The 288358-nt window shown below is 45.4% G+C and overlaps 3 protein-coding genes, 1 long non-coding RNA gene and 1 pseudogene across 6 annotated transcripts; 3 read left to right on the plus strand and 2 right to left on the minus strand.

Moving 5' to 3' along the window:
• The first annotated feature begins 78484 nt into the window (after positions 1-78484).
• On the plus strand, positions 78485-97458 carry PROK2 (prokineticin 2). Its single transcript, XM_075550732.1, has 3 exons — positions 78485-78574; positions 81781-81906; positions 97354-97458. The coding sequence occupies exons 1-3, from the start codon at positions 78485-78487 to the stop codon at positions 97456-97458; spliced, it is 321 nt and encodes a 106-aa protein (XP_075406847.1).
• Positions 97459-109643: 12185 nt separating this feature from the next.
• GPR27 (G protein-coupled receptor 27) lies at positions 109644-112447 on the minus strand. Its single transcript, XM_075549888.1, has one exon. It carries the CDS (start codon positions 112135-112137, stop codon positions 110989-110991), a length of 1149 nt encoding a protein of 382 aa, XP_075406003.1. The 5' UTR covers positions 112138-112447; the 3' UTR covers positions 109644-110988.
• A 104-nt stretch (positions 112448-112551) lies between these two features.
• EIF4E3 (eukaryotic translation initiation factor 4E family member 3) lies at positions 112552-217519 on the plus strand. Of its 3 annotated transcripts, XM_075549892.1 has the most exons (8): positions 112552-112706; positions 146907-147054; positions 181752-181824; positions 196722-196816; positions 198480-198540; positions 201155-201221; positions 209965-210120; positions 215059-217519. In XM_075549892.1, the coding sequence occupies exons 4-8, from the start codon at positions 196791-196793 to the stop codon at positions 215103-215105; spliced, it is 357 nt and encodes a 118-aa protein (XP_075406007.1). In that variant the 5' UTR covers positions 112552-112706; positions 146907-147054; positions 181752-181824; positions 196722-196790; the 3' UTR covers positions 215106-217519. The 3 variants fall into 3 exon arrangements, with proteins under 3 accessions (XP_075406007.1, XP_075406006.1, XP_075406005.1); XM_075549891.1 differs by lacking the exons at positions 112552-112706; positions 146907-147054 and adding an exon at positions 151445-151522; XM_075549890.1 differs by lacking the exons at positions 112552-112706; positions 146907-147054 and adding an exon at positions 151704-152082.
• On the minus strand, positions 143561-151871 carry LOC142448248 (uncharacterized). Its single transcript, XR_012784514.1, has 4 exons — positions 151133-151871; positions 145762-146137; positions 144297-144435; positions 143561-143695 (listed from the first exon to the last, which is right to left on the minus strand). It is a non-coding gene; the product is annotated as an uncharacterized LOC142448248 (long non-coding RNA).
• Positions 201979-202976, plus strand: LOC142448518 (cleavage and polyadenylation specificity factor subunit 5 pseudogene; annotated as a pseudogene).
• Positions 217520-288358: the final 70839 nt, after the last annotated feature.

Genomic DNA, 288358 nt, shown 5'->3' on the forward strand with positions numbered 1-288358 from the left:
AGGCTGCCTGTCCTATAGAGACTTCCAACATCGAAACCCTATGTAGGGTCACTATGAATATAAATTGACCGCACAGCTGTGGGTTGGGTTCGGGTTTGGGTGGGAGAGGAGTCCTGGTGGCACAATGGTGAAGTGCCTGGCTGCTAACAAAAAAGTCAGCAGTTCTACCAGTTCCACAGGAGACATTCCCTTCAGGGTACAGCCAAGAGAGCCTTCTGGCACGTTGGGGTCACCGTGAGCTAAGATTGATTCAAAAGCCTCCAGGGAAACCCTTTTGCAGCCATTCCCATTGCAAGTGGTAGTGCCAGGAATTAAAGAAGACAATTCAAGTAAAGTACTTGGCATGTAGTTGGCACTCAGTGAATTTTAGTAATATCATCATGCGGTGTCAGCGATCCTTCAGAGATCCCCAGGTCAGTATCCGAGATCAATAGGGAATCCAAAGATCAGTTTGACCAGCTGTGTCCTGCTAACTTTATTGCTGAATTCATTCCTCATGCCAGGCAGCTTTTTCTACCTGGAATCTAAGGGCGAGTGCCTTTGTTATTGCTGCCACAGCACAAATACCCTCCACGGGCAGATTTAAGCACCAGGAACTTACTTGCTCACCACCCTGGAGGTTAACAGTCAAATCCATGTCTAGACTCAGTTGTCTTGGTGATCTCCACACAGCATCTGTCTCCCCCAAGACGTGTTTGCAACTGCAGCTAATCTGCTGTTCATATAGCTCAGAAGTGGTTAGGTTTAACTAGATTAATAGATCCTTAGGGTTGTGAGAAGGGAGGTTGGGGGGAAATGGGGAGCTAATAGCAAAGGATATGGGAATGAATAAAAGGATCCAAAGTTGCTTCTGAAGATTGCACAACTCGTTTTAATATATTAAAGCCATTGAGTTAGAGCATGCACCAAGTATGTGTCCATAAAATGGTTAAATAATTAAATTGATTTCCTCACAGCTCTGGAGGCTAAAGATTTGAAATTAATAAATTTTAAAAGCATCCCTACACTGATATGACCTCATTAACATAACAAAGAAAACAAATTTCCAAATAGGATTACATACGCAGGTACCAGGTTTAGGATTCCCTACATGTATTTTGGGGGCAGATACAGTTCAATCCACAACAGAGAATGGCCTAATGACTCATCTTGAAGCCAGGGCATGGTTCTAAGGACCCCCGCCTTTAGGATCTATCTGGCTTCGTCTAACAGAAAACCTATAGCCCAGGAACTTAAAGAAAAAGTCTTCCCTTGTCTCCTCACCTTACTAAAGATGGTAATTACCGCTGACTGGGAGCACCCACAGAGGCACTCAGCATGGGTTACAGCTCATTTAAAACTGAATAAGAGCTCAAATTGGAACATTAATGGTGTAATTTTGGTTTGGTGTTCCTTCAAACATGTAACCACTCTTCCCTTTTTAAATTCCAGGCTGGTCGCTTTATTCCCTCAGGTCTTCATTTAGAAATGAGTGGCTCATTAATTATCTTCTTGACTACAAAATAGGAAAAGAAGCACCATTGTGTTTTCACATTGGAGGGGTCAACTAACAGGGGTCTCAGTGCTGAATGCCATGATCACCCTGGTTTTCTTTCGTTCTTGATTTCTTCTCTTTCAGGAATAGCCCAGTCTTGTGATGCTTAAGGTTGCGTATCCTCTTGACTGGGCCAGGAGTCTTTGGTTTGGCATATGGCAGTTATGTAATGATGTAATCAACCCTATTATGTGGTCTAATGTGTAAGGGAATGTAGGAGCCCTGATAGGACAGTAGGAGCTCCAGTGGGGTCATGGTTATGTGCAGGGTTAGTAACCACAGGTCAGCAGTTTAAAACCACCAGCTGTTACTCCCTTGAAGAGTTTCAGTCAAGGAAACCCACAGGGCCAGTTCTACCCTGTCCTATAAGGGCACTATGAGTCTCAATCTACTCAGTGGCAGTGAGTTTGATATAAATATATACCAAATATAAAATATATATTACCTATATCAATATATAGTGATATATTTTATCTATATATATCAAATATATATATTTTATCTATTATTTGGCAATTAAAGTGGGATGCAGCATCTTTCATTCAGAGCCCTGATTTGGTGTAAAGGGAGAATATTCAGGGAAGTAGCCTACTTTGAATATATATTTGACATCTTGGCAAAACTCTCCGGTTTTCTGTTTACTCTGTATCTTGCATACAGTTCTCATCATGTGGGACTTGAGCCAGCAGCCTGGTGTCTGACCTGCAGATCTTGGGTTTGTCAGTCCCTACAATTAGGTGAGTCAAGTCAGGAGACACTTCCAGCCTTATACCTAACCCGTGGACTCAGAAATTGCCACCCTCTACAACCACGTAAGCCATTTCCCTGAGGCAACGGTCTCTATATGTACACATATACGCTGCACTAGAGTGTGCTTCTCTGGAGAACACAACTTAAGACGCCTCCCAAAGAAGCCCTATTAATTCCCCAAGTGGCATTTATCTCATTTATTAGTTCTCATAAAAATTGGTACAGTGAGAGAGTTTCATGTAATTTCTGCAGAAACGCCATCTATATCCTTGGCTGTAACAGCATGCCAAGGTAATTAGACATCAGAGCGCCTTCAAGCAACATTGTTTATTAAAAGTATTGTTCCCATTTCCCCCACACGCATATTCATCACAATCGGGAATAGTTTCCTAAATAAAAGGACATGAAATCTGCTCTTCCTAAATGATCAGAAGAAAACTGCTTGTAAATATTCTCTGGATAAGCAAAGTTTGTTACTCAGTGTGCAAATTACACAGCCTTTGGAGTTTTCTCTTCCTACTTAGTTTTCAGACTTTTAAAAGATGATTCATAGGGTTATTTTTAAAAAGATGGTTAATTAACACGATGGTCTCTATGAAGGCAGCAAAATAGAGAGAAAGCCCAACCTCTGCTCTTTCTTATGATGAACACTAGTTTCTCTGACTTCCAACACCTTCTTTTAAATGAGGAAATGACGCATTCTCTATGCTGGGGGTATGATTGTTTACCATTTATTTCCTTTGGCCCTCAAATGCATGTTCTTCCCTTTGTATAATCGCTATGGGTTTTTAAAGGGTTTGTCATTTTCCCTAAAATGCTTCTGCTCCCTTTTGTATAATCACTAAGAGTTTTTTAAAGGTCTTTTTTTTAAAGGACTTGGCACACTTTTTTCTCCACACGTTAACAAAAGCTGCATCTTGGACTTTCTTTTTCCATTTTCCCCCTTTCTTTAGAGCCAGTTAAACATTAACAGTAAAGGGAGGTTAATTTATTTATAGGGTAGACACCTTTGAATGGATTATCCCCAGGTCCCACACAATTATGAAACAGAAGTACTTAAATGAATTCAATACAATAAAAGGTTGAACCAATCAAAAGGACTATCCAAGCAATGGGGCTGGATCAACTATTTAAGCTGGGCACAAGCACACCCATTTCTCAATGAATTTTGAATATGGGATTGGGCAGGATCAAACTGTTAGTCCAGGGGAGCATTCCCACAGAGTCATGGGGAATTGTGAAATGGGGCCATACACTTGAGAATATTTAGGCATTTAGAGCAAAACCAAAATATCCAAATCCCGACCATCAATTTGATTCAACACATTGTGACCGTGTGTGTTCGAACGTTGAACGTAGCCCCGTGAGGTCCTCTTGGCTGTAATCCTGGTGGACCATTTGTCAGGCACACATGGAAAAGCTAGGCAGTGGACTTGGAAGACCATAGAAGGATGGGTGCATTCGAATTGCGATGTTGGTGAACAATATTAAAAATGCCATGGGCATTCAAAAGCGCCACTGACCTATCTTGTGAGAAGTACAGTCAGCATGGTCTTTAGAAATGAGAGTGGCTAGACTTCTCACATCTATTGGACATATTATTAGAAGGGTCCAGTCCCTAGAAAAGGACATCAATTTTGGTAAAGTGGGGAGGTGGGACACAGTGGCTACCACAATGGGCCCCGAGCATAACAGTTGTGAGGATGGTGCAGGGTGGCCAGTTTTGCTTTGTTGAACATAGAGTCATTGTAAGTCCAAACCAGCTGAACAGCACCCAACAGCGAAGTCAGTCTTTACAGAAGCAGATGTCCCGGTCTTTCTTCCACTGGAGGTTGTTTCTGAGGTTGGAAATCTTTTACCCCGTGGATGACAGAACAAAACGCTGCCTCGTGCTGCTACAGCCTCACAGTTGTGATGTTGGAGCCTGTTGTTGCAGTCACTGTGTCAATCCAACTTGTCAAGGGCCATCTCTTTTTCTGCTGCCCCTTCGCTTTATCAAGCAAGATGGCCAGTATGTGGCACCAAATACTGCCATTCTTGCTTCTAAGGAGCATTCTGGCTGTATTTCCTTGCAGGCAAATTGGTTGGTTCTTTTGGAAATTCATAGTATTTCCAATACTCTTCACAGCACCACCATTGATGTCCATCTAGTCTTCAACAGCACATATTTTGTATGCATCAATTCTTCTTTGGTCTTCTTTATTCACTGTCCAACTTCCACATGCATATGAGACAGTTTTGAAAATACCATGGCTTGGGTCAGGCACTTGTTAGTCCTCAAAGTAACATCCTTACTTTTCAATGCTTTAAAGAGGTCTTGTGCAGCAGATTTGCCCAATTTGATGCATCCTTTGATTTCTTGACTGCTACTTCTATGAGCATTGATTGTGGATTCAAGCAAGATGTAATCCTTAACAACTTTAATATTTCTTCCATTTGTCATGATGTTACCTATTGGTACAGTTGTGAGTATCTGGGTTTTCTTTATATTAAGTAAAGGTAATCCATATTGACCTTTAGTTAGCAGTTTAAAATGAGCAACCTACTATACTACCAAACCCAAACCAACCTCACTGCTATATAGTCAATACTGACTCAAAGCCATCCCCTGGGTGTTTCTGACACTGTAACTGTTTACAGGAGAAGAAAGCCCAGCCTTTCTCCCATGGAGATGCTGATGATTTTGAACTGCTGACCATTTGTTTCACAGCCCAAGAGGTAACTGCTCTACCACCAGGGCTCCTAAAATATCCAAACACAAAGTCCTCTAAGGGAAGAACAATGAACTCTGAATAAATAAAAATCTGATCTCTGACCTGGAAGCAGTCAATGAATGAGGACAATGGAAATGGTGAGTATGGAAGATGCACTCCTGTCCCAACTTTCTTCCCTCAGGTTCCACTCTCTCCTCTCTTCACTGGTCTAATCTTCACCTTGCGGCCATCTCCAAATGTTGGGCAGAATTTGTGTGCATATAGGTCCTATTGCATCACCCTCAGAGAATTAGGAAAAGGTAACTGAAAGGACTGCAGGGACAAAGTCTTCTCCAGGATTTGAAGACACGAATGGCCATGCCACCCACCGGCGTTAAGCCCATCTCCCTGCTGGTCTCCATTCATTCACCTGTGAGATGAAAATATCCGTTCCTACTCCACAGCGTTGTGTGTGTAAAGCACTTCCCAGATCCAGCACTCAGACGATGACCTCCGATCAAGCCATGTTGCCCACACGGACAGCAGAAAGCCTGTCAACAGTTCTCCTCAAAATACTGGGCAAAGGGAAGTTTGAACTTACACAGATACAACAAATTCTCCTTTGACTTACTTCTGAAGAGGGCAGGAATATGACAATCAATGGAGTGAGGGGCGGGGAGGGGGGGGAAATAAATTAAGACTTAACTAACTTGGCTATATTGTACTGAGGACACTGATAATTCACTGATAGAATCCCCTCCTTCCCTGTGGGGGACTGCTCTTTCCCCAGTCAGGGCACCCCTTTCACAGTTGTCACCCATCTGTCACTGGGGGGTTGTGTGTTGCCATGATGCTGAGCAAGTTGCAGTCAAGTTTCCAAATTAAGTCTGAGCAATCTCTTTCTGACAAATTACCCACGTAAACCGTAAGCGTCACAGTGGTCACACCCCGTCGTGTATGGGGTCTCATGAGTCAGAAGATGACACAGCAGCAAATGGGTAACAAGGGTGTCATAGTCACTGAAGTGTGGTGACATTTCAAAAGCAATAAATAGACTGGTATGAATTTCTCTCACTTCACAAGCCACCAAGTGGGCCAAAGATTTGGTTGTTTTAGCATAAAGACCTCAATCCAAAGCTTATTCCAAGTCTGCATTCACGATGAAGGAAATGTCTCAGAATTTTGTTTGGATGGCCAGAATTGGCCTTTGCTTAAGCTGCCAGAAGGAGAATGCCACCATCATCATTCTAATGTCCCAAACAGCTGAACTGTCTCCAACATCAGATCTACAAAAACCAAACATGCAAAATAAAAAGGCAAAAGAGGCCCAAAGCCAGGCCCTGTCTAGGGGTTGAGTTGCTCCATTAAATCCACTTTAACAATTTAAATGTGAATTTCAGGTAAACAGCAAATAATTGTTTTAGTATAAATATAGTTCCTGAATACTAATGGGACATACTTACGCTAATGGGACATACTTAGGCTTAAAAAATTTCTTTGTGGTTATTTGATAAGGTCTTTTGAAATTTCACATTTAAATTGTTAACCATACCTCAGAAACTGGACCTGGCTTGGAGAATGCCCCTGTGTCCTCGGAAAATGTCCTGCATGTCTCTGAGGTGCTGAAAGGAAAGAGGTGGTGGGGCTTCTTAGAACAGTCACTGTGTCAAGGCCAGGGGCAAGCAAAGGCTGGCACGTCAGCATATGATCCTGCTCTCCCTCTACCAGATAGCACACAAATAGGATTGTTTCCTCAAACAGGGGTTTACCCTGATGCACATCACAGACCTGGCTGAATGCAGCCAGCTATCTACATGGTAATGCTTCCCACATAGCTAGGTTTAATAATCAGTGTTAATGCATAACCCATTCTTCAGTGGGGCCAAACTGTAATCATCTGGAAGGATAATATTCCTACTAGCTCTGGAACTTGAGTTTAGTTTATTTCACAGACCTTTGCAATGAAACAAAACTGGTGTTTGGATTGGATGACCATTTCTGTTCTTCCAGCTTTCCATACTCTGTCTCTATGAATCTCATTTGAATTCTATACTGTATTTTTGTTGCTTTGCTTACAGGAGAGGAGGCAGTTCAAGCACCAGGAACTTTGGGTCATCTTTCAGGTAAGTCCTGTCTCAGTCCTCCTTATCAAAATAGCAGTTGTTAGTTCAGTCATGATTTGTAGATGATACATTTTGATTTGGTTTCCATGTAATTTGCACGTTTGGTTGTAAATTGAGGTTGTGATGTTGTAAAAAGTACAATTTCAAAGATGAGTTATTGAATGTTGTATGGTAAAATGTTTTGAGTGAATTATCAGTTTATTATAATCTCCAAATAACAATTTAGGGTCATAAACATGATTATGCAGAGGAAAGAATTTCAAGAACTCCTCTGAATGATTCATACACTCTGACAGCTAACCAAGACACCACTAGAACATAGCACAGATAATAAAATTACAAATATTCTTGGTTAGTAAACAGGAACAACTTAATTTTTTTATGAACTTTCAGAATGGCAAAACGATGCCGCTTTATTGTTAAAGACATTATAAATACAAGTTTTTCCATAACATCCTGCGTGGGTAATCAGATGGCTATGTGAACTCACTTGAGAGCTACCTCAAACTCTAGTTAATATTTTAAATAAAAATGATTAAATATTTACATAATATATGTATTAAGTAGGTATGCTGTGGTGTAACAATATCTCAGTGGCACTTTAGATATATTCACTACTATTATCCCCCAATCCTTTAAGGTAAGTATATTCTTGTTCCTTTTTATGTGTTAGGAAACTGAGGCTCAGAGACGTTGTGTACATTTCCCAAGGGCATGTGCTCATGAGGGCATAGATTTGAACTCAAGTCTGGCTTGCACACAAGTCCAGGCACTTTTCCTGTGTTGAATTATTTTAAATAAGATTCCTTGATCATATGAAATTTACATGACTGTAATCATTAAAAAACTCATTTCAAAAAGGATCAGAGGCAATATAACAAATATAAAAATGAGGCACTTAAAATTGAAAGCCATTTCAGAAGAGTTGATATTGAAATAAGGGCTGAATTCCACGTTAGTAGGCAGGCTAACTGGCTCAGAAGAACAGTCAATTGAATACCATCATTCTGAGAAACTCCTCCTAATTATTCTCAGAAAGTTAGTGACTACATTTATTTGAAGAGATAAGTTTTTCCTTTCAGGAAATCAATGGGGGAATATGTAGCCTGAGTTCCTTATTAAGAAACTTTAGGCAAACAAGTAAATATTGAATTACTTACTCTTAGGTCTTATGGAAATGCAATTGTTTACATGGAAGGGAATTGCATTCCTGGGTGCAATTTAAAGACAGATATGTTGCATGTATAGAAGTTTGACACTAATAGCTATTGGTTACATAAGTGATCCTTTGCAACATAATCTATTATATATTTTGCTACTGTTGAGACTACACACAGCAGAACAAGAATCCCTATATATTCAATGCAATATTAAGCCATCTTTACATGCTAAGGAAGTAGCATTATATTTGCAGTCTTTTGAGAGTATTTCAACAAAAAGCTAACATTGTCATGGCCCCAAAAATGAGATTGGTGATGTAACGCAAACATCGCCACCCATCTCCTTTAAAATCTCACTGCCACCGAGTCAATTCTGACTCCTAGCAACCCGATGGGATAGAGTAGAACCCTAGAGAGTAGAGGAGAACTCCGCCAGTGAGTTTCCAGGATTTCTCTTTGGGAGCAACTGGTAAGTTCCGATGACAGTGGATTTTGCGGTTACCAGCCCAATATGCAACTCACTACCGTACCTTGGCTCCTTGTCCTTCAAAAGGCAAAGTAGTCAGTATTTTAGGCTTTGCAAGCCCGTGTAGTCTCTGCTACCAGTACTCAGCCCTGCTATTGCACCATGAAAGTAGCTAGAGACATGGCTCTGTTTCAATGACACTTAATTTACACAAACTGGCAGTGACCATGCTCTAGTATAATAGAGGACAGAATTTTAGTCCTCTATTTTTCTGTCTCCAACACTAGAGGTCCAAATGAACCTTGTATCATGAGAACTCCATGTGTGAATTTTAGGGCATGGGCACAGATGTTTGAGAAGTATGTCATTCGTCTGTGACCAGAGTCCCTGGGGGCTTCAAAGGGATACTTGTTGAGCTGGTAACAAGACGGCTGGTGGTTTGAGTCCACCTAGAGGCACCTCTGAAGAAAGGCCTGGTGATCTGTTTCTGAAAATCCACCATTGAAAACCATGTGGAGTACAATACACAACAGAGCTACAGGTCACTGTGGTGTCAGAGACAGCTGGCACTCCCCTTATTTGCTTGTTGTTGTTGCTGTTGATTTTACTGCTGTCAACCAACAGCAAGAAGCAGGGTGTAGGCTGTGAAATGTGGAGCTGTAGGGCACAGCGAGGAGCCCTGGGTGGCACAAAGAGTACGGTACTCAATTACTGCTGAAAAGCTGGCAGTTCAAAGCCACCCAGAGGCACATTGGAAGCCAGGCCTGGTGATCTGTTTCGGAAAAGTTGAAACCTTAAAATCCTATGGGATGGTTGTACTCTGCGCCCATGGGATCTCCAAGGGTCAGAATCACCATGATGGCAGCAAACACCAGCAGCACACAGCTGACCAGGCAGTGCCCTCCTGTTCCCCAGGCCCTGGGAGCTAAAGTGGGTGGACATCCCGCTAATGCTTTGCTGCATCCACCCCGAGGAAGGGAGCTCTCTAATTTTTCTACCCAGAAGAGGCGCCTTTTTCTAATTTGTTCACAGGGAGGGGTGTCTTTTTCTAATTAATTTAAGTGCCTGGCATGTGCTATCAGAGGCCCTCTGAAGACCTAAGAACTTCACTCACGCCCTTCCCATTTCTGTGGGCTGTGGGTGAGAAAGCACGCTTTACATGGCCCTTGAATAAGAATTCACTTGAAACCATGGTGTTTGGCGCCGTAGTCCAGAAAGAAGATTCTCAAGGCCTGAAAGATATTACGGGTAGCTGTTAACAATTGACGGCTGCAACCACAGCATCATAAGACGTGTCTTACCCACTCTAATTTTGGTTTTAATAAAATGTCACAGACATTTTAAAACCCTAGCTTTCTGGAATATGGAGGGAAAGTATATTTAGATAATGCGTGATTACTCTCCAGGAAATCAAATGCTGGCTTCATCTGATAAATGGTGTGCAGGGTCTTCCATTGCCCACACTTGTTTCCCCACAGGATTTACCATTAAACTGGGATCAATTGTGTAATAATTGTGCTTAAGATTTGCTCCTTCTTCACATGACATCAGTGGAACTTGTGTTGCAATTTGGTCAGAAGATTGCGGGCAGAGACTCGTTCTGTTTACTTACAGGGGTTGGCTTTATTAATTTCATTATTTAAAAACCCTCGGAAAACTTTAAACAACAGCGAGGCATACAAGAACAAGGCTGACGTCCCTAGAGGTATCTAGCCTTCATGCAATGCTGGAAAAATAAATACAAATATAACTTTCTGTATCTTTTTTCTTGCCTATTGGATCTTTGTTTTGTTTCTGAGTCTTTCTCCTGAGTGAGTGTAAAGGACTTTTGAGTGTCTGGTGAAGTCAGGCTTGGATGTTCCATCTAAGTGAGTGATCAGTAACCAGCACTGTTTGAACATGCCCTCATGATGGAGTATGATGCAGAAATACATCTATGTGGATGTCCCATTGACCACACAGAATATTAAAAAGTTATTCATCTCAAGGGTAAGGATTTAGTACAGTTTATCATTTTTAATGGGTCAGCAGGGATAGTCTTAAGTGAAACTGGCATTGGTTTTGTTTTCCTGTTTGTTTTTGCTTTTGTTTTTACTATAAGTGCATGACAGTGGTGAACACAACAGTTTTTATTCTTTTATTCTTTGGTGCAAAGGCAGTGGATGCAGATGTAGCCACCATTGTCTTGGCATCATCGGTGCAAACATCAACAGACCGAAAAGTGGGGAAAGGCAAATGATGCTTTAGAATCCTTAGGAAATCCTTGACCTTAAAGACCTCTATAGTGTCTCAGGGACCTCCTTGTCCCCAGGGTTTACAGAACACACAATGTGAGCCTCTGTAATATCCTCTATGTTCTGTGGAAAGAAGGAGCCTGTCTATCTTGTTGTTGGGTCCTTAGTATGAAGCACAGCAACAAAACAAACTAAAAGCTGCCTCAGTCAAGGCAATTCCAATTCAGGACAACCTCATGAATTCTACAGAATTGTCTTGACTGTAGTCTTTATAAAAGGAAATTGCCAGCCTTTCTTTCATAGCATCACAAGATGGGTTTGCTTAACTGGGCCATAATATCTAGTAGTTTGGCAATTAAGTAATGATGTGGTCTAGCAGTTATGTAATGATGTACTCATTATACATTTTGTGACCTAATGCAATCATCCTCCAGTTTTGTATAATGTCAATATTCGTATAACCACCTGGTCTTTGGAATCTACCCATATAGAGACATGAGAAGTGTGTGGACATTGAGACAGTGTCAAAATTAATTCTTCATAACTTTTTAACCCTCTACTATAGAAGGCTTAGCAGGAGCCCTGGTGGCATTGGGCTGTGATCCTCAAGGTCAGCAGTTTGAAACCACCAGCAGCTCCACAGGAGAAGAGCTTTCTACTTTCATTACAGTTGCAGTCTCAGAAACTCACAGGGACAGTTCTACCCTGTCCTGTAGGATCACTCACTATGAGTCAGCAATGATGTATAAAAGGCTTACTTATGAATATAAGATTATCAGGTCACATATTAGCATAATATACTACATGCTAGCAGACTATTAAACCATATACTAAATATATGTCATTTTAAAGTTGTCCATAGTGTATAATTCCTTTGTGATAAATTAGTGGTTCTCAGCCTTCCTAATGCTGCGAAAATTTAATACAGTTCCTCATGTTGTGGTGGCACCCAAACTATAAAATTATTGTCATTGCTACTTCATAACTATAATTTGCTACTGTTATGAATCAGGTGGCCCCTATGAAAGGGTCCTTCGACCCCCAAAGGGGTCCTTACCCATAGGTTGAGAGCCGCTGTTGGTAGCTATCTCGTATGTTTTGCAAATAACTTATAACATTTTCTACAGTTTCGTTCATCTTTATATCATTACTTATAGAACTCTAAAAACAAGATGATTTTTGTTACTGGCACCATGTAATTATGTAACAACTCATTGGACAAGAAAGAGTTCATTTCAAAGAGTGATATTTGGTGGTATTAACAACCTTGAGTATTGAAGCCGAAAGACTGAAACTAATTTATGGGGTAACATTGAATCTTTAACAGTTAAAAAGCAAGAGGGAAATAATAAATCAACTGAATCGTTGTAAGAAAATTGAATATTGCGTATAAAGATTAACAGAAATTGAGAAATGTATATGCCTGTTGCTGAGAATGAGAACAAGGGAAATGAATAGTTCTGCATCATTCTTAAAATACTATTACCTGTTGTGCAAAAAGGTACTTTCCCATTTGTATTTTTCCTTAATGCAATACATTTGTTTGTATCCTTGTTGGGTGAAATTATTTGAAATATGTCTTTAATTCCAGTTGAAAATAATAACGTTTCAAGTGTTCAAAAGAGACTTTTAAAAATCACTGGTGCTTAAAGATGTCCTATTAGAATCCAATGAATTCACTTTTGCTCTCAAATGAAGATGAATATGTATTAAAGAGATTGATGACTGCTACTACCAAAAGGCAACAGGCTGGGAATGTGTGAAAAAAAATGAAATAATGATTAAATAGACATTTTGAGGGTATTTGCATTCACCGTGGTTCTCATGCAAGTTATTAGAGTCAATGTAGAGGAATAAAGCATGACAATCTTGGTGAAACAAAGGTCTTTGTATGATGAAGTTGGCTGCCTGCACCACATTGATTTGGAGCAATTTTAATGCCGCGAAAGAACAAAGATGGCCACATCATTTCATCACCACAGATCCTGGAAGTTGATAGGACTATTCATTTTAAAATGAAGAAGCAGGTTCAATGTGGCTAAGTAATTGGTCCAACATTATACAGATTGTGTCAGCACTGGTATCAACACCATAATTGTCTAGATCCACAACCAGTGTCCTTGCATCTGTTTACTTAGTGGGCTCTCTGTTGGTCAAAAATACAATTCCTCTCAAGAACTTTCTCTGCTGTCCCTTTGTTGTATACATTTCTTCTCTTCTCTGTCCAGTATTTTACTGGTTAGAAATTACTCCCCATTCCATGTAGCTCTGGCAGGACTGTCAGCCACTGTGCCAACTACTCTGCATCACCTACTCCCCAATTCACAGACTCCTGTACTCCCCCCTGCAGGGTTTTCCAATAGCTAGCTTGGACCACTCACACTTGTGATTGCTTCAGTTGTCATTCTTGCCAAGTATTTAAATTTCAAAACTTGGATAAAAAAGAATTTACTCTCCCATTTCCTCTGTGTATTTCAAATGAAAAACTGAGCCAGTTGACTTCTCAGTGTTAGACACCATCTTCCCACCACCACCGCTAGCCTCCCCACCAGAGACACTGAAGGAGCAGTCTGCAGCAGAAGAATCAGACCAAGCACAATAAAACAGCACCTGATGCAGCCATGGCCAAACTGAATTCACAGTGACCCTGTAGGACAGAGTAGAACTGCCTATATAGCTTCCAAAGAGGTCCTAGTGGTACTGACGACTGCAAGATCAGTGGTACAAGTCCACCAGCTGCTCCAAAGGAGAAGGGTGAACTCTCTGCTTCTATAAGATTTACAGGCTCAAAAACCTGAGGGATTGTTGTGAGTCAGCATCAACTCAATGGAAGTCATTATGGAAATGGCTGATGAGTTAGAACTGCTAACCTTTTAGTCGCTGAGCACTTAGCCAATGGACCACCAGGGATCTTCCACCTCAATGGTCACTAGGATATCTAAGCTAAACCCACAGTAATATAATTTGGCACCCATCAAGGTGGGTAAAATTTATAGCTGTGGCAATAGCAAATGTTGGTGAAGACATGGAGAAACATTCTGATAGGCCCTTTGTGTTGAGGGTAACTTGGTGAACTATGTTAAAGAACAATTGGCCTTTCTGCCCCAAGATGCCACTGATATAGGGTCATGATGAGGTTCCCTGTGAGTAGTTGGCAGATCTGTGAAGAAGAGAACCTATTTGGAGGGATTTAGACCTACAGATGGCTTCCCACAGATGGCTGAGCTGGGCTCACCACGACCCATGTCCCTCTGGGCTTCCCCACTCTGAAGTCACGAAGTGTCGTACCCCCATTGCCTCCCAGCACCGGTGAGACACAGTTGGGGGTTCTTGGGTCTCCCTAGCCCTAGAAACCTCCCTGCAGTGTGCTTCTCAGCGGCCCACCCCTGACTCTCATGTGTGTCAAGGTGTCCTGTGATTTCCATGTCACAGACAAGTGTGCCTAGATCCCTTGAAAAGCTCCCTCTGCCTTCCCTCGGGATTTCTGGAGGCCAGGCATAGCCAGCTACTGCTTCCTGGGCATTCTCCAGTTGCTCTCTCTTCCTTCGCTGCAATTACTGAGGTCAAGTACCACCTGTAGCTGCTTTCTGAACTTGGTGGGCCACTCCCTCCTTCTTCCCCTGCAGTCACCTGAGCCCAAGTGCCACTGGCAGGTGCCCCCTGGGCTTTCTGCATCTGCTCCCCTCTCTGCCTCCTAGAGCTGCTGGAGCCCGGGTGTGCTGGTGACCACTTCCCAGGTTCTTCAAACCCTCTGGCAACTCCCTGAATCCACCAGCAAATTGCCAAACCACCACCACTATCACCACCACCACCACCCTACACACATAGCTTCTAGCCATTTCCTGTGCCCGTTGGCTGCTTTTCAGGATCTGCGCAGCCACTGGCTTCATCCTGTGCCAACAAACCACTCTTTGGGGACTCACAAGCCTGCCAGCCATTTTCTGCATCCACAGGCCACTTCCTGGAGCTCCCACATCAAGAGGCTACTGTTTGTGACCATCAGCTACTTTCCAGACTCCCCTACACATGCAGGCCATTTTCTGTGCCTGCCAGGCCCTTCTTGAGCTCCTTGTGCCCACTGGTTTCTTCATGTCATTTCTGGCCGAGTCCGGGGCCCCATATGCCTTATGGACTCTTCCCACACCTACACAACACTTACTGGGCACCCTGGTGTCTGCTGGCTGCTTCCTAGATTCCTCATGTCTGCTGGCTTCATCCTACACCTGCTAGTCACATACCACCACCACCACCACCACCACCACCACCACATCGTCCTACTGCCTGCTGTGTGTGACAACCACCTTCTGTGCTCCCCACATCTGCCTGTCACTTTCCATGCCTTCTGGTAGCTTCCTGAACCCCCCTATGCCTGCTGGCATAGACTCCCAGGTAAATGGTGCCAAGCTCCAGCAAAGTGACATCCAGACAACAACCCACTTCAGGAGCCACTACAAGAAAGCAAGAGAAACAGAACAGAATTTTGGAGGAGGACCTAAACATAGAAGAAACAGACTTTGAACCACCACAGAAAGAAATCTTCAGTATGCTGCTTAAAGTCATTCAGGATATGAGGGAATCAATTCAGGAAAAGGTTGAAATAATAGAGAGGAAGATAGAGTCCACATACTGAAGGGAAATACAAAAGTGAAAGGATGATGCATCAGAAACAAAGAAGATGATAAAAGACATCACCAACAGGCTGGAAGAAGCAGAGAACTGTATCAGTGACCTTGAAGATAACCAAGCAGAACTCAACAAATGTGAAAAAAAAATCAAACAAGATAATTAAGAGTCCCCAGATGAAGATGAAGAAAACCTGAGAACAATGAGCAATACTATAAAGAGAAACAATATCTGAATAATTGGGATACCAGAGCAAGATGTAATAAATAAATCACAGCCTAAATCACAAGGAAATTCTTAGAAGAAAACTTCCCCAATGTAATAAAAGAGGATCCAACAATCATCCAGGAAGTAGAGAGGACACCAATTAGACTGAATCCCATGAAGAACACACCAAGGCATACAGTAGTCAAATTATCCAATTTTGAGGAAAAGGAAAAAATCATAAGGGCAGCTAGAGAAAAAAAACACCTATAAGGGTCATCAGATAAGAATATTTTCAGATTTATCAGCAGAAACCATGAATAAGAGGAAAGAATGGAGTAACGTCTCCAGAGATTTGAGGGAGAACAATTGTAGCTCAAGAATCATCTACCTCGCTAAACTCTCCATTAAAATAATAGGGGAAGTTAGCGTTTTCTTGGATAAGGAGCTCTTTAGAGAATACGTAAAAAGAAAACCTGCACTACAAAGGTCACTTTCCAACTCACTTTGGACAGAAGACCAACATCCACAAAACACAGGCATGAGATCACCACATAGTGCAACACTATTCAGTAGCCATGACACTCACTGTAAGCAATGGCCAAGTATTCTTTGAATCAACAGAGGAAAGAAGGCAAGTATGTGTCCTCCACACATACACAACACACAGCTAAGGAGGGAGGAAGGAAAATACTTAACACAAAAGGTATGAGATGGCAGCAAAGAACCCACAGATGGGTATAATTACTCTGAGAGTCAATGGTCTGAAATCAGTCATTAAGAAGAAGATAGGCAGACTGTATTAGGAAACAAAACCCATCAATCTTCTGTCTACAAGAGATGCATCTCAATTTCTCAGGAAAACACAGGTTGAGGGTCACATGCTGGTGATAAGTATATCAAGCACATGGCCACCTAAAGAAAGCAGGGACTGAAATTCTAATCTCTGATAATATAGATCTTAAGGCACAGGACATAACAAGAGATAAGCATGAGCGTTAAATAATGTTTAAGGGTGCAATAGACCAAGAACCTGTGAGCATAATAAACATATACATGCCCAATGAGAGAGAGAGACCCGCAAAATTCATCAACCATATCCTCCAAAAGATGAAAAAAGAAATCACAGGATCAACAATCATGGTAGGAGACTTTAATACACCGCTCTCCAAGAAAGACAAATCAGTGAAGGAAAAGGCTAAGCAAAGCGGCTACAGAACTAAATGCTACAATCAGGCAACTTGACCTAATAGATATATTCAGGGGTCCCAACCCAATGCAAAAAAAATACATGTTATTTTCAAGTGCACGTGGCACATACTTGAAAATAAACCACATGCTGGGGCAGAAGTCAAGCTTGAGTAAATTTGAACATACAGATGTCACACAGACTTCCTTCTTTGACTACCACACCATTAATCTGGAAATAAACAAAAGAAAGAAAAAGAAAACAAGGGCAACACATGGAAGGTAAACAACATACTTCTGAAAAAGGACTAGGTTGTGACACAAATTAGAGATAAAATTAGGAAGTTTCTAGCAACAAATGAGAATGCATCATACTCAGACCTATAATATACAGCAAAGACAGTAATCAGAGGATGCTTGATAGTGATAAATGCACATATGAAGAAGGAGAGACTTTTAGTTTGATACCCTATACAAAACCATCAGCAGTTGAAACAGAGTCAACAGAATAATTCATCTAATGGCAAAAGAAAAGCAATTATAAAAATTAGAGCAGAGATAAATGAATGGGGGGGGGAAACGATGGAAAAAATCAACTCAGTTTAAAAATGGTTCTTTGAAAGGATCAACAGAATAGACAAACCACTAGAAAACGTAACAAAAGATAGCAAGGAGCAAACATCAATATTCAGGATGAGGAATGAAACAGGTGAGATTACAATGGACCCTGATGAAATTGGAAGACTAATTATACATTACAAAAGACTGTACTCTGGTGAATTCAACAACTTGGAGGTCATGGACAAATACCTAGAAAAGCAAACCCTCCACAAGTTATCTCACATGGACATCAAGAACCTGAGTAAACCCATAGCAAGAGAAGAGATTAAAAAGGTTTTATTAAGGAGCTCCCAACTAAAAAACACCCTGGCCCAGACGGCTTCACAGGAGAATTCTACCAAATATTTGAAGAAGAGCTGATACTAATCCTAAACAAACTCTTCCAGAAGATAAAAAGGCGATGGTAAACTGCCAAATATATTCTATGAAGCTAATATAACACTGATACCAAGTTGGGCAAGGATCTCACAGAACTAGAGAATTACAGGCCATTATCTCTTATGAGCATAGATGCAAAAATCCTCAACAAAATTCTGGCCAAAATTATAGCTAATAATATAAGGCAACATATCAAAGGACATCAAAGGTATATGCTCAGGGAAAAAAGAAGTGAACTTATCACTATTTGAAGATGACATGATTTTATATATTGAGAACCCTGAAGACTATACAGTAAGATTGCTGGAAACGACAGAGGAATATGGTAGAATGGCAGGACATAAGATCAGCAATCAGTAGTCAGTTGGATTGCGCTATACCATGGGTGGGATTACAGAAAAAGAGATCAAGAAGATAGTACCCTTCACAGTAGCCAAACATAAATTGAAATATCTAGGGATAAACCTAACCCCCCTAAAAAATGATCTGTATGAGGAAAATTATAGAACATTATTACAAGGAACCAAAAGTGATTTTCACAAGTGGAAGAATATCCCATGTTTGTGGATCGGAAGCCTCAATATTGTAAAGTTATCAATATCCTGCCCAAGGTACTATATAACTTCAATGCAATCCTGATACATATTCTATCATCATTTTCCAAAGAAATGGAAAAAATGGCTACCAACTTCATTTGGAAAGGGAAGAAGCCCAGGATTGGCAAAGAAATCCTCAAATAGAACAAATTGGGCAGACATGTATTACCTGACTTCAAAACTTATTATACAGCCATGGTTGTCAAAACAGCATGGTACATATTTAGTACAATGGATAAGAACAGAAAATCAGAAACAAAAACAGTATCATATAGACAACTGAACTTTGACAAATGACCCCCCAAAATCATCAAATGGAAACCAGATGCCCTTTTCAACAACTGGTGCTGGAACAACTGGATTTGGGTCTGCACAAGAATGAAACAAGATGCTTACATCACTCCGCGCACAAGAACAAATTCAAGGTGGATCACAGATCTCGAGGTAAACTCCAAAATGATTAGGATCATCAATGAGAGGATTGGGACAAAGCTAAGAACACTTAACGCAGGAAATACATGGGCTATTAGAAACTAGGAAGGATACGCACCCAGAGGAGGATAAAATATATCAGTGGGACATTCTAAAGATAAAGCACTAGTGTACAGCAAAAAAACTTCATCAAGAGAGTAACAAGAGGGCCCACAAACTGGGAAAAATTATTTAGTAATGACATATCAGACAAATCGCTTATTACTAAAATCTAAAGAAACTTTCAAGCTAACAAGAAAAAAAAGCAAAACAAATAGCTCACTCACTGATGAGGTGGACAAAAGACTTGAACAGATGATTCACAAAGGAGTAACCTGAATGGCCAGTAAATATGAGAAAATGCTCCCAATTGTGGTAGTTACATAATCTGGTGTCAATTTGGGACTTGAGAGAATGAAGAGTGAAGGGGTGGTGTCTAGACTATCGATCAGATCATAGACAATGAGGCCCCTGTGTGGACATGACTTTCTCCTGAGAATTCTGGGTAATCTGTTTTTTCCTCCTTGAAGGCGGGAGAGACTCTCTGGTCCCTCCCTGGGAGACATTGCAGCTGACAAGACACATGGAACTACACTAGTGCCCTCAGCTGGAGGAGCCACATGGACCTACCCTGATGCAACCAGACCTCTGAAGCTGGAGAAACTATGTAGAGACTCCTGCCAGCACTGAGATGCTTACAAAGCCACTGGATCCAAAGACTTTCTATCTACTGGCTTGTGATTGTCCTGCATTCTGCATCATTGCATGTGTTTCATGGATCTGAAGGGAACTTTATAGATTGGTATCAGACATATGGGCTAGTACCGACTTGTGAACTTGGACTGGATTGGGTTGATATGTTTTCCTAATGTACAATTACCCTTTATATAAAACTCTCTCTTATACACATATGAGTTTTCATGGATTTGTTTCTCTAGTCTACCCGGACTAACACACCAATCATTAGCCAGCTGGAAAATTCTCTTGTATATAAAGCACTTTCTTATATACGTATATGTGTCTATGCATTAGTTTCTCTAGTCTACCCAGACTAACACAACTATGAAACACCTCATCTCGTGGAAAGAGTTGGAGAATGTTACGCTAAGTGAAGTTACCCAAGTATGAAAGGACAAGTAGGACATACATTCACTGAGGTAAGTTCAAACAGCAGAACGGACAAAATGGAAAATGCACATAACACACAATTCCCGGGCTAAGGACCAGATATTGTGGCAAGAGCCAGACCAAACCCTAAGATTCATACATCAACAACAACAGATGCAGATAGCATCTGTGATGAAAGGCATCGTCTTCACACCCACACCCACCCCTCTGTCTCCCTGACCCATGCCAATATACCTTTAAAGCCCACAGAGGGGCGGGGGAAGAAAAACAAAGGCATTGGGGCATCAGGGAACCAACCAACCTAAGGGAGGGTATTGTTTGTTTCTTCACGGGAAAAGGAGAACAGGAGTGGACCTCCTTCTGGTGTGCCAATCCAGAAGGGCAATGTGCCCAAGCGGAGCAGCTCGTTCCCAGAAAAGACTGAGGGGCCAGCCTCAGCCTGAGATGTGAAGGCCGTTCCCTAGATGACAGTGTTGTAGAGGACAGCCCTGAGGTAAGAGTGACCTTGTCTGACCCACCCTCATGAGGGCAGACTAGGAGGGTAGTGCAACTGACCAGTGATGGGAGCGAAGTCACGAAGTCCCTGAGGAACCCCGAGTGTGGACTGCTGACTTGGGGGGGGGCAGTGCCTGACACCCCACCAGAACTGGTTGGGGTTGCTGTTTATAAGGGGACCACACTGAAAGTTTAATCCGTAAATGGGGTGGGGGAGCACAAGATACTCCATCTCAGACTGCGGGATAGCAACATGGATCTAAGGGAAACTTGTCTTTTTTACACGAATGAGGCTCTTTCTCATGATGCCTGTTTGTCTGGTGGTTATCTGGATGTTGGTGTGTGTGTTGCAGGAGTGTGTGTGTCTATTTTGTTTATTCTTTTATTCTATTATTTCGTTATTGTTTTGTTTTTGGGGGTTAATCTATACAAGAAAAGCAGGATGGAGACAGCAGCCGAAGCAATGGATTTTGGGGTGCATGAGAGTGGAGGGAGAGGAGGTAAGCAGGGATCTAACAATGACAAGCATAGGGAAATAGCAAGAGTTCTAAAATGGACCTCTGAGAGGTGAGCATAAAAGGGGGGTAGGAGGGAAGAAACCAATATATATATATAATTATACATATATGAATATGTGGATATTTGTTTATGTATATATATATATATATGTGTGTGTGTGTGTGTGTGTGTGTGTGTGTGTGTGTGTGTAAATGCAACACGGCAGCAAATAAACTTTGGGCCACTACTTAAATCTTACCTTTGTACAAGAATAGTTTGGTCTAATAATGTGGCACTGTATGATACCCACTCCCTGACATGATCATTGAAGACAAAATGGATGCATAAACAAATGTGGTAAAGAAAGCTGCTGGTGCCCGGCTATCAAAAGCTATAGCATCTGAGGTTTAAAGGCTTGGAGTTAAACAAGTGACCATCTAGCAGGGAAGTAACAAAACCCACATGGAAGAAGCACACCAGGCTGTGTGATCATGAGGTGAAAGGAAGAGGTATCACAAGTTCAAAAAACATGCATCCAAATTGATATGAAGAATACTGGATATATTAGAGACCCCAAGTCCACCAGCAAGATAATTGCACAGTCCCTCTTAGTTGGGCCTCATGGATCAGAGGATAAATCAGGGTGCAGTGTGGCACTGATGCACATAACTATCCTCTAGTTCTTTAAGATTTCCTCCCCTCACTATTGTGGTCCATATGTGATATACCTCAGTGGGCATGTTAGACTTGTGTATGTTCATTTGTTCATTTAAGATCACTCAGTACATGGAAGTCAAGATAGATGACCCCTCAGAGACAATGACAGGAGTAACAGTTCCTGGAAGGTATGGGAAGTGAGATGGTGGAGGACAAAGTGAGAAGGGAGTTATATCATTGATAATTATATTGCGCCCCCCCCCAATGGGATTGAACAACAGAACTGTATGGGAAGGGGAGGGATTTATTGAAATGAGTAATATATATCAATAAAAAACATTATTTTTTTTAAAAGAAAGAACAACTGGACAATTATGCTTCTAAAAATTCTATTGAGCATGTGTTCGAGGAAATGTGTACAGAGATCCCCATGGAAGCCATATTGACAAAGTGGGAAACCACCTAGACCTCCACTGTCAGAAGAACAATAAATGGCTGTGGCTCACTCTTAGCAAGGAATATGTAAGACAGTTAAAGTAAAGGAAATCGATCACGTATCAACATAGATCCACCTTAGAAACATGATGATGAATGTCATATCAAATTGCAGCAGGGTATGGCAGCATAGTGGGTTACATATTGGGTTGCTAACCACAAGGTCAATAGTTCAAATCTGCCAGCTGCTTTGTGGAGTAAAGAAAAGGCTTTCTGCTCCAATCAAGTTTACAGCCTTGTAAATCAAAAGGGGCATTTCTATTCTGCCCTAGATATAGGGTCATAATAAGTCAGAATCAACTTGATATCAGTGAGGTTTCTTTCTAGATGTTAAAAACAATACCACCCACAAGGCTCTATTATTCCCTCTAATTTTTTTAATCATTAAAAACATTTTTAATCATTTTCTTGGTGGTCATAGAGCTCTTCTCACAATCCATACATCCATCCATTGTGTCAAGCATACTTGTACATCTGCTGCCATCATCACCCTCAAAATATTTTCTTTCTACTTGAGCCCTTGTTATCAGCTCCTCATTTTTCCCTCCCTCTCTCACCCTACCTCCCTCATTAACCCTTGATAATTTATAAATTGTTGTCTTTTCATGTCTTACACTGACCACTGTCTCCCTTCACCCACTCTTCTGTTGTCTGTCCTGCTGGGAGGGGGTTATATGTAGATCATTGTGATCAGTTCCCCCTTTCTCCCCTCACCTTCCCCTACCCTCCTGGTATCACTACTCACATTATTGGTCCTTAGAAGCTTATCTGTCCTGGATTCCCTGTGTTTCCAGCTCTTATCTGTACCTGTGTACATGCTCTGGTATAGCCAGATTTGTAAGGTAGAAATCGGGTCATGATGGTGGTGGTGGGGGGGGGGGCATTAAAGAACTAGAGGAAAGTTGTATGTTTCATCAGTGCTGTTCTGCACCCTGACTAGCTCCTCTCTTCCTTGTGACCCTTCTGTAAGGGGATGTCCAGTTGTCTACAGATGGACTTTGGGTCTCCCCCTCATTCACATCGATAAGATTTTTTGTTTTGGGTCTTTGATATATGATACCTGATCCAATATACACCTCATGATCACACAGGCTGGTGTACTTCTGACATGTGGGCTTTGTTGTTTCTCAGCTAGATGGTTGCTTGTCTATATTCAAGCATTTAAAACCCCAGATGCTACATATTTTTTTTTATAGCTGGGCACCATCAGCTATCTTCACCACATTTGCTTATGCACCCATTTTGTTAAGTTCAAATGTCCCATAAGTAAATAAAACAATATAATGCTTAGTATTATGCAGATACTTTGCAAAACATGAAAATAGAGGGGAAGAATACTCACTCCAAGGCCTTGTTACAGCTGAGGAAACAGAGAGGAGTATGGAAGAAGCTCCCACTCCATCTTCAATTTGCATTTCTTCAGGATAAAAGTAATTTGAAAAAATAGATTAAACCATTAAGAGTTGCTATGTATAAATATCTAAAGAACCATGGACTGCTAAAAGGACAAACCTATCTGTCTTGGAAGAAATATGGCCAGAGTGCTCCTTAAAGGCAAGGATGGCGGGACTTCATCTTACATACTTTGGATATATTGTCAGGAGAAGCTCAGTCCCTGGAAAAGGGCATCATGCTTGGTAAAGTGGAGGGGTAGCAGAAAAGCGGAAGACCCGTAACAAGATAGTTTGACACCATGCCTGCAACAATGGGCTCAGGCATAGGAACAATGACAAGGATGACACAGGACCACACGAGGTTCCATTCAGCTATGCATAGGGTCAGTCATGATGGGTTAGAACTGGCTAACAACAACAAAATGTATAAATAGTAGGCATTGTTCTGGATTTTAAAATACATTAAGGGAGAATGGGCCACCATGAAAGTTTGGTGGTTCCTAAAATTTAAAAATAAAATTAGTATTCAAACAAACTCCTATCAATTTTATGTCACCTCATAGTGACCCTACAGGATGGGTAGAAATGTCCCTGTGAGTTTCTGACACTAACTTTTTTTTTAACATTTTATTAGGGACTCATACAACTCTTATCACAATCCATACATACATCAATTGTATAAAGCACCTCTGTACATTCTTTGCCCTCATCATTTTCAAAGCATTTGCTCTCCACTTAAGCCCTTTGCATCAAGTCCTCTTTTTTCCCCTCCCTCCCCGCTCCCCCCTCCCTCATGAGCCCTTGATAATTTATAAATTATTATTTTGCCATATCTTGCCCTGTCTGACGTCTCCCTTCACCCCCTTTTCTGTTGTCCGTCCCCCAGGGAGGAGGTCACATGTAGATCCTTGTAATCGGTTCCCTCTTTCCAACCCACTCACCCTCTACCCTCCCAGTATCACCCCTCACACTCCTGGTCCTGAAGATATCATCCACCCTGAATTCCCTGTGCCTCCAGCTCCTATCTCCTATCTGCTCTATCCAGACTTACAAGGTAGTATTCGGATAATGGTAGTTGGGGTGGGGTGGCGGGGGAGACAGCATTTAGGAACTGGAGGAAAGCTGTATTCTTCATCGGTGCTACATTGCACCCTGACTGACTCATCTCCTCTCCTAAACCCCTCTGCAAAGGGATCTCCAGTGGCCGACAAATGGGCTTTGGGTCTCCACTCTGCACTTCCCCCTTCATTCACTATGGTAAGATTTTTTTTTCTGATGATGCCTTAAACCTGATCCCTTCGACACCTCGTGACTACACAGGCTGGTGTGCTTCTTCCATGTGGGCTTTGTTGCTTCTGAGCTAGATGGCTGCTTGTTTATCTTCAAGCCTTTAAGACCCCAGACGCTATCTCTTTTGATAGCTGGGCACCATCAGTTTTCTACATCACATTTGCTTGTTCATCCGCTTTGGCTTCAGTGGTTGTGTCAGGAGGGTGAGCATCATAGAATGCCAATTTAATAGAAGAAACTATTCATGCATTGAGGGAGTGCTTGAGTAGAGGCCCAAGGTCCTTCTGCCACCTTAATATTAAACCTATAAATATAGGCACATAGATATATTTCCCCAACCTCATATATATATTTGCATATGTACATGTCTTTGTCTAGACCTCTATAAATGCACTTTACCTACTAGCTCTTTCCTCTATTTCCCTTGACTTTCCTCCTGCCCCACTATCATGCTCCGTCCCCACCTGGGTTACAGCTATACCTCTTCGTTACATTACCTTACCCTTGATCATTCCCTATCAGGCCTGCCACTCCCACCTCACCACCAATTTGGATCCCATGTTGTTCCCTTGTCCCTGGGTTTGCTAACACCACTTTCTTAGCCCCTACCTCCCCCTATCCCAAGTCCCCCCGGAACTGACAGTCCCATTGTTTTTACTCCAGATATTCCATCCAGTTTATCTTATTTAGACAGAACTGTGGAGATAATAACATGCACAGAAACAAGACAGAGGAAAACAAAACAACAGTATACAACAAATCACTGACAAAAAACAAAACAAAAAAACACATAAGGAAAGAAAACTTGTAGTTAGTTCAAGGATCATTTGTTGGCCCTTAGGAGTGTTTTCCAGTCCAGTCTGTTGGGGCACCACACCCTGCCCCAAAAAGTCCACTTTTAGAATTCCCTGTGGACCATGCCGCTCCTTTCCCTTGCTGTTCCCCTGCACTCCCCCAGTGCTTTGCCTTGGTGTGGTGGGATCAGGTCAGGTGCAATTCCTACACTGCTGACACTAACTCTTACTGGAGTAGAAAGCCCTGTCTTTCTCCCATGGAGTGGCTGTGGATTATATCTGCAGAGCTTGCCATTAGCATCTCAATTCATAGCCACTATGCCTGAATTAGCACAAGGCCCAGAAATTCTACTCCGACGCAAACGCTTAAATAATTGAAATCAAGCATTCATATATGACATAACTAAACATCATCTGGCCTGGGTCACCATGGTGATGGGTGCAAAAATGGCATTGGAGAGAGGAGGAAAATCAAGATTATCAGCATCCAAAGGTTAATTCCTATGAGTCAGAAGTGAGACATGCTTCCACTCTCCAATCTTTTCTAAACCAATTTTGACACCAATCATCCCTTCTACAAGGCTCTCTGCTTCTCGACTGGGATCAAGAATGTGTTGCAATGGCCACACAGAACTTACAGGCAACACTTATGACAGGAGTTTAGTAGGAAAATAAAATGTTAAAATACAGAATCAGGAACTCTCAGGATACAGTTCTTCAACGAGGACAGCCTTTTTCAGGTACGCCATTAGTACACCTCTCCCTGGCCCTCGGCCTCTCAGCCCCATAGCTCCTTGGCCTCGGTTCTGCTTGGATAAGTGTTCCAAAGCTCCTTTAGCTGCCAGTTAGGTGCCCAGAGGCACCTCGCTCCTCCAGCAAGCCTCCAGTCCCAAGATACTCAGCTCTTTTTGCTCCATGGACTAGGAAGCTCCCCACTCTGTCTCATGCTGGTCTGTTGATTCTGCTGCCTCTGCTGCAGCTGTTTCTATGGTGCTGCTTCTCCGTGTCACCGTCCTCTATCTCCTGGATCAAGAAGGTTCAGCACACGGATCTCAGTCAAAAGGACACACCCCACTCCTGGCTCTTCTTTCTTGATGGTAGTGAGAGCTCCCTTTTTGCCTCTTGGTTTGTCCATTCTAGCCCTAGTTAGATGCTAAAACTGACCAATCTCCCTGTTAGTATTCCATACACCTTATTTGAATGGTCTCACCCTCATAAGGTTCATATGCACCCTATTTACCATATTAGCAAGCTATGAAAATCCCTCAGTGGACCACAAGTACTTCACATTTGCATCATCCTATCCAGTCATTTGGTGGGAGTTACAAATAGCTAAAGGAACCATTTAAATAATTCACTGCTCTGAAGTTGGTCTATTTCAGTTCTGCGTGGCGGTTGTGTCATTCTCTCACATTGAGGGATTCCTTGTTTTTGCTGCCTTTCTCCTTTATCAAGCATAATATCCTTTTCTAGGAACTGGTCTTTCCTGATGACACACTCATAAGTGAGTTTTGCCATCCTCACTTGTAAGGGGCATTCTAACTGTACTTCCACAGAGACGGATTTGTTCGTTCTCTTACACTCTGTGGCATATTCAATATTCCTTGTCAACATCATCATGTAAATGATCTATTGTTTCAGCTTCTTTTCTCACTGCCTGGCTTTCATATGTATATGGGGTATACTATGGCTTGGGCTTAGTATCAAAATCACCTCCCCCGCCCCAGAACTTTTTAAGAGGTTTTCACAGCAGACTTGTCCAATAATAACCATTGCTTCCAAAGACATTGCCAATTAATTTAAGAACATAAAATCTTTCATAATGTCACCATTCTCTCCATCGTTATGCTGCTTATTAGTCCAGCTGTGAGGCTTTTACTTTGTCTGAGCTCAGGTGTAATCCGTACTGAAGGCTGTGGTCTGGAAATGTTTCTATGTTGTGCGTGTCTGTGTCAGTGAAGACTTTGAAGTGTTCCCGGGTTAGGGGTGGCAATTCATCATTTATAGGCATTGATTACTGGGTCACTGGGAGTCAAGTGACAGTCAGGTAAGGACCTTTAATAGTCTAAGAGAGCAAGCAATAGAACCGAGAGCTACTGTATGGTTTCAAGTCAGGAAAGAGGAGGTTCAGGATTGTATCCTCTCACCACCCTTATTTAACCTGTAGTCTGAGCAAGTAATCATAGAAGTTGGACAAAATAAAGACAAATGTGACATCTGGAATAGATGATGACTCATTCACACACTGCAATATGCACATAATACAACCTGTTTGCTGGAAGGGAAGAAGACTTGAAGCACTCACTGATAAAGATCAAAGACCAGAGCCTTTGATATGCATTACACCTCAACATAAAGAAAACACAACTCAACAGCAATAACAAAATCCTCACAACTGGACCAGTAAGTCACATAAACAGAGACAAGATTTAACGGTCATGTTGCATGGATGGAAGCAGCAGGAAATCAAATGCATATTGCATTGGGGAAATCTGCTGTAAAAGACCTCTTTAAAGCTATAAAAAGCAAAAATGTCACTTTGAGGACTAAGTTGTACCCATTCCAGTCCATATTTTCAATCATCTCACATGCATGGAAAAGTTGAGAAACAAATAAGAAGGCTGAAGAATTGATGCCTTTGAATTGGGAGATTGGTGAAGAATATTGAAAGTGTCCTGGCAGAAGAAAGACTAAATCTGCCTTGGAAGAAGTATAGCCAGATTTCTCCTAAGAACCAAGGATTCATCTCACATACTCTGAGCATGTTATCTCCAGGACCCGTCGCTAGAAGAGAACACCGTGTTTGGTAAAGTAGGGTTGGTGAGAAAGAGGTAGACCGTCAACATGATTCACAGATAGTGTCTGCAACAATACGCTCAAGCATCGCAATGAGTGTGAGGACAGCACAGGGCCAGGCAGTGCTCTGTTCTGTTGTAAATAGGATCACTATAAATCAGAACCGACCTGAGACACCTAACAACAACAATCTTTATAGTCAAAAACATATGGACATTTACAAACAACTGATCCATACATTGAGCAATAACAATATCTCCTGTAAAACTGTCAACCTGCAACTGGTGAGTACTAGAGCAAGCCATAACGAATGTTTTCTGACAATGTGCATATGTCGCATGCAGCAAGACAGAGCACTGGCTGTCGGGGTGGAATAGAGCACATTTGTCTTGTAGAGATCTTAAAATGTAAGTCAGATCATGTCACCTTCTATTCAAAACTCTCATACATCTTCTCCTTCCATTCACAACAAAACCCAAAGGCCCCACAATGGCATTCAAAGTACTAGACTCCCATCTCACCCACCATGCCTCCCTCTGATTTCAATTTCTTCTACACCGCCTTCCTCCCCCACCCCACCCTGCCACCTCTCTCTCCACTCAGTCACCCAGGCCTCACTGAGTGCCTCCAGCAAGGCAGGCACACTCCTGCCTGGACTCTTCTTTCCATGGCATCTGGATGGCTTACTTTCACACTTTCTTCCAGTCGTAAGTCCCTTGTCAATTCCGCTTCCCTGATTACATGCTGTAATAAAGTGCACCCACACGCCCCCAACCCAGCTTCCACCCAGCTCTCATCTATCATATTGCTTCATTGTTCTCATGGGGTAACTCACCATTTGGCATTCTGCCTGCTTCGTTCTTAGGTTAGGTGCCATCAGGTCAGTCTGATCCCCGATACAGTAGAATGAAACACTGCCTGGTCCCATGCCACCCTCGGAATCATTGCCATCGCTGCAGCTGCTACTTCTGTTGAGCTTGTTGACCATCTGGCTCTTTTTCAATGCTCCTCCACTTTACCAAACATAATGTCCTTCTCCAGGGACTGGTCTCTCCTGATAACACACTCAAAGACCATGGCATGAAGTCTCATGTTGTTGCTTCTAAGGAGCATTCTGGCTGAAATTCTTCCAAGACAGATTTGTTCATTCCTATGGCAGCCTATGTCATATTTAATATCTTTTTCCAAAAGTCAAAGACTTCAGTTCTTCATTGTACTTCTTTAGTGTCCAACTTTTGCACGCATATGAAACGGTTGAAAGTATCAAGGCTTAGGGAAGGCATACTCTATTCTTCAAAGCAACATCTTTGCTTTCTAACACTTAAATGAGACATTTGCAGCATATTTGCCCAGCAGAATACATCATTTGGTTCCTGACTGCTGCTACCATGGACGTTAATTAGGAATCCAAGTAGAATGAAATCTTCCATAATCATGATGCTGCTGATAGGTCCAATTATGAGAAATTTTGTTTTCTTTATACTGCGGATTAAAGTATACTGGTCTGCCTGTAGTCTTTGATCTTTATCAGAAAGTGCGTCAAGGATTTAGTAAGCAAAGTTGTATCATATGCTTATCACTGGTGGTTAGTGAGTTTGGAGTCTGTTGTGATTTCCCCGGTTTCATCGCTCATCCTGACTATTGATAACCTTTCTTTGGTTAGGATTGCCAGGGGTCTGTCGATTCTGTTGGTCCTTTCAAAGAACCTGATTTTTGCTGCATTGATGCTTTAGCATTGTCCTCTTGTCTTCCCACTCATTTAATTCTGCCTTGATTGTTATTACTTCTTTTCTTTTTCTATTGGAGGAGTTGTTCTGTTGACTGTTCTAGTTGCTGGAGGTTTTGTAATAGATTACCATTCATACATCTCTCTTCCTTTTTCGTATATCCTTTTATTGCTATCAAAATTCCTCTGATAACTGCTTTTGCTGTATTCCACAGGTTTTTGCATACTTGAGGTTCATTCTCATTAGTTTCTAGAAACTTCCTAATTTCTTCTCTAATCTGAGTCAGTACCCATTCATGTCGCAGAAGAATTGCTATTTATCCTCCAGTTGTTTGCCCTTGTTTCTCTGGTCACCCTTTTGTTGGTCTCCAGCTTTATGGAGTGGTAGTCCACACTGCTTCCTTTATAAATACCTGATTCTCATTCATTAAAGTGGGGAAGTTTACTTTCAGGAATTCCCTTCCTAATTTACCTGTTTACGTCTTTGTTGTGTATTGTTCTGGTAGATCAATTATTCTATCCTCTTCATAGCAAGATTGTTCTCAGGTTTTCTTCTGTCTCTTTGATTATTTAGTTTGACTGTCTTCCCATTTGTTGAAGTTTGCCTGATTGTCCTTGAGATTGATGTCTTGTCTAGTCTGTTGGTAAGGTCTGTTATCTTGTATTTTGCTTCTGTTACTTCATCCATTAGTTCTTGTGTTTTCATTTGGTGCATGGACTTCATCCCCTCTGTCTTGGACTTCTTCTCCTTCCTCGTTGCATTCTTATTCTGTGTAGCTTCCCTCATATCCTGGAGATTTCTTTTTGTAGCAGATCAAGGTCTGTTTCTTCTGTGAGTGTCGTTAGGTAGTTTGCTGTTGCATTTTTGGTGGGTTTTGCCCTTGTTTTCTGTTTTGAGGGTGTTGAGGTATGTTGCTGTCTGCATGTCAGTTTGGAAGAACTCGGCGCCATGTTTCCAGGAGACTGGGGGGCCCTGAGCTTGTTCCCTGTATGATTGGTAATATTGGTTTTGCAAACTACCTGTGGCCTATTGTGGTGGGTCAGACTCCTATGTAGGTGAAGTTCCACAGCAACTCAGTGACTAACAGTGGGAGGCCTTGAAGGGTGGGCTGAGGCCAGAGAGTTTAGGTATACCACTGGGCCGGGTTGGCACAGGTCTGCAGTATGGGCACAGGCCTAGTCAGGACTCTCTGGCTATAATTTGCAAACTTTTAAAGACTCAGTGGAGCTCAAACTGGTGAGCCAGTTTTTTGCTTGGAATGTGGCTTTCAACATCTGTTGCTTTTACCTGTTTTGTTGTGTTAACCCTATAACGCCTGTATTTTTAATTTCAGGAAAAAAGATTGAGGTGGGGGCCCTAATATCCAAGATCAGTTGTCTGTATCCTGATTATTTTATTTCTGGGTTTTCAGTTACTTTCCATTGGTGTGCGTATCTATCATTGTACCAATATCATGCGGTTTTGACAACTGTGACTGTATAGTATGTCCTAAAGTCAGGTAAAGCAAGCCCTCCTCAAGTTCCTGGCTACTCAATGCAAGAGGTTTATTGAGATTTTGCTGGATTGCATAAAGACTTGATTGGTCGACAATATGAGTAGTGATATCCTTTGAGAAAAAATGCCTAAAATATTCAACAGGACGTTTTATTACCCCAGAAGAATCTATGTGTCCTAACCATTCAGGCATAGATCTAGCTGTACCGTCTCCAGAAATATGCTGCAAAAAAGGAATTCTTCAATTTCTTGATGTAGATGGCTTTGAACTTGTAGTTATTGGAACTGATTCTTCAGCAACTGAAGTTTCTAACTCATCTTCCCTAGTAGTATCATTACTAACTATGAGGTCTTCTAATTCATCCAAATCAGAATGATTGGGCAAATATTCACTTCCTATCATGGGAAAAATAAATATTGTTATAACAATAGTTTTAATAGCAATATAATCAAATTTTTATATTGTAAAGTCAAAATTTTAAATATAATACACATTTTATTTACCAATTTCATCCATATTAGCATCTTGTCCCTTATCTGAGTCTGTACTGTGTCCATCTAGGACATAAATTTGCTGTTTTCCATAAAACAAATCACAATCCACGCTGTGGTAATTTTTGTCACCATCAATTCAAAAGATGAACAAAGTTGTTACGTTTTGAAAAAGTGCAAATATATGATAAATATAATGTTTTTAATGAGTATTACACCTTTGACATAAAAACTAGTTTTATGAACCAATACTAAATTATCGATACTAAAACTTCACTAAATTGACAATTATCTTAAAATGCACTGAACGCCAGCAACCACTTAACCTCAAAAGCACAATCAGTCAAAACATGTGCCACTAGTCAAGCATTTTACTGCTAAAATGTATGACTAGCGGTGTGCATTTGTACTAGTAAAGTGCGATGATTTCATCGACATCGTTGTCAGCTCCAAAAGCTTCATAATTTCAATTCCAGATATGTTTTACTTAAATGTTATGAAAACGTTGCACTCGGCATTATAGGGTTAAAATCCTAGGTTGTGCTCTGGGGATTAGAGTTCTGCCTGTCTTGCTATGTTAATGCATTGCTAATGGACCAGTTTTTGGTGGCTTACATTCAAAGTTACACAAAGGAATATAGCCTGGAAATGAAAACATTTTAAAATCTCTTTATTTCTTTTTATAATGGACTTGTGGGGTGCCCTGGTATATGGGCGGTGCCATGCTGTCCCCCAGAGAAGGGGGACCAGATTAGCTGAGTGTGTTTGGGGCCAACTGGATCTAAATTATCCCTCAGCTGTACTCGTGTGTCACTCCTGGCTCTCTCCTGAACAGCTCTGCATGCTGTGCTTGGGGGATCTGTGTTTTTCCATGGGAAAATATCCCAGGGGCCCTTCAGTTGTTGAAAACTAGTGTCTAATTATCTATAATTACCCATGCTGGCAGGCAAGAAGCTGGGTAAAGGGAATGCCTGATGTAGTCCACTCCATTCCTGGCTGGAGGGGAGATGCAATTCCCGAGAATGCAGGAGTGGGAATGATTGCAGAAAGGGTGAGGCTGGTGTGAGGTCTTGTGTCTAGTTCTCCAAGCCTGGGATTATGACCATCTTTAGACAGTCGCATGGGAAAATTACTACACACTGTGGGTTTCAGCTCTTGGGGGCAGGAAGGGGTGGCGGACACCATCCTGCTGGACCTGGGGAGGGATTAGCAGAGCTAACAGGCAGACATGGCGAATTTAGAGTATCTCAGCGAGTTCTTGAATTGCTCTGAAGGCAAAAATCACAGGGGAGGTTGGAACTGACCCTAGTATACTGATTCTATTTTTAGCATCCAGCCTCCCAATATTAGCTCCCTTACCTCTTAAATTTCTGAGCTAACAATAGGAGAACCAGGTGGGTGATTCTACCTGGATGCCATCTTGACTCCCTGTCTCTATTGTATCTTTTAAATCACCACTTAATGATTTAATGGCTCTCTGGAAGTCCCTCTTTGCTTTGGGCTCTTTCTTTCTTCTGAGTCTGGTCACTTGTCCTTTCCCATGTTTCTCCACTCCCTGCCTCCTTCCCATTTTAGCTGGAAAGAATTAGATTCCCAGGTCCACCTAATTCTTTCTTTCTTTTTTTTAATTTTCAGAAGTAATTTTAATTTTCATTGATGAAATACAAAGAATACCATAATTCAAACTGACTGTAAAAAGTAAAAGAAATTCCTGAAACCTGAAAATGATTACTTTTATGTACTAACTTTTTTTGGGGGGGATAAAAATGGTTTCTTTCTTTTTTTTTTTTTACATGTTTTAAAAAACTGGAAGTCAATGCATGTATCATGTCATCCCATGGTTCAATCACCTCAAGCAGTGTTTTTTAGAGTAAAGCCTCTGCAAGCAAATAGAACTTCATCTCACCACCACCAGCTGCCTCTTGAGGTTTAGCAGCAGTGTGTAGTGAGGCTTTTTAACTTACTATCTATTTTCTGTCCCATTACAGAACAAATTCCAAGAAAAAATAGTCAGAGGAAGTGAGAAGGAAGTAACATCCAGCCACACCATTAAGGACACAGTGGGCAATTGCCTATGGATCTCATGAACAAAGTGTCCCTAGAACAGGACTTTTCAAATTTCTTTGATGGCTACCTATGGTCATAAAAACTTCCAATGCTGAGATCCAACACATACCTACACACTACTCATATCGCTGAAACAGATGTATGAATTAATGACTATCATTATCTTGTGTGTGTGCTAATCTGACCTATTCTTTCTATCCTATTTCATTTTTCAAATGCCAGTTTTGATCTCTAAATGTATTTCCAAGTCCACAGCGTAAAAAACTCTGGTCTAGAGCCAACCAAGTGAGCCATCATCACACACACACTTTTTGAAACCTCTCAGGTGAATATGGAACAGATAGGCAATTCCCTGCTTCAGTAGCACAGGTGTGGTCTGAAGCAACAGTGTCAGTATGGATGCATTTCTTTTTAGGCCTTTTATTTTCTGGAGAGATGTGTTGCACTGGATATTATTAGATACTTTAATAGAACTATTAAAATGATTATGGCAACAGGGAAAATATTAAATCCTAAGTAGGCTTCCAAAAGTTCGTGGAGCAATTCCATTATCCACAAATTTTTCCCCCTATGTTTGAAATGAACTTGTAAGTTATTAAAGACTCCAAGTCAACTTCAGCTTTACTTCCCCTTCTTTTTCAGCCACTTGGACCAATATTTAGAGCTGAGGGAAAAGGAATATGAAGGGTATATCCACAAAATTTTTGAAGTCCCATGTATGTGAACTATTTTGTCACTGAATGGATAGATTCCAAAGTCCACATTCTTATTTATATATTGATTGCTGAATGGTTTTCATGCTTAGTTTATCTACTTAGTCTGTTCTCTCTCTTCCTCTTTTTCTACTCTCTTTCAAACAAACAGACACACACACACACACACACACACACACACACACACTTTGTCTAGCAAGAGCTCTAAGAAGCCAGGTCCTTCCCTGGAATAACACTTGATAGGGCAGTTTTTAAACTGAACACCAAGCATTGGCATGGTAACTGCCTGCTGACCGAGGACTTACTGTAGTTGCTGTTGAGTGCTCATTCATGGAGACCTCATGAGTTATACCTACAGGAGAAAAAAATTCATCAAGAGCAGGAAGCATGTGGGAAAAAGTGCACACTCGATATCAGATGATACAGACAAGAGCAGCTGGCTTTGAACATCTACAGCTTGGCTTCAGTTGACTTTTTATCTGGGGTCCTCCAGGTGCAGGAACCACCTTGTCATTTTCCAATGCTGCCTCAGGTCATCCTTAAGTCATCATGTGAAGGAGGGAAGACAGAGGCTGTGATCTTCAATATACCAGGATGGAAAATGAGGCTCAAAGTGTCAGCCAAGCTGCCTACAATTTTCCTGTCTCCCATTTTCAATTGCATAGAATGTGCACTGTGTTCAAGCACACTATAGTCATGTATCATATATATATATATATATATATATATATATATATATATATATATATATATATATAGAGAGAGAGAGAGAGAGAGAGAGAGAGAGAGAGAGAGAGAGAGAGAGTCATATCCATGGTCATATATCGCAGTTGTGACAGATAATTTCATTGTCAACTTAATGATGTATAAAAGTGTAGGGATGGAGTCCAACCTGGTAATTAGATCAATGCCTGATGCTATCTCCTCGGGGTGTGGCTTCTTCTCAGGGGGATCCTAGAACCCTCCCCCCCTCTCTCTTCCTTCGTCTTCCTCCTTGATGGCCACCCAGAGAGTTTGGAGCCCTGCTATATAAGCCTCCATAGAGCCTTGGATCCAGGCAACTCTGCATCCACTGACTTGTGATCTTGTCTGCCTATTTCATCATTGCATGTGGCTGCATGAGTTCGAAGAGGGACTTATGGCCTAGTATTGGACTTACGGACCTGAGTTGAACTGGACTGAGATGTTTTCTTGATATGTACTTACTTCTTGATATAAAGCTCTTTCATGTACATGTATGAGCACCACTGGATTTGTTTCTCTAGTCAACCCAGCCTAACACAATGATTCAATGGTTCTTAAAAATACTATGCAGCTATTTCTAACAGTGGCTTAGATTCAGATTTATTTCCCTGAAGGTATCATCAAAATCCATTATTCATCCTTTAGGTCCTTTGCGGGGGAGAAAGAAAGTTGGAGAGAAATAAATATGATATATTCCAAATTTCTTTTTATATAAAAAAGAAGACCCATTACATTTGCGTCAACTTATTTGTAGGTGCATTTAGGAGGTTGGTGAAAGATATAGACAGGAGTATGTAATTGTTGTGTATTGCCAGTGACTTGTGTGCAGAATGAACATTGCCTGCCCTGCACCATCACCACGTGCTGGTATGCTCCAGTCCACTGTTGCGGCCACTGTGGGTCTTGAGTACATTTCAACCTTTAGGGGTTACCTTTCAGCAGCGAAGGAGACAATGCTATGCTGTGATCTAGAGAGTTTTCATGATCAAATCTTTGGAAGTGAAGCAATAGGCCTTTCTTCCTATATCTGGTATTTTGGATTTTGGGGGTTTTTTTTGGGTTTTTTTTTTTGCTTAGAAAATCTGCTAAAACCTGTCTATTACCAAAGGTGATTCTGTTTGTATCTGAAACACCAGTGACGAGGCTTCCAGTTTCAAACAACCAGCACAGTCATCACAATACAACAAACTATAAGCAGGTGGTGATACTAGACTACACCAAGTGGTTAATATTGGCTACTGAAAGAGAGATGGGCTATTTAAAGTACAAGAGCAACTCACTGTCACTGAGTTGATTCCAATTCATAGGAAGCCTATAGGGAAGAGTAGAACTGCCCCTCTAGTTTTCTGAGACTGTAAATCTCTATGGGATTAGAAAATCCCATCTTTCTTCCAACAAACAACTGGTGATTTTGAACTGTTGATCTTGTGGTTATCAGCCCAGTGTCTAACTCATTATGCTGCAGGTACTCCTAGAGATGAACTATAGTGGTGATCAAGGAAGATGGAAAAGTGAATAATCAGATTTTTCTCTTTATAAAATCCCTTTGTCTCACAAGATAATATTCTTAGAAGTAAAAAGAGAACAAGCAAAGAGTTATTTAAAACCATGAGAGAGATATCGTTCTTCTGGCTCTATTCTAAGTGCAGTCACCTTGTCCGGGTCATGTAGGTTGAAAGAGGCAGCATAGGACTTGGGACAGGTTTGTGACCCCGAAGCTGTACCCTTTCTTCATGGTACAACTGCCTGTCCTGAATCAAGTGTGGGCAAACCCACATAAGAAAGGGGAGGGAAATGCCATGTAAGGAAACACAGCCCAAATCATTGTTGATGCTATACAGCATTTAATGAAAATCTCAGCATGCAAGTCAGGTATCACAATAGCTGTTGAAGAAATGTAACACTGGCAGTCTTTGGCGATAAAATAATAATCACTGTGTGTATCTCTGATGGAATGAGATTTAATCCATTTGAGCTCCTAATTGTCTGCCACACTACATTAGAGACGGATAGTTCTATTGTCTCCACTGCTCAGAAATATGAAATTCAAAGCAATATGCCCAATGTCTAGAAATAAGCTAGCTTAATGAACCAGCAAATTAGACCTCTCTATCTCTTTATTTAACATCCAGTTCCATGAATTTATCAGAGGTCATTATAAAGGGGCAAAATTTAAAGAAATGCTGCTAAATTCATTTACGATTAGAACTAATGACTTTGAAAAAGACTTTTTCAAATTTTAGAGGGAGTCATTATTTGTTACTGAATTTATATGGCTTTGGGTAATAAATGTTCAATCTTTCCTCACTTCGGTTATTTATGGTTTGGATTTGTAACAGCCACGTGCACGCACATACACCAAAAAAAATCTCAGATGAAGAAGGAAACTTTTCTTTTTCTTCTCCCAAACGGGGCAGCAGCATTCTGGAAAAACAATGGCAACCTTTTATCTAAACTTTCTGTCCAGTGGAGGAAGGCTATTTTGCCTGAGCCCCATCCCATGCCCCCAGCCCAACCCACACTCCCAGTCCATGAGGCAATCTATGGAGATATTTTTTAGGAGTTCTGACTGGTGAAAGCAATCAACCAGGCTTGTGGTTTGAACCCACCCACTTACCCAGAGGCATCTCTGAAGATCTAGAGGTCTACTTGCGAAAAGTGACAGCTTCGAAAACCCGCCTCTGTGCAGTTCTACTCTGGCACATGGGCGCCACGACATGGAATCAACTAGGCGCCAACCGTTCTGAAGACATTTGTAGACATCACAATTGGGCAAAGGAGGTGGGCGTTGACACTGTCATGTAGTTGTGAAGTCCAGTGATGCTGCTAAACATCCCACAAAGCCAAAGACAGGCACCTACAACAAAGAATGCCTTAGTGAGAAGGCCTGAGATTGAGGAACCTGGCCAGTGCCTTATTCAAAGAATGCTTGGATTAATTCAGTGTTTCATAAATGAGAGAACTTTCTGTCTTGTGGTCTAGCAGAGAGCAAGAGCAGCTTAAGGCATGGGTCTGGCTTGAATAATTTTTCTCCCTAATACTTATAGTAATAATGACTTTAGCATCTGCTGTAGAGAATTGAGGGCTAAACTGGATCTCTTAAATATGGATGGGAGAAATTCCTTTGTCCAAGTGTTTATGTTATCTCCAGGGAGATTAGTTCCCATTTGTAACCAGAAGCATATGATTAGTCAATTGGTTCCAAGATGTTAGCATATTGGTTCAAGGTGGGGGGGGGCGGTTGTTTGTTTGTATTTTTTAAATCTCTTTGAGATTCTGACTTAGGTGAAATGAGTCACTAACCAGAATTGAGAGTGGGGGCAAGAACAGAAAATGAAAAAGTTCTGATTCTGGATAAGTCAGCTTTGCTAAGAACATGAATTATGGTCTGCCTCCAGGTAGAAACTCCACACTTTTGATAAAAGCACATTTGGTTTCAATATTGAAGAATTCTCATTTAATTTTCTAGACTTAGTCCTTGTGCTAACATCTTTTCCGTGTATATACTGTGGAGCTCCAGAGTGATTTCATATAATTTAACTTTGTACTTTTAGTACCCCTGTGATAACAATGATCAACTTTTTATAGGCCTGTTTCTTCCCTCCCACCCCACCACCAATCTAATCATTAAGGAAGAACCCAGTGAAGTGAAAAAGAATAATAAAAGAAACTGAAATTCTGCTCATCTAAAAGAAAACAACTATGAAATATCATGCAATAAAAAACAGAAGCATCCCAGTTTACTGCTCTTACTGGGGCCTGGGGGGGTCTACAGGAAACCTAGTTAAATGTCTAATAGGCATTAGTATATTTTCCCATTTCTGTGAGTTGAGGGAATAGAGTTAAAATAGTCACAAGTTAAGGATTATGTAACACAGCATTGCCCAAAGTGTAGCAAATGCTTCAATAGTTAGCTACTTATTGTCAAGTATTTTCTTAAATGTTGCTGCCACATCAAATCCACAAATCTACCAATATGACTGCTCCTGGAAGTCATGAAGGAGATTGTGGAGTGAGAGCTGACTCGGGGTAAAGTGCAGTGCAAGTCAGAACTACTACAGGGTGCTCAGAGGAGGGAGAAATTGTGAACGGCACCCAGAAAAGTGGAAACCCATGCTATGGATTCAATTGTGCCCCCTCTTGTCAGGGAAACCAGCCCCTAACAAATAGTCATGGGTCCGGCAGGCACAATTGTACAGCTATCAGATATAAAGATTATAGCAAAGCCATAGAGAATAAGAGAGATAGGAAAGAAAGTGAAAAAGGAATCAGACTCATCTGATAGTGGCATGCCCACCTCAGCCCCTTCTGATGGTCCACGTGGAGACCCTGAGACCAGAGGGGAGCATGAGAGAGAGGGATTCATTTCTAACTGAGGTATATATGCACTTGGGGGTGAGCAAGCCCCATCATTACAAGTCACGACCTATGCCACAGGAAGGGGTCGTAGCACAGGCAAGACAGTGATGGGAGGGGAACAATCTAGGGCAGTGGTTCTCCACCTTCCTAATGCTTCTACCCTTTCATACAGTTCCTCATGCTGGGGTGACCCCCTAACCATAACATTACTTTCATTGATACTGCATAATTGTATTTTTGCTACTGTTATGAATCGGGCGACCCCTGTGAAAAGGGGTTGCGACCCACAGGTTGAGAACCGCTGATCTAAGGGTTCATACGCAATAGGAAGAGGGGTGATCAGGGGTACACATATGACAAGATGGGCAGATCCTAGATGCAAGATGGAGCTTAACCTTGATTGTCCTTGAGCTGAAGACTTGGTTTAATCTAAGCGTCAATGGAAAGGAATCCACTGCCCTTAACAGCAGGGAGTTAGACCCACCTGTGGTGGGATAAGCAATAGTGTCTGATGTCTCTGATGGCTGACTGCCTTCAGGGAGAATATCTCCACGCATATGACCTCCCACCATGTGCCGGCAAGCAGCCTCCTAGGTTTGGCATATATTTGGGGGAAACAAAGCTGGGGGAGCATTTTTTTAAATCCCACACCTTCTAAATAGGTGTCCCCTTGGCCGAGCCATCTTCCCAGTCAGTTGACAGTTGTGAAATGATGCAACTTGGCAGCATTGCAATGATGTGATCAGTCTCGTGATGGAAAATGACATGATTAGCAAAGCAGTTGTGGGGGAATACAACAACTTTACTTAGGTCGCAGCCCTGACTTGATACAAAAGGAATGTTCTTTGGGGTGTCTTACCAGAGATAAAAGGAGAGAGCAGGCCAAGAAAGACAGCTGGAGCCCAGGGCCTCTTAGACTCAGGGAAAGATGTATGCTAAGACAGGTGGAGATCTCCAGGGAACACCAGCCCCACAGATGTTGAAAGGAAACAAGGACCTAACCTAGTGCAAACAGAGAAGACAAAGCCTTCTCCTAGAGCTGTGGCCTTGAACTTGGACTTCCAGCCCCCAAACCTGTGAGAGACTTGTCTGTTTCTTAAAATTACCCACGCGGGGTTTTTTCTGTTATAGCAGCACTAGATAACTGAGGCACTGGGAACAGTGCTGCCAAGTTGTCAACATTCCCACTGTATACATCTGGGGTGAATAAAACTACCTGCACGGGGCATACTCAACTCAACCTAGGCATTTGCATCAATTTTTACAATTAATAGCAAAACAAAAACCAGATTCCATCTGCTTGATTCCAAGTGGCCTCTTGTGTATCAGGGCAAAGCTGGGTTCCATACAGGGTTTGCCGTGACTGATATTTCAGAAGTAGATCCCAGTCCTTTCTTTGGATGGTTAACATCTAGTGCACTCTGATGAGGTGCCCGGTCAGATTTATATAATGCTGACTACATGCAGGCTCACGCAAGCACGCCACCTGTGACTTTCAAACTCATTGAATCTGTGTCACAACCCCTTTTTCAGCTACACGGTGGAGCTGGGAGTTGAACAGTCGTGCAGGTGTCTGCAATCAGTACTCTTAACCACTGCACTGCTCCTTGTGTACTAAAAACAAGTGCCAGGTACTATGTCAGGGCTGTGACAGGCCATCTTATTTGATCTGTACACTTCCCTTCCTCTGAGCCTCTTTATCTCATGGACTACAGGATGGAGGTGGGAACAGCCAGATCACTGTTTCCAAAGAAATTGTGGATGGGTGAAAAAGTTCCATTACCTGAGACTCTAAGTCAATGGCCCACAGGAGGTGCCACACAGATCTGGTCTCTGTATCTTGTCACCATGTTTATTCAGTCTGTCTACTGAGAAAATACCTGAGAAGCGGGGCTCTCTGGAGGTCCGGGACTGGAGGAAGGCTCATGGACAGCCTGTGATATTCAGAAAACACAACCTTGCTTGCTGAAAGCGAAGAGGACTGAAGTACTTGTTGATGAAAGTCAGAGACTGCAGCTCCAGTACGGGTTATAAAAAGAGGAAGAACCTGTGTCAGTGAGATGGACTGACATGGTGTCAGTGACAATGAGCTCACACAGAATGGCCATGGTGAGAATGGTGCAGGCCGGGTGGTGGTTAACCACGTCTGTGAAAAGCAAAGGGGGGGAGGTCACAAAGAGGCACTGAGGGGCGTTGGGACTTCTATTGATGTCTTATCTCATCCTCTGACAGCTCATGTTTTGTGTATGCATTATAATGTACTTTTGAGACACTGAAAAAATGTGTGATGATATTTACAACTGAATGTATATATCCATATATATGTATATGGATTACCTGCTGACAAATTTTCATTTAAATTTTGATACTTAATGCTTAGTTTACCACAACTCCAGATTTTCTCCCTGCCTGGGTTGTTACCTGAGCAAAAGTCAATTTAGGGAATTACGTGATCTCTTTAAAACCTGTGTGTATGTATGACGTCATTCACTGTGCACATGGAAGGTCATTTACGTGGCACATTGCCACTAATTTCTGAGGAGTCGCTTAGACGTGAAAAGAATATGTCACTTTGAGGCTTCATCCACGGGATGCAAACAGCAAAAACAAAACAGCTCTTTGATCAAGAGAAAACTTTCCATTGCCTGAAGGCATCAAGAGGTTGGCTGAATGAATGAACTGTGGACAGCCACTCAATGGCAGTTATGACCACCGGCCCGGGAGTGCTGCACTGACGTGGTCCCGATCCTCAGGCAGCTCAGGCATTGACCTGGGCAGGCTGATTCCCTCTCTGTGCTCTGGTTTGCTCCTCTGTACGATGAGCATGAGAGTAGTACCCACTCAGATGTGTGGCAAAAGAGTCGATGTGCGAATGTGTGTACACGAAGCGCTTAGTACAGTACCTAGCATCCAAGAAGCCTGTATTCTCCTTACTACGGGATCAGGGTAGACCACCCAAATGGCGGAAGGTTTCACTACTAGCCAAAAGGTTGACAGTTCAACCCACACAGAGACCTCTAGAGAATCCACTTCCAAAATATCCCAGCCCTGAAAGCCCTGTGGAGCTCAATTGGCCTCTAATACGTGGAGCTGCTGTGAGACAGATTTGGATGCAATGGCAAGTGGTCTGCGGTTTTGGTTTTCTTTCATACTAGTTAGTACTTCATGCATAATCTATTCCTCATGAGGGCTTTACCACCCCTATTGTGTAATCGGAGACACTGAGTCAAGAGATTGATCCAAGGTCATCGAGGGAGTATACAGCCAAAAGATGACAGCCCAGGTTTGTCTGACTGTAAGACCTATGCTCCCAGTCTTGATAAAATAACAATTAAGAAAGCAAACCCAAACCAAACTCACTGCCATCGAGTCAATGTCCAACTCATAGCTACTCTACAAGACAGAGCAGAACTGCCCCTGTGCATTTCCAAGAGTTTTACTCTCTACACGAGTAGAAAGCCCCATCTTTCTCCCAAAGTGCTGGCTGGGGGTTCCAAACTGTTGACCTTGCAGTTAGGAGCCCAACACATAACCAGGGCTCCTATAATAAGGAAAGAGTTGCCATCAGGTTGATTCTGACTCTGGGGAGCTCATGTATGCAGCACAGAACTTGGCTCCAGACGTCGTCCTGGCTGTGCCCTTTTGGAAGCTGACACGTAGACTTTTCTTAGGAAGTGTCTCTGGGTGGCTTCAAACTGCCCTTTGATAGGCTACTGCCATCTTATCCTTTTATTCCATCAAGTCCCTCCCCAGCCCGGTTACTGTTGAATTGAGAATTAAAGGGTTAGAATGTGTGGTGCCAATGGATGAGTTCATGTTTGCGAGGCTTCTTAACATCCTCTTTCAAGCCGTTGAGAGGGTATTCAGATATTAAATGCCAGGCTGATGTTTCCTGCCCGTAATCGCACCCCTCCTCTGGAGTGACCTGTGGAAATGTTTCCTCCATGCGGTTCCCAACACATCAGACAGTAGACAATCTGAGGACAGAGAGCCTGAGACCCCCACGTCCGCTGACATAAAAGGCTATCGAGCAAGTTTTACCTCTTTTAGTGAAATTAGCCAAGATTTCAAGAAAACCAGCTGAAGGTTTTGAGGTTGGAGGGGAGAATCCCTTTGACTAAAGATATGTGAAAACTCGGTGTAAACGTGTTAAAGTCCGTCCCCACCCTCAGCCAATCCTGGGGCTTTGGGGCTTGGCTCAAGGGGAGTCCCTCTGGGACATGGGGGTACAGTGAATGGTGTGACCCTTTGCTGGGCATGCCTACACAGTAGGGTATGCTGGGCCCCGCTAGGGTTTCCCATATGGGCTCCAATAAATTTCTTCCCTTTTGCTTTAAAAAAAAAAAGGTAAAGTCTTTTTGAGTTACTCTGGAGGAAGGGGTGTTTGTGGGTAGACGTTCCAGAGCTCTCCATCTAGATGTCAGTGAGTACATCTTGGAATTTGTACATCAAATCAGGCATCTTGGAGCAAATAGCTATGCTGATTGAATGAAGCATATCCGAGCTTCACCGAGAGCATAAGATCCAGGCCTAGAATCCACAGGCAAGACCCAGTTAGTGCTCGTTCACAAACAACATTCTTTTACGTGCTGAGCTTCTCCTAAAACAAAAACAAAGTATACAGAGTTCTGTCTGTGAGGGAGTATTTTCAGAATCGGTTCCACTGGTTACATAATGAACCGCGCTTCAGCGCATGGGTTTGTCTCCTTGATTATTGGCAATAACAACACCTTCAACTGATAGGGTACGCTTTAACTTCGGACAACATGGTCAAATTCATTTATCTGCGGATCTACATGGCTCTGGTCTGCTGTCACTGTCAACTCAGAGGCCAAGACAACAAGCGAGCACACGATAAACAAGCAGGAACTAAGAGGTGCCATCCAACTCTCTGATTTTGTACTAAGCCAAATTTTGCTGAAGATATATAATCTAAAGAAAATGTTGGCATCTGAGATCATTTATTTAGTCTCCAGAGACACAAAATACCTAAACAAAAACCAGTTGTCTTCAAGCCAGTTCTGACCCGTAGCAACCCCTGTGTGCACCAGAGTAAACATGTGCTCCATCGGGTGTTCCGGGGCTAAGTTCTCACAAGTAGAGGGCCCGGCTTTCTGAGGCAGATTCCCAGACATTTCTGGGTGGCCTGGGACCTACAGCCTTTCCGTTAGCCCGGGAGGGCCCACTCGCATACCTCAGGAACTCCACAAAGTAGATCTGTAATAATAAATGAGTAGAAAATTCTTGATAATATTTTTTAAAACAAAACTAATTCACATCCACCTTCTAAATATAAAAATGAATATCCAAGCCAACCAGAAATGATTAGGAGACTTTATTTACAAGAATCTTTCTCTCTGAAATCTAGGTAATTGAGAGTTTATTCGGGGGCTTAAAAAAAGTACTAAGAGGGTCAGAAAGGGCCTGAAAGGGCCAGGAATTTGGACTCAGTTTTTAAAAGGCACGTGTTGTACCTGGCTGCAGAAACACCCTCTCTTTCTGAAGAATATCCATATGCACACCATAAGAGGCAATTAATAGTTATGTCGGTGAGTCCTTCAACTATAAAACTTGCTAAATGGTGTTTAAAACAGCAGGAGAGCATTTCTCTGTATATTTTGTAATACTGCTTTGAATTATATGAGATAAAATTATATAGCATATTTTAACATTATGTGACAAAAGAGGGCAACGGCTCTTAAAATAGATGAGGCCATGAACTTATATTTAGTTATTTTACCATCTGAGGAGACAAGTCTGCAAAACAAAATTAATAGAAGGGATATGCTTATGCAAATTTGAAAGGCAAATCAGAGAACGAGGGTATTTGATGCAGAATTTCTGTTCATGAGCTGGAGGTGAAGATCAACAGTGGCACTGCTGTGCGCATGAAGCATCTACTGGGCTGTTCTCATTCATGCCTGAAAGGAGAAATGAAGGCATTAACAAGCAAATGTCAATGGTGGGAACTGTGTAAACTGGCCTATGCAGAAAGGAAGAGGTTTTATGAAAGCACTATTGAGCAAAATCAATCTCTCTCTCCCTTAGCAGCTTCCCCTGGGCCAGCAACTATAGCTAGTAACAGTTGGGGGTGGGGGGAGGACAAGGCATTACCAACCATTTTAGGAAAGATTGAGTGTGACTGAGTATATAATTTAGCACTCGCTCTTCTCTCCGTTTGTCCAACTGTGGTGAATTGTCTCTGGGTAAGATGATGGATGATAAGCCACAGATATTTCCAATACTAGCAGGGTCACTAATGTGGACAGGTTTCAACAGAGCTTCCAGATTAAGACACAACAGGAAGGATGACTTGATAAACCATTTCTGCAAAATCAGGGCCATGGGAAATCTTCTGAAGAGCAAGAGAACTTTGTCATACAGTACCAGAAATGAGGGCGCCCCTCGTGTCAGAAACACTTGACACACAACTAGGGAAGAGCTTCCTCTTCCAAAGAGGTCCTCAGGGAGCAAAGTTTTGGGGACTGTCAATTGCTGATGTGGCATCACTCAAATGTGTAGAAACTGCTGCAACTACCCATGATGAAGGAAATTATGGTATAGACAAAATAAGACTCTAAGAAAATTGCAAGTCATCACAAATGGCATGCAATGCCTTAAGATACATGAGTGAGTTGAAATGGACTTGCATTAACCATTTAAATCAGACAATCATCTACTCATACTAGGAATGATAAATTGAAAAACAATGGCACCACCATTGTAAAAACAACATTTCAAGTACTATCCTGAAGTACATCCTGTCAGTGATAGAATAATATTCATGTATCTATAAGGAAGACAAGCTAATACTACTATCATTCAAATTAAAACACCCACCCGTAATGCTATTGATGAGGAAATTGAATATTTTTTCCCAACGTTAGCAGTCTAAAAGGGATCAAACATGCAATGTAAAGAATGCAAAGGAGCCCTGGTGGTATGGTGGTTGTGCGGCAATCCTCAGGGTTAGCAGTTCAAACCCACCAACTGCTCCGTAGGAAAAAAATATGGTTTTCTACTCCCGTAAATAGTTACAGATTTGGAAACTCATAGAAGCAGGCAGTTCTATCCTGTCCTATAGGGTCACTATGAGTTGGCATTGACCTGATGGCAGTGAGTGAGTGTGTGTGAGAGAGAATGTACGAGTTGGAAAGAAAGAAGCACCAGTCATTGACAAATATGGCCTTATTGCTAGATATGAAGCTGGGTGTCGCATGATAGAATTTTGTAAAACCAATGACTTATTTATTGCAAATACTTCCCCCGCCCTCAACACCATGACTGGTGATGATACACATGGACTTCAGCATATAAAATACTCAAGAATAATTGACCACATGCATGGAACTGGAAAGGCTAAGTATCATCAGTCAGAACGAGGTGAAAATCAGACTGTTCATAAACAAGTTCCAGTTGAGGCTGATGAAAATTATGACAAGTCCATGAAAACCAAAGGATGACCCTAAGAATATTCCATCATCTGAATTAGAGACATTGAACAGCAATGAAAGAAGACCAGATGAGCTGTGGAATAACAGTAAGGACATCACACAGGAAGCACCAAAAAGGTCATTAAAAAGATAGAAAAGGAAAAAAAGACATAGAGCATGTCAGAAGAGATTCCGAACTTGCTCTTGAACTTACGTAAGCCGAAGGAAGAAATGAGTAAGTAAAAGAGCTGAATGGAAGCCTTCCAAGGGTGGTTCAAGAAGACCAAGTTAAGGGTTATAAAAAAACTGCTTAAAGACATGGAGCTTTCTAACCAAAAAGGAAGAATGCACTCAGCACTTTTCAAACTGAAAGAACTAAAGAAAAATAAATAAATTTTGCAACATTGAAGTATTCTATGAGCAACATATTAAACAACATAGGAAGCATTAAAATATCTATTTTTCATTCAACAATTTATATACAGGTTACTTCATGCCAGTGATTCCATGAAGCAGAATATGTGGGGAGTTTTGAATGGAAAACTGATCTGTTCTGTAAACCTTCACCCAAGTGACAATAAAATTTGTGTTTTTTAATCAACAAGAAAGGTAATATTCAAGAGGAATTACTGAAACCCAAATGAAGGCTGAACATGGTAGTGGGACAAGAGGAAAGTGAAAGGAAATAGAGGAAAGAACTAGGTGACAAAGGACATTTAGAGAGGTCTAAATACAGCCCTGTACATATGTAAATATATTTATATATGATGAAGGGGAAATAAATCTATGTGCATATATTTATAGGTTTAGTATTAAGGTAGCAGATGGACATTGGGCCTCTACTCAAGTACTCCCTCAATGCAAGAACACTTTGTCCTATTAAACTGGCATTCCATGATGTTCACCTTCCTGACACAAAATGGGTACATAAGCAAATATGATGAAGAAAGCTGATGATACTGGGTTATCAAAAGATATAGTGTCTGGGGTCTTAAAGGCTTAAAGATAAACAAGCGGCCATCTAGGTGATAAGCAACAAAGCCTACATGGAAGAAGCACACCAGCCTGTGTGATCATGAGGTGTCGATGTGATCAAGTATCAGGCATCAAAGAACAAAAAATTATATCGTTGTGAAGGAGGGGGAGTGCAGAGTAGAGACCCAAAGCCCATCTGTAGGCAACTGGACATCCCCTTACAGAAGGGTCGCAGGGAGGAGACCAGCCAGTCAGGGTGCTATGTAGCACAAATGAAACATGCTTCTTTCATCTAGTTCTTTAATGCTTCCTTCCCCCAACCCTCCATTATGATCCCTATTTTATCTTACAAATCCAGTTAAACCAGAGGATGTACACTGGTACAGATAAGAACTGGAAACACAGGGAATCCAGGACAGATAAGCCCCGCAGGATCAATGATGAGAGTAGCGATACCAGGAGGGTCCCTGGGGGATGGACAACAGAAAAGTGGGTGAAGGGAGAAGTCGGACAGTGTAAGACAGGACATAATAAATATAAATATAAATTATAAATTTATAAAAAATATAAATTCATAAAATATAAATTTATAAAAATATAAATTTATAAAATATAAATTATAAATATAATTTATAAATATAAATTATATTAAATATATAATTTATATATAAATATAATATATAATAATATATATGATTTATATATTATATATAATTTATATATATGTAATATAAATTATATTAAATTATAAATATAAATTATAAATATAGATATATATAAATAATAAATATAAATTATCAAGGTTTGTGAGGGAGCAGTGGCGGGGAGGGAGGGGGGAAAATGAGAAGCTGATACCAAGGGCTCCAGTAAAAGGAAAATGTTTTGAGAAAGATGATGGCAACAAGTGTACAAATGTGCTTATGGGTTGTGATAGGAGTTGTACGAGCCTCCAATAAAATTATTTTTTTAAAGAAAAGAAAGGAAGTATTGTGCAATTAACTGTGCCCCCACAGGGTATTTTAGGTCAGCTTAACAGGAGACATAATATCTGAGAGGGGTCTGGGTCCAATAGGCAGCTTAGTTACAGAGCTGGCTGTAGATATATATAGATAATGCTTGATTTTATCAGAAAAGCTCAGACTCTCTAAAAATTTTCCCATGATACAGATATCAAAACCCTATAATATTTACACTTCATGCTATTAAACATTGTTTTATGTGATAGGTTGTATTACTTATTTTTAAATACTTGATGTTCCTGTTTTTGAGTGAATTATTGTTTACCACTCCACTAAAATTAGACTTTGCCATGCGACTGCTCTTGGACAATGAATGCTAGTAGAAATCATGGCTGCTGCTTCTGAGCAGAAGCGTAAAGAGCCATCATGTGATTTCTCCAATAATCCTTTTCCTCTGCCATGATATAAGCAATGTTCTAGATAAGGGCTCTTCCTTTAACCTAAGTCATTGAGGTAGTTAGTTTATTGTGCCAACCTGGCCGATAAACACATGTGGGGTTAATTGAAAGGCGAAGCGATAAATGGCTCCATGAGCCTCACCTTTCTAGTTCTCGAGTCTCTTGCTCTCTGATTGTCGGACAAGGGTGCAGCTGCCTTAGCCAGTTCCCTGCTTCAGCTGACAAGGCTTCACTTCCTGCAAGATATCCCTGAGGAGAAGCCACATGGGCCTACCCTGATGCAGCCCTGGGTGCTGGAGCAGCCGTGTGGAGACCCCTGCCAGCATTCAGATGTTTACATGTTCACTGACTCGGCTTTTTTCCTGCAGTCGGCATCATTGTGTGTGTTTTGTGAGATAGAGGAGGACTTTGTGGATTGGTGTCAGACATATAGACTAATGTTGGACTTGTGGGCTTGTGCAGCACTGGGTTAGGGTGTTTTCTTGATGTGCACGTACCCTTTATTTAAAACTCTCCCTTATACATGAATTTCTGTGGATTTTTTTCTCTAAAGTATCCAGACTAATGCAGTCACAAAGGGATGAGCCAGAACTGCATGTATTAATCTCTTCCTTTTGATAGGAGTTTTTAATCCACTAATATTTAATGTAGCTACCAATGTGATTTCATATCATTATATCTTTTTTTCTGATTCCCCTGTACTTTTTTCTTTCTGTTTTCCCTTTCCTATCTTCTGTGTATTTATTATAAAACTCTTGATTTTTGTTATATTCATACAAGGAGTGCTGATGGTTCTGTTTTATCAGACTGTTAACTTAAACAGACTCAAACTGGAACACCTTCTCACCTGCAGAGTACAGTAGCTCAATTCTTTTTTTTAAAATTTTATTGGGTTTTGTAACCTTCCACACATCAATTGCTTGGGGTTTTTTTTAAATCATTGTATTGGGGGCTCATACAACTCTTACAATCCATACATACATCCACTGTGTCAAGTACATTTGTACATATTTTGCCATCATCATTCTCAAAATATTTGCTTTCCACTTAAGCCCTTGATTTAAGCTCCTCTTTCCTGCCCCCCCCCTTCGAGTCCTTGATCAATTATATATTGTTAGAAGCTCAATTCTCAATTAATTTCTCTTCACTTAGCTATAAGTTGCTTTAAGTCTGCCCCGCGCCTGCATTATTCAGAAAGCCGGGCAGAGTTTCCACACAGAGTTAGAATCTTCTCTGCTCTTACTCTTTCCTCTCTGGGATTCCTCCTCACTTTCCAGCAGCTGCGATTTCACTGTACCTCTGGTTTGGGCCAGAAAAGCAGCCGGGTTTTTAATGGCATTTGAGCCACCCTTCGTGTGCTGGTCTGAGAACAAAGTCATACAACAGGGAAACTCATTCTCTGATAGTCCCTCTTCCAAGTTTCAACTTCCATCCAAACTCCGAATGGGTTTATCCCAGGTCTCTGCTGTTCAAAATCCTTAGTCATGTGCAGGAGGCACCGTCCGTTTGAGGCCTACTCGGACATCCCTAAGGTAGCGCTTCCCAAACCACATCATGAGATTGACAAGACAATTTGGGGTATTAAGGCCATTGAGATTTGGAGGTGTAGTACAGGAAGCTAGTTAGTAAAATACTTCACTTACAAGAAATAGGAGAACAAATTCAGGATCCAAAATCCAAACAGACACAAAAAAATCAGTATTCTACGACACCAGCCAAGAGTAAAGTGAAAAGGAAATCAAGAAACCAATTTCATTTATGAGAATAAAATACTTAGGAATAAATTGAATGAAGCAGGTAAAAGACCAGTATACTACAAATTATAAAACATTGCTGAATGAAATTTAAGAAGATCTAAATAAATAGAAAGGTATCCAAGATTCATGACCTGGGAGACATAAGTATTAGACTAGTAATGGTAAGGTGACAAAAGTGATCTACAGATTTATGGTAATCCCTGACAAAATCCCAACAATGTTTTTCACAGAAATAGTGAAATAATCTTAAAATCTGTATAAAATTAAAAGAAAGTTTAAATAGTAAAACTATATTGGAAAAAATTATCAAAGTTGGATGATTCATGGGTTCTTGTTTTAAGGTTTATTATAAAATGAGAGTAATTTTTAAAATAGCATACTGCACACAGATAGACATCTAGAGCCAATGGAATAGATTAGAGACACCAGAAATGAACCCTTACATATTATGGTCAATTTACTTTCTACAAGATACCAAGACTATTCAGTGGGGAAAGAACAGATTTTTTTGAAAATTAGTACTGGGAATAGTGATATGCAAACAGAGCTGGATCTTCATCTTGCCAAAGAATACAAAATCATCTCAAAATGGATCAGCACCTAACTATATGTAATAGCTGAAATCACTTTTAGAAGAAGAAAACCAAAAGCCAGACCCACTGCCACAGAATCAATTCCACCTCATAGTGACCCTACAGGGCAAGGTGCAACTGCCCCAGTGACTTTCTCAAACTGTAACTTTTCACTGAAGCAGAAAGCCCTGTCTTTCTTCCATGGAGCAGCTTGTGGGGGGAGGTCAGACGCTCCTCCCTGAGGACCTGTGAGTTGCCATACTGCAGTGGGTCCCACTCCCTGCTGTTAAAGACAATGGATGCCTGCAGTCATCTATTTGGTTCCTGTAGGTGGGGTTTGCACCCTACTGATAATGGTTCCTATGGAGATCTAGAGAATAGGTCAAAGTTAAGCCGCCATCCTGAACCTAGGATCTGCCCATCTTGTCACATGTATAACCCCAATCCCTCCCCTTCCTATTGTGTGTATGTCCCTAGACCACCCCCCTCTCATTACTGTATTACCTATAGGACAGCCCCTTCCAGTGACTATGTCCTCACATGTAATTAGGGGGCTTGCATGTCCCCAGAGAATATAAAAGGCCTGGGATAGCATTAAAGTCTCTCTCTCTCCCTCCACGTGGACCATCATGCAGGGATGAGGTGAGCATGCGACCATGAATCGTGACTGACTCTATTTATTTCAAACTATACTTCTATCTCTCATGCTCTCTTTAACTTTACTATGATTTTTACTTATTATTGCTGTACAATTGCGCCTACCGGACCCGTAATGATGTGTTAGGGGCTGGCTTCCCCTGACAGCAGCTTGGTGCTTTCAAACTGCTGGCCTTGCAATAAGCCACCCAACATGTAACCACTAACTTGGCCTGGAAGTTGATTCCTACTCACCACAAACCATAGGACAGAATAGAACTTCCTCACAGGGTTTCCAAGGCTAAAATCTACCGAAACAGACTGCTGCGTCTTTTCCCTGCAGCTGGCAGTTTCAGAGCACCCACGTTCCAGTCAGCCGCGCAGGACTCAACCACCGTGCTGCCCGGCTCCTCTATCCAGATAGCCACACTTAATATTCATTCTTCCTTTGCTCACGGTCTTCACACTCCATCACTTAGCCATCGATTTGCGCTCCGCAATTGGATACTGGATGCTTCCAGTATAAAGCGGAGACAGACAGTTAACAAGTGCACACAATTATAATACGATTTCAAGTTATACCATACAGTATGAAGAAATATCTAGCAGAGTGAAGAGATAAAAAACACTATATATATATATATATATATATTCTGAATCATCATCAATCACAGTAGCTGCTTTGGATTGTAAATAACCTTTGCTTTATCCACATTTTTTTTCAACCCACTTCAAATCCAACCCACTCTACTTGATATTATTCTCAGTGAGGAAATCAGCAACCGCATTACTTTCTAACCCCGCGGAATAGTTTTCACCCTTTCTCTTGTTAACTCCTTTGCAGCTTCCAGCGTCGTGACTCCCATTTTCACAAAAAAGCTCTTCTGCCCTGCTAACACACCCATCTAGTCATTTTCTCTCAACTTCCCCTGGACTCTCCCCTCTAACTGGCATTGAGGAGCCCTGGAGAGACCTGGTCCTGAGCATCATTTCTCCTCATTTTACACCATCTCCCTCACCCATGCCAACTTGCTTCATCACCCACAATGACTCACTAATTTGTATGCCAGGTGAGACACTGAACCCAGACTCCAAAATAATATCACCTAATAGTACTGATGCGATACCTGTGCTTGGATGGCACACTGGTTTCTGAAATAGAAAGCACCTCAAAATGGATTTCACCATATCTATTCCTTCCCCATGCCACCCCATCTCCTATTTGCTCCTGGTTCTTCATTTGCCAACTTAGAAAATTATGCCAACATCGAACTCCTCAACTGCCTGGGACACAAGGTGGGCAACCTCCTCTTTCTCCCTCACCTTCCACCGCAACTTAGTTACAAAATTGGATCCAACTGGCCTCCTTGGTATTGCTCAAATCTATACACCTGGCTTCATTCCCACTCCAATAAATGTGATCAGGCTTCACTGTGACATTCAAAGCCATATGTTTGACACTGCCGCCAGGATAAAAGCCGAACCCATTGCCATCAAGGCCATCCTGATTCACAGTGCGCCTAGAGGATAGAGAACTGCCCCCAAATCAAGGCTGGGAATCTCGGTAGAAGCAGACTGCTTCATCTTATCCCAGTTGGGCAATTGGTGGATTGGAACTATTGAATTTTGGGTTTTGCATTTTAGCCATTGAGCTACCAGGGTTCCTAGCAGCCAGGATAAACTCCCCAAACTCTAACCTGATGGGGCTGCCGGGGCTTGAAAGTCTTCGTAGTTACTCTCAGGAAAAACGCACATTAGACCCACGCTTTAGATGCTTTTTGTCAGTTCTCTGGACAACTCCTTTCTCAAGTTCACTTCTGCCACGTCAAAGTAAGTCTCAAGTATCAACTCACCCTCCCCCATTTTTAGATCACTCTTCCATTTAAGAGAAGACTTAACTTCCTGCTCTAGAAAACTGGTGGCTCCAGTCCACCCTGAAGAACAGAAGCAGAAACACCTGGCTATCTACTTTTGAAATGTCTGCCGTTGGCCATTCTGTGATGCACAGTGTGACTGGGACACACATGGGGCCACCATAGAAATCAACTTTTCTCAACCACAAGTGGGTTGGTTTTGATTTCCAACTTACCGAACAGAACGGAAGGCCACATGATGGGGCATGAGATCTGGATTTCTGATCCAGATGCTGCAACTTGGAAGTGAGGGGAAGTTAGCCCCCAGGGATGTTCCTGGGGGAACAGGAAGCAGGAGATAGAAAAGGGAAGAACAGATAAATATCCCCTTCTTCCAACTCACATGGATACAAGAGGAGGCACTTTCTTTCAACTTCCCCTGAGAAAGGATGCCTGGTGGCACAGTGGTTATGCATTGGGCTGCTAACCACAAGTTCAGCAGTTCAAAACCATAAGCTGCTCCATGGGAGAAAGATGGGTTTTTAACTCCCATAAAGAGTTACAGTCTTGGAAACCCACAGGGGCAGTTCTATCTTGTCCAATAGGGTTGCTTTGAGTTAGCATCTACTCAATGGTATTGAGTTTGGTTTAGGGATTTTCCCCATAGAAATTCCCTGTTCACAGATCTGCCTACAGAATCACCTCCTGTGTGTCTTTTTGGTTCATTGTAACATGGTGGCCATCATGATGGTACATTTCAGATTTCTAGAAATGCTCACTTTATTTGCCTAAATTTCATTGTAGCCACTGCCCAGAGTTCACTTTTCCCCAACTAAATGACAGCACTTTATTTCTGTCCTCAAGCTCTGCTTTGTTGAGGGCCTGGGCTTAGACAGAGGCCAAGCTTCTTAGCCACTGCTTACCCCTTGAATTTCATCTCTCATACCATCTCGCTGCATTATTTCCAACCAATCATGAACACACCACCTCTTTCCTCCTCCTGGGACTTGCCCTCTTCAAAAGGGAAATATTTCATCTTAGTGACATAAATGCCTGGGAACCATGCCCCACTCTCCCGGTGCCTCCGTACGGTCTAGATACCACAGTTAGCGCTCCCCGGGGCACACCATGCTCTTTCCTAAAACGATGACCATCACTCGGGCACCGTCATGGCTTGTTTGTGCGTCTGTCTTTTCCATCGGACAGGGAGCCTATTCACTATGGTATCTCTAGCATCTGGTACAGTGCCTGACACATAGGAACCAATAAAGATGTTATGACTTACTGAATAAATGAATACTTATTTTCAGAATGAGATTAAATTCCAGTAAAAAGGGGGGAACAACAACAAAACTATGCTAGCATTCAATTTTTCCTCAGAAAGATTTAGTATACTTTTTGAAAGCACTGAGACATATTCCATACTATTTTGTTTGATATATATATATATATTTTATCTCAGAGCGACCCTTCGTAAGAAAGAACTCTAATGACTCGGCTTGATGGCTAGGTATAGAGCTCTGGCTCCAGAGTCTACTTGTTGTTGGTAGGAGGTGTCGGATCTGCTCTGACTCCTCGAGACCCTGTTGTCCAGCAGAAGAGACACGCCCCCTCCTTCACCATGCACCTACATGGCCGTAGTTGAGCCCATGGTCATGACCACTGTGTCGCTCTATCTCACTGAAGGTGTTCCTTTTTCACTGAGGCTTTCCTTGACCGAGCATGGGCTCCTCCAAGGACTGGTCTATGAGGATCCGTGGGTGAAATCTCACCTTGCTTGCTTCTAGGGCGGATTCTGGCCATCATCCTTCCAAGACATAGTTGTGCATTCTCCTAACCGTCCACGGAACATTCAGTGTTCTTCCCTCGTTCCATGTCCTTTTCTGAATCTGGCCTTGAATTTCTGTCCATGGACTGCTGCAACCACTTTTTAATTCGATTCAGCAACATTTTACTTGTGTGGAATTAATGGTATTGGATAATTTCCACATTCCACTGGAGCATCTTTCTTTCCTTCCTTCCTTCTTTCTTCTTTAAAAGATCATTTTATTGGAGGCTCTTAGAGCTCTTATAACATTCCATACATCAATTGCATTAAGCGTATTTGTACGTAGGTTGCCATCCCCATTTTCTAAACATTTAACCTTCCATTTGAGCCCTTGGTGTCAGTTACTCTTCTCCTCCCTCCCACCCTCGTGACCCCTTGATCAATTGAGATTATTTTCATATCTTACACCGACCACTGCCTCCCTTCACCCACATTTCTGTAGCTCATCTCCCTCCCTCCACTCCTCCACCCACCTTCCCCCTACCCTTCTGGTATCTCTGTTTCCATGTCTGTTCCTGAGGGGTTTATAGGACCTGGATTCCATGTGTCGTGAGCTCTTATCTGGTCCAGTGTACATGTTCTAGTCTAGCCAGAACTGAAAGGCAGGCCTGGGGTCATAATAGTGGGGGGTGAGGAAGCCTCAAGGAACCAGAGGAATATAATGTGTTTCATAGGCACTATACTGTGCCCTACAAGATGTTTTTTTTTGGGGGGGGGTTGAGGGGGGATAGGATGGTTGTTTGTTTTTCCAAACATGCATTTCTCTTTCATTCTATTAGGGCCCCGTAGAAGTCTGAAAGTCTTATCCTACTAGATGCTACAAGTCTCAATTTTGGTAAGCAGACATAACACAGAGGCAGATGCAAAGCTGGGAATATTTTATTTAAATTACAGAAAATGACTGCAGTAGGTCTGGGAGTAATTTACTTACTTAAATTGGGAGCCTGGGGTCCCATGCAGATCTCTCAAGAAGGGTGCTGACTACCAGTGGGCTTCAGTGGCTTCTCCTCTGGCTCGCTCTCTGCGCTTCTCTGTCCAGAGGACCCAGTCTGGGAAGGCAGGAGTTTGACAGTAGAGAGTTTGGGATTTCCTGACTCCCCAGTGGCTGAAGTTCAGATAATATCCTACCTTGCCTTCATAGTTTTCTCATAGAACCAAATGGACATTCCCCTGTCATAACCCACTCTCGGCATGGAGTTGGACCATCTGAGTTCAAATCCCAGCGCTGCCACGGTCAAGCACGGTGACTTTGGGTAAGTCCCTCAATCTCTCACAGCCGGTTCCCTCAGACCTCACGAAGGCAGAAGATGGGTCTTCTTGACCTTGGCGATCCTCTCAGTGCGGTGACTACAACAGCGCCTGAGACACGGTAGCCGTTCAAAAAGTAATTGCTGTTGGGGTGAATAAGGGTTTGTAAAGTCGAAGCACATCATAACTGTAAAGGGCTTAACATAGTGTCGGGCACAAAGCAATCTCTCAATTAGCTGTAAATATAACTATACATATAAATATATACTTCATGTTCATTTATTTGTCCCATCTGGTAACATAGTTTCTAACCGCAGTGCCATGTGTTAGACGTCATTTTCTTGATTAATAGATGTGTCTACATATTTTCAAACAGCAATTAAAACATATGGTGAACACTTCTAATTTCCCAATCAGCTTTAACTCACCCAATTTTCTTTTTAACAGAACCTAGATGTTAGTCAACTTTTCCCCAATCCTTGACAGTCTACTGGGCCTTACGACAATGTGGCCTAGGCTTTAGGAGTGGATCCTGAGGGTTGGGCTGCTAACTTCAAGGTCAGAAGTTCAAAACCACCATTTGCTCCTCAGGAGAAAGATGAGGCTTTATATTCTTGTAGAACTATCCTCTTGGAAACCCACGAGGGCAATTCTACCCCATGCTATAGAATAGCTATGAATTGTAATTGACTGGCAGCGAGTTTGATTTGGAGTTCTCAGTTATCAACGACTGGTCCAATCAAATAAATTAAATGAATAAAAGAGACAGATTTGCATTTCAAACTTGAAGGTGTGGTTCCGCCCTGTCCCTCTACCATATTAACTGAGAATAACAACAAAAAAAGTCATTTCTATTGCCCTTGCCAGCCTTTTTGAAATTATGAGTTACTATAGAATTAAGCTTAAACTTTCATAAGAAAGATGGAGCAAGAGACGGAGAGAGTCAGGTAGTTAATGGCCTAGTTGAGTGAGATAAACCCCTCAGGAACAGAGGTGGGAGTAGGATACAACTAGGGTAGGGGGAAGGTGGGGAGAGGAGAGGAGGAAAGAAGGAGGAACCAATCACAACCATCAACATAAGAACACACACACACACACCAGGAGGACGAGCAACAGAAATTACGGGGAGAGGGAGACAGTGGTCAGTGTAAGATATAAAAATGATAGTAATTTATAATTTATCATGAAGGCATGAGTGGGCGAGGGAAAAAAGAGGAGCTGATATCAAGGGCTTAAATAGAAAGTAAATGTTTAGAAAATGGTGAATGGCAACCTATGTACAAATAAGCTGGATATAATTGAGTTATGGATTATTATAAGAGCCCCCAATAAAATGATCTTTAAAAAATAAGTACGTTAAAAGATGGCACTATAATGGGGGGACCTTGTGAGGAATAAGTTTTAGTTAGGAGACTGTCACTGGGGGAAGACACCATCTTGTATGTTATAATGTACTGAGCTCAGCTTTAAGTAAAGGTTTAGCATTCTATTTTGAAACAGTTATTTTTCACTGAGTGCCACTAAAGAATATCACATCTAACTGCTAAGTTAGGCATCCAGGTGGCATCGTGGTTATGCATTGGGCTCCTACCAGAAAGGTCGGCAGTTTGAAACCACCAGTTTCCTACCCCCACCAAGAGTTACAGTCTTGGAACCTGCAGGGCAGTTTTACTCTGTCTCTTAGGGTAGCTGGAGTTGGTAGTATGTTAGTTGATTGTTGGAAGTAAGTGCTAAGCTACTGCCTACTATGAATTTGACTGGATTCAAAGTGTCTTTTCAGTAGAAATGGGTTGTTTATCGTGATTGGCAGGTGCCAATTTAATAACAATCTCGTAGTTTGTTCCTCAGAGAGAATCCCTGGCTGGTGGAAAGATTAACACACTTGGCTGCCCACCAAAATGGTTGGAGGTTCAGCTTTTTGCCTCGGAAAAAAGGCCTGGCAACGTGCTTCCAAAAACATCCATCCCTGCAAGCCCCATGGAACAAAGTTCTACTCTGACACAGGTGAGTCCCCGGGAGTTGTAGTTGGTTTTATGACAACTGATTTTACTAAGCTTTGCTCTTCACAAGTAGACCCTGAGAGAAAGGCTCTTATGGAAAACCACGGCTCATTAATTAAGGCAGTGTTCCCAGGAGAAACTGGCAAGGGAGTTGGGGGAACAGGACAGGAAAGTGGCAGAAGTCAAGTAAGCTTGAGATTCAGGCAGGGAACTGTCGAGCATAAATTACATCTCAGAGTTTGGCTGGACTCAAGGGAGCTGAGACTTCAGGTCAATGGCTACAAGCTACTGCGAGGGAAAACCTAGACATTTTATTTTGATTATCTGTAAGTGCTACAATTCATGAATAAATTATATCCCATAACAAGAAGGCTGTCAAAAAATAACTTTCTATCGATCCTATAGCATAACTTTTTTACGAGAATCCTTGAAAACAAAATCAGCAATTACAACAAGTGAACCAGATTATGAATCCAGTCAGGAGGCGCACACTGTAAGCACACCGTAACACACCCCCCACCCCCCCAACCCTCCACGGCCGACTCCTGTCGGTTTCTTGTGTTGCAGACTAGAAAGGAGCGCCGTTGTTCTGTTGGCAGCTGAGCTCAGTCTGCTAGGTGATCCACAGACTGCATGGTACTCCGCGTAAGTCATTGCTCCCCAGCATCTCCATTTCCACATCGACAAAGGGGGAAAGGCTTAGGCAAGATAACGCAGAAGTCGTTTTTTGTTGTTGTTTGTTCTCCACCCCCTTAAAATTATAATTGTTCCGGATTCCAAAACTTACTGCAGGAATCTGCTGCACCTGAAAGAATGATTCGTTTGCAAAAAGGTGATGTGCCTGCAAACTGGCCAGAGCAGTGTCTGGAGCAGGAAACATGCTTTGCTTTCCCCTCCAAGGGCCCACTGAAGAACACTGTTATTTAAAGGTAGGAAGCTGTCCTTGGTCTAAGTATTCTGCCTTGGAGTTGGTTTTAAGTAGGATTTACATTGCTATCTTCTGTAGGCATTCAGGACCACTCTTTTGCAACCGACCGAGCCATAATCAAAGAGAATATGCCAAGGATAGGTCAGTAAATGCCGAGGTGAGTCCATTTGCATAGGGGGGTGGAAGAAGCCAGGGAGAGGCTTCTAATAAAAAAATAGAAAGAAATGTTAAAAAAAAAAAGTGGTTTCAGTGACACAGTGGTCTATAAATATCCCATCATTTTAGCCCCATAAAGCCTCATTGTTCGGTGGTTATCTTTATTATGAGTAATTATGGGTTGCTTTTTGTTTGTTTCTGGCTCTTTCTGCTGATCTTTGGGCTGTATGTCTGAAATAGTACCCATTAATTTCTTTTTTTTTATTTGCTTCATTCTGGGGCATAGCGAGTATGTAGTAATCAAATAAGAAGTTAGATGAGATAACCCCCTCCCTGGGGGACGGACCACAGAAAAGTGGGTGAAGGGAGACATCGGACAGTGTCAGATATGAAAAAAATAATCATTTATAAATTATCAAGGGTTCATGAGGAAGGGGCGGCGATGGAGGGAGTAAATTGATGAGCTGATACCAAGGGCTCCAGTAAAGCAAATGTCTAGAGAATGATGATGGCAACAAATGTACAAATGTGCTTGACACATGGATGGATGGATGGATGGATGGATGGATGGATGGATGGATGGATGGATGGATGGATTGTGATAAGAGATGTATGAGCTCCCAATAAAATGATTTTTTTTAAAAAGAAGTTAGATGTGTAGCTATCCAATTTGAACATGTCAGGTACAATTTTAGCCTCACAGAGATGGTTCATAAAGATGAAAAAGCCAAGATCAGAATCATTGGTAATGCTCTCACTGGGAGGCAGAAGAGTTGCTCGTGAGGGACCATCTACGCCCCTCAGAGGCTGAGGAGTCTCTCATGTGAACAGCTGCGAGTCTCTGGAGGGTACGAACACTCACCAAATTGAGCAGGAGCCGCACGCCTGGGGCACACGTCCCTGTCCTCTGCCTGCCCAGCGTCGGCCCGCTCTTATGTGGTTAACAGTCCCTTCATTTTCCTTAAAGGATCCACCCCTCATGGTTTGGTTTCAATCGTATCATCCCAAAATATGTGTTGGAATCATAGCCCCTGTGCCTGGGGATGTGATATAATCTAATGAAATATGATAATTTCCTGTAACACAACGTAACGAGATGCAATCACCAGCCCATCAGTTGAAGTGGATCATAAACTTAAACTCTCCTGAGTTATAAAAAAGAACAGATTAGACACAGAGACACAAAGCCACAGGAGGAAGACATTATCTGGTGGCAATGACAAGCCCAGAAACTCCAAGCATGGCTGCTTACTAGAAGCTGAAACAGGAGCCCTGTGGGACTTGGTGGCTACCTGAAAGCTTGGTAGTTCCAACCCACCAAGCAGAGGCTGGATGTACAAAGAATCACCGTCTCCTAAAGCCACACCCGGACTTCAAACTGAGAATATCACTTCTGTACTTCAAATCGACACACCGGTGGCATTGTTGTAACAGCAGCAGTAGGAACTGAGACACCCCTTTCCTGAAGTTTGACTAGTCTGGAGGGAGCTAGCACCCTGTGCATGCCCCTCACACAATCCCACGTCGTGGTGGTGGTGTCAGGTGCCATCGAATTTGTTCCAACTCACATGGACAAAACACAGCCAGGCCCAATGCTGCTCTCACAGCCGCTGCTCTCTCTGAGCCCGTCAGTGCAGCCACTATCCGTATCCGTATCACTGACAGTCTTCCCCTCTCTCTCTGACCCTCCACTTCATCAGGCATGATGTCCGTCTCCAGGAACTGGTCCTTCTTGATGAGAAGTCTGAAGCCGTGTCATTCTCATTTCTAAGGAGCATTTTTGCTGTGCGTTTTCCAAGACACATGTATTTATTTTCTGACATTCCATGGTGTATTCAATTGTCATCATTTGCATGCCTCATTTCCCTGGTCTTCCTTATTCAGTGTTCAGCTTTCATATGTATACGAAACTATTGAAAGTATCATGACTTAGCTCAGGCCCGCCTTCGTCTTCAAAGTGACACTGATAGGGAGTGAGTGGGCACAACAATCGCTGTTATTTTATGATGGAAATCCAGTGTAAGCAGGAGAACTATAGTCTCTGTTTAGATGTAACTCAGATAGATATGCTCCACAGCTGGGACTCTAAGCAAATCCCTCTTTCTTGTCTCATGGAGTATCCAGTGATCATACTCAGGCTTCCTCCCTCCCCTCACTAAGGGCCAGGGCTTGCATATCAGTCTGTCTCCTTGAGATTGCGGATCCCTAAGTAATGGAAGTCTGGAATACAAGATCTTTGTTTAAGCAAAGCTTTGTTTTCCTAGCTTGAACCTGTCGTTTCAAGATGTGTGCCTGTCTGAAAGGACTGTGTCACTCCGCCTGTAGATACATCCTGTGAGAACAAAGGGACAGGGAGACAGGCATTTGGAGGAAAGATCCCCATCCTCCTTTCCCATGCATGTGGAAATAAAACTTAGAATCATTCGAATCCACCTGCTTTCTGTAATCTGGCAACAACAGTGACTGGGCAATTCAGACCCTCGTGGTTCCCAACCTACTGCAATATCTTTGCCTTTCAATACCTTAAAGAGGTATATTGCAATAGATTTTTTTCACAATGAAATATACCATAGTATAACTTAACTGCTGTTTCCATGGGTACTAACTGTGGATACAAGTAATATGAAATCCTTGACAACATCAATCTTTTCTGTTTTACATGGTGCTGTTTATTGGCCCAGTTGTGACAATTTTTTGTTGAGGTTTACCTTACTGTGGTCCTCAAGTCATAATCCTGCTCAAGCAGCATAACCCATTCTAGTTGCCTGGGTGATTGGTTCTAACCCAAAATGTTCCCCTAAAACTCCATCTTGGGGTACAGGAGGAGACCTCCCCCCCCCCTCCCGGTAAATGAGAAACAAAGGAGGGCCATTCTGGAGTGGCCAAGGCCACTGTACGGAGAGATCTGAGGGGACAGGAGGCCAACCCCACACAATACTTGGCTAACATTCTATAGAGGAATGCATAATAGTCATCAAACACGTTTCCCAAAGTTCATTTCAGATCAGAGAGCTAACTAGCTAACTAAAGATAAGAGAGCTAACTAACTTTTTTGAGAAACAGTGAAAAATCAAGAGGTTTTGTGACGCGGAGAGACGGTCATGACAGATGTATGAGCAAGCAATAGTTTGAGCTAAATGACCTAGAAAGTTGGTCCAAGATGACAATGACAAGAACGGTCCCCGAGAAGACGTCAGACAGGGAAAGATATGACAAATAATAACTTATAAATGATCAAGGGCTCATGAGGGAGGGGGAAAATGAGGATCTGATGCCAGGAGCTTACGTGGAGAGCAAGTGTTTTGAGAATGATGAGGGCAATGAAGGTACAGATGTGCTTGACACAGTTGATGCATGCATGGATTGTGATAGGAGTTGTATGAGCCCCCAATAAAATGAAGGGGGAAAAAGAACGCTCCCTGAGAAAATGTTTGTGGATGTTGTTTACGTGTGTAGAAAGTTTGTGATGAAAAAGAGATGAACTTGTGACTCAGGTGTAGCTACCAGCCTCCTGTGTAAACCTCTCTCCTCTCTCCCAACGTTAGGGCACTTGGGTTTTCCCAGTGTTAGCCCAGCATTGGCTGTGGCACACCAACAACGGAGACTTGGAGAGAGCTGAAATACTGCCCTTGCCTGTGCAGAAGTGAAGGCCTTCTCTTCTGTTTCCACACTTGGTGGAGGTGAAGTAGCCTGACGTTACACTGGGGCACCAACTCACATTCCAGGAACAAAACCCTGACTGAAGCAGGGCTGAGCTGAGGCTACCATCGGGGTTCCCAGACCAGCCTGGATCGGCCTTCTGGTCCTTTCAGGCTGTCCGGACCCACATCTGTCCCCGCTGCCATCAAGTCCATTCCGACTCATGGTGACCAGAGTAGGTCTGAGACTGCACATCCTTACGGGGAGCACACAGCCTTGTGGTGAGCAGCCAGTGCCTGACTCTCTGAGCCACCACTCCCTGTTTGCTCAGCCAGTGTGAGTTGGGTTTTGTTCCTTGCAATTCCAGAGGGCTTTAGAAGGTTCTGTGGACTCTCCAGAAGAATCTGAAGTTGGAGATGTTTGTAGAGTGGACTGGAAGATCCAGGGATTTGAATGCAGCACACAAAACTAACAAAACAATAATGAAAGGAAGAAGACTATGGGGAAATATCAGGAAAGTGAAACGAACTGAGGGAGGGGACTGGCAATGCTGGAATGATTGTGGTGGTTTGGGAAACGTAGGTACTTATTTTATTCTGATTCTTATTTGCCCATATGTTTTCCATGCTAATGTATCTATGTTACAGTTTTGTTTGTCCCCAGGTTAAGAAACTTGCACAAAACCACAGAGCATCTAATGGAATAATATCAATACCTATATCACAGGCTGTTTAACACGGATTAAATGGGGCAAAACATGTAAGGCAGTGGTTCTCAACCTTCCTAATGCGGCAACCCTTTAATATAGTTTCTCAATAAAGCGACATGGAAGAGGCACACCAGCCTGTGTGATCATGAGTTGTTGAAGGGATCACCTATAGGCATCAAAGAACAAAAAGTTATATCATAGTGAATGAGGCGTGGTGCGGAGTGGGGACCTAAAGCGCATCTGTAAGCAACTGGACATCCCCTTACAGAAGGGTCTCAGGGAGGAGACGATCCAGTCAGGGTGCAGTGTAGCACAAATGAAACATACAACTTTCCTCTAGTTCCTAAATGCTTCCCCTCCCCCCACTTTCATGATCCAAATTCTGCTTTACAAATCCAGCTAGACTAGAGGATGTACACTGGTACAGATAGGAACTGGAAACACAGGGAATCCAATACTGATGAACCCCTCAGGACCCATGGTGAGAGTGGCGATACCAGGAGGGTAGAGGGAAGGTGGGGCAGAAAGGGGAAACCGATCACAAGGATCTACATATAACCCCCTCCCTGGGGGATGCACAACGGAAACATGGGTGAAGGGAGATGTTGGACAGTGTAAAACATGACAAAATAATAATAATTTATAAATTACCAAGGGTTCGTGAGGGAGGGGGCAGGAAGGGAGGGGGGAAATGAGGAGCTGATACCAAGGGCTCAAGTGGAAAGCAAATGTTTTGAGAATGGTGATGGCAACAAATGTGCAAATGTGGATGGATGGATGGATTGTGATAGTTGTACGAGCCCCAATAAAATGATTTTAACAAAAAAAAATACAGCTCCTCGTGTTGTGGTGACCCCCGCCCCCAACCATAAAATTATTTTTGTTGCTACTTCCTAACTGGAATTTTTCTACTGTTATGAATCAGGCCACCCCTGTGAAAGGGTCGGGGTCGCGACCCACAGGTTGAGAACGGCATCATGCTTGACACATGGCAAGGGTTCAACAGATAATAACTGTTATACTAATTATTATTTTTGAACGTTGAGAGGATTATGTATAAGAGAATGTATATGAAAACTTACCACCTTTGGGCATTTAGTGTTTATTTGGATGTTTGCTATTATTTGATTATAACTTGTAAGAAAGGTTATGCATGTATCCCAGGGTACTGCATATCCCCGGAAGCGAGTGAGTCATCCCTAGCAGTTGTTTGTACGCTGAGCTTGTTCTCCTGTCTCAGGCTTTCACAGTTTACAGGTAAAGAAACGAGAGTACCTTTTATGTTCTTTTCTAGCCTTGGGCTTCAGGAATCACCATGGCAGTATCTCTTTATGTAGCATCTCCCCCAGCTGGAATGTAAGTTTTCCCTGGGTAGGAGTGGCAGTTTTCCTTTACCACTGCTCTATCCTTAGATCTAGGAGCCCGAGTGTAGTGGTTACACATTGGACTACTAACTGCAAGGTCAGCAGTTTGAAACCACCAGCCGCTCTGACGGAGAAAGACAGGACATTCTACTCCCATTAAGAGTTATAGTCTCAGAAACCCACAGGGGCAGTTCTACATGCCCCATAGGTTGGCTATGGGTCAGCATCGACTCAATGGCAGTGATGGGAGGGGGAGTTCATGATTGGACTTAGTTTTCACAACCGTGGGGTTTCTGTCAGTGTTAGGGATGATTGTGAGCCCCACAGGCCAAGGCTGAGTTCTGGAGCCCTCCCCCGCCCAGTCAGGGCAAGAGCTCTGCGCACGCACTCCAGCAAACCCCTCCCCCGCCCGCATCTTCAGCTGTGATGATGGGCATCTATTAAATAGGCAAGCACACGGGAACGTGAAGGAAGAATGCTGTAATAAGATCATAAAAGCACAATTACTATGGATCATTGGCCAGGACTTGAAAATATTTTCATTATGGTGAATTGCATCTATCAGCCTGAAAACATTTGGGAAGCAAACAAATGAGAGTTTGTAATGTGCCGCTTTGGATCGTCATAGTGCAAGTTGATCCCATCCGAAGGACTTCAGCCACTCCTAGGCTCCCCCACCCCAGCCTGTGCCAGGCTGCTTGCTAATTCTTGGGCGTTTCTATTTGAGTGCTGCTGCAATAGAAATACTGCAAGCGAGTAGCTTTAACGAACAAAAATCTATTTTCTCACAGTTTGGAGGCTGAAAGTCCAAATAAGGCCTCTGCCGGGTGGCTTTCTTTCTTATCAGTAGCCCCAGGCATTACTGGGCTCCTGGGGAAAATCCCCACATGGCATCTCTCTCCCGCTGTGTGTGCACATCTCTGTGTCTATTGTGTTCTTTTGATACTCAGAAGTGATTAGGTTTAGAACACATTCTACTAAGGCAGGAGCTGATTAAATGAAAGTGAGGGGGACCTGAAGCACTTGCTGATGAAGATCAAGGATTGCTACTTTCAGGATGGATTACAACTCAATGTAAAGAAGACCAAATACTCACAACTGGACCCATAGGTAACATCATGATAATGAAGAAAAGATTCAAGTTGTCAAGGATTTTGTCTTGCTTGGATCCACAATCAATTCTGATGGAAGCAGCAATCAAGAGATCAAAAGGTGAGCTGCATTAGGTAAATATGCTGCACAAGGCCTCTTCAGAGTATTGAAAAGCAAGAATGCTATTTTGAGGACTGAGGTGCACTGACCCAAGCCATGGTAATTCCAATTGTCTCATATGCATGTGAAATTTGTACAATGAATCCTGATTCAATGGACAAGACTGAAGAAGAACCGATGCTTTTGAATTGTTGTGCTGGAGAAGAACATTGAAATTATCAGGGACTGCCAAACGAACCAACATAATATCTGTCTTGGAAGAAGTTGGTCCAGAGTGCAACCATAATGCCACCAGGGGGCTTCAAAAAGTTTGTGGAAAATCCCATTATCATTTCATTTTCCACATTTGGTAAACTCAAACTATGCTAGATGACCTACAAGCATATGATATCAATGTTTAGACACCACGATACTTTAAATCCACCCTAGGGCCATCTTTTATGGTAGAAAAACCCAACCCACTGCCATTGATTCAATCCCAACTCGCTGCCACAGAACAGAACCACTGCATAGAATTTCCAGGACTGTAAGGCTTTACCGGAGAAGACATCCTCAACTTTCTCCTGTAGAGTAGCTGGTGGGTTTGAACTGCTGACCTTAGAGTTAGCAGTTCAATGCTTAACCCACGATGCCACCAGGAGAAGAGGAAAAACCTGTGATTATATTGATTCCAAATGAAGCACAGGAATCTCCCTCAAGAAATTTCTTCCTTTTGAAAAATGTGTTTGTATCTGTTTTGTATATTCATACAGATACTTTGAGAAGGAGTATTTACAGTTAAAGAACTCTTGAACTAGGAGTCGAGAGACTTGTGGCCTAATCCTTTCTCTGAACCTAGTTCCTCTAACAGTCTTTTGAATTCTCAGAAGAATTGTATCTTCTCATTCCTTAGAGATAATTGGTAAGCTCTGCCAAGATTGGCTGTGTTTAAAATTGCCTCTAGTTTAGTTGATTTATTGACTTTTCCTTCTTTCTGAAGACTGAATGTGGTCAAGACGGTTGTTGTTGTTGTTGCTTTTGGGTGTCATTGAGTCAGTAGCAACCCATAGTGACCTTCGCACAACAGCACGAAGCTCTTCAGTCCTGCGCCATCCGCACCAGTGTTCCTATGTTTGAGCCCGTTGTTGCAGCCACCGTGACAACCTATCTCACCAAGACTTCCTCTTTCTTGCTCTCCTTCCACTTTACCAAGAATGATGTCTTTCTCCAGGGACTGGTCTCTCCTGACAACACATCCATGATAAGGAAATTATATTTGCCTAACATCTTATCTCTGACATATGAAAACAGTGCTCTGTACTCAGATATTTTAGAAACGATGCATTGTTCCAAATTAAGGTCAGTTTTTAGGTGTTTTGTTTTTATTTTTTGAGGATTGCTCAGGGCCTTTAACACTTTCATATAAATTGTAATGCCTTAAGAAGACGGTAAAATTATATTCCATATTTATAGAGGTCTAAATAAAGGCATGTACATATGTCAATATATTTATATATGAGGATGGGGAAATAGATCTATGTGCATATATTTATAGGTTTAGTATTAAGCTAGCAGATGGATATTGGGCCTCCACTCAAGTACTTCCTCAATGCAAGAACACTTTGTTCTATTAAATTGGCATTCCACGATGCACTCCTTCCCAACACGATCGCTGAAGACAAATGTGTACATAAGCAAATGTGGTGAAGAAAGCTGATGGTGCCCAGCTATCAAAAGATATAATATCTAGGGTCTTAAAGACTTAAAGGTAAACAAGCAGCCATCTAGCTCAGAAGCAACAAAGCCCACATGGAAGAAGCACACCAGCCTGTGTGACCACAAGGTATCGAAGAGTCGGGTATCAGGCACCAAAGAACAAAAAATCATATCATTGTGAAGGAGGGGGAGTGCAGTGTGGAGACCCAAAGCCCATCTGTAGGCAACTGGACACCCCCTTACACATGCTCACAGGGAGGAGACGAGCCAGTCAGGGTGCAGTGTAGCAACGATGAAACATACAACTTTCTTATAGTTCCTAAATGCCCCCCCCCAGTATCATGATCCCAATTTTACCTTACAAATCCAGCTAGACCAGAGGATGTACACTGCTGCAGATGGGCACCAGAAACACGGGGAATCCAGGACAGATGATCCCTTCAGGACCAGTGATGAGAGTGGCGATAAAGGGAAGGTGGAGGGAAGGTGGGGTAGAAAGGGGTAATTGATTATAAGGATCTACATATAACCTCTTCCCTGGGGTATGGACAATGGAAAGGTGAATGAAGGGAGGCATCAGACAGTGTAAGATATGACCAAAAATGAATAATTTGTAAATTATCAAGGGTGCATGAGGGAAGGGAAAGGTGGGAGGGAGGGGAAAACATGAGCTGATACCAAGGGCTCAAGTAGAAAGCAAATGTTTTGAGAATGATGAGGGCAACAGAGGTACAAATGTGCTTGACATACAATGGATGTGAGTGTGGATTGTGTTAAGAGTTGTACAAGCCCCCAATAAAATGATTTTTTTAAATTATTTTGCCGTGAACCTTGTCATTTGTTTTTTTTGGTTTTTTTTCTCTTTTCTTCTTTTACATTTTATTAGGGACTCATACAACTCTTACCACAATCCATACATATACATACATCAATTGTATAAAGTCATTTGTTTTTTAAGAAGAACTTTACACTGGCAGATGCTGAGTTGCCTCAACCTCCAGTGTTAGGTTCACTCTGACATCCTTCTGCTTAAAATGGCAAAGCAGAATGCCTTTGACAAGCTACTGCTCCTTAGGAGAGTAGACGTGTTCAGTGGCCATAAAAAGGGAGCTAAATAAAATTGGAGAGCAGAAATGTTGATTGCCTCTTTTCTTCCCAAGAAAATGAGAGATCTTCTAAACCCATACTTCATCAAATCTCTCTGAGGAAAAAAATCCCTAAAACAAAAAGCTAGACATGCCCAATTGTACCTGTTCTCCCATGTTTTAAGTTGGGGCATGTTAGCCTTGATCTTTGGGTCATAGTAAGAGTGGCGGTAGTGATTTCAGATGAGACTGAGAGAAATGCACACCAGCCTCAATGGTAATTTGCCTCTAGTTATTGGGGACCTGGACTTTTTATTATAATACATATTTGAGGAAAGTATATGCATATGAGGGGAAGCTGCTGGCATCATACCAACCTGGGCTGATACTCAGCTTTCACCACTCAAAAGTTATTTTGATTTTGTGTGACGTGGCTAATCTTTCTACTTTCCTCATCTGTAAAATGGGAATTTTAGTAGTAGCAACTCCATAGGGTAATGGGGAATTTTATAGAACAATTATTGAGCTTTCTGGCAAAACACAGAGAGAGCCAGACTTAACTTTTGGAAATAGAAACTCTGCTCATTGATCTATGCCTAGAAATCCTATACCCTTGGGTCTGAATAATTTTCCTAAGCTCTTTCCCTTGGTAGAACAAGAAATAAGATTCTAATTTATGGGGGGAATGCTAAATAAAATATATTAATATGGGATAAATGATGATTTTGGATCTAAAATAATAATGAAATAATGACCTAGCCCTAATTTTTAGCTGAAGAAAATTCTTTACCATATGGTAAGTGTACTGCTGTCTCTATCAATCTATCTCTTTCCTTCTTTGTTTTGCTCTTTTTAGAAAGTTAACAAATATGCTACAGATTTGCATAACAATCTCTTACCCATGCACTTGATATATACGCTTTAGCTGTCAGGCCCACCTTCAATGCTAAAAATAAATATTAAGTACATTCCACAGTACAATGGATAAAACCCAAATCTTTGATAAGCAAATCTTCATCCTGACTTCTTAAATAATTTCAAAAACAGCTCATACTAATTATTTGAAGAAAAATCATTCTTCTGAATTAATATTGCAACTATTTTTAAACAGGTAAACTTTATTATACATTATCACTTGAATAGGTCAAATAATGTTCAGTGTCTCTACAGACAATTGGCTTTCCAATTGAAGCAGGTTGATTTATTTTTAAAAATAGAGAGAAATCATCAGCATTGAAATAGTTTTAAATAGAGGTCTTATTTAGAATTATAAAGGCAATTCAATTTTCATACATCACATTTAAAGCATGGTTATTATTTTTAAATGATATTTCAGGTTTGTTGATGAGAAAAGCTGCCATGTGATATCATAGTGACAGAAGAGTAAAAACCAAGTAGAGTATCTCTTTTAGTTCTTTTTCAGTCCACCTGAATTAAGAAACATTTACACAAAGATAAGTGGGCCTTCATTATGAATTATTATATTCACATATTTTGCTAGAATAATTAGGAATCCTAAGAAGAAGATAAAGTCTCTGAACAAACAAGAATCACCTTTAAAACTAGATTTTGTGTAAAAGAGCACTAAAGTGATATTTTTGTATAGTTGAGAATATATTTCAGTCTTCCAGCTCAAAATGTCACCCAAGCATGAATTTATGCTCTTTGTGTTCAAAATCAACCAAGAAATATTTATTGGGCACTTACTATGTGACAGACAGTAGAAAGGACACCCCCCCAAAAAACCTAGGAAGCAAATGGAGCCACTAAAGTAGAAACCAGAAGGAGCCCTGGAGGGACAGTTAGCCATGCACGTGTGGGGCACCACAAGGTCCGCAGGTTGAACCCAACAGCCACTGTGTGGGAGAAAGACAGCAGGCTCAGAAACCAAAGAGGACGTTGTGTGCTGCCCTGTAGGGTCACTGCCAGACTAAGAAGGAATAAGTGGTAGGTAACAAATTTCACCCAATAAAAACAATACCCAGCTTCTCTTTATTGTCTAAAGCAGGAGTCAGCCAAGTTTCTCGATTGAAGTACAGATAGTCAATATTTTCAGATTTGTAGGCCATGCGGTTTTTCTCAAAAATATTCAACCCTGCCATTCTGTGTGAAAGCAGCCATAGCCAATACATAAGCCAATGAGCATGGCTGTGGGCCAATCAGATTGTAGTTACCAAATAGAGGCCATCGTTTGCCAAAGTGTGATCTAAATTTTTGCCATTGTGGCCAGGCGTAGCAGCCCTGGTGGCACAACAGTTAAACACTCAGCTGCTAACCAAAAAGTTGGCAGTTCAGACCCACCCAAGGGGCAAAAGACTGGGGTCTATTTCTGTCGAGAGGACACCCTTGGAAACCGTACGAGGCCAGTTCTACTCTGTCTCATGGAATCACTGCGAGTCAAAAGTTGATAGAGGGGTGAATAAGTAGACGGTAGGTAGGTAGGTAGGTAGGTAGGTAGGTAGGTAGGTAGGTAGGTAGGTAGGTAGGTAGGTAGGTAGGTAGACAGAGAGAGAAAGAGAGAGAGAGAGAGAGAGAGAGAGAGAGAGAGAGCAGCCACTGTGTCGCTTCAACCTATCAAGTGTTTTCCACTTTTTTGCTGTCCCTCTCCTTTACGGACCACGATATCCTTCTCTAGGGCTGCTTTCTCCTGACGACAACATGTTCAAAGTATGTGAGATGAAGTCTCACCATCCTCACTTCTAAGGAGCACTAAGCCTGTACTTCTTCAGAGATGGATTTGTTTACTCTTTTCACAATCCATGGGACTTTCAATATTCTTCAGCAGCCTCATAATTCAAATGCATCGATTCTTCTTCAGTCTTCCTTAGTCAATGTCCAACTTTCACATGCATATGAGGCTATTGAAAATATCCTGGCTTGGGGCAGGTACACTTTAGTCCTCCAAGTAACCTCCTTGCTTTTCAACATTTTAAAGAGGTCTGTGCAGCAGATTTACCCCCAGGCAATGTGTCATCTGCTCTCTTGACTGCTTGACTGCTGCTTCCATGAGCATTCATTGTGGATCCAAGAAAGATGAAATCCTTGCCAACTTCAATCTTTTCTGTGTTTATCATGATGTCACCTATAGGTCCAGTTGTGCATATTTTGGTTTTCTTTACGTTGAGTCGTTACTCATACCGAAGGCTGCAATCTGTGATCCTCACTAGCAAGCACTTCAAGTTCAAGGTTGTATCCTCTGCATATCAAAGATTGCTAATAAACTTTCCTCCAATCCTGATACCACATTCGTCTTGACGTAATCCAGCTTCTCTAATAGATGGCGTCTAATCAATTCTTGCTGACCTTATGTATATTGCAGGATCCTGTATCGTCCTTATGATTAGCAGCATGCTTAAGTCCATTGTTGCAGCCATCTCTCTGACTGAGGCTCTCTCTCACCCTCACTGGCTCTCTGCTACATCAAACTGATGCCCTGACCCTTCCTGAGGATGTATCCAAAGGAAGTTAGCCAGATAGTGTTCTGTTGCAAACCATAAGGTTTTCAATGGACAATTTTGGGGAACAGATTACCAGGCCGTTCTTCCTACTTTGTCTTAGTCGGGAAGCTCCACTGGGACCAGCTGACCGTGGGGTGTTGGTATGTGTGATACTGGTGGCACAGCTTCCAGGATCACTTGAGCAACACTCAAGGCACCGTCGTTCTGACAAACAAGCGATAGGAACACAAACAGGTGGTGGACACAATAACAAAAATAACCAATTCTTAGAGCACGCTAGAAAGTGTTAAGTATTTTAGGAAAAAGTGGAATGTAAAGAGGAGTGGATGTATGGGCAGTTGTGAATTTAATTTAGGTAACCAGGATATAAACCTCATTGAGAAGGTGCAATGTGAATAAACATGCACAGGAAACGAGTCAGTGATGTGGCTGTCTTTTTGGTGGAAAATGCAGTCGTGACAAAGAGAAAATCCAAAGTTTGCAACAGTGGAAGCATGCCTTCTATGTTCTGGAAAAAACGATCTGTCATGATCATAACTTTGGGATCCCAAAATATAGTTGCCATAACCTTCTGAGGTGCCTCTCTGCCATGCATTTAACTTGCCCAGCAGACCCCCTCAGAAGCCACGGTTCTGATTGGACCTTCTTCTGGGGACCATATTTGTAAATACAAGACTTGCCCCTAGTTATGGTTCATTCATGAAATCATCTTCATTCACTTCAATCTTGCTTAAAGATGGAAAGATCAGCTCTTTATGAAACTCTTGTGCTACTCTTGCTGAAGCCAAGATGTTTGCTTAAGATTAAAAATGTCAAATCCTTTAAGATCCCAGCTTCAGTAGTTAATGTGCCATCAGTGGTAATTTTGTGGACTTCAGTCATAGTTTATTCATTTGATGTAGTTGCCAGTCTTTCCTCTCTTAGCTTATCTTTGAGGTCTCCTCAGCCAGCCTTAAAATGGTTGGTCCATCTCTAAACTGTGATTTCATGTGGGGGCAGCAGTCTTGTAAACTTTTTGCAAACCTTCAGTGATTTGGGAAGATGGTCACTTGACAGTTGTTAAAATTTTTATATTAGCCCTAACCACAAAATTGATTTTCCCATGGCATAAAAAGTATCCTTTGTTTGAATGCAGCTTAACTAGATTACGACAAGTTTATCACAGAGAGAACTTGTCTGCAGCCATCCATTCATATTGAAATAAATTTTGTTTGGAATAAATCCATGCACATATGAACTGGGACCCTAGTAGCAATATGTTTAACTTACCCTTGCATATGTATATGTACATGCGGTGTGATATACCATAAATAGGAATGAAGCCCTCATGCATACCACAATATGAATGCACCTTCAAAGTCTTAAGCTAAGTGAAATAAGTCAATCACAAAATGACAAATAGTCTATATCAGTAATATGCACTGCGTGTAATATATAAGTACACACAGACCAACATTTAATACTGGTTACCAGACGCAAAAAGGAAGAGAAGTGGGGGGATGGCTGCTAAGGAAATATCGAGTTTTTGTTTGTGGCAATAGAAAATATGACAGAGGACACTGGTGATGGTTTCCCAGGGTGGCTGATGAAACTGGTCTCACTGAGGTGTGTTTATGGAATGTGAAGATATGTCGATTTATGAAGTGCCAAGTGTGGTGCTATCTATATTTTTCCAGTTTTTTTTTTTTAAGTTGAGGCAGAAGAGTTGATGACAGGTTGTAAACTAGGAGGGTGAAAACTAGGAGGCCAGCCAGGAAGAGGTGGTAACTTAGGCTGGAGAGGATGGTGGCTGAGAACAACAAGGGTAGCTGTGGCTCTAGCTATGTTATGAAGTCAAGTCTCCATGGTTTCCGATGGCTTGGACACGTGGGGTGGGAGAGAGGGCCAAGGATGATTCCAAAGCCATTTCCAGTGATAGGTCCACTGGGCGGAGTAATAGCCTGTGTCATTGGTAGGTAAATGATCTATCCCCTTCACTTTGGGCTGATGCATTTCATTGATTCTTACAAACTGTTTCTATACCATATGTAAGAGTCCTGGTGGGATAGTGAGTGACGTGCTCGGCTGCTATCCTCAAGGTCAGCAGTTTGAACCCACCAGCAGCTTCTCGGCACAAAGATGTGGCTTTCACTCCCATAAAGATTTATAGCCTCAGAAACCCCAAGAGGAAGTTCTACCCTGCCCTATAGGGTCACTATGAGTTAGCATATAATACTGTAATGATTTGGGTTTGAGTTATCATATTTCCTTTTCTTGGGACCTATCTCTATATTGTCCTCCATAGGACACATTCAAATCATTGGGCACCTGTTGCGTGTCTATCATTGTACTGTGGGTCCAGAGGGATGTGTAGGAAATTGACACAAGAACCTAATCAATAACTCCAGTTTTTGAATGCGGCTGCAGACAAAGGTTGGTCACGTCAGGAGTCTTGATCCCTCCTGAAAGAAAGCAGTAGAACAATTAAAGAAACACGAACTAAACCAATCCCAATTTTTAAGTGTTCTCAACCTTGTTTCAAAACAACCTTATGAGGATTGTTTTCCAAACAGCTGTGTATGAAGCCAACTACTTTTGAACTCTGATTTTTCCTATGGCCCAGACACAGCTTGTTTTCTGAGCTTGGGAGCAGGGCATACCCAGGCTGGCATTCGATAGTAACAAATATGAAATAGGTCATTAAAAAAGTTATAGGAATGTTCAAATCCATGTTGACTGGCTTTTACATTTACCTGGCAGAGCTCGCAGCGCTAGCGTTGGCATGGAGACTGGAAAACGACATTTCCAGGAGTGTCCCTTGCTACTGTTTCCACTTATTCCACTGTGTGTCCAATTTTAACATTTTTTAAGTTAAGATTCCCATTTTGTTTTCTGTTTTAAGACATTTCTCCAACATGAAAACACGTGTAAAGAGGTTTTTAAAATCAGCCAAAGATTTGAGTTTCCAAATATTCAGCTGTTTAGCATTCAGATAATTGCTTCCTTTTTTTTCCACTTTGAGTCTGAATGCTTTGGCATGGGGGCGCACACAGTCTGAAAGCAACTTCAACTCTCCTCGCTGCGTTTATTAAAGAAGCAGACTGATGCGTCTGCTTTGCAGTAGTCTGTGGCCCTTACAAGGCAGAGGAGGCTCTGGCAATTCAGGACCAAAGTTGGGCTTCTTTGGTGACAGGCAAGTTTGACATTGTCACGCCTAGGTCCTCTTGAAATTATCTTCATAGAAGCAAAGAAGGCTGAGATGTTGAAGCAAGGCTACGCGAGATTGCGGTCCGATTTGTCCTCTCCGGCTGCGCTAGAACCCAGCAGGCATTCACCTTCCATTTGTGTTTACTTGCATGAACCAATCGCAATAAGGCTGTATTGCATATTTAACAAATGGAAGGGTGTGTTTTCTGGACTAGAAACTAAACGGCGGCCACAGAACTCCCTACCTAGGGTGCGAGGGGCCTCTGGCTGCCACAGGAAACCAGGCGCTCTCATTTCCCCTTGGCATCCTCCTGCACTGCTCTGCCCAGCGTTGGCAAGGGGGGCGGGGAAGGGAGGGGATGCATGGGAGGCAAACCCAGAGGAGAGGGTCGGAACCACATGGGAGCAGAAAGAAATAGGCCTCGCACAGTTGGAAGGATAAACCCCTAAACGTCGTCGGGGATGTGGGATTAGGGGTGACTGCTTCCCCCGAGTTCCTTCTTCCTGCCGTCCGCGTTTTCAGTTGGTTTGTTGGATGTCTGGGTTTGCTTGCTCATTTGTTTGTTTGTTTCTAAACTCTTCCACTATGAGCACAGACCTGGTGGCTGCCTGGACTACCACCAGTACGTGGCATTCAGCGGGCGCTCCGCACCCTTGCTGCACAAACGGGCGATCGCAGGGGGTGCGTGGGGCTCAGGCTCCAACAACGCCCCAGCCCCAGTTTGCTCACAGCGCCTGGCACATAGTAGGCGCGCTCTCGGTCTCTGCAGAGCAAATGAGCCTCAAGTTTCCGCGGCCAGCGCATAGAGCTGTGGAAACCAGGGCAGCGCGCGGGTGCGTCTCCGACTACAAAAGCGGGGCGCGGGGCGCGGGGCGCCCAGCGGGCGGCGCTGCCTGAGTGGCGCCCGATGCTGGGGCTGGGCCGCGGGGAGCCGCGCCGGCACGTGGGCGTCTCGGAGGCCGGCCCGGCCGGGGTGGGCGCGCGGGGGGGCGGGGCGGGGTGCCCGCGCCGTGCCCCCCGCGCGAGCTGCCGGCGTGAGTCACGGCGGGGCTCGCCTTTATAACGGCCCCGCGCCTCGCCGCGCCGCCGCGCCCGCCCGCGTTCCGCGCCCCCAACGGCCCCCAACCGCCGCGCAGGTCGAGAGCGCCATGAGGAGCCCGCGCAGCGCCCCGCTGCCGCTGCTGCTGCTGCTGCTGCTGCTCACGCCCCCCGCCGGGGACGCCGCCGTCATCACCGGGGTAAGCCGCCCCGCGCACCTGTCCGCCCGCCGTGCGCCCGCGCCCGCGCCCGGGGCCGGGGCCGGGAGGGAGCCCCGGGCGGGACAGCCGCCCCCCTCGCCCCCCGACGCCCCTGGGAGCGCGCCGGCGGCCGCTCCCCACGCAGCAGATGGCCCGGGACAGGGAGCGCGCGCCCTGAAAGAGCAGAAAAGTGACAGAGGAGTCGTCCGCCCCCCCTCCACCTTTCCTGACACCTTCCCCGTTGATTTCCGCCCCAACTCCCAAGGCCTCTGGCTCCTGTGGGCTTGGCCGGACTTCGGTTCAGCTGAAAGAAGTTTTAAAATCATCTGGGGCACCTTTGTGGTGCAGCCGACCTGGGAACTTCCATTGGGAGGTCTCCGCGTGGAAGGGCCCCAAATCCTGTAAGGCGCACGCCCTCACTCCAAGTTCAAGGAGCCGGCTCCTGCGGCGCCCTCCGCAGAAACCCTTGGAAATAACTTGGTCCGGGCGTGTGTGAGCTTTGAAAACGCATCGTGGGCGCTTCCTTAGGGGGGACCGGGTTGGTGTGTGTGTTCCCCGTTTTTTGGAGGAACTTGTTTTCACAGGGCTTGGTCTCAAATTACTGATAAGAGGGGACCTCCGTTGCTGGGGTGTCAAGAAAGGAGGGGGCCGCGTGGGTATTGCTTAAACTTAGAGGAGGCATCTTTGGAAGTAGGGACCAGTTTAATTCTCTAAGTACTCTCATCAGCAGTTTCTTTGTGTGGATCTGAAGGATGAGTTTACAGTAGAAAAATGTTTAAGTCGAGTTTACATCAACAGTACAAAACAGCCACCATTTCCTGGTTGTTCGACTCTACTGCGCCTCTGTCTTTTTAAAGAATGGAATTAATTTAGACTTTCATTAAATGTCTTCCAGTATCGAAGAGTACTTATATGATTTAATTAAAGCTCTTCTGTTAGAAATGATGAAACATTCCTAGCGAAATAACCTTGAACTTGAAGAGACCTGAAGTAGTTTTGAGAAAATAAAACTGTTGTGTCTATGCGAGTTAATCGGTTTACAGCACATTGAAAGCCCTGTGCTTTAACAACAGTATTTGGTTTTACCCAATAGACATTTAATTCTATCCTTTGTGATCTTTATTAGAATAGTTTAGAAGCCAGTCAACCTCATTGAAAGAAAGTCTTTAAAGGGTCTTTCTAATTCATGAGAATTGAAACACGGTTGGGTCTTTTTTCCCCTCTTTCCCCTGATGGTTAATTTAAAATTTCTCCTAATCCTCTGAGCTCCACATTTCTTTGCAATATAAGTATCTTTTTGTTCCATTCACAGGATGAAGCAATGTGAATAGGTCTGCAATGGGTTAAGGATGAAGGGCATTAGGAAACAGCTGCCTTAATTAAAAATACATAAACCTACGCAGTTCTTTGTAAATATTTCCTTTTTGTTACACGATGACGTTTTATCACATCTTACATGGACTTGTTAGGTTGAGTGCAGGTTTATTGTGCATTTATGTGCTGGTTCTGTGCACAGCTGCTGCTTTACCTCGTTGTTACAATTGCAGGGTTTTACTTTTTCTCTCTCTCTTAAATCAACTTGGCAATAAAGAAGTCCAGTTATGTATCATGACAGGGACCAGTTGAATGTGAATGCAAACCTCAGTAACTGACCAAAATATATTGCCTATAGGATGCTAAACATTCCTGTGATTACAGTTGGAGAGATTTGGGCTAGGTTTTGCTGGTTTTACAAAAAGCTCATGGGGCTGTAGAATTCAGGGTCTTCAGAATCTGTTGAAATAAAATACTCGCTGAAAACTCTGCCTAAAATATTTACTCTCCTTTGTAGTAGACGTGCATAGTTTGAAATTTATAGACTTGTGAAAACCATATTGGAAAGGACTGTTGACTGAATGAGTCACAGATACATGGCTCTGGCATACAGATAAAATTGGAAAATGGAGACATTTCGGTGTTTTCTTTTATAAGACTGAGCACCCCAGGGTGGAATTGATAGCTAATAAAATCTAGCTACTTGTCTTAAGGAGACTGGTAAGTTCACATAGAGCAAGTAAGTAAACTCTGCAGCCAGAAAGTTGGTCACACTTTCTGAAAAATGATGATAAAAATACTTCCATATATTCACGTTTTGATAAGTTTTGTCTGTCATCAAAACAGAGACCTTTGAAAGCTGATTTCAGTTATCCCCAATAAAATATAAATATGCATCTGAATTTTAGATTTAAGTTTCTTCCATATATGGTAGACTGCTTTTAGCTTATTGCTGACAGAACAGATTACTGCATGCAGCTAAAGCAAAGCATCCTAATTTCCTTATTGATTCTAGAAAATAACAAGAGTCTTTAGAGCCATTTACACGCAAAGAAACATAGAGTTTAACAATTCTTCATGGGTGGCTCTGATATATAGTCACACCTCCTCTCTGGGAGGCAGTTATCTGATGTAATCACTGTTGGTAATCGCAGCTGTCACTTGTATTTCTTCATGTGATGGGTTTCAAAGAATAGTGTAGTAGATTTTTTTGACACAAAGATTTCCTTTTCATGAGCAAAGTAACAACAAACGCTGTGCTTTGTTCCCAACCTGTGGGATTCCTCTCTGTAAAGCAGAAATGGTGGGAATGAAGTCAGGGGTATGAACAGCATCCATTTCTTAAACCAAAATGCAAATGCTTTCAATAGAAAATGAGCACTTCTAAAGCGGACACTGGTGCCTTGACGGGCCTACAGCATTGCGTGCCAGAGTTGGAGACCTTTCCAGTCCCTGTGGAAAATGAGGCCTGATGTAGTCCGTGGTTAACAGTTATGCCATCCTGTGATTGGATTTAGGTTGTTTCTTAATGGATGAGTGTGGAATAAGGCAAAGGTGGACGCATCCTGCAAGTGCAAAGCCAAAATGCACTTTATAAAAGAGTAGGGAAAGAATGCTGATTTATTGTTTTTAGAACTCTTGTATTTATTTTAAGGTTGTTATAATCCAGAAGCTATTATTTAGTCCATTAAAAAAACTGGGGAAAATCTATCAGATTTTATTATAAATATATGCAAGCAAATGAAGATTACAGCCTCCTTTTTCATAGATGTGGTTATTAAAATTATAGTGTTTAGGTATTTGAAGAGCATTTTTACTGCTAATTTTAGATCTCCTCTGCCTAAGTTATTTCCTTGTAAACTGTGTTGATCTGTTTATTCCTTCTGTTTCAGGCCTGCGAGAGGGATCCCCAGTGTGGAGGAGGCATGTGCTGTGCTGTCAGTATCTGGGTTAAGAGCATAAGGATTTGTACACCTATGGGCCAAGTGGGAGACAGCTGCCATCCAATGACCCGGAAAGTTAGTATATGTGTGTATGTGTGTGTGCACACGCGTGTGTGTGCAGATGAAAAGTATGTTTTCACTATAGTGTATTCTGTTGAGTGTGCGACGGCTTTAGGAAAAAGTTTGAAACATTGTGAGAGTTACCACACTTTGACACAGAGATGAGAAATAGGCACATCCTGTTGAGAAATGGTACCGAGAAACAGGTTGAATGGGGAGTTCCCACAAACATTCCATTTGTAAAAAAATAATAATAACAATGCAGTATCTGTGAGGCACCATGAAGCCAAGGTGCTCCGGTGAGGAGGAAGGCAGCTTCGTGGGTTTTGTCTCAGAGAACACTCTTCTATCTTAGTTTACACTTGTGATATTTCCCATCTGGATCTACAGGATGCATTGTTTACAGCCTTAGAGATGAAATTCACTACCATCAAGTGGATTCCGACTCATAGCGACCCTATAGAACTTCTCTGGGTTTCTGAGACTTTAAATCTTTACAGTGCTTCACCTTCTCCCAAGGAGCAGCTGATGAGTTTGAACTGCTGACCTTGTGGTTAACAACTCCGTGCATAACCCACTACACCACCAGAGTTCTTCTTTCTTAATTGCATTCTAACAGGTCAATTTGTTGAGCAACATTTGTGAAAGATTCCTGACAATAAGAGACAGGACCACAGGACGGCAGGATGGGATGACCTTTCAAGGTTGCCTCTGTGGAAGCTGCAGACTCCCCATCTACAGGGACTGCAGGCTGGTCTTGTGTAGGAAGCAGGTGTGGGAGACAGGAGGTTGTAGAGAAGTGTGCATCCCTGGAAGTTTAGAGTGGAGCACTGTGTGATCCCAAAGTCTCCTCAGGGAGGCCAGGTTGCAGGGCCTTGCTCTAGCACCACGTCTTTGTCACACACACACACACTCCAGAGGCTTCCAAGGACTTGTCCTATACCAAGTAGTTCAATGGAGTCAGAGGTCAGGCTCGTTGCCGTGTTCTGGCTGCATCTCTCACTTTAAATTAGAATCGCTTGAGAGCAGCGTGAACTCCACCTTGTACCTGTTTTTCACGTGTGGTTTAAGGTTTAAGACTGTTATAGAGCCAAACATCTTTCCTGCTTTCCCTGATCCCAGACGGCAGTGACTAGTGGACTTTCTCGGAATCGTGGCCCATCTGTCGCTTTCAGTTTCGCTCTCTGGGATGTAATGGCAGTTCCAATTGGCTGTGTTTATCTGAAGAAGACTAGCTTTCAGGTGGTTTCCTTGAGAAATCCTCCCCATTGGGCTTAAACCATGCCTCCTTGTGGTTTCACCATGTGCAAATGCACCATCCCGGCCTGGACCTCTTATTCTTGGACACATGAAGAAAGGAAAGGTTTCAAACCTTGGTTGTCTGCCTCAATGCCAAACTGCCCACAACGAGGTGGAACTGGCCCCTCGCCATTGGCACTGATCTCATTTCTCCTCACCTATACCAAATGAGCATCTTTTACACATCTGAGCATTTTTGTGTCTGAAAAATACACTATGAACTTTTCCCTTTAAGAATAATGTCATTTTTACAGTGTTGGTATGACCTCAGAGCTAGGTGGGGATTCAGAAGGAGAAGGCTCACACTCCAGGTGGGAAATGCAGATTCGAGTCCCAGATACTGTCCCCCATGCACAGTCCCCACCCATCTGTCAGTGAAGTCACGGCTGTTGCTAGGATGTTGAACTGGTTTCAGCAGTTTCCCGACTTAGACACACTAGGAAGAAAGTCCTGGTGCTCTCATTCTAAAGGCCAGACAGTGAAAACCCTTTAATCCCCTTGTGTTTAGTCCCTTTGTCATAAGGTTAGCAGGAGTCCAGGCCCACTTGGTGGCAGCCATGTCAGGGAAACCTATCACAGAGCGGGTTTGCTAAAACAACTCCTGAGGAACAGCATATCCCATGGCCCTGTGTCTGTGTGGATAACAATAGTAGTTGTCACTTGTCCAAGGCTGCAGTGGACCAGAAACTCTGTCCCCAGTGTTGTGTATGTGTGTCTTCCTCGTTGCTCACAGCAAACCTGTGACGTGGATTTGTTCTCGTCGGGGCGAGGGAGCCGAGGTGGTACTGAGAGCTTGCTCCGCGCTGCACCCTGCTCCCTGCAGGGGATCAGTGGGTGTGCTTAACGTGAGCACGTTCCGAACCAAATATTGGTTTCAGTGAGTGAAGACAGGCAAGACAGCTGTTCACTGGCAAGAGGCTGGTCCAAAGGAACTGTGTCTCAGCCCACAGATCGGACAAATCTGACACCACTGAGACGTGACCTCTGCCTCCCAGAGTCTCGGGTAATTTCTAGCTCAGGTTTCGCGCCAGGCCACTTCTGGAAGTAAGCAGCCCTGGACTTCTCCCACAAACTCAGATACATTTGTATGATTTTGTTTTTACCCCGGTGTTAATCATATATCGTTAATATTAGACTGTGTTTCATGGTTAAATTAAGTGCTAACAGGGACAAAAGACTCGCAGCAATACTTTTTGGCTCATCTTTATCCTCTGGTGAGTCGAGTCTTGTTGAATTCTTGGTTCCCAAAGCTATTCTCCAAGGCTTGTCTTTCCACTTTTGGGGAAAAGTCTTAACGAAAGTTTTTTAATTTTTATGCGATCTCATATGTTTACGTTGTCTTTTGCTCTTTGTGTTTTTGTAGAAGCCACTAATGAAAGCAGGGCTAGACAATAGCGCCCCTGCTTGTGCGTCTAAGAAGTGTATGGTTTTAGTTTGTACATTGGGTTCTTAATCCCGTGTGAGAGTTGTGTGAATAGCAGCTAAGTCAGCATGTGATGTAAGGCATGGGCCCCTTTCAGTTTTCTGAATGTGGAAATACTTTTACCCAGGGCCATTTAGTGAAAAGACTTCCTGTCAAGTGGACCCCAAGTGTCCATTGGCCCATAGATATGCGGTTAACTCCTGTACTCTGCATTCTATTCCAATGGGCTATGTGTCCGTTATCATGGAAAACCGGGCTATGTTGATTACTGTAGCTGTATCTCAACCTAAAACCCAAACCCACTGCCGTTGAGTCGATTCCAACTCATCTCTAGGCAGAGTTTCAGAAACTATAAATCCTGATAGCAGGAGAAAGACCCATCTTTCTCCCATGGAGTGACGAGTGGGTTCGAACGACTGACCTTGCCCTTAGTAGGGAGTCCGCCTACTCTTTCAACGTGGCTTGTTTGGGGCCTCTTGCTATTCCATATAAAGTGAGGACTTGCCTTTCCCTTTCTGTGAAGAAGGCTGATGGAGATTTTCAATACTTTTAATAGTTTTACTGGCGTATTCTTCACACACCGGATACAGTGTGATCATTCAGTCCTATTAAGCAGATCTCTGCAGTCATGATTGCAGTCACGTTCAGAACTTTTTCTTCTCATACTCATTTTTGTTAGCACCCCAATGCCCCCATCTTCCCCTGCCATGCTCCTATCCAGTTACTGTCCCTATAGATCTCCTACCCTGGATTTCACCTATAGAAAACCACACCAAATGCAAACAGAAAGCAAACAAGTGAGCAAAAACACCAACAACACTGACTTGACAAAACTTTAGGGAAAAAACTCTCAATCAACCGTTTTGTGCAGAAAGAAAGCAGACAAAGGTTTGTTGCAGAAGAAAGCAAAAAAGTATAGAAACTGAAGCAAATTTAAAATAGGGCACGAGGGAAAGCAAATGATAAGGCATTCCATTTTAACCTAACTATATATCTGCCGTAACTGACTTTATAATACTCTCTTTCTGAGAGCAAAGCTTGTCACACCCCTGGACTCTGGTCAGAGGGGATTCCGCCAGGACATTCACTGGGGACACTGCAAATGGGTTTCAGGCTTCCACTGTCATCCATAGGCTTCTGCAAAGTGGGTGTTCACAGTGTAAGCACTGGTACTATTCCCTCCTTAGGATTTGGGTTTTATTATTTACAATCCTTGGATCACACAGGGTGGTGGGCTTCTTCAATGTGGCCTTAGTTGATGCCTCATTTAGTTAGCTGCTTGTTTGAAGGCAAGCCTTTAAGACCACAGAGACTGTTTCTGATAGCTGGGTGCCTTCTGGTCTCTTCACCACGCTTTGCTGTGTCACTCACGTCTACAGCACTTTCTCCATGAGGGTGAGCACCAAACAGGGCCTTGTGGTAAGAACGAATGAGTCTTAGATTGGGGCTAGAATTAAGTGTGAGCCCCAAATCTATTCAGGTATCTATGGTGTATGCATGTTTCTGGTTCAGTGGATACATAATTATTTTATGAGGGAGAATATTATAAATCATACCCTTGGGGTATGATTAATAGAATTGTCATTAATTTAGCTAATGGTATAGCATTTAAAACACTTGAGAAAAGGAAATTATACAAATATAAGCTAGCTTCAGATTGCAATTTATGAATTGTTGACTTAGAGATTAAACTCTTAAGCGACTGGACACTATTTACACAAACATTGGGATTGGGTGATAAGGCAATACTTTTGATCACGCTCATGCAGAAAGGGAGAAGCATGCCTACCCAGATTAATACAAGATATAGGAAAGGAAAGGGAAAGGGGGCATTAAAATAATTCATACATGGTAGCCCAAAGACAGAGGGGACCCTCAAAGTAAGGGATCAGAACCAAACTCCAGTGATCACCAATTCCATAACCTTGGGATAGCTGTCATGTGCTGCTTTTCATCCTAGCATTGGCTGATTGGTTTTGATGGAGGTCGGACATGCAAACTCTATAGATTGGTTTGGGAAAGTATTGACATCTGAACAGTAGTAAACCTTGCAGCCCATGGAAATATTCCCATTGGGTTAAGCCATCAACCTCTCTCTGCCATGCGGTGTAGCTTTCATGTATAAGCCTTCGCTGCTGAGTTAGACTCACTTCCAGGTATTTTATTCTATTAAATGCTCTTGTAGATGGAGTTGTTTTTCTCATTTCTCTCTTTTTTTAAACGTTTTGTTAGGGGCTCATACAATTCTGACCACAATCCATACATATACATACATTGTGTAAAGCACATCTGTACATTCGTTGCCCACATCATTCTCAAAGCATTTGCTCTCCACTTAAGCCCTTGGCATCAGGTCCTCTTTTTTTCCCCTCCCTCCCCGCTCCCCCTCCCTCATGAGCCTTTGAGAGTTTATAAATTATTATTTTGTCATATCTTCCCTGTATGACGTCTCCCTTCACCCCCTTTTCTGTTGTCCGTCCCCCAGGGAGGAGGTCACATGTTCCTTGTAATCGGTTCCCTCTTTCCAACCCACTCTCCCTTTACCCTCCCAGTATCGCCCCTCACACCCCTGGTCCTGAAGGGATCATCTGCCCTGGATTCCCTGTGCCTCCAGCTCCTATCTGCACCAGTGTGCATCCTCTGGTCTAGCCAGACTTGCAAGGTAGAAGTTGATCATGATAGTGGGGGGTGGGGAGGAGGAAGCATTTAGGAACTAGAGGAAAGCTGTATTCGTCATTGGTGCTACATCGCACCCTGACTGACTCATCTCCTTCCCTAGACCCCTCTGCAAGGGGATCTCCAGTGGCCGACAAATGGGCTTTGGGTCTCCACTCTGCCCTTCCCCCTTCATTCACTATAGTAAGATTTTTTTTTGTTCTGATGATGTGGTCCCTTTGACACTTCGTGATCGCATAGGCTGGTGTGCTTCTTCCATGTGGGCTTTGTTGCTTCTGAGCTAGATGGCCGCTTGTTTACCTTCAAGCCTTTAAGACCCCAAACGCTATCTCTTTTGATAGCCGGGCACCATCAACTTCCTTTGCCACATTTGCTTATGCACCCATTTGTCCTCAGCGATCATATCATGGAGGTGTGCACCCAATGATATGATTTTTTGTTCTTTGATGCCTGATAACTGATCCCTCTGGAACCTCGTGATCACACAGGCTGGTGTGTTCTTCCATGTGGACTTTGTTGCTTCTGAGCTAGATGGCTGCTTATTTAACTTCAAGCCTTTAAAACCCAGACGCTATCTCTTTTGATAGCTGGACACCATCAGCTTTCTTCAGCACATCAGCTTTCTTTAGCATATTCTATTTGTTGGTTGCCTTTCAATCCTACAACTTTGCTAAATTCCTCTATTCTGTACATTTTCTTGTGGGCTCTGGAATTTTATATGTACCTGATTATATCATCTTCAAATAAGGATAATTTTTCTCCCTTTTTTTGTCCATCTGGATACCTTTTATTACTTTGGGCAGGGCTTCTAATATAATGAGAATAGGCACCCATTCCCTAATTTCAAGGCAAAAGCTCTCAGACTTTCTCCATTAATATAGTGATAACTCTTGCCTTTTCTAAAAGTCCTGAACCATATTGGGCTATTTTGGTTGCATTCAAATACTGTTTGAGGTTTTCATCAAAGAAGAACGAGTGTTGCATTTTATGAAATGCTTTTTCTGCATCCTTCGAGATGATGCATTTTCCGTTCTGCTGATGTGATGTACAATGTTGATTTTTATATCTCTATAAAGAGATATTGGCCTGTGGTTTTTTTTTCTCCTACTATCTGTGACTGGTCCTGGTGTCAGCCTGAGATTGCTTTTATAGAATGAATAACTGAGTGTTTCATTTTTAAATTTTGACTATTTGCATCTTTTCTTTGCCAGTCTAATTAAAGGTTTGTTGCTTTTATTGATCTTTTCAAGAACCAAATAATGGTTTTATTGCTTCTATTATTTCCTTGTGTTTTGTTTTATTGATTTCTTCTCTCTGATTTTTATTATTTTTCTCTCTACTTTTAAGTTTTGGCCTCATTTGCTCTTGTTTCAGTTCTTGAATTTGTACAGTTGTGGTCATTTGAGATCTTTCTTCATATAGCCATTTATTGCTGTAAGTTTCTCTCGGAAGACTGCTTTTGCTACCTTCCTTTGCGTTTTGAATGCTGCCTTCACCTTCACTTGACTCTTTAAAAGCTGTGGCTTTTCTCTTTCTTTCTTTCTCTCTCTTTCTTTCTTTCTTTCTTTCTTTCTTTCTTTCTTTCTTTCTTTCTTTCTTTCTTTCTTGACATCCTTGATAGTTCTATGATGTATTCGCCAGTTTCCAAAATCACCTGTGTTTTTCCGGTGATATTTTTCCCATCATTGAAATGTGATTTCTAGTGTCAGGCCGTCATGGTCAGAGAAGATAATGTGTATGATTTCCATCTTTTTAATTTATCAAGACTTACTTTGTGACCCTAAGTGGGGTCTGTCCTGGAGAATGAACCATCCATGTGCACTGGGGTCAAATACATAGTGTGCTGGTTTGGGGGTGAAACGCTCTGTATCTGAAACCTAGTTGAGTTATTGCGTCATTGAAGTTATCTGTTTATTTGTTGATCTTCTTTCTAGATGTTCTGCCCAATATTGATAATGGTATATTGAAGTCTTCACCTATTATTGCAGTATTATCTCTCCCTTCGATTCTATCAGCATTTGCATTTTAGGTGCCTGATGTTGGTTGTGTACATATATATATTTACTAAATCTTGATTAGTTGGCTCACTTATTCTGTAAAGTCCATCTTTGTCTCTTCTAAAAGATTTTGTCTCAAAGTCTGCTTTATCTGATAGTAAGATTACCACCCCAGCTCTCTTTTGGTTATTATTTGCATGGAACATGCTTTCCCTTCTTTCAACTTTAACCTGTTTGTAACCTTGGGCTTAAGTTGTATTTCTTGTCAATAACATATGATTGGTTCATGGGACGGGGTGTTATTTAATCCAGTCTGCCACTCTCTGCCTTTTCGCTGGATAGTTGAGTGTGTTAACATTCACTTTACTTACCGGCAAGGAGCACTCCTGTCCTTGGATTGCACAGCGCCGGTGTGGCATCAGCCTTCTTTGCCCTTGTCCCTCACTACTGCTTGCTTTGGTGTTTTGTGTGTTGACTGCAGTTGCGCTTCTCACTTTCCATCCCCTCCCCTCTCTGTGTTTCCAGACATCCTTTCATAGTGGTTCCCATGCATGCTACACTCAAGACCTAATATTTATAACATTGAGGGGTACACTGATACAAGAGTAACTTCCGTGAAATACAAAATTTGTATTTCAAGAATACAAATTCTATATCGTCCTCTCTCTCCCCTTTTGTTATTGTTATCTCTAACGATGTACGGTTTCACGTCCCCTGTAACATAATTTTATCCCAGTCTTTTATATATTTGCTGTTTAAAAACATGAAGGACATTTAGAATTATCAAACATGAGTACCCCGAATTTTTCCATGTATTTAGCTTCTTTGGAGATCTTTTTATGTACAGTTTTCCCAGTATATTTTCTTTCCATATACCACAAACCAAAGCCAACTTCACTGCCATCAGGCTGATTCTGGCTCGGAGTAAAACTGCCCTTGTGAGTTTCTGAGCCTGTAACTCATTAAGGGAGTAGAAAGCTTCATCGTTCTCCTGTGGGTGACTGCTGTTTTTGAATTGCTGACTTCGCAGTTAGCATTCTGACAGTTAACCTCTACAAAACACAGTAATATTTTTTCATAGGGATGATATGGTGGATATGAATGTTCTCGATTTCCATTTGCCTGTAGAAGTCTTAATTCCATCCTTATCCTTAAAGGGCAGTTTCACTGGATATAGCACTCTTGGTTGACAGGGTTTGGTTGGTTGGTTGGTTGGTTGGTTGGTTGGTTGGTTTTTTCCTGAGCACGTTAAATATATCAGTCCCTTGCTCTCTGGCCCCACGTGTTTTTTAGATAAAATCAGCATTTAGCCTAACTGGTGTGCTTTGTATGTCTTTCTCTCATTGCTTTCAGGTTTCTCTTTAATTTTTTGAGAGTCTCACTATAATTTACCCCAGTGTCAATTTGGTTTTACTTTACTTGAGGTTGTTTGAGCTTTTTGGATTTGTAGACATGTTCTTCATTAGATTGGGGAAATTTCTGATCATTTTTTCTTCAGATATTCTTTCTGTCACTTTCTCTGACTTCTCCTTATGAAATTCTTTCTCTATGTATACACATATAGATTAGATCTCTTTCCCTCATAATTCTGTGCTCAGCCTTCTTGGGCCAGCATTCTTTGTTGTTGTTAATCATTTTACTGGGGCTAGTACAACTCTTATCACAATCCATACATCCATCCATTGTGTCAAGCACATTTGTACATTTGGGCCAACATTCTTTTTGCTCTTTGGTGTCTATAATTTTAGCTATCTTAACCTCTAATTGGCTGAGCCTCCTGCCAAGTTATATAAATCGATGCATCCCTCTCATTTCATTAGTGCCCCTTTCAGCTACAGTCTCTTTTAAAAAATCATTTTGTTCTCGAATTGGTTTGCTTATTTCTTTCAGCTCTCTGTCCATGTTTTCCCTTTCATTGTTTCATGTTGTTATATTCTTCTATTTTTGTAACTACTTGGACATCCCTAGGTGTCTTTGTTGTTCATTTGGATGGGCATTGTTCCTATGTTCTCTTGTGTTTTTTGGTGAGCATATCCAAGTTTTGTTTTATTAATTAGAAAAATACTTCATTAATAACAATAAGTTAGCCATCACATATTAGCATCTTGAAGGTGCTACCATTTTTGGTTTTCCCCAGTATTTGGTGTTTCTGCTGTACTACTCTCCTCATGAAACTCGTAGGTGGGGAGAGCCTTTATTTGGCCTTGGCTTACAGTTTCCCCTCTCTTTGTGATAGCTCCATTTCCCTTCTAGTTTTCTTTGTGCCTAGTAAGCCCCCTGTCTCATTTTCAACTTTCACTTTCTCCCAGTCTGTCCACCCACAGTCACTTCAGGTGAGGTATCCTGCACTAACCAATCTCTCCACCAGGGGGCGCAGCTCCATCTCTTTGGTTATTACTCTCCGACCCTTCTCTGCTTCTGCAATCACGTTTTCAGTTGGAAAATCCACACTCAGTGATTCTCCCCTTTGGGCCTGGGTGTTGTCCTCTGTTTTTACCTGAAGGTTTTCCCCTCTGGCTTTGGCTCAAACTCCCCCTTTATCTAATGGATTCTAACTCATAGTGACCCTATCCGATAGAGTAGAACGGTCCCTATGGGCTTCCGAAACTCTACAAGATTAAAAAGCCTCTACTTTCTCTGATGATGCAGTTGATAGTTTTGAACTTTCGGCGTTACATTTAGCAGCCCAACACATTGGGGCTGTTTATATCTAAGCTGGCATTCAGGGGAGGCACAAGCAGTCTTTCATCCTTCAGGAAGAGAGGTGGGCACGCCCCAGAATGCCCTTGGAGTGATCTTTCTTTCTCGTTTCAGAGCCCCACTGGTGCTGTGGTCGTGGGGAGAGCAGTCCTCAATTAGCTGACCCTCCTTTGGTAGGAGTTTATATCAGTCAAAAAGTAATCAGTTCGAGGAATGGCCATCCATCTCACTAAAAATGGACTCGGGGAGTGCTACCTTGTGGCCACTAGAACCTGTCCATAGTAAGTTGACTGTGGCAGTAGCCTCCACTTGAGACGCCAGCTTTCAAAAACACAGCATCCCAGTCAGCAATCAGGGAGAGCAGACAGACCCAAACTAACCCCTATGGGCCTTCTGTAGCAATTTGCTTCAAGCTTGCAACCATCAGTGTGTGGGAGAGAGAGGTGTTGGCACACTCTAAATGGACCCCCAAGAGTGCCAGCTCGTTTTCATGTAAAAGCTTGGGGTGCTGTCTGTGTTCACACAGGGACTGTAATGTTTAGAGAGGCAGATTCTGTTCCCAGGGCCATTACCCCAATTCAAAACATACAGAGCCCCATGGGACTGGGAGAAGAACAGCAACCTCGGAGAAGGAATTTTTCCTCTTGTGTCCAACTCTTTGCTGGTGCCTGCCTGTCTGCAGCCCCCACTGCCTTACTCTGTTCCCCAACTCAGAGGCCCTCAGAGCTGAGCACCACCCCTCCTTGTATTTCTGGTTATCTTTGTGGGACGGGATTGAAACAAAGCTTTGTTTACCCTACTGTCCTCGCAGAGTATTTTCTGTGTACTTTTCATGTAAACACTTGTAGTGCCAGCTTGTTTTTGCTTTGTTTGTTGGCTGCACTATAAAAATTTGATCAATACATTTTTCCTTTCTGAAGGGAAAAAATTCACAAAAACTTGCGTCTTGTTGTTTCACGTAAATTTGGCACGTTGCACTGTGATCTGACCTCGCCTGCGGTGGTCACCATTGTCCCCTCAGCACTACATGGGAAGATGCTTCAGAAATGTCACTTAGATAAGTTCGCAGAGAATCCACTCCAGGCAGGTTGACACATGCACGAAAATAACATTTCAGTTACTCTGGGCTCACTGCCCTTGGATCGTGTGATCTCTGCTGGGGCTCCTCCAGCTTCAGCACTACTGACATCTGGGGCCGTTTTTTAGTTGTTACAGGGCAGTTACCCTGCATGTCCTTGGATATTTGGTAGGGTCTTGACCTCTTCCAACAAGATGATAGTAGAACGCTCCCAAGTAGCGTCAACCAGAAGCATCTTTAGACATTGCCACGTGTCTCCTGGGGAACAGTTACCCATGATTGAAAACCCCTGGCCTGCAACAAGGACCCAGAACAAAAAAGCATATCAGTGTGAATGGCGGGGGGGAGTTTAGAGTAGAGACCCAAAGCCTATCTAGGCAGTTGGTCATCCCCTTACAGAAGGGTGTGGTGAGCCAATCAGGGTGCAGTATAGCACCAATGAAACATGCAACTTTCCTATAGTTCTTTAATGCTTCCTACCCCCCACTATTGTGAACCCAATTTTACATGGGTAAAGATAAAAGCTGGAAACATAGGGAATTCAGGACAGATATTGAGATCAGGGTCAATATTGAGAGTAGCCATACCAGGAGGAGAAGGGGAAAGCTGGGGGAGAAAAGGGGAACTGATCACAGTGATCTATAGATAACTCTCTCCCTGGGGATGGACAACAGAAAAGTGGGTGAAGGGAGAGAGCCGTCAGTGTAAGACATGAAAAAATAATGATTTATATAAATTATCAAGGGTTCATGAGGGAGGGAAGGTGGAAAGGGAGGTAGAAAAATGAGAAGCTGATATCAAGGGCTCAAGAAATAAAATATTTAGAAAATGGTGATGGCAACAAATGTACAAATGTGCTTGACACAACAGATGGATGGATAGATTGTGATAAGAGTTGTATGAACCCCCAATAAAATGATTAAAAAGAAAGCAAACCCCTGGCCTGTACACTGGTGTTCTCACCGTTTCCAGGTCTGAGCAGGTCTTCGGATCCCCGATCATGAAGTCCCTTGCAGTCCGCTTGTCAGAGCCATCCCGGCCACCCCCACCCTGTCGGACATATTCTCCATGGTGGCAGCTGAACCAGCCCTTGTGGACCTTGGGCACACAGTGAGAGAACCATTCTGAGCCCGGGTCCACGTTGAGCTGATGGCCGTTGTACCTCTATGCAGGCTCTGTGGTTACAGCCTTGAAGGTGGCAGTGCCTTATCCAAGCGACAAAGAACCTTGGCTGCCTTTGGCAGCTCTTACTCTGCCTGGGCACCGCAAGCACATCCTCCTGCCCTCCTGCAATGATTGATCTGATCATCTCCCAGACCTTTCCAGAAACAATTTGAAAATAGAAGGCAGGGTGGAGAAAGAGTGGGGTGGAAAGGGGGAACTGATTACAAGGAACTACATATAGCCTCCTCCCTGGGGGACAGACAACAGAAATGTGGTTGAAGGAAGACGTCGGACAGGGCAAGATTTGACAAAATAATAATGTATAAATTATCAAGGGTTCATGAGGGAGGGGGAGCAGGGGTGGAGGGGGGAAAAGTGAGGAGCTGATGCCAGGGGCTTAAGTGGAGAGCAAATGTTTTGAAAATGATGAGGGCAATGAATATACAAATGTGCTTTACACAATTGATGTATGTATGGATTGTGATAAGAGTTGTTTGAGCCCCTAATAAAATGATTTTTTAAATGAAAATAGAAGGCAGGAAAGAGGAGAGAGGAAGAGACGAGAAAGGGAGAAGGAGGTAAGAAGAAGCTGAGCATGGCGCCAACCAGAATAGTCAGCCTGTAAGTTGTGGCATGTTACTGTGCTGGTTCAGACCCAGATGGCATGAATGGCTTTGCCACTGTCTGCAGACAGCAGTCTTTAGGAGGAACCAAAGATGCAGCTCCGATTGGCACTTAACCGCAAAGCCAAACTCACTGCCATTGAGTCAGTTCTGACTTCTGGTGACCCTAAAGGCAAAGTAGAACGCTCCTTGTGAGTTTCCAAGAGGCAAATCTTTATGGGAACAGAACGCCTCATCTTTCTTTTATAATGTCACTGATGGCTTCAGATTGCTGACTTTGTGGTGAGCAGCCCAAGACATAAGCACTGCGCCACCAGGGCTCTCTCTAGGGTGTCCTCTTTTAGTGGATTAGACTAGACATTGATTAAAGCAGCTCAGGTTGGAAGCAATATGAACACTCTCGTGCTTAAACTGTCCAAGGTTCTTGGAGGCCTGTGTCGTAGCCTGCCTCCCTCACATTACTACAAATTATGGTCATGAGTCTTCCCATTTCCAGGAGCCCTGGTAGGGCAGTGGTTTATGCACTGGGTTGCTAACTGCAAGGTCAGCAGTTAGAAATTACCAGCCAGATTCTATGATGCTCACCTTCCCGATAAAACTGCTGAAGACAAAGTGGGTGAATAAGCAAATGGGGCGAAGAAAGCTGATGGTGCCCGGCTATCAAAAGATATAGTGTCTGGGGTCTTAAAGGATTGAAGGTAAATAAGCGGCCATCTAGCTCAGAAGCAACAAAGCCCACATGGAAGAAGCACACCAGCCTGTGCGATCATGAGGTGTCGAGGGATCAGATATCAGGCATCATCAGAACAAAATATCATATCATAGTGAATGAAGGGGGAAGTGCAGAGTGGAGACCCAAAGCCCCTTTGTGGGCCACTGGACATCCCCTTACAGAAGGGTCACGGGGAGGAGATGAGCCAGTCAGGGTGCGATGTAGCAACGATGAAACATGCAACTTTCCTCTAATTCCTAAATGCTTCCTCCTCCCCGACTATCATGATCCCAATTCTACCTTATAAATATGGCTAGACCAGAGGGTGTACACTGGTACAGATAGGAGCTGGAAACACAGGGAATCCAGGGAGGATGATCCCTTCAGGACTAGTGGAGAGAGTGGCGATACTGAAAAGGTGGAGGGAGGGTGGGTTGGAAAGGGAGAGCCGATTACAAGGATCAACATGTGATCTCCTCCCTGGGGGATGGACAACAGAAAAGTGGGTGAAGGGAGACATTGGACAGGGCAAGATATGACAAAATAATAATTTATAAATTATCAAGGGTTCATGAGGGGCGGGGCAGCAGGGAGGGAGGGGAAAAATGAGGACCTGATGCCAGGGGCTTAGGTTGAAGCAAATGTTTTAAGAATGATAAGGGAAATGAATGTACAAATGTGCTCTTCACAATTGATGTATATCTGGATTGTGATAAGAGTTGTATGAGCCCCTAATAAGAAAGAGAGAAAGAAAGAAAGAAAGAAAGAAAGAAAGAAAGAAAGAAAGAAAGAAAGAAAGAAAGAAAGAAAGAAAGAAAGAAAGAAAAAAGAAAAGAAATCACCAGCCAGCTCCCCGGGAGCAAGATGAGACTTTCTACTCCCGTAAAGAGTGACAGTCTCCGGAACTCACAGGGACAGTTCTACCTGCCTGCCCTGTAGGGTCACTGGGAGTCCACATTGACTCTTTGGCAGTGAGTTGGAATTAGTCTTCCCATTTCATTAAAACATGTTCAAGCCCAGGGTTAGTTTCTCCCTACAGCCTCCAGAGGACGGTCTCCCTGCGGGAGGGAGAGTGATGTTTGCTATCTCTGCCTCTTCCCCCAAACACACAGATTCCACTCGCTGCTGATAGAAAGCGCTGCCTTGTTTCTAACCCTCCCCACCCAGCTGCCCTGGGAGCATCCTCCATTGGGCGCCTGGAAGTAGACAGGACACTTGAATGATTCTGGGAATGGAAACAGCCCTTCATGCTGGGTCTCCTTGGGCGAGGGTCTGCTTGGTGTATTTCTGCAAATCAGGTTTGCCTTGCTTTCCCCAGTTTTCTTCTCATGCCTCCCCGGCCCCCTTCAGCATTTCAACTCATCCTGGATCTGTGTATAAATATGTGGGATGTATTTGCTCCTTGCCTGAGTCTCTGTGGATGTGGGCAGGCCCATAACTTTGTGCTCTTCTTAGGGAGCTCAGTAACACAATACAGTAAAAAGAATTAAAATGGTGACCAAAAGCTTGCTGAGACTCTGGCCCAACCGTTAGCTATGACGGAGGGCAAACTGCTTTCGCCCCCGTGCCTCAGTGTGCAAATGGACATCATTGAAATGTGTCTTCTCTTCATAAGGTGCCACTGAAGGGTGGGCAGAGAATGGCAAGGGACAAGCACAAAGCAAACTGTGGAATGAGTTGCTGCCACGCACTAAACATTATGGGGTGTCATTCAGAGAGGTTTCTCGTGAATGGTCTGGTGTGCTTCTGAAATGTTTCCTGCTCTGAATCCACTTTCCTCTTTATTTTAGGTTCCATTTTTGGGGCGGAGAATGCATCACACTTGTCCTTGCCTGCCGGGCTTGGCCTGCTTACGGACTTCGTTCAGCCGATTTAACTGTTTGCCCCGAAAGTAATCACTTGCGAGTAGCGGTCGATGCGACTGGCCACATGATGTCTGTAAACTCGTACTTGTGCTTGTGCCAAACAAACAATATGCCAGGAGGAAATGTGATCAGTTTCTCAACCTTGCTGAGAAACAATTTTATCTTTGACTTTTAAATGTTTTTTTTTGTTTTTGTTTTCGTTTTTTTAATCAAAAGTGAATGTTACTTTTGGATACATATCAAAATGCAAAGCATGATGGAACCAGTTCTCACTTCCCTTGTTTGTGTTTTGGTTTCATTAGGCTTTTGTAAAAGTCATAATTCACCCCCTTTGGCACACAAAGCAAAAGAAAAACGAGGAGACTAAGAATTGGGTGATTTATTGTAGAATCTTCCTACCCCCTTGGAGCTCCCCTCACACCACACACACACACACACACACACACATACACACGCATACACACACATACACACATGCATACACACGCACACACACATACAGAGGCACATGCCGTGGTATGTGTCTCCCACTCCGTCTCACTCTCTTTCCCTCCATCGTCCCCGCCACGCTGAAGTGGGGGGTCCCCATCACCAGCAGACTCTCCGATGAGCAGGGAGTTGGAACAGCGGCGAGAGTGGGCAGGACGCTGTGAGCCGTGGAGTGGGCTGCATCCCTGCATGTCTGCCTCACCTGCCCATCCAGGTGGGGTTCAGCTCTGCTGTTTGGCTGGTGCCTCAGCGGAAAGAATGGAAAGCCAGATTCTTTCCTTCTCCATTTCTGGACTTGACTCTGGCCATTTTTAAAAATTTCTCTAATAAGACATTGCATTTCTTTTTTATAGTTTTTTTTTATTTTAAGTCTCATAGGAATGTTATAGAAAATGTCACTGAGAGAGGAAGTATTGGTTTTGATATGGCATGACATTTGTGTTTAAATTGGTAGTGAATTGTCATTTGAACTTTTTTTTCTTCTTGGTAATGGAAAGGTCTATTGTAAAGGGTTGCCTGGCACCCTGCCATTTGTATCCATGTCAATATTGCTGTGTAAAAATTCTGTATCAGAATAATGACAGTACTGTATACTTTTGGGTTTATTTTAATATTATAGCCTTATTTTTGTCAACAGTTGTTGTCAGTCTTTATTACTAGCAGACTTCGAGCTCAGCCTCATTCTACTCTGAGTTGAAGGTTCAACCCCTGGAAAAGCAGCCCTGGCAGGAGATGCCTTTCTAGTTTACATTAAGGACAGCTTTGTTTGCATGTACTTCTAGGTAGAGCAAAACTATATACATACGTACATACATATATAATTAATGTGTAAATTTTTAAAACCCATGACATGCTGAGCTGACTGTAACCAGGGGCCAAGTCATGGGCTTTTCCCTGCATTGGTTCAGCAAGCCATGATGCAGTGTTTGTTGGGGGGGAGAGGGGGGGGGCTGCCAGCCTCTGTGATTGATGCAGCTTCATCTGGCTTTGAAAAGCCTACCAAGCATTGTAAATGGACTCAACGTCTCAAATAAACAACAACTTATCACGTGTGTTTAACTGACTAAATTTGACCATGTCAACTCACCAAGGGTTCGAAAACACCCTGACCATTTCAAAGTCATCAACTCAGCCGGGCCTCACATTCCCACATTGTTTCTCATTGAACCCCTCTGGCTCACATGCGTGACAAACGTATGGGGTTTGGCTATACGAATCACCATAAGTGGCCAGAGAAGCGCCCCTTGTGGTTCCATTTTATTTGTGTTGAACAAGCATGCTACCATGAGTTTGTAAGGGGCAACAGAAGAAGAGGAGGAGAGGGGACAAAGGGACTTCAAGTGGGATTATGGGTAAGGAACTTGGCAGTTCAGTTTTTCACAGTGTTTGATACATGCCTTTTCAAAAGGGGTGGAACTTAATTGGATCAAGCATTCGTTTTCATCTAAGTCAACAACCAACTCGTAAAATTTTACTTTTATATATAGAACAACCTAATTTCTCCCGAAAAACGACTCTTCAAAATTGTAAACTATTTATATAAACACAACCAAGAGAATCACTTTCTACAGTTTGTATAGAAATTTTAGAATAGTATCCATTGACTCACAACCATCCCAAGAAAAGGAGAACTTTATAGTTGGTTTTCCACTTAGTTTATTGTTTTATTGAGGAATGATTTACATAGAGGGTTAGACTCTCTAATATACCTTCTTTAAATATGTTTTACCATAATTAGCACCATTTAAGTAATTGGTCAAAAAACCATAACGATGCTTCATAACGATTCTTGACAATCATTGTGTGGAAAGTGCACCAAGTTTTCCCTGACAAAGGTGAGATGCCATTTCTCGCAGTCCCCTGAAGAGTCTCTCGGTGATCACGGCACTCCCCCAGGCAAGAACAGTCCATGAGCTAAGGAAGCTAAGTAGCTGTCCTAAGATGAGAGTTCACGTGGGGTAGCTAACTCAACAGTTGTTGGATGCAAATATTGTGAAGTAAAAGATTCTGATTCTGTCCATTCTGTGGTGTAAAAGGTGGTAGTGACAGAAGTTAAGGGCTAAACTTAAAAACAAACCTTTGGATTTCTTTCCAAGTGCTGACTGCCATGAAAATGTCCATTTCTGACTTTGTCCATTTTTCCCAAAAGCAACATTTGCTTTTTTGCCATAGAAAAAATGGTATGCCTAAATTGTTTCCTAACACAGCCTTGTACCTAAATAAGATGTGCATCCTTCCAAGCATTTCTGGTATCTTCTGTAGAACCTTAGACATATCAACAAATTTTCCTCTTTCAAAGGGTTTAGTATCAGAACTCTCATCTCATGATCTTCTAACCTCTTTTTTAAGCAGATAAAAGTTGGGGATTCTTTCAATGTTAAAAACAGGACACTTTGGGTATTCCAGAAGGATCACTGCCTGGTGGAAGGACCTTGGGCCTCTACTCAAACACTCCCTCAATGCATGAATACTTTCTTCTATTAAATTGGCATTCAGTGATGCTCACCCTCCCGACACAACTGCTGAAGCCAAAGCGGGTGAACAAGTAAATGTGGTGAAGAAAGCTGATGGTGCCCAGCTATCAAAAGAAATAGTGTCTGGGGGTCTTAAAGGCTTGAAGGTAAGCAAGCGGCCATGTAGCTCAGAAGCAACAAAGCCCACATGGAAGACCACACCAGCCTGTGTGATCACGTGGTCCCGAAGGGATCAGTTATCAGGCATCAAAGAACAAAAACTCATATCATTGGCTGCACACCTCCATGATACGATCGCCGAGGACAAACGTGTGCATAAGCAAATGTGATGAAGAAAGCTGATGGTGCCCACCTATCAAAAGATATAGCACCTGGGGTCTTAAAGGCTTCAAGATAAACAAGCGGCCATCTAGCTGAGAAGTAACAAAGTCCACATGGAAGAAGCACACCAGCCTGTGCAATCACCAGGGGGAAAAAGAGGACCTAATGCCAAGGGCTTAGGTAGAGAGCAAATGCTTTGAGAATGATGAGGGCAATGAATGTACAGATGTGCTTTATACAATTGATGTATGTATGGATTGTGATAAGAGTTGTATGAGCCCCTAACAAAATGTTTTAAAAAAAGATTTAAAAAAAAGACATGTCAAAAGGTAAGTCAGTAAATTAAATTCAGTCACAGGTGAATGTTTCCTCACCCTGAGTGCCCTTCTAAGCAAATTTCCACATTGTTTAGGTCCAATTTTTTATCATCCTTATTAAAATGTGATGTCATTTACAGGGACAAAAGTAATTAGTCGCACACCCAATTGAGACCACAACATTGAGATGTTAAGTCAGACTTCACAGAAGAACATTGCTAGCACGGTATTGTTGAGTGGTTTTTCTGGAGAGTTGAATGTGGTCTGAAATTGCGCATTTTTGGACAACAATATTGTCTCCATCAATTATCCTGGCTTCAGTTAGGAGAGGAAGGGGGAGCCTGAATGAAAGAACTAGCTGTGAGAGTCTCCTTGTCTTCCACAGTTAATTGATTCCCATATCCTCCTTCCCACTCACTCCCCTCTCAATCATTTCAGCTGGGTGTGTACCAACTGCCACTGGCTAAGGTACGGTGGTGCGACTACAAGACATACCAACACATGCACATGGCTTGACTTGCTCATACGAAAGCCGCACTCAACTTCCTCTCCAGCAGGGCGACAACGGGTCTACTCCCGGGGGTCTACAGGAGGAAAAAGCACTTGGGGGAGCTGGGAGAGCTTGTTTGCTGGGGGGTCCCTGGTGCACGCAGGACCAGACAGAATTAAGTCACTTTCCGTGGGAGCTCTTTCTTAAAGCATTTCCACCTCTACCCTAAGCAGTATACTCAGAATCATTATTGTAAAAGTGCTTCCTTTTGTTTTGCCTCCATCTCAAATCCATAACTTCTTTGTTCTTGTTCTAGGGTTGTCCCTCACGGGGTGACCGCATCATCCCACACGCCCAATTGAGACCACACTGACTGGGGACTTGAGTGATGACGACACACCCATCAGAAACCCATTGCCATTGCATCTGTTCCGTACCACACAGATGCTAGGACAGAGTACAAAGGTCCCCAAAGGACTTCCAAGACTGACATTTTCACATGTGCACACTGCCACACCTTTGTCCTGTTCAGCCTCTGGCTAGTGGGTTTGAACTGCTGACACACACCATTATACAGAGGGAATGAAAAGAGTCACTACCCAGTGGGCCAAAGCAAGGCTGGTACCAAAGCAAGTATGTCCTGGGCCAAAGCCAGTATGTCCTGGTTGGGGGGCAAGGAGTATGGTTGGTTTCAGCTTTCATGATGGTCCTTGGATGGCATAAGCAGAGGCATCCGCTGCTAACCTAAAGGTTGCTAGTTCCAGTCCACCCAGTGGTGCCATGGAAGAAAGGCCTGGTGATCTGCTTCCATAAAGATTGCAACCAAGACAACCCTGTGGAGCCTGCGTGCGTTGGAATCCATCGTAGCACGCCAGGTTGTTTATTTTGTTTGGGACGCAGAGTCAGGATGAAGATTCCAGGTGGGCTTGTGTTTCTTCCGTCACAGCAGTGTCGAGGGAGCGATCACTCAAGCTGTGTAATGACTGGCTCAGAAGGAATGGGGGAGGCACGGCGCTTGAGGGCCCTCACCTGTCGAGCATCAGAGACGGAGTTGTTTTCTCTGTGACAGACTTGATAGTAAATCTTAATAAAAGCCTGATACCCAAGTGGGCCAAGAATCTTCATATCAAAAATGATGGGTTTACTACAATGTATTAGTCATAAGAACATTAATATTCCAAACCCTAGGAAAACGTGGAGATCTATCTTTTTTACTGTGAAGCTTCCAATGCTGAAATAAAGACACCACTTACCTGGGGATTAAGAAAGTTTGTAGATAAGGAAAGTTCATGAGATCCTTTAGAATTGTGAATTTTCTGACGAAGCTTTAAAGAATTTCCATCTTGCTAAGAAGGCGCCTTGGTAGCGCAGCGGAATGCTCACTGGACTGTTAACCGTAGAGTCAGCAGTTCGAACCTACAAGCAACTCCACAGGAAAAAAAGGTTTTCCCACTCCTGTAAAGATTCGCACCTTGGCAAATCGAAGGGGAAGTTCTGTTCTCTCCACCGACTTGATGGCAATGAATCACTGAGAAGAGGTTCTGGGCAGGGGAAGAAGAAAACTTTCAAATGGCAAGTTCTCAGTGAACAAAGCTGTTTTTCAAACTAGCAAAAGGCAAATCACATGCCATTAGCAGAAGACTAATCATGTCTTCACATAAATGTGTTCTTTTCAATAGAGGCAGGTTATGAAATATATATCTAAAAGTGCTTAATTTTCAGATCTTAATACAACTTAGAAGGCAACTTACAAATTATATTTTTTAAAAGATTCCTTTGTCTAACCACATGAAACCGAACTCACAAAGGATTAGAACAATTATGCAAATCAAACTCTAGAAATAGCTCTGGGTATCCCATAATTCCTCAAGATAGATATGCAAATGAAGTAAATCGTGACTGGGGGTTGAAAGAATTACACACTGTGGATTTATACTATTTAGATCACTTTGCAAATACAGAACCATTGAGCGAGGTTCTTGCCTACTTCATTTCCATCTTCCTCTTCTGCCTAAGCCATTGCCAGAGATGTTGGGCTGTTCTCAGGAAATCCATGGAGAAGAAAATCTGAGGGGGTTGGGGAGTGGGGGTGAGGGTGGAGGTGAAATAAAAGACTATGTTAAATTAAAAAGGCCAGGAAGAATGTTCTCTTCTTGTGCATTTTTAAATACAGCAATTCCTGTAAGCATTGTTAAACCACGTCCCTGGTAGTGCAGCGCTTAAGCATTCAGCTTGCATGGCCGAAGCCTGGCCATTCCAACCACCTGAGTGGCTCCAAGGACCGAAAGCCTGACCACCTGCTCCTGGGTGAAGGGACGTGCCGAGGACCTGGGGGGGGCAGCTCTGCCTGAGGTGAGCAGTCAGAACCAGCTCAGCAGCACTGAACACACAACATAGAATTGTATTAGTAAGACATGCATTACCTGATACATTTTCAGAGTCTGTAGAAACTACAGGATGTCTATATCTCTGAGACAATGGAAGAATGGATTGCCCCCTCCAGATTCCAACGCAAGTTCTAACCTAAAAACAATGTGCGCTACTCCAATCGCTCATTTTAGCAGCAAATGCGATTTCCACCCCGGAGTGCTATGCACACAGGTATAATCCAGGTAATAGAAATGCATCAGGGAAAGTGTTAACTACGGGATACACTTTGCAAACAGTTTACAAACCTAGAGTAAGCTGGCCGCTTAAAATTTAATTTTAGCTGATTAAATTATTCCTCTAGAAGCCAAATAGTAATAGCTTCAATTTACCTGTCTCCTTAATGTTACTGAGGAATAAGAGCAGTGCATTTAGTCTTGACATTGCAATGTAAAACGACTTGCCTTGTTTTCTCTATGTAATTGGAAGTGACTCTCCCACTTCAGGCTTTCATTCATACAGCTCCAGCTGCTTATTTACCTTAAAGCCCTGCCATGAAGATGCAGGGGGATTGAGTGGCTACCTAAATCTCCGCTCACCTGTCGCCCTTTCATCACCCTTTCCCTTTCAACAGAATGCTCAAATACCTTTCTCTGTCGTGCAAAAGAAGCCCTAGTGGCAAAGTGGTTTACCCTTAGGGCAGTTCACCAAAAGGCCAGCAGTTCTAACCCACCAGCTATTCCTTGGGAGAATGATGAAATTTTCTGCTCCAATAAGGGTTTACACCAAGGTGGAGGACATCCTTCCCTCGGGCTGTGTAAGGCCTGAAACATCATCAAAGCCAGCTAACATCACACACTGCACCAAAGAGAAAGAAGCAGTTCCAGCCAGCATATGAAAACTGCATTGTGACCCTTTAGGCCGAAGTAGAGCTGCCCCTGTGTGTTTTTTTTTAACATTTTATTAGGGACTCATACAACTCTTATCACAATCCATACCTACATCAATTGTGTAAAGCACATCTGTACATTCAGTGTCCTCATCATTTTCAAAGCATTTGCTCTCCACTTAAGCCCTTGGCATCAGGTCCTCTTTTTTTCCCCCTCCCTCCCCGCTCCCACTCCCTCATGAGCCCTTGATACTTTATAAATTATTATTTTGTCATATCTTGCCCTATCCGGCGTCTCCCCTCACCCCCTTATCTGTTGTCCATCCCCTAAGGAGGAGGTCACATGTAGGTAGAACATCCACCTCTATCCTGGGGAGCAACTGGTAGTTTTGAACTGCTGAGCTTGCAGTTAGCAGCCCAATGCATAATCACTAAGCCACAGGACCGCCATATTAGGGATGAGTTAATTAAATATCTGACCACTCATGGCCCTTGAATAGTGCTCTAAATATCCAAATGGCCCTCTGCAGAGGTCTGTCACCCCTGAGAAAGTTTCAGAGGCCTCCAGAACATTCGATTGTGTCTCAGAGAGTCACCATGAGTTGAAATAATTCGATTCGGAGTTTGGTCTGCAGTATGAATGAACCTACTATACCCCCCCCCCCCAAGCTTTGGGAAGGAGAGTGGAGCAGACCTTTCGAGGGTGACCTATCTGACTTCCGGTCCCTTTGGACATGGCTTCCCTCCAGTGTCTCTGTGGTTCTATTCACAGCAAGGTTTTCTGTAAGGAACTCCTCTATTACCCAGCCTTATTGACGTGTGGCGATTTGGATAGAATTTGGACAGGAACCTTTGAAGGCAGGGTAACGTGGGTGTACTTCACTTGGAGAGACATATTTTGAAAGTGGACTTGGGAGCGAGGGGAATCTGGAAGGAGTGAAAAGGGAAAAGTAAGAAGCCAGAAGGAGGGAGAAGCTGGATTGTGGACAATGACCGTTCCAGTCGTCTGGTTTTTCCTGTCCTCCCTCCTTGATTGCTTGGGCCCTTTCCAAACAATCTTCTGTGATGTCTGATTTTCTCACGATCCGGACCTCTTTATCTAGAATCTTCTTTTTGGTATCTACCGTGTTCTGCTTCTCTGGTGTTGGGTGCCTTTGCCAAGCCCCTGTTAGCTTGCGAACTTGTAACAGCAGAACTCAAGCCCACCCTTCTTTCCCTTGTAGCCAGCAAACCCTGGTGGCGTAGTGGTTATGGATTGGACTGCTGCTGATCAGGTCAGCAGTTTGAAACCACCAGTTGCTTTTAAGCAGAAAGATAAGACTTTCTACCACAATAGAAAGTCACAGTATGGAAAACTCACAGGGGCAGTTCTACCCTCTCCTGTCGGCTTGCTATGAGTCATCATTGGCTTGATGGCAATGAGTTTTGTTTTTGTTTTTCCTGAACACAAATAGCTGAAACAATAAAACACAAAACCAAACTCATTGCTCTCAAGCCACTTTCAACTCCTAGCGAGCCTGTAGGTCAAGGTAGAACTGCCCCTTTGGGTCTCTAAGACTGTAAATCTAAAGCTAGGAGAGCCTTCGACTTTATCTTCCTCCCACAGAAGAGGGAGTGGGTTTGAACAGCCAACTTTGAAGTTAGCAGCCCAATGAACAACTCACACTGCCACCAGTAGAAGACATGGCACTGGGATCTAAGGACTAAGTTCCAAGTCTTGAAAATCTTGCAGTGTCTACAATGGGACAATCTCCACCTTTCTGCAGAGGGTCGGAGTTCACACTTCATGTCTGAAAGCTGAACAGGCAGCTGGAGGTACAGGAAGTGAAAACTTCAGGCACCAGAAACAAGGCTCATGGCCGTGGGACTCAGCTTGACCTGCCTGTTTGGAGCACTCAGTGACATGGCATGACTAGAGTATGGCCTGAGGTGATAGAGGACATGGAGCCAGGAGCCAATGGTGTGCACCAGACACAGGATATGGGCGTCATAGAGATAACAAGGCATTATGGAAGCAGGGGAGAGGTGGCTCGCCCCAGAGGGCTTCCAGAAGTCTTGGACCTGAGTCCAGTCGGGTTGCAGCTGTACAGGATGGATAAGCCCATGCCACCCCCGTTGTCAAGTGTTACGGGAATGGCCACTATTCAAGAGGGGTGGGTTAGTGGAGGCTTCCCATACAGAGAAGGTGTGATGGGCTTCCCAGAAGATAGAATGGCAACCAGAGGAGGCAGAGCTGGGAATTCCAGGGGAGGATGAGGGGCCCAGGAGTTGAGGCGCCAGGTCCTAAAAGGTCTTCTACGGCAGGCAGGCAGGCAGGCAATTACTCTGGACCCCACAGGCCTTTGGAGGACGGCAAGAGGTGGGCCCAGACTGGCTCACCAAGTGATTCACCTGCCCCATTAGCTCTCACGGGACAGGGCATTGAGACAAAAGATTTGATATTGTATAATAAAATTTTTTATTTCTAGAAATAGAGGAAGGAAGGACAGCAGAGGAGGGGAAAAATGAAAATAATTGGCCAAACTGTCAAGATTCGATAAGGCAGAACAGCAGCTGCACTGATTATTACAATATCTATCATTATTTTTTTTAACATAGAGTGACTTTTTTTTGGTTTAGTGATAGCATGAAATTAGGTCCTTAATGGTAGCAGCTATCTTCATCCTTTTCAAATTCAGATATTAAGCACATTAAGACAACACATGAAAGAAATAACACAATCAAGAAAGAAAAAACAAACAAACCCCCAGACTGGCAAACACCTCATGGCGTCATTAGTTCTCTTTCACCCTTTTACTTGATCCTCCACTCATTCTCTCTCTCTCTGTAATTTTTTTTGGAGTGGGGGTGGGGGGCAGAATGGGGGAAGAGAAAGGTAAATCAGAACTGTATCTCACAGATGCTAAACAACAGCATCCAATGAACAAAATGAAATAAGTGGCCTCAAAATCCGGCCCCGAGGACGGTGGGACACATCAGGTAGTTAGTACACTTCTGATGCGGGGCAAGTTCGAGACTCATGAAATGATCCCGCAGGTCAATGGTAACATGGATGAAACCAGGGCCAGGGTTTGGGTGAGGTGTTCAGCTTCCACAGGGAAGCCCCTGCTCTCCAGGGAGGACGACTTTGAGAAACTGATAGGGGAGATTTCCGGAGGTGAACTAGAAGCTGAGATTGACCTGGATCCTGGCCAGGATGAAGACGGTCTTCTGCTTGGGCTTTCAGAAATGACTGATCACTCAAGGTGGTAGTGTAAAAAACTTACTAAATATATATGTATATCTCTATCATCATTGATGCTTTATATATACATATGTATGTGCAAAGACACACTTAAATGAATCTGTCAGGTGGAAATGTAAGTAGATATGGTCTTTAGGCAAAGTTATTTGACACAAGATAGCAAAATCATTAAAAATACTCATTTTTGTACATCATAATTCAATATCAAGGCATGCATAATGCATTTTACTTCTTTCACAGAGTGCTGGTTGGGTAGTAGGTAAATCATTGGTTTGCTAACCACAAGGTTGTGTGTTCAAACCAAACATTCAAAGGGAGCGAGATGAAGCTGTCTGCTCCCGTAGGCAGAGTTATAGTCTCATAAACTGAAAAGGGAACTCCACACTGTCCTATGAGCTCACTATAGATGAGAATCAACCGGATGGTAGTGGTTTTGGTTTATTTTAGTTTTTAAAATTGTTTCACAGATAGTAAAAACTACTTTGTTTCATTCTGAGGGGTCAGGAGGGCTGTACTAATAACTTCCTAAATAAGTAATTTTAAATTATTTTTATGGAAATCCCCCCAACTCCTTTGTACCTGTGCCAGCACACGAGCAGCACATTTTGGACAACATTTGCAGATTTGAGAGGAGCCCTGTAGTGAGGAGGCTATGTGTGATCTGAAAGGTCAGCAGTTCAAAACCACCAGCCACTGCCCAGGACAAAGACTGACCCCTGTTGACCTCTGTTTAACCTTGTAGGGCTGGGGAGCAAATCAGGAGAGTCACTTCCAAGGCCTTACTGTCTTGTGTCTGGTGAGTGGCCCAGAATCACAGAGGTGTCGCTGGTCCTAAGATCTGGAGAGCAAAAGGGCACTTACCATTGATATTTTCCAAATATGAGACTTGTCTGCCTAGATTCATAATTGACCTTCACAAGCAAAATGAAATCGATGCCCATTCACCTGTGGTAAATGGATCACACGCCTTAGAATGACTGTTTTACATACCCTTTGGTTATGCTGTGTTAGGCATTGGGTTGCTGACCAGAGGATGGTCAGTTCAAACTCACTAGGTGCTCTGAAGGAAAAAGACAAGGCTTGCTGCTCTCATAAAAGATTTACAGTCTCAGAAACCCTATATAGGGTTACTATGGGTTGGAATTGATTAGATGTCAGTGGGGTTTTTAATTTTGTTTGGCTTTTTTGTTGTTGGACTGGCTATACTGTATCCAGTGAAAAAGAAATTTAACCCACTCACTGCATCTATTTTAAAGTTGTCGTTTTATCAAAGTGATTAGTTTCCATTCATGTTTTATGTTTATAGAAAAGTTTTTAAAGCAGTGTACATGTCTACTGTTTTTTCCCTGGGTTTTTTTTTTTTGGTAGATTCTTAGCTTGCATCTTAAGTGTAGGTTAAAATGTTTGAAAGCCTCCAAATATCTTGTATATACTCACAGTCAGACTACCAAACCTCAAACTTAATAGCATGCACTAAAAGGATAATGAGATATGTGTGTGCATATCTATATATACACACACATACAGACAAGTCTTAGTGCCAGTTACAGCCAGAGGAAAACTTTGAAACAAACAAGCAAACACCACTCCAGAATGAAAATACTGGTATATTTCAATTTGTATAATGCAAAGAGAAATACAGATATAAATTCTCAAAACGGAAGTTACATTAATAAAAATGTAGCATCATAAGCAAAAATGATCATATAGTACTTGCAGAATTTAGTCTTCAATTTAAGAGTATAATGTGTCTAACCAAGAAACATTATTTAAAATCATAGTTGTCATTATTAATTTAAAATAACCTTCAGTAGAACAGCACAGCGTAACCTAGCAAACACTTTAATGAAGGAAACGTTTTGTCCCCTAGAAGGAGGGCATCGTTACGTTTCATTCATCTATACCATGAACACCAGAAGAGCAATTTTCAAAATGGAAACTAGTTTCAGAATACAGAACAACACCGGGCTTCTTCTCCAAGCACAAGCTCTTTCCGTGAAATTCTCATTAATTTGCATTGGAAAAGAAACAACAACGACGAAAAAAATACCAAAAGCCATTTGGATTGAGTCCTCTGCTTCCAAGAGCCCTCCAGGCTGCGCGCCACGATCCGGACATACAAAAGCATGCAGTACTGTATTTTCTCCACACCATGACTAACCCAAACACTTGTTACTTGTAGTTTGAAAAGTTACAATTTTACAGAAATGTTTCCATTCAAGATTCTTATAATACAGAGCATAGTCGTCAAAGCAGTTGTCGCTGACATGTGTTTTCCAGTCATAAAAAGTAATGTAGGAAACAAGTCACTTTACTGCTTTAAAAAAAATTACTGCCGTGCTACCGCCTTAGAGTTCTGCTCAAGTTCATTGTCAACATGAAGTCCTTGACACTTCCTAAGAACCGGTGCTGCGCAACTGATCTCAGTTGCAGAGACACTGAGGAAACGTAAGACTTTTGCTTCGTTTTGCCCTTTCTCCTGCTTCCGCCAGAAGACCCCCGAGAATCGAACTTGTGAAGTCCCCAAGGTTCCTATGCTTCACTGCAAAATGTAATGCCACTTGAGGCTGTCAAAAATAGCTTCTGTAGAAAACTGGCCACGGTCTTTCAGGAAACGTTGCCTGAAGAAAATTAGTGTAGCCTTTGTATAGAGATAGATATTTATTTAAAAAAAAATTAACACATGGGAAAAAAGACATCATCAGTACAAGGACAAAAGGACGGGCTGCAGGGTCTGTATTTCAGGAAGAAAACACACTGAAGTAAGGAGAACCACCCGAGCTGGGGGAGGGGGGCAGGACGGCAGAGATCCCCTCCCCTCCCCCACCCAGGCGAGTCTCATGTAATCGGAGTGTGTATCCCCTTGGACAGCTACTTTGAAGGCAGCTTAGAAAACTAAAAAGGGGCCAGAAAGGACAGACGTGGCTTCACTGTCCAAGCCATAGGGAAAGGCTGGGCCGGGGAATCGCTTATAAACCAATGCCTTTCAGGTCGCAGGGGAGGGTGGCCTGGGTGGCCTGGGGGCTCTGGCAGCAGGGGAACTGGGCCCTGAAGCAGTCCCTTAGCTCCCTGTTGAAGAGGAAGCACACGACCGGGTTGATGCCGGCCTGCGCGAAGGTCAGCCACACGGAGGCTGTTAGGTAGGCCTGGGGGACCGCGCCGGGCCGCACCAAGACCCGCAGGTAACTGGCCACGACGTAGGGCCCCCAGAGGAGCAGGAAGAGCAGCGTGACGGCGTAGAACATCTTGCACAGCCTCTTCTCGGTCTTGAACTCCTCGAGCACGAGGAGGCGGCGGGCGCCGCGGCCCGGTCCCGCGGGCCGGATGCCCACGAGCGCCGGCGGCGTGGGCCCGCGGCCAAAGCCCGCCGTCCAGTTGGCGGCCGCCTGGCCGGTGGCGCCCGGGCCGTGGAAGGTCCAGTCGTGGCTGACGGCGGGCACCAGGCGCGCGGGCCGCATCTTGCGGCGGTCGTGGATGAAGAAGAGCAGGCGGAGGTAGACGAGGTGCGTGGCGCCCACCACCACGGCCAGCAGCAGCAGGAAGCCCAGGGCCCCGGGGGCGCCGTCGGGCCGCTGCTCCAGGGCGCACGGCGCGTCCTCGTCGTCGCCGCCGCCGCCGCCGTCCAGCACGGGCGGGAAGGCCGCGGCCAGCGCCAGCGCCCAAGCGGCGCACACCAGCATGGCGGCGCACGGCCAGCCGGCCAGGCGCTCGGCGTAGAAGCGGTGGTGCGCGATGGCCAGGTAGCGGGTGACGCCCACGCCGAGCAGCAGGAAGGCGGCGTGGAAGCAGAAGAGCGCGGCCAGGAAGGCGAGCAGCTTACAGCCCAGGGCGCCCGGCGGCGCCCCCGCGGCCGCCGCCGCCCGCCGCGCCGCCAGCATGACGGCCGGGAGGCAGGCGAGCGCGCGCAAGCCGTCGGCCAGGCACAGGTCGAGCAGCAGGTAGTACGGGGCGCGGTGCAAGCTGCGCTCCCGCACGATGAGCAGCGCGAACAGCACGTTGCCCGCCAGGCTCACGCACAGCAGCAGGCTGAGCGTGGCCAGCTTGAGGCCCAGGGCGGCCGCCTCGCCGCCGCCGCCGCCGCCGCCGCCGCCGCCGCCCGGCTCGCTGGCGTTCGCCATCGCGGCCTCCCCAGGCCGTGCGCTCCGCCCGGGGCCGCCCTCGGCCTCGCCGCGCCCGGAGGCCGCCCGACCCCGCTTCCGCCACCTTGCGCGCCCCGGGAAAGCTCCTAGGCCCCGGGGCTCAGCCCGTGCCCGGACAGCCCCTCCTCGGCTCCCCGACACGCCGCCGCCGCCGCCATCTCAGGAATGGTGCGCTCCGGAGGCGACGGCCACTCCCTGCGCCCAGGGCGCCGCGGGCTTCAGTGCGGACAGGGCCTTGCCGCCGCCCGCAGCCCCCCGCATTCTCCTCCTCCTCCGCTGCCGCCGCCGCCGCCGCTGCCGCGCCTCTTGGCTCTGCCCCCCGCCCGGCCCGCCGCTGCCGCCGCCGCCGCCGCCGCCGCCGCGGAGCCCCCTCCCCTCCGCCGGAGCGCGCAGCGTGGCCGCCGCCGCCAGCCCCGCCGAGGCATCTCGCGCCGCCCGGGCCCGGCTGCACTGGTGGCGCCGCCGCAGCTTCTGCGTGGACCGAGAGGCGACAGGGAGGGAGGCAGGGCCCAGGACGCAAGGTGGTGACACGTCGCGTTTGGCCCCAGGTAAAAGGGGGTCTGGCGGCGGTGTCCCGGCGCCCGCTCTGGGGGGCGGGGAGGAGGGGGGTGCTGTCATACACTCGGGAGGAGGTTACCTGGGATGGCCGGATCCGTTAGCTGTAAGGTGGGGAGGGCGGGGTGGAGGCATACCTTTGGAGATCTTTCTGCCCGCAGGCTAATCATAATAATTAGCAATAGTAGTTACAATCGTTAAAAAAACAAACCCGCTAACACTTACCTTATGTGGGTGGCACTCCTTTGGGGAGCTTGACAGGCCTAATCTCCTTCCATGTTCTCCGTAACTGCAAAGTTAGCTTCTTAACCCCACTTTGTACCTGTGGAAACAGGCTTGGAGGTCAAGGGAGTAGAGATCTGGAATATGAATCCCTGCTGGGGCTCGACGCTCAGTGACTGCAGCGTGACCTGCCCTCGGACTCACCAGTGGTCCCCGTGAAGATGTGATCAGGGGACAGACAGAATTCCAGCCTTTTCTCCTAAAGTGATTTGGAAGGTGGACCTCATGCCACCCTCCAATCTTCAGACACATCAAATTCTCCTCGCGGGGCTTGGCACTTGCTCTCTCTTCCCTCTGCTTGGAAAGCTGGGGCGCCAGGGCTGGCACCCGCTCCTTAAGCAGGCTCCTCAGTCTAAGGCCATCTTTCCCCCTCTGTCTACTGGATTCCAACCCTCCCTTTATTTCTTTCTTCCCACTTCCAATGTGTTATCCCATTGTATTTTCTTTTTAAATCCCCACTTCCACCTAGACTCTAACATCTAGACTCTAAGCTCTATGTAGGGGGCCATAAACACGTTCTGCGCCTTTCTTCCTTTTTTCTTCCTTGTGGTTCCACTCTGTGCCTAGTCTAGTAAAGCCAGAGTTAAGCAATTGTGTTGTTTCTCAGGTACACTTTTTCTTTTTTTTTTGTAGTCGGTGCAGAAAATGATTTATTGTGTACCTACTACATGTGCAGCAGACACATTAGTGGGTGTTTCCAGGACAACACAAGATCATGAAGGGCACTGATTGGCAGGCGATGAAGTCTGAACTTCATTCTCTAAGCAGTAAGGGGCCCTTGATGGTTCTTGAGAAGGAGCGTGCCAAGATTGGGGTTGTACTTCAGGAAGATGATGCGGCAGCAGAGTGTGACGAGGGATGGCAGAGCAGAGGCTGGAAGTCTAGTCCAGGGCCTTAAACTTTAATGTGTGTGTAAAATCATTGGGCAGTCTATTGAAACGCAGATTCCGATCCAGTAAGCCTAGGCTGAGCCCAGGTCTTCTGCGTTTCGGGCACACTCTTGGGTGATACTGATGCTGCAGGCCTGCAGCCCACAATTTAAGTCACATGGGCTTGAGGACAGTTCATTAATCTAAGTGACAGGTAATGCGAACCTACCTGACTTAGGACTCCTAAGTGGCCAAGCCCAGTGGCTGATCAGGCAGATAGCCAAATCTTTATTGACAGAAAAGAGAAATAGACTTTGGCCACTTTGGTAGGTATTTATCAGAAAAGACTTGCAATTTGACAATAGTAACAAAAAAGTGAGCACGAGTTTATTTTTCCCCTTAAAACAAGAAAAAGCCTGTAAGTCAGTGTTTTCTGGCATTTGTTTACAAGGTCAGAGTCTCTTGGGCCTTCCCTTGTGATCATAAGAGGCTGCTGAGACTCCAGCAGTTGCTTCTGCAATCCAGGCAGAAAGGAGCAGAAGCAAAGGGGGAAACATGGTCCTGCCATAGAAGTGTGCCGCCTCTGAAAGGCTTTCTAGAAGCCCTACAGTACCACAGACATCTACTTACCATCGGTCACCCCTCTCTGCAAAGGAGGCTGGGAAGTGTTTGTGTGTTTCCGTCAGATTCATAGCCATGGGGACTGAAGTCTTGCTCTGAAGCGAGCCTTGGCATTTGGGTGACTTCAGCCAGAAGAGGAGATACCTTCTTCTAGTCCATACAAAAGCATTGATTCTGGCTCACCTGTGATAATGTTCATGACAGCTTCCATACTCGACGAGTAGTATTTCTTCTAATTGTTCTAGCCAGATGTAATAGGGACCGTTACAGTTCTGTCTCTGCACATCAGGCCCTGAGAGGTTAAGTCATTGGTTCAAGCTTTCAAGGAGCCCTGCTGGCACAGTGGGTTAGCAATCCAGCTGCTAATTGAAAGTTTGGTGGTTTGAACCCAGCAGCCACTCTATCAGCTCCCAGAAAGATAACAGCCAGGAAGCCCTGTGGGACAGTCCAGCTCTCACCTGGGGCTGCTGTGAGTAGGGACAGACTCACCAACACCCAACAACATATGCCTGAGCTGAGGTCCCAGGCAGACAGTCTGCCTGTAGAACCTGCACTTGTAGCCATCACACATACTACCCCTTCCTCTTTATGCAAAGGACGTGGCTGCATTGCATCTGCTGACACAAAACAGAGACTGTCAACACAAGATACCGATGGTCAGGTTCTCAGGATGATAGCCCCACTTAGATAGGTCAGAATCTTTTAAAACAATCCAACAGAATATTGTACAGACTCATTCGTGCGTGAGTGAAAAGTGGAACTGGACTCTTCCCACTTGTCGGGATTCCCTTTTCCACTTGGTGTAAAGATTTCTGTGACATTTGTTTTAGTCTGACATTGGGCAAGTCCTCTTGGACTCTCAGTGTTCTCCTTTACAAAAGAAGACCTTGGGTCTCAGCTTTTCAATTTCACTTTGTAAATGAGTAAATAGATGCTCAATGGTTATGCAATCCCAAATAGGTAAAGATTTAGAATTAAAAACTTTTAAAATTAAAATATATATAGAGAAGGAGCACAACAGATGAGGCACGAATCCCTTTGGGATTTGAGATTTTGTTTAGTCATTTGCCTTGAACCCAATAGCAGAAGCAGCAGCAGAAATTCTATAAATCATTGCTCCCTCAGAATTTATATGTCTGCTGCTGTCGTGCTCACCATTTGTTCAGTGAATTAATGCTTAAGGAAAATCCATCAGCATTTCATTGGCCAGTGTCAACTTATTTTACTTTGTTTCTAGGAAGCTCCAGGCAAGAATTTAAACTACTTTCTTAGGTACCCAGTTGTATTCCTTCTCAAAGCAAAATACCTCTGAGATTTTTTTTTACCTGAAATAAACATTTCCAATTTGCTTATAACCAAAGTCAGACCTTTTGTGCATAGAAAAGTAGAGATTTCCTAAGTCTAGTTGTTTCACATCTTGAAATTGGCAATGTCAATGATAGTGGAAATCCTGACTGTTCAGAGGCTCTGGTTGGCATGACTTGGCAGGTACTCTCAAGGCCATGGGTGCCTTGATCATGGGACCAGCTTGACTACCATATCCTATCCAGGCTCAGTTGTCTGCCAACATGTACCCAGTCGGCCCATGGATATACTGAATTCCAGGTTACAGTGCTTCAGTCTTCACTCAATGAATGTTGACTTCTCAGCGGACAGCACTCGGGCGGCCCTCTCTGGAGGGCAGAGCCTCAAGATGAAGCAGGGCTTTGGAGTTAGGTACTTGGGGCTTCATATCCAGGTTCCAACAATTGCTAGCTGTGCATACTTTGGCAAGTCCCTGGTCTTCTTTGAACTTCAAAAGCTTATAATAAGGACAATCCATTTATATGTGACCCATGTACATAGAGTATAGCACAAGGTTTGATTAAAAGGTGACACATAATAAATGATGTTGCTGTTAGTTGCCTTTGACTTGAGCCCTAACTCTTGTTAACCGATGCTAAATGGAATGGAATGCTGCCCAGGCCTGTGCCATTTGCATGACCAGTTGGGGATCAGACTATTTGTGGTTCGTAGCATTTTAGTGGCTAATTTTTGGAAGTAGATCACTAGCCTAACTTCTAGCCTGTCTTAGTCCACAAACTCTGCTGAAATCTGTTCGGCATCATTGCAACACACAAGCCTCCATTGGCTGGGAATGCCTCAGGTGCATTGAGTGGAAGTTGGACTCCAAATTCACCTGCTTCGATGGCAGGAATTTTACCACCGAGTTACTGATACCTGAACGTAACCAACAATAGTGTTTTAGCTATTTGGGTGTGTTACCAGACTCTAAATACCTTAGTTGATCATGGCTTGGTTGACTTTTAAAATACTGCACCTCACCTTAGCCTATCAGAATACCTTGTACACAGTGAATTCCTGATACTTCTGTGCAAGATATGACTATGGATCCAAAATCTCAGGGGACTTCTTTTCGGCCTCATTTTAGACTCAAAGGTTGTGGTTTTGCCTTGCTGGTGGGGAAGAAGGGAAGTAACCTCAGAACTTGCCAGGGTTCATCAGGACCCATTAGTTTGGGAGGACGTGCCATAATTCTAGGCTAATGCCACCCCCCAGTGCATGGCCATTCAAAAGATGGTGGGGTGTTGGGGGAGGGCAGTAGCCTATCTCCTCCATGTGGATGAGCAATCCAGGTGGATTGTCATATGGTCCCTATCTTTATCCACCATTGCGGATTGGGGGCAGGAGCTTCCTCCTCCAGACTCAGGCCTGTGAATTCGACTGAGGTGCTGTATGATATTAGATGCACCCACAGCCACTCATCTCAGCACTACATCTGGGACCCCGGATGCAGTACCCCTCTGCCCCACTCCCGCCACAGCACCTTCTCCTCCTTGCTACCTTGGCTATTCTGGCAGAGGTGGGACCCCAGTTCTTTTTTGTTCTTCTGTACAGTATACTTGGTTGATTCCCTCTGGGAGTCTGTGGTCACAGAATTTAGTGAGCTGGAAAAATACAAAGTCAGGAAGTCAGGCACCTTGCCATGACACCTCGTACACAAAGAAGCCCACAGTTTGATATAGGAATGAATTGGGAGGTAAAGGGAAAAATCCAGGAAGAAAAATTGTGAATACATTTCTCAAAGTTTTCTTGTAGCTGTTTATGTTTGTTGAATACATGGCTGAATAGTCTTGTATGTGTATGTAAGGTATATTGTACACTCACTCAAAATCTGGTTTAGTAAAAATTCTTTATAAAAGGTGATTTTGTCCACATGTAAAAAATTGAAGTTGAATGCCTGTCTCATACAATATATATAAAAATAAACTCCAAAAAGGCCACAGCTCTAAATGTAAGAATGAAACAAGATCTCTTAGAGCAGTGGTTCTCAACCTTCTTAATGCCGCAGCCCTTTAATACAGTTCCTCATGTTGTGCTGACCCAACCATAAAATTATTTTTGTTGCTACTTCATAACTGTCATTTTGCTACTGTTATGAATCGTAATACAAATAAGTAGCTGATATGCAGAATGTATTTTCATTGTTACAAATTGAACCTAATTGAAGCATAGTGATTAATCATAAAAGCAATATGTCATTATATACTGTGAAATATTTTCTAATTACAAATAAATGAAATTTTGTCTTGAAATGTGGTGTAGCATGGGTAAAGTCTTCACGCTGGGTACTTGTAGGTGGGCGTATCTGCATGTGGGCGACCCGCCTGGAGACGGATAGAGGAGCGATGTCGTGGTTCCTAAGACCATCAGAAATATGTGTTTTCCGATGGTCTTAGGCGACACAGGCTGAGAACCACTGTCTTAGAGGAAACGAGAGGAGTAAATCCTTGTGATCTTAGATTGGGTAGTGCCTTCTTATATGTGACACTCAAAGCTCATCTGACGAGAGGGGAACAATGATATCCTGGACTTCGTCACAAGTCTGTGTTTCAAAGAACATCATCAAGAAAGACAGCTACCTACAAAATAGGAGAAAATATATGCCGATCACCTATCTGCTAGGGACTTGTGACCACAACATATCAAACAGGCTGATACCAATAAAAAGACAATCCAACCTTTAAAAATGGGCAAATAATTTTTCACAAAAAAAAGTACAAATGGCCAGTAAGCACCTAAAGAGAGAGCAAACATCAATACTTACTGGGGGAAAATGTCAGTCAAAGCCACAACGAGGCAACTTCAACCCCGCTAGGATGGTTACAACAAAAGCTAGATGGTGGCACTTGCTGGTGAGGATGGGAAGAGACAGGGAACCTCCCACATTGCTGCTGGAGAGGCACGATGGTGAGAAGTCTTCGGGAAGTAGTTTGGCAGTTCCTCAAAAAGGACTTCCGGAGAACCCAGCTCTCCGCCCTTGGATACAGATGAGAGAGAAACGGAGAGCTCTGTTGACACCATCCTTGTACATGAAAATTGATAGCCGTGTTGTGAGTAGCCCACAAGAGGCAACAATCCAAATATGCCTCTGACGCTGAATGGCTACACATCTAAGGTGTGTGTGAGGGGACTGTTTATGGGGGAAAGTCCATGACTTCTAAAATTCCATATCCCACAAATTTTTTAAAGCCCCCTCATAGGTAGTATATATTAAAAGGTGGTACCCCCAAAAAAGATTTTTCCCAAAACTATCTATTTGAGTGTTATTTTAAAACAACTTTATCACCTTCAAAGTACTCTCCATTACACGTAATACATTTGTCAAATCTGAGATTCCATTCTTGGAAACAGTTTCAAGCTCATCTGTTTGGATGGCTGAGAGCACCTCCCTTTTTAATTTTTTTCACCTCTTCTGCATTGTCAAATCACTGTCCTTTCATGTCCCTCAGGAACAAAAAGAAGTTGCACGGAGCAAGGTCAGGTGAGGAAGGTGCCTGGGACAAGAGAGGCATGCTGGTTTTGAGATGGCTGCACGAGCAGGTGCATTGTCATGGTGGCAAAACCAGTCCCCTGGCGGCCACACGTCAGGCTTTCTTTATCGCACACTGTTCCACAATGTTTTCAGAGCCTCCAAATAGAAGATTTGATTAACAGTCTGACCTGGGGGAACGAACTTCAAATGTGCTGCAAGCCAACATTTCATCCATTTGGGAAGTTGGTGGAGGTCTAGAATGAGGTTTATCATCAACCGATATTTCACCTTTTATGAAATTAGAAAACCACTCGTACACTAGAGTTCTTCCCACAGTGCTATCCTCGGGAGCTGTGTTCAACAGCTCAACAGTTGCTGAGGCAGTTCTCCTGACCAGGAAACAAAATTTTGCAGCCGCATGCTGTTGTCTAACTCAGCCATCACAAAAAATGAAGTTAGAGTGAAACTGCTTTTATGAAAAATTCACTGTGACCAGAGAGAACCTTCCCAAGTTCCTAGATGCTCGCCTAGCAGGGAAAATGTGTGGTATAGAAACTCTGCCCAGGAGAGAGTTTTCTGTTTGGGGCAGGGTACCCCCTCCTATATATAATGGACCATGATAGGCCCATAAAAGGAATGGAGTTGTAATTCACTCTACAACTTGCTTAAACCTTAGAAACATTATGCTAAGCCCTAGGTTCCCAAACTTGGCCAATGGTTGGAATCGGCTGAGGATTTGGTGAAATGACAACTCCATGGGTGCCATTTGCAATGTGATGAATCAGAATCTCTATGGGGAGGAACCCGGGGTTCTATAGTTTCACTAGATTTCCCAGGTGACTCCAATTATCTGCTAATCTTGGGAGCCTTGGTGCTAAGTAACCGCACATTGCTTAATTGTATGAGATGTCCAGAGAGGTGGTTGTCCCACAGGTTGTAGGTGAGGGAGGGATTGAACTGAGGCGATGTGTGTTAGTCTGGATAGACTAGAGAAACAAATCCACAGAAACTCATGTATATAAGAGGGTTTTATATAAAGGGTAAGTGTACATTAAGAAAGCATCCCAACCCAGTGCTGTCCAAACCCATAAGTCCAACATTAGCCCATATGTCTGACTAGAGAAACAAATTCAGAGATACTCATAGATGTATAGAAAAGAACTTTATTTTTTGTGTGTTTTCTTTTTTTAAATCATTTTATTAGGGGCTCATACAACTCTTATCAATCCATACATGCATTAATTGTGTGAAGCACATTTGTACATTCATTGCCCTCATCATTCTCAAAATATTTGCTCTCCACGTAAGCCCCTGATATCAGCTCCTCATTTTCCCCCTCTCTCAGATCTCCCCTCCCTCATGAACCCTTGATAATTTATAAATTATTGTTTTGTCATATCTTACACTGTCCGATGTCTCCCTTCACCCACTTTTCTGTTGTCTGTCCCCCAGGAGGAGGTTATATGTAGCTCCTTGTAATTGGTTCCCCTTAGGAAAGAGCTTTATATCAAAGATTAATTGTATATTAAGAAAATAAAATTGTGCTTAGGTGGAGAGCAAATGTTGTGAGAATGATGAGGGCAATGAATGTGCAAATGTGCTTTACACAATTGATGTCTGTATGGATTGTGTTCAGAGTTGTATGAGCCCCTAATAAAGTGATTTTTAAAAGAAAAGAAAATTATAATTATATATTAAGAAAACATCCCAGCCCAGTCCATATCAAGTCCATCTATCTGATATTAGCCTATATGTCTGATACCAGTCCATCAATTCCTCTTCAGACTCACACAGCACCTGCAATGATGCTGAATACAGAAAACTCACAGGCCGGTGGGTGAAAAGCCTTCTGGGTCCAGCGGCAGTGGATGCATCTCAGCGCTGGCTCCCTGAGTGTGGCTCCTTGTGGCTTATCAACAGGAATGTGTAGCAGAGAGAGAATGTGTGTCCCGCTTCCAGGGAATAAGAGAGGAAACGCCCAGAATTGTCATAAGAAGGCCCTGCCCATAAGGAGGCATGAATCAGGCTGTGTCCTAATTGGCAGGGGAGACTCCATCCTCATAACCTATTCATCAAGTTGACCTGAAATCATGTTACTAATGTACAGCGAACATCCAGCAGCTATCTCAAGTTAGTGCACCCAGTGACCTCGCTCCACGTGGCTTCTTTCTGTTTCCACAAATGTGATTTGACAATGTAGTGGAGGTGAAGGAAAAAACGAGGGAGGGGCTGTCTGCCATCCAAACAGATGAGTTTGTAAAATGTTTCCAAGAATGGAATCCCAGGTTTGATAAATTTATTCAGTGTAATGATGGTGAGTGATTTGAAGGTAATAAGGTTGTTTTGTAAAAAAAATTTTAAATACATAGCTTTGAAAAAGAAATTCCATGTTTTTGTACCCCCCCCCCAAATATTATCTCACTTATTGCCACAGATGCTGCAGCCCTGTTTCGTAGCTGAGGAAGCTCGGGTCTTAGAGCACCTTATTAGAGTGACCCAGCATGCCGTGGCAGCAGTTGCTGCTTGTTGCCATCGGATCGATTCTGATTCATGGCAACCCCGCGTGCAGAGTAGAACTGCTTTATCGGGTTTTTGTGGCCGTAACCTTTCAGAAACAGATTGCCAGCCCTGTCTTCTGAGGCACCTCTGGGTGGATGTGAACCACTGAATTTGGCTAGTAGTTGAGTGCAATCTGTTCGTCATGAAAACCTACATTTTTAATATACACAGGGAGCCCTGTGGACTAGGACGTAGGGGAGCCTGGTACAGCAGCGTGATAGAAGCATTAATCCAAGGGCTGTATCTGGCAGTGCAGAATTGAGAATGGCTGTCCTTATACATTGGAGCCCTGGCCGGGGGGGGGGGGGTAGCTGTTATGAGTTAGGTTGGAATCCACAAGGTCAGCAGTTCAAAACACCAGCTGTTCTGGAGGAGAAAATGGGGCTCTCTACTAGGTGAACAGTTGCTGACTCAAAAAATCACAGGGGCAGCTCTACCCTGTCCTGTAGGGCGGCTGTGAGTCAGCATGGGCTTGATAGCAGGGAGTCTGGTGTTTTGGCTTGTCATGGTATACAGTCTGTTTTAATCCCTTGAAAGTGAACATTTCCGAAATTGGAAAGAAACTAACAGGAACATTAAGTGAACATAATTATTTTAAATCCCACTACTGATATTTCTTTAATAAAATTCTCAATGAGTAAAAAATGTCTTCTTTGAAGTGGCTCCACACGTTTCCATTGAATTCAATAGCTGTTTAAACTCCCTCTAGAGCAGTGGTTCCCAACCTTCCTAATGCCTCAACCCTTTAATGCAGTTCCTCATGTTGTTGTGACATAAAATTATTTTTGTTGATACTTCATAACTGTCATTTTGCTACTGTTGTGAAGTGGGTGACCCCTGTGAAAGGGTCTTCCAACCCCGAAAGGTGGTCACAACCCACAGGTTGAGAACCACTGCTCTAGTGACTACAAGGAATTTTCCATTTTCCTTAGTATCCAATGATTTTCTTGTAATTAAAAAGTTAAAATGTAGCTCAGTTAAAGACACCCCCTACCCCTGCTCCTACAGGAGCATCTTCTTTCCTGCTGCCCCCAAGCTTTGTGTTGGGTTTTGATTTCGATACAAGAGCGACTCCTTCCCTGGCCAGACTTCCTACTGTTACTGGCATGGCAGCTGCAAGTAGAAAGCAGCAGCCCAGCCTTGATTTAGAGTCACCGGGTACACCGATTTTTATGTTGCAGCAAGTCCCAGAAAAGACCCAGGCTCGGCAGGGTTCTCCGTAGACGCCCATGTAACCTTGAGGAGGTCTGCTTTGAGTACTGCAGGCATTTTGTTTGCCCTGAGATATTTCTCAGAACAAGTCCACCCACCCGCCCCCTGCTGACAGTAATAGGACGAATGTAATGGATCCAGCTTAGAGTCTGCATGGCCTCTGCAAGGTGTGGGGTTGTGAAATTGTACACTGAGTAAGACAGTTCATAGAGGAATCAGTAGATTAGAGGTACAGTTTCTTTAGTGTACAGTGTCTCCTTAGAGCTGATGACTCTCTCTCTCTCTCTCTCTCTCTCTCTCTCTCTCTCTCTCTCTCTCTCTCTCTCTCTCTCTCTCTCTCTCTCTCAAAGCAATGTGAGTAGATAGAGGCTATTGTCAAGTCAGCTTGGACTCCTGGTGGCCTTGCATACCAAAGTTGCCTGGTCCTGTGCTATCCTCGTGGTCACTGGCATATTTGAGTCCTTTCTTCATTGTGGCTTTGGTGTCTGTCTCCCTCTCCCTGATGGGCCTCTACACCAAATGGGATGCCCTCTGATGATTGCCCGACCCCCACACCCCCCGATGATGTGTCAAAAGATACAAGTGGTCAATATGCTGTTGGAATCCATAGGGTTTTCACTGACTAGATTTTGGAAAAAGATGGCCAGGCCTCTCTTCTTAATTTGTTTTAGCCTCAAAGCTGTGCTGAAAGCTGACCCCCATCAGTGGCCCTGGTGGAATTTGAAACATCAGTGCCATAGTAAAACAGAAACGTGTAAGCCACTGTGGTACAATGATCGAACAGGCTGGTGGTGCTTTAAATAAAGTGGTGAGAGCTGATAACTCACTTGACCCCAGCCATTCCATCAGAACCATACAATTATACTCAGTGTAGCTGAATTCATCAGTCAACTTATTGATTGTGATTTTGTCCTTTTGTACTCGCTCTTCAGTCTGATCTGCATGCTCTCTGGTCTTGCTGTACATCTTTCCCCTACACACCCTTCAACATCATGCCAGTCTCGTCATTCCCATTCTTTCTCTTGTTTCTTAAGACCACGTTCTTTTTCTTGTGTTAGTCTTTGACTTGGTCTATGCACATATTCCTATAGATTCCATGAGAAGGGTACTTTGGAAGTAACCGTTTTGAGATTTTACATATCTGAAAGTGCCCTTATTTTACCGGTTTCGTTGATTAATGATTTGATTAGAAATAGGTCTGTACTCCAAAACCAAAACCAAACAACTGCTGTAGGGTCAATACTGTCTTATAGAGACCCCTATGACGTTCTAGGGCTGTATATGTTTTTATGGGAGTAGAAAGCCCAGTCTTCCTCCCTTGGAGCTGCTGGTGGTTTTGAACTGCTGATCATGGGGATCTCAGCTCAACATGTAACCACTACACCACCAGGGCTCCTATGGGACTCTACTGAGGTTAGAATAATAACTAATGCTATTGAGCAGCTTTCCTTGTGGGTTTGTTTTTATCTTCTACCTTCTTGGGTGACGTATCCTTTCCAATTTTTTGCTGCCTCCTCCTTTTTTAATTAAGCTTCTTTCCCTCTCATTATTGACTTTCAAGAGTTTCACATATGTATTCTGGAAACAAGTTCTTTTTCAAGATAAATGATTTGCAAATCTTTTCTCCTGCTTGGAATTTTTTATTCTTTTAAGGGTATCTTTTGAAGAGTCGGTTTTAATTTCGAGGAACTCCTATTTATAAATTTGAATTATTTTACAAATTATGCTCTCAGGATTACAGCTAAGAAATTCTTGCCTGAACAAAACAAAATTTTCTGATATTTTATTTGTTTTTATAAAATATTTAAAATTAATACTTGTATATGATCTATAGATACAAGTTTATGTCTTTGCTTGTGAATATTCTATTTTTACAGCTCTTTTTGTTGAAGAACTATCATTATTCAATGAGTTGCCTTTGTACTTTGATGAAAAATCAATTTACATACATATATCTATATGTCTACTTCTGGACACTCTCCACTCACTGTTCCATTGATCCATTTATCTGTCTTCAGGCCAATATCACCACACTGTAATGATTATTATGGCTTTATAATCCTTAAAGTCAGGTGCTGTTCATCCACCAGATTTGCTCTTTTTGTAGGCAGCTTTTGTTATCCTAGCATCCTGAGAATTTCATATGAATTTTAGACTTAAATAGGCAGTTTCTACAAGAAAGGCTGCCAGGAGATTAATTGAGCTTGTGTTGACTCTATAGACCAATTTGAGAAGAATTGATATCTTAACAAAGCTGCTTCCCCCTCCCCATGAGCAAGCTACATCTCTCCAACTATTTCCTTTTTGTTTTAATTCCTTTAGAAACCTTGTGTAGCTATCAATACATGGGACTTTTGTCAAATCTGTAAGCATTTCATATATTTGATACTTTCATAAATGATACTTTGAAAACCTCAATTTCAATTTGCATTGCAAGTTCATAGAAATAGAATTGATCTTGGTTTATTGTACTTCGCTAAACTCATTATTTCTCCCTCTTGCACATGTATATGTGTGTATTTTATCAGGTTTTCTGCATAGATGATTCTGTCATCTGTGAATAAAGACAAGTTTACTTCTTTTCAATCTAGAGCTTTTTAATGTCCTTTCTTTGGCTTTACGGAACTCGCTATAAGTTCCAGCACAATATTGAAAGGGAGTGATGAGTGCAGGCATCACTGGTCTCGCCACAGTAGTAGAGGAAAGACATTCAGTCTTTCATCATTAAGTTGACGTTAGCTGACGCTGCTGATATTAAGGGCTCAAGCAGAGAGCACATGTTTTGAGAATGAAGATGGAAACAAATGTGCTTGACACAATGGATGGATGTATGGTTTGTTATAAGAATTGTACGAGTCCCCAATAAAATGATTTTCTTCTTCTTCTTTTTATATTTAATAGGGGCTCATACAACTCTTATCACAATCCATACATATACATATATCAATTGTATAAAGAACATCTGTACATTCTTTGCCCTAATCATTTTCAAAGCATTTGCTCTCCACTTAAGCCCTTTGCATCAGGTCCTCTTTTTTTCCCCCCTCCCTCCCCGCTACCCCCCCCATGAGCCCTTGATAATTTATAGATTGTTATTTTGTCATATCTTGCCCTATCTGGAGTCTCCCTTTCCCCCCTTCTCTGCCGTCCGTCTTCCAGGGAGGTGGTCACATGTGGATCCTTGTAATCGGTTCCCCCTTTCCAACCCACTCTCCCTTTACCCTCCCAGTATCGCCCCTCACACCCCTGGTCCTGAAGGTATCATCCACCCTGGATTCCCTGTGCCTCCAGCTCCCATGTGCACCAGTGTACAACCTCTGCCCTATCCAGTTAAAATGATTTTTAAAAAATCAAAATAGATGTTGGCCTCAACAACAAAAAGACAAACAATCTTTTCTTGAACTATAAGCTATGATGCTTGGCTTTATTATTTTAGGGATTTATTTAAGGTTTACATTATACCTCTTTAAAAAATGATTGGCACTTCATCCCTATGTCTTACAATTCAGTAGCTCAGCCATATCATGAAGAGTTGTACAGTCTTTTTTGCAATCAGTTTTAGAGCATTTCCCCCATACTCATTCATGTTATTCATGTAATTTTTCTCCATTTTGGCAAAACTGTACACAACAAAACATTCACCAAATTCAACCACTTCTGTGTGTGTGATTCAGTGTCCTTTGTTGTACAACCATATTGCTATCCCTGTCTACCACCAAATTGTTCTACCTCCATTTAAAGTCAACTCAAAGGTAAGTAAAAACTCTTCCTCCACCCACGGTAACCATTGGTCAAGTTTGTTTTCTTTTATTCTTATTTTAGTAGTTTGCTTGATACAATATTCACATGTCATACACTTTCATAGTTAAACCACTTCCAAAAAGGGTTGCATACACATCACCACAATCAGTCCTAACCCTCCCCTGCCTGCCCGCATCCACTGACTGCTCTCCAGTTCCCCTGGTTCCCACCCCGTGCATCGTAAACCATTGCACCAGTGATTGTCTCTGCGTTTATGCCTTCCGTGCTCAGTATACCGCTTTAACCATCTCAGTATACCTTCAAGTGTAGGATACCATTTTCATATAAAAATTCCTAACAGCATACTTTCATTCCTCCCTCCCAACCTATGCCATTGTTTTCATGGTTTATGTTTATTTATGTTATAAAACCCACAATACAATGTTATTGTTAAAAATCTTCTAAACTGTGTTTTAAAGAGGTTTTTCAAATAAGGAAAATATCATGTTCACCTTTTCAGTGTTTTTCATTCCTTTACATAAATCTCTTCTTTCCTTCTGAGATCATTTTCCTTTAGCTTAAAGGAACCTCTAACCTTCTCTTTGAATACTGAAAGTTCTTGAGCATTTCTTGTGGGGTGCATTCATAACAAGCAGTGTTGTACAAAACACTTCTTCCTTCTTGAAATCCTTGATCTCAGCTCCCACTGTTTATCTTTATTCTGTGCTTCAGTGGTATTTTCTACTGCCCTTTCTGTTTTCAGTTTCATTAATGTATGCTCTTATCCTTGTTTCCTCTCCCCCGCTTGTTTTCGCTTTATATTTATTTTGTTCTTTTTTCAATTTCTTGATGTAGGAATTTAGATGATTGATTTGCATCCAGTTCCTCTTTTGTAATATAAGCATTTAGTGCATAAACTGATTTCCCTGCTCATATGTGCCATGTTTTCCCGCCGCTTTGGAAGTCAAACATTGTGCATTTTACTATGCTGAGTGGCACACATTTGTTTTCCTGTAAGCGTTCTTGAGCTCTGTTCCAAGACGAAGATAATTTATTTGGAAAGCATTTTATTCTTTTTGGTTTGGTTTTGCGAGTAGTTTCCAATGAACTCTTCTCCACGGCAGAGGCCAGATGAGTGCGGGCGGCTCAGTGGTTGCGTGCTAGACGGCACACGGAGAGGGAGTGCAGAGGAAGACCTGGCCACTCGCTCCCATCAGGATTACAATCTAGGAAACCTTGCAGGGTAGTCCTATTCCGCCACATGGTGCTGCTGGGAATTGGAATCATCTAAGTAGCATCTGACATCAATCATAAAAACCGAGGCAAGACGCTTCCGCACACCCAGTGTCCATGGGAAGGATTAGTTCAGTGGCAGACATCACTATTGTAGAATTCCATGAGGGTTGCCTTAAATTCTTCAGGCTGCAATAACAAACAAACAAACAAACACGAAGTAGGTGGTTTCAAGGTCAAGTGCTGTCTCACAGTTCTCGGGACTTGTCATTCCTGTTGTCAGGTGCCTTCCAGTCGGTTCCCACTCGCGTCCACCCATATACGGCAGCACAGAACCCTGCCCCGTCATGCGCCATATTCAAAGTTGTTCTCATGTCCGAACCCACAGTGACAGCTACTGTGTCAGTCCATCTTGTCAAGGGCCTTCCACTTTTTTTGCTGCTCTTCTACAGGACCAAGAATGTCCTTTTGTGGTGTCTGGTCTCTTGATAACGTGTTCAAATTACATGAGGTGAAATCTCACCACGTGATTTTTAATATTTGTTGCCAGCACCATAATTCAAATGGATTGATTCTTCGTGGGTCTTTCTTATTCATTGCACCACTTGCACACACATAGGAGGCAATTGACAATTCCATAGTTTGGGTCAGATGCTCCTGAGTCCTCAGAGTAACATCCTTGCTTTTCAATACTCTAAAGAGTCTTGTGCCACAGATTTACCCAATGAGTGCATCCTTTATCTCTTGACTGCCGCTTCCGCGAGACTTGATTGTGGATCCAGTGCTACCGACGAGTCCAGTTGTAAAGATTTGGGTTTTCTTGACGTTTAGTTGTAGTCCTAATGAAGGCCATAATCCTTGATCTTCATCAGCATGTGCTCCCAGTTCTCTGTACTGTTAGTCAGCAAGGCTGTGTCATCTATATTGCTCAGGTTGTTAGTAAGCCTTTCTCAAGGCCCGATGCCACATTCTTCTTCATGTGAGGGGTACCCCCTCAAAATGGAATTTTTTTCAAAGCTATGTATTTAATTTTGTTTTACAAAACAAGCTTATCACCTTGAAAGTACTCTCATGACACTTAATACATTTGTCAAATTTGTGACTCCATCCCTGGAAACATTTTCCAGACTCATCTGTTTCGATGGTCAACACCGCCTCCCTCATTTTTTTTTTCTTCACGCCTTCTAACATTGTCACATTGCTGTCCTTTTGTGCCCCTGTTCATGTGCGGAAACAAAAAGAAGTCGCGTGGAGCAAGATCAGGTGGGTCAGGTGCGCAAGCCAAGAGAGGCATGCTGTTTTTTGCCCCAAACTGGTGCACAAATGTTTGCATGAGCAGGTGCATTGTCGTGGCAAAACCAGTCTCCCTTCTGCTACAAATCAGGTCTTTTTTGTCACCCTCTGTTACGCAATCTTTTCAGAACCTCTAAATAGAAAGCTTTATTAACAATCTGACCTGGTGGAATGAACTCCGCATGCAATACAACTCGACATTTTCGTCTGTTTGGGAAGTTGGTGAATGTCCAGAACAGGGTTTGTTGTCAATCGACAATTTACCTTTTTTGAAATGGGAAAACCACTCATACGCTTGAGTGTTTCCCATAACACTGTCCTTCTGAGCTGTGCTCAATATCACAACAGTTTCTGGGGCATTTTTCCCAAGCAGGAAACAACATTTCACAGGCACAAGTTGTTGTCTTAAATCAGCCATCACAAAAACGAGGTTTGAGTACTCTTGGTCAGCTTGTGAAACATTTCAATTGGTGGTCTATCTATTCCTGGAACCTTGATTTTGGCTAATGCTTTCAGGTCAACTCGGACGTCTGCCTTCAATCCCATTGTCCCTTAATCATACTCTCTCTCTTGAAATGGCTGGATTTTGAGGAGTTCTTTATGGTACACCGACTGTGTTCTTTCCACCTTCTTGTGATGCTTGCTAACATTGTTCAATATTTTGCCATAGAATCTGTCGATATTGACATTTAAGGCCTGATTTTTTTAAATTTTAGTTCTTTCCATTGAAGACATGCTAAGCATGTTCTTCGTTTTTTTATTTCTAACTCTAGGTCTTTGTGAATTTCATTAGAATACTTGACTTTGTCTTCCCCAGCTGCCCTTTGATATTTTCTGTTCAGCTCTTTTGCTTCATCATTTCTTCCATTTGCTTCAGCTACTCTATGGTTAAGAGCAAGCTTCAGAGTTTCTTTTGACATCCACTTTGATCTTTCCTTTTTCTCTTGTCTTTTTCATGAGAATGTGAGTCTAAAATAATCAGCGTATGGGCATTGCCTAAGATCCTTCACTGAATTGGTCTTCTCCTGGCAGCTCTGGCGTTTCGTAGCCTGTAGACAGATCCTTACATACTGTCTTTCCCCTGTTTGTGCTTCTATTTCTGTGCCTTTCATAAAGCACTACTCAGAGGGGCTTCGGAGTAGGACTCATACTATTCTGATATGATCTCATATAACTTTAACTGACGACTATGATGAAAACCCTATTTCCAAACATGTCGTTCATAGGAACAAGGCTTAGAAGTCAGCATGTCTTTGGGGGGGACACAATTCAATCCATAATAAGGACTGGTCTCAAATGCTTTCCTGTTATTTTTCCCTCTTTGCCAGATAGATTTCCCAGAGAAGAATTTTCTGTGTGGTTTCAGGATTTGGGGGAATCAGAATATGGACGTGTGATAGGTAGGTTTATTGTGCCAACCTGGCCAGTAGGAACATGTGGGGTTAATGAAGTTAGAGTTTGATTGGAGGGCAAAGAGATAAGTGGCTTGGCAAGGCTTGTTCTCTTGCTCTCTGGTGATGTAACCAGCATGCCGCTGCTGTAGCTATTTCTCTACCTCAGCTTGTGAGCTATCCTACCGGTGGGACAACCAACCTATGGATCGTGTCACGAGTGCTGGAGGGCACTTAGAGACCTGCTTCTTCACACTGTTGATGTGTACATCACTTGAGTTTGAGGCTGGTGGATCCTGTCACCTTGCATTGTTTGAGTTTGAGATCCCATCTGCTTCCATAAGCTCCTGAGCTGCCCCCTGTTGGTGACCCACCCTGTTGTTTGCTGCCTGTGGGCTGCCTCTGCCTGCACTGGCTGAGGGAAGACTCAGCTATCTGCTTCCTTGACTTTGAACCAGGCAGCCCTTATGAGTTGAAGGACTCCATGTGTATTAACTGTTCCACAAAAGTGAGTTGAACTGAGTCCTCTGTACTGCTGTGTGGACTCATTAGCTGTTTTATTCCTTCATGCTGTGCATATACATATAAAACCATGATAAATGTCCTGGTTTTGTTTCTGTAGAGAACCCTGCCCAACACAGGAAGAGCCTTCTGATTTCAGCTGCTCACAATTATCTTCACTGGGCCTAGAGGTCTTGGGTCCAGAGATTCTCAAGTTTGGGACTCTTAACCATGTGTGTGCCGTGCACACCAGAATCGTAGACCCTTTCTCAGAACAGTGCTTTATAAAGAGCAAACTGCACAGGAATACAACAGAAAAAAATTAGATTTCAATACAGCTATAAAGCTACTTATAAAAACTCATGAATTTGTGATATATTGATATGAATTTATGTATTAGCGCATTAAATAGCAAGCTCTAGTAGTAAGGTAGATACTGTCATGATGCTGTAATCTGGGGGAGTGTAAAGTGGTATTTCAAGAGCTGTAACAACTATACTGTGATTAATTAGTGATAAAATCCTAAGAGACCAGTATTACTGCTGTAGCTTGTCTGAAAGATAAGCTGCCTCCCAGTCGACTTTGACTCATGACCACCCCCCACCCACCCACCACCCCTGACCCCCTGTCACCAGATAGAACTGGGCTTCATGCGGTTTTCAGTGCTGATTACCAAACCTTTTCTCTGTGGCTCCTCAGGGTGGACTTGTACCTCCAGCTTTGTATATGGCCACTGCTCACCAGCTGTTTCCATTGCCCAGAGACACCCCATTTAAATGTATAAAGGAGGGAAACACTACATTTTAGTTAGAGGTTAGATTAATGAGAATAGAACTGTAATTCTATCCCCCTTCCATTCAAGTTCATAGACCCCTGAGTTCTAGCTAAAGATTTTAAGACCCTCTGCTCTAATTCTACTCTTCTTCTGTCCGGAGAGCAAGCAGTCTCTTGACCACCATGAAAGGGTCAGAGGAAGCTGGTACTGGTTTTTGGTTTGAGCTTTTCTAATTGTTCTCCTGTTCCAGCCCCTCCCAGTAGCTTGGTCTCCTTTCTTCGAAGGCAGATACCACCTGCCCTCCCACTTCTAACTCCAAAAAGTGATTCATATCGCTCATCTGTTGTAGCTTCCTTTCTCAGACCCATGCCATTGTGAATCTACCTCTTACTGTCATGTTCGCAGAGATTCTACTGGGGTGTAATTTACAGTTTACTATTCAACCCACTCAGGCCACAATGTGGGTACAGACATTCCTTCTATGCTGACTGAGTTTGGAGAGGGTCACATGTGTGAAAATAGCAGGGGAGAGGTGTCTGACCTCTGACTTAACAAGGGAAAATAAGATTCAAACTCGACATTAGTTTACGGGAATCCCGTGAGGCACAGTCAGACATGCCGCCATCCCCCAACCTTCCTTACCCTATTCTGCACCACCTATCCTTCCCACTGCACTCTACTTGTCTGCTGGGTTCAACAGTCCATCGTGTGTCCACAGAGAACTCACAGACCATGTCCATGCGTATGGGCCTCTTTAGGGAAGTTGATAGGTTACAATGCAGGATCAGAAATGTTCAGTGTTTCTGGTCAGAAGGGTCTCTTCTCAGCTGCATTCACAGGCGTCCCTTTCTCTGCCTCTTGGCCCTTTGGCTGCTGCTGTGCCTGTGCAGTGTTACCGAGGTCCTGAAGCACCGTTCTAAGACTCAAAGAGCGTGCTACTTCAGGGAAAGCCTCAGCAGGAAGGCACTGCGCTCTAGCTGTTTGGGCCAGCAAACCTAACACCACAGATTGCAAGCAGGTCTCCTGCCTGAAGGCATTCCGCTTTCCATGCCCTGTGGGCAAGGGCGCCCACTGCTCTGCTCTGTCTCCTTTTCTTAGTTCTGCTGCCTCTGTTGCCGCCACTCCTTTGTCACTTTACTGTATCTCTGCTTCTCCAGTATCTCACATCTCTGTCTCCTAGATCTAAGAGGTTCATTGTGCCAGGATCTCAGGGTGCAAAGGATAACCTTCTTTTGAGATGGTTCATCTTACACCTGGCCAATGCCCCCTTAGAGTCCCTCACAGCTTATTTGCATACTCCCACATAGTCATTTGGTGGGAGTTAGAAAGACCATGGCTTCGAGAGTCATACCAAGTACATTCACCAGATCGTGTCATGGAGCAGACCCGGAGTGAGTGGAAGTGACTGGCGCTACACCAACCAATAAATCAGTTGCCGGGCAATTGATTTCCATTCACGGCAGTCCTCAGGCGTCAGAGTCGTCCTGTGTCCCATAGACTCAGTGTTCACTCACGATTGCCTGTTGAAATAATGGGAAGTGTCTGCCCAGCACAGCAAGACTCCCCTCCGGCCATAGAGGTCTGTGGACTACAAAGGTCCCCTGCTGGAATCAGTAGTGATAGCTCTAGCTCTGTATCAAGTCACCTGAGCTTCTGACAACTGCTGGACCTGGATTATTCTGTAACTATCTTCGCTAGTGCTGTTGCAAAGGAGCCCTGATGGTGCAGGAGCTATGAGTTGGGCTGCTGCCCACAAGGTTGGCTGTTCGAAACCCTGGAGGAAAGATGAGGCTTTCTGTTCCCTTGAAGAGGTACAGTCAGATACCTGCAGGGACGGTTTTACCCTATCTTACAGGGTTGCCACGAGTCAGAATTGATTCAACGGCAATGAGTTTGGTTTTTGTTTGGAATACTGTTGGGAGGATCCCTGGCGGTGCATTGGTTAAGTGCTCAGCTGTTTACCAAAGACTGGCAGTTTGAACACATTAGTCCACTCACTCCCCTCCAGGAAATCAGGTAGGCTGCTTCCCTACAGATTTATAGACGTGGAAACCCTGTGGAGCAGTTCTCTGTCCTGGAGGGGTGTTAAGAGATCCCTGTAATTGATCCTTAGGATCAACTTGATAACTGTGGGGTTTGAGGAATGTCTGTGGGTGCTGGGTGCCCTTGTGTTGCTTCCAACTCATAATGTCCCATGGAGAACAGAACAAAACAGTATAGGGTCCTGTGCCATCCTCACAGTTGTTGGTATACCTGTTGAGTGCATGTTGCAACCACTATGTCAATCCCTCTCGCTGGGGATCTTCCCCTTGTCCTCTGGCCCTCTCTCTGCTTTACCACGCATGATGGTTTTCTCCAGGGACTGATTCCTTCTGACAATGTACCCAAAGTATGTGAGCAAGGAAAATGCATATCATTGTAGGTGGAGGAGGTATTATATTATCTGATTTCCATTCTTCCACCTCTTTATTGTGCATCCACAGATTTATATCATGGAATTCATTTTATGTCTTTTTATTTATGCATCAATTCTTTTGCAGGTAATTTAAACTCTCCATTTTATGAGACTGAGGTTGTGTGTGTTTTTATATAAAATAAAGGAAATGATTGTTTTTAATGCAAATTTGAAAGTAATAGAATAGATTTCAGCTACAATTTCCCATATTTAGAGGAGATGAGCATGTAGTTAGACAAAGAACGTCATCCCTCGTATAATCTGAGTACATCCTGTTTCCATGCCAAGTTGTAGTTACCAGCTTGCCTGCTAAAAGAAGTGTGTGAATTCTTTCTTTCAATAATGATTTGTCCAAACACTAGGGTTTCAATATTTTAATTCCACTAAGTTCCAGCTTAGGTTTTTATAATTTTTAAAATTTAGTCTGCCTTTAAAAAATATATTCTATTGCAGTTTGGGTGAAAAGTTTACAGAGCAAATTAGTTTCCCATTCACCCACTTACACATTTCATTTTATGACATTAGTAGGGATTCCCGCAATGTAACAGTACTCCACCCACTTCCTCCCTGGGTTCCCTGTTTCCATTCACCATCTTTCTTACCCTTTCTGGCCCTCTGAATTTGGGGGTCACAGGGTGCACTGTTGCCCCCTTAATCTCACATGATTGCTTTTCCTGCAGAGCCCGTTCCTCACGGGTTCAGTTCAGATTTTAAGGGTGTCTAAGGCCATAGTCTCAGGTGTCCCACAGTCCCTAGCACATCCATAAATCTGCGTTTTCTCTGTTTCCATGATTTTCACCTTGGTTCTCTTTTTGCTCCCACTTTGTCCAAGCTCATTTCTACTGTGATCTCAAGTGGAGAGGTCAGTACTGGTGCCCCTGCAGATTCTAGAGTTTTTGGTCTCAGGCTACTGGAGGTGGTGGTTGGTTGGTTGGTTTACTCTTTTTTTTTCTCTTGGTGGTAAGAGACCAGTAGTTGTATCTTAGATACAACTGTTCACAGCTTTTAAGACCCCAGTTACTACTCACCAAAGTGGGATGTATGTATGAGGGTGGTTCCGAAAGTTCATGGGAAAATGGAAGTGGAAAATAATGGGATTTGGCCACAAATATTTTTAAGCCCCTTCAAACAACATTGTCTTTGTGGACCGTTAATGCCAATTGACCTAAAGAGTCCTCTCCCCCTGCACACACACCATGGGCTGCTCCTGAGGATTAGAAACCTGAGTCATTTGGAGGATAAATTTACCTTCCAAATAAGAGGAGAGTAAGTCACAGGCCAAATGCTAATAAGCATAGGAAATGAAGATATGTTTGTGGGTAGTAATTACTTTCTGATATTTTCCTGTCAAATTAAATCAACGGAGATGATACAACTTGTTAGATGTTCTTTGATCTGATATGAAATGATTCAGATATTAATTTCCATCTGGACATTAGTATCATTAGGCTTGTTTCGTCATGGCTAATTTTTATCTTGGGTTGATGGGTGGTCTGTGCCCTTTTGTCAAATATTGTATTCTCACAATGAGTATGGCTTTATTAATGATTTTCCCTCAGAATGAACTATAAGAAATGATTTGCCTCATTAACCATGCTTTTGCAAACCATGGAAAAGATGGTACTGCATTTTCATTGGTGAGATTGTTTTGTGCAACCTCAGATCTTTTGGTTCAATAAGGCAAGATAATACCATCCCTGGGCATTTTAGGAATGATAGACATCAGCCACTGTTTGGCGAATCCAGCGTAGAGTTCTCAGGAATCAGGTGCAGGTCACCTCCAGGATCGTTGTAAACCAGAGTAAATATTGGTGACATGAAAGCACTCCATACAAAGTGATCTGTGGGTTCCAGGTGTATCATCACGTTGTCATGTGGACGCTGGACAACAAGGTTGGATCTTTGTCATCCATGGGATTTTCATTGCCTGGTGTTTGGAAGTAGATCTTCGTATCTTTCTTCCTGTTACTCGGGAAACTTGGCTCAAACCTGTTCACTGCCATTGCAACATGTAGCCTCCGTGGGAGGTAGCTATGCAAAAGGGCGCTGAACTCTTGTCTTGCATGAGGAAGGGAGGAAGGGAGCGTCTCTCACTGAGCCTCCACACCTAACGATCTCCATCAAGACCGCATTTGTCACGGACACGGTAGTGGAAGTGGCAGGGGATACACTGTCTGACCACGAGACCTAAGAAACACTTACCAAGGAATAGCATAATATGCCACTTATCATTATGCACATAGACTCCGTAACAAATGACGAGAAACAAGAAAGGCGCTAAATTGCTGAATTCCTGCTGGTAGGCAAAGAGAAAAATGATCAAGTAACTGCAGAGGTTTCCCGTTTGAGACCACCTTGATGGCGCTTCAGATAGCACTTTGCACAGTTGTTTTAGTTGTGACAATTTGATCAATTGTACTTTGGGGAGGAAAAAAATAATGTGGCTGCATTTCAGAAACATCTTTATTCTCCTTTTCTAATCCCTGTCCATTTATGTTCGCTTCTTGAGATTTAGAGGACTCCATCCTTAAGAAGGATGTAGCTTATAAAACATTTCACTAGATCCTTTAGTGAATGTTTTTCCATCATAGAAGGGGAAGACCTCACCAGCTATCTGAAGCGTCACCACTCCATGAACAGTGCTTTGTAAAGGTCTGTGTGGACCACAAAGATAAGCGCCCCACCCTCGCGGATCTTAGGCCAGTGCTGGAGAGGAGGACCAGGAGGCCATTTTCTTCCTGGTCCGTGCACGGTACAGATGGCCTGCAATCATCTGCTAGCCTAAATGGTGGCCGATTGAGCCTGTCCAGTGGCAGCACAAAAGAAAGGCCTAGTGATTTTGTTCCTTAAAGATTATAGCCAAGAACACACAGTCCTCTTGGGTAGTGCGGGGCTGCCGTGTGTCAGCAGCAACTAGACAGCGCTGGTTTGGGGCTGGTTTCTCAGGGAGGATAGCTGTGTAACTTGACTTATCACCTCCTGCCTTTCGCTGAGTGAGTTTATATTTCCTGTATTAGGATCTCTATGCCAAAGTATGACGCGATTACATGAGCTTAAAGATAAGGCATTGGGCCGCACTGAGCACGTGCTCAGAGTTCTGGCCTGCAGAATGCTCCCCTAAACGATTTCTGAGCCATAAAGGAAAGCGCAGGGCAAAATCTCCTCCCTGAAGCTGCTGCTTATTTGTAAAGCAGCGACTAGCTTGCCACTGACTTAGCCCGCTATGCAAGCAATTGTCAGTGTGCAATGAGGATTAGAGGCTTTGCTGGGCCAGGGTTGTGTGGTAGGTGCAAGAAGCGGCTGGAGCCCCAGGCTCCCCGACACCTGCTCTGAATGGAATGGGATCACCAATCAGCCTGCCTGGGATCAGAGGTGTCTCAGCACGCAGACCTCGTGCTGCTCTAACAGGGATGCTCCCAGGAAAACTGGGGTGGGAGATGACCCACCATTTGCATGGCATTCCTCGGCTTCAGTAGAGAGCCCTGCCTGTATTCCTGACTTGATCCTCTGGACCGCACGGCGAAGCAGGCGTTACTACCAGGCTAATTTTCTCATTGGGCAACGGGTAGGCACTGGGGTTGGCTGGTTCCCCCAGATCTCACAGCTGCTAAGCAGTGGCCTCACACACAGTCCCACACGTGCCACTTATCCCATTCTCACAGTGTCCACCCTTTCCTCACCGCCAACAAATGCTATCAAACGCTCCAGGCCCGCCAGCCGCCCTCCACAGGCCCGGTGTCGGCTCTGAGTGGGCCCGTCTGGCTGGCCTAGGCCGCGTGCCTAGCTCTTCTTGGACGAGGAGCCAGCGACGTGCAGAGCAGGTTTATTGTAGACCTGCACATCATGGAGACCAGCATCGGCAAAATAAGCACACACCCCGGAGTCCCAGTGCACGTTACGAGACCTTTCTCCCTCACTGAACCAGCACGGGACCACAACGCAGTCTTCCCTGAATTCTTTATAGTAGCCACAGAGCCAGTGCCTCTGGAAAGGCATTGGAACTCTTACTCTTAGTAGCCAGGGGACATCAGAGTTGCTTACCCATCTTCCCGTTGCCAGGGCAAGGGGCCTGCTGGGGAAGGTAGTGTGGGCTCCTACACAGCCATGGGCGCCTCTGGGCTCTTTAGGGGGAATGTGGTAGTTACATAATCTGGTATCAGTTTGGGGCTTAAGAGGATTAAGAGGAAAGGGTGGAGTCTACTCTGTCAATTGGGTCATAGCTCATGAGGCTTCTGTGTGGGCATGGCCTTCTGAGAATTCTGGGAAATCTGGTTTTTCCTCCATGGAGGCTGGAGACACATTTTTCTGGGAGACATTGCAACTGACAAGACACATGGAACCACGCTAGTGCCCAGAGATGGTGAAGCTACCTGGACCTACCCTGATGCAACCACACCGCTGAAGCTGGCGAAGCCATGTGGAGACCTCTGCCAGCACTGAGATGCTTACAACACCGCTGGATGCAAAGACTTTCTACCCACTGGCCTGTGGTGATCAGCCAGTGATTTGGCCTGTGACTCAGTGTCATTGCAGGTGTTTCGTGAGTCTGAAGAGGACTTTATAGATTGGTATCGGACTTATGGTCTACTTTCAGACTTATGGGCTTGGACTGGACTGGGTTGGGATGCTTTCTTAATGTTCAATTACCTTTATATAAAACCCTCTTATACACATGAGTCTCTATGAGCTTGTTTCTCTAGTCCACCCAGACTGACACAGGGGAGGACTTGGAGATGACCCGTGGTGGAGAATGCCCTGGCCCTTGAACGATGGCTGGCACTATGACTTGGCAGAGAAGAGAAGGACGATCTCAGGTGAAACCAGGGAGGTGTGGATGCCCCTGGTTTATTCACAGAGTGGGGAAGAGACGAACCCGGAGTTCAGTGCAGCTTATTGAGCATCACCAGCGCCAGCCACTGCTTGGAAGTGGGGACACCCTGGGGGTGGAAGGGGTCCTAGGACAGCCCTGGGCAGCCCAGCTTGGGGCAGAACTCAGTACTCACCAAGGGCAAAGAGATTAGGAGGGAAAACACACACACGTTTACACATTTGTATCCAAATTTCCAAGTGCATATATGTAACATACATTTATATTTATAAGGGATCCCATGGGTGCTGTGGGTAGGCATTGAGCTGCTAACTGGGAGAAAGTTGAAGCTGTCTGCACCTGTAAAGATTTATCATCTCAGGATCCTTTGTAGGGGCCCCATGAGGCAGAATAAGGTGCCTTGGTGGTGTAGTGGATTGCAAGGTCAGCAGTTTGAACCCAGCAGCCACTCTGGGGGAGAAAGGCAAGGTTTTCTGCTTTGGCAAAGAGCTTTAGTCCCCGAGGGGCAGTTCTGCCTGCCCCACAGGTTTGCTACGAGTCAGAAGTGACTCTCTGGCAGAGAGTTTGGTTGGATAGAGGTGCCCGCCCACGTATTTCCAAGGACAGTTGACCCTAGAACAACCCAGGTCTGAGCAGTATGGGTCCACTGGTGTTCTTCCAGGCATTGTGTGATGCTAGTCATCTCCGGGCGAGCAGCTGGTCTCTCCAGTAAATTTCCTATTGCAGCGAAAGATGATCTCTCCTGGTCCACATGTGTTTTAATGCTTCGTAAGATGTCATGAGCCTCGGGCAGTGCGTGGGATCCGCACACAGTGCCACTGGTGGTGCTGGGAGGGCTCCTGAGAGGCTTGGAGTCCTGGCACTACGAGAAAAGGTTACAGTGCTGATAAGTACCGTGCGCGGGGTCTGCAGCTGTGCTCCCCACGAGTCCAGATAAATGAACCGAGGGTGAAAACCGCCGCAAAGGAGGAAGGGGGTCTGTGCCGCCATCACCGCAGCTGTGCCAGCAGGCACAGACCCCTGGGCCTTCTGGTGAAAGAGCTCTTTATCTCACTGCAAGTGCAGCTGCTGTGTGGATACAGTGTCCAAGACATGTAGCTGGTAGCATATGTGCTAAGCAGCTTTATATGTTATCCACGAGGCTTCCAGTCAGCAGCAGGCTATCCTTAATTAATGCTTTGGAGGAGTTAAAAGTTACACACGGACTTCTGACTCCAAAGGAGGGGTGGGGCAGAAGGGTGTCAGTACTCCTCACCCCCCGTTGTTCAAGGGTCATGTGTATATGTATGTAGATATCTAGATATCTGTTTGCATATCTAAATACAAGCACACAAACATCGAAAACCAAACACATTTGGGAAGGCAGACTTGGACGTGGAGGGTTTGAGTAGAGATTTCGGACCTCAGCGATGTAAGGCTTTTGAGAACAGAAGTGATAGGACAAAAGTGCTTTTTCAGAAGATGACTATGCCTGCCACCCATGGACCGGATGAGCTGGTAGAGGAGAACAGATGGAAATGGAGACGGAGTCATAATCTGTACCTGTCCATCAGCATCTCCTGTATGCTCAGTTTCCTTCACAGAGGAGCAGAGGAGAGGCTGCCCTGACACCTGGTGTGGAAGACAGACGGTAGCTCAGCGCAGTGTGTGATGGCGCCCCTGAAGGGAGTGAGCAGGGAGGAGAGCAGAGCTTTCCCGAGGTGCAGGATGGGGGATCTCATCACAAGGGTGAGGAGGGCAAGCTGTGCAGAGCAGGAGAACTGCCAGTCCCCAGCATCCCATTACCTTGGCAGCTCAGGAGCCAGAACGGCAAGGACAGATGCTATGTGGTGGCAAAGATGCTTTGCGGAAGGCAGACACCCTCTGGTCATGCAGGGGGAAGGGCAGACAGCCCCCATAGACTCTGAGCTCTCTTTGCCGACCACCATAAAGAGTTTGAAGTTCACCCTCAAAGCAGTCCAATGCTAATAGCAATTGCTGTTGAGTTGATTCCAACCACAGCGACCACCATATATGTCAGAACAGGAATGTTCTCCTTAGGGGCTCTAGTGGCTGATTTTTTTTTATAAACACAACAAAACAGTTTTATTGGTGTATTCACGTATCATACAATTTAAATGGTTCAATCATATTAAGATGAGATTGTGAGTTTGCGTCATCACCCCAATCAACTCCAGAAGTTTCTTCTTTCCATGCTCCTCATGGTGAGCTCCCATTCTCACCGTTCCATCCCTTGGCCATTACTACCGCATGTACTCGAGACAAGTCAAGTGTCTCAGCACATATGCAATGCAGTTTCGTGGTAAAATTAGGTGCTTCGGCTGATAGTCGGGTCGGCTTACACTAGAGTATATACGGTAACCTAGTTCCTATCTCTATAGAATTGCCTTTCTACAGAAAATCATACAAAATACAAGTAAAAAACAAACAAAAACAATACAGGAAAACCTCCATCAGAAAGAAAGCAGAAAGTACAAAAAAACTGAAACAATTTTAAAATGGGTCAAAAGGGAGATAAAATGATAAGGCATTACATTGTAACCTAACTATATCTGCCATAATCAACTTTACCATGCGCACTGTCTGATAGCAAGGCGAGGCACATCCCTAAACTGTGGTCAGCAGGGATTCAACAGGGGCTGAATACAAGTGGATTTGGGTGTCCACTGTCTTCCACAGCCTCCTGCAAACCAGACTTTCACAGTCTAAGTTCTGATACTGTTCCTTCATTTAGATTTGGATTTTGTTCTTTGCTTTCCTTGGATCACACCGGGTGGTAGGCTTCTTCCATGTGGACGGACTCCTTACTTACATGGCTCTTTGTTTTAAGACAAGCCTTTAGACCCCAGACACTATTCTTTCTGTTAGTTTCTGTGCAGATTTTTGTCAGGCCTTTCTCTCAGGGTTTCTCTGGGTTGACTTGACCTCCAGTCTTCCGGTTAGTAGCTGGCCACCTTCTGTTTTCACCACTCAGAGACGTAACTTGGCCTTTTAAAACCCCTTATCTCCAATAAGTAGATATATCCCTGGCCTCTGAGAACCAAACACTGCAAGTGATATGAATGGACTTGAAAATAGTATTGAAGGAGGAACTTCTGCCTTGATTCTTAGGTAGTCTCGGGGCAGGGAGAGATGCAGAATAAATACTAGGTAAATACTAGGGGCACAGTGTCAGAGCACTTGGTGGAGTGCCTTAGCACCATCAGCTGGCATTTGCAGGCCACGCACAGACTACTGTATGGCAGGGGACTGGAGGAGCAGGTGTGAGAAGCAGGCGTCTAGTTAGGTGAGCGTCAAGGCCTTCCACACCACACCTGGCTGCAAGTCAGGGGGCTAGTGGGGAGCAACCCTACTGGGAATAAACCAGGATGAAGTCCACTGCACGGAGTTCAGGAAGAATTAAAGGAGGGCTCTGGATGGAGGATGCATGATGGACAGATGGATGGGTGGGTGGTGCTGGTACAGAGGTGGGTGGGTGGATGGATTGGGAGCGTGGATAACAACGCCTCAAGGCCATATTTGCTCAGTTCTGTGACCAAGAGGCCCACCAGCTCCTCACTGAAAATGCCTAACAGAAGTCATTCTTTCTCCCTCCCTCCCCCTTTTGGCACCTCTAAACAAGACTGTCAGAAATCTTTATGATTCTGAAATATTTATTATTGGTTGAGCTTTTTCCAGCACCCTGGTGGTTCTGTGGGTTAGGTATCAGACTGCTAACTGCAAGGTCGGTGATCCAAACCCAGCAGTCTCTCTGCAGACACAAGATGAGGCTGTGTGCTCCCATAAAGATGGGCAGCCTGGGAAATCCTGTATGAGAATCGACTCAGGAGCAGTGGGTTTTGTTTGGTTGGGTGCAAATCAGATCAGCACTTAGACAACTATGTAACCTCCCTGGGCTTGCCCTATTCCATCTCCCCCAACTTTGTTGTTGTTACCTAGCTCCCTTTGTAGAACAGCAGTCTACTCTCTAGCCCAGGAGTCTTCAAACTTTTGAGACGAAAGAGCCAATCCTGTTCCTCACAGCAATTTAAAATTTCGTGTGAGCCATAGATATATTTTGATAAACAAGTGAAATCACCACTACCTAAATAATGTCCTTAAGATTGTTTTCAATTTTACTTGAGAGCCACAGTTCACCACCACCACACCCCCCTCCCCTCTTGCCTAGGCCTCCCACTCCACTCCCCTCTCCCTCCCGCCTACCCGCCCTCCTTGGGAAGCATCAAAGTCTCTTTCTTTGGGATGAACACCTTTTCTTCATTGTTCTGTGTGTTTGGTGGCACAGTAGTTAACATGCTTGACTGCTAACCAGAAGGGCCAGGGTTCTAGCCCACCGGCTTTTCCATGGGAAGAGGATGTGGTGGTCTGCTCCTGCAAAGATTTACAGCTGCAGTAACACCACAGGCCTGTAGGGTTAGAAGAACCTTGTCGGCAATGGAATTTGAGTTTCTGTAGCTAAGAACAGTGATTCTCAACCTTCCTAATGCTTCAACCCTTTCATACAGTTCCTCAGATTGTAGTGACCCTCCCCAACCATAAAATTGTTTTCACTGTTACTTCATAACTTTTGTTACTGTTATGAATCGGGCGACCCCTGTGAGAAGGTCATTCGACCCCCAAAGGGGTCACGACCCCAGGTTGAGAACCGCTGGCATAGAAGATGTGTTCAACCTTTGCTCCCATGCACACTTCAGAGCAGCCCCAGGGAAGCTCTGGCCATCCGTTCCCATGCCAGTTAGGGAAACTGAAGCTGAGCAAGGTGAATAACTTAGCCCAAATCACATCCTCGTTCTGTGGCAGGATCCTGGTTAAGGTGGGATTCCTCTCACTCTCAAAATAGAATTTCAAGTCTTTAAACCAGGAGCCCTGATGGCGTAAAGGTGACACACTGGGTGGGGCTTATTGTCTTGGAAACCCACAGGGGCAGTTCTACCCTGGCCTATAGGGTCGATTTGAGTCCCCATTAACTCAGTGACAGTACTCATCCGTCATGATCCTAGGACTCACCTGTGCCTACAAATGCCTTTGCTGAAGTTTCTTCTTCCCTGATCTGTGCACCAGGCTGTGTGTGGCTGCCCATGCCCTGTACGCAGGGGGATGATGTCCGCCACCTAGTGGCTACTGTCTTCTCCTTTCGTCAGAGCATCTGAAGGGAGGGGAGAGGACAGAGTTCCCACATAGTCCGTATAACACACCCTGTGAACAGGAAACCTCTTCCCTTTAGAGAAGGAGCCCAACGACATAAACCTAGCATCTTGCAATGATTCCTTTTCCCACTCAACCAACCCTTTCTCATACACACACAAGGGGGGCCCCATGAAAAATTGAATTTTTTCAAAACTAGCTATGTATTTAATTTTTAAACAAAACAACCTTCTCCCCTCCAAAGTACTCTCCAGTACATTTAACACATTTGTCAAATCTGTGATTCCATTTTTGGAAACATTTTCCAAACTCATCTGTTTGGATGGCTGACAGCACCTCCCTCTTTTGTTTCTTCTCCTCTTCTGCGTCATCAAATCACTGTCCTTTCCTGTCCCTCTTCAGTCTTGGAAACAAAAATAAGTTGCACAGAGCGAGGTCAGGTGAGTCAGGTGCCTGGGGCAAGGAAGGCATGCTGGTTTTTGTCCAAAACTGGCACACTGAGATGGCTGTGTGAGCAGGTGCATTGTCATGGTGGCAAAACCAGTCTCCCATCTGCCACAAATCAGGCCTTTTTTGTTGCCCTCTGTTATGTAATCTATTCAAAACTTCTAAATAGAAAGCCTGATTAAGAGTCTGACCTAGTGGAACAAACTCCAAATGCACTACAAGTCAACATTTTCATCCATTCAGGAAGCTTACGGATATCAAGAACAAGGCTTGTCATCAATCAACATTTCACTCTTTTTGAAATGAGGAAACCACTCATACACTTAATCCCCCCACCCCATAGTGCTGTCCTTGTTAACTCTGTTAAAAATCGCACCAGTTTTGTGGCACTTTTCCCAAGCAGAAAACACATTTTCACAGCAACAGGCTCTTCTCTTAAATCTGCCATCACAAAAAAAAAAAAAATCAGGTTTCAGCGAAACTGCTTTTAACGAAAAATTTCACTGTGACCAGAGAACCTTCCTAGGCGACGCCACTGGGTACACTAACTCAGAATGAGTTGCTAGATGTTCGCCTAGTGGGGGAAATGTGTATTATGAAAGCTCTGCCCGGCAGAGCTTTTCCAAGTTTGGGGAGTACCCCTCGTACTGAGTAAATAGAGTACTGAATGTTGCACATCTGTTGCATCTTTACTGTATACCAGGCACCTGATATGCATTTTCTCACTTAATTCTACCAGTGACTTGAAGATGTAAGGGCTCCCAGGATGCCCATTCTACAAATGGGGAGAGTGAGGTGCAGAGATGCTAAGAAGCTGTGCAGGACTGTAGAAAGCTAGATTTTTACTTCAGTTTTCTGAGTTTACAGACCTTGTACTTACCTACAAGGAACCTTAGCAGCATAGTGTGTTACATGGTGGGCTGCTAGCCATGAGGTCAGCAACTTGAAACCACCCGTTGCTTGGGAGATGACGCTTTCTGTTCTTGTAAAGATTTATAGTCTTGATTCTGTAGAGTTCTACTCTGTAGAACCTCTGTAAGGTCACATGAATTGGAATCAACTATGAGAATAAGTTTTGGAGTGTTTTGAGTATTTAACTACTGTGCAGAGTACCTCCTGTATGCCAGGGCTTGCGTGTCAGATCACCTTTGTTCCTTTGTTGGACAAATGATAGATTTTCTCCACAGAATTACCAGACGTTCTTCCCCATGTTTCTACTTTATTGAGTGGAAGGCTCCCTGCACACGGTGCCACACCTATGACAATAAATAGAACAAATTCAAGAAAGGTTAGCAAACAATTAGTTCTTGCTACTGACGAGCTCTATAAAGGTTTGACATTATTGTCTTATGCCTCAGTGTCCTCACTAGTCAAAGAAAGGGTTGAGTTATCTCTGCCTTCCCTTCCAACTCTAATATTCTTCTGTGTCTGTGACTCCCTGGGAGCATGATGTGAGTGGAAGAACAGAGACCACTTGTTACTAGGCAACCAGTACCCGCCTCACCCATGTTGCCATAGTGATGATGCAAGTTGGGCTGATGGGATTAACCAGCTCCTGGTAATTGCATATGAGAGCTCAAGGTCCCTCTCTTTCTTGCTTGCTCCTGCTCACTCCCTCATCCATCTAGGAACTGTGGGGGCAATTTCCTCCTCTCCTCCATGTACAGACTTCCCAAGGCAGCCCCAGTGCACACTGGCAACTGGAAAGGGAGTCTGTGTCTCGGAGTAGCTGTGTGACCTTGGACAGGTTACTTTGCTTCTCTGGGCCTCCATTTATTCCCTCCCTTTGGAAAATAAGGGTGTTGGAATAGTGGTCCCTCCCTGAGGCTCTTTATGGGTTCTCAAATCCTGTGATGCCAGGGTAGCTGTCAGGGGAGCAGACCACACTGTTACCAGGCAACCAGAAGGCACCCTGCCCAAGTTGCCTTGGTGACTGGATGCTGGAGTGGAGGGGAGTAGCTGCTGCAGCTAATTGCTTAATTATGTATAAGTACCTCAAGTCCTTTTTGTTGTTTTTGTTGCTAGGGGCTGTGGGGTCACCCTCTCTTCCACCCTCCTGCCACCCCAAGCTGCCTGCATTACATATTCCACAATGGGAGAGCACGTTGGCCTGGATCCCAAGCTACCCAGGTGTTAGTCCCACCTCTGTCATTTCCCAGAGCCGTGGCCTCCGGTAAGTCACCTCATTTCTCTGGGCCTCAGTTTCTTCAGGGGCTGTCTAGCTGGGCTCCCTCTTGGCCGGCTAGGGCTCATCCCACTGTGCACTTGCAACATGAGGAAGACAAAAGATTTCCTAACGTGTTCTCTTCCAGCAGTGAGTCTGAAGAGCAGCGAAGAAGAGCTAATGCTTCCACTGTTAAAGGATTAATAAATCCAAGTGGGTGAATATCTGCTGAATTTATTACAAAAGAAAGTCAAGGTGATTTTTAAAATAAAACTTCTGACTTAAAAAAAAAGAAGAGCCAAGCCTCTTGCACATCTCACACTGGCCAGAGGGACCCTCATGCTCACTGTCCTCTCGTGCTCTTGCACGGAAACCCTGTTGCCTGGCCTCCTTTATTAGCCCTCAGGCCATATACATTCTATTTCTATATATGCCCAGCTACGTACAAAACCAGGAGCCATGTAGTTAAAGTGCCCAGCTACGAACTGCAAGATCCACAGTCGCGCTGCAGGAGAAAGATGGGCATTCTGCTCCCCTAAGGCTGTGCATAAGGTGTCCGTTGTCCTGTAGGGTCGCTATGAGTCCGACTCAACCTGATGGCACTGGAATGGTCTTGAGATTTCCAAAACAGATTTGAGTGATTCACAGTGTAAAACACATAAGCAAAATCAGGCCATTAAATGTAGACAAAGACCTTCAAAATACAAGGCAGTGGCCATCTAGCCATCTTAAAAAATACAAATAGGGGATGATGTAGAAATTGTGATGTTCCTTTATCACTTTTGGTTAATATTGATGCTGTTATTCAGCTTCAAATATAACTTTGGGCATCCAGGAAGTCAGAGCAAAGAGAGAGGGAGGTCTTATCTGATAAAGAAAATGAGCCAGGCGGTTCTCCTTCTAAATTCCAAAAGGCATTGTTCATGCTTGCAGTACTTATTTTCCACAGAAATGGCAGGTTAAAATGTAAATAGCCCTTTCTTATTGAGCACACTCTTAAAGGTCATTAGTAAGAAGCTAAGCCTGGTAATTTGACTAGTTCTGAGCACAAGAATGCAAAAAAATGCCTGTTTATCAATGCTGTCAAATTTTATAAAGTTACTTAGTAAATATAAAATTTTAGAATCAACCATTATTTATAAATCAATTATATGTGAATTCATGTGACTGAGCTATAGAGAAGCTTAACATGTATATCAAGTTTTTTACGTGCAGCCAACATTTCTACTGTCTTCACTTACTCAGGAAAGACTTGTGTCCATAAGCTAAGGTATAAACGTAAAAGTGCTGTGGTAGCATTATTTTAAAATAATGACTAGAAATCACATATATTTTGATGATGACTGAATTAAGTTACATTCCTTCTCTACCATGGACACACCACAGTCCTGAAAATGAAATGAATTCATATGCTTTCATATGAAAAAGAGCTTCAAGATATAATATTAGGAAAAAAATAAGGGACAGGGATGGTAAAAAAATTGCCTCTATTTTTTGTTCTCAAAGCTGTGATTGTTGTGAGGGCTGTTAAGTCTTTACAACTCAAAGCTACTCTATGTTCAAGAGAATGAAGCACTACCCGGTCCTGTGCCATCCTCTGAGCCCATTGATGCAGTTACCTCGTCACACAGGCCTATGGAGGGCCTACCCCTTTTTCACTGCCCCTCCTCTTTACCAAGCACGATGTCCTTCTTCAGCAGGGGGCTCCCACTTTCTCAGCATGCGGGCTACTTATAAAATGATAAGTCAAAATGATCTCCCAACTACAGAAATGCAAAACCTATATTTATTTATAAATGCATTGAGTTCTTTATATGTACAATGTATGATTATGTACCTTGTATAACCGCATGAGTCCATATTGCACAACACAATTAACTATGAACATTTTTGGTCATGACCTGAGTTTACTCTGATGACTTGCACTGATTGGAATGAGCCAGGGATGCACTGGCGTCCTCAAACTACGCCGCCGAGGACATTTATCTGGCCCGCCGCCAGGTGGTTTTGCCCCGATTGTTTTTTGTTTTTTTCTACTTAAAAATAAGATATGTGCAGTGTGCATAGGAATTTGTTCATAGTTTTTTTAAAAAAAAAACTATAGTCTGGCCCTCCAAGGGGTCTGAGGGACAGTGAACTGTCCCTGTTTAAAAAGTTTGAAGACTTCCAAATGATCATCAGTCATGGTGGAACAGTACTTGGACTTAATCATCTTTATGTGGGCAAAGGCTGACTCACATAAATAAGTAGAGCCGAAGAATACAGTCAAATGGGTAGCACATTTTCTCATGTTTGGGTATTTTCCCTCTGCGAGTAAGTTCCAGAACTGTTCATGCCTCTGGACTTCAGCTGAATGTCGGCTTGTAGTGTCAAAATCTCGCATTCCGTATGAAAATGATACGTTTTTGTCTTCTTACTTGGTCCAGCTCCCACACTCATTTTAATACCCTTTCGTACGTTTAAGATAATTAAAAATAACAAGGTCTAAAACTTAGCGATAACTTAGATGGTCAGTTTTGCTGCACTTAGCGCAGTTTGCGCATGCGTGTGACACCTAAGATTGCCTCTGATTGGCTGCGCTATGCATCAATTAAGTGACAGGACTGATGATAGGCTTACGTCTGTTTTTTTTTAATGCCATGTGATCTACCTACACTACATTTGTGATCAACTGGTAGACGTATTGAGCACCCCTGTTCTTCAGGAACTAGTCTCTTCTGATCCAACATATGTAAGACGAGGTCACAATATCTTTGCCTCTAAGGAGCATTCTGGCTGTACTTCTTCCAAGACAGATATTTGTTCTTTGGGCAGTCCGTGGTACTTTCAGTATTCTTCGCCGGCACCATCATTCAAATGCATTGATTTTTCTCTGGTCTTCCTTATTTACTGTCCAACTTTCACATGCATATGAGGCAACTGAAAATACCATGGCTTGGCTCAATGTACCTTAGTCCTCAGAGTAACGTTCTTGTTCCTCCACACACTAAAGAGGTCTTGTACAGCACATTTACCCAATGCAATGGCCGGTTCGAACTCTGGACTGCTGCTTCCATGATCACTGACTGTTTACATACCGTCCACATATAGAGACATAGACCTGCTCATACATACCCACTTTTCCCTGGAAGGAGACTGTTAACCATGGTTTCTTCTGGGCGTTACTCAATCAATGCGTCAGTTTGTACCATGTGAACCTCTTTATGGCGAGTCAGTAGAACCTGGCATGTGAAGATTTAGACTCTGAAGTCTGAGCAACAGCCTAAAAATTCCTAGTTGTGATACCAGGGAATTTACCTTACTTCTCCATTCCTCATCTGTAACATGGATTAATGGTAGTACGTTCTTCTTTAGATTATGATGAAGAGTCACTGAAGTCATGTCAAGTGTTCAGAAAAACCATAAGTAACACATTCGATGTCTTTTCTTGAGAACCATTAGAAACTAAATCACAAGAAAAAAGTCATCTAACCAAAAGGACCCTGAGGATCAGCATTATCAGATCCTGAGGTGTTTACAAAACAAAACAAGAGGGGCTTTCTAAATATGTCCCTGTTTTCAGTTTCCTAAATGATATAGAATTGATATTCGAAGCAGGAGTCCTGTCTGCCTTGTCATTTTATCTGAACTTGAACAGTTTTAGGGTGGACACCTGCTTGGGGACTTAGGTAGACTATGGGCACAGCAGTGAAGCCCTGAACCGATCTTGTTTGGTAGCCTCCCTTTCTGGTCCATCTCAGTGAGTGCTCAAATTAAGCAGAACATCTGTTAGGAGATAGGACGCTCTGTCAAACACCAGAGAGGGACTGCAGGCATGCGGGCTTCAAGAAAGAGGATGCCTGTGCACGTGCCGGTATGGGGGGATGTGTGTCCATAAACCTCACACACTACACACCTTCTCTGGGCCACTGGAAAAAGAATGCAATGGCAAGGGCTTAGAGCAGTGGGGGGCCATGATGGGGCGCCTTCCTTACTCTGGTAACTGGAACATTAAAGTCTGAGGGACCTGCCAAGTGTGCAGAGATGCCGGGGCTCAAGTCGCTGTGTTCAAGGTGGAGGCCTGCCCAGTGTCCACCTCCTTCCTTACCTGTGCTTTGAGGGCAGGCCTGGAGAACTCTGGGAACCCTCCTTCGGAGTTGGGCACCCTGGGAGCCAGGTCAGGCTGCTCCTAGTGGGTGGAAAGCGAGGGTGGAGAGGGCTCTTTCACGTCAGTTGGGTTAGGAAATGTGCGCTCACCACGAACAGGGCAAAGCTGACCTGCTACCACGTCATGGCTGAGCATGGCTGAGTCCCAGTGTCCTCGGTCCGCTTTCCCAGCACTCCTGGGCATTCCGCTCCAAGTGAGTCCATTTGGCCGGCGACTCCCCTCACCGTCTATCTGGTACATCCGACTGTGCTTCCATCTGCCCTTCCACACATCGCTCATCCTCTCTCCTCCAGCCATCTGCCAGCTCTCTCATCCATCCGCAGACTGCTGGTATGTCGATCTCGCGCGCCTCCCCTCCCACCCTGTCAGGCTGAGAGGCCGTCCGCTGGTCCATCCACCTCTCTGTCCGCCTGTCTGTCTGTGGCCTGCCCTTTCATCGCAGACCCGTTTGGCTGCACAGCCTGTGCCTCGAACCCATCTCCCTGGCCCGCACGCCCCGCCGGTGCCGCGAGGTCCCCCCTGCCCTGGATCGGCAGCCCCCAGCCCGCCGCGGGGCGCCCGTTCCGCTGGGCCGCCGGCCCGCCGTGACCCGGGTGGCCCGCGGGGCGGCTCGCAGGCCGGGCGGGCGGGGCGGGCGGGGAGGGACCAGGGTGACTCAGCTGCCGCTCGCCCCGCCGTCCGTCCGTCCGCACGTCCGCCGGCCTCGCCGCAGGCGGGGCGGAGAAAATGGCGCTGCCCCCGGCCGCCGCGCCCCCCGCCGGGGCCCCGGAGCCGCCAGGTCCCCACGCCGCCGCCTCGGAGCTGCCGCTCGGCCTGCAGGAGCTGTCCGCGCTGCGGCCCGAGCCGGGCGGGGTCCCGCTGCACTCCGCCTGGACCTTCTGGCTCGACAGGTGAGGGGGCGCGGGACCCCCCGCGGGACGGCCCGGCCCGGCCCCGCCGCCGGGCCTGCGCCCGCCGCTTTGTCCCGCCCCGTGCCGCCGCGGGCCCTGTGCCCTGTGCCCTGCGCCCTGCGCGCCGCCCGGGCCCCGCTCCTGCGCCCCGGCCCGGCCTGGCACCTCTCCGCCCGCTCCGCGGGGCGCGCAGCCTGACCCTCGCGCTGTCGCCGGGGCTCCAGGAGAGCCGAGGTTGGCGCTGGAGCGAACGCCCTGTGACGCCCCCGCCAACCCCCCCTCCACCAGAAAAGCAGAAGCGCTGCACCCCAAACTTTCGGCAGCACTTCCCCAAGCGTTTTGTGTTTTCTCCAAAGAATACACGCCCGCGGGGGGTGGGACCCCCAGTTTGGGTGGTGGGGACTCGTTTGGGCATCTCTGCCCTGCCTGGGTGGGCGATGGTGGGCGCGTGAAAAGTTGGCCAGGCTCCAAGGAAGCCACTAGGCTGCTGGGACCCCTCTGCCAGGTGGAGCTCAGCCTCTGGGCAGGTAGTTCTCCAGCACTGGCCCTGGAGCCACCGCCTGCTAGGCGCTGGGATGCAATGAGGAGCTCCCCTGGCTTCTCGGGAGAGTGGGACAGCGTGAGCACACCGGACTGCTCAGACACACCATCTCCCCTAAGGGTGGCCTGACTAATCTGCGGCCCGTCTCTGCTCTCTTGTCTTGTTTCAGGGTACCCCCCCCAGACCTTCCTTCATAGTGCTTAATTTTGTTGGATTCTAATATTACTTTATAATCTGTTCCCTCATTTTCCAATGCTTCACGTAAGGGCCAGAGAACAGAGACTTTTGTTTTTGACCCTTGGCTGATCCCCAGGATCTAGAGCCATGGCTGGCACTGAGGGGTACAAGAAATGTTGGAGGGAGGAATGGGTCATGAGTGAAAATTCCCTTCTGGGTTCCGGTCACGTGTCTTGGTGTCATGGCCGGGCCCTGGCTCTCTGTCTCCAGAGTCCTCTGAGAGCTCCCAGAGAACTTGGCAGAATTGTAGCCACTCTGGTGAACTATGGGGAGTGAAGGTCTGTGACAATTTTCTGTGAAATTACTTGGGGGCACACAAGATTGCTGAAAATGCCTGTGAGATTTGTTTAAGTGATTTTCATCTGCAATAATCTCATTATTATTAGAATTAGTGCCTGTTTGTAAGCGTGGCCTCTCGAAGTGATTGTCTTCTCTGGGGACCGAAAGTAATCGGTGGTGGCTGAGATGAAGTTGGCCTTTGGGGTCACAGACCAATTTCACTTTCGTTATGGGATCCAGTGCGAGCGTTTCAGTGTCACGGCAAGAGTGGTTCTGGCACACTCTAGTGGAACGAAGGCCTGACTTGGGTCTGTTTTGAAAGGTGTGGCCTGTCATAATACTATTGTTACCTCGGGTGTGTTTAGTGCCTGTGGCCATACAGAGTTCCAGAAACAGTGTCTCGAGAAAGTTTCTATTTGGAAATAGAGGAAAGAACTGTCAGGCAAAGGACATTTATAGAGATATAAATACAGGCATGCACATGTGTAAATTATATTTTTATAACAATAGGGACATATGTATAAACTCCCATATAAGCTGAGTTTTTCAGCACATTTTTAATGCAGTTTTTGTGGTAAAATTAGGTGCCTTGGCTGATATTAGGGTCAGCTTATACTTGAGGATATACGGTACATATATTAATATGTTAAGTATTAAGGTAGCAGATGGACATTGGACCTCTACTCAAATACTCCCTCAATGCAAGAACACTTTGTTCTAATAATCCAGCATTCTGTGATGCTCACCTTCCGTACACAGTTGCATAAGCAAATGTGGTGAAGAAAGCTGATGGTGCCCAGTGATTATAAGATACAGTGTCTGGGGTCTTAAAGGCTTGAAGATAACCAAGCGGCCATTTAGCTGGGAAGCAACAAAGCCCACATGGAAGAAACACACTAGCTTGTGTGATTATGAAGTGTCGACAGGATCAGGTATCAGACATCAGAAGACCCAAAACAAGCAATCATATCAATATGAATGAGGTGGGTGGGCAGAGTACAGACTCAAAGCCCATCTGTAGACAGTAGGACATCTCCTCACAGAAGGGTCACAAGGAAGGGACGAGCCAGCCAGGGTGCACTGTAGCACCGAGGAAACACACAACATTCCTCTAGTTCTTTAATGCTTCCCCCTCCCACTATCAGGACCCCAGTTCTACCTTACAAATCCGGTTATACCAGAGCATGTACACTGGTACAGATAAGAGCCCTTGACACACGGAATCCAGGATGGATAAACCCCTAAGAAATAATACTATGAGGGTAGGGGGAATGTAGGGGAAGAAAGTGGAACCGATCACAGTGATTGATGTATTACACCCCCTCCACACACACACAACCAGGGTGATGAACAACGGAGACATGGGTGAAGGGAGACCATGGACAGTGCAAAATATGAAATGATAATAAATTATAACTTATCATGGGGGAGGGGGGAGCGGGGAGGGAGGGAGAAAAAAATGAGCTGATTCCAAGGGCTCAAGTAGAAAGATAAAGTTTTGAAAATGATGATGGCAACATATGTACAAATGTGCTTGACACAGTGGATGGATGGATTGTTAGAAGAGCTTCAAGAGCCCTCCCCCAAATGATAAAAAGAAATAAAGTAAAAATTTAAACAAGGAAAAAAAAGAGTTTCTTTTTAAACAGATGCAAATAAAGGAAGAATGCTTACGACTATATGGGAAGAGTCATATGAGAAGTGAGAATGATTTATGATAGAAATCCAAAATGGTGAGCACTAGCATTCACTGATTAGCCACCTGTTTTGTTTCACTTCCAAACCGACCCTTCCCCTCTGGCTCTGGCTGCTGCTTTCACTAGCCCTGGTTTTGCTGCATTTGGAGCCATACTGCACTTCATGGAAATGTTTGTGAAAGAAATTAAACCAGAGGGCTGCACCACGACAGGAGCGTGTGATGCACGAGACTGCATGAAGCAGTCACTGCTGTATGGGAAGCTTTGGGGATTCAAAGTACAGTCCAGAACATGCACAAGCCAGTGGTATATGTGTTCATGATGACGACCAAGACGTGTTGTATTGTACACACACTGTACCATTATATGTCTGGCAGCACAATTGCCTAGTATACAACAGATGGGAGATAGATGAGCTGCCTGTGTCCATTCTGTGATCAGGATTTCTGAACTGTGTTATAATCTTATGTGAGCATGGGCCTTTGTTCAGTCAGATATTACCTGAATGGACATTTTGTGGCATACAGCATTACGTGGACTCAACTAGACAACCCCCAACAATTAACAACAGCAAATGCCTCACTGGACTGCTATGAATATTAAATGAGAGCAATGAATGTAAAACACCTAACACAGGACCTGACAGAGTTAAGTGTTTAATAAATGTTAAAAATTAATATTGCTATCATAGTGCTCCCACATTACCTCTCTCCCCTACACACACACACACACACACACACACACACAGCTGCAGCATCAGCAGTCCCTAAAGTCAGTGGTAGAAGTTAACAACCTAAGTCCATTCTCCCTGAAAGATGAATTGAGAGATCCTTAGCATAATTATTTGCATTTTCTTTACTAAAATATGCTAAATCTTTATTTGACTAAAAAATGTAGGTGACACAGCTAAGAATTTACACATTTCATGGGAAATTTTCTAAGGGAAATATAATAGGAAGAGCTTTCTTCCTGTTTTCTGAATTCAAAAAACTGTCCAAGAACAAAAATTTATATCAATGGGTACCCACCTTCCCAATATGATCACTGAAGACAAATGTGTGCATAAGCAGATGTGGTGAAGAAAGCTGATGGTGTTTGGCTATCAAAAGATATAGTGTCTGGGGTCTTAAAGGCTTGAAGGCAAACAAGTGGCCATCTAGCTGAGAAACAATAAAGCCCACATGGAAGAAGCACACCAGCCTGTGTGACCACAAGGTGTCGAAGGGATCAGCTATCGGGCATCATCAAAACAAAAAATCGTATCATTGTAAATGAGGGTGAGTGCAGAGTAGAGACACAAAACCCATCTGTAGGCATCTGGACACCCCCTTACAGAAGGGCCGTCAGGAGGAGATGAGCCAGTCAGAGTGTGATGTATCAACGATGAAACATACAACTTTCCTCTAATTCTTAAATGCTTCCTTCCCTCATTATCATGATCTCAATTCTATCTTACAAATCTGGCTAGACCAGCGGATGTACATTGGTACAGATAGGAACTGGAAACACAGGGAATCCAGGACAGATGATCCCTTCAGGACCAGTAGAGAGAGTGGCGATATCTGGAGTGTGGAAGGAAGGTAGAGTAGAAAGGGAGAACGGATTACAAAGATCTGCACACAACCTCCTCCCTTGGGGATGGACAACAGAAAAGTGGGTGAAGGGTGATGTCGAACAGTGTAAGATATGACAAAATAATAATAATAATTTATAAATTATCAAGGGTTCATGAGGAAGGGGGAGCGGGGAGGGAGGGGAAAAATGAGGATCTGATAAATCAAGGGCTCAAGTAGAAAGCAAATGTTTTGAGAATGATGAGGGCAACAAATGTACAAATGTGCTTGACCCAATGGATGTATGTATGGATTGTGCTAAGAATTGTATGAGCCCCCAATAAAATGATTAAAAATTAATTAATTAAAAAACAAAAACACTGTCCAGTTTGATTTATCTGGACCCCTGCTAGTGTAATAGTATGGTCTTCTAACTGCTAAGGCCAGTAGTTTGAAACCATCAGCCACTCATTGGGAGAGAGTCTAAAGATTTACAGTCTCAGAAACCCACAGGAGCGGCTCTTTGCTATCTAATAGCATCTTTATAAGTGGGATCAACATGACGGTCGTGAGTTTGGTTTTCAGTTTGACTTTGATTCTTGGAGGCCGCTCTGGGCTCTATCTGCCTTGTTTTCATCTGCAGAGACCCTCTTTGCTCTGCGTTTTATCTACAGGCTCAGCCCTCAGACCTCTTTCTTTCTCCAGCAGTTCATTAGCTCATACACGTGATCGCCAAAACTTGAGAGTTTCATGTCCAATTCTTCTTCTCTGCTTCCATTTAGGAGTCTGATACACATCCAGGCTCATGTGTATAGGACCGCTCACTCACTTCACCACCCAAACTTGCCTCCCTCCATCTACCACAACTCAGCTACCCCATCAAACCATTTGTCTCTGAATTGGTTTCCGTTCTTGTCAACACCGTGGGTGTCAGAGTAGAACTGTACTCCATCTGGTTTTCATCGGCTGTAATTGTTCAGCAGTAGATCACCAGGCCTTTCTTCTGAGGTGCTCTTGGTGGATTAGAATCACTGTGTTAGTCTGGGTTGACTAGAGAAACCAATCCATAGACACTCATATAAGAAAGAGGTTTATATGCAAGGGCAATTGAACATTGAGAACACATCCCACATGTGATGTAGCACCGATGAAGAATACAGCTTTCCTCCAGTTCCTAAATGCTTCCTCTCCCCAACTATCATGATCCAAATTCTACCTTGCAAGGCTGGATAAAGCAGAGGATGTACACTGGTGCAGATAGGAGCTGGAGGCACAGGGAATCCAAGCTGGATGATACCTTCAGGACCAGGGGTGTGAGTGGCAATACTGGGAGGATAGAGGGAGAGTGGGTTGGAAAGAGGGAATGGATTACAAGGATCTACATGTGACCTCCTCCCTGGGGGACGGACAACAGAAAAGGGGGTGAAGGGAGATGTCGGACAGGGCAAGATATGACAAAACAATAATTTATAAATTTTCATGGGCTCGTGATGGAGGGGTTAGCGGGGAGGGAGGGTGAAAAAAGAGGACCTGATGCCAAGGGCTTAAGTGGAGAGCAAATGCCTTGAAAATGATTAAGGCAAAGAATGTACAGATGTGCTTTACACAATTGATGTATGTATGGATTGTGATAAGAGTGTATGAGTCCCTAATAAAATATTTTTTTAAAAAGTCCCAGTCCAGATCAAGTCCATAGTCCGATATAAGCCCATATGTCCAATACCAATCTATAAAGTCCTCTGAAGGCTCATAGAACACATGCAATGACACCAAATGCAGGCAGATCACAGGCAAGTGGTTTGGAAGTCTTCTGGAGCCAGTGGTGTTGTAAGCTTCTCAGCACTAGCAGGGATCTTTACGTGGCTTCTCCGGCTCAGGGCACTAGTGCAGTTCCATGTGTCTTCTCAGCTACAAAGTCTCCCAGGGAGTGAGCAGAGAGTAGTGTCTCCCATCTCCAAGGAGGAAAATACCACGGTTCCCAGAATTCTCAGGAGAAGGCCATGCCCACACAGAGGTCTCATTGGCTATCTCCACATTGACAGGCGAGACTCCACCCCTACACTCTTAATCCTCAACTTGACACTAGATTATGTCGCTACCATAATCACCAAGCTTTCAATTAGTAGCCAAGTACTTAACTGTTTGTGTCATTCAAAGACTCCCATCATATATAAGAGTAGAAACGACATCCTTTTTAGTTGCTTAGGTAAAATATCTTGGGGTTATCTTTTCTCCTCTCCTCCTCTTCTATTTCTCTCTCCTCTTCCATATCATCTGGTATCATTGATTTGATTGATCCTAACATCCAAATGTATCCAGAATCCAGTTCTCACCACTTGCATCCTAGACCTGGATCCCACCATTTTTATTGGTTTGATCATTGCAAAAGCATCCCGAGTTCTCTCTTTTTCTGCCCTTGTCCCTGCAGTTCACCCCCATCACAGCAGACAGAGCTAAGTCTCTTAACACAACTGTTAAATCATGTGGTTTTTCTGCTCCTGAAAGCTTGGCAGTCTCCTTGGGAAAAACCACCATTGAAAACCCATTAGAGTCCGGTCCTGTGTGGATACTTGTGGTAGGAGTTGACTCAATGATACATCTATGATTATTTTTTAACACAGCACTTAAATCATGTCACTTCTCTACTCCCTATTTCACTCAAGCAAAATCCATAGTGTTTACAATGCAATATAACCCACAAGGCTTTGCAGCTCTTCTGCCCCACCTTAACCCTCAGTATACCTTTCTGTCTGTCTCCCTGTCTCCCTCCCTTTGCTCCACCTCCTTCCAGTTCACTCACACATGGCCTCTTGCCCACAATATCCTACTGCCTGGATGCTCTTCCCGCAATCATCTACCTGGCCTGCTTTTTGCTGTCCTTTTTTCTTTGCTTCATTGTCACAGTGAAGCTCTCACTGACCACCAGTATAGCATTGCACACACATCCCAACACACACACACACCCCATGCCCCTGGCCCGGCTTCATCTTCCCCTTAGTTATCCATTTACCCAAATTCTCCATCTAGAATGCAAGGCTTTGCCCCACTCCACCCCCCCATTGCTCGATTCCCAGCTTCCAGAACAGAACCCGGGACACGCTGGCCCACATGAACGATTGATGTACTGTTGACTTATACCCAGAGCGCCTTTGCCATCTCCCGTGGAGGTGTATCTTCCTCTGATGAGCATCTGCAATCTCCAGGTTTGGACTTCTCATCTGAATTCTGGCCACAGACGTCCAAGAGCCCAGGAGACTCACAGGCACTTTAAATGCAAGTAGTGATGATTCAGCGTTTTAGCTAATATTCATATCTCCGCACTCTCATCTTTGTGTACATACTTCCTTTGTTTTTGTTACCCATATTGCCAGTTTTTCACAATTGGAATGTCCACTTAACCTTTGAATCTCTCAAGTGTTCTACTCCATCCAGTTTGGTACTTGGTACTGTAGATTTGCCCTGGGGAAACTGGCTCCAATCTAAGCCTTCCCTACCTCATGCCCCTCTCTCAGGTGCTTGCCCTGGTCTTCCCTAATCCTAAGGATGCACTGACCTGCTTAGCTCCCTGTGTGCTCCACAGCTCTTCCTTCTTCCAGAATCTCCCACCTGGGTTAGCATGGTTCTCCTCCTAAGTATACACCAAATCTTCGCATTCCAAACCCCTCCCTCCCCACCCCACCCCCTTCTCTTCTGGCAAAGAAGCAGATCTGTACTCTCATCAGCCTCGGGGTATCCCTGCTGTGGGGTTGTGGGAACCAAACAGGTAGGATTCAGGATTCTGGGATTTCATTGGACTGTGATCCACAAGGTCCCCAGTTCAAAACCACCAGCTGCTCCTTAGTTGAAAGATAAGGCTTTCTACTCCCATAAACAGTGACTGTTGGAAACCCACAGGGGCAGCTCCACCCTGTCCCATAGGGTGGCTATGAGTCAGCATCAACTCCATGGCAGTGAGGTCGGGGTTTTTTTGTTTGACCAGAACAACTCTGATTATTTTTTATTATTAATTGAGATTTAATACATCTATCATTCCATAGTTCAGTCAAATCAATCAGAGTTATACAAGTGTTACCACTGTCAGTTTCTGATTACTTTTTAAATGGAGAAAGGATTCCTAGCTTTAAAAAAATAAAACGCTTCTGATTTAGAGAACGTATCTTAGCTCTAGATTTAAATACTGTTTTTTTAATATGAGAAGACCTCCCAAAGTTCATGGGAGAAGGAATTAAAGATGATGGAGTGGTTCTCTGTTCTGAGAATACAAAGATGAATACAGCACAGGCCCTGCCCTCCCAGGAGACACGTCTTTCACGGCAGCAGGAAAGAGTTCAGAGGCGTTGGGTGCTGTGGGGAGATCTGCAGGTTCTGTAGGGAGGGGGCTTCTTTCAATTCAAGTGCAAGGCTTTCAAGTGAATTTCCACAGTGTGGCTCAGAGCAACACATCTGATATGTGGAGGAGGGGGTGTCACAGTAAAGGCCAAGGCAAACAGAAAGACAGACAGCAAACTCTGTCTGTGCCACCTGTGTCAGAGTAGAAGTCTCTCCCCTCGGCCTTTGCATACGTAAGGAGGTCGCGGGCACTGTGAGGTAGGGTTCCACAACCAACCTCTCAATTAATAGCCAAGTCCAAACTCTTTGTCCCACCAGGTTTGATGAAAATCAGAAAAGACAAACTCCCTGTCATCAAGTCAATTCCAACTTACAGGGATTCTATAGAACAGGCTGGAAGTGCCCCGTGGGTTTCCGGGACTGTAGCTGAGTGGAAAGCCTCATCTTCCCCCCAGGTTTGACAAAGAGGGTCCCTAAGCCATCTCTACTCGGGGAGTGACTAACTGGGATTAAGCCACACGGGGCCGGGCTCTAGGTAGCATCTTAAATCTCACCCCCTACTCTTAAATTTGGACCCACAGGCTCTCTAAACAGCCCCAGATTTCCCTTTTCATAAGGTGTCAAGAACCCCCAGGACAAGGGGTAGCCCTGACTTAGGGAGCTCGCCATCTTTCCAGCTGTGGGCCACAGGTTGTACATAGGCCTGAACACTCTCGCGTACTAATACTCTCCTGGCACAGCTCAAAAACTTATTTCCTTGTGTTTCATATTAGATGCCATTGACTTATTTCCAAACTACAGCCAGCAGGCAAGATATTAGTACTCTGAGGGAATGGCGATTCAAATTCCCTCCTTCTACTTAGTTGTAAATGTTAGCGTTCTAACATTGTAGGCAGTGGCCACCCGGTCAGCTCTGACTCAGACCAGCTGCTGGGTACGAGAATGAGAAGTGGCTGAGTTCTCCCTCATCTTCATGCCCGTTGGCATGTTTGAGCTGATTATTGCAGCTGTTGTGTCAGTCCCTCTCACTAAGGGTCTCCTTGGGGTTCCCAACCCTCCACCTTTCCAACCAGATGGCCTCCTCTAGCACCTGGTCTTCCCCAGTCATGTGTCCCAAGTCAGCAAGCCAGCGTCTTGCCATCCATCTTCCAAGGTGCACCTTCTGAGGTGCATTCTAGGAAAATTTCATCTAACACTGATGGATTAATTGTATATCAAGATGAAAGAGACCCAGCTACATCTTTCAAGGAGCTTTTAGGCTAAAAATGATGACAACTGGAAGTAGGGAGAAATCAAAACCAAAGAAGCCAACAAAATATTTAGAGTTCATAATTTTAATAGCTAGGTTGCAGCACTTAAAGTGATAGACCTCTGGCCACTTTTCTCTGTGATTCTTTTTGAAACAGGAAACCAGCGATCTACAAGTGATGAAACTGAAACCGTCTTTCATGGAATGAATGCTATTAAGGACATCCTATTCAATCGTGTAGCCAGGCCTCTGAAAATCCTCTCTGAAGGCTGAGACTCATGTTAGCAAATTTAGCAGGAAGTCTGGCTTTCGGACACTTGATCCCTCGCTTTAAAGTCTCCCTGCCTTCGGCCTGCTTCTCTTAGTCGAATAAAATGTTGCTTTACATCATGTGGACTAGTGTCACTGTCTGTTTTTGCTTTTGTGTTTTCACTAAGCTTTAGCTGTGTGCATTTATACTGCGCATGAGCTGTAGATGGGGTTCTCTAGACCAGCACAACCAGGGAAGCCTATACAAGGGGGCTTCAGAAAGTTCATGGAAAAGTAGAGTTCGAGGATAATGGATTTTCCCCATGAACTTTTTTGAAGCCCTCTCATATCATTTTTGTTGTTGAGTGGCATTGAATCGGTCCTGACTCATCGTGACCCCAAGGGCAACAAAGTGACACACTGTCTGCACATGGACCAGCCTCACAGCCGTTCAGAGGTCTGAGCTCATTGCTTTCAACTGCCTGGCTGCTCACATAAGGTCACGAAATGGAGGGTGATTATATAATATCTGCAAAACCACTGGGAATCATGGCCTATTGACATATAACGCTAACCATTATGGTCCATTACAGATCAGGCACATGGCTCTTAAAAGGGGCGTGGTTAGCTGTAGAGCATATCAAAGCTTTGCTCCAACTCTTCAGGACCTGCCCCTGCCTCTGCAAGAACCAGCGCCGTCACATGAAGCCTACGGCCCAGGTGGCAGAGAGGCTTGGTAGCCTGAGCCTGCTGGAGAGCCCTGTCTCGTTAAGGCTGTGTAAAGCGGACCGCTTTGCTAGTCACGTGATGAACTGGCCAGAGCAGCACACCCAGGTGAGGACTGTGCTGCATCCACAACCCAAAGAGGCTGCCAGGTGTCGTCTCTCTGTCTTCATGGTGGGAGGAGCCAGTCGCAATAACTTCGCTATCACAGCAGTAGAAGGAATATCTGGACATGCTCATGCTACTGGACTCCTAGAAATTTCATTAAAGTGGAAGGCACCAGAATTTTTAAAAAAATAATTTTATTGGGGGCTCTTACAGCTCATAACATTTCGTACATCAATTGTTTCAAGAATATCTGTACATACATTTCCATCATCATTTTCTCTTTTTTTTTACATTTTATTAGGGGCTCATACAACTCTTATCACAATCCATACACATACATACATCAATTGTATAAAGCACATCTGTACATTCTTTGCCCTAATCATTTTCAAAGCATTTGCTCTCCACTTAAGCCCTTTGCATCAGGTCCTCTTTTTTTTCCCTCCCTCCCCACTCCCCCCTCCCTCATGAGCCCTTGATAATTTATAGATTGTTCTTTTGTCATTCTTGCCCTATCCAGCGTACTCCTTTCCCCGCTTCTCTGCCGTCCGTCTCCCAGGGAGGAGGTCACATGTGGATCCTTGTAATCAGTTCCCCCTTTCCAACCCACTCACCCTCCACTCTCCCAGTATCGCCCCTCACATCCCTGGTCCTGAAGGTATCATCCACCCTGGATTCCCTGGCTCCAGAATTTTTGTTGGATTCATTTACCCCCTCGAGAATGAAACTGTCTTGCCAATCAGTCTAGAGTCACTGGTACTTCTTCCTTATTGCGTCCTATCAGCACACCATCAATGTACTCGACCAGTGTTATGTCTTCTGGAAGGGAATGGCACTCAAGGTCCCTTTGCATTTCATTATGACATAGAATGGGAAGGTTGATATACTCTGAGATAGAACTCTGAAGGCACATTGCTGGTCTTGCCAACGGTGTTACACTGGGTTGGCTAGAGAAACAAATCCAGTGACACTCACGTATATGTAAGAAAGTGCTTTATATCAAGAAGTAGTTATATATCAGAAAAACATCCCAGTCTAGTCCAAATCAAGTCCATACGTCCAATACTAGTCCATAAGTCCCTCTTGAGACTCACACAGTCCCAAGCAATGATGCTGAATGCAGAAAGATCACAGGTTGGTGGGTGCAGAATCTTTTGTATCCATTGACTATGGACACACCCAGGGCCCTGGCAGCAACCGGGTCAGCCAGCAGGAAGGTGAAGGCAGAGAGAGGGAGGTTCCCAGAGCCCTCCTTATGAGTAGGGCATGCCCAGAAGGAGGCACCATGGCACCTGACCTGATTGACGAGTTGGATACCACCCCTACACTTGTATGTGTCTTCAAGTTGATATGACATCATGTAACTATCACACCAGCCAAAGGCAAACAACTTCTGGTGATCTTTCAAAACCAAAATTGAGAAAGTGGCACGGACCAGATCAACGTTTACATCCAAGGTATCAGGAAATGTATGTGCTCAAGTGATGAAACGAGAAGGTTGGGGCATGGCATCCGCGTTCTTTGTTTCCGTTTGTCCTATCCCAAGATTTCGGAGCCCGTTCCTTCCCAATCAGTGGTCTCACTTTCACATGTCGTTCGAATTGGGGGAGTTCACTGGCATTGTAAGCTTCTGCTATGACTCTGGGTTTGGTTTTGACCATACAAACTCTGTCATTACATGAAATAAGGCTTTGTAAGCAGTGCTTGGCTTTGCCTCTGAAGCTATCGTTTACCCCTTTCTTTCACCACTGTGTCTCGTGAAAGTAGAACCAACTAACCAGCTTCCTTGTACCTCCTCATCTGACAATATTGCCAAAATGATCTCCCACAAATGTTTGGTCCATTGGTGGTGATAGTTTATGTATTTCTATTCACCTCGGACTTTGGATGATCAGTACCCCTCTCTTATAACGTAGATTTACTGATATACAATTCACATACCTTATACTTCCCTTGTTGAGACACTTTTAAAAGAGTTGTACCCACATCATCGAAATCAGTTCTAGTGCTCCCTCCTCCTTCCCAGCCCCTCTTTAAGATTATCAATAGTACCTCTAAGATTAGCCAGATTCGAAAAACATTCTGAAAATTCATCCTTATGATTCTGTACCTCTAGAGCTACTTTTAGTACCAAATGCCTTAAGTTGGGTTCTCTAGAGGATCAAATCCAAAAAAGAATATGCTGTATTTTTATGCCAATAATGAACAAGTTACCTTTTTTTTCTTCTTTTTTTGCAATGGTACCGCCCCTGCAAGGTAAGCACACTGTGCTAATGTTTTTTACCTGTTGTTGTAAAACATTAGCATGCCATGTTCATGAAAATATCTTGGAGGGAGGACACATTTTCCCCTGCTCCCCGTGCCAAATGTATAGTATGTGCGTTATTTGCATAAGCCGCGGCATAAATAACTATGTATGTATGTATATGGAGAAAGAGACTTATTTCAAGGAAATGGCTCACATAATTGAAGTTGGCAAGTTTCAAATCCATGCGTCAGATGTCAAGTTGGAGCCTCTCTTTAATTACATGGTTGCAAGGTTGAGGAACACAAAATCTGCATGTGAGCTGGCGCACTATTGGCTCATGTCCTAACCAGAGGTCAGAGGACGGCGAGTCAGATGCAGGATCTAGGAGGGCAATCTGTGTTACCATATATAGTCGAGTATAAATCGACCTGAATATCAGCTGAGGCGCCTATTTACCACAAAAACTTCATTAAAAATGTGCTGAAAAACTTGGCTTATACATGAGTATATATGGTATGTTGGATACAGGCCACATCCCCAAAGAAGCTCCCATTTCAATTCACTACATGCGCATATCAGATGAAAAAATGGAGGGTGACTACGTAATATCTGCCCCAAACTGGCCTAGCCAAGTTCACACACAGGTCCAACCATCACAACACGTGTGTATGTTACAGTAAAACCTGTGACAACTGGAACCTGTGTAAGGCAGAAAGAGACCCATCAGAAGGAAATTCAAAGATTATCCACTAAAACAGGAGAGGGAAAATGGCAAGGTTGCACCTTGTCCAAGGTGGGCAACTAGAGATTCACATCACACCGTGGGCGTGCTATTGAGGTCTGGCTCTCCGAGGTCTAACTATTTAGACACCTGGCACCATAGACAGCTGCAACTCTACTTTTCCCTTTAACCTGGTAGGAGGAGTTGCCATTTACTGAGGATGCCGCATCCTCTATTGAATGCTGTATCGTAAGCACCCACAGAACTCTCACACTGGTGAAAAAGGTTGTATCAGCAACATTTTACATGTGAGAAAAATGAGGCCTAGAGAGGTTACGTAAGTGGCCTGAGGGCCCACAGCGAAGACAGAAATCCATCAGGGTTTGAATTAAGGATTGTGTGACAGCACTGGTGTCCTAGTGGTCACTGCTTCCCTGTGAACACGAACAAGAGGTAGAACACGCCCCGCCCCGTCTCGTCTCCTGAAACACTGCAGCGGGGCAGGACTTGCTGGGTACTGCGAGGCCACCACTTTACTTCATAAGTAAGGAAACCAAGCTCCAGTTTCATGGGAGACAATTGAGCGTAGGACGCTCTGTTTTGAATTTTACAGAGGAAAGAAGAGGGCTTTGAAACGCTGTATCTAAGAGGTGGCCTTTATGGATAACTCACTCTTGAGCGTGTCTTTGGGGCAGTGACAGGTGCATTTGTGAGCACAGAGACCTCTTTCAGGATGCGGCCTTAGTTAGCATGCACTCTCCCACGTCGGTTAGTATTTCTCGTAGTGTCTTTATTTAGATAACTTTAGGCCAGCAGGTCTCCATTTTTTTTAATGAATCATTTTATCAGGGGGGTCTTACAAATCTTATGGCAATCCATCATTCAATTGTATCAAGCACACTTGTACATATGCTACCATCAACATTTCCAAAACATTTTCTTTCTACTGAGCCCTTGGTATTAGTTCCTGTTTTTTTCCCTCCTTTCCCGACCCTCCCACCCTCATGAGTGCTTGATCAGTTATATATCATTGTTGTTATTTCATGTCTTATACTGTCTGTTGTCTCCCTTCACCCAAATTTTTGTTATTCATCCCCCTGGAGGGTGGGCTATATATCCAACCTGGTGATGGGTTCCTCCCCTTTCCTCCCCCCCCCATTGTCCCCCTACCCTCATGATATCGCTACTGTACCTGAGAGTTTCATCTGTCCTCAATTCCATGTGTGGAGAGCTCTTATCTGTGTGTACTCCAGTCTAACCAGATTTGCAAGGCACAACTGGGTCATGGTATTGGTGGTGGGGGTGTGGTGTGGAGGGAGCATTCAGGAACTAGAGCAATGACATGTGTTTTGCTGGTGCTGTACTGCACCCTGGTTGAATCGCCCCTTCCTTGTAACCCTTCTGTGGGGAGATGTCCACTTGTCTACAGATGGGCTTTGGGTCTTCACTCCAACCTCCCTCTTTCATGATATAATCGTTTGTTTTGGATCTTTTGACACTTGATACCTGATCCCATCGACACCTCATGATCACACAAGTTGGTGTGCTTCTTCTATGTGGGCTTATTTTGCTTCCCTGCTAGATGGCTTCTTGTTTCACTTTAAGCCTTTAAGCAGCTCTCAAATTTGAATGCACATTCTAGTCACCTGGGATTTGTTCAGTTGGTGGTGATTAAGCAGGTCTTGGCAGGGCATGAGATGTTGCGTCTCTGACAAACTTCCAGGAGACACTGCTGGTGGAAGAAGTACACTTTGAGTGGCAAGGATGTAGGTAGAGTTTGAGGGAACTTTTTCAGCCTCCTACCCCAACTCAGGGTAAAAAGACAAAAAACTGCTCCAGGTACCCAGGTGGTTGATAAACAGTTCAAAGACTCAAGAACTAATTGGGTGTTTATAAAGGTTTCTCTCCCCATGAAATTATTAGTGAAATTCCACTCCGGGGTCTATCTGTATAAGGGTGGGTGTGTTAGTCTGGGTACATTAGAGAAAAATATCCACAGAAATTCATATGTATAAGAGAGAGTTTTATAGAAAGGGTAAGTGCACATCAAGAAAATATCCCAACCCAGTGCTGCCCAAGCCCACAAGTTCAACATTAACCTATATGTCCAAAACCAATCCACAAAGCCCTCCTCCATCTCACAAAACAGATGCAATGATGCAGACTACAGGAGGAAAGCCGAGTCTGTGAATGTGTAAGCATCTCAGCGCTGGCAGGGGTCTCCACACGGGTGCTCCAGCACCCAGGGCTGCATCGGGGTAGGTCCAGGTGGCTTCTCCTTGGGGATGTCTTGCAGGAAGTGAGCCTTGCCAGCTGAAGCAGGGAACTGATTAAGGCAGCTGCACCCTGGTCTGACCATCACAAAGCAAGAGACCCAAGAACTAGAAAGGCGAGGCTCACAGAGACATTTATCCCTCTCCTCTTCAATTAACCTCACATGTGTTTATTGGTCAGGTTAGCACAATCAACTTTATCTCAGTGGATTTAGTGGGGATGGCATATTTGGATTTCTCGAAAGGCTAGATTCCAGATTATAAGCTGTAGGATGGCCGGAAAGCTGCGTATTTCAGAGTTGTGTTCATTTGTGCCAAGCAGAGTCCCTGCCATACTCTACATGGTCAGTTGAGGCTTGTGACTGAGGGCAAGGGTGTCAGGTAGCCGTAAATTCAAGCCCCAGCTTTGCCACTAGCCAGCTGTGTGTCTTTGAGCACAACATCTTATTTTTCTCTGGAGTGGCTTGCTTGTGAGTCGATGGGGGTGGGATTGGAATTAGGATTTGCCTCATGGTGTCTGATGAGGATGAAAGGAGATTCTGAGTGTCAACAGCATGTCCCATGCCATCTTTTCAATGATTTGAGGTCCAGGAAGTATTTTTGGAAGAAGAGTGAGCATAGAATGCTTTCAAGCATCTCAGACTTACATTAAGCAAAAAACCTTTTATCGTGTAGAGCTGCCTTGGGACCTGCTTTAACGAGCAGATGATTTGTAATTAGCATTAAATCTGTGCATGTAAATGGTATTTAGGTGCTTGGAAACCGTTGCATAAAGCAGTTGGTCCAAACGCATTGGACTCTCCCTATCCCTCATTCCCCAAGTGAAAAGGAATCTCAACTAGTTTTACATACAGATTCCTAAGATGCATTTCTTGTTCATCCACAATTGGCTTGGAGACATCCAGGAGTGATGGCAAACTGGTGTTGGGTGTTTCGGTCTTAAGCAACATGAACAGCGCCAGTGGCATCCTTTCCCTGATCATCTACTTGGCTGACCACACAGGCTCCCTTCCCACTCCTTCTGTAGCCATCTGGATTGCGCATGGGTCCAAGAGGCAGCAACTCTTACACAGCTGTGCCCTTGTACCCAGAGTGCCAAGCCTGGTGGCTTTCCTTTGAGGATGGGGACGAAGTGTCTCAGCTCTCCACGTAGCACACACAGACCCTCTTGGTCCTCAGTCTCCGCCTCATCTGTTAGAACGGATGTCCTAGTGGCTCGCGTGTTGGCATCCTGCTCTTCTCTCCATCTCGGCAATGAAGACGAGGACTGAGAAGGAAGAGAAAAGTGTGATGCCAAGGAGAATCTGAGCAGGTCCTGAGTAAATGCCAGGCACTATAGGACATGCTTCGTTCGCGTGGCTCATGCTGCATAGCAGTGAGCTAGAGGCCACGTTTTCAGAGAGGACGCTGAGGGTCAGGAAGGTGAAGCGAGGGCCAGAGGGGGTCCCCAGCTTGGTTTCACAGTTGGTAAGGGGCAGACCTGGGGCTCAAATTCAGATATGTTGATTCTAAAGTCCATGCACTGAACCTCTGTCATTCCTGCTGCACTTGTGGTGCTTGTTCGGTGCCTTATCCTACCATGCCGAGCCCTGGAAGGTGATGGCCCATCGATATCATCTTCATCTCCTTGAATTACGTTGCTTCCATCAGTGTGAAGTGTCATTGCCCTAGCTTCTGGCTAGATCAAGCCCTTGCCTGCACATCAGCTTCTGCTCCCCTCCTGTCAGTGTTTGTTTTTTGATGGATGGTTGTGGAGGAAAGAATCACAAGGAGCAATGGATGGACTAAAACCAACAAATCAAACTCACTGCTGCTGGGTCAATTCTGATTCACTGTGACCCTATAGGACAAGGTACAACTGCGCCTGCGGGCTTTTGAGACTAACTCTGTGGGAGTAGAAAGACCCATATTTCTCCTGAGGAGTGGCTGGTGGCTTCAAACTGCAGACCTTTCAGTTAGCAGCCCACTGCATAATCCACTACTCTACCATGCCCCCCCATGGAAGGTCTAAAGAAGGAGAGAATCATTTGCCATGCTGTATGTAACCCCCCCATGCTGAGAATGATGAATTGGGTTTTACTGGGAGGTGACCTAACCAAAGAGGAAGATCATGGGCATCGAAAGCCAACATGCCAGGGAAGAACCAGGAGGTGTGATGTGGATATGACAAGCGGGTTTGCCGAGCCTCGGTTTTCTCATCTGTAAAGTGGGGATAAGAACCACCTGGCAAGGCTGCTGCAAGAATTGGACAATATCCACAAAATGCTTGCGTGTAGGATATGTTCAATGAAAGGAAGTCATTTTTCCTTTGATTTTTAAAAATCATTTTATTGGGGGCTCATACAACTCTGTTCACAATCCATACATTCATCCATTGTGTCAAGCATATTTGTACATTTGTTGCCATCATCATTTTCAAAACATTTTCTTTCTACTTGAAACCTTGGTATCAACTCCTCATTTTTTTCCCACTCCATCCCCCATCGTCCCTCCCTTATGAGCCCTTGATAATTTATAAATTATTATTAGTTTTTCATGTCTTACACTAACCGAAGTCCCCCTTCTCCCATTTTTCTGTTGTCCATCCCCCTGGGGGGTCAAATGTAGATCATTGTGATCAGTTCCCCCTTTCTCCCCACACCTTCCCCTTCCCCTCCTGGTATCGCCACTCTCAATATTGGTCCTGAGGGGTTTATATGTCCTGAATTCCATGTGTTTTCAGCTCCTATCTGTGCCCATGTACATGCTCTGGTCTAGCCAGATTTGTAAGGTAGAATTGGGGTCATGATAGTCGGGGGGGGGGGTTAACATTAATGAACTAGAGGAAACTTGTCTGTTTCATCATTGCTATGCTGCACCCTGACTGGCTTGTCTCCTCCCCTCGACCCTTCTGTAAGGGGATGTCCAGTTGCTCACAGATGGGCTTTAGGTCTCCACTCCATACTCCCCCTCATTCACAATGATATGATTTTTTGTTCTGGGTCTTTGATGCCTGATACCTGATCCTATTAACACCTCGTGATCACACAGGTTGGTGTGCTTCTTCCATGTGGGCTTTGTTGCTTCTCAGCTAGATGGCCGCTTGTTTATCTTCAAGCCTTCAAGAGGTGCCATCAGCTTTTTCACCACATTTACTTATGCACCCACTTTGTCTTCAGTGATTGTGTCAGGAAATTGAGCATCATAGAACAAAGTGTTCTTGAGGTGAGGGACTACTGGAGTGGAGGCCCAATGTCCATCTGCTACCTTAATACTAAACCTATAAATATATGTACATAGATCTATTTCCACATCATCCTATATAAATATATTTATGTATATACATACCTTCTATAAATTTAGACTTCTATCAATTCCCTTTGCCTCCTAGTTCTTTCCTCAATTTTCTTTCACTTTCCTCTTGTCCCACTATTGTGTTAAGCCTTCATTTGGATTTCAGTAATTCCTCTTGGTTACATTGCCCTTGATCAAACCCTACCAGGCCTCCTACACCCTCCTTGCCATTGATTTTAGATCACTTGTTGTTCCCTTGTCCCTGGGTTTGTTAACACCACTTCCTTTCCCCTGCCTCTTCCTCTCCCATGTTCCCCCTGGAACCATCGGTCCCATTGTTTTTCCTCCAAATTGTTTATCCCACCTATCTTATCTAGATAGACCTGCAGAGATAATAACATCCACAAAAAACAAGACAGAGCAAAACAAAGCAACAAAAGAAAACCAAACAACAACAAAATGACAAAAAAAAAAAGGAAACGCCTATAAACAGTTCAAGGTCTGTTTAGGAGTGTTTTCCCGTCAAGTCTGATGGGGTGCCATGCCCTAGCCTCAAAGTCTACTTTTTGTATTCCTGGGGACTTCATTGCTCTGTTCCCCTTGCTGTTCTGTTGCATGCCCTTAGTGATTTGCCTGTGTGTGGTGGGATCAGATCGCGCGCAGTTCCCACACTGTGTCTCCAGTGTTGTTCCCTACAGCGCTATGGGTCAGTGAGGGATGTCATGTCTCATAGTGGGGCCGGCCTATGGTCTTCTCTGTGCACTGCCTGCTCTGAGCAGGAATATCATCCTCAAGGCTTGGTGGTCCAGGATGTGCTCCACTCTCTTCCTCCCCCTTCATTTGCTCTCGTGTGCTCTGATCAGACATGCCCCTCTCCCTGAGCTGTAGCTTCAATGCTGTCCTCTGATGTGAATTCTTCTGCAGGGAGAGGGGCTGTCCACATTGTTGGGATTGGGGCTGGCCCCTCTCTTACTTTAATGTTTGTGAAACCAGAGGGGAAGATCTGGGCAGGACCATTCAAACCCCTTAACCTGCTGCATCTAGTGCTCATTCAGGGCTCCATTGCTGCATTCTGGGCTCTGCCTGGCCACTGTGGGAGGGTGGCAGAGAATGCAGGTGCTGGAAAGTAGGTTCTGAGTTCGTTCCTTGATTCTGGGGTTTTTCACAGCCCTGGCTGTATCCCCTTCCTGGTATGTTGATAACTGGTATGTCTTTCCGTCATTCTGCCTTCTATCTTCTCTCTTCCCTGCCAGGCAAATCAAAGAGAATCAGAACATTGGTTCAAGGACCCCTGGGGGCGCACTCCCCTGCCAGCCCAGTGGTTGGCTGTTTGAATAGACCTAGTGGATCCGAGGGACAAAGACTGGTTGATCTGCCCCCTTAATGAGTACAGCCTAGCAGTCTGTCACACTGACTCATGGCATCTCCATGAGTCAGATCCAGCAGGAGGGGGCCTGCCAACAACATCACAAAGCCCTTGTCCCAGGAAGTTTGTCTTCTAGCACTGGCTCTCCTGCTCTCTGAATCCCCAGGCCCTTGACTGACACATTTCTTTGCTTTGTTTAGAATGATCTCTGCTGTGTCCTTGGCGCCAGAAGAAGTGTGCAGGTCCTTGTTTCTTCTGTGAATGATGAGCCCTCTGCGATGCTGTATTGCATGTTTGCAGCAGGGTTCCCAGCCTTTTCCCTGTTGACATTTTGTTTTGAATGCCTATTTGGTGTGTGGAGGGGTGGGGGCTGTTCTGTGCCCTGTGCAGTGTTTAGCAGCACCACACACACCCCAACCACGGTTGTAACAGCCAAAAAGTGTCTCAAGATATTGTCATATATCCCCTGGGATCACCAGCACCCCTCAGGTCTGCAGCAAGGGTTTTGGTGGTTAGGGTATAGTTGATCACGTGAACGAACTAAAACAATTCTTTATGAGCATGTACTGGGTTGTATATGTGGTTCCAGTAAAGATGATTTCTTCCATGAAAATCTGTTAGAAACATTGGCCTTCCAGGAACTGTAGTTGCATGTACAGTGATGGGGAAAGGGCAGGCGGGGCCTGCCTGCCTGCTGTCCCAGCGACACCTTTTCTAGTCCCAGCCTGCACTGCTGCTTTAAAAACCAGAGCAGCATGCAGCACAGCTTTGGTTCAGCTCTGACCAGCAAGTCCCCTATGGACTGATCTGTTTACGAGGCAGGCAGCTTTTTAAAAATCTCAGCTTCGTGTCCGTTTGAAAGTAATTCTGCTGATGTGGCCCGATTTGGCTTGTTACCCGTGTCTGAGCGGGCTTCAGCTGGAGCTGGAATGTTCCCATCGACCTTTTGGTGCCCCTCTGTCTGAGTTTGGGCATCTTGATGTTTTCCAGTGATTGTGGGAGTCAACTTGGCTGGTAGAGGAATGCCAGGCCTGCCTCTGCCTGAGCCAGCCATTTGCCACTGTCACTGGCTTTGATGGTTACTTTAGTGACTTATTACTTTAATGACTTTGAGACCTGCATATGCAGAAAGCTGTCTGAAAGCTGGAAGGAACCGTTAAGATCAGAATCCAGCCTCCACTGTTTAGAAATGAGGAAACAGACATGTTTCCTTTCAGACCACAAGATTGCGACACCGTGAGGTGTTATTCTACCAAAATAACCGAAGTTAGGTTGCTTTAGGTGAGGACATTCCCAACCATCTTGTGTTGGAAAGGTTACCTCTAAGAGTCTTATGGACATAATCATGGTTTTAAAATGTGTATTCCACCCCCCTGTAATCTAGTATCTGAATGGAAGGGTGGAGAGCAGGGCATCTCAGGTGGCTCATTTACGTTACATCTCATATCTATGACTTTAGGCCTATCCCAAAGTAACTCTTATTTCCAGCCTGCTCACCTACAGAACTGGCGATAAAGCCATGAGTGGTTGCATAGGGTTGCAATGCTGTCATGGAGGCAAATGCTTAGCCCACTGGCAAGTGTCGGCTCTCCACATCTTAGCTCTTGGCATTGCTGCCGTATGCTCCTAAGTGCGTCTGGTTGTTTTATTGCAGATCTGTAGGCTCTGGAAAAGACAGTGCTATGAAAACCAGCAGCAATCAAACTAAGAGAAACTAAGAGGCACTGGATAATTGTGCCCTGCACTAGAGTATGAATAAAAGAGCAGGACGTGGCGGCTGAGACAATAAAAAAGAAGTATGTAGAACAAATGCTTATCAAATTTTTTTCTAGGTTAAATGTTAATATCTTCATATTGTTTTTGCTTAAACTGACATAATTATACTTGTTTTCAGCCACCACGTGCTGAAGTGTAGTTTAAAACCAAAATGTAGTGTTTTAAAAATGAAAAATAATGCAAAGTATGTTTTCTTGCTTTGTGCTTTAATCCTCAAAGGAAACTCTCTGCCCACCAATTGCGATTCGGAGCAACCCTCCAGGACAGGGTAGAACTGCCCGGGAGGGTTTTTCCAACACTGTTCGTCGTTATGGGACCAGACTGCGTCATCCTCCTCCTGAGGAGCAGTGGACGGAGAACACTGACCATGGGCTAGCAGCCCACACTTCACCCGCGGCACAGCCAGGCCTCTGTGCCACCAGCGTCCTCTGCAGACCTCCCAACGCTCTCCTCTGCACTCCGGGCCTCTCGGGAGGCCTTTGCCGAGTGCGTGTTAGTGGAGCAACCACATAAACTTTCCTCATGAAGAAAAAACAGATTGAAAGAAATGCCAGTAGATTTAGTAAAGCAAGACATTTCTTTATGTGAAAATAATTTCAGAAAAGGGGATTTTTGAAATTCTCTTCTTCATCTTTAGATATTTTAACCAAAAAATGTACAACATTGCAATAAATAGCAAAGTAATATTTATCCTCAAAGCGCAGTTCTGTCGAGTCGAGTCCAATTCATAGTGCAGAGGAGTTCGGTAGGGTTTCCGTGGCTGTGGTCTTTATGGAAGCTGGCTGCCACGCCTTCCTCCCAACGAGTGGCTAGTGCACATACATTGCTCACCTTTCCTTCTTGAACTGAGTGCTTTAAGCTCTGTGTCAGCAGTGCTTCTGATATTTATCCCTGTTCCTACTCAAGTCAGTCCCCACACAGCAATGCGTTTCGAACTCAAAGGTGATCACTGATGAGAAAATAGGGACCTCAAGGGCCCTGCTGTAGGGCACAGACATACTAGCAAATATCACAGAGGAAGAACACTCAGTAGAAGATGAAGTAGATGACTGGGACCTACTACAAATAAGACACATGCATGCTTCAACACTAAAATCAGAACCCATGGACTGGGAAAAAATCGGCAATGGCACAACGGATAAGGGTCTAATCTTTGAGGTCTATAGAAAACTGTAATGAGAAAGAGACCTAGAACTCCATTAACAATAGGCAAAGATAGGAATGAGTAGTTCACCAAAGATGACTGCCAAATGGTCAACAAACATGAAAAATGCCCCCAATGATTAACCATCTGGGAGATGCAAATCAAAGCAACAATGAGCTAGCATCGTACACCGACAGTGACAGTCACGTTCATAAAAAACAGAAAATGACAGATATTGGAGAAGCTGCTGAGAAACGGGAACCCTCATACACTGCTGCTCAGACGGTGGATATGTACAAGCATGTGGAAGCAATGTGGTGCTACCCCAAACAACTGAGAATAGACATTGCATAGGGCCCAGTAATCCCACTGCTGAGTATAAACCCCAAGGAAGTAAGAGCTACAGCACGAACAGACATGTACACGCACATGTTCATTGCAGCCGTGCACAACTAGCAGGCAGATGGAGATAATCAGTAGAATGGATAAGGAGTCTTTCGTGCATGCTCCCACTGGAGTATTGCGCATCACTAAAAACAATGATGAAACCACTAAGCACCTCCTGGCATGAATGAACCTGTAGGCCTGTATGCTGAGGGAAATTAGCTCATTGTGAAAGGACAAATATTGCGTGAGACTACTGTTATTAGGGTAAAAAGCAAGACACTTTCAGTATATAAGGAACTGACTGGCGGTAACTGAGATGAAGCAATAAACTGGAGTGTGACAGGTATTAATCCGGATGATGGAGAAGAGAAAGGAGAGAGGGGAGGGGAAGTTCTGGGGTGAAGGTTGACAAGTAACTTAAACTGTTGAACACAGGACTGATGGTAAGCTCCTCACCTAACTGATAACCTTAAATGTTAATTTTGTTAAAGGATGCATTTTCTTTTTTCTCAAAACCATTTTACTGACAGCACATCATTCCCTATTTCAATCATAACAAGCAGTATCATACAATTGCTACCAAAATCATTTTCAAAACAGCTTCTTTCTTGAACTTGCTATCAGCTTCCCTTTACCCCCACCCCACCCCCATTGGACCCCCAGAAACCCTTATTCTACGTGTTATCTCTATAGCATCATCAATCCTGTGTTGCATATACTGAAAAACAGGAAAAACTATTAAAATATTCAAGAGAGCTACCAACAATGAAAAAGCACCAGAGATAAACCCCAATATGAAACAAACAAACAAACAAACCCAAAACGAAAATGTTGCAAACCAGATCAGACCCAACGTATATCAGAGGGGGAATCAGGTGACAGGTTTTTAACCCTTCAAGTCAGGTTTCTCATTTTGGTCTCCTATCGATATGTCTGCCGTACTCACTGTTTGGTAACCAGGTTATTCCCATCCCTCCATTATCGTTAGAGGGAAATCACTGTAGATCTCACACATGTATCTTGGGCTTCCACTGTCATTCCAGAATCTCACAATTTAGGCTCTGATACTATTCTCTCCTTTGACTTTGGACTGTGAGAGTTACAATCTATGGTCACAGACGTTGGTGTGCTTCCTCCATGTGGACTTAATTGACATCTAACACAGGGAATCAGGACAGATAAACCCCTCAGGACCAATAATGAGAGTAGCAATACCAGGAGGGGAAGGGGAAGGTGGGAGAGAAAGGAGGAATCGATCACAATGATCTACATATAACCCTCTCCCTGGGGGATGAACAACAGAAAAGTGGGTGAAGGGAGACATCGGACAATGTAAGACATGAAAAAATAATAATAATTTATAAATTATCAAGAGTTCATGATGAAGGGAAGGTGGGGAGGGAGGGAAAAAATGAGGCACTGATACCATGGGCTCAAGTAGAAAGAAAATATTTTGAGAATGATGATGGCAACAAATGTGCTTGACACAATGGATGTATGTATGGATTGTGATAAGAGTTGTATGAGCCCCCAATAAAATGATTAAAAAAACAAACCAAAAAGATGCGTTCCATTCATCAGGTGGTCAGACCCTGTCATTAGCGAAGTGTTGAACAAGGGTCTCATTCTTCACTACATTGCTCAACCGGGGTTGCTTTTAAGAAAGGGTTCAGCCAATTTGTACACAACTAGAGAAGATTCGCAAACCTGTTGCTTTAAACTAGATTTATCGAGATCTTTGCTTACTTAAAGCACTTGCTGATGAAGAGCAAGGACAGCAGCCTTCGAGGAGGCGTACGATTCAATGTGAACATTTTGAAAATCCTCACCAAGGGACTACATCCTGTAAAATAGAAGTGTTTGAAGCTATCAAAGTTTCCATTTTGCTTGAATCCATCGTCAACACTCTTGGAAGCAGCAGTCAAGAGATCGAAGGACACATTGCAGACCTACTGCAAAGACCTCTTCATGCATTGAAAGGGAAGACGTCACTTTGAAGACTAACTTGTATCTAATCCAAGCCATGCTACTTTCAGTCACCTCGGGCACAGGGAAGTAGAACACCGACGAAAGAAGACCAAAGGGGATGTGACGGATTGGAATTAGGGTCCTGGCGGAGAATATTGAAAGGAACACTGCAAAAGAACAGACACGCCCGCCTTGGAAGAAGTGCACCCAGAATGTCCCCTAGACACACAGGAAGCACAGACCTTGGGCCTGTTGTCAGGAGAGACCAGTCCCTGAAAAAGGACATCCTACTTAGCAAAGGCAAGTGTCCTGGAGAAAGAGGGAGGCCCTCGCTGAGATGGACTGACACGGCCACTGCAGCAGTGAGGCCAGGAAGTGATTGTGCGGGTGGAGCGTTGGTGGGCAGTATGTCGTTCTGTTAGGCAGATAGGCAGGGATGGGATGTCCATTGACGCATGCCCAAGAGAGCCAAGCACGAGGACAAAGGCCTAGGTTTTCCCGTGGTGGACCTGGGTGGGCATTAAACCTAGAGCAGCCCACCTGGGCCAGGTGATTGCAATTCAGCCAATGGGGTCAATCGGGGGTCATCCACCACACCTCCCCCTGCAATCCTTGAAAAGGCAGGAGCCAGGGGGAGAGAGGAGAAACTGGAGGGAACTGGGTAGAGAACTTTGGAAGGAACTTGGAAGAGGTCTCTTGGAGGAGAACTTGGGAGAGAGATCTTTGCGCGACGCCAAGCAGTCTCTGCCAGGCTGCATGGTCGGGAGGAATCCTATGGGTGCCGCATAAAACCTGAAGCTTCTTTTAACTCTCATTAAACTCACTTGGATCACAAGCCAGGCTTCGGCGTAAATTCTTTCTCGTGTGGAGCCAAGGACCGAGGTGTAACTCTAGCCCGGAGAGAGAGATCTGACAGTTCCATTGAACATGGGGTCCTATGAGCCGGCTGCCACATCTTTCCCCAGGAGCAACTGGGGGCATCCAACTGCCACCCTTGGTTAGCAGCCAAGCATGGAACCATTGTGCCATCAGATTGATAATCGTCTCTGTAAGACGACAGCCTGGACACCCACAGAGGCACTTCTACTCTCTCCTGTGGGCCGGAATCAACTTTGAGTGGATTGGGGTTTGGCTTGGGGTGATCTTAGTAGCCTCCTCCATACACAGAGCAGTATTCCAAAGTATGTTCTTGCTGATACTGCACCCAAGCTGTGGGCACCTCAGTGATGGACCGGTCAGGAGTCCTGTCTGCAGGCTCCCGCTGGCCTTTGTGGGGGAGTTTTATGCATGTCTCCCATGTGCACCATTTTCTTTTTTTTAATTGTTTTATTAGGGGCTCATATAACTCTTATCACAGTCCATACATACATCAGTTGTGTAAAGTACATTTGTACATTCATTGCCCTCATCATTCTCAAAATATTTGCTCTCCACTTAAGCCCTGGCATCAGCTCCTCATTTTCCCCCTCCCTCTCCCCCTCCCTCATGAACACTTGATAATTTATAAATTATTATTTTGTCATATCTTGTCCTGTCCAATGTCTCCCATCACCTACTTTTCTGTTGTCCATCCCCCAGGGAGGAGGTTACTTTTAGATCCTTGTAATTGGTTTCCACTTTCCAACCTACCCTCCCTCTACCCTCCTAGTATCACCACTCACACCACTGGTCCTAAAGGGATCATCTGCCCTGGATTCCCTGTGTTTCTAGTTCCTATCTGTACCAGTGTACATCCTCTGGTCTAGCCAGACTTGCAAGGTAGAATTGGGACCATGATAGTGGGGAAAGTTGTATTTTTCATCGTTGTGACATCACACCCTGACTGGCTCATCTCCTCCCCAAGACCCTTCTGTAAGGGGGTGTCCAGTGGCCTACAAATGGTCTTTGGGTCTCCACTCCGCACCCCCGGCCCCATTCACTATGGTAAGATTTTTTGTTCTGATGATGCCTGATACCAGATCCCTTCAATACCTCGTGATCGCACTGGCTGGTGTGCTTCTTCCATGTGGGCTTTGTTGCTTCTGAGCTAGATGGCCTCTTGTTTACCTTCAAGCCTTTAAGACCCCAGACTCTATATCTTTTGATAGCGGGCACCATCAGCTTTCTTCCCCACATTTGCTTATGCACCCATTTGTCTTCAGTGACCATATCATGGAGGTGAGCACACAATGATACAATTTTTTTGTTCTTTGATGCCTGATAACTGATCCCTTCGACACCTCGTGATCACACAGGCTGGTGTGCTTCTTCCGTGTGGGCTTTAAAGATTGTGCAGGGAGTTTCTTGAAGGTCTCAAAGACTACGTCTCTGTCAGTAGTGGGTGGTATCGATGTCAGATTCCAGAAGGTCAGCTGTGAGTGTGTGTATTTCCTCTCTCCGCAAGGCTTACCCACCTGGGAATGAGACCAAACCCAAAAGCCCACAGCAGCCCAGTGGATTCTGACTCAGCAACACAGTGGAACTGCCTCTTAGGGTGTGGGAGACTGTAAGTCTTTGGGAGCAGACAGCCTAATCTTTTCCCTCAGAGCTGCTGCTAGTTTTGAACCACCAAACTTTCAGTTAGCAGCCCATCCACTCACCAGTAGCGCCCCCAGGGTACAGACATGGGCCCTTTGGGCGAGATTTGTGTGGTAGATTATAATGTTCCGCCAGATGTAAGTGGACCCCCACATTGCTGAGAAGGAACTGCTAATTCAGTGTGGAGAGAACCGGTGGGGGGCGGGGGGAACAGGTTAATGTGAACTGAGAGACAGGGGGCAGGAACTGAACGCCTTAACTATTTACAGATGGGTCAGAGAGCGCCAACATTTATCCCCTTCCCTGCAAATGGTAGCCAGCGCCTTCGTGTGGTTGTTCTGCAGAATAAACTGTAGTATGTTGCCATCTAGTGGATCATACAGCAAACTAATGTATTCTGGCCACAAGTTTCAGGCATGCTTATTACATGAGCTGGAGGAAAATTACAGAGGTTTTCAAGGCTGAAATGAAGCTCAAGTTAATATTAATAACACCGTTTCCTTAATGTAAACAAGAGGCCACTCCTTTCATCAGTGGTCCCTGGGTACTTTCCATCAGGAAACTAAAAGCGGATGATCCCTTGGGTTTTCTTGCAAACCTGGGTATCACTCGGTCAGGGTCTAGCATTTTCATTGCCTCTGTACAAAAGGGACAATGGAGGCTCGCAGTTAAAATCCTAGACACTGTGCTTAGTTATGGCAAGGTTATTTTAGTATGTTTTATACCGTGATTTTTTTTAATGTGAACTTGGAGTTCGCCAATACACTTCTTACCGGCTTTTCCTTGGCCCCCTTCACCACCCTGATTAAATTTCCACAGAATGAATGTTCCTGTTTTTAGAAGAAGCAAACACATTACTTCACAGAACAGGAGTTTCACATTCCGGATTCTGAGTAGCCTCCTGGAAGCGCCCGAGCCTGTGGCGTCTTGAGCTGGTTCCCATGAAGAGACCGTAGCCTGTGCTGAGGACCATCTCACCATCACGGCCTGCTCACGTTGTGTGCTTGTCTTCTCTGCTCCTCTTTGCCTAGATCCCTCCCAGGGGCCACGGCTGCTGAGTGCGCGTCAAACCTGAAGAAAATCTACACAGTGCAAACAGTACAGGTAAGAGTGAGGGAAGGGACGTGCTGGCTTAGCATGAGCCCAATAAAAACCTACCAGTCTGCTGCAGCCTGGAGCCGAGCTCCGCTCGGGGCTGGCTCCCCAGTCTGCAGGCCCCCGCCACACCCCGCCGAAGTGCACCCCAGCAGCTAGCTGAGCACACCCTAGTGGCTTGTTCATCTCTTGGTGACATGTTAATATTTGATCCACACGGGAAGCAGACGTGGCAGTGGTTATGGACAAAGGTTTGGAGACATGCAACTAATCCTGATTCAAACCCCAGCTCTGCCACTTCCTTTCTGTGCCTCGGTTTCCCACCTGTGAATCACTCTGTGGGGTTTTTGAAGGGTAGGGATCACATACGGAGAGAAAGGTAGTGTCTGGCACATAAGTAGGGGGTTTCACCCAGCTTCCTGTATCATATTTCAGTTCATCACCCCAATTGGGCACGCATGCACCCTTTTGATTTCTGTAGACGTGATATAGTCATGTCGGCCACCCCCTGACTGCTGTGAGGCCTGAGAAAAGGATGCTATCTCAGGATGGACGTGTAGCATTTTCTCAACACCTATAAGCTCATGGTTTTATTAGGCCTTTCTCTGTAAAACTAAGAGTAAAAAAAATATGTATTTCCTCTGAATTTTCTAGAAGAGCAGGATTCACACTGATTTACTGTCCTAAAAATTCCAGTAGATCGCTTGCCAGAGCGTCTTGTCGGCAGCCCCGTGCACTGTTGAGGTGGCACAGAAAACCCTGGTCCTAAAATCTGGTTCAGAAGAGTCGGTGTATTATCCGTGACACCGTCCCGGGACTCTGACTGTCTAGCGTTTGTCTGTGCTGCACACGCGTGGCTCCCGAGGGCAGGAAGCCCGTGTCCACACGTAATTCCTGACACAGGACTTTTCAGATCTAGCTGGGAGAGTGGCAGAAACACGTGGGCAGCAAAGCAGCAGTGTAGCTAGGTCTCAGCATTCAGTGCCAGAGTACAAGCCCTGTCACAAGGCAGTGCGTGGACACTGCCCACGGAGACAGACATGCTCTCAGACGCCGCCCTGGCGGCCGCTGTGAGGCTCTCTGGGCAGTGGTAACTTCCAGAAAGCCCTCGTGGAGACGTCAGAGTACGTGGTTCCAAGGCTCGCCCTCATAGGAAGGCTGGGAGACAGATCCTCCTGTTCTTTTCACGTACCAAGGCTCCCAAACTAGTCTGGCCTCCCCCTCCTCCGCCCCCCCCCTCCCCCCCCCACCTTTTTCAGGAGAGAGAGACCAAGCTCGGCGCCAGGGACAAACATTTGTACTGTGCAGGATAAAGTATAGGTACCTGCTTTTATAGCTCCACTGAATCGTTCCAGACGCGCCCCCGCCCCCTTCCAGTGTTTGGAAGACACTGTTTCACTTTCTTACTCGGTAATGCCCCAGTGACGGGAGGGCAGGGCAGACACCGGTGATGTCCCTTTGTGGGGGGGACGTGAGGGGGGGCTGGCTTCCCTACTGCAGCTTGCTGATGCAGCGTGTTTGTGTAGCCTCTGGACACAGCGTCATGCTAGACAGCTCTTCAGGACCTACTTCCAAGTACCCAGGCGGGCACCTACTCGAAAATACCTTTTTAAAAGTATACTTTATTGCGGTATAATTTATATACAGTAAACACAGATATTTCCTAAGTATATCATTTGATAAAAGTTGACTTGTAGATAGAACTATGTGACCATCACCCAATCCAGGTTTAAAAACATTTCCATCTCCCCAGAAAGTTCTCAACCCTTTTCCTCTTTACTCAAATAACTCACTGCCATTGAGTCAGTTCCAATGCATAGCAACCCTATAGCACAGGGTAGAACTGCCTCTGTGGGTTTCTGAGACTGTAACCCTTTATGAGAGTAGAAAGCCTGGTCTTTCTCCCACAGAGTGGCTGATGGGTCTACAACTTCTGACCCCGTAGTTCACTGCCCAACGTGTAATTACAGCACACCAACCAGCCCTTATTCTGACTTCCATCACCATGGATCAGTGCTGGGCATTCATTACCTACTTCCATGTTACGTTTGGCTCTATCCTCATAGTCCATGTTGAAGAGGTAGATGGCTGAAGGAGGGCTGAATGCGAGAACCCCTTTCTGGGGCTCTAGTACTGCAGTGAGTGATGCATTGGGCCACTAACCACAAGGTCAGTAGTTTGAAACTGCCAGCTGCTCTGCTGGAGAAAGATGAAGCTTTCCATTTGTGTAAAGACTTGCAGCCTTGGAAACCACAGGCTTGTTCTACTCGGCCCTGGAGACTTGCTTGCTGTGTGTCTCAGTCGACTCAGTGGCACTGGGTTTTCTGGAGTTACAGCAGGTTCTTGGTGCGGTGCACTCTTGCCGGAAATGAAAAGTGGTTTCCCAGTGGAGTGTATCACCAGATACACCGCATCTCCCTGATAGTATAGAAAGACAAGGTCGAAAAAGACTCCTTAGGGGCTGGGCGGGCATGAACAGCTATGGAGAAGCCCTGCTCCAGTGAGAATACACCCTTCCATGTCCCAGTTCTCCCACCTTCCCTTCCTCGTTTGTAGACTCCTTGGTGATGATAATAGAGATGGTTCCATCACCTGCTGCCCCCAAGCGAGTGTCAGAGTAGAAGTGTGCTCCGAGGCTTTCAGTAACTGGCTTTACCAAAGTCAGCCACCAGGCCTCTTCTTAAAAGCGTGTTTGGGCGAACCTGGGCTGGTGGGAGGCTTTCGGTTATCAGCTGAGCATGCCTACCATTTGCACCTTACAGGATTTGCAGGGGGATTTGCATGAGATTGTACACAGTTCTTAATAGCACTCGCCATTCCCTCAGCCCTCAGATACCAGCAGCTTTTGCTAATTGGTTAAGGGAGTCTACCTTTGACTAGCCCTATCGGTGTAGGTACATGATGGGCTGCAATCCAAATGGTCAGCAGTTCGAGAACACCAGCAGGTCCTTGAGAAAGACGAGGCTTTATACTCTCACAAACAGGTACAGACCCACAGGGGTTGGATAGGAGCTAGCATTGACTCAGTGGCAGTGAGAGTCAGCTATCCCTTGACTTCATGGATTGACTAGCTAGGTGTGGGCTCGGGGTAGTCACATTGCCTGGGTATATCCCTGGGAAAGGAGATCCCACTCAGTAAAGGAGAGGGACAGCGAAAAAGAGGAAGACCCCAGAGATGGGTGGACCCCGTGGCTGGGGCAATAGGCTCAAACATAAGAACAATTGTGAGGACAGTGCAGGACCAGGCAGTGCTTCTTTCTGCTGCACACGGGTCACTGGGAGTCAGGATCAACTCGACGGCACCTCGCTAGTGGCAACAACGACATACGTCACTTCACAGTTTGGACAATTTATTCAGCCCACCATGTCCCAGATCATCCTTCTATAAAATCGGGACAATTGGGAGCTGTCATCATTGTCTTATGACATGAGGATGAAGCGTACAGTACCAATAAGTTCAACTGCCATCATTTGCCTACTTCTATGAGGTGACTGTTAGTACTTTTCTCAGGCACGCTTTTGCTCAGGAAGAGGCAGATCTCCACCTCTAGATTCCGTGTTTCAAACAGGTAAAGCCGGCACTATAGCACTCTTAATGCCTCTACTTGGGAGACAACTGTAAGTTACCGATCACATGGGGGATTTCAACCTCAGAATAGATTTTCTGTCACGTGGACACGCCTCGGTTATTTACAAACTAGCGAGGACACCAGTTTCTTTTTTTTTAAATTTTAACAATTTATTAGGGGCTCATACAATTCTTATCACAGTTCATACATATACATACATCAATTGTATAAAGCACATCTGTACAGTCTATGCCCCAATCATTTTTTTCTCCTCTTTTCTTTTTTTACATTTTATTAGGGACTCATACGACTCTTATCACCATCCATACATATACATACATCAATTGTATAAAGCACATCCATACATTCCCTGCCCCAATCATTCTCAAGGCATTTGCTCTCCACTTAAGCCCCTTGCATCAGGTCCTCTTTTTTTTCCCCCTCCCTCCTCTTTCCCCCCTCCCTCATGTGCCCTTGGTAATTTATACCTCGTTATTTTGTCATATCTTACCCTATCCGGAGTCTCCCTTCCCCCCTTCTCTGCTGTCCCTCTCCCAGGGAAGAGGTCACATGTGGATCCTTGTAATCAGTTCCCCCTTTCCAACCCACTCACCCTCCACTCTCCCAGCATCGTCCCTCACACCCTTGGTCCTGAAGGTATCATCCACCCTGGATTCCCTGTACCTCCAGCCCTCATATGTACCAGTGTACAGCCTCTGTCCTATCCAGCCCTGCAAGGTAGAATTCGGATCATGGTAGTTGGGGAGAGGAAGCATCCAGGATCTGGGGGAAAGCTGTGTTCTTCATCTGTACTACCTTGCACCCTAATTAACCCATCTCCTCTCCTAAACGCCTCTATGAGGGGATCTCCATTGGCCGACACTTGGGCCTTGGGTCTCCACTCTGCACTTCCCCCTTCATTTAATATGGTATATATATACATATACACATATATACACATACATACACACACTTATATCGTTTTGGTTTTTTTTGCATGATGCCTTATACCTGGTCCCTTGGCACCTCGTGATCGCACTGGCCGGTGTGCTTCTTCCATGTGGGCTTTTTTGCTTCTGAGCTTGATGGCCGCTTGTTCACCTTCAAGCCTTTAAGACCCCAGACACTATCTCTTTTGATAACCGGGCACCATCAGCTTTCTTCACCACAGTTGCTTATGCACCCATTTGTCTTCAGCGATCCTATCATGGAGGTGTGCAGTCAATGATATGATTTTTTGTTCTTTGATGCCTGATAACTGATCCCTTTGGGACCCCTCGATCACACAGGCTGGTGTGTTCTTCCATGTGGACTTTGTTGCTTCTGAGCTAGATGGCCGCTTATTTATCTTCAAGCCTTTAAGACCCCAGTCACTATCTCTTTTGATAGCTGGGCACCATCAGCTTTCTTCACCACATTTACTTGTTCACCCACTTTGGCTCCAGCCGTTGTGTCGGGAGAGTGAGCATCATAGAGTTCCAATTTAATAAAAGAAGGTATTCATGCATTGAGGGAGTGTTTGAGTAGAGGCACAAGGGCAAGGACACCAGTTTCATAGTGCTTATAGGATGTTCTTCCTGGCTCCCACTGTCACCATATCTTGTGCACTTTTTCAGCACGAACAACAACAGCAAAATCTGTATTGATAACCATGTCTGTGTACTTTTTGTCCAAAAGATGTTTGGATGAAGGGTAAGAATCATGTGTTATCAATAATAACTTTATATCAGGACATAAAGTGGCTTTTGTGCCTTGAGAGTCTTGAGGAAGTTGGGGACATTGGTCAGGCTGAGGGAGTAATTGCTGCCCCTATTAATTAGCTGAGGAGCCCTGGGGTGCTGGTGGTAAGCATTGGACTGTGCTTTCCAAATCCCTTAGATGTTCCTCGGGAGAACGGTGATGCTGTCTGCTCCCATAAGGATTTCCAGCCTCAGAAGCCCCACTTGGGAGCCGTATGAGTGGGAATTGACTCAGTGATGGGCTGTTTATGAGCTGGCATTGCGTCAGTGCAGGCAGCTCATCGTGCCATGTCTCTGGGTCTGGAACTTTCTTCCCACTCGAGTTTACTTCTTTTCCTCGCACTGCACCCAGAGTGAGGAGGGGAGGTAGTGCATGCCTCACAGTGGCTCAGTGACCCCTGCTGAGGACACTCTGCCTGACATGAAATTCATTTCCTATTTTCCTGCCTTTCTTGGAAAATTCCAGTTTTCCTCTAGGTTTATTTTCCAGATGTTTACTAGTTCCTTTTTCTCTTTGGTAAACATTTCTAAAATTTCCACATTTCTCCTTGGGAGTTTTTGCATCTTCAATGAATGGAGTCCAGACGAGGACACGGCTTCTGGACAGGCCTTGACGGCACCTGCGGGAAAAGGGTGAGCTCCCTCCCCAGTGTAATTTGGGTGGGAGAGCTCCCTCATCCCTGAGACCTCTGCACCTTGCCTCCAGCAAGACGGACTCCTCCAAGCCTCAGAAACCCAAGTCTGCGGCGAAGCATCTCCCCAGTAATTTGTGTCATCACTTTCAAGAGTCCCCAGACCCGGTTCTACTATGTGCCAAGTTCGACCCAGTATTCTTCAGCAATTGACTTACTTTTCACTTAAATCTACTTTGTATTCACTTGGCAAATGAAAACCTGATATGCTTTGTCATAAACAAAAGATATTCAAAAATTATGATAATGTTCTCCTTTACCCTAAAATTACTGTAGCGGATCCAGACACCCATCCCTTTTCCAGTCGTGAAACTTCCTGGTGAGCTGTGCTGGGTCATCAAATTGGGCCATCAGATTGCCTTCCAAATACGTAGGCCTGACAGCCAATTTTTGTTTGTGTCGGAGGGAAAGGTACTCTAGTGCAGTCTTGATAAAGGGAGACAGGAGTGCTGAGTTGTAGAATTTTGGCCATCCAGGCTAGAGACTTGAGTTTCAGTCCTGACCAATGTGTCTCCCACACAACCATAGTTCTGTTGATGGAGACTTGCATGATGGCACAGTGGTTACACATTGGGCTGCTAACTGCAAGGTCAGTATCTTGAAACCACCAGCTGCTCCTTGGGGGAAAGAAAGGACTTTCTACTCTGTAAATAGTTCTAGTCTCAGGAACTCACAGGCAGTTAGTTGTATTCTGTCCTCTAGATCGCTACAGGGGCATTGAGTTGAGACTTCTTAACGGTCTGTAAAGATTTTAACCCCACTTTTCTTTCACTCTATGCTTTCAACTCTACAACTCAGAGTTTTGCTTATGTTTTTAATTAACGTCTTCCTTTGCCATGGGAAATTGCTCTAACATCCTATCCTTCCTCTTTTCAGCTGTTTGATTAGCTCTCCAAACTTTGGCTCTCACTTGAGATCAAACCCTAGAATACAAAACAAAACCCACTTCTCTCATTAAGTACCTAGCTCTTCTTGCCAACCAAAAGAGCTTTGCTTTTGTCTGCTGTGGCTGGTATGAGTTAAAAACGTCCACTTAGCCACTTGCTAGCCTATCTGTACAGTCAGGAATTCCATTGATTCAGCAAATGGGGAGTCTGGGCAACTATAAATAGCCTAATGGGTGAAAACATTTCTGTGTAATATTGCAAAAAGTCTTTTCCTGCTACAGTTCTATAACCTTAGGACAGAATTCTGGCCATTTTTCTTTACACATGTATCTGCTTGTGGTCTTGTTGTGTTGTTTTAGCAGACAAATGTATTACTTTGTTCTCTAGCTATACATGCCATCTCCTCTCCTCAAGTCTTGTGAAATATTCTTTTTCACAGAGAAGGCCCCAGATGGTGCTTTAGTCCTCTGCTGCGCTATGTTCCTACAGCAAAGGTCTCAGGAGCCAAGGGAAGCACTGTAGAGATGATAATCCTAGGACCCCGAACATCAAAAGGAACGCTGAGGACTCAGACTGGACAACTGGACGGAGAAACAAAAGGAAAACCATAAATGGGGAGATTCATGGCGCAAGGGTGTCCTTTTAGTTAGCCGGTGCAGAGTGGCCCTCTCGAGGGAAGTGGACAGTGGCCCTGGGAGAGGAGCCCAGGGAGGCAGCTTCTCAGAGTTCCCAGCTGGAGGCAGAGACTGCGTAGACAAGCCTGGAGTGAAGCAAGAAGAGCAGGACATAAGCAAGATCTAAGAAGGGAAAATACAGGAAGGTGGGAGAGAGCGCCAGGAACCCTAGTGGCCACAGAACTGGGGGATGGCCAGGAATCAGAGATGGCACCACTCATCCCAGGGTGGCCCTGGCACATTGGAATGTGTGGAGCAGGAAAATAGAAGCTCCATAAAGTATCTGCAGCGGGTCCCCACCCTGAATGGACTCAGGACAGCTAGCCGTGCCTCACACTTACCTACAGCCAGGACCCAACTACTGGTTGCCACCTGTGGAGAGGATCTTGCTACCCCTGCCTGATGACCAGCATCATGAGCCTCCACCCACCCACCTGAGGAAAAGCCTTCCTGAGGAAGAAATAATAATAGAACCACTTGAGAAGGAATTCGGAAGCCTTGCATTTAGGATCCTCAAAGAGATCAAGAAAAACACAGGAGGGGGGGGGAAAGCTAACAGAATTCAAGGCAATAAACAACAACAACACTGCCATCATTTGCTGCTGACTTATTAGCAACCCTATAGATCCAGGTAGAACTGACTCGGTGGGTTTCTGAAACAGTTTAACCCTTTACAAGAGTAGAAAGCCTCATCATTCTCCCCTGAACCAGTGGTGGTTTCTAATGACTGACCTGGTGGTGAGCAGCCCAATGCCTAACAGGGCGCCCCAAGCAAACACTTCATGAACAAGTTACTCAAAACCAAAAACCAAACTCCCTGCCACTGAAGTGAATTGATTCCGAATCATAGTGACCATAAAAGCATTTAGAAACCAAACAAAAACAAGCGTCACAAAAATATCACAAATGGTTGATACGAGCTGGGGAAGCGCCATTGAATCCACAGAGGAAAGAATCAAGGACACTGAATCAAAGACAAATCCCAATACTAATATATTTGAAGGACAATCAGAGAAAGAACAACACCAAGCAGTTATGTGGGGTGCCATCCATAGGAATCCCATAAAAGGAGGAGGGAAAGTCCAGGAAGAATTTGTAAAGACCTATTGGTTAGAAAACTTCTGAAATACCATCAAAGTTAAAAAAAATTCTATATAAGAAGCTCAGTGAATCCCACCTAGAACAGACATCCCCACCTAAACAACAAAAATTCACCAAGAATATAATTTTTGTCAAACTTTCCAAAACCAAAGATAAGGAATTCTGAAAGCAGCTCAGGAAAAATGAACTCTCACCCACAAAGGGGCCATAGACTTCGCAATGACTTCTCCTCGGAACCTGTGCAGGCAAGAAGGCAATGGGTGGCCGCTATAAACCCGGCGAGCACAGGGTTGCCAAACAAGATCCTACATCCAGCAAACATTACCTTCCAAAACTCGGGGCAACACTAAAACATTCCTAGATAAGTGGTAATGTAGGGAACTTGTATAAAACAGGCCAGTCTTAGAGGAAATACATATAGTTTTAATCATTTTATTGGGGGCTTGTCCAAATCTTATCACAATCCATACACCCATCCATTGTGTCAAGCGCATTTGTACATTTGTTGCCATCATCATTTTCAAAACATTTTCTTCCTACTTGAGCTCTCGGTATCAGCTCCTCATTTTTTCCTCTTCCTCCCCCACCCTCCTTCCTCACGAACCCTTGATAATTTACAATTTTTTTTCATGTCTTATACTGACCGATGTCTCCTTTCACCCACCTGTCAGTTGTCTGCCCCCCTGGGAAGGGGTTATATGTAGATCACTGTGATCTGTTTCCCCTTTCTTCCCCACCTTCCCCTTCCCCTTCTGGTATGGTTACTCTCAATATTGGCCCTGAGGGGTTTATCTGTCCTTTATTCCCTCTTTCCAGCTCTTACCTGTACATGCTCTAGCCAGATTTGTAAGTTAGAATTGGGATCATTATAGTGGCGGGGGGTGGGGGAGCGCATAAAAGAACTAGAAGAAAGTTACATATTTCAATAGTGCTATACTGCACCCTGACTGACTTGTCTCTTCCTTGTGACCCATCTGTAAGGGGATGTCCAGCTGTCTACAGATGGGCTTTAGGTCTCCACTCTCAACTCCCCCTCATTAACAATAATATGATTTTTTGTTCTGGGTCTTTGATGCCTGATACCTGATCCTGTCAACACCTCATGATCACACAGGCTGGTGTGCTTCTTCCATGTGGGCTTAGTTGCTTCTCAGCTATATTGCTACTTGTTTATATTCAAACCTTTAAGACTCCAGATGCTATATCTTTTGATAGCTGGCACCATCAGCTTTCTTCACATTTGCTTAAGCATCCATTTCGTCTTCAGCAATGTTGTTGGGAAGGTGAGCATCATGGAATGCCAGGTTATTAGAACAAAGTGTCTTTGCATCAAGGGAGTACTTGAATAGAGGCCCGATGTCTGTCTACTACCTTACTACTAAACTTATAAAAATATGTACATAGATATATTTCCCTGTCATGATATATAAATATATGTACATATGTACATGCCTATATTTAGACCTCTATAAATGTCCTTTGCCTCCTAGTTCTTTCCTCTATTTCTTGGAGGAAATATTAAAGAGAGCCCATTGGATGGAGAACCAACATCATGAGACAATAGCCTGAGATAATGACAGCCTCACTCAAATGTCATCTCAGGTAAAAGGCTCACAAAAGTGATACAAAGCTGCAAATCTGATACCAGGCACCAGAGGGGTTGAGCTGTAAGCCGCAGCAACTTGATAACATAAAGGAGGGGTGGGATGCAAGGTGTGGTAATAGAGCTTCCACTGGGAGAGGACGTCAAGGTGATAGCAAACAATACAACAGACCAATTTATATGAAATATAAGTGAATAAAAAATATACTTCACGGTAAACACAATAAAATAATCTACTCCAAATTTTTAAAAGAAGAAAAATGTTAAAGATCTATTGAACCCCCAAAACAACAAGGATTGATAAGAAAGGAAAGTCTGTATGCATGGAGAACTCAGCACAGAAAATTAGAAGGAGCAAAGAAACAACCAAAAAAAATAACAAAATGCAACAATGAATGAATTTGTACCCATCCTAAGTCACATTGAATGTAAGTGGGTTAAGTGCAATAGGCAAAAGACAGTGGTAGAATGAATGAAGCATGCTCTTTCTCTGTCTCTCTCAGACCTTTCCACCAGCAAGTTGAGGAACAAACTTGCCAGTTCCCCTAGTGAAGAATTATTAATTTATCATAAGCATGTCAAGTGTTTATTTGCTCCAGTTAGAGTGAATAGGCTAGGAATTTCATAAAGGGTTAGCATTGTCCAAACAACAAACTCACTGCTATGTAACACATAGTGACCCTATGGGACAGGGTAGAACTGTCCCCGTGGGTTTCTGAGACTAACTCTTCACAGGAGCAGAAAACCTCACCGGTGTAGAGTGACTGGTGGTTTCGAACTGCTGACCTTGAGGTTAGCAGCTGAATGAGTAACCCCTCACCACCAGGACTCCTGGAACCTATTAATTCCTTACTTTCTGATAGGGGGAGGGGGGACGAAACAAACAAAACCACAAAATGCTCTTAACATTTCCCAGGTATGTCATACCCATTATGCAGAGGAGGAGACTGGGGTGTCGAGGGCTAAGTGGTTTGTGAAGCTTATTTCAAAAACAGGTTTCTAATCCAGGTCTTCAGCTCCATTGGAAGACGCTCTCCTCTGGCCCTGCTCCTTCAGGAGGAGTGCCACGGGATGCCTGAGGACTTACCCTCTAAGGGGTGGGCTGCATGTGGGCACAGAGCACTGTGCCTGGATCCCGCTCGCGCACTTCCCTCCAGGCCTTGTCACAGTGCTCTGGGCAAAACTCGACTGAGTGCATTGTGCCCGCTCTTACACCTCTCTTTGACCTTGGGTTTTCAGTAAGTACTTAGCTGTCTCTAATAAACATTGTGCTTACTGTAGTCTCCAATCCACTATAATTTTACAACATAAAATTGCAATCTCCTATTTGAAGGCTAAATAAAATCAATCATAAGCCTAAAGACTTTTGATATCTGTTTGCTGATCTCAATAGTAAACGCTTGGCATCTCCATTTTTTTCCTTTCCTTAAATGTGCTGCAGAGAATCATAAATTATAATCTTGAAATACCAAGACCCCAGCCTAAGGCCTTTTCAGCTCTGCACGGGAATAAGAAATCCTAAGGAACTGGAAATTCCTGCTACTCCCTGTGGTGCCCGAGTGGTTACGAGTTGGGCTGCTAACCAGAAGGTCAATAGTTTGTAGCCACCACCCCCTCTTTGGGAGAAAGGTGGGGCTTTCTCTATAAGTCACAGGGACAGTGCCCCCTGCCCTATAGAGTAGCTATGAGCCAGCCTGGACTCTGTGGCAGGGAGTCTTTACCTCTAGCTATTTTACAGTCACACATACTTAGCAAAGGATCCACCCAGTGGACAAGCTTACAGTAAGGACACAGCAGTTTTCTGCCAAGTACTTTTAAAAGGGGACTCTTGTTGGTGATGTCACCAGGTTCGCTCTTTTGTGTTCGTGCACAGACATTCCAATCTGCGCTGTTCAGTAAGTATGTTAAGTCAGCATGAAGTCTACCTCTGTGTCCTCTTGGGCTGTAATCTCTTCCTGTCTGGTGTGCCAGCACTAGCCAACTCAGTTGTGTCTTTTGTTCTCAAGAATAGCTTCTAAAGCGACAGGCCTCAGCACAATCCTAATTCCTGCTTTTCTTATGTTGGAGACAGAAGCAGCATTGTGTTACGTGTGAGCAGCTTCCATTGTTGGCAGCAGTGTGAGGTCACTCCCTCTGAGTTGGGACACCTCGGATTTCTAGTCCCTGTGTGGTGTAAATGGTTAACTCCTCAACCGCTGGCAGAGAAGTTGGAGGTCTGAGTCTAATCCTTCTTGGACGGAAGGCCTGACAGTGCTGTTCTGACAGAAAACCAGCCATTGAGAACGCTCCGGAGCACACTTCTTTTCTGGCACACCTGAGGTTGACATTAGTCAGAATCAGCTCTATGGGAGTTGGGGTTTAGATCTGAAATTGGTTTGACCTCAAGCAGGGTGCATTGTAGCCTCACTTTGCCCACAGATTCTACAAAAGCTCACTGTCACAGGCAAGTGGGGTGCTAGGGCTAGAGCCAAAGCATTGAAGGGCTTCCCACCTGTGGGCAAACACCGTCAATAAGTGTCCTTCTCCCCGTGGCTCCCAAGGCTGGAGAAACAAGTGCCTGAACCAGGTAGCAATACAAAGGGATTTCCAAAAGTTCGTGGGGAAACGGGGATGAAAAGATGATGGAGTTTTCCCAGCGACTTTTGAACCCTACCTCCCCCTTACCTTTAAAGGGAGTAGCATGTGGTTAAGAACATGGGTTTAGGATTCAAATTGCCTGGGTTCAAATCTTGGCTTTACTGAATTGCTCTCATATCTTGGACAGAAACTGAAATGCTAGAATCATGTTATTATTGGCATTAATGGTCAAGGACTTCGAGGAAATGCCCCCCATGATGAGAGACCACAGTGGGAGGAGGTGCTTTATTGCCCATCCGGATTCAGTTATACCAATCCCGGCGTTCGCACCCTTTGAGGAGAATGGATTCTCAGTGAATAAATCCACCATAGTGTGGCGTTTGGACTCCCATTTCATAGCTCACTGTGGCCACCCTTGCAATGAATTTTTACATGAAACAGCATCAAACACCTTGCTGGTGTTGTCAGTCAACATAGGGAAATCCCATGCCAATCCTTCGACTCCATTCATGATGCCTAGTTTTGGAACTGTCTTATGCATGTACTGTGTGTGTCACAGCTACTCAGATCCCCAGGCAAGCGCCCAGCAGGAGGTCTGTATCTACTTAAGCCCAGCAGAGGGGCTTTTTAAAAATTTGCTTCCACTCATGCGTATTTCAAATAAACTGGGAAAGGTTTAGTCTTTGTACCTAATCCTTGTTCTCATCCTGACGATCCTATCAAGTGGAGCTGCTTGGACTGAATATGAGGCCTTCAAAACGTTTATGGAAAAATGGGGAATCAAAAGACATGTCCCCATGAACTGTTTGGAAGCCCCTCTGTCATCTCTGTGCCTTGGTGCCCTCATCGATGAAGCTAAGGAGAACAGCAACCTCTCCTACCAAGACCGACATGCTAAGTCGGTAGTTGTTTCTAGAAATATTCCATTATCTCTTTGTTGTTGTTGTTATTCCTATGTTCTTTTATTTTCTCCAACAGTTTTATTGGCACATAGTTCACATATCATACAATTGATACAGTCACATCAAGGAGAGCTGTACAATCACCACATCTATCTTAGAGCCTCCCCCGCCATGGTCACACCACTATCAAACGGAATTGTGCAGTCACTGCCCGGTCTAGTCCTCCCTCGCCTCCCCTCCCGCCCTAACTGTTCACTCCTGAAATCCCCCTTCTCTCGCTGTCACCCATCCCCCACCCTTGCACTCCCTACAACACCTTGTATCAGTTATCATCAAACATCCACTCCTCCTGTGCTTCACAGCTGGGAAACCCAACAGAAAACAGTGCAAGACAAATAGCACTAAGGCAGTAAGGATAAGATCCTGTTACTGTAAAGGCAAAAATACAGACCATGCGTAAGAGGGAGAAAACCCCCATCAACGTTCAAAAAGCCCGGGAAGGAACTTCTGTCACGCGACATGCTTGCACCCAGAACGAATGCCGTGTCTGTAGTGTACTGAACAGAGTCTGGCCCACAGCACATTCTCACCAAGCAACAGTGCTCACCTGCACTATGGTTACTCTACTCCCTCTGCGCGATCGGTCACCCTGAGTCTTGAGCAAGGGAAGTCTTCCCTGCTCCTTCTAGGGAGGGAAAGGGAGAGGGCGGTGGTCCCTCTGCCTCCGCTGCATCCTCACCCCCCCCCCCATTCAAAGTGTAAGAGCCCGACTCAACTTAGAGAGGAGAGAACCGGTGTTACAAGGAAACACGGTTCAATACATATATTGCACTGCAGACTTTATTAGATTCCATCTACCTGTCAGAAAAATCATTAGCCAGATCTTTTCACAGTTTTATGTGCAGACACGTTGCATAGGAATGTTTGCTTAATAACCATAGTTCCTGAAATGTAGCACTTGGCTCAACCTCAGCAGGGACCATTCTTTAACATTATGTTGCATTTTCTGGGAGAAAATTAGAGGGACTACTGAGAAAAATCTATTTTGGATGGATGGGACTTAATGAGAATCTAATTTTTTCCTTTAATGCATTAATTTTATCATCTAGCGGCACATTAAATCGATACTGGGTGTATTAAACAAAGTGTTTTTCTTTTAAAGATATTCTGGAGTGTGTACAATAATATTCCTCCTGTGACTAGCCTACCTTTGAGATGTAGTTATCATTTAATGAGAGGAGAGAGGCGACCACTTTGGTAAGTGTCTAATATGCAGTTTGAGGTTAAGGTGGGAGGGAAATGGTATTGAATCTCATAAAATATTTACTTTATGCCAAATTGGAATGCCAAAGTAATGGTCTCCCAGTGCTATTGGGAAGTGATTTCAGCTGTTACTTAATTATTAAATAAACCCTTGCCCACCAGCCCCTCACCTCAGGCTACAGGATGAACGGTGGCCTTCTCAGAGTTCCCCCACTGAGCCCCCATTTCAGTTTCGCCATGAAGAGGCTGTGGGTAGCACACTGCAGGTACCCCTGGGTCCTTTGGGCCGGACGTGGTGCCGAGCTTGTTCATTAATAGCCAGCCACTGGCGTGTAGAAGCTTTCAGACTGGTGGGAAGGTGAGGGAGACGGGTGTGGTGCCCCACAATCCCGGGCCCGGGCAAGGGAAGCCCCCTCTCCATCCTCTCCACGGCCATGCCTTGGTGTGATGGTAAGAGGTGTGAACAGTGAGCCAGTTAGCCCAGGCAGGAGTCCCAATTAGTAACTCAAGCTTCCTGAGTTATTTATTCACTGATAAATTATAAGTGCATTTCGCCTCGTTGGCTAATAAATGACGTAAACCTAATGTAAGCAAAGACCGAATTTTGGTTTTGTGGGTTTCGCTTCCACGGTTAGCTCCGGCTTCTGACGGCGTCAGGTCTGGGTGCTCACCTGTCATCAGAATCCATGCTCTTCATCAGAAGTGCTTTGTTCTCCTCTGCATTTGGCATCATTTTCAGGAAGGCTGTCCCATGGGGGGTGTCATGAGGACCTTCATAAGCTCTGTCACCCTACAAGTTCAGCAGAGGCAGCGTTCCCCCGCTCCCAGAACTGGTCTGCTGTGAGTCACGTCTCTATCCCTGGCCAATCACTGTGATTGAGAAGAAAGGCAGGCTTCTCATAGGACAATGGTTCTCAACCTGTGGGTTGGCGACCCTTTCACAGGGGTCACTCAATTTGTAATAGCAGCAAAATTGCAATGATGACGTAGCAATGAAAATTTTATGGTTGTGGGGTCACCACTGCATGAGAAACTGTATTAGGAAGGTTGAGAACCACTGTCCTAAGCAAACCTACGTCACAGACCTGTCCTTGAGGCCAGGATATGGGATCAACTCTACCTGAATTGTTCTGACTGAAGGCTAGGCAACAGGGAGTGAGTTCTCTACAGGGCTTTGGGGTGCCCTATGAGAGTAGGAGGGTCATACCCTAAACAAACAGGCCATGTCCACTCCTTGTGTTGTGTGGCCATGTCACCTTGTGTTGTGTGGAGAATCGAGCAAGGCACTGCCATGAACACATCCCTTATGTCATGAGTGTGCTGCATACTCGCATATATTAATCCTCCCAACCCTAGATAAACCAGGGAGTGCCCCAACACCCCATCCTTGAAGGTGAGGGCCTTTTGCGCCCTCACCTCCCTGCCTTCGTAGCTACCCAATTCCATTTGTAACTCCCCCATCCCACCCCGTCTCTGTCTACCATTGGCATCTGCTGCTAAGGGACAGCTAGCACAATGCTTAAAGAAGAATGCTCAAACATTTTGTTTTTAAGGTCGTTTAAAACTATGATCCCAGTAAGGAAGGAAAAATACTTGGTCTTTATGGGAGCTGCTTGTATCGTGACCGTAACTTTGTAAACGTTTGCCTTCGATGCAGGGAAGAGGAGAGTAATGCGCAGGGAGGCGTGTGGAAAATGAAAGTGCCCAAGGACAGCACGGTACGTTGGCTCCGCCCCCTTTAGGACTGGCCCGGGTGGGAGAGGCTGGCCTGCAGGTGACGAACAGGAGTCACAGGATGGTCGGTGAGAAATTCAAGCCTGACCTTAGTGATTTTCTGCCCGACAGGTCGCCCTGCAAGCATATCATGTGTTTCTCTATAAAAAGGCTGTGAGCCTGTGGCTGTATGATGTGGTCTTAGAGAGTTAAAAGCCAGTAAACCTCACCAAAAAAGCTGATTATCCTTTGTGGCCGTTCCTCACCAGCTGTCACTAACAAAGTGGAAGCTGGTTTTACACCACAGGGAGCAGGACCCTTCCCACCTAAAGCCCCTCCCGTCTCCCACAAAGCCCAAGCCCACTGTTGTTGACTCGATGATGACTCATAGCCACCCTCTAAGACAGAGTAGACCGCTCTATAGGGATCTCACGGCTGTCAGCCTTTCTGAGAGCAGTCAACTTCACCTTTCTCCCCAGGAGCTGCTGGTAGGTCGGAACCATCAACCTCTGAGTGACCAGTCCACTGCCAGGGAGACTTGGCATCTCACCATTTTTGGGGGTGTCCATGAGAAGCTGTGCCCCGCCCCACCCCCAGCCTCAGAACCTCCCCTTTTTCTGGAGGGTTTTTTCATCTGTGGCCTATCCACTTGCATTCTAATTCATCACATGGACTGAAACAAACATTAAAACCCGTTAAATCTGTTCTCTTGAGCCCTGGGAAACCAAAAGGCTTCTTTGAAAGTGGATAAAAGGGCAAATAGTACCCTGCTTCACCTTTTCATGGTTTCTTTGATGTGGGTGAGTTCAGAGAACTGAAATGTCTCAGGAGACCCACGTGTTGGAGCCGCAGGCCTCCCCTAGGAGCACATACATCCCCACGCCCCGGCCAGAGTCTGCTGTTAAAGGGGCAGCCTGTGAGTCCAGATGTGTCGTTCCCAGTCTGACTTATTTGGCTGGCGCAATAGAAACACCAGGGACGCAGACGACAAGCCAGGTGAGGCACTGGAAGACCCTTTACCCTCCAAAGAGAAGAGGCTGAGCGAATCTACGTGGTCTTTTGTTTTGTTTTCAGTTTCAGTAAGAGCAGGTTTTGTCCCTTCCCACTGGGCTCAGGGTCCCAGGAGCAGTGATCATGATATCAATAGCAATGGAGACGTGGCTGCAAGGCAGCTCTGTCCTCTCTCCTTCTAGTCCCCTTGGGCACACTCACAGAGTGACACTGTATGTCTGCACAAGTGCCCTCCGCCAAGCAGCTGGGCCCTCTCTTAATAGGAGTTGAGTGGGACTCAGAGAGGAGGGTGGAAACTCCCCTCCACTCTCCTCCTCTCCAACCTCACCTCTGCACTCACCATGTCCCACAAGTCACTGGGACAGATGAAAAAGCAGAAGAGACCATTTCTGAATGCCGGATGTGTAGACCAGAAGTGGGGCTCCAGGCAAGGTCAAGGGCCAGCCACCCTGAGGGTGAGCAGCCACTTGCCTACTCCCGGACCAAACGCCATTGCCTGGGTTAACACAGCTAGGCTACTTGAAGTTCATTAGGACATAATACTAAACACTAGTGTTTAAATGAACCTGCGTTGCGCACTTGACTGGGAGTAAGCATTCCAGTATTGATGAAATGGATCTGGAATCGTGTGGAGCCTCTTTGGTACACAGAAGAGGAATGCCTTTCGGATGCACTCAGTGATTCCTGGCATGCTCGCCACCACCCAGGGAGGGCAGCTGTGGTTAGTCCTCTGTTCATTTATGGAACTGATGCCCACAAAGGCTGATGACCTAGCCGCGGTCCCGGACAATCCCCAGACAATCCCCAGGATTCTAGCCCGGCCTGGGCACTGGTATGAGGAACCCAAGTCGGAACTTGTCAGAGGGAAACGTAGCCCCATACCCTGTGAGGATGCTGCGGCTTGTTGGATGGCAGCGTGGGTCTTATTTAGGGGAGCCCCAGTTTTTCCTCCATGGTAGGAAGAAGTGCAGAGCGTGCACCAACACATCCAGGGAAGCGTGCACGTACTCACCCACACGAGGTTATATCACTTAGTACCAACCATGTTCCATGAAGGCCTGCAATTTGACAAGCCCCCACGTCCTCCAGAAATGGCCTTAATTTTCTTTATTTGTGTAACCTTTGGAGCACATTGTCAGCTGAGAAGGGAGGAGGGAAGAGGAGATGGTAAAGGTTTTGAAGAGAAAGGTTTTCATATTTCATCCCAATATTATCAGTTGTTACTTCTTGAATCAGTGAGAGGGAAGGACGTTGGGAAATGATAAAGGTTTGAATGTATTTTCCCCAGTTTGTCTGCACTGCGTCAGGGTTTCACTAGAGAGCAGCGTGCTCTAGACTTTGGATCACTTGTGTGTTGGGGCTGGGTGGGGAGTGGGGGCAGCGCTGTAAGAAAGTTCATGGGGAAATTCCATCTTTCCCATTAGCCTCTGTGAAGCTTTTTGTAACTAATAAGATATATCCTGCTGCTTGTCTCTGTGATACGAAGCTGACTGCAGGCTCCAGACATGGACATGGCAATACATGTTTTGTTGAAGAAAGAGAGACTTTAGCTCCTGGAGAAAATTGCCCTAACACGTGCATGTGTTGTTTGCCCTCTTCTCTTATCAGCCCACAGTGTGGAAAGAGTTGCTGTTGGCCACTATCGGGGAACAGTTCACAGACTGTGCAGCCGCAGGTAAAGAAGGACACCGTTCTGCCTGCCCTGTGTCTGTGTGTTTGCTTGGGACCGAGAGTTGAAGCTTTTTACATGTTTGCTAACCACCAAGTTACAGAGGCTTTTTGTTTACAAGTGATTGTGATGTTTGGGGTGAGCGTGTAGCAAGCCAAACTCACTGCTCTCCAGTTAACTCTGATTCAGGTAGGACAGGGTGAAGCTGGACGGTTCTTGTAGAACTATTATCTTTGTAGGACTCGAAAACCTACTAGTTTTGAACTGCTGATCTCATGGTGAACAGCCCACTCTGCCACCAGGGCTCCGTGTGTGTGTGTGTGTGTGTGTGTGTGTGTGTGTGTGTTTATTGTTCGTTTGTTTTTAGCATCTGCTAAAAGGTCACCACTCAGTGGGATGGTTTTGTTTTGCTTTATTTTTAATTTAAAGATCATTTTATTGGAGGTTCTTGCAACAATCCATACATTAATTGTATCAGACATATTTGGACATATGTTGGCATAATTTTCTATTTACTTTCCTTTTTTAATTTTTTATAACTCATTTTATTGGAGACTCTTACAGCTCTTATCACAATCCATCCATCCATCCAACGTGTCAAGCACATTTGTACGTATGTTGCCATCATCATCTTCAAAACATTCTTCTTTCTACTTGAGCTCTTGGTATCAGCTCTTCATCCCCGCCCCCCACCTCCCCTCCCTCAGGAACCCTTGATAATGTATTTACTTTTTTTTTTGTTTGCCTCTTGCGCTTTCATGTTATGGCGGGTGTTGGCGGCCTCTGAGCGGGTCACAGATAACCGCTGCACACGGGAGGATTTTCCCCGTCTCCGCTAGTACTTGAACTTGCCAGCATACCTGTGCTGCCGCCCAATTGCTCGCAGACAGGTTGACCTCGGGGCATCAACCAGTTCGGCCACAAGTACATCCAAACCAAGCCCCTCACCCTGGAGCGCACCATCAATCTGTATCCACTTCCCAATGACACTTGGTTCAAAGGAGCCCCTCTATGAGAAGGACAGCTCTGTGGCTGCCAGATTTCAACACATGCGGGAGGAAGGAATTCGATAAAATTGGAATGAGGAGAACTGTGGAAGGAGTTCTGATTGTGCACAAACACCGGCTACCCCATGTGTTATTGCTGCAGCTTGGACCAACTTTCGTCAGATTACCTGGTGGTGAACTTAATCCAGGAGAAGATGAAGTTGAAGGACTGAACCGCTTCACGACAGAGAGACTAGGTCATCAAGTTGGAGTCCTGCAGGACTGGGTCACTGAGGACTGCATTGGGAACTGCTGGAGACCGAAGCTTGAGCCTCCTCCGTATCCATATATTCCTGCGCATATTACAAAGCCGCAGGAACACACCAAGTTCAAAAGCAAGCCTTGTTGGCAGTCCCCCCAAATTACAAGCTGGTAGCTGCACCACTGTTTGAGTTGTATGGCAACGCACCGGGATACGGACCCATCATTTCTAGCCTCCCTCCGCTCTTGAGCAGGTTCAGTTTTATGTACAACTGATTTCCTGCGCAGTGGAGCGGTCAGAGAAGCCGTCTCCAAGAGCACAGCGATCCACGGTGTAGAGAGATTAACATGGTGGACCAGGTTTGGATGCTCCCTTCCCCAATCCCTAAATTGCTCCCTATTTTCTATTGCTCTGGTAGTAAAGTTACTCTGAATAACTAGATAGTGTCAACACGTGATAATGCTTAATTTACTTTGAGTTCTACTTAAACTGTTTTTGTACTATATTAAACAAGTGGACTTTATATTTGTATTTTTTAACAACTTTACATTAAACTTTAAAACTTTTTACAGGTTAAAAAATTTTTTTTCATATCTTACACCAACTGCTGCCTCCCTTTGCCCACTTTTCTGTTGGTCATCCTCCAGGGAGGGGGTTACATGTAGATCTTTGTGATCGGTTCCCCCTTTCTACCTCAACCTTCCCGTTCCCCTCTTGGTATTGCTAAGCTTCTAGCTTTTATATTGACCAGATTTGTCAGGTAGAATTGGGGTCATGATATTGGGCAGGAAGAAGCATTAAAGAACTCGAGGAAAGCTGTACGTTTCATCAGTGCTATACACTGCATCCTGACCGGCTCATCTCTTCCTTGTGACTCTTCTGTAAGGGGATGTCCAGTTGTCTACAGATGGGCTTTGGGTCTCCACTTCATGCCCCCCCTCATTCACATTGATATGATTTTTTGTTCTGGGTTTGTGTTTTTTAATCCTCCTTTATCAGCATTTTAGACTATTCCATAGACAGCTTCACCCTAAACCTACAGGTCTCCGGTTCCATCTTGGAATTACTTAGCAGTGTGTTCTGCACCCACTGTCCCCACATCGATTCCCCTCCAGTGCAGGACCACTAGGGCAGAGTCCAGCTGCCCTGTTGGGTCTCCACGCTGTCGTCTTTGCTGAAGCATCTAGCCACACGTTTCTCCTCCCGTGTGCTTGAAGGCTTCAAAATGCTGACCTTTCAGTTCACATATGAACACGCCTCCATTGCCCCAGGACTCTTGAGTTGGTCCTGTGACACATACCGCGCCCCCCCCCCACACACACATGATCCACTGCTGTTGAGTCTGTTATAACTCATTGGCACCTATTGGGCTTGGTAGACCTGCTCCCCAGTCGAACCACTTCTGAGACCAGTCTTTCCAGAAACAGACTGCGTCATCTTCCTCCCGTGGAGGAGCTGGTGGATTCAAGCAGCCCACCGCAGCTTAGCAGCCTGACCCTTAATCCACTGCACCACCAGAGGGCCTTTTTGTATGGTCTACCCAATAACTATGCTTCACACTGCAGAGCTAAAAACCAACTAGAAACTGAAGCAGCTAAAATATATGGAGCAACACATATTAGTAAAGGATTACAGCAAGGGTTGCAAGAGTTTTTCGGCAAGGGTCAGATGAGCAGTGTCGTCGGGTTTGGGACTGCACTGCAGGTCTCACGTGTGCTGCTGGTGCATGAGAGCACGTGGAGAGAGCAGACGTGAGGCTGGGCTGGCTGACTTACACGAAAGACAAATAGGAAAGGGACTGGATTTGTCCTGTGGGCTATCATTTTCCAGTCTCTCCATTGGAGGTAGAGACAAAATATAAGAACACGAAGCACAAGGCTTGAAGACATCTTTGCTTTGTATCTTACATGTGTAGCTATATGTGCACAGGCAGGTTACATACATATCTGGGGCTTCCAAATCCTCCTGGGGAAATGGAAGTAAGAGAGGATGGATTTTTTCCACCCACTGTTTGACGCGCCCTCACACCTATGTGAATGTATCAACATTCCCCTCACTGCTCAGCTTCCTTGTAGCCCCAACGACTTGTCCCGAATGCACAGGAGTACCCAAGAGAAAACCTTTGGCTTTGGATTCTTGATACCCGTAGTCACAGGTTTCCTTTACTTGTTGCAAGTCTTCCAGAAATGGAACGTGCCCCTTCTGGTGTTTGGGGTTCCTCCCCTCCCTGCTATTCTCTCCTTGTTCCCCTGCCTCAAAGCCAAGTGCAGGGCCAGCCAGGGATGCCCTCACCAATAAGACACAAGCCCTTCACACATTACTCTGTGTGTTAGTCTGGGTACTTTAAAGAAACAAATCCACAGAAACTCATGTAGAAGAGAGACTTTTATATAAAGGTTAAGTGTGCATCAAGGAAACACCCCAACCCAGTGCTGCCCAAGCCCACAAGTCCAACATTAACCCATATTTCCAACACCAATCCACAAAGTCATCCTCCAGCTCACAAAAACAGACGCAATGATGCCATCTGCAGGAGGAAAGCTGAGTCAGTGAATGTGTAAGCATCTCAGCACTGGCAGGGGTCTCCACGTGGCTGCTCCAGCACCCAGGGCTGCATCTTGGTAGGTCTATGTAGCTTTTCCTCAGGGACGTCTTGCAGGAAGTGAGCTTGCCAGCTAAATCAGGGAACTAAGGCAGCTACACCCTGGTCCGACCATCAGAAAGCAAGATACCCAAGAACTAGAAAGGTGAGGCTCATCGAGGCATTTATCCCTCTGCTTTTCAATTAACCCCCCATGTGTTTATTGGCCAGGTTAGTACAACACCTCACTCTGGAAAAACCACCTTCAAATGTTAAATAACTCTCTGGCAGCCTCAGTAAGTACTTGTTGTTTTGTGTTGTTTTGATCATGAAATCACTCAAAAGAGGAGAGTTTAATTGCTTCTTTAAAATTGTGTTTTCTTCTTGGGTAGCTATTTCTGAATGCTCCTGAAGTAACATTTAGGATCTTGTGTTTCCTGTGCAGCTTTCAGTTGGTTTTTATTTTGTTTTCAACGTACTGGAGTAATTTGCTCCAACTTGAGAACCCATGGCGCTGGCTCGACAAGTTCTGTCCTTGTCACGGACACAGAGTCATCCCTGACGCTTGGCCACCCCTTGCCTTACCGCGGAGTGGAACTGCCTCGGCGGGTTTTCTTGATGTCAGTCTTTGTGGAGGGAGCCGGTGGCACAGTGGTTAAGCACTGGCCGTTCATCAAACGACCTACTGCTCCGACCCAGCAGCTGGGCTGTACCGCTCCCAGCCCCGGGACCCTGTGGCACAGCCCTCCTCTGTTCTCTGGGGTCACTGTGAGTCGGAATCTGCCCACGAGGGGACGAAGGGGGTCGGCCGATTAGAAGCAGTTTGCCAGGTCTTTCTTCTGAAGACTGCTGGGTGGGCTTGGACAGCCAGCCTTTGAACTGCTGTACCACCCATGCACCTTGTAATCCCTGAAGGCCTTGCCAAACCCACAGAAAGGTTCCCAGCCGGCCAGCCAGGTCCTGTGCACAACAGAACGAAACACGGCCCACTCTGCGCTGTCCTCACAAGGGTTCTTGCGCTTGACGCCATGGTCGCATCTCTGTGCCCATCACCTTCTCTGGGCCTTCCTCCTTTTCACCAAACAGAATGCCCTTTCCCAGGGACTGGGCTCTTCTGAGAATACACCCAAAGTACGTGAGACAAAGTCTCCGCATCCTCGCCTCTAAAGAACATTTTGGATATCATTTCATCTGAGACAGATTTGCTTACTTTTCTGGAAAGCTAGGATACTTTAAATATTCTTCCCCTAGCACCATACTTCAACGACGTCAATTCTTCTTAGGTCTTCCTTATTCATTGTCCAACTTTTGCATGCACCTGAGGTGATTGAAAATGCCATGGTTTGGATCAGGTGCACCTTAGTCCTGAAAGTAACATTTTTCCCTTTCACACTTTCAAGAGGTTCGTTCATGCCACAGACTTGCCCGGTGCGAGATATCACTGGACTCCTTGACCGCTGCTTGCACAAGCATGGATTGTGGGTCCGAGTGAAACAAACTCCTTAACAACTTGGGTTTTTGCTTGTTTATCATGATGTTGTCTGTTGACCCAGTTGTGGGAATTTTGGTGTTTTGATCATTGAGTTTGTATACATTAATCCATATGGAAGGCCACCGTTGGTCTTCGTCAATAAGTGCTTCAAGTCCTCTTGGAAAATGTCAGATTCCAGAATTCTACTTGTGTCTTGTTTACCTCTTACACCAAGAGGACATCGTCATTAAAACACGTACTACTTCTGTTTCATCAGAGAGTAGTTAGCCACGGCACAGTATGCAGTATGTATGTAATTCTACATATGTGCATTCCTGGCGGGGGAAGCATTCTGTACGAATGATTTCCACTTCCAGAACTAGAGAAAATGCCCCATTAATAACAATTAGCTTCTATTAACCATTGGTTCTTCCATTATCTAGCGGTGCAGCTTTAAATCAGCCAGTGGCTCTCTGTAGACTGTATGACCTCATCTAGCTCTACAGTCCTGTGCAGCCAGCACACTGAACTGAACCCGGCTTTGTCGGTTGGTCCTTGATGTTAGGTCTGCTGAGGGGTCTGCCCAAGCAGAGTTGCTGCCCCTTTACCACAGTTTGGGAGGGCTGAGCTAGCGAGCAATCCGCCTGTGCTCACCCAAAGCCACGCCACACTGAGATGGTGGCAGCCTCCACCCCTTCAGCGGCCTGCTGGTCCAGGAAGGCTGAAGTGAGCGACGTCAGAAGATGAGGCACCACTAGCGCTTTTCTGAGCATCTCCTCCGGCCGTTTCATGATCGTTGTTGAAAGGGCTGAACTGTAAAGCCTCCATCCTTATTTGGTGGCTCTTCACATAATCTTTGTATCGAGGGCTCAGAAGTGTTATCTTTAAAGTGCACATTAAAAATAAGACATCTACGTAAAACTCTGATGCAACAATTGTCTAGCTGGCCATATCAGGTACTTTTTTTTTTTTGGTAACTTCTTTGTTACATATGACACATACACAGAGAAGTACTGGAATTTTGCTTGGCAGGGACTGCCAACACATTAAACATGGTTCTTTCAACACGCATGCAGAACAAGCTGTAGAAAGCAGCCACCCCGCCTTCTCCCCTTCCCCCACCTCCCAGGATCTCCACGCTGTCTGCTCTCCACCAAAAGGTGGCCATCCAGATCACCCCTAACCCTGTAACCTAACTTGGCCTGCCTTCGGACATTTTTCTGAGAAGCCCTGGTCGAGTAGAGGTTATGTGTTGGGCTGCTAACTGCAAGGTCAGCAGATCAAAACCAACAGCTGTTCTGTGAAAGACAGACGGGTTTTCTGCTCCCGTCCAGAGTTAGTCTCAGAACCTCTCAGAGACACTTCTGCCTGTCTTACAGGGTCCTTGAGTTGGCAGGGACTGGATGGCAGTGAACTTGGTTTGGGTTTGGAATGTTTATTGGCTTTGTCTGGAACCTTTCAGTGTCATGCCCTGCACATTTAGCCAGGATCAAATTTATTTCAGGAGGAAAGATAGAAAAGAGGAGGAAGAGCAGGAAGGAGGAGATAACTTATTTTATTTAAAATAAGCCAATTGCATAAGGATTCACAGTCACTGAAACAGTTCTACTCTGTCCTGTAAGTACTTGGTGCAGAATGGACATGTCTCTATTTTAATCGTCTTTGAATACTAGAATATTTTAACTTCCAAAAGATAACTTGAACAAACTGATGGCATGCCTGTGTAGATTTATAGAAGCTAGCAAATTCAGCAAGGTAAGCAAAGTGCCTTAACTTTGATAATGCTCATCATTCACAGAGGAGTCCAGGTAGGCACAGTGTGTCAATCATGGGGAAGCTAACTTCAGAATCAGTGGTTCAAATGCAGCAGCCACTCCTCAGGAGAAAGACGAGGCAACCTTCTCCCAAACTGATTGACCATGTCAGACTGCTGCGGAGTAGTTCTGCTGTGTCCTGCAGGGGTCCTGTGTGTCCGAATGGACTTAATGGCACTGGGTAATCTTTCACTTTCACATAGTGATGCTCGGGCACAAGCGTAGCCGTGACATGTCATGAACATGTAAAGCCAGGTGTCATAATCTTTGCTCCTACCCATTCACTCTGAAGTCCTGTAAACCATTCTGAAGTGAAGGCAACCCCAGAGGCAGCGTTTAAACAGAAGCGCCTGATAAACACAAGTGCCTTACTGTATGCCCATCCACTTGAAGAACTGTAATAAAAATGGAAAGAAAAAGCTCATGGCCAGGCAGTCCATCCCAACTGTGTCAGAGTAGACCTGCTTCATGTGGTTTTCTTGGCTGTCACCTTGGCCAGGCCTTCTTTTGCTGTGCCACAGAGTGCGTACCGATTGCCAACCTGAAGGTGAGTAAGTCAAATCCCAGACTCCACCCACTGCCCGCAAGTGCGTTCCACCTGCTAGCAACCCTGTGGGGGTGTCCTGTGCTGTGAGTCTGTGGAGGAGTGGAGGACAAGCCTTGCTCCCCTAGAGCAGGAAAAACCCACAGGAAAGGTAGCCAGCAAAGCACAGGACCTGGATGGACACCTGGGAGCACATCGCTTGGGCCAGCTGGGGTTGGGGCAGCTAGCACTAAGCACCCCAGCGGACTCTGGGCACTTGGCAGGGAGCCCAGACACATGCTTGCCGTTTGCATCCAAGACGGTAAGGAACTGAGAAGCTCATGTGAGTCCCCTTGGCTTTCAGAGTGTAGGTTGTGATGCATGCATTTCAGAGTGAGCCTAAAGTCAAAGGCTGTTTAACATGTTAAGAAGGATAAATGACTTCTCTGGACAATTCTTTGGCTGAAGCCCCTTCGTTTATCGAAGCCCCCGGATCCATGCAGTGTGCCCGCTGGAGCTGTTATACACGGATTTGCTTTATCCCAAGGAGTCCTCTTAGAAAACAAGCATTTCTCCGGTTGCCGGGAATGTGGAGGCCTGCTGGGAACAGAACTTCTAAGTGGCAAATTTGGCTGAAAGGCTGTGGTCCAAGGCCCCGATAAATGTGGTCTCCGGAAACCAGAGGGAGCACATGGCTCTTCTTAAAACTGAAGGTATTTACACCAGAGATGGAACGGAATATTATCGAGGCAAGAAATGTGCTTATGTGTGCAAAGCAAAGAACAACACAGTGATTCCTGGCGGCAAGCCTGACAAAAGCAGAGTCACCTGGGGAAAGGTAACGCGTGCCCCTGGGAACAGTGGCGTGGTTCCGGCCACATTCCAGAGCAACCTGCCTGCTATGGCCATGGGACAGGGAATCCGTGCGGTGCTGTACCCCTCACGGATTTAAACTACAGAAAAGTAAATAAATAAAATTGTGCATTGGTTCCTCTCGCTTCGCTGCCTGTCTGTCTTCTCCAGGACCTGTGGCTGCAGTGATAAAGTGCTTAGAACACGGCGCAGGCTGGCCCAAGATTCTCACCCCTTTCTCTTCTCCTTCCTCCCCTCAGATGACGAAGTGGTTGGTGTGAGCGTCAGCATCCGAGACCGGGAGGATGTCTTCCAAGTCTGGAATGTAAATGCATCCTTAGTGGGCGAAGCCACCGTGTTAGAAAAGATCTATGAACTTCTGCCCCACATATCTTTTAAAGCAGTATTTTATAAACGTAAGTGCCTTATTTCCAGTTACTACGTTCTCGCTTGTTTTGTCAGACTCTCAAACATAGAAACTGTTGCAAACAAGGTGAAGGCTAGAGTCACGGGAAGTCATTGAGAACGTAGCTCAAAAAAAATGCACTGAAGGGTTGTTTTTTTTTGGTTTGTTTTCTAAAGACATTTAGTCTTGAAAATTAAAATGAGATTTTGTTTTGCTTGACTGCATGGATCAGAAGAGGCGAATATATATTGGATTTGTTGTTTTCAAAAATCTAAACCTGATCTTCAATTTGTCACTCTGGAGGCAAATAATAATAACAACAAATTACATTCTATTTGAAACAATAGTAACAAAAATGTTATTGTGTGATCTGTCAGGTAGACAGTCAATCATCCCTTCAGGAGCAGGAATTTGTAATGTATAACATCTGTGTCTGGGGAGGAGCTTCTCTCTAAGAGAGGGGGTGATTGAACATTCCACTGAAATGCTAATGCTCCTCATTCCCAATGACTGGGCAGAGGATGGAAGGAGAATTCAAGGCAGTGGAGGAATGCTGACAATGGTTTGAATAGGTGTGTGGACCCATTGTTTCCATCATGATTCATGTTCATCTCTTTTGTGTGCTCTTTGAAAAGTCATCTTTCTCACAATGAAAACAGTGCCATTAAACCAATATTTGTCAGGTGGATCCAATTGCTGATTGCACCTTTAACAATGAGTTCCAGACAGAAATTGACAGCCCTGCTCAGATATGATAAATTCCCTATTCCCTGTGCTGTTCAAGAGTCAATAACCCATTTTTTTTTTAAAAAAAGGACTGGATTTTATTGCATCTCAGATGCCCTGAGTGATAAGATGCCCTGTTATTGTAATAGTACCAAAAAAGAAAAGGCTCCCATTTTCAGTCTGATTTCTCAGAGCTTTCGGGCTCCTTTCTGATTGGCGGAAGGGCAGTGCACCGGAGCACTGTTGCAGTGGAAAGCCCACTCTTCGCTGTCACTTGCTTCAGCGCTTTCAACCCCTGGCCAGAAAGGCGAGACAGAATATCTGTATCCAAATTCCCCTCATGTGATAGAGGCACTGCAATGAAGGCCACCCTGAGCGGAGCCAGGCCACACTGCGAGGGCCTGCAGATGTGTGTCCCCCCCCCCCCACCACCACCAGCTCCTGAATTCTAAACTCAATTCCAACAGAAGTGTTGGACCAGAGGCTCTGCCTAGTAGCTGTGCTGTGGAGCTCACCAATCAGATGCCGTTTCTGTCCCTGGGGAACATTAATTATAGTTTCTCTTCCAGTATTCATCGAAAAGTCATGAGGGTTTTGTTGGCTTATTTTCTTTATCCAACTCCACAAACCCAGCTCAGCAGACACGCTCCAGAAAGGAGGTGTGTTTCCTCACCAGGGCCACTAAGAGCTAAACGTTCTTGACCAACTTTGATTTGGGGCCTCATTGGCAATGAAACTGCCTGTAAAAAGGAGAAAGGCAACTTCCCACTTCAATTTGGATTAGTTAAGTCAGGCCCCCAGACTTCCAACCCCTCCCACAGTGTGACCCTGAGCAAGTCAGAGGCTGGCCTCCCTCTCTGCCCTTTGCTCATCTGAATGGGGAGCACGTTGGTCTCAGGTGATCTCCAAGGTCCCTTCTGCTGTAGAACTCTGTTATGACATGTCCAGGTGGCTGTTCTGAGCAGCAGGCGCAGGGGAGTGCTTGTGAGGTTCCTAGGCCGCTGCTAGGCTAGGCTAGTTTTCAGGCCCTGGCATTCATCAGGCGAAGTTGACCAAGGCTGACCTATTCACTGCTGTTGTGATTGCTGGGGTGGGGGTGGGGGGCAACAGACAAGGGCAAAAGGCCGTGCAGTTTGGCTCACTGAATCAAGCTGACTGGGCACCCTAAAGGTCGATAGATACCTTGGAGAAATCATGAGTTACACAGAACCACTGCAGGTCTCGCTCGGTAGAAACAAACCCACGAGCTCATGCACACACATTAACGCACCAAAGCTCACAGGTGACTCAGACACAAATTTCCGACTGAGCACAGCAAGCGCCTCCCTTGCCCAGCAGGCAGTCCTGTACTCCACGGCCTCACACCGCAAAGGCGATTTGGAGACATGAGGTGGGGGCTGAGCGCTCCCTCCCGGCACCGTGACGTGTCCAACTGCAGGCCTTCACTGGCTCTTTGTAGCAGGCTTTGGGTTTAAGCAGTCCCGAGTGCAGAGGGACTCAAATTAGGGGAGAGGCTAGTTTTGCGCATAGAAAGGAGGCCTGGGCATGCGGCTGCAGCCACTGATGAGCCCAGCGTGAGTGGAATCCAGGCTGAAGACCTGACAGCAGAGGAGCTACCCCTGCTCCGAGATCCCCCACCAGCTCCGTCCAGCTCTTCATGCTGATTGGTTAGAGCTGGGGGGTAGCCCCTCCCCCCCTTTCATAGCTAGCAGTGACTTTTTCATTTGCTTAATAGCCTAAAATGTATATTTGATCACCATAAAGGATATGGGAGACTCTGAGTGGAGTTGTCTTGCCACAAGCCATGTTCATTTGTTCATGTTGTTTGTGGCTGCCCTCCTGCTACAACAGACGAGGAGGGAGAAAGGCCGGGGGCCGGGGTGGGGGGGACAGAGAAGGCATTGCAGCAGAGCCCAAAGACCTGCACAGCCCAGCCATTCTCTCTCTCCCCGGTGCAGAGAACATCTGCTGGCCCTGACTGAACTTGGCCATAGTCCCTCTCCACCTGGCCTAACCTGAGGCCGAGCAAACCTCCTGTGGTTCTTAGGAGGCTTTGCAATCCGCAGGTCCTGTTCTCCCTGCTCCATGACCTTTCAGGCGGGACTAATTCCCAGTTGTGATTGTTCCTCACACCTGGAAGCAATCAACCCTCGGCAGGGCACAGATCCCTTGACTTTGACTGTGGTTGGAGACCAGCAGCCCTGTCCTCCCACGCTGCTCGCCTCGCCAGCCCGGCTGCAGGTTTCAAAGCAGCACAGACCAAGTGAGATTGCACACCTTCCCTGAATACGCTTCTTTAGGAAGAAATGATAAGAAGTGAGTACTTGTTGCTGTGAGAAATGCTCATTAACTTGGTTCAGATTCAAGGCCATTATGGGGACTGGCAGCCCTGGGGAGCCCAGCCTGTGAGGTGGTGCCCCACAGCAGCTCCTCCGAGGGAAAGGCACTAGAGTTTATTCCAACTCACAGTGACACAGAGGGATACAGTAGAACTGCCCATAGGGTTTCCCAGCCTCCTCTTTCTCCTGCAGAATGGTTGGTGGGTTTGAACAGTCAGCCTGTGGTTAGCAGCTCAATCCCTAACCTCCAGGGCTCCTGAGTGAATGGTTCAAAGCCAAACTCAGTGCCATCGAGTCGATGCTGGCTCATAGCAACCCTATAGGACAGGGTAGAACTGCCATGTGGATTCCCCAGACCAAAACTCTTTACAGGAGTAGAGAGCCCTGTCTCTCTCCCCTGGAGCAGCTGGGGGTTTGGAACTGCTAACCTTGCACTTACCGGCCCAATATGTAACCACTATAACACCAGTGCTAAGTGAAGGGTCAGGTGAGATAAACATCCAGGGTGATCTGGAAGGGGTAAGATCCCTACCTACCCCCACCACTGCCCCTCAGCAGTAGACTGAAAAATCCACTCCAGAATAAAAAGAGAAAGCAAGCCCAAGGCATTTGGTTGATAATCAAACACTCAGAGGTTCAAGTCCACCCAGAGGCCCCCAGGAAGAAAGGCCTGACCATGTGCTTCTGTAAAATCATCTGTTGAAGGCCCTGTGGAGCAGTTTCACGCTGACTCACAGGATCACCCCGAGTCAAAATCAGTGGACAGAAACATGCTTTTTAAAACGCTATCAAAGGGTCCCCTCCATCTTTGTCCTCTTGGGGAGGGGTGAGACTTTCTCGGGACACCGTATACCTGATCCTGAGTTGACCTGGGTCCTGTCAGCCCAAGTTTCAGTGTCATGTGCTGCTGGAGAAAAAGGGGTCCGGGTCCGACTGCTTCACGACAGCCAAGGACGGAGAGTGGACGTCACAAGGACTTGTGCCTTGAAGGAAATGCTCGGTGTTTCCTAACACTCTCACTTCTGCCCCAGGCTCCACTTGAAAAGAAACTATAGGCCTTTGGAAATAGTTTCATAGTGTAAACTTTTACATCTAGAATTCCTAATTGTCAGTAGTAAACTTGCAAACCCGGTAGTCAGGCTGAAAGTCTACGGATGTTCAAGTACATCCCTACAACTGAAAGTACAACTGAAGTGGACATAAAAGAACCCACCAATGTTATGAAGTGCCCTTTCCCGGAGTCAGGGTTCAGAGATGGGAGTGGCCATAATACCACCCTTACGGTGCTCCTGGTTTGATTATTTTCTTGTTCTTTTAGTTGATTTCTAAAGAGAGGCATTTGGGCAGCCTGTGTTGGCATGTGGTGGGTTACTCATTGGGCAGCAGACGGCAGGGCAGCAGGTTGGAACAAGCTGCCAGGTCCGCGGGAGAAAGATGGGCCTTTCTACCCCCAGAAAGAGTGGCAGTCTCAGAAACATAAGACCCTGTCTTATAGGGTGGTGAGTCGGCATCGACTTGACGGCAGTGAGTGAGTCTCGGCAGCTGCAGTCCAGTCACCGCCCCGGGCATTCTGTGGTCTGCATTTGCCTGGAGCTTCTGCCTGCAGCCCCACACAACCCCTCCAGTCAGCCTGTGCGGACACTCATCCTCTTGGGCATAGCAAGAAGGAGCAGGCAGCATGGCCATTGCTTGTTTATTCTTGTTTGATCTCATCATTAAGTGTCTCAGGAAATGCAGGCAGTCACTAGCAATCACTGGCAAAATGTATTTGAGCTCTTGCCGACATTGGGGAAACGGAATGAGTTACCTAGAGGAGGGTTGCCCCATCCTTTGCTTAAAGTTTTCTTTCCTTTTTTCCTGTTTTGTTTTTTTCTGTCCTTTAGCCCACGAAGAGCATCATGCTTTTGAAGGTGGACGTGGAAAACACTAATTGCACTCTAAAGAATTCTTTACCCTTTGCTGGTTGGTTTTGGAACCGGTCTTAACAGGCTGGAGAATGAAGAGGAGACCTGCCGAAGCTCTCGCTGCTGGTCACTTTAGGGCTGTGGTCTGTCCCCGCAGATCGGGCAACTAGCACTCAATGGCAGGTGGGGGGAGCGGCGGGGGATTTGGGGTGGGTTTCTACAATCACATGACTTGCTTTTTCTTTCTTTCTCCCTCCCCCCTCCCCCAATCTCTCCCTTTTTAGCTTTCTAAATTCTCTATTCTTTCTCCTCTGATTTTTTTACCCACCCTTTTAATTCCTTGCTCAGTCTAAATTATTGTTTTCTCGACTCCTCTGTCATTGAGGCACAAGGAATCTGCTTCCCTTTAGTGGCCCTGTCTACCTAGTCCACGAGAAATGTGCACGGGCGGCCGTACAGTTTTTGAAGGCGCGCTGTGTGGCGAGGACTCCTGGCTGTGTAGAGCCTGTCACCTGGTTATTCGTGGTGACACATGCCTGTACCTTCAATTCTGGGCATTGTTGGTTCTGTCCCAGGGAAAAGAAAAACATACTTAATCAGAGAACATACATACTTTTCCATTGCCCCGTTGTAGAACTCCTTAAAAATAAATTAGAGAAAAATAATAGTTGGTTGCCTAACACGCTAACCACAATCAAAGCTCACTTTCAGGATGTAAGTCAAAGTGTAGGCCTTTGGCTCACTGGTAGAAATATTTTGAACTACAATTTCAATTTGGCCTCCTCAAAGGAAGGCTTAGAGTGAGCGCAAGGGGGTTCTCCCTGTAGACAACCTGGTACTCCTGATTTCCAGAGGAGGCGATGTGTTGATGTCTGAACTAAACTTCTTCCCAGCTTCGAGTGAGGGGACCCGCAGAGGGCTTCACAGACCCACGCTAACACATTTTGTTCCACGGCCCCCTCTTCTGCTCACCTGGCGTGTAGTTCCTCCGTAGCCAGTCATCTGCCAAGTGGGCAGCTCCCCTTCGCCCCAGTTTTCCCCTCTGGTAGCAGGAAGTGAAATCTCGCTTGCAGGGCAGCTTGGAGCCTTCACAAAGTTGCACCATGCTTGCCTTCTGTGCGTGGGAAGGAGTGAAACGGGTGCCATGAATTGCTTGATGTACCAAAGACCGGGGTTCGTGAAAGGGTCTGGCCACCTCGGGAGCACCGAGACGTGCTCAGACAGCACCCGTTTCCTCGGGGCCCTGCCCAGCTGCCGCGGCTCTTGCCTGACGAAGGGCAGGGGCAGGGCCTTCTGAAGACTGTGCCCCCTGTGGGCTTGCTTCTGGAGTCTTTTTTTTTAAGAGTTTTTACTTTTTTATTAATTTGGATTAGTACATATATCAAATCATACCATGGTTCAATCACATCCAGCAAAACTGTACATTTGCTACCACAATCATTTTCCAAATATTCTTTTGATATATGGACCCCTTTACTTCATCACATCTTCACCCCACCACCCCCGCCTGGCCCCCCTTTCCACCCAAACCCTATGGCTTCTGGAGTCTTGAGAGTTAGCGTGTGCTTACCTTTCCCAGAATGCCATGCACCCTAGCCATCTTTGTACCCCGAAGTTTTCTTTCCTGGTGTAGCATTGACCAGGGCAGAGAGGCAAGCTTACTTCAAGCCTCCTGCCGATGTTTGTGAATAAAATGCTCTATCCACCCAATTTAGAGGACTTTCCACGGTATCTGTTTATAAAAGTATGCACTTCTCATCCTTATCAACCACACCAAGCATAACAATAGCCGCACTTAAAACATGACAGCGTTTCTTTCTAAAGTTGAATTTCTGCAGTGATTTCAAAATAAAGCCTTCCTCTACCCTGATCTGCTTCTCAGTCGCCTGAGACTTGTTTCTCTAAGCTCTGTGCTAACCTCCAACGTGGCTGTACATTATTCAGCAAAGATTTATAAAAATGCTTCTGGACACAAATTACAATTCCCTTTTTACAATATAAGTGTTTTTCTGGTTGAGTAGGGGTAAAAAGAGCTAATTGTCTTTATCTTCACTATATTTTCCATATATATTATCCACAAGTAAATGGGTTCTGAAGTATTATTTTTGAATAATATTTAAAACGTTTGTGATGACATGTTCAACCTTTGCCTGTATGTAGCCTTTGAAGTAAAAGAAATAAAATAAATAGGAATGTTAGGCTCACATTAATTTTTTTCTAGCTTCTGTTGTTTATGGTCATGGGAAACATGATTAGCACATAAAGCAGGTTTTGTCTCAGTGAACGTGTTCAGCGGTCTCTGACCCTTGGACAGCACCAACTGTGAGACAGATTTCATTTGCCTGATGTTCAGCACCTAACATCTAAACGACTTTTAAGAGAGGATTTTGTCAGATTTTTGCTTTGGAAATTGTTTTAATTAAATATTGAGTTCATAATAGACTTCGTATGAACTAAGCTGATTTAATCAGTTAAAAACCCCTCGTTACCTCCTGAGATTAAAGCATCTGATCCTCTGCTGAGGGACGAGGGAGCGTATTGTGTACCGTGTGACTGGTGTGAGGGCATCTTACCGCCATGGTCAGGGCTAGAGAAGCAGGTTGCGCTCGGCAGAGCCCGGCAGGTGTGGCCTTGTTCTCCGGCGCCGAAGCCCCAGGACCCACGTGCTTGTCTTTGTACCCCTCTGGGCCTGTGACGCAGAGCCAGGAAGCCTGACCGGAAGCAACATGCTCTCTCCTCACTGCAGCCCCCAGGTTGTCCTGTTGCAGGCACTTGTTTACCTCGGGGAAAGTTACAGCCGTCATCAAAAGGAACGAATTAGCTCCGCTGAAAGTTACTTACTCATACGTTTTGATTTTCCCTTTTCTTGAGCCTTCTTTGAAGTGCTGACGTACTCAATAGTAAGATTTCCTTCACCGCCTCATGCACAGTTTAAAAGTGAAGGTGGACCTTTTATTTGGTGTGCACATTTATTATGATGTCCCTATTGAATGCTTGATGCAACTAATGGATAAAAACACAAGAAAGAAAACACAACTCTAGAAGTAGGCTTTCCGTTTAGGTTGATTCTAAGTTTCCAGCCAACTTCTTGATTTCAGCTCAGATCCACACTATACACAGTGTACACGACGTAATAACTGAAAGAAACTTTGGGTATCATTGGTCCAGTCAATACAATATACAGCAAACCCCTTGGGAGCTGGAGCCGATGGGCTGCCTTGCTATTCCAGACCCCTTCTATTTTCCACCTTGGACACGGTACAGACGTGTAAGTCGCTCGTCTTAGTGGGAAATGGTGGAGTCCACAGGGCTGACTGTTCTGCGTGCCAACTGAACTGTGGCCACACCTACTCCTTGTGACAGGACGTGAGACTAGAAACCAGCAGAGCTGGGTCCTGGGGTCCCGGCCTCCTTCACCTATGGCTATGTAGGCTGTCAGCCTCCTCCCCAAGCAAGTCACCCAGTCTGGTCATTGTGGTGGCCGGCCGCACATATCCAATAGCCTCATTGTACTCTAGTGACTAACGTGGTGTTGGGAAATCACTTGCTTGTGGAAGAGGCAGCTCTTTGCGATTAGGCGATCGACTCTGGGAAGCAGCCAACTTTGGTGCCTGCACGGAGTTGGCAACCTTTGGAGCCAGCACATGGTGGCGCTGCCTTGCAGCGGACGGTGCTGGCTCAGCAGTGGCTTGTCAGCACCTACCCAGCAGTGTTTGGGTGGCTATTTTAAGATGCTACCACACTTCGCTCTTAGGATTTCACACACACACACACACACACAAAGTGATTTGAAAATGTAAAGATGATCCCAGTGATTATTACAGGAGATCTCATACACCTACCAAAAACAAGTCCAGGATAAAATGCTCCAACAGTGTTAAAAATCTCAGCTCTTAAGCTCTCATCTGGGCCCAGAACCAAGCCAATTGGCTGTGAAGAGAAAGAATGACGGCAGCACCAGAGCAATTTCATCAGAAGTGCCCAGAGGGGGAACAAAGGTTAGAGGAGTATTGATTTTCTTAGCTTCCTGAATGCAGAACACCCCCTTAAAAAACAACCAACCAACCGGAGTCTGCCACTCACCTTTCCTTTCCCACATTGTGAGTTTCACGCATCACAGGTGGAAGTAGAGGGCTGCCTGACTGTGATTTCTTTCTTGGAAGAATACATTCTGGTCAGTTAGAAACCATGTTAAACCTCTGCTGACTCAGGTGGGAAGAGTCACAGCTATCTGCCTCAACAGAACGGGAAGGGGAAGGAGGAGGGCAGGGGCTAGGTGGAGAGCTTGTGCTCCTGTACAGCAAGGACAGGGGTCCCCCTCCACTTCTTCCAGGAACAAAAAGGCCAGGGAGATCCCAGACACATCCAGTTATACGGTTCAGTTTTTGTTTTCTATTATTTTGTGTGTGCATCAAAGTCAGCGAACTGCTTATTTAGTGTGAGCCAGTCAAGCAGAAAATCAGTGTGTGGAAGCAGTGCGCCATCTTACTGACACTGCCCTGTAGCTGAAGGAAAACTCCCGGGCCCTGAGAATTCAGCAGGGAAGGGACCTTTGAGATCATCCCACGGCTCAGCCGGCAGAAGGATCGGTGGGGTGCTTACTCGGTGTGTGGGTGCCACCACCCCAACCTCAAGATTAAGGTTTTTCGTGTGGGAAGCCTGGCCTTCTGCATTTGGACCAAGTGTCCCACTGATTCCAATGCTCAGGTTCTTAGGCTTTGCTTTGATCCAACCTCCTCATATGAGAAATGAGGAAACCCCTTTCCCCTCCCCTCTCCCCCCACCTCTCGCTCCCTCGGGTGACCTGATTGGACTGTCTCTCATCAGCATCTGAAGGCTGGAGAAAAGGCCTTGCTCCCAGGCATGAGGACTTATGGCCAGGGCCACAGCAACAGTGGGCAGCCCATCTCCGTCAGTCCTTCCTAGGAAATCTGTCAGACAGAGGAGGGGCTCACTCCCTTTCTAAATATCCTTTCAGCCTATTAAAAGAAAAGAAATTAATGTTCAGGAAAACAAAAGTAGTTACCCCATATGCGCAGTAACTACTTTTCTATAATGTCTTATGGCATCTGGGGTTCAGCATCATTGAACAAGAGTAAATGAATATTACAGAGCTATAAAAGTGCATGTAAAATAACGCAAAAACGGTTCAAGGGACTATCAAAGTAGCCTGGGAATGAATTGCCACTAAAATTAATTGTCACTTCCAAATGTAGCTTAGCAGAGCTGTTTCCAAACTAAAGGGATTCTTGAATCCACCGAAGTGTCCACAATAATCACAATAATCCCAGACCACACAAACGATAGGGAACAGTCATTGTGAAGTCGATACTGTTTTGTTCACCATTGCTACTAAAAGCTCAGAGTCCCATCGTATTTGTGTATGTTGAATGTATCTTGTTAGAATATCCAATGAAATGGCCTTTTGGATATTCTGTGCTCTTGTGTCCTTCAGAGAATGTGGGAATGAAGCAAGCCATCTATGTTCAATGTTTTTGTTTTCATTGCTACCTACTGTAAAACAAAAAAACTCATTCAAAGGAATGCAATATTTTTAAAGGAACTGAAATGTCAACTGCTCTTATTGAAGCCTGCACACTTTCCTTGAACTTGGGAACCAGTGTTTATTTGGGATGTATTCGACCAGCAGCCAAACTATAGAAATGACAGGGGAGTGCCGTGGGTATTACAGACTTTTCTGTAGAAAAGTAAAATAGTGTCACTTGTCTTTTTCATGTAAAGAAGCAACTTTCTGTGAGGGTTTAAGACATTGAAATGGTAGCTTTAGCCTTGTACATTGTATGATGATTGGGGAGTATTCAAGGGCTTTAATACATGTATCATTAAGGGGCGTGTGTTTCCATTTCAGGCTATTAATTTGGGGAGCATGTATTCCCCAAGCCGAATGTAGCTCACCACCGTTGCACGGCTTTCTTTAAAAAGAAGCCCGCGTCTTCTCAGTGTTCGTTCGAAAGCACGTTTCCAGCGCTTCCGTGTCTCTTCCCTGAGAACTCCATTTCCTTTCAATGATTGCACCGAAGAATTTCAGAAAGAGGAGAGCTTCGGTATGGGGGATCACATACTATTTGTCCCCCAATCAACATCTTATCAAATGCACTGCTGGTGCTTTAAAATGGTTTTACCTGTGTAAGTTGAACCAGTCGATCTGCTTTATATTTTGGATGTGTTGTGCCCCAACTCCCCCCATTGTATACCATCTGTGCCCTGTGTAGTGGGGACCTTTCCACATCTGGCCACAAGCTGGTGTGTGTAATGCCCTTCTTTTGATCTGGCTTCGAGTGATTTGCTTAGTATTTTTAAGGTCAGGCTGTTATTTTTTATTCTTTATTGCATGTTGTGTTTGATGTTCAGATACATGTGAGAGTTGCTTCTATAAGTCAGTACTTTTTATTCCAGCCCTTTTGCAGCGAAAAGGTAAGACTAGACTGTACTTTTCTTGCTTGAAAAAAATGTAGTGATTTATGTGTTGGGGCAAATGTTTAGATGATTCATGGGGAAATTCTTGGGGTTTTTTCTTTTCTTTTTCCTGTAAGTGTCCAGGAGTCTGTTGCTATGGGGCTGCCTGCTTACCTTCTCCAAGTGTTAATTTCACGAGGTGTGTGTAGGTGTTGTCTGGCTTCCTGAGGGCTTGTCCCCAGCTTTGTGAAAACTGTTCTGATCCATTGCCACGGAGTCTCACTTGGGTTTGGACTCATCCGGGATAGAGGTACCTTCTTCAGCCCTGGTTTAAAACCACAGAGACCTTTAGCAACCAGGTAGCCTAATCGGAATTGGGCTCTGGGTGTGCTCGTCAGCATCTCTGAGAGCTGCTCGCATGCATGACACCCCCAGCAGCGGCCTGACAGGAGTAGGCGCTTCTTTGGGCTGCACTCTGACGGGATGGGATGCCGCCGTGGCTGTGCCTTACACTTCTTTGTTCAGCACATCTGTTTCTCAGAAAACAGCATTTAACTTATTTCCTATTCACCCTGCACTAGGATTGGTGCCATTTTGGAATAGTCCGTTACTTTTACTTCTCTTTTGTCTTCTAATTTGTCCTTGAGATTCCAGTACCCCCAATATGGCTGTGCATATGAGGTGAATATGCATATTCTTTCTGGCTGCCTAATGCAGCCCCTTAAAGACAAACAATACTGATGATAATAATAACAATAATGGGGGGAACCCAGCAAACTCTTCTTTGGTTGATCTGTAGATTTCTCCATCTCCTATTGAAGATGTAAGCAGATTAAGGTTATGCATGTAATGCCCAGTTAATGTCAACTCGGTGCACATAATGGATGCTAAGAATGGGCATTTTACTGCTTGGAAAGCTTTAACCTAGCACTTTCCCATGGTGTGTCTGAGCGTCGCCACCTGTAGTCTGTGAATGCTTTCTCCTCTGGTGTTTGTCAGTGCACTTTTAGAAGATGGTCCCGGTGGTTTTATTTGCATAATGCCCGCTTGCACACCAAAAAGCTAGGCTTTTAGAGGCCAAGCCAATACGTCTTTTTCCCTTTAACTTTGATGCAGTAGATGCTGCTTAAGAACTTCCTAACTGCTTTGCGCTAGGTGAGTGTATTTTTTTTAATCTCTGGAATTCCACAGAATGGCCTTTTGTTATGGGAGGGCTAGACCAAACAGTAGTGCTTACAAGGCTTTGCGAGTTAAAATATACGCCCTTGAAACATGTATCTAGTTCCCATCAGCCAGCTAAGCTGTGGTGTTGACGAGCCTATTTTTTGCCAGAGAAAATAAGTTTAAATCATAAACATATTTAGCTAGCAAGCATAAACCACACGCCTTGGTAATCATAAGCATGTTGAACTCTGGTACCATTTCTACAGATCTAGCCATAGCTAGATGTGGGCTCCTCCTAGCTCCAAGGTCTGGACAAACTCTTGCTCCCCAATTTCCTCTTTAACTGGAGAGACTGAAATCATTTGAGGTTTGCCCGTACAGAATTCTAGAAAGCGTAGGCCTGGAGAGAGGGGTCAGGTCTTAGGAAAGGCTGAGGTTTTAGGACTCATGCTGAACCAGAGGAGAAGGCTACAAATTAAGCATGGAAACCAGGTCACTGTTTTAAGGTAAACCATAATGTGCATGCTTCATGAAATAGTGACATCGAGAAGGAGCCTTGGTTCTCAGACTGTGTTTGTCTTCACGCCGAATAACATGGAAAAACAACACAGAGGCCCCTGACTTTCCACAGAGTAGTCCCCAGGAGGTTATTTCTATAGAAATACACCCCAATGCTGCAAACAGAAGGTTTCCAGGTTTTAAAAAGCACTTTATATGATGAATTAAAATAGTAATACCCAGACTGACATGCATTGCATGGCCAAATTCTAATGTTTTGGAAGCCGGTAAGCATCATTTATGGACTCGTAGATTTTATTTTATGAAACATCACTTTTTAGAGCCGTTTTTAATTGTAAAATAAAACAAAGATGCAGAGCACTACACAAAACAAATGTGTCACTTAGTGAATTCCTTTAAGTCGAACACCCCTATGACCAACATTCAGGTCCAGACAGCAAGTGTTGTCAGCACCCCAGAAGCCTCCCTTAGGTGGGCCAGGCCAGTCACAGCCAGAGCTACTCTGTCTAACGCTGGCTCACATTTCTTCCTGGTTTTATCACACAAGCGATAAGCGCCATCTTTATCGATTTTTTTGGAGAATCTCCTCTACTTAGGAAAAGTTGGCTTCAGAAAAGTTAGGTATGAGTCCTTTGAATGGAAAGTGGAAAATGACACTCCATTGCAATCACTTTCCCCAGAAGTTGGTGGTTTGAGTTTGACATGCTTGTGTTAGAAGGCGCAACTCTGCTCATAGCTACGATATCAATAATAATTATAACAACTAACATACATCGAGTTACATGCCATTTAATCCCCTGGATTAATTTATTTCGCCCTCCCCCGGTGATGTGGATTCTATTGGTGGTGTTCCCTTTGTCCGTAGGTGGCAACTGAGGTTTAGGGGGGTGAGAGAAGTAGCCCAAGATGGCACAGGAAGCCCCAGGGCCCAAATGCTTCCAAGGTCCCATGGTGCCAGTCTGCCCTCCTAATGCTAGGCTGCCTCACTCACGAGATGCCTATGAATTTTTAGCTTCTAAGAGTCCATTTATAAAGAAAAGGCTCTTGATATAATTTTTAGAGAAAGAAAAAAAAGATCCAAAAGTAACCTGTCTAGTGAGACGGTTTTGTTTGATAGGTGAGGAAGGGACAAAATGGCCCAGAGAGTCTTGATGATCTGTTGGCGGTCCCTAAGCAGTTGGTGGCAAAGCTGCAGCCAGACCCCCTGCTCGGCTAGCTGCAGAGACCAGTGGCTTTCCAACCTCCCGTCCCTTATGTGGAAGAAACAGGCATTCCTTGGTCTGCGCTGTGCACCAGCCCCACATGAGCAGAACTGTCCTGAGTCCGGTTTACAACCAGGACAGCCTACCCCCTTGCTTATTTTCTCAAGGTTTTAACCGGCAATTATAAAAATTTATATTTGAAGCTTGCTTCCCTGTCTCGCTTTTTGAGTGCCCAATCTGTAGCTGCACATGCCTAACACCCTCTCCAAAGAATGTACAAGAATAACACACTTGGCTGGTGTGGATGGCAGGTGAAAAAGAGTTACTGGTGTAGTGCAGGCCCTTCAACATAGTCACGGCCAAATCTGGATTATCCCAGCACAGATGGATCATGCAAAAATCCCTCCACTTCTCACTGGCCACCTTTAACTATTTGTGTTAGCAAATCCTTTCGCTGGCACTTGGAAGGGAGATGAGCAGGGAGGGTGGGATTTGGTTCTTGGACCAGTGTGTGGTGTCCTGGCAAAGGTTTCGAGGTTGTGCCATTTCAAGCCTCAAGGAGATTGTGGGTCTCCTCTGGCATGATGAGCTGTGTTCCGCATTTGCCTTACTGGCTTGGAATCTTGAGCAAGTGACTCAAATTTTCTGAACCTCATTTACATTATCTGTAGAAGGAGAGGAATCTGTATGTCTATGCAGTTAAGTTCTTCAAAGTAAGTACCATAGGAGTATGTATAAAACACCCACACCCAGCTCAGTACTTTGCTTCTGGCAGAGAGTTAGCAAGTGATTGACACTGCTGATGGGCTGTCTTCACACATGCATACATACATGCATAGAGTCAAGAGAGTATACTGATCCCATGGAACGTTCTTACTTGCTCTTGAGGTGCTGACTGAGCATAACGTGCTAAAGATCCTACACGAAGTGCTGCTCCAAGAAGCAACACTCTTGTCAAAGTGTCCCCTAACCTGCTTGTTTACCGAGCTTGCCTATTTGGGAAAAAAACAAAAAAGGCTTTCTTACTTGACTTCTGAGTCCCTTTGCCATGAAACCAATTTCGAATCTCAGTGAACCTGCTAGTAAGTTATTTTCCAAAGGAATTATGACCATTATTCAGCAAGAGAAGGAGATCAATTGCTGGGAGTGTTTTCTGGCCTGAGCAAATTCTCGCTGAAGCCTCAGTCCTGCATTGGCCACTGTGCTTGCTGGCCTCAAGCTTGTCATTGGGGGAAGCACTGAGGCAAGTGACCGGGTTCCTGACATTGCATGCACATACTGTCATCCTGGTTACCTTAACAGATAGTTGGTAGACATCAGTCTAGCTGAGCCCATATGAATGCGACCAGCTTATTCATTGAGCAGATATTTATTGATCAATGGCCAGGGACCCCAGTGGCACAGTGGTTATGCTGCGGGCTGTGAATGGAAGGATAAGCGATCCAACCCACCAATTCCTGTGAGGGAGAAAGATGGGGCTTACTTCTCCTGTGCACAGGTACAGCCTCTGACGCTCACAGGGGCCGGTCTGCCCTGTCCTGGAGAGTGGCTGTGGGTCATCACCGACTTACCCTCACCGGCTGTGAGGTGAGTGCAAGGTGCAGCTCACTCCATCACTCACTGGGCTACAGTCAACTCTGACTCAGCAACAGGAAACAAGACAGCCTCCCTGCTTCAGGGGGGTTTCCATTTTGTGACCTGAGAAATATCACCACAACTTTGAATGATGAACAAAGAGAGAGGCAGGTGTAGATCCTGATCGTCTCCAAGCACCACACTGTTGACGCTTAGCGCAAACCCCCAGGACGCATTGGGATGTTAGGATAGCTGTGTGTTGTCATCATGAGCAGGGCTTGTTTTTTTGTGTGTGTTTTAATACTCCTATCTCTGCCGAATCCTCAAGCCCAGTGTTTCCACTAATCTCATTGTTGTTTTAAAATTCTCTAATAATAGTTTTGAGTTTGGATTCAGTAACCACAAAGGTTGTTTCTAATTTGTTAGTGCTTTTCAGACATCTTTTAAAAACCATGCGAGCCCGCCCTTCGCCTGTGCTCGGTAAGTCTCCCCGTTTTGATGTCGGCACCGGAGGGGCACCAGCCATGAGGCGGCCTGCACAGCAGCATGTTGGGCCCAGGGATTCTCACACTGTGGAATTTACAGAGATTGCTTACTCTGTAATTTTAAAAAGCCCCGGTAACTCCTTATAAAGCATCCATCGCATCTGAACAAGAAATATGACACTAAGTCTAGGATTAAATGATATCTTGGGGCCACTACCTTAATGCATTTTCAGCAGTTTGGGAGCGCCGCTAAGTGCAGGTTAACAAGACCGGAGTGTCGTAAATGAGCATCTGTCCCCTGACCCAGCTGGAGACCCCTTCCCCATTATTCATTCCAGAAGCATGTGCTGACACCAAGTTCAGCCCCCCAGGCTCTCCCACTCACAGTGGTCTTTCAAGCTTGGCGGGAGGTCACATTCTCCCACCTCCACTCCTCTGTGAGGCCGCAGTGTTTGCTGAGTCTGGCTTGCTTTGCAGCCGTGATAACTTAAAAAAAACAAAATTTTTTTAAACAAGCTGAGACCAGGCACGAGGGAGCAATCTAAAATCCAACTCAGAAGGGTTGTCTGAAAAGGTTAAAAAAAAAAGTCATTTTCACTGAGAGTCTGCAGCTCCGAGGAGAACTTTGCAGCCAGCGCCAACCTCCCGCTTCAAAGGCCTGCCTCCACGTGGGCTGCACGTTTTCCTCGATGACAAATTAATCAAACTTGATTTCTTGGAGGAGATGGATACAAAAGAAGGACAACTCCCCAAGGCCTGAAAGTCAATCCAGCCCTTCTGGCTCTGATTAGGATAACAAAAGGATATCTGAGAGCCATCTTCCTCCTCGGTGTTAGGGCCTGAAAGCCAGCCAGTCTTGTCAGGGAGAAAGACCTGATTAAAACATGATTCAGCTGCGACAGAGTGCACCAAGAGCCCTCCTGACAGGGAAAATTACTTTTTAGTCAATGCCCACCTTTCCTCAGAAGAACCTAAAGGAAGTAGTATATTACAGCTCTGAAATCTTTATAGAGCTCCCCTTTTATGTCTTTGCTGTGAAGATGAGGTGAAGGGGTGAAAAAGAAAAGGCAAGAGCGCAGCCCGCGATATCCGGCGCAGGTTGAAGTGAGAGCCCCAGTTTGGGGAGAACACCTTCTTTTCACCTGGTTCAGAAAGCAATTCAGAGAGTGGAGAGGATTTAGGGGCCCTGGAAGGCAGGCCGGGCCAGGTGGAGCCGAGGGCTCCCAGTGGGTGGTGGGGCCTGTGCCGACCCCCGCCCCGGCCTGCCCGAGCCCCAGTCAGCTTTCTGCTACATCAGGGCATGCGGCGTTCAATGCAAACCCTCCTAGCAGCTCTGCCGCCTCCTGCTTGGCGGCGCATCCAAGGCCATCACTTGCCTCCTGAGGATCGCACTCTGTGCTATATTTAGAAGAGTGACTTTCGCACAAAATATGGTCCCCAGACTGCTCCAGGGGTGCTTCATGCTTTTCACAAAAGCTTCCTGAAACGGGCTCCCGCCATCAGATCCTGATTTTGGAAAGAAGACCCTGGTGATATTTTCCTTTACTGTGTACACCGATTGCACACACCTGAATACCGGGAGGCCTGCTCTGGAAGGTTGTAGACTCCGCTGCTGCACAGCCTGCCTTCGCCACCTGATGTGTGTGAACGCTTTGGCTGAGGCCCACGCGACCCCTCCTCCATCAACATTCGAGGGAAGGAGGGCCCGCGGGACACGTGGCCCCTAGCAAGGTGAGCACAGCTTGTGCTGTGGACGCCTCTGTGGTGAGCAGTTTCACGTGGGCTCCGTCACGTCAAAGGTGTGCCCAATGTGAAACTGTCACTACAGTTCACAAGCACCAATAAGCCCGTGCTCACCTTGCTTCCTCTCCCACTGTCAAAAGATTATACATTTGGAAAGAGGCTTTGATTCTATATAGAAGGTGCTGTGGGCTTGGGGAAGAGACAGATGCCAGCCCTGCCTAGAAGCAGAATCTGATGTGAAAAATGTGTACGATTTCACTACAGACTAGTAAGCAAGCACGTGCTTACCTTCCTTGTTGGGTGAGCTGACGGTGCCGGCCCAGCTCTCATTTCTGACATTTGAAGATCCTCCTGTATCTTCCTGAGCCTGACAGTTTCAAACTGCCATTCCAGGACCCCTGATCATTGGAAGCTGTATTTTAGATTCCCACTCTGAACACAATAGCCAGAGAGATACTCCTCCACCACGTGCTGGCTTCAGCACTCTCCCACCATTCCCAGGCACCCCGGTCTCCAGCGTCCCATCGCTCCCGACCCCAGCGCCCAAAGGTGCTGAGGGTGACTCATGGCCACCTCCTCCAGGAAGTCTGCTCTGAGCTCTTCGTTCTGAATGAAAGCTCCTCTTTTGGAAATGTAGCGAGAGAGACCTTAGTTTAATTTGAACCTTTCACCCATGGTCCTTCAGTCCTAACACACTCAATGGCAACAGCGAGGTGGCCTTGAGAGGGCCCTGGGTAGTGTAAGTGGTCTGTGATTGGCCAGTAACCTAAAGGCAGGCTGTGGGGACCCCTCCCCCAGCAACAGCCATGGAAGAAAGGCCAGCCAATGAATTCCATAGAGATTACAGCCAAGAAAGGCCTGTGGAGCAGCTCCTGCGAATCTGAAGTCCTCAGAGAGCTGGTTGGTGTTTTAGCCCACAAGGAATCCCGGGGTTGCTAAAATGGTTAAGCTGTTAGTGCCCCGATTGGTCCTTGGAGCTCTGCCTGTGGCAAGGGGGGAGGGCTGTCAACCTGCTACTCATTACGGCCACCCAAAAGCCCGGAGTCCAGGCTGTAGCATGCCAGGCGGCGGGTGTGAGTGTGGCCTGAGCGCTGGAACTAAAGGACGGTCCCGGGCCTTTCCCCGCCCCCGGCTGCTCACAGAGCTCTTTACCCGGCAGACTGGGTGCTGATGGAGGGGCGAGGTTGCCAGCAGCTCTTCAGAGCCCTCACTCGGGAGACTGCTGGGGCTGTGGAACAAGGAGTAAGCCTTGCTTGTTCCAACCCTGCCTGCCGCAGCAGAAAGAAGCCTGGCTTTCCCTCCCACTCCACATGGCTCGTTTTGTGGCCCTGAGTGAGTTGGCTGACTTTTCTGAGGCTCGGTTTATGCATCTGAGTAACAGGAATAATGAATGAATGCTCTTGTTGCAAGATGGGAAAACGTCGTGAGAAAATACACGTGAGGGCACTTTACAAAGTGTTATGTGCTGCATTCACCTGAGGGTCTTGATATTAATGGCTCATAGGAGACAGTGGCCTGACCAAGGTAGACCTGTCTCTTAGACACTTGGTCCAAACCAGAAGTCCACTGGCAGCGAGTCAATTCTGACTTCGAGAAGGCAGTGGACCGGTTCCTTTGGGTCCCTGAGGCTGCAGTCTGGATGGCAGCAAACCGTCTCAGCTCTTTCGCGGAGTAGCCAGTGGGTTCTGTCAGCAGCTTAGCATGCAGCTCCTGCGCCACCAGAGTTCCTCAGCTACATGAGTAGTTGTTTTGCTTAAAAAGCGCCTTCCAACATAGAGTCCAGAAATTTTATTTTTCCAAAACTCCTTTTTATATACTACAAAAATAATCCTGAAAAGGTGGCTCTGGTGGTAATTGTCTTATGTGGACAGAATGCAAAAACTGAATTCTGAGTCATGCGTTAACAAAGACAATAATAACGAACCATCTTAAAACACTTAAAAATGATTCCTAAATGATACTAGTGGATTATAACGGTTTGGGGATAGCTGAGGATATGGAAGAGAGTCTGGTTGCTTAGGGCCAGGCCCAGGGTGAAGGAGGGTGGGAAAGGACTGATCAACGAAAGAAGAAAACCAGGAAAGGGGAGGGGAGGGGAGAGAAAGAGAGTATGCCATCCATCTCTCAGACGGTACTCATAAGTAATCTATCAGCAAAATCCATCTCCTCATGGGAGTTTCCAATCCTTTTGTGGCCTGTGGGACATATAGCGCCCATATATATTTTCTGCTTTTGAGACTTCGTGGGAAGCTGGTGTCCCACTTTTAGTGTGTACTGCCATCTGCTGGGGACCTGTATGACCATGCGAATCTGAAGACATGGACCTCATCCCACCAGCCCTGGCATCAGAGACCCCCTCAGAATACGTGCTGTCCCACTAGTTGTATCACCATTCCTAACCTCAAAACATTTCCCCCTTTTATTCAAAGAGCTCCCTGTTACTGAAAGCACAGTTTCAGCAAAAATTTTCAAGCACAAAATAATTTAGTCTTGCAAGAGTTAATACTGTGCCTAGAAGTGAGGTTTCCGGTTAGAGAGAATACCCAAGATCCTGGGATTCCAGGTGCCAGGACCTCCGCCCCAGTAACTGTAAGTCAATCACCAATCACTTTGGTCAACAATTACTCCTCATTGTCATTTCAAAGAGGCTGAAATTTGGGGCCCTGAAGAAGCTTCAAAGGTTTGTGACTTCATTTTTCTTGTAATCATTGTGTTTTTCTCTCAAGAACAGCTTAAGCCAGGTGTGTGTGTTTATGTAGTAGAATTACATCATTATAGGACAAGAGTTACACAGTTAGCGGTCACTTGTGGACCTTGTGTTTGAATTTGAGAATGTGTCAGTGTCCAAGAGTAGAAAAATGGGAGTGAATGGTTTCCAGTTTCCTCTTTGGCCCACTGCATGGTCTGTTCTGGCTCTTTGCCCTATTGGAGGCCCAACACATAGCAACTCTCCAATGGGGCTGGGAAGTAGCCGGCCTGGGTGGCAGTGGTGCAGGGCTGAGAAATGCCCGAGTGCCTCTCTGAGAGTTTGTGAGGCTGAGGAGGTGATGTCTGCCTATGGGAACGTACCCAGGACTTCTGACCCACACTTACCATTGTTCCAGCAAATAGTACCAGTCTGCTTACTCATCCACACATCCCACTGCAAGCACAACTTGAAACCTCACCTGCCGCAGCAGGAACACCTAAATCACTTTAAAGAGTGACCTTTGTAAGCCTTGTCCTGGTAATGATGTAATTCCACTACATAAACACACACACCTGGCTTAAGCTGTTCTTGAGGGGAAAGCACAATGATTACAAGAAAAATTAAGTCACAAACCTGGGACAATAAAAAATGTTTCTCTGTAAACAGAATACAGATTTTAAAAGCAGGTTCATCAAAAGCCTATTCCAGAGACAGTCGCCGGACCATTCCACATTCTTAGAGACTCTTCACACCTTGTCTAAAGCCCAGGGTAGATATACAAGGGTGTCTAGTTTTAAATGTTGTAGAAACTTAAAGATTAATTCCTAGTGGAATGGGTAAACAGGATATGGATGAGATGTTATGATTGTCAACACAGAAGATTCCTTTAAAACCACTCTCCCTGTACAAAGGGGATTGACAAACTTCTTGGGGACAATCTTTACTTCTGTTTTCTCCCCCATGGATTTCTTGAACCAACCCTGCCTGTATAGCCCATCAGTGTCAACATTTGTAAGAGTGTGTTTTTTATGGGATCGTGGCGGCTGCCTTCCAGAGCCATGGCGGCAATCACCAGGAGAACACCACGTCCGGCTGTGCCTCAGGAGCTTGTGCAGAGGTTTGCTGGTGCCTGCAGGGGGGTGGGGGTCAGGGCCCGGGGAGATGTCTGCTGATCCCAGCAGCCAAGGCCCCTGTGGACTACCCTCTCCCAAGGCTTCCAAGATCAGATAGGGTTGTCGCCTCTTCAGCCTGTCAGTTACATGACTGCCTCCCTGGACAGGCGCTTGGAGGTGAGCCTCTGTCAGCAGCACCTGCCCCCTATCAACAGGGAAGATGATAGCCCTTCACATACCTGTGAATAAGAATAGGCTTCCGAGTCTGTTGAGTCAATGTGTGATCTTTTAAAGCCAGCCTAGAAAAGGGTCAGAAGGCCCGAGGGAGGGGGCTTAGGTGACTGGAACACTCTTCTTTGATAACTGAAGTTACTGAGACTTAAAGCCAAAAGACCACATGTTCCAGGTCACAGAGTTAGTGAGACCCAGAGTAGGTATCCCACTGCCACCACCACCACCCGCCCCTGCTCCTTAGCAACTATCACTTCGAAACTGTTTAGCTAGTATGTCCTCTTTATTCTGTGTTTCTTTCCCCTGTGATCATTTTTGTTAATGTAAGAGTTTATCAAAACACTAGCTTAGTTTTTTGTGGTTTATAACACCGGGGTTAACATCAAGGCCCAGAGATGGCAACTGGAATTGTAAAGGAAAATCCAAATCTGATTGACAGAAATGTTATAGCCTGGTAGCCTGATCCAGGCTACTAAATGGCGTCATTCGGACCTTTCATTGCAAGCGACAGAAGAACCAATTTCAAGTGTTACAAGGAAAGCATAATTCTCTTTTTAAATCATTTTATTGGGGACCCGTACAGCTCTAATCACAATCTCTTATCACAATCCATCCATCCATCTACTGGGAAAAGCACATCTGTACACATGTTGCCCTCATCCTTCTCAAAACATCTGGGAGAGCATAAGTGCAATGACTGACGTGAGCGTTGTGAAATAGTGGAGACCTGGCTGCTTGTTTCTCCTCGTGGTGCTGTCCTCACTCTCAAGGTTTCGCACTAGCCCGATATCCTACCAATAAAGTCCAAACGCCGTCAAATGGGGCTCTTTCTCTCACTGCCATAGTTAACTCCTGGAACTCTAACCGGGCCGTTGTACATTCCTGGGTCAGTCACTGTGGATGGGCCATGATGACTCTGTTTTGGCTCCACCAGAATTAAGTCACATCCCTGGAATGGACGTCACGTAAGGAAAGTGTATCCCTTACTGAAGAGGGGATTGATGCGGGGTGAGCAAGCACCAAAGGACTCGCTGATAGCGCCCAGTCTCCACAACTGGAGTGACTCCATGGGACGGCACTGAGCGGTTAACTGCACGGTGAGCAGTGTGAAGCCAGCAGCTGATCTGGAGAAAGCCGTAACCGGTTACAGCTCAGAAACCTCCAGGGGCCGCTCCACCCTCCACATGGGGTCGCTAGGAGGTGGAATCCATTCACTCCCAGTGAGTTGAGTGAGGAGAGATTAAACCAGGTTGTCAAATCCCCAAGCCGCTATGTTTCCACCTGCAAAACAGAACAAAATGGCACTCCCTCAGTTTCAATAGTGGTCTGCACTTTCCGTACGGTTTGGCTCAATGCATTTTACCCATGAACATAAGCCAAGAAGCCAGCGGGCCAGGACTTGGGGCTCCCTTTGCCTTCTGGGTCAGGTCCAGACTCCTTGGTTAGCCCACAGGCCTGCGCAGTCACACCCTTCCCTGTGCCTCCAGCCTCTGTGCGAGTGAACCAAGCACCAGTGCTGTGCGTGCCGCCCTGCTGGCTGCAGACTCTCCTGGGACACACACATACACACACACACACACTGCCACCACCGCCCTACTGGCTGCAGACTCTCCTGGGACACACACACACACACACACACACACACACACACACACACACACTGCCACCACCGCCCTGCTGGCTTCAGACTCTTCTGGGACACACACGCATACACACACACACCACCCCCGCCGCCACCACCACCCTCAACAGCCACCACCCAGCCCCTGTCACATTCTCACCCAGAACCTATCACCTCCCAGGTATTTTTCCTTAGTTACCATGGAGTCGTGGGCGGCTGGCGGGGAGCCCACGCACATCAGAAGGAAGGCCACCATCGTGCGCTGTCTTCACAGTCGATGGCGTGGCACAACTACCGGCACTGTAGCAAAATTCAAGACAGCACAGGACAAAAACCAGACAGATGGTGCCCTCCGAGTCTAGCAAGGCTCCCGTGGCCCTGAGGTGGTCTGTGCGCCCCTCCCACAGAAAGGGGTGACCAGCTTGGTTGACTCCTTGGAGCCCCTGCCCGACTCACCGCGGGGTTCAGAAGACAGTGGTTGTAAAACAGCAGAACCAGGACACACCTCTCAGGGAAGGTGTGGTGGGCACTGTGTGCTTTGCCCCATGGACAAGGGGGCTTTGCTCTTTCCTGTAGCTGCTGCCCAGGGAGAGGGAGCTGGCCACAGAGTGGCTGCGCCCCTGCCCCTGCTGCTCGTAACCGTCCTCACCTGCAGGTTCAAAGACAGCACTGTGCTTTTGTAATACATTCTGATTTTAAAGGATGCATGCTGCTTTCTGATTCAGGGGAGCAGATTTTGATCCACAAAAGAGCTGTCCTCCTAAGCTAAGGGTTACCTTCTGGGTAAGAGCTTCAACCGTGCTGAGGGTCACACGTCTCCGCGACAACATGGTAAGGAGAGTTTGCATTGAGAGCAGAATCAAAATATGTAAACCAGACTCAAATCTGGACATGACACAACACATTGGGAGCTGCCCTCTTCCCAGCCCCACCCGCCCCTTTGCAAGCAGGAGCCGACACTTTGCTTCCGGTGGATGGAAAGCGCAAGAGGAATGTCGGCACCATAATGAAGCATCTTTTAGGAGTGTCCACTCAAGATCCAGTTAGACTATTCACAAGCGAGAATGCAAAGAACATCTTGCCCTAAACCCTGGCAGTGAGCGCCCCAGGCATCTGAGAAATCAGGATCAGGAGCCATGCGCATGAGGCCCAGCTGCATCGCCACCTCCCCTCTGCCCTGCCCTCAAATTTCCATCGGTGGGTTCTCTTCTTATTGGGAGCAGCTCCCATGTATTTACTAAAGAGGAATCACCACTAGGGTGCCTGTCTTTGAAGCATTCGTGAAGTTTAGCAAAGAAAAAACTCGTGACCCTGAGCCTCCTGGGTGGGAGGTTAGGTCTCTCAGCAGCTGGTGGAAAGCCCAAAGCCCGCGTGCAAGCAAGCACCTTGGTCACGGAAGTCTCTTCACTCTCTTCGGGAGAGAAGAGGTGATTTTGAATGAGTGGACAGTAGAAGCACACGTAGAAACATAGGTTCAGTCTTCTCTTGTTCAAGTGGAAATGCAGATCTGTGTAGGCTGGTAATGTGTAAGTGCATGCTTCTCAGTACATAACCCTTGGAGTATGCGTGGCGCTTGAGGGCCGAAAGGCACGTTAGAAAATGAAACAGAAAGAGTTGCTGTTGAGTTAACACCTAGCTCACCGTGGCCTCAAGAGTGTCAGAGGAGAGTTGGGCTTTTTGGAGGGTGATTTGGGGGAAGTAGATTGGCAGGTCTTTCTTCTGAGGCACCTTCAGGTGGACTTGCTCACCCATCCTTTTGGTTTGCAGGTGAGTGAGTTAACTGTTTGCACCACTCAGGAACTCCTGGTGCTGGGCATGTAATCTTTCTAAACACGCGTGTAGGGAGCGTGGCGGGCAGGTTGCCCCGTTTGGCAGAGCACTAAACAGAATTAAGGAAGACTGAAGACAAATCAATGCATTGAATCATGGTGCTGGTGAAGAACACACAAAGTACCACGGGCTGCCCCAAGAACCAACCATCCGTCTGGGAAGAAGTAGAGCTTAAATTCTTTCTCCTTAAAGGAGAGGATGGCAAGACCGACCCTGCCTCACCTACTTTGGAGAGAGCAGTCCCAGGAGAAGGACTGGCCCCCTTGGCAAGATGGATGGCACAGTGGCTGCAACAACAGGCCCAGACACTAGAACAAGTGTGAAGATGGTACAAGACCAGGCAGTGTTTGGTTCGGTTCTACACAGGGTGGGTCACTGTGAGTCAGAACCAGTTCAGTGGCACCTAACAATAGCAGCAGCAGCAGCAGGAAGGTGCATCACATGCCCAACATTGCTTAGGCAGTGGCCATCAGACTCCTGGCCTCTCGGACTCGAGCAGTAAAGTACACTTACTGCTGCGACAGACCTCTACCATGCTGGCAGCAAGCGGCCCTCTGGGCGCTGTGTCAGTGCCTCATTGCCTTCACTCCGTGGAACAGTTGCTTCCTGGAGGGCAGAGGCCAGTGCTCTTGGTTCCTGTTGCGGCTGAGTTGATTCCTACTCAGAGTGCCCCCGCTGACAGAGAGGATGGGCCTGCAGTGTTTCCCAGACAGCCGTCTTCACAGAAGTGGACGACCACCTCTTCCTCCCCTGGAATGACCACTGAGTTCATAACACCGTCCTCTTGGTTAGCGGACGAGGGCTTCCCCACTGCTCCACCAGGGCGCCTGGGTTCACAGGTAAACCGAACTCACTGCCATCGAATGCATTCTGACTCAGCAACCCTATAGGAACAGGGGGGGACTGCCCTGTGAGTTTCTCAGACTGGAACGCTTTACGGGAGCAGAAAGGCTCCTCTTTTTCCCACAGAGCAGCCAGTGGTTTTGAACTGCTGACCTTGTGATTAGCAGCCCAATTGTTACTATGCCACCAGTGCTCCTTCTGGTCACAGATGCATAGACAAAATAGAAACAAAGAAACAAAAGCAAACAAACAAGAAATTATAGCAATCATCATCCTAAGCATTACTGGGCATGGACGCTACCAAATTCTGTTATAATTGCATGTGTTAACTTTCTTAATCCTCCTAGGAATCTTCCTTATCCAGTGGGCTGAAGTGACTTGCCCAAGGTCACTAGATAGAAACTGGTGGACCAGGGTTCAGATGCACACAGTCTGACTCCAGGCTCCTCTTCAAACCCCTTGTCTACATATGTGCTAAGTATATACTCTATACCAGGCTTTCTCCTCCTCCTCCCCATTTCAGACAAAAACAGAGGCTCGGAGTGGTTAAGTTGAAGTGTTCGAACCCAGATCTGAACCAGATCCCCCAAGCCCTTCCATGTACCCCAGCACTCCCTCTCATGCCAGAGGTGCTGGTTGCCCTCCAGCTCACGAAACTGCCTTGGACTCTGGCTTCCAGAGACTGTGAACTGGCCGAGAGGAGAAAAAAGCAACACCATCAAGTCACTTCGGAGTCGAGGCACCTCCTGGTTGTGGAGCAGAACTGAGCTCCAGAGGCCATTCATGGCTGTAATCTGTTGGGAGCAGATGGGTTTAAATCACTGCCTTCCCATTAGTGGTCAAGCACATAGCCAGGCACTTTATCAAGCAGCCTTCAGAAAGGGGCTTCAGCAACTGCTCCGAGCCATGCCCTGAAGAGCTGCGCAGCCCTCCTGTACCGCACCTCACTGAAGTAGCTTTGTATTTGATACAGAGCTCACCACTCCCACCCACTGACTTTGAGAGGATTCCAACTCAGAGAAACCCGAGGTATGGGTTCTAAAGCTGTAGAGCAGCGGTTCTCAACCTGGGGGTCGCAACCCCTTTGGGAGTTGAACCACCCTTTCACAGGGGTCACCTAAGACACCAACATCTCCAGGCAGGACCGCCCACATGCAGATATGCCCACACACGAGTACCCAACGTGAAGACTGTTACCCATGCTACACCATGCTTCAAGACAAGATTTCATTTATTTGTAATCAGAAATAAATATTTCACAATATATAATGACATTGTTTTTATGATTAATCACTATGCTTTAATTAGGTTCAATTTGTAACAATGAACATACATATCAGATATTTACATTATGATTCATAGCAGTGGAAAATTACAGTGATGAAGTAGCAACTAAAATAATTTTATGGTTGAAGGTCGCCACCACATGAGGAACTGTATTAAAGGGTCGCAGCATGAGGAAGGTTGAGAACCACTGCAGTGCAGAGCTTTCTGCAGCAGAGTGACTAGTGGGTTTGAAACCACGAACCTTGTGAATACCGGTCCAATGTTTGCTGGGTCGGGCCTCTAGAGCCCATTGGTACATGACCCGGTGATATGAGATGATTTAGGCAAGATCAGCTACTCTTTGAACAGGGACTTGGGCTACTGGACTCAGCCATTTGGTACTTACACAAATTATACATTAAACTTGACATCAAGCTCTGAATGGGTGAATGGGGTCCCAGCATCCCAGTTTCCTTTCCTGAGGCACCCCCCTTTCCTCACAAGCCCTCTCTGCTCACTGTGTCTCTCCGCCACCCGTGGGAATTTTCAAAGATTAATTGGGTAATTTCAGAATCGTTCTATGAACTGCTTGAAGGACAGGTGTCCCTAGAAGAACAAAGTAAAGTAACAATGATAAGTAAGATGTTTCAAGGTAGCTATGGAAATCTCCTAGGGCCATCAGGAGGAGACCGACGTGTCCTTGTGGAGAGTCCATGCTGATGAAACACGGTGTCCCTGCCGTTCCAGACCACCCCCCTGGGCTGCTGTCGAGTGACACTGCTGTGGTCCCAGAACCGGACACTGGGGTGGACCCTTTGGAGACATACTACCTATTGTGCTGCTCAACAGAACTTTCCCCGTTACAGGGCTGCAGGAGACGGCACCTGTCACAGCCCAGATTGCTCAGCCTCCAGTGCTCTACAGCTCTTTCCAAAACATGCCCATTTTACCAGAACTCCTCTGCTCCCCCAAAAGAAAGAAAACCAAACACTGACAAGGACTCCACTCCAACTCACAGCCACTCTGTGGGGCTTCTGGAACTGCACCGTCTTCTGAGTGCAGACAGCCTAACCTTTCTCCCAAGGCTCAAGTGGTGGGTTTGAACCCCAACGCTTGTCCTAAAATTCTTTCTGCTCAGCCCAGCACCTCCAAGGGCTCTTTCACATCCGCCCATGGAGGCAGTTTGTGTGACACTATGGGCCAGCAGACAGCGAGGTTTGGATGACACAGAGCTATGTGGGTGAGTTGATTTTACACTTCAAGGATTCCCTGGCAGCTAACACCTGGTCTATTCCGCCATCCTGGATTTTGGTGGGCAAGACACTCTCTTTTACAATCAGAGCACCTTTGGTCTTTGAGACAGGCTTTCCTGTGGAACACCTAGCCATACTTCACCCGAGTAGCAACCCTCCATGGGCGCAGTTTCTCCTCTTTACTGTACCCTCCTTTCCCGCAGCATCGCTTTTAGCTACAGATGGCTCTCACGCTTCACACAACTGCGACTGCGGCCGGTTCTTCATCTAAGAACAGACTTTTTCCCCTGCTCCTGCAGATTCAGACAGGATAACCTCTCAGGCAAACACTTGGGCAAATTCTCATCCCTTACAACTTCATTTTCTGCTCTGAGCCGCCACTGCCACTACCACCTGCCAACTTCTATCCACCTCAAAGGCTGGACCCTCCCAGACAGAGCTTCCCACACTGAATGAGAAGCGCTGGCCTGTGAACAAGTTACAGACTCAGATCTGTTAGCCTAGTGGGCTGAGAGCCTTCAGAGCCTGCCTTCTGATGGGCTCACAGACTCCAGGTTGGGTAGTGACTCTTGCCTCCCTCAGCAATGCTCCTGTCTTTCCCCTTTTCCCATAGTAATTCTCTGCTGCATTATAATCTAAGAAGACCTAGTGGTATAATGGGTTAAACATTGGACCACTAACAAAAGTTAGAAGTTCAAACTTACCAGCTGCTTCAGAGAAGAAAGAGGAGGCTCTCTTCTCCCATAAAGATGTACAATTTCAAAACCCGATGGAGTCAGAATCCATACCATGGCAGTGGGTTTGTTTTTATGTTTGCTTTCTGTCCCATAAAAGGATTTCCCTTCCCCTACCCTCCCCAACTCTGTCCAGCTTAGAAAAACAGGATATGGGATTAGAGAGCAGGGCATAAAATCTATGATGTGACTACAACATGGAAACCACGCTTCTGAATGGTTAGCTCTCGTTTTATCTGCCAATATTCGAGTGAAAGTATTGAATGGAAGAATTTCATCTGCAGTGGAAATTCTGTAGGTCCCTGAGCATCACATGTTGGTTTGCAATTGACTGTTTAACCTAAAGGCTGAGACTTTGTCCCCACCCAGTGGAAACCCTCTGGAGCAATTCCACTCTGTGACATGTGGTCGCTATGAGCCAGAATCAACACCCAGAAGATGGGAACAGCACAGTATATAAACTGTCTCGCCCTCCCTCTCCCTCTCCCTCTCCGTCAGTCCCTCCCTCTCACCACCCCCTCACCCTTCTCCCTCTCCAAGGAATACAGGACCCCACATAGGTATAAATCACTGCTCGCCCAGGGTATGGAAACTCAGGAAAGTCCTTTGTAGGTATGGAAATTAGGTGAGCACCTGTCGCACTTGGTTCTGCCACTGAAGTCAGTGTAGTCCACGCAGTTACGTAGGCATTGAGAAAAGCAGTGTCCATGTAGCGAGTCTGATCCCGTAATTAGCGTATTCCCATCAACCACTGGTCTACACTTGCCTTTGTGATGCATCTCCAGGACTGACCTGCAAGATGGCCATGGGTGTTTGAAACCTAGATGTAGTGGGTCTTTCCTGGAGGAAACCCACCATTGCCATCATGAAATGGTATCTGTCAGGAGCTGATTCTTCCAGGGACCAACCCAGGACAGCCGAAGGGGCTTGAGAGCCGACCTCGTTTAGATTCATACCCTGCTTCAGTCATGTACTTGTCCCCATGTCATCGTTGCTTGGGCTAGTTTTTCCCCAACTATAAATGGACATAACTGCAGTTACTATTTTCCTGGGGCGCTGTGTGCTATATGGCGCTTGATAAAGCTCTTTAACAATGGGCATCGAGTGGCTCCAAGAGAACAGTCTTTACCTCTGCCCAGCCAACAGATCGATCCCACACATTGTGCTTGGTGGGGTCTGTCCGGAGGTGCTGGGTTGTGGGTGGCCCACAAGCGGTGGGGTGGCTTAGCAGGAGCAGTGGGAGGGGCTGCACACTGGGGATGGGCTGACTGCTCTGGGCCATTCAACGTGAAAGGATTTCAATGAGCGCATCTTCATTTTGGTGATGGAAAGACTACAAATCCGAGAGAGGACGCCAACTGCTCAAAGTTGTACACTGAGTGGTGGCCCACGTGTGCCTGACTGCACAGTGCTGTGAGCTCACCCTCCGAGCCACTGTACCAAATATGGCATGAGGCAATACATGCAAAACCGCTCAACTCAGCATGTGGCTGGTACAGATTCAGTCTATCTTAATCTGTTCTGCTCTGGTTCTGTATTTCTGCCCTCACATTTGAAGGGCCATCAAAACAAAGCTCAACTCACTGCCTTGCAGTCCATGCCAACTCATAGCAACCCTATAGGACAGAGTAAAACCCACCCACACCCCCACACCCCGTGGGTTCCCGAGACTATAACTATTTACCCAAACTAGAAAGCCTCGTCTTTCTCTCAAGATGTGCAGAGGAGCCCTGCTGGTGCTGTGGCAAAAGCATTGGGCTGCTAAACTACAAGGTTGGTTGTTCATGCCCACCAGCTTCTCCAAGGGAGAAAGATGAGGCTGTCTGCTACTGAGAAGAATGTAAAGTCTCAGAAATCCCATTTAGGGTAGCTACGAGTTAGAATTGATTCTCTGGCAGTGGGCTTAGTTTGGGGTTTCAAGGGTGGTGCAAATGGTTAGGCACTCTATTAGTCAAAAGGTTGGCAGTTCAAATCTGCCTCGGGACACCTCTGAAGGCAGGCGTGGCACTCTGCTTCTGAAAAGGCTATGGAGCAGTGTTTCTTTGCATACATGAGCCCATCATGAGTTGGACTGGATTACACAACAGCCTTGGGGGCATAACGAGCTGGGTTGCTACCCCCAAAGTTGGCAGTTCGAAACTGCCACTGAAGACAAAGCAGGTACATAAGCAAAAGTGTGAAGAAAGCTGATGGTGCCCAGCTATCAAAAGATACAGCATCTGGAGTCTTAAAGGCTTGAATAAACAAACGGCCATCTAACTGAGAAGCAACAAAGCCCACATGGAAGAAGCACACCAGCCTGTGTGATCACGAGCTGTTGATGGTATCAGGTATCAGGCATCAAAGAACAAAAAAATCCTATCATTGTGAATGACGGGGAGTGTGGAGTGGGGACCCAAAGCCCATCTGTAGGCAACTAGACATCTCTTTACAGAAGGGTCGCAAGGAGGAGACAAGCCAGTTAGGGTGTAGTATAGCAACGATGAAACATACAATTTTCCTCTAGTTCTTTAATGCTTCCTCCCCTCCCTCCCCCCCATCCCCCCCACCACCACCACTATCATGATCCCAGTGCTACCTTACAAATCCAGCTAGACCAGAGGATGTACACTGGTACAGATAAGAACTAGAAACACAGAGAATCAAGGACAGATAAACTCCTCAGGACCAATAATGAGAATAGTGGTACCAGGAGGGGAAAGGGAAGGTGGGGTAGAAAGGGGGAACTGATCACAAGGATCTACATATACCCTCCTCCCTGGGGGATAGACAACAGAAAAGTGGGTGAAGGGAGATGTCTGGCAGTGTAAGACATGACAAAATAATAATTTATCAAGGGCTCAAGAGGGAAGGAGGCCAGGGAGGGAGGGGAAATGAGGAGCTGATACCAAGGGCTCAAGTAGAAAACAAATGTTTTAAGAATCATGATGGCAACAAAAGTGTAAATGTGCTCGACACAATGGATGGATGTATAGATAGTGATAAGAGTTGTACGAGCCCCTAATAAAATGATTTAAAAAAAGAAAATGATGGTGGCAGCAATTGTACAATGATGCTTGATCTAATTGAACTATAGATTGTTATAATATCTTTAAGAGCTCCCAACAAAATGATCTAAAAACAAAAACAAACCCCCCACTAGCCACTCTGCAGGAGAAAGCTATAAGGCTCCCTACTTCTGTAAAGAGATACAGTCTCGAAATGCACAAGGGCAGATCTACCCTGTTCTGCAGGGTTGTTACAAGTCAACATCGACTTGATGAAAGTGAGCTGTTTTTTAGAGATGGCAATGAATAATCACCTCCTGTGGCAGAGGTGAGGGGTAGGAAGCCTAACCATTTGACCTCCTGGCTATCCAGCAGGCCCTGCTTGCCTCGATGACTCACGGTTTCCAGTTCTCCCAGCTGTGCCGTCATGGTAGGAGATTTTGAGCTCCAGGTTGGCAAAGTCTTCCAGGGCAGGATGTTTACGTCCCCTAGAGGACTGGGCATGGAGTCAAGCCAGCCCCTGCTTGGCAACCTCTGGCTGTTCTTTCCAGCCCAAGGCGCCCTGCCAAACCGACTCAGGAGAGGAAAACATAACAAGGGCTGATGTGCTTCCATGTTACATAGAACATAATAAAAATTTTCAGGATGATTTATTTTCCTAAACAAGAAAATACAATGCACCCCATCCATTATTCAGCGTGCTAATGATAACCTTTTCTCTCGTGTCAAGGAAGATCCTAGGTGGTGCTCAATCCAAGTACAAGGACTCAGCTGAAGAGGCGCACACACCTCCCATTCCCACCGCAGCTGGGGCCACTGTGGTGGGGAGTTGTAATCCGTTGCCAAGCCCCCCCCCCCCGAGCCCGGACTCACAGCGACCCCTTGTGTCAAGGAGTAGAACTGCTCTGTAAAGTTTTCCTGGCAAATCACCACAGCCTCTGCAGAGCCACTGGGCAGGGTCAACCTGCCAACCTTTTGGTTAGCAGAAAATGGAAGACCATTCCCACTGCTCATGGGTGCTCCTTTGTGCCGTGACAGTGGAATAATAAATTCTGGAGCAAGGGGATTTGACATGAGAGGGAATACTATGTTTCCAAGCTTGCAATTAATTCTAGTCCAGGGGCAGGCATACTTTTGAGATAGAAGAGCCAATCCTGTCCCCCACAACAATTTAAAAATTATTCGAGAACCATAAATATATGTTACAAGCAAATGCAATCCCCATTATCTGGATAATATCGTTAAATGTTTTTCAATTTTACTTCAGAGTCACATGCATGTAACAACAGAGCCCCATATGGCTGGAGAGTCGAAGTTTGCCCACCACTGGTCCAGGTAATTGAGTGACATGTGTCCCTCAGCAAACCCACAGAAGAGACAACACTGGTAGCTAATTCAATGCACATTGCCTTGTAAGTTTGAGAAAATGTCCTTCTTCAAGCTTCGTGGATTGGATGTGGGTCAGTGAGCACTACAAGGCTTTGGGGGAAAGAAGAGGCTGGGAACCTGACCTGGATCGCCACTGCTCCCTTCTCACTTGGGAAACCCAGTGTGTGCTTGTTTTGGGTGGGTATTACAGTGAACCAGGGAAATGTGAAAGTTTGTTGTCATTTCAATTGAGCTGGATTGAGTGGCACGATCTTTATTTATTTATCTATTTATTTGTATGAATGAGGACTTTTCCCAAATAAGTCCAAATCCAAGCTCACTGTCATAGAGTTGACTCTGACTCGTGGCACCCCAAGAGAACAGGGTTGAACTGCACTTGTGTTTCCAAGATAGTGCCTCTTTAAAGGATAGAGAGCCTCATCTTTCCCGGGAGGAGTACCTGGTGGTTTCAAACGGCTCACCTTTCAGTTAGCAACCCAATGCTTAATCCACTGTGCCACTAAAGATCTTTCCAAATAGAAAGTAAATGCCAATTAAAGTCATTCGTTTCCCATGTGCTAATGGTGTAAAGGAGTCCTCACTACCTCTGACTTCCCTAAAGATTGCAGCCCTGAATCTCCATAGGGCAGCTCTACACCAGCACCTGGGGTCACCATGGAGCAATTGATTCCAAGTCCATGGCCTTTGGTTAGTGCTGTTTTGTGACTTCACATGGACACCAATAAAAATTAAATCCATGTAAACAGAATATTTTAAAATTAGCGTATTCACTCCAATATTGGCATTATCAAACTAGTTGATGTCTAAATTTGCGTTTCATTTTAAGCTTCCCAGGCAGCTTGCTGAGCACATGAGTCTGCGATTGCTATTAGGAGGAGAAGTGGGAGGGGGTAGAGGACTTGGGGTGGCGGAGAGCAGGGCAGCACCCTGTTCTTGTCTTCCAGGAGACACCATTTACTAAGGATATTTTAAAAATAAGTAAAATAAGGGCAAATGCTTTTGCTGATTCACTTAAACGGGCAACTGGCTATGAAGTTATAAAGCATCCCTAAGAATGTGAATGGCCCAGCACCTTCCAAAATGTCCCCATCTTCTTAAGATGCGTGCGTAAATAACAGGAGGCATCTCTTCTTGATTTTGAACTGCAGTGGGATGGGCAGGGCGGGCTTGGGAACAGCTGGAGCTTGGGCGCCAGGGTAACCCTGGGTAAGCCGTGCAGTGCAGCCTCTGTCAGCCAGGCCGCTGTTCCCTTGCGAAATGCAGCAGAATGCAGGTGACTGTAAGGGTTTAATGAAGGTAAATTTCTTAGTACAGTTCCTGAACACAGAAACCAAACTACACTCACAGGCACCCAGTTGATTCCGGTGGATAGAGACCCTGTCGGGCAGGGGAGACCTTCCTCTGAGGGTTTCTGAGGCTGTAACTCTCACATGGACTAGATGTCAGGACTAGAAAACCCATCTTTCTCCCAAGCTGCTCACCTTGTGGTTTGCAGCCAAACTCGTAACCACTGCACCGCCAGGGTTCCTTCGTGATATGCACCCCCCATCTCACCCCCCCAACCCACCCAAAAGGAAGTAGAACATAACCACATATAATGGAGACTAGGGAGTTTCTCTCAAACACCGTGTTGTCTTACATCGCTTGCACGCACGTCGCGGTGGCGTGACGCCCCTCATGGAGATTCCGTGCACAACAGGAACAGCGGATGTCCAGGTCTGTGCCAGATTCATAATCGCCAGTCAGCCCAAGTCCACTGTTGTGGCCACTGTGTGTGTTGACCAGGTCTCTGGCCGGACGGGCTCGCTACCCGGCGCTATGCTGGACAGTATTGTGTTGGGGCCCATGGGGCTTTCACTGGCTGATTTTCTGAAGTGGGATTTCCAGGCCTTTCTTCCTAGTCTGCCATTTCCCATTGAAATCTGTCCACCCTGGGGACCCTGCTGGTATCTCAAATACTGATGGCATGGCTTCTGGCCTCATAGAAATGCCCAAGCTCCCTAAACGCATCAATCAGATAGACAGTCATGGTTGCTATCCTATGCTTAGTATTTATCAAAGAAGGTAGGCTTTCCTTCAGTCTTTTCAGTAAATGCCCCGGGATCATTTCTTTCTATTCTTAAGTTGGTAACACATGCAGACCTACCAAATGCTAACGGTTTTCCCAGGCTGGAAAAAGGAAAAAACGAAAACAAAAGGCTTTTTTTTTTAAAGTTAGGGGCAATGCTGTTGAAACCAACAAATAAAAAAATAATAAATGTTGAAGGCCAGGAAGGGCCTCATTCCAGAGATCTACGAAAGCTAGGTGTGAAATGAAGCCCTTCCTCTCAATGGCTCTTGCGCTCCCGTTCCCCAATAGCAATATCATGTTGTGATGCTTCTAACTGATTCTGAGACTTTCCACTGCTAAGTCTATTTCAAGTCTGTTCTCAGAAGATGGAACTCCACAGAAGGCAGTTCACATGCTTTTTAGTCCGAGGCTATAAATAATCAGTGTCTCCACTTTAGCCCCGCAAACTCCCATCTGGCTCTCAGCTCACACGAGCGCCGTGGCCGGGAGCTGGAGTGGAGAGTAGGCAGGTGCGAGGGTAGTGGTGATGAGAGCTGACTGCCCCAGGTGGTACGCACGGGATGGAAACAGTCCCTTCTAGGTGAGCGCGTACTCCTTCTCCCTGTCCCGCTCGTGGCTAGTGACTCGCGCGGCTCACAATCAAGGAGGCCTGCCCTCTTCCCTGCTCTTGCGGCAACCTTTTTATAATTCATGTCTGTGAGGGAAGCCGAGGAGCACAGCTTGTTTGGGGGATCCCAGATGGAGTTTGCAGGATAGATATTGGAAAAGTTCTCTTTCGACTGATAAACTGAGAAATGTAAATTGAAACAGCAATAAAGAGCCTTACGTGTTGGGAGGTGGGGTGGAGGTGAGGCGACCCATGATGTCACTCTTGCAGCTGTAAAGTCATTTTGTGGAGTTGATCTGCACTTTAAGAATGCCTACTGGGTACAGTCAGTTCAGATTCTGAGCCGAATGTGTTGGAGCCTCTGATCATGTTCTTCTGATTAAAGGCGAGGGGGTGTTTGTGGAGGGGTTAGGGTGGGGGTGGAAACAATAACAGATACACAAGCACACACTCAACAAAAGATGGAGGAAATGTAGGGATCAGATGCTTCCCTGCTGATCTGAGACCAACCGTTGAATCCAGAAGAAACAGTTCAAGTTCAGGATTTGGAGAAAGATCGACCCCAAACAGGAATGGGCAGAGGGTGCGCCAAGGTAAGTTCATAGCCCTTCAAGGTGGGTGCAGTGGGCAGAGGAAAGGGGACTGCTGCAGAGAAGGGAAGATGCCAAAATGGAGCAAAGGACACCCACCACGATGTACTAGGGATGTCTCACTGGGAACCGTGCTCCCTACCGTCCTGGAAAATGGAGCCGTGTACGAAGGGAAGCACTGTGACAGGGCAGGATGAAACCGAGAAAGAGTTGACATTCAAATGGCTTTAAAAAAATTTTTAACTGCCTTTGTTCTAGAGTTCTTATTTCGCATCTGGTTGCATGCATATTAATTGTGCTTCCTTCATAATGATCGTTGCGTGTTCTGAGTCCTCTTTATGAAGCGCAAACACTGGCGTTTGAAGCCTTTTCACCTGGGCCCTGTAGGAGCGATGAGAAGATGGACGGGGCATCTGGGAAGGGGACGCAACTGGGAACAGAGGAATTCCAGAATGGGAGTTAGAAGCAGATTGCCTGCTAGCTACTAGATTGTTTTGTCGTTAGAGACGATTCGGCACTTACTGTGAGACCCCAGCTATCCCAAGAGCTCCGTCTGCGGAGCCTGGCGCATGGACCAAGGTGGATCTGTGTCCTTTCAAACTCCCAGCACACCCTCCGCGGTGGGCAGCTGGGCCAGCTGTCCTTCTGGGAACAGCTCACGGGGTCCTGGCTCCCTGGGTGCCGTTGGTGGCTGTGGAGCACTGACCCGAATTCGGTGAGCAGCCGGACAAGTAACCATGCTGGTTTGCCCATGGACGTCCTCTTTCTGCTGGACGTCCTCTTCCTGAGGACGGCAGGCGGTGCAGCCGCAGAACTGGCACGTTCTGATGAAGGAATTCAATTCAGGCCCCTTCGCCATCCACGTTGTATTTGCGGGTGGAAAGAACCTGGGGAGGAGATAGGAAGCCAGCCTTAAGGGCGCCAGGAATTGGCAGGCAGGCTTCCGTAAGGAGGCTTCTCTAAGCAGTCTTTGCGGAGAATTAAGCCGGAGCCTGGAATGCGGCCCCAAACGAGTGGGCATCCACGTGGGGTGGGGTCTCCCTGTGTCTCGCCCATGTGAGCCCATCCATCGAGCTTTGTGGGTTTTCTTGGAGAAATGATGCCGCCTGGGAACGCAGAGCTGAAAATCCCGAGCCCCGCGCCACTCAGAACGGCCTTCCCTGGCATCGTCTTCCCGAATCCAGACACGCACGAGGCTGCCCGGTCACGTTCCTCAGCCCGGGGCCTCCGTGTCCTCCTTCCACGGAAGCGGGCAGAGGTGCACGCCAAAACTCAGCCCGCTGTCTTTCAGTGCGGCCACCCAAACCCTCTCTGTCATGTTTGGCCTCTAGCCGGCCACCGTCTCTGATGACTTTATCTAGGGTGATTAATCAAAGATGATATTTAAACCCATGGATTTCTTTCAGACGCCCGTCCCTAACAGGGGGTCCAAGGCGGCCATCAGATGGCACTGTAGCATAGCGGATGGGGCGAGTGCGCCGCGTGGTAGGACCCTGAGGAGGGACCCTGCTGAGACCGCTCTGGACGGTGGTCCTGAGAGACCAGCTGCCCAGGAATTCGGGTCAGAAGGGCTCTTTCACATTTTTGAAGGAAATGAATGTAAAGATAACCGGAAGGGGAGGATTTAAAAATAATAATGGGGAAGAAGTAAATCAGACTGAGGCCAGTGCCACCCCCTGGGAGCTGGCAGTGGACTCCAAAGGCTGCTGCCAGCACGTTTATCTCCATTGTGCGCAAAACCAGCCCTGCCTTTGACATATGGGAGTAAACGGATAGTGGGACATCGAGGCAGCTGGCATCCTTTTTGCCAGGCTCTGTTTCAGAAGAGCTCAGCCTGCCCACGTGGCCCTGGCTTCAGGGCAGTCCCTTGGAGACTGAAGAGCAGAGAGGGGCAGAGGCTGATCCAGAGCCTTTTGTCCGTCCTCCCTGGCTTCAGGTGCAGTTGGAACCGGCAACCTCGGCCAGCGCATTTTTGCTCTTGTTTCATAGAAAAAGCTTTTTGAAAAAAATCCATTTCTTGGAGATCTCCTGGTATTATAATACCAAGTGGGTACTCTCTTTGGCTTGGCATAGAACCAGGTACATGTTTTGTCCGCCTAGCCAGCACATCCCAGCCCTGTACTGTACCACACCGGGGGAGGGGGTGCAGGAGGCAGCAGGAGCTTGCCGAGATGGTTTGTTCAGGCGCTCTGTGCCCTGAGAGCAGCATGACGCTACTTGGCTGTGAAGAGGTCACTGTGGAGCCTGGCTCCATTTCTTAAAGACCTTGCCTACTGACTCGTCGTGGAAAAAAATCGATGGAACATCAGACCACTGGCAGATGCGATCAGCCCCAGCAGAAACGCCTCCAGGAGGTTGTGGTCTACAAAGCAACCCAGGCCGAGGCATCCAGAAAGCCAGCAGAGCGCACTTCCCAGACACACAAGCCGGCGGGTAGTCTCTCTGGTGTGTTGTGCCACGTGTTTTTGGAAGACCGGGTTGGGTAGTTACTCAGACACACACATGCCAGAGGGTTTGCAGAACACAGATGGAATAGCTGCCAATCTGGCTCTAGCCAGTAGATTTGGGGCGATCCCAGCCCCTCCCCTCCCCATGTAAAATCACCCTGGTATTAAGATGTCTGATACACAGAGGGTGAGGTTTGCCAGTGGATGAAGCAGAGACATATGACTGGTTTCTTAATAAGCTTGTGTATCCCCTGCTTTCTGTTGGCCAAAAAAAGAAAAATCTGGTTGTCAAACTGCAGGAACTTGGCTTCCCAAACACTTGCTTATCTGTGGTCACTGTTTGCCCCCCACCCCCTCTTATTGTCTTCACACAGTTGTAGGCATCTTCCCTATTAGTCCAGAGGTGTGCAAGAGTTGACATCCAAGAGTCCTATTTTCTTACTTGAGACTTTTGGTGCCAGCATTTGGAATTTGGGGGTGTTTCAGATGGTGCTGTGGGGCATAGACCATATACTATGTATCCTATAAAAGATACATTAACATTTCTGCAATGAAATGAGCGTGAATGTTCACAATAACTGGGCAAAATCAACTCTATAGAGCCCAGTGTCTGCTCAAGTCAGGGCTTCCCACCACTGAACTAAGTCAAAAAAAAGGAAGAAAGAAAGAAAAAGAAATGTTTTTTTAGAACCCTTGAATTTCAGAATTGTGGATCAGAGATTGTGGATCTATATTTATATATGTATATGTATAGTCATATTTTAGAAGAAATATAATTATGGAAGTTGCATTTAAAATCTTTGTATTATAAAAAGATAACATTTGAGACTTCACTGTGAAATTGTCTCAAATCAATCCCTAACATTTTCTTTCTTTCTTTTTCTATTTTTTTTTTTACCATTTCCTTCTTACCGACTAATTTAGAATCTTCCCCCTGTGAGTGGTATTCATGTATTGAAAGGGGCCAGGGAGAGAACATAAACAAGCCCAGTGGGTCTGGATGGACAACAGGAAGTGGTGAGGACTATGGGCTAAAAGAGAGTGTTAAAAAGCAAGCATATTACCATAAGGACTAGTGTGGGCCTGGCCCACGCCATGGTATCTTTACTTGCCTCGTGTGCTTGTGAAAGCTGGAGGACGGACAGAGGACTGAAGAACACCTGATTTTTGCAAACAAGCGATGATGTTGGTCCAATACTGTGGCCTGCCCTAAGAACAAACACTTGATATGAGTAGAAAGCAACTCTCCAGTGCCTAACAACAATAGAAACAAGGCCCTGGAGGACACTTGCCCCAGGCAGCCCAAGGAATCTTGCAACCAGGTGGCTCCTGACCATTGCCACCATCGGTAGCAAGGAGGCTAGAAATCAGCCTGTTGAAATCAAATGCCCAAACCATGGCCATTCCATTTTTCAGGTTGTCATCCCCCCACTCCATCCTGTGGGATTCAATGGAAGGTTGCCTTCAATGTTCAGATGTGCACCTGCAATTCCATAGTTTGGCCAATCCACAGACAGGACACTAGGCATTTGGACACGTCACCTAGATACTTTGTCTTATATGTACTCCCAATGATCAAATGGCCGAAGAGAAGGAGTTCATAGCCTCTGAGTATGTTTACACTCTTTAGTATTTCCTTGAGCACAGGTGCCAAAAAGCTGAGATACTTGGCTAAATAAAATAACTTGTGTGGCTGGAAGTCGCCAGATTAATAATGGAGCCTGACATACACCACGCCATGGTAGCAGCAAGAGTCAAGGTCAAGTGTCTTACTATTAGTGGTCATCAGTAATATCTAATAGTATCTGAATAAATTCAATGTAGTCAAAAATTGGACACTTCAGTGAAATATGGTTATTATGTATTTTATGTGGTTCATTTAAAAAACAAATAGCAACAACAACAACCACAAAAAGCAAGGTAAATGGAATTATTCTGTCAAGTGGTAAAGATTTCTGTTTTGTCGTGAACATTATTTAAAGACCGTCAGTTTCTGATGATGGTGCACATCATTTAGGGCCATGGGTGGCTCTTCATTGGACAGTGTTAAGACTATAAGTCCCTGGAATTTTGCCAACACAAAGAGACAGAAATTTAACATGTTCAAGGGTTTCATTTTCTTGGGTTGTTTTTTTTTTTTTTAATTTTGGTCCTTTAGTCTTTTCATGATACAAAAGCAATGAAGGTGGATTTTTTTTCTATCATAATTGCAGACTAGTAGAGATTCAAGTGCCCTAGGAAGTCCCTTAGCTGATGGAGGGTGGTAATTAAATAAAGCACCAGATTTAGGAAACATTTTGTGGGACCCATATGGTCTGCCGTTCGAAACCACCAGCACTTCTGTGGGAGAAACACAGGGCTTTCTACTCCCATAAAGTTACAGTCTCAGAAACCCACAGGGGGGCTGCTATGAGTCAGCATTGACTCGATGGCAGAAGTTTGGTTTTTTTGAATACTGAATATATTTTCCCATTATGTATTGTTTTAAAAAGAAGAAGAAGAAGGATATAGGGAAATACTACACCTTTCTTCCTCTGAACTCATCAGGAAGCCTAACCTCCAACAAGGAGCCTCTACTCAGTGGTAGAAAGCTCAGCTTCTGTGCATGAACCCTGAGTTTGATTCCCAGCCAGTGCACCTCATGCACAGCCACCACCTATTATAGATCATTGGAGCCTTGCTGGTGGTTATGATTCTGAAACAGTTTCAGTGAAGCTTCTAGACTAAGAAAGACTTGTCAGTGTGCTTCTAAAAAGCAGCCATTGAAAATCGTGTGGATCACCGTGGTCCAATCCACAGCCAATCATGGGGTGATGCAGCACCTGACAACACTTCATTCCATTGAGCATGGAGCAGCCATGAATTAAGAGGGGCTTGATGGCAGCTCATAAGCCAGCTCACCAGAAAAGCTGTTTTAACTCAATGGCAAAGCTGTAGCCATTGCAGACCACGTTAATGCACTCGTAGTTGTATGGTTGGAGAAGCTCATTCCAATGTTATTGCCCAAAGATAGACTCCAATATCTCCCGCCCCCGCCCCATCACGTTTTCCACACATTGATTGGTCAAAGGGTTGATGCACATGTAGGATCAGCAGCTCACCAACTCCTGGATGTTACTGAGACTTTCAAGTTCTGACACATGAGGATTATTCTGCACAGAAAACATTTGTCTGCCGGAGAGAAATAGCTAACTGAATCTCATGTTGGTAGCCATAATTTTACGTCCTTGCACGAACATATTTTTCTTCAAAACGCCGCCAAATTAATTTGAAGAGAGTTGGCAGTTTTGAAACGCGTGCTGAATGCCTCGTGTGAGACAGAAGGTCTTCCTTGGTTTCCCCAGTGGATGGATCCTGTGTGTGACTCCCCACATGTGGTCAGGCCATTCCCATTCTGTTTATGTGACATCACATGGTGTCAAGTGGGACTGGAGTTTGTCACAGCCATCGGCCAAAGAGATCACAAAGGAAACACCATTTCTAAATCCTGCCAAGAGATGTGCCAGTGTATTTTAAAAATTTGTTCAGACATTTTGTTTTCTCTAGAAAAAGAGCTTTTTATTTTAAAGGCTTGTAGTTTTTTAAATTATTATTTTGTGATTGACTGTTCTCACAAAAAAACTTAGTAACTCAATTAAGCAAATATTTACTGCGTGGTTACTCTATGTCAGACACCATGCCTCACACCATGTCCAGTTTCTGGACTGCACAAGAATCAGCAAAAGCTAAGTCCACATTACAATAAATGGGAATGGTGTGCCTCCTGCACCCCCCACCCCATCCCAATCACGCTCAATGTCTCTAGCTCTGATCTTGCCTTTGAATTGCAGTCAGTGCATCTCAGTGCCTTCCAAAACTCCACTTGGAGGGCCAGTGCTTCTTGGCGTTGGGTGCCTTGACTTGATGCTCCCATTGGCACTATGGGCTCCCAAGGCTTTCATCTTAGAAGAGGCTGCCAGGCCTTTACTCTCGCGGAGCAGTTGGTGGCTTCGAAGAGCTGCCTTTTCCCTTGGCACCTGCGTGCTCACCATCATGCTGACTGGTGCTTAGCTTGCCTAATTCCATCATCATGGCTCTTTGGACACCTTGAACACACACGAGGCTTCCAAAAGTTCATGAAAAAATAAATGGGGTTAGGGAGTGGGGGTGGAAATTAAAGATCATGGAATTTTCCCACTAACTTTTTAAAGCCCCTTTTTACATGTCTAAAACCAAACTTTGGATTTTTCACCCCCCAAAGTTTCTTTTCCTCCCGTCATCCTCTATCTCGATAAGTGATACCACCATCCACCTTTATGTTCTTATTAAAATCTTGGGGTTCCCATTCATTAATTCTTCTTTCTCTCGTCGCCACTTTCTAGTCCATCAGTGAGTCTTGGCAGTTCCACCTTCAAAATATGACATGAATGTAAACACTTCTTCTCACCTCCACCTCAGCCTCTTGACCCAAGCCAACAATGTTGTCTGGACCACAGTAGGCTTCTAACTGGCCTCCGTGCTCCCACTCTTGTCCTTCTTCAGCTCATTCTCCCAATAGTAGTAAAAGGTTCCTTTTACAATATTATCCTAGTTATGCCATTTTTCTACCCCCAATAGGCCAAGATGTTCCCATCAAGGCAAAATCAAATCCAAAGTCCTTCTGGACCAAGAAGGCCCCAGATGAGCTGGTCTCAAGCGACCTTGCAGAACCCACTGCCTCTTTGGTCCTTTGTTCTAGGCACATTGGCTGCCTGGTGTTCCCTGGCACACACCTTCCCTGGCCTCTAAACTGTACCCTGTGCCTAGGGGACTCTTCCTCATCTAGCATTGGTATAAGTTCAAACATCAGCCAATTAGAGAAGATCTACTAGCCACCTGTCTGAAATAGGAGTAGTATTACCTCCTATACCACTTGTTACTTTGCTTACTGATGCATTTTTTTGCATTTTAATGCATTTTTAAACTATTTCTCCTCTACTGGACTATAAGCTCCATGAAGGCAGGAATGTTTTTTTCTGCCTTCTAGTAGCCTGGAACTTAAAAGATTTTAGTGAATACAAAAAATATTCACAGTACATAATATCTTAGCTATTTTTAAAAAATATCTTTCTGTGTATAGTAGTTGAACTTATTATAGATAATTGACCTATCTAACAAATGGGGATGAATGGGTTTTTCCTTTTTTATGCCCAAGTATTTAACTTCTGGGCAAAAGAAAGTTAGGACTTAAGGTAAAAAAAATCTACAAATACAATTTTTAAAATTGGCAAACTTAGGCACATTGATTGAGATTTGGAGGGTAAAAAGTTGGAGAAATGCAAAATAGGTAGATATGTTTCCAAAACACCTGGTTGAGTCAGTGACATTAAAAAGAGCTTAAAGACTCAACGCAGCTGGCTTAAGAGCAAAAGGAAGCTTCCGTATTATTTTGTCATGATAAAGTCCAAGATGTAGATTTCAGGCATGGCTGCATCTAGGGGCTCAGAGGATGCAATGTGTCTGTCACTCTCCTCTGCACTTCTTCACAATGCAGCCACGTCTATGGCTGGTTCTATTCTCAGGCTGCTCTAGACTTGTATCTTCTGTGTCACTGACAATCCCGTAGGAGAGCGGTTATCATGATTATTCGTCCAGCAAAATCTCCAGGGCTGAGTCACATGGATGGCCAAACAGGAACCACATGTAACCAGGGGCTCAGGGATGTTTGTTTGGCAGGCGGGAATCACATGCCCACCTTGCACCTAAGGGAAATGGAAACTTAAGATCAGCCCACATAGGGATGTGGACCAAGAACAGGGAGGAGTTCCTCTCAGGGAAAAATCAAAAGAAGATACAGTGTATCCGTGAGGTGAAACAGCAACGGCTGTTCATAGCTACTTGGCTATGTTATGTGATGCATCGCTCTTAGACTTACATGTTCCCAGTTGTCCTTAAGGAGTTGCAGTGGGTTGGATTGGGTTATGAACGGATCTCTCCAGGATTTAGAGTAGGAGAGTGTGTCTTTAGGGCAGAAGAGCCTGTAAGATCAGGATGGAAGTGGGCCACAGGTTCTTGGAGCATGGAAGAGAGGGGATTTAGAAGTTGCAACCAATTCCTAGCACTTTCATTGACTCGGAACTTCTGCTTAAACAAAGTAATATATTTATTCCTTGGAAAGTGTTGTTACACAACTGAAGGCATACTGGCTTTGTTGGCCTCTGCTCCCATCCCTGGACTTGTTTAATTAACAGTGAACTCTACTCTGCTCACACCTTCTCTGGCCTTTTGTCTAAGCTCTAGCAGCTGAATTCCTTGACCTTCTTAATGAGGAACTCTTGCTTTGGTCTCAGAGAGACATGGTTTTCAGGCTTGATTGTGTTTGTGTTCTGGTGCTAGTTAACCTCTTTGAGCCTTAGTGTCCTCGTTGACAATATGGAGGTGATAATATCTACATCGGTATATTGTTATGATTGAAAAAGAAAAACCTAGGGAAATGCACTACTCCAGCTCCAGGCTCATAGTAGGCCTCAATGAGAGATGTCTGTTGAATAGATGAATGGCATGTGTCAGTGGCTAGGATTCATTATAGGTCCTGGGTCTTCAGTGTTTCCCTGTGTTCTGTAAGCTAGCTTTTCGGGGCCTGACCACATTACCCAAGCCATGGTATTTTTCAGCCTCCTTGTATGGACGTGAAAGTTGGACAATGAATAAGCAAGACTGAAGAAGAACCGATGCATTTGAATCATGGTGCACTTTCAATAATATTGGAATTACCATGGACTGCCAAAACAAACAAGCTGATCTCCTTCGAGAGAAGTAGAGGCAGAATGCAACATGGAGGCAAGGATGGAGAGACTGTGTCTCGCATACTTTGGACATGTTATCAGGAGAGGCCAGTCCCTGGAACAGCGACTTGCTTGGTAAAGTGGAGGGGCAGGGAAAAGGAGGAAGACTCTCGACAAGATAGATTGGCACAGGGCCTGCATCAATGGATTCAAACATAAGAAGAGTTGTAAGGATGATGGTGTTGGACAAAGGATTACTATGAGTCAGAAGAAACATGCCAGCTAGAACACAAGTCAATCAGGCAAGGAGATCTGGTTGCAGGTAACAGAACCCAACTCGGACTCTGGTTTATTTGTTGACTAAGAGGTATCTGATAGCTTGGAGAAGGGAAAGAACCCTGGAGGTCTAAGGGCTGATGCATTGGGCTCCTAACCAAAAGGTTGGCAGTTGGAACAACCAGTTCTCTCCTCCTGTGAAGGTTTCCAGTCTGGGAGACCCCGAGGAGCAGCTCTACGCTGTCCTACAGAGTCTCTCCGAGTCAGCCTTGATCAATGGCAGTGAGTTTGGGGAACTTAAGGAAAAGCTGAATATCGCCCTGGAAAAAACAGGACAAAGTCAGAGTCAGGCGACGACGGGGAGCAAATCCTAGGGAACCGATCTCAGAATAAATCAGCTCCAGAAAGCTTCTATGCAAATGCCATTCCTTTTACAGTTCCCAGAACACTTAAAAACATTTTACTGGGGGCTCTTACAACTCTTAAAACAATCCATACATCCACTGTGCCAAGCACATTTGTACAAATGTTGCCATCATCATTTTCAAAACATTTCCTTTCTACCTGAGCCTTTGATAACAGCTCATTTCCCCCTCTCCCATCTTCCCTCATGAACCCTTGATAATTCATAATTTTTTTTCATGTCTTACACCAACTGCTGTCTCCCTTCACCTACTTTTCTATTGTCCATCCCCCTGGGAGGGAGCTATATGTCGATCATTGTGATCGGTTCCTCCCTTCTCCCCCTCCCTTTCTCTACCCTCCTGTTATCACTATTCTCAATATTGATCCTGATGGGGGTATCTGTCCTGGATCCCCTGTGTTGTGAGTTCTTATCTGTACCAATGTACATGCTCTAGTCTAGCCAGGTTTGTAAGGTAGAATTGGGGTCATGACAGTGTGTGTGGGGAGAAGCATTAAAGAACTAGAGGAAAGTTGTGTGTTTCATTAGTGCTCTCCTGCACCCTGACTGACTTGTCTCCTTGTGACCCTTCTGTGAGGGGATGTCCTATTGCCTACAGATGAACTTTGGGTCTCCACTCTGCCCTCCCCCTCATTCACATTTATATGATTTTTTTGTTCTGGGTCTTTGATGCCTGATCGACACCTCATGATCACACAGGCTGGTGTGCTTCTTCTATGTGGACTTTGTTGCACCTCAGCTAGATGGCCGCTTGTTTATTGTGGTAGTTACATAATTTGGTGTCGATTTGAGAGGATTATGAGTTAAGGGGTGGAGTCTGCACTCTCAATCAAGATCTAACCAATGTTGAGGCCTCTGTGTGGGCATGGCCTCTCCTGAGAATTCTGGGAATTCCTAGATTTCCTCCTTGGAGGCGGGAGACACTTCTCTCTCTCAGCTCACTCCCTGAAAGACCCTTACTGACAAGACACATGGCACTACGCCCTGGGAGCTGGAGAAGCCACATGGACCTACCCTGATGCAACCAGACCTCTGGAGCTGGAGAAGCCACATAGAGACCCCTGCTAGCACTGTGATGCTTATAATGCCACTGGATCCACAACACTTCCACCCACTGGTCTGTGATCCTCCTGCATTCAGCATCATTGCATGTATTTCATGAATCTGAAGAGGACTTTATAGATTGGTTTCAGATATATGGGTTAATATTGGACTCATAGACTTGATCTGGACTGGGTTGGGCCGTTTTCTCAATATTCAGTTGTTCTTATATATAACCCCCTTCCTTATATACCCTATAGACTCGAGTATAAGCCGACCCAAATATCAGCTGAGGTACCTAATTTTACCACAAAAATTGCATAAAAATGTGCTGAAAACCTCAGCTTATACACGAGTACATGCAGTACATATGAGTGTCTATGAATTTGTTTTTCTAGTCTACCCAGACTAACACATTTATCTTCAAGCCTTTAAGACCCCAGACACTATAACAGCTGAGAACCATCAGCTTTCTTCACCACATTTATCTATGCACCCATTTTGTCTTCGGCAATTGTGTCAGAAGGGTAAGCATCACAGAATTTCAGGTTATTAAAACAAAGTGTTCTGCATTGAGGAAGTACTTGAGTAGATGTCCAATGTCCATCTGCTGCCTTAATACGTAACATATAACTATATTACATAGATTTATTTCCCTATCATTATATATAAATATATTTACATATGTACATGCCTGTATTTAGACCTTGTGTTAGTCTGGGTACATTAGAAAAACAAATCCACAGAAACTCATATGTATTAGAGAGAGTTTTATATAAAGGGTAAATGTCCATCAAGAAAATATCCCAACCCAGTGCTGCCCAAGCCCACAAATCCAACATTAGCCCATATGTGTGACACCAATCCACAAAGTCCTCCTCCACCTCACAAAACACACGCAGTGATGCCGACTGCAGGAGGAAAGTTGAATCAGTGAATGTGTAAGCATCTCAGCACTGGTAGGGGTCTCCACACAGCTGCTCCAGCACCCAGAGCTGCATCGGGGTAGGTCCATGTGGGGTAGGTCCTCGGGGATGTCTTATAGGAAGTGAGCCTTGCCAGCTGAGGCAGGGAACTGGCTAAGGCAGCTGCACCTGGTCTGACCATCAGAAAGCAAGATCCCTGAGAACTTGAAAGGCGAGGCTCACCGAGCCCTTTATCTCTCCACCCTTCAATTAACCACACATGTGTTTATAGGCCACGTTGGCACAATAAACTAACTACCTCAGATCTCTATAATGTCCTTTGCCTCCTAGTTCTGTCCTCTATTTCCTTTTACTTTCCTCTTGTCCTTCTATCATGTTCAGCCTTCATTCGGGCTTCAGAAATTCCTCTCAGCTACATTGCCCTTGATCAAGCCCCACCAATTCCTAGAACCTTTGATTGTTCTTGAGGAGATGCGGACAGACATTGTAGAGAACATCCCACCAGTGTATTTTTGGTGCTCATACATTTATCCATACTATATTAATTAACACCTAAACTGTAGATGTAGCCCCTGCTTCATTTAGCTCACAGCCCAACAATGACTGAATTTCGTAGGAACCTTTGAAGTTCTACCGTACAAGTTAGCCTCCTTCTGCCACCAAAGCATTGTGCAGAGGACTGTGAAATGCTTCAGAGGGAAACTGAGGCATGTTCAGCAGAAAAGGGGGACTAGCTGCAGGCCAAAAGTCCATCGCTGTTCCTCTACAGCAAATTGCTATACTAGTTCATCTTTCTAACCCTCTGCTTTTTCTCTAAAAGAGGGGGTGATGGTGGCACTAGCTCCTTCATAATTGTAACGATTAAATGAGGTGGTCAGAGAGAGACTGGTGGGAACCCCGTGCCAATGGCCCTTAGCCACCCTGCAGGTCGGGATGTAACTCACTCTCCCCTGTGGCTCAAATGTCAGATCTCTCTTGATGACATGCACAAAGTGTACGAGACAAAATCCCTCAGGTGCATTCTGGCTGTCGTCTTCAAAGAGCTTTGCTTCTTTGTTCTTTTGGCAGTCAATGGTCCTTTCAATATTCTTTGCCAGCCTCGTGGTTCAAATGCGTGGATCCTTCCTCAGTCTTCCTTATTCAGGGTCCACCTTTCTCGTGCCTATCAGACCACTGAGAGCATCTCAGCTTGTGTGAGGTGCACCTTAGTCCTCAAAGTAATATCTTTGCTTTTGGACACTGTAAGCAATAGACTGTTCTATGAGGGGACAATAGCATTTTTTTGAGATGCACACACCTTAAGGTAATCACCTATTTGAGAGGGAAAGGGCAGCATTTACCCAAGGACACGTTCAGAAAGGACGAGTGGAAACAGGGACACGGGTTCTTGGGATAAGAGATGCTGCTTTGTGGGATTGCAAGCAAGCACGTGCGGGCTGCTGTTGAATGGAAAACTGGATCTGATCTAAAGTGTCACGCTCTCCCTCAAAGAAAAAGAAAATTAAATTAGTCAATACATGTACGGGGCAACATAGAGAGTACTATATACAAAGCTTGCTATTAAGATTAACATCATCAGCATCATTGGTATATCAAACGCTTACGCCAGTACTATTTTATCTCATTTTCAGAAGGGAGCCCCTGAAACAAGTAAACTCCTGACCACCCCAACACTCCCGTTCCCAGGGGTAGGGCCTTTTGAGGCATCAAAAGAGAGGAGCGAAGCGTCCCCTTCTGCCACCAGATAGCTAAGGCAGTCAAGTCTCTGGTTTCTCCAGCCTGTGGGGGTTAACTTAAAGGGAACTTTCTCGACAGCCACTGTGTAGGTGCCTCAGGCTGTGTGGACAGAGCCTCACAGTGATGAGGATCCAGACTGGTACGTGGGATCCAGCCACGGCCGTGAACGAGCGTTCTCAGAACCTCCAGCTGACTGGAAATGATTGAGAAGCACGTTCCTGTTGAGTGGCGATGCTAAATCTAGGACCGGGAGCATATGGATCGTTCCATATTTGTTTTCTGCATATCTGATGTTAGCAATTTAGAACATCGCTGGGATGCTCCCTGGAGAATTTCAGTTCTGTAAATGAAACAATTATTTTGGCAGTTTGGGAGAGATGTATTCATAACTTTCATGGTATTTAAAGGGGAAATACACCTTCCCCGCTCCCTTTTTCTCTTGCCAGAGATGAAGAATGGAACTAGAGTGCCGACGGAACACGGGGCACAACAGAATAGTCGCACCCAGTGTGCTGCCTTCACACGCGGGTTTCTAGGACTGACAGTGAGACGGCAAGTGAGAGCTTCTCCAAGTGTGGGCACCGAGAAGTTGTCGAGCGTGCGCCGGGGCAGCCTGGCATCGGTTCCATCCCCACAAATCTAGGAAAGACCAGTTTTTGCCTATGGTTACCAGGGAGTTGGTCAATACTGTGTGCTTAGGACTCTTTTATTGCAAGGGGCAGAAAGCAACTTACAACAAATTTAGGGAAAAAGAGAAAAATGTTATCGTGATGAAGGGTTGACTTCTGGAACCCAAGTGCCAACAGGTTCGAAGGTCTAAGTAGGACCTGGGCCCTGGAGCTTAGAGGTGTGAGACTCAAGCCATCTCCTCTCTGCTTCCCGTCTTGAGTGCCTCCATTCTCTCTCTGCCCTCCCTCACCCCTCTTTCTCAACCACCTAAGATAATATGGGCATCCCACAGCTCCTGCCAACACCGGCTGTCAGTTTGTCACACTGTGGTGGGATGCATGTTGCTCTGAGGCTAGAAGCTGTTTCAAGTACCAGCAGGGTCGCCCATCATGGACAGATTCTAACAGCATCTCCAGACAAGACAGACTAGGAAGAAAGATCAACTTTTTAAGTAAGTTTTTTTTAATCAGGCAACAAAAACCCAGTGTGTCACAATAGCATATTGTCCAATGTAGTGCTGGACGATGGGCCCCTGGGTCGGAAGCAGTCAGATGTACAGTGACCGAGACAGTGCACTTCAGTCGAGCTCTGGTTGTAAAGATGGCACAGGGCTGGGCAGTGTTTCCTTCTGTTATATGTGGGCATGCACTGAGTTGAAGCCGACTAGTCACTAACTTCCACCACATGAGTTCTTAGGACTGGGTGTGTTTGACAGACCAGACCAGGCCCTTCCTACCAAATCTAAATGTCTCAGTGATGGCTGATAGACTCAGTTGGTTCTGGTGTTTACTTCGGGTGCAATCCTGTGTGGCCCGGAAGTGGCACTGTGTTCCACATGGTAGGTGGTCTTTGGGCCCACAGCACCAGCAACATCTGGGAGCTGGTAAGGAATGCCACTTCTTGCTTCCCGTAGGTCAGTTCATCCACCACCTGCATGTCTCTGTTGGGTTAAGTGAACTCTGTAGGCTTAATCTCTGATCAGAAAATCCCTGTTAGACGTCTGTCACCAGCCAAGTAGGAAGGGGGAGAAAACAAGCAATTACTGAGAAAGTGTCAGAAAGACAGAAACATTATGCACAACATGATAAATATCTGCATCCCTCTCTTCTACCAATGCTCATAGCGAACACTCTCTCGGGATGCAGCTGCAGGGCGGAGCTTGTTCATGTTCATGTGCTATTACACCGCTCCCTCTGCCCGCCCACTGACCTGCAGAGGTAAGGGCCATCCCCCCAGGTTGGGTCCCATGAGCTACCCACTCATGGATCAGTATGTGTCCATAGGGATTCTGTTCAGCAGGTCTCGGGTAGCCTGGGAGGGCTTCCTGCTCCAAGAAACAGTTACAATCTCGGAGACCCACAGGGAGCTCCCTATGAGTCGGCATCGAGCCAATAGCAATGAGTTATTAATGTATTTTGTCTTCACAACCACGCCATCAGGTGGAGTACTGGCTACATTCCATTTGTGGAAACTGAGGCATAGAGAGCTTGGGTGCCTGGCCTGATACACACCCAGGTAGCCTGACTCCAGCTTTCATACCTTTATGAACGCATTTGACTGCCCCTTTAAATAAACTACACAGACGGGACCCAATGTATAAAACAAAAATGAGCAAGCTGAGGAGCTTTTATTTACACGAAGTGAAGAGCAGCTTCCCCCTCCCCCTTCTTTCCGACTTTCTCAATCCTCCTCCCTTTCTTATTGCCTGCAGCATCTCCCAGGGGACACAGTTTGGAAACTATCCAGTTAGCGCAGCCCATTCATTTGAAGCATTTCACCTGGGCCCCAGCTTCTGCACGGCAGCACTGGTGGCACTTGTGTCTGCTATCTCCAGAGAAGGCATGTGAGGGATGTGTCCATAAGCTTTGTCCAGAGTCAGCACCTGCTTGAAGCCGCCTGTGCTTTTGTGTGATAACCACACTGAGAACGTGTGGCTCTCCTTCATTTCTCTGCTCTTTATCCTGGTGGAGCTGTACAAGAGCGAGCTCTAGATTCTCCCCTGAAGCTCTATTACTTGGTTTCACCATATTTGGAATCTGAGATTCATTCAGGCGGCTAAATTTGAAGAAGACAGGATGGCATTTAGTAAGAGAGACCAATGTACGTTGGTCATGGATCATGACATGGCTGAAATGACTGGTACTCTGAATGTGGATTATTTGATCTGGATGTTGAACAAATAATCCCCAAATCAGGAATTCAGAAGTAGAACATAGCATCAAGATTGGAGGAAGATTCATTGACAACCTGTAATATGCAAATTGCACCACCTTGCTTACTGGATACAAAGAGGGTTTGAAACACTTCCTGATGAAGATCGAAGACTGCAGCCTTCAGTATGAATCTCACCTCAAGAGGAAGAAGACCAAACTCCTCCCCACTCAACCGCTGCACAATATCGTGATAAATGCAGAAAACAACGAGGTTAGCAAGGGTTTCATTTTACTGAGACTCATAATCAATGCCCAGTGATGTGTGGCATGGGGCCAATCTGCAGAAGGCCTTTCTTACATCTTAAAAGCCAATGTGTCACTTTGATGGCTACATTGTACCTGACCTAAACCTTAGTCTTTTCAGTCCCCTCCTTTGCGTGAGAAAACTGGACAATGAAAAGGAGGGATTGAAAAAGCTTTGACGCATTTGAGTTATGATGCCAGATATTGAATGCACCAGAAGAATGTAGCAAAGAATGAACAGGTCTGTCTTTGAAAAAAATACAGCCAGAATACCTCTTAGAAGTGAAGATGGTAAGGCCCACTGACTCTGGGCCTCTTATAGTGAGAGACCAATGCTAGAGAAGGACTTCATGCCTAGAGAAGTAGAGTTATCTAACACCGGAAGACCTAAAGAGGTGAACTGATACAGTGGCTGCAGTAATGGGGTTCAACATACTGACCCTGATTGGGCAACACTTAGTTCTACTGTGCTTAGGTTCACTGTGAACTGGAACCCACTTGACAACACCAAACAACAACAACATCAATTTGGAGGAAGGCCGTAGTGGTTCCGAGGTAGAGTTCCTGCCTTCCGTGAAGGAAACCTGGTTAGACTTCCAGTCAATGTCCCTCATGCAAGAGCATCACCCGTCTGTCTGGGGGCCTCGCAGGATGCTCTGATGTGGAGCAGCTGTCACTGGAGCTTTGGATCTAAATGGGACCTGGTGGGAATAGGGCCCTGGTGAGTACTGCCTAAAAATGAAACATTTTTATGCACCAAAGGATTTCTCCAAAAGAATGAACAAAAGGGGGTGGGGGCAGCGGCGGCATTGTGCTTGGTAAAGAAAAGGGTCAGCAATAAAAGAGGAAGCCCCTCGGTGAGATGGACTGACGTCGTCGTGGCTCCAACAATGCGCTCAAACCGGAACGTTGGTGAGGGCGACCCAGGACAGCTCAGTACTTGGCTCTGCTCCCCACAGGCTTGTTACCAGTTGGAATCTCCTTGGTGGCACCTAGCAACAATAGCACAGACTGGAAGAAATGTTCGGCAAGAATATATCTGACAGGGGATTAAACTTTAAAATTTATGTAATGCGTCAACATCTCAACGACAAAAATACAAACAGCTACATTAAAAAATTGGCAGATGGCATAAATGGACACCATCAAAGAAGACAGACGTTCAAGTGGTCAACAACCATGAAGAAATGCTCATGCTCATTAGCCATCAGAGAGAGGCAAATCCAAAGAGCAGTGGGGTCCCCATGTCAACGCAGCCCTGTGAGGGAAGCTCAATCCGACAGAAAACCACAAGTGCTGGCAAGATGTAGGGAGATCAGAACCCTCACAGATGGCTGGAGGGATTGTAAAATAGTACAAATATGGTGTGACACTTCCTTTAAAGTCTGGAAATAGCAATTCCATCTGATCCACCAGTCTTACTTCTAGGTATAGCTCCTAGAGCAATCAGAACCATGGCACTGAGAGATAACCCATGCTCATCACAGCCTGATTAAAAAAACAAAACTCACTGCCGTGGAGTCGGTCCGACTTGCAGTGGCCCTATAGGACAGGATGGCACTGCCCCGGTGGGTTACCAAAATGGTAACTGCTTAGAAGAGTAGGAAGCCCTTCCATCCTACCATTGAGCAATTGGTGGCTTTGAATCGCTGTTGATGGTTTTAGCAGCCCAGTGCAACCAACACACCAACAAGGCTCCTTTCAACGCATTGTGCACAATAGTATCATGCTTTTGAAACATGGAAACAGCCTAAATGCCCACCAAAAAAGTGCATGAATAAGCAAACTATGGTTTTGTTTGTTAGATGCCATTGGGTCGGTTCTGCCCATAGTGACCCAATGTGCAGCAGAACGAACCTGCCTGGGCCTGCACCATTCCCACCCTTATTCCTGTGCTTGAGCCCTTGGTGTGGCCACTGTGTCAATCCATCTCCTCGAGGGCCTTCCTCTTCTACGCTGCCCCTCCACTTCACTAAGCGTGATGTCCTTTCCCAGGGACCAGTCTTTCTTGACCATATGTCCAAAGTATGGAAGATGAAGTCATGCCGTCCTTGCTTCTAAGGACCACTCTGGCTACACGACCGAATACTATTCAGTGTTAAGGAATAACCACAAATCTGTGAGACTCCTTATAATGTGGGAGAGCCTGAGGACATCATGCTGAGGGAATGACAAAAGGACATAGATTGTATGAGACCTTTCTTATTTAAAGAAAAGTCTCATACAGACCAACAAAGGTTCTTTGATCTTCACCAGGAATAAGAAGGGAGGGGAGTAAAAGTCACTAACTAGATTACCGACCTCTGACCCTCTGTAGGCTTTTAGGGACTGTCAACCTCTATGAGAACAGACAACCTCCTCTTTCTCTCACTAGTGAGGATGGGGTTGGTGGGTTTGAACTGATGAGCTTTTGATTACCCAATACCTAGGCCACAGCACCACCCCACCCATTGTCACCAACTTGATTCCAGCTCTTAGGGACCCATTTTAGGATTTTCAAGGCTGTATATCTTTCCACAAGCAGATAGCCTCCTTTTTCTCCCAAGGAATGGCTGTTGGAGTTGAACTTGTGACATTTCAGTCAGCAATCCAGTGCTTACCCACTAGAGTTTCATAACTAAATTATCATTTTTTTTTAAAATCACTGCCATCTAGTCAATTCCGACTCAGAGCAACCCAATACTCATCCATTGCTACCCAGTCCGTCTGACTCATGGCAACCCTATAGAGCCAGTTAGGACTGCCCCTGTTGGGTTTCTGAGGCTTGTGCAAATCTCTACGGCAGTAGAACACCTCACAGAACAGCTGGTGGTTTCAAACTACTGACCTTCCAGCTAGCAGCCCAACATGTAACCCAGTATGCCACTAGGCATGTACTCATTTGAGTGATGGGAAAGATAATATATAATAAAGGGGAGATTGGTACAAAATCACTAAGGCAGAGGAAGACATAGAGTTGTACAAGAGTCACAGACAATAGACATAAATACAACAGCATATACATTTTCTGTAATAACAAATAATACTAAGCTACAAGTGACTACATAGCCAGACATACCAGCTGAACAGGTATGGGTAGGCAAAAGGAATGACACCCACCATAGGACAGACAGAGGCTATTTCTACATATACTTGTTTCTGCTAAATATATATATGTATACAGTAGAGCAAACCAGGTGCAAAACCATAACCAAACACTTGCCTGAGGGGCTTAGAACTATAGCTTGGGCGCGGAGGGAGGCAACTCAGTCCATGGCATGATACAGATCTCAAAGCTAGCGTCTGCGTGCCACTGGGGTGAGTAGTGACTGGGGTCTTAAAAGCTATAAAACTGCCATCCGAGTCGAAAATGTTGGTCTCTCCCCTCCAAGGGAAAGAAGAGTGAAGAAAAGTAATGAGTGAAGGAAACAATTAATCCCAAAGACTACTGGACCATCTAAATGACAGCCTCTACTAGCTGGAGACCAGAAGAACTAGATGGTGCCCAGCTACTGCCATTAACTGCTCTGATCAGAATTACAGAAAGTCCTGGGACAAATTTAAGATTATAAAACAGCTCAGTCTTACTGGTCTGACAGAGACTGGCAAGACCCCAAAACTGTGGCCCTTGGACCTGGAACTGCACCTGCTCCCAGGAACCACCTTGAGCCAAACAATAAATAGCCCCATAAAGTGAACAATAAGAAACTTATGCCTGAGAATAACTGACTATATGCCTCCTAAAGGGCAGCTTTTTCCCAAAAAGCAAAACTTAGAAGACAGGAAGGTCTAGGCAAAGAGGATGAATGGAAGCGGGGTGGGGTGGGGGAACCCAGGGAGAAAGCAGAAGAGTTGTTACATTGAGGGAATTGCAACTTGTACCTCATGTGTAAATGCATAACTCATGTGTATACTTCATTACATGGGAAATTAACTTGTTCTGCAAACATTCACCCACAACAATAACACACACAAAAACATATTGCCATCTGCTTCCAAAAAGCAGCCAGTGGCAAGCCTATGGATGGCCACAGTCTGACGATGCCCTGGGTGCAGGACTGGGCAGTGTTTAGCTCTGTCCCACATGCGGGTATTGTGACCCAGGACCTACTCAGAGGCAAAGATTGCCACTACAGATTTGGAAAAAGCACCCTGGCGGTAGTGGTCCTTCGCTGCTCACCAGTCCCCTCACTCCCCGGCTCCCCGTGTGTGCCGGATAGGACGGCTCTATCAGGTTTCCTGCAAGTGTTGGGAAGCAGGTCTTGGAGGTGCCTCTTGCTGGGTTCAAACAGCCATCCCCTACGCTCTTCACGAGCGCTTCACCATTTGCGTCATCATTTCCAGAGACCCCCGGAAAGTTCCCACCAGGTCTAGGCTGCCACATGTAAGTGAAAGGAGGCGCCTCGGGATGTGGTAGGGGCCTGCACAAACTGTGACACATACCTACAAAAATTATTTGTGATTTGCGCTGGGCTATCAATCCAGATTGAGGGTATTGATCCCCACTGATTGCCAAGGACCAAAATAAAGTGAAAGGGTAATTGACTGCCGTGTCCCCCATCGATCGGATGCCACAGTTCAGAACCACTGAAATCATTTTCAAGTGCTTTGGTTTATCATTCCTAATAAATATAGAAATTGAGTAATCAAAATGACTTACATTCACATTGAACCAAAAGCTTTTAAGGAAGTGTCTCTGTTTAAGTGAGTCCGCAGCCGTCGCTGGTTTTTCAATCAGGCCCGCCAAGCCCATTCTGACAGTGCACAGAACAGAGAGTGCCACGGGAAAGAAAGCCAGGGTCCTGGTCCCCGCAGCAGCAGGAATCCCCGGGAGCAGCTTTCCCAGTGATGTCCCACAGGCATGGCCCCTGGGATTCACACACACAGCTCCTCTCCATCTCTCTCCCCAGCCAGGCCTGCTTTCTCTGCACACGGCCTCCGGCTGATTGCAACCCCAGCACTGCTCATGCAGACACAACAGTTGCGTTCAGGTTTGTAGCCAGGCTTCTAGGAATGTTATCAAATCATTATAGATTATTTGGCTCATGGCTCTACAGGACTTTAGAAACTTTTTGGCAGTTAATTTGTCAAACAGTTCAGGGCTGCTAGCTGGAAGGTTGGCACCTTGAAGCCACTCAAAGGTACCTTAGAGGGCAGGTGCTGCCAATCTTGTAAAGCCCTTGTGGCCCTTTGCGCTGCACAGACTGGGGCTGGGATGGACTTGGCCGTGACCAATAAATGTGTGGAATTGCCAATTCAACTGTCTTTATAGGACAGTGCGGTGACAGACATTCCTTACATCCATCATAGCAGGCAACTATAAGGGCTATTTTTCCAACTACTGCACCTCAATTCACAGAAACTCTGTGTCCCTAGGCAATGATTCCTCCTTACTGTCATTCCCACCCCTGGCAGCTACTAAGAACCCTGTATGGTTTCCCATGCCGTCGCAGGGGGATTATACGTATGCAATAATTGTCCTTTGGTGAGGCGCCCTGGAGGTCCTTGATTATGCATTGGACTGCAGTCTGCAGGGCCTGTAGTTCAGAACCACCAGCTTCTCCTCGGGAGAAAGACATTTTTTAGTTTTTTTGTGTTATTCTCATAAACATTTACAGTCTTGGAAACTCACAAGGATAGTTCTACCCTGCCATGTAGAGTCTCTATGAGTCGGCATCCACTCGATGGCAGTGAGTGAGTGACTTAGTCCTTCTGTGTCGGGCTGACTTCACTCAGCAGGATGTTTTCAGAGTTCATCCACACGTGGCCCACCTCAGGACTTCATGTCTCTTTATTCCCAATTGATATATGTACCCCAGTTTATTGTCCCTCTGGGAAGGACCATTTTACAGAAAGGCCCGGTGTCCTATTAAGCAAGTGGCCAAAATCTGCAAGAGCCAGCTTCGGAAATGGAAGTTTGTAGGTCAGCACTGCCCGAGCGATATGCAGCCCTTTGGGAAGCCCAAGGCTTATGGGGGATAGGGAAGGGAGTAGGGACAGTACACTCAAAAACTTAGTCAGCGATGCCTTTTTTTTTTAAAGATAGGAATCTGGTAAAAATCACTGACAGGGTTTACATAATGGCAACAGTAGAGTTTGCCCTTTACCTTGGCCCGTTCCTGGGGTGCACCTGTGCAGCAGGCGGGGGCAGAGGGGCTGCTGCCTGAGTCGTTGTGGGAGGTCGAGGGTCATCTGGAGGCAGAGGGAAAGCCATAGCATGAGATGTCCCTCAGTGTGCTGCCTCCCAGTTCCCGTCCACGGCAGTAGCTGGTCTGAGGGGTCTGTGTGCGCACAGGTGTCTCGGCAGCCTCCTGTGCTTGGTTCAGCTGCAGGAACTTCTCCTGGCCCACCTCATGTTCTCACAAGTGAAACTGGGCAGCAGTAAACCCACATTTGCTGCTCAGATCATTCTTCAAAATATCTATCAGGTTGGGGACAGCTTCACCTTTTCAAAACATGTAGAACTGGCAGACTAATATGAGCCAGAAATGTGAGCCATGTAGATAATTTTAAATATTCTACCTTAAAAAGGAAGCCAGGGAAATCAGTTCTAGTGATATATTTTCTTTAACCCAGTACATTTAGCATGTAATTAGTGTAAGATTTGATTAATGATATGTGTTCTTTTTATACTGTCTTTGAAATTATGAGCATGTGTTTTACTTAAAGCATCTCTCCATTCAGACCAGTCACATTTCGGGGGTGACTCAATAACCCCAACACTGCTGTGGTTACCACGCTACATAGCAAAGCGATAGAAAATTAGAGAACGCTTCGATTTGGAAATACACTCTAGGGTCTTTCTGTTGATCAAATTTAGAGGTTAGGCCCATGCTTTTGATTTTACAAGCTTGAGAGGGAGGTAGGTGGGGAGATAGGTAGACAGATCTGATAGACGGATAGATACAAATAGAGAGAGACTATAGCTGAGGGGGCAGAAGGAGAAGAAAGGCGGGGGGCGGGAAGGGGAAAGGTTAGAAAGAGAGAGAGCCCAGGTTCTGACTACAGACTCCATCGCATGCTCTGTGTTATGTCTGTACTGTCCACTCCACTTGCACTTTGCTGATAGCCATGTAAGTCAAAGTACTATCTTCGAGGGGCGTCCACTTACCCCCAATAGAATTCAAATGCCCTTTACTTTCTGCAGAACGAGGGCCATGCTTGCAGCGATCTCTCCCCACAGTGCTTCATTGGAACGCACTTGGCACGTAGTAGGCTTTCAGTAAATGCCCAGTCCACAAGCAATGACATTTGTCAGGTTGCCATGTCCTGTGAGGGGTACATTCTTGAAACGGCAATACGACAGTAGTAGGAAAATGGATCATGGAATTTCCCCATGACCTTTCTGAAGCCCCTCATTTAGTACTAGGAAGTTACATAAGCTTCTTTCTACCTGTTAGCCTGTGCCTTTCTCCACTCACTCGCTCATGTATTCCCTACGCATTCCTTGGGCACCGGAGAGATCGCACCTCTTCAATCTCATCTCTCAACACTTCCCTTCTCATTCTTGATGCTTTGCCCAGACGTCATCTTTCCATTCCCCAAACACGCCGTGCTCTGTTTGCACACTAACTGGGATATCTGACTAATGGCTACTCTACCCTCTGGGCCCAGCTTAGACATGTCTCTCCATAGACAGTCCTCCCTGCCCACAGCCAAGCCACCCCCCCACCTCTCTCTGCAGTGGCACTCACATCGCCCCGCCATCCTTGTGCTATCTTTGGCTTGCCCTTTCCTTTCCACATCGGGCATTGGCTTAGGAGCCCTGAGCAGGCACAGGTCCCACTCCCCGCACTCTCTGCTCTGCTGCCTGTGGCCTGAATACCTTCAAGGGGAAGGTTAGAGGTACTCATACTGCGCTCATGCTGGTACGGGCCAGAGACAACGACCATGCGAACCAACACATGCGAGGGAGTCTGAAGCAGGGGCCGGGTTACAAGAACTTCTGGGCTACCCATACTGCAGTATGTCAGAGTGACTTTCAGAATTAAAGTCATCAACAGTCACACTCTAGCTTACACCCTTTTCTGGCCTTTCATGGGCCTTAGAATAAAATCCACACTCTCAGTCATAGCCATGGTTCGATGATTGGATCCTCTCCTTCCATGCAGGAACCTCTGGTTCACTCCCTGTGTTGCTGTGATGCTGAATGGGGGTCAGGCTGAGATGGACCAGGAAGAGAAGCCTGGTGATCTCAGAAAATCAGCCACCAAAAGTCCTGTGGATTACAATGGCGCATTGTCTGATCTACAACTGATCACCGGGTGGGCTTGGCCCAGGCAGTACTTCTTGCTATTGGACAGCAGGTGGCTCTGAGTTGAGGGTCAACTCACTAACTGCTAACAGCAGCAGCCATCATGGCCCAGAAGTCTGTAGATGGTTTGGTCCTTGTCCACCTCTCTACTAACCTGACAGCGCCCTCTCCATTGTTACTTCCATTTGTCCACTCTGACCTTCCCTCCAGTCCTTGAACAAACAAACTCTTTCCCATTGCCATGTTCTGTCTGAAAATCTCTCCCCGCCCTCACATGGTTGGTTCATTCAGCCTCAGTTCAAATGTCACCTCCTCAGAGAGTCTTGCCGTAACCACTTCCCTTAAAAAAGTCCTTTTATGACATCCCTATTTCATTACCTTGTTTTATCTCTCAGAAAACTTGTCTCTAAGGGTAATAATATTGCTTATGCTTTTATGGCTCATCCTCATTCAAGAGTAAGTTCCTTAAAGGTTCAATGTCCTCCAATCTGTCTCACGGGTGGGTCCCTAGCACCTACCAACCTCAGTTAATATTTTTGAATGAGTGATGGAATGAATATGTTCTACTGTAATCCATTAGACATGGGTGGTAAAAAGGAAGGAGCCATAGATTTCAAGTATGGTGGATGGGGCTGGGGGAAGAGTAGTTTGTTTTTTTTTTTTTTCTTAGATTAGTTTCTCAAAGAAGTAGGTTTCAAGCCAAGGATTCCTCTGCAGGGGGTGTATTGGGCAGAGGATACCAGGAAAGCATGGTAGGGAAGTGGGACAGTAAGCTGGATGGGAAAGTTAGCCAGTTGTCAAGCTGGCCACAATTGTGGCAAACTGGAGCAAGAGCACAGGCCTCAAAGAGACCCCCCTTAAAGGGTGAGAGCACACCCTTATAGCCTTTCTTTGAGGCCCGGGCCTTGTGGGGGGCTGGTTACCTGGCACTTCTGGCACATGGGTGGGAGGAGCTTTGGCTCCCATGAAACACTCTTGGGAAACTGGAAGTCTGCAGACTGCACTGTACCAGTGAGACCCAAGGACACGTGCCCAAGACCATCCTCTCGCTGAGGTCTACTGTACCTGTCAAAAACCAGAGGAGGCCACGGCGGGGCAGACAACAAATTAGAGTTTGAATAGGGATCCCTGCAGGCTGCCCTGGTGAGGATGGAAGTGGGCCAGCTCATGCAAGCCGATCTCGCCATCTGCCAGTGACCAGCAATGCCCTGATCACAGCCTCTCTTGGAAGCTCTGGATCTGGGCTTGCAACGGCGGCCCTTATCCCTGAGCACATGGCAGCATTGGCCATTGAAAACTCACTGAAGCTGCCTTTCCAGTGCTCCTCAGGCCCCTGCCACCTTTGACTTTCCCTTCTTCCTTTCCAGCCCTGGACCAGTGTTACGGAAGGGATGGGAAGTGGAAAAGGGATACACCCAAGAGGTCACCCACATTTAAAGGTCTGGTGGAAGAACCTGTTTGAGGACTAGATGAAAGTAGAGGAGGCAGGAGTGAGAGAGCAAGGATGGATGGAAGTCCTGGGGAAGCAAGGGTTTGGAGGCAGAGGTTTCTCTTCAGCCAATAAGCAGTGAAGTTCTGTTGTGTTTCAAGGTGCTGTGCAGACTTTGAAAAGTACAAGTGTATTTCTCTAAGCAGGAACAGGGGCAGGCAGGCAGGGTACAATTAAAATTTAGTCCTATCAGTAGGGCTTTGCTGAGTAATAACTGGCCACAAAAACTTGGTGGTATTTTGTAAAAGCAGCCAATTAGTTCCAACATTTTCAGGGTAACCAGGACATAGACAATCCAGGCTGGGGCTGACTGGGGAGGTTTGGCGGGCAATTCTCCACTTGTCCCTTATCCTCCTCCGGAGATCAGTGGGTCACTTTAGGGCAATGACAAAAGTACCAGAGAACACGCCCATGCTACCAAATGCTCTGGGAACCTCTGCTTAGGCCATCCCTGTTAACATCCCATTGGCCAAGGCAGGCCACACGGTCAAGCCCAACCCAAGGAAAGAGGAAGCCATCTCCGTTATGGAGGTGACGGGATTTGGACGTGGAGGGTTTGAAACAGTAACCTAGTACGGAAGACGAGGCATCTGGGAGAAAAGACATCAAGGAAGAACCTGTCTTATCTCTTTCCTGGATTATACAGCATAATCATTATTTTTTATTCCTGAACTTCCTGGATTGGACAGAAGTGGAATAGAAGCCAGGACACTTCCTCTTCAGAACCTTTAACGTGGGGGGGCCTGCTTCACCCAGGATATTGGCTTTGACACTGAAGCTTCCCAATTTTTACATCAGGATTGAGTTTTTAGGGACCTTAAAACTTCCTTCTGCCCATTGTCCCTGCCTGGGCACGGCAAGGAGAAGCTCATGACTTTGAACAGTCGTATCCCCCGCCCTTTTTTTTAAAACGAAGAAACAAAACCCTGTTACTGACAAATTAATCCCCACTAATGCCAGTCCCCCACGTGCCAGAGTAGACCTGCGCTCTATAGTGCCTTCCAGAGCTGGACTCTTAGGGCAGTAGATCGCCACATCTTTCTTCCGAGGGCCCTGAGCAGATTGGAACCGTGTCACTGCTTGTGCTACCCAGGGTCACAAGTTTGTGGTCCTGAATCCTGAGATTATTAATCTCACGAAACAAGGAGATGAAGACACATTGCTACAATGAGAGGGGGCAAGCCAGTAATTTTCACTCAAGAGGACAGTTGAAAATACATTTTATTTAAATATTTATCTTAGTGAACTGTGGTTTGGGAGTTCGTAACGCTGCTAGTGAACATCATGGTTTGGGAAGCAGTGATCTCGCTCCGCCGCTGACAGGGTCTGGAAGTTTTCTTTCCCGACTCCATCTTTCCAAGCACCAGGCACACAGTCCTGATTCAGTCTGTTTCCACAGAATGAATAAACTGTAAAATTGAAACAGAATGGTCCGTGGGGCTCTGAAGGATAGGAATGAAATGACATTTAAAGGAATTTCGAGGCTTAATGATAGGAGATGCTGGAGTCTCCCCTCTGAGAAGAGAGCATGCATGCAATAGGATGTGATTTGGTGCAGCAAAGGGACAACGAATTACCAACCCCCTATTATGTAAAAATGCTTCCCACCCTCCTTCTTTGAGTCCCAGGTATGGGATTTAAAGGGCTTTCCAAAATAAGGGATGCTGTAAGCACAAAGGACTTTATTCTCTGAATTATCTTTTTTTATTGACAGCTGGGGTGATGTAGGGCCTATTCCGGAGTTAAGAGAGTGTCAATTACTTAGCTGATTGCATTTATCACCTCTGATCCTTTATCTGTTGGTAGTAACTGTGGGTTTTGGAATCTGTGCATGTGCGCTACGCATATTATTTCCCTAGATGCAGTGAATATGGTTTTTATATTTATGTGAAACTGCTAATGTGTTTCTCACTAGATCATGAGCAGTGGGCTTCTGACAGCTCTGTTCATTAGTCAGCTTCGGGGAGGGGAGTGGCGCAGGGGGAGAAAAGAAAGCACATTGATATAGAAATGGAGTGTGAGCCAGCAATTATCATCAGAGAGTACAATTGAAACCACATTTTATTTAAATATTTATCTTGCAAATTGATTCATGCAAAACAAGAAGCTGTTTTTTATTTATGAATGGCTTCGCTGCCGAAATGGGAAGAGCAGGATCGCTGTTTGCGTTGGGTTTGATGCAGTCCACAGCTTATTGTAAGGAGAGCTAAATAATGTCAAATTATACATTGTGATGTATCATTAAGATTGCTATGTGTGAATGTGTAGAAAGATGATAACACCGTGCAGCTGTTCGCCTCCCAATCTCAACTCTGCTCAGTAAGAAGAACGCGAAAGGAGGGGCGGGGGGGGGGGGGGGGGAGGGGAGAAAGCTTATAGATAACTTTTCGTACCAATAATAGCAAATGTTTCCATATTATAACCATGTGCCAATGGCTCTTTGAAGTACATTGTTCATATTAACCCCAGGAATTAACTATTATTCTCACCCCTACTTCACAGATGAGGAAGAGTGGGGTCCAATGAGGTCAACAAATTGCAAGGAGGTGATCCCGAGTCCAGTATGTCTGGGATTTGTGAGGATGACAGGAATCTCAGCATTCCTCAGCGCATCCGGAGGAGATGGTCAGATGAGTTAGAAGGATGCGAGGAACCACCATCTAACACTCTCCTTCCTAAGATCCTAAGAACCACAATGAAGTATCAACACTCATTCCTCTCAGCTCCATGATTAATTCAACAGGCTTTGTTTGGGACCAAACAATCACTTCTAGTGATTACTGTGCTTAGTCAAAGAGTGCGCGACCGAGTGAGTGCGTGCGTGCCGTGCGTGAGTGCGTGAGTTGAGTGAGTGCGTGCGTGCGTGAGTGAGTGCGTGCGTGAGTGAGTGCGTGCGTGAGTGCGTGTGTGCGTGAGTGCGTGTGTGCGTGAGTGAGTGAGTGCGTGAGTGAGTGCGTGTGTGCGTGAGTGAGTGAGTGACTGAGTGAGTGCGTGAGTGCGTGCGTGCCGTGCGTGTGTGAGTGCGTGCGTGAGTGAGTGCGTGTGTGCGTGAGTGACTGAGTGAGTGACTGAGTGAGTGGGTGCGTGAGTGCGTGAGTGAGTGAGTGAGTGAGTGCGTGAGTGAGTGAGTGAGTGAGTGCATGAGTGAGTGCGTGAGTGACTGAGTGAGTGAGTGAGTGAGTGACTGAGTGAGTGACTGAGTGAGTGCGTGAGTGAGTGAGTGAGTGAGTGCATGAGTGAGTGCGTGAGTGCGTGTGTGCATGAGTGACTGAGTGAGTGACTGAGTGAGTGAGTGCGTGAGTGACTGAGTGAGTGAGTGAGTGAGTGACTGAGTGAGTGACTGAGTGAGTGCGTGAGTGAGTTGAGTTAGTGCGTGCATGAGTGCGTGAGTGACTGAGTGAGTGACTGAGTGAGTGACTGAGTGACTGAGTGAGTGACTGAGTGAGTGACTGAGTGAGTTGAGTGCGTGCGTGAGTGCATGAGTGAGTGAGCATGTGCAGGAAGGAGTGCAGTGTCATTCACCTTTAAGGTGCCCATCAGTCACCTGTGGGGTTCTGGTTAAGAGGCAATTCTTTTCCAGGAAGCCTGCAGTAGGGCCAGGTTGCTGCGTTTCTGCTAAACTCAGGGTGTAGCTGGTTTGCAGACCCATGGTTTCCACCTGGAGGTGATTTTACTCCCCAAGTGATATTTGGCAAAGTCTAGAGAGACTTTTGGTTGCCACAAGGGGTGCGGGATGGATGCTACTTGCGGCATCCTACAGGTAGGGTTCAGGGGTGCTGCTTGTATTGTTCCCTGGACTATCCTAACAAGGTGCCACACACTGGCTGGCTTACAGTCACAGACAGTTCTACTTCCTCCGTCCTGGAGACTAGAAGTCTAAACTCCAGGATTTCAGCAAAAGTCTGCTATCTCCAGAGACATCAGGGAAAGATCGTCCCTTACCTCTTCCCAGTCTCTGGCGGTTTCTGACCTTCCTTGGTGTTCTTTGGCTTGTAGAGGCATCACTCGCTGCCTGCCTCTTTTCACACGGCCACCTTTTCTCTGCACCCATCGTCTCCCCTCTTTCTAGAATGACACCACTCAGATTAGGACCCTAGTACCCACCATACTCCAGTATGACTTCATGTTGACCGATAACATCTTCCAAGGGCCTGTTTTCACACAAGGACATTTCACGAGTACTGGGGGTTCGTATTTCAACGCATCTCTTGGTGGGGAGATGGGGGTACACAATTCAATTCATAACATTGCTAAACATTCTGCAAGCCACAACATAATCCCATGACAGAGAATTCTCCAATCCCAAATGTTCTGCTGCTGGGAAAGAGGGCTGTGGGCCATCTCCTTTGAGTAGCATATGCCACGTTGTACTCAGTGTCAGCTAGAAGGGTGTCCATGACTTTCTAGTCCTGCCTCTCCAGAGTGGCACTCCTGACTCCTGATTCAGGAGGAAAACCGCTAGCCAGGCCCAGCACTCACTGAGACCTTTTCTGCGCTAGACACTTAGACACTGTTCTAAGCACTTCCATGTCTGCATAGATAATAACTACCTATCACTGTCCCCATTCTCCATCTCCAGATGAGAAGTCTGAGGTGCTGAGGATAGAAGCTCCTCTCTTGATTCATTTGTAGAATTCACCTATGTTGTTTACAAAAAAGACAAAAAAATATTATAAAACCACTTATTTTTAATAGATAACGTGAACGTAATGCAAAAAGGGCAAGAGTACACATTGAAAAACACCATTTTCCCCCTCACTTGCGGTCAATGTCTCCTCTCTCTCTGAAGCCATGCTCAGTCTCAGTTGTTCTGGCTTGCCTTCAGAAAGACACAGTGAACGGTGGTTGGGTGGGTAGGTTGATGGATGGGTGGATAGGTAGACAGGTAAATGATGGCTGGATGGACAGAGGAACCGAGAGGGAAATGATACTGGATGCATACACATAGTTAGGTGCACAGTTCTAGATAGTCAAGCAGACCTTGGAGATATTTCAGGTTTTGTTCCAGGCAAATGCGTATAACAGTAGAGCAAGTTATCTGAAGTCTTTGGTTTTCTTAGTGCACATGGAATATAGTCTGTAGAGCTGCTCTGAGTCGGGGGTGGGAGGTAGTCTATTAAGGGATCCCTGGTGGTACTGCGGCTTAGGTATTGGACTGTTAATTCCAAGGTCAGCAGTTCTAGCTCACCAGCCACTCCACTAGACAAAGATGAAGCTGTTGGCTCCCATAAAGATTTAATCTCAGAAACCCTATAATAGGTCACCATGGGTCAGAATTGACGTCATGGCAGTAGGGTGTGTTTTTGTTTTGTTTGGTAGCCTATTAAGTATGTGGGAGAAAAATGAAGCTTTCTATTTCCGCAAAGCGTTGTAGTCTCAGGAGCCCATGGGGACAGGTCTACCCGGCACTGTAGGTTCGCCATGAGTTGGAATCGAACCCATTGTAGTTTCGGAGTTTTGTTACATGTGTAGCAACATAATGAACAGTTGGAAATATTGAGACGCACCCACATGTGGCACAGAGGCAGAAAGTGAGACCTGGTGGCAATAGACTTGCAGGGTTGCAGCAAACCTTCAATTTGTTAAAAAATAGTGTCTGGGAAACACAGTAAACAACACATGACTGTATAAGTATGTTCACAGAGTGGTATCTCACCGAACATTGCTCGGCATTTTGTTGTTTTCCAGTTAGTAGTGTGTTCACAGAGAGCTGCCTCACTCTCTTCAGGGGTGTGTAATATTCAAGTGTATGGATGTACCACAGCTCTGTAACCAGTCTTCGGTTGACGAATATTTACGTTTGACCGGTCTTATGCTATTTAATATATGTTTAAATTTGTCCTCCTTTCCTCATTTTTATAGAGTTGCAAAGCAGTATAAGAATGTAACCTCCTTCCCACATATTCAAATGCCTAAATTCTGCCAATTCAAGAATGACCTGTGAGAAGTTACTCTAAATCAGCGGTTCTCAACCTGTAGATTGCGACCCCTTTGGGGGTTAAACGACCCTTTCACAGGGGTTGCCCAATTCATAACAGTAGGAAAATTAGTTATGAAGTAGCAACAAAAATAATGCTATGGTTGGGGGGTCATGACAACATGGGGAACTGCATTAAAGGGTCACGGCATGAGGAAGGTTGAGAACCACTGCTTTCAATTATCTAGCCAGCTCTTGCTTTCTAGCGTAAGCCCAGGCCATACCATTTGTGGAGGAAGGATAGCTGGGGTGCTTCTCACCCCTTGATGTGCACCAACATCACTTTGGGAACTGCTAAACAGAGCAGGTGGGGGGACCCAGCTCTTAAGGAGGCAAAGCCTTGGAAGCTTATCTAAGAAACTCCCCAGTGGTTCTGTCAGTGGTTCTATTTGGGACTCAGGGAGCCAGACTGCGTGCTTCCTACCGTGCCAAGTGGCAGGAGGATGGGGACAAAGACAATGCCCTGACCCTCCAGGAGCCCGGGTCTGATTGGGAAAACAGACCCTGGATAGATGCCTGCATTGTAAGACAACGTGAGGAGCTGTCAGCCAAGCCCTGGGGCACGAGTGGCAAGATTTGCAGGGGAAGGAGATGGCACCTCAGTTGACTCTTTGAGGGGAGTAGCAGTGAGCTGAGCCAGGCAGTAGGAGAAGACCAGCTAGTGCTGCCTGAGTAAAGACACAGAGGAAGACAAATGTGTCATGTATGCTATTGTTGAGACACAAAGATGGAAGCGGGAAGGGAGGAGACAAGTCTAGGGCAGGTGGCCCGTGCTGCCTCTCAGTGGTCTCTGGTATCCCTCCTGGACCCCTCATCCTGAAAGTCAAATCGCATGCTCATAAATACTTTGTCCCCCTGCCCCCCACCCCCAGCAGGCAAACTTGCTTAACCAGCAGAGCCAGCCTGGCATCTGAGGAGGCCCATGAAGAGTCTCTCATCCTTACTAATCTGGTGGTTACCTAAGAACTGGGAGCAAGATGGCAACAGAGAAGCCCGGAGGCCCCAGCACCAACGTGAGCATAGAAACGACTGGGCTGTCACTGAGGAGAGAGAAGGAACGCATGTGGGAACAGCGCCCTTTACAATCCCAACCTTGTATTTTAAGAAAACGGATGATGCAAAACTTGGGAAGCGGCTGGGGGAAGGTGAGAAGCAAGGTGAACCATAGCTCTATGGAGGCTGGCCATCTGGAGCCGAATCTGCCTCCTCAAACAATCCCTAATTGTTTTTAATAGGGTGCATAAGTTATGTTTGGCTTCCTCCGCTCCACACAGTCTCCCTTTTGAGACTGTTTTTTATTTTCTTATGGAACAATAAGGCCAATATAATTAAAAAGCAGCGAACATAGTCACCTCCCAGTGATGGGGCAGGTAATTAGGAGCTCCTTCATGGAGGAAGGTGGTTGTTTGCCTTTTCTTCTCGCTTTCTCTTTCTCTCTTTTCTTTCAATGTTGCCATTTTTTTTCTTTTTGTACATTTTATTAGGGACTCATACAACTCTTATCACAATCCATACATATACATACATCAATTGTATAAAGCACATCCATACATTCCCTGCCCCAATCATTCTCAAGGCATTTGCTCTCCACTTAAGCCCCTTGCATCAGGTCCTTTTTTTCCCCCTCCCTCCCCTTTCCCCCCTCCCTCATGTGCCCTTGGTAATTTATACATCATTATTTTGTCATATCTTGCCCTATCCGGAGTCTCCCTTCCCCCCTTCTCTGCTGTCCCTCTCCCAGGGAAGAGGTCACATGTGGATCCTTGTAATCAGTTCCCCCTTTCCAACCCACTCACCCTCCACTCTCCCAGCATCGTCCCTCACACCCTTGGTCCTGAAGGTATCATCCACCTTGGATTCCCTGTACCTCCAGCCCTCATATGTACCAGTGTACAGCCTCTGTCCTATCCAGCCCTGCAAGCTAGAATTCGGATCATGGTAGTTGGGGGGAGGAAGCATCCAGGATCTGGGGGAAAGCTGTGTTCTTTATCGGTACTACCTCGCACCCTAATTAACCCATCTCCTCTCCTAAACCCCTCTATGAGAGGATCTCCATTGGCCGACACTTGGGCCTTGGGTCTCCACTCTGCACTTCCCCCTTCATTTAATATGGTATATATATACATATACATATATACATATACACACATATACACATACATACACACACTTACATCTTTTTTTTTTTGCATGATGCCTTATACCTGGTCCCTTGGCACCTCGTGATCGCACTGGCTGGTGTGCTTCTTCAATGTGGGCTTTTTTGCTTCTGAGCTAGATGGCCGCTTGTTCACCTTCAAGCCTTTAAGACCCCAGACACTATCTCTTTTGATAGCCGGGCACCATCAGCTTTCTTCACCACATTTGCTTATGCACCCATTTGTCTTCAGCGATCCTATCATGGATCTAATTCCATTTTTATGACCTTTCTGAAACCCCCTTGTGACTGTCTGGTTCGTGGTTTATCCCCAGTGTCTACAATGTACAGTGTCTAGTAGATATACTACTGAGGGGTCCTGGTGGCTTACTGGGTTATACTTTGGCCTACTAACCACACGTTTAGCAGTGAAACCACCAGCTGCTCTGAAGGAGAAAGACAGGGCTCTTTATTCCCCCAGAGTCATAGTCTCCGAAACCCACAGGGGCCGTTCTACCCTTTGCTATAGAGTCACTATGAGCCATACTAGACTCTATGGCAGTGAGTTTGAATTTTGAATCTAATGCTCCGTTAGTTTGTCATACTGTGGTGGCTCATGTGTTACTGTGATGTGGAAGCTACATAAGACTGTAGTGGCTTATGAATTACTGTGATGTGCCAGTTTTTGCAATGCCAGCAGAGTCTTTCATGATGGACAGGTTTTAGAGAGCATCCAGACCAAGTGCTGGAAGATGAGGTCCACAGGTTGGAAGGCACTCAAATCCACAGTGGTTGCAACAATGGACGGACTCAAGCAAACCAGCAATCATGATGCTGCTGCAGGATGAGACAGCCTTTCGTTCGGTTGGACATGCGTCGCCATGAGTTGAAACCAACTTGATGACACCCAACACCAACAAGAGGATATCATGTTCATGTGGAGGAGGATGGGGAAAGTGGCAAGGGGCAAGAGGACATCCTCTCATACAGCTTCTGGGGTCTTCCTCTCTTGGCTTCTGTTCCTGAACATGTTCTACATATCAAGTAATGAGATAAATGCTTCACATATGCTAAAATAACAACAGCAGATTTCCTGATGGCTCTGCACCATTGTCTCAATTGGAGAGAAATTTAGGAGGCTAAGAAAATGACCCAAGATTGCCAAAGAAGAGCATAGCCAAGGTCTGACCCCAGACTGGTTTCTCTCCAAAGCCTGTGCCCCCACATTGTATTTATGGTCCAGCTAACCCATACGTCCCAATTCATCACCACAGATACTCTAGTAGCTGCATGCATCCCTCCCTCTCTCATCTCCCTGATGACAACATTCAACAACCAGTCACCATCAAGTCAACTCTGAGTCCCTGCAGCCCCAGACTAGAACTGTGCCCCACAGGGTTTCCAATGGCTGATTTGTCAGAAGTCGAATCACCAAACCTTTCTTCTGAGGTGCCTCTTAGCAGACTCAAACCATCCATCTTTCAGTCAGCAGATGAGTGTGGAGATCATTTGCATCACCCAGGAACTACTATCTTTAAATATAATAACAATATACCATATAGACTCAAGTATAAGCCAACCCGAATATCAGCCGAGGCATCTAATTTTATGACAAAAAACTGCATTAAAAATATGCTTGAAAACTTAGCTTATACATGAGTATATACGGTATCCATGAACTTCCTCACTTGACACAATTCCTTTTTTTTAACTACAGCGAAATAAGGGTGAGAGGGACATGAGCCCTTGGGACATTCACAGTTTAGTAGCTGGTCTAGAGACTCTGCCTAAAGAACAAAATCACACCCATACTAATAGCTCCGATGTCATTGGTCACTGCCGTGGACTTTCACTGTGGTCCATGCTTTCCTAAGCAACAAGCTGCAGGCGCTCAGAGCAGGGAGCCTTGGCTGCTAGTCAGCAGTGTCCTGGTGATGAGGGAGGTGAGACTGGAAGATGGTGTGAGCCTATGATAGAGAAGAGGATGGGCAAGGCCATGATGAGATGCAGGAAGAGGAGTCTGAGGAGTCAGTGGTGTAAAGTCTTAGTGTTCACTATTCTGCCTTTGTAGTTTCTAATATCCATTGCAATGGCTACACAGAAACTCACAAACCAAAAAAAATGGGATTTTTAAATAAGTTAACAAATTGTAATGCCAGTGAGAAATGCTCAGGTAGTTTTTTTATCAGGACCTGATGCAACGTTTCAGTTTTCGTAATGAATGCCCAAAGGGGCATACCACTCCACTATAAACCTCAGCCCAAAAGCATGCAGCCCAAGCTCTATGGGGCAGCAAACCCAGCTCTACTTCATTGGGTCCACCTTCCCCAATTAAGTTCGCAGAAGCTCCCTGTGGTAGTTACATATAACTTCATGTCAACTTGAGGCTATTAAGAGTAAAGGGGTGGGGTCTATCCTGTCAATCAGGTCATTGCCTGATGCCTTCTTGTGGGTGTGGCCTTCTCATGAGGATTCTGGGAACTTCCTCTCTTTCTCCCTAGAGACGGGCCACTTTCTCTCTCTCTTGATCTGCCTTTGTTTTCCTATTATCAAGCTACTTCGATTTAACTTGATGACAGCCAGAGCCCTGGAGATGCTTCCACTGCCACTGGATCTTCACACCCACCCACCTGTGATCTTCCTTCATTCAGCATCATTGCAGGTGCTGTGTGAGTCTGAGAGGAATTTATGGACCAGTGTTGGACATATAGGCCAATATAAGATTTATGGACTTGCTCTGGACTAGCCTGGGATGTTTTCTCAATATACAATTGCTCTTTGACATTCAGCTTTCTCTTACACACATATGTGTGTCTCTGGATTTGTTTCTCTAGTCAACCCGGGCTATCTCACACATCCAACTCCACAAGCCAGCGTCCTGCAAAACAGCACTCAACTTGATCCGTGAGATGGGAAGTCCATGGTTTTGTTCCATGCTCCAGCTTCTAGTTCTGCTGCTGCTCCTCTGATGGGGTAGCTGTCATCTGGATCCAGGAGGTTCACTGCACAGGGATCTTGGGTCCAGTGGAGGTGCCCCACTCCTGGTTCTTGCTGGGAATGAGAGCCTCCATCTGCTTCTCAGAGGACTCATTTTATACGTCACAGGATGGCATTCCAGGGAGTCTTGCTCATAATTACTCACAGGTAAATCCTATTAGTGTATCTCCCCACCTTCTTATCAGACCCATGCAGGGAAAGGTCATTTGGCGGTAGTCTGACTCTTTGGCTAGGAGAGCCACATTAAATAATTCACTGCTCCTGTAATTAGGCAAGCATCTAATTATACCAGGACGGGGGGTGGGGGTGGGGCAAAAGAAGGTCTGGGCAAAAGTTGGAAAGGCAACTCAAGTTAGGCTACAGAAAGCTTGATGTCAGGCCAAGGTGATTAGACTCGGTGGGTGGGTAATAGGAAACTGTAGGAATCGCTGGCCATCTTTTTAGAGACCCAAAGGAAAAGATTATGGGAATGAGCAGCGAATTCGGTGAACTTCAAGTGGCTTGGTCATCAAGGGACTGTGTCGGTGACCAGTGACAGGACCCCAAAGTGGCCACTGGGGATGGTTGCACGACATGAATAGTGCGATCGACACCACGGCAATATACATGAGCAGTGTCCAACTGGCAGATGCTGTATGTATTCCTACAATAATAAAAAACAAAACCAGTTGCCACTGAGTCAGCTGCAAACCATGATGATCCCAGTGGTCAGATAGAATTGCGCTCCATAGGCTTTCCCATGTCTGCGTGTTCTGAACTAGATCGTCAGCTTTGCTTCTGAGGCACCTCCAGACTCAACCTCCAACTGCTTGGTGGGCATCTGATGGATCCGATGGCCTGCACCACCCAGGTTCCCCAGCTTCAGCATAAAGGAGCGAGAGAGAGTAATGGCGGTAGCTTAAGACAAGGCCTGATCCTGGAGCTCAAGCCAGGCTGTGGGATCTGAGTCTATCTCTGTCCATCTCTACGGCACTGCTGCATTCCCCCTGCCCCCTCTACAGATTCCATTCTCATGTGGCTTCCCCGCCCCAGCTTGAGCTCCATCTTTTCAGCAAAGTCTGAAATAGAAGAGGCTCTTTCAAGGAAGCGCCTTAGCCCTATTTGGCTCATGCACTAATCCCTGGGGGCCTGTGGAAGGCAGGGCTCTACTGAGTGAGACCTGAGTTCCACTATCACACCTGGGCTGTGGATGGCACCTGCATGTGCCAACTGGACCTTGAGGACTGAGTATGAGGAGGAGTGGATTCTTTGGGGGGAGGGGGACCCCCAAACCCAGGGTGTTGTTACAAGAAGGAGGCAGAGCGTGGGCCTAGCAGACAAAAACAACAGATGTCCAATACAACACCTTTGAAAAGCAGGCAGAGGGATGACGGGGTGGGCATGGTGAAGGTGGCCAGTTCTGCCAGGCTTCAGGATCAGTGGTGGCCTCCATGGCCCCTTACCTTCTGCTTGCTGTATGTACTCCTGTCGAATGTGCCCACCCACAGCGATATTTGTAATTGCTAGGAGGAGTCTTCAGAAAGAGGGGATGCAGTCGCCTCTGAGTGGGCTGGGAAAGTGCAAAGCAGACCGCAGGAAGTAGGAGTTCTGGTTTTGTGTTTTGGTGTTGAAAGCCAGAGGAAGCAGTTGATGAATGCAATTCTGCAGAGCTGGGCCTGCAGTTGCCAAATCAGGGTTACATTTGCATGCCCGGGTTTCCATGCAGAAGGTTGCTCTCATGCAAATAGAGTTGCTCCAAACACACACATCTGCTCAACTAATGAATAAATCCTTAATGTCCGCCCGGCTGCTACTGTTGGGGCTTTAGGAGTACCCAATCCTTCTCCTCAAAGGGTACCCCAAGGAAGGGTTTTTTTTGCTTCACCCCCCCCCAACCCCATGAATGTTGGAGAGCCAGGGCTGGATTGATGGCAGGGTTCCTGCCTTCGTTACAGAAGCAGCACAGTGAACAGTTCTTCCTGAAGACATTCTAGAAGCTGGGCCCACGGGCTGTGGACCCACCCGCAGGTCTTCAGCGGCCCAGGGTCTGGAATACTACTCCCCCTCCCCGCATCCCTAGCCGACCCTGCTGCTTACAGCTGGGAGTTTATTTAAAACCAACCACAGCCCAGGCCTCCCATCCAGAGACTCTGGTCCAGTTGATCTGAAGCAGAGCCCAGACTTGCGTTCTGTTTTCTTTTTCAAAGTTTCTCAAGTAAATCCAAAATGTGGTCAAGAACTAGGGGTTTCATTAGACCTGGGAGTCTGTGTGTTTGCTTCCCCAAACCATTTCTAGATGCAGTCATACCCCATTTGCTTTCCCTCTTTTCCCTCTTTCCCTGTGCCTTTATGTCCGGCCCCCTCAAAGTCCACCGCAGGCTCTTCCTTTCTCTGCCCTCACTTTCCTAATCTGTCACAGCGATGGGCCTGCGTGCATCCCAAGAGTTGAATTTCTGAGGCGGACACACTACGGGTGAGCACATGGGAGAACCTGTGTGCCATTTGACTAGACACACCGTGCACAATCTCAGCGTGCGCCTCAGGTCAGTACGCCTCACTGTTAACACCCTGGAGACAGGCCTGGCTGTCATAACCGGAGCACTAAGATCATCTAGTAGGGAGAGCTGAGCACCCTCCCATGCAATGGCCAGCCCCTAAACAAAGACCTGGGACCAAAGCTGACACTGGAGGTTCCCAGCTGACCTCCCCTGCGAAAACCTCAGCGTCTCTGGTGGCGTATCATCGAGTCTAATGGCCTACAGCACATGTCGACTTGGCTCCTCTGGGGAGCAGCTAGAAATGACTTTATGTGATGCCCATGGAGTTAGCTGGGTATTTTCTGCTTTCTCGTTTTCAGTTAATGTATGAACCACTTTCGATACTGTGACATATGGTTCCTAAAGCGCTTCTTTTCTCTCCTCTGTGTTCCCTCCCGCCACACCAGTTTGAAGCGGGGGTGAGAGGGACAGCTGGAGGAGGCCCTAAATATGGCTCAGAGGAGCCGAGGTGGAGACCACAGAGGCGGCTCCCTGGGAAGGCCCTGGGCTGCCCGCTCAGCTCCCAGGAGAAGCTGCTAAAAGGAGTGTTAAATGCACCCGTGGAAGTTCTCAGCGCCAACTGGCCAGTGGGAGAGGTGCCTCTCAGGGCCTGAGCTGAGCACGTTGCTCAGGTGAACCAAAGTTTCCCACTCCCCCCACACATGAACTAATCACACCTCTTATCTCAAGTCTGGCGCCCCCTGGTCTGCATGTTTGTGAAGGAGCAAACAGGACGAGGCCTGCGAGTGACTCATTGCCAGGCCCCTGAGTTTGCGCACTGCGCCTGTCAAAGAGGTGGTGGTATCGCAACTGCAATTTCCACGCAGTTTGGAGAGATGGTGTGAGGTTAAGAGATACTCCCTAATGGCGGAAAAAAAAAAAA

The sequence above is a fragment of the Tenrec ecaudatus genome, chromosome 5 (genome assembly GCF_050624435.1).
Source record: "Tenrec ecaudatus isolate mTenEca1 chromosome 5, mTenEca1.hap1, whole genome shotgun sequence".
Lineage (NCBI taxonomy): Eukaryota > Metazoa > Chordata > Mammalia > Afrosoricida > Tenrecidae > Tenrec > Tenrec ecaudatus.

Bases quoted from the DNA above. Each gene is read 5' to 3' on its own strand.
- GPR27 (XM_075549888.1), bottom strand. From the start codon at position 112,137: ATGGCGAACGCCAGCGAGCCGGGCGGCGGCGGCGGCGGCGGCGGCGGC.
- PROK2 (XM_075550732.1), top strand. From the start codon at position 78,485: ATGAGGAGCCCGCGCAGCGCCCCGCTGCCGCTGCTGCTGCTGCTGCTG. The intron at 78,575-81,780 runs GTAAGCCGCCCC...CTTCTGTTTCAG, and splicing joins ACGCCGCCGTCATCACCGGG to GCCTGCGAGAGGGATCCCCA. The intron at 81,907-97,353 runs GTTAGTATATGT...TCTTTATTTTAG, and splicing joins GCCATCCAATGACCCGGAAA to GTTCCATTTTTGGGGCGGAG.
- EIF4E3 (XM_075549890.1), top strand. From the start codon at position 151,919: ATGGCGCTGCCCCCGGCCGCCGCGCCCCCCGCCGGGGCCCCGGAGCCG. The intron at 181,825-196,721 runs GTAAGAGTGAGG...TTTCTTTTAAAG, and splicing joins ACACAGTGCAAACAGTACAG to ATATTCTGGAGTGTGTACAA. The intron at 198,541-201,154 runs GTACGTTGGCTC...TTCTCTTATCAG, and splicing joins AAGTGCCCAAGGACAGCACG to CCCACAGTGTGGAAAGAGTT.